Source organism: Phyllostomus hastatus, unplaced genomic scaffold (assembly GCF_019186645.2).
Source record: "Phyllostomus hastatus isolate PE091 unplaced genomic scaffold, TTU_PhHast_1.1 phas_scaffold_1674, whole genome shotgun sequence".
Classification (NCBI taxonomy): Eukaryota; Metazoa; Chordata; class Mammalia; order Chiroptera; family Phyllostomidae; genus Phyllostomus; species Phyllostomus hastatus.
Genome location: NW_025334011.1, coordinates 30277616 through 30565973, shown reverse-complemented (window position 1 = coordinate 30565973; position 288358 = coordinate 30277616). Strand labels below are relative to the sequence as shown.

The following is a 288358-nucleotide window of genomic DNA, read 5'->3' as shown; positions in this document are numbered from 1 at the left end:
TTATGGATGAAAATGAGACATTCACATGGATTACTGAATCCAGTGGAGGAAAAGGGACAGCACGGCTTTTCTCTTAAGGGGAGCAAAAGCCTCTGCCCTAGCTCCAATGAGCTTTTATTGTCTTACTGGGCACGTTGCAAGAAGGTCCTCATTAACTATGCACAGGCTCACTTTAGGTGGTTACCTTTTACAGAAAACAAAGGAGCCAATGCTGCTAATCACATCACAGAAGAGGGATATTTGCAAATGAAAGGGCAAAAGTAGTGGACCGGTTACACTCAACCTTGGAAGGTTTAGCATGGATTTTAGGAAGTTGCTTTGCAGTAAATGTCCTCAATTCAGGGTGAGGGAGTTTTAGCAAAAAACAAAACTCATAGCGGCCTAGGTACATTGCAGGCCTGATTCCCCACGGGAGAACCCATCCATGGGCATGGGTCCTGTGCATCTTCCAGTGGGAGCTGGGCCCACGCCACACAGAACAGTCTACCTCTGAGCCTGTGTGAAGGCCTCCAGAGCTTACAAAAGCTAGAGCTGACTTCTGTGATTCTGGAGGAGCTTTGGACACTTTACAGAGTAAAAAACATTAAGAGAGTGTGATGTGAGTCAGTTTTCCCGTGTGGCAGCCTTCTAAGTCTGTGTGCATCTAATAAGCCCTGTGCAGAGCTGAATGGCTCTAAATTACAAGGGTCTTTTTTTTTTAAGATTTTGTTTGTTTATTTTTAGAGAGGGAAGGGAGGGAGATACAGAGAGAGAGAGAGGGAAACATCAATGTGTGATTGCTGGGGGTCATGGCCTGCAACCCAGGCATGTACCCTGACTGAGAATTGAACCTGCGACACTTTGGTTCGCAGCCCAAGCACAATCCACTGAGCTATGCCAGCCAGGGCTACAAGGGTCTTTTTCTTTAATGTAATTGACATATAACATATCAGTTACAACATAATGATTTGATATTTATGTATATTGTAAATGACCACAATAAGCCTAATTAACACCTATTGACACACAGTTTCAATTTTTTTCTTGTGATGAAAACGCTTAATTAAAAAAAATTTATTGTTGTCAGTATTACAGATATTCCGTATTTTCTCCCACTTTGTCCCTCTCCAAGCAGCCCCACCCCCAGCCTTCACCACATTGTTGTCTGCGTCCATGGGCTGTGCATATATGCATATATGTATTCTTTGGTTAATCTCTGCCAGTCCTCCCCACCCCCGACTGACCTCCCCTCTGAGATCTATCATTGTTTTCCATGTATCCATAACCCTGCTCCCATTTTGTTTGTCAGTTTATTGTGTTCATTAGATTCCACATATAAGTGAGATCATGTGGTAATTGTATTTCTTTGACTGGCTTATTTGGCTAGCATAATAATCTCCAGGTCTACCTATACTGTTGCAAAAGGTAAGAGTTCCTTCTTTTCTATAACAGCGTAGTATTCTATTATGTAAATGTACCAAAATGTACCACATCTTTTTTATCCACTCCTCTACTGATGGGCAATTGGGCTATTCCAGATCTTGGCTGTTGTAAATAACACTGCTATTGATATGATGAAAAGTTTTAAGATTTACTCTCTTAGTAACTTTCTCTTTTTTTTTTATAAAGATTTTATTTATTTATTTTTTAGAGAGGGAAGGGAGAGAGAAAGAGAGAGAGAAACATCAATGTGTGGTTGCTGGGGGTCATGGCCTGCAACCCAGGGATGTACCCTGACTGGGAATCGAACCTGTGACACTTCAGTTCGCAGTCTGCGCTCAATCCACTGAGCTACGCCAGCCAGGGCTTCTCTTAGTAACTTTCAAATATAAAGACAGAGTTATTAACTATAGTCACTATGCTGTACATTACATCCCCAGGACTTGTTTCATAACTGGATGTTTGTACCTTTCAATCACCTTCACCAGTTTTGCCTACCTCCCACCCCCTGGCAACCACCAATCTCTCCTCTGTATCTATGAGTTCAGTTGTGTTTCTTGGTGGTTTTTTAAATTTTACCTGTGAGGGCATATTGTCTTTGTGTGTGTGTCTGACTTATTTCACTTAGCATAATCTTCTCAAGGCCCATCTATATTTTCAAAAATGGCAGGATTTTCTTCTTTTTATGGCTGAATAGTATGCACATGCACACGTCCACATATACATACCATGTTATCCATTCATCCATTGATGAACACTTAAGTTGTTCTTGTGCCTTGGCTGTTGTAAATAATGCTGCAGTGAACATGGGGGTGCTTTGATCTTTCTAAGTTAATGTTTCTGTTTCTCTGTGATGAATATCCAGAAGTGGAATTTCTAGAGTATATGGTAGTTCTGTTTTTAATTTTGAGGAACTTTTTTACTGTTTTCCATAGTTGCTGAACCAATTTCCATTCCCACTGACAGGGTACCAGGGGTCTTTTTTCTCCACATGCTCACCAATGTTTATTTTTTGTCTTTTTGATAATAGCCGTTCTAACAGGTGTGATGTGATATCTCAGTGTGGTTTTGATTTTCATTTCCTTGGCTATTTGTGATGCTCAACACCCTTTCAGATAACTGTTGGCTATCTGGATATCTCCTTTGGAAAAAATGTCTATTCAGATCCTTTGCCCATTTTTAAATCAGATTTTTTTTGCTATTGAATTGTATGAATTCTTTATAGACAGGGTCCAGCACAAATAATGCCCTATTTTATTACAAAATCATAAGCATGTAATTCTGTAACATAACAGCATCACACTCAAGCACACCATATGACATTTTAGGTGAAATGTTCAAATTGCTGTCCATCTTGTGTGAGACATTAATGTAACCTACCAACAACAGTCAAGCAGGCCTTACTTCTGCTGGACCCTGTATTTTGGATATTAACCCTTTATCAGATGTATGATTTGCAAATATTTTCTCCCATTTGGTAGGTTTTCTTTTCATTTTGTTGATAGTTTCCTTGGCTGTTAGAAACTTTTTAATTCAACATAGTCCCACTTACTCATTTTGCTTTTGTTGCCTTTGCTTTCAATGTCAAATCCAAAAACTTAACATCAAGACCAATGTCAAGGAGTTTACCACCTACTTTTTTCTTCTTATGGTTTTAGGTCTTATGTTCATTTTCAATCTGTTTAAGCTGCTATTGTTTTTATATGACATAATGTAATTCAGTTTCAAAGTGGGTGGAGTTGGTAAAGTAACTTCCATTTGAATTTCTGTGTTTCTCTCTTAGTCGGAGCAGCCTCGAGCTCTAGATGCCTTTATGTTGTCTTTCTCTTCCAAGCCCCTCACCCTCCCCACAGTAATACTCTTATGTTCCTTCCACCGCGCCCCCGCCCCCAGCTCTGTTCCCTTAGGTGTGTCTTGTTTCCCATTCCCCAAGTGAAGAGAATCACAATCTAATTCAAACACTGTTTCTGACCTTATTTCTCACTCCCATCTGGATAAGTAATCAGGTGTTGTCCTCGTTCCCCTAAGTGAGGAGGTCCCAGTTCACACCCCTTGTCTTCCCTCACTTGATCACATATCTTCCTTTTATTCCTACACAGACTCAAAGCTTTTATGTCTCCTTGAACATCTTTCTTACCCTTACTTTTCCCCTATACTGGGGGTTCCCCAACCATAGGGATTTAGATGAGGTTGTTCCAAACTACATACTGACCACCCTCCCCTCTCACGTTTCTCCTCTCCCATGCCCCATTAAGACAATTGCAGTGGCATCCTAATATGTCCCGCTTACTTCTAGCCTTTCCCCTTGTACTCCATCCTGTGGCCAGATTAGCTCCCTCAGAGCCCTTCTCACCATCCCCATAGACAGCTGCCTTGGTGCAGCCACCACTGTCTCACCTGGAAGAGGCCTCATAACCAGTGTCCCAGAGCTGCCTGTGTCCCCTTCTGAACATCAGAGTGATGCTTATATTTTGTAAACACAGTCGCATTGCTCCCCCACCTTCTGTGGCCCTTAAAATCTAGGCTCATTGCCATGACTTGTAAGGTCATCATGAACTAGTGTCCATTTTTCTCCATGCCACCTCTTGCCACTCCCTCCCTTGCTCCTTCCTCCACTCACAGCACCCTTCTTCCAGTCTCTTGAGGTCAGAAAACTCCTTTCTTCTTCAGGCCTTTATGCAAGCACGAAAGGTCCATTTCCCAAACCTCTACTTGGCCATCTCTCATGTATCCTTCAGATGTCAGTTCTAACATCATTTTCTCAAAGAGAACTTCCCTCACTCTCACTTTTAGTTAAATTTCCAGCCCCTCATTATTCTCATAGGATCCTGTTCTTCATCATCTGCATTATCCTAATCTTTAATCATCTGAATACTTCTTTATCATCTCTCCCTGCTATAGGCTCTGTGATGGCGGGGCCTGTGTGTGTTTCTCTCACCACCCTGTAGCCCATGCCTTGTGCCTGGCACAGGTAGGCACACTAGCTTTGTTGAATAAATCAAAGAGTAAATGACCTTGTCTTCTCAAATACCTTCTCTGGCTCCCACTGTGTAACCCAGAGAAGTCCAAGTTTGTTTGATCTTTTTTAATTTTAAAAACTTAATTTTTTAATTTCAAAGTTTATTTCAATTACAGTTGACATCAAGTTTGTTTGATCTTAATTCATATCATTACTCTTCACCAATTCATGATCCCACAACACAAAACTCCTTGCTATTATTTTCATAACTCCTCCTGCATTTTTCTGCTTTAATGGCTTTATGTTACCATTAGTAAAAAGATTTCATGAGTAAACCAGTTAATGACTGGCCCTACATTAGACCCAGTCTACAACATCCATATTAAATGCAATGTTGGCTATTTATTTATTTAATATTTTTTTTATTTGTTTTTAGAGAGGGGGGAAAGGAAGGAAAAAGAGAGGAAGAGGAACATCGATGTGAGAGAAACATCAATCAGCTGCCTTTCGAAGGCCTGCCGCCCCCCCCCCTGCCCCGTCCCCCCATCCTGGCCCCCCCCCCGACCAAACCTACAACCCAGGCATGTGCCCTGACCAGGAATCGACCCAGTGACCTTTTGTTTTGTGGAACAATGCCCAGCCAACTGAGCCACATCAGCCAGGGTGCTGCCATGAAGCCTTTAAGATACCACCACTGGAATTCATTTTGCCTTCTTCCAGCCTTCCATAGCAGTTTCTCTGGCGCAATTAAATGCATTTGTTGCTTTCTGCCTCTCTTTTCAAATTGCTTTCTGCATGTCTGATCTTCTTTACTAAACTGTGAGTTTCTTGAGGGCAAGATCTATGTCCTAATCACCTTTGTATCTGCCATCATGATGCTTCAGCTACAGCAACTGCTGAGTGAAGACATGGTTATGGATGATTGATTCAAAGTGATTGGGATTTTTCAAAGAACTTAAATGGTAGTTTCCTTTAGAAACACACGGGGGTGCCCTAACCAAGCAAAAGTATAGGGACTGCACTACTTGGATCATTTCTAAACTATTTTAAAGGAGATGGGGCTCTTTTGAATTCTATCTCACTGGTTATATGGACCATCTGTGGATGACAGAAGAGAAATGTAAAGGACATTTTAGTGGGCAAAGTAAGGGGGTTCGTAAGTCAGATCCAAAGATTACACCTGGTCAGAGGTACAGACAAGACAACAGCTGCTTTCTCTGAATGGAGGCCCTAGCTGTGATCGTGGACTATGTGTGTGACATGGACATCGTGAGTCTCCAAGTGAAGAAGGACTGGGAGTTGTGCTGTGGATGGGACTGTAAGCCCGCAACATTCCTGTGTTGGTGGCCTAGGGCCCCGAGCGACAGTATATTGAGATGCGGACTTTAGGAGGTAATTAGGTTTAGATGAGCTCTTGAGAGAGGGGTCCCCGTGGTGGTGGGATGAGTGTCCTTACATGAAGAGGAAGAGAGAGCAGAGCGCTCTCTGTCAGGCAGAGGCACCGTGAGAAGGCGGCGAGAGAGCCTCACTGAGAGCCTGACCGTGCCGGCTCCCCGACCCCACTGGACGCCTCCAGAACTGTGAGAACATAAGTCTCTGTTGTTTAAGCCCCCAGCTCTGTACCATTTTGTTAGGGCAGCCCAGGCAGACTAAGGCTGTGTGCCTGGGTGGGGCTGCCTTTCCGGCTCTTTTCCCTTTCATGGAGAAATTGACATTTAGATAAGAAAATGCTAAAACGTAAGTTGGGAACAGAAAATGGGATTTCAATCCCCTATCAAATCCTCTTTGTTTTCTTATAGTGTATGTGGTCTTTTGAAGACCTACCTTACATGTGCTGAGAAAGTGCCACTATTCTTTTATAACAGGTGTGTTGGTGGCAAATCTCTTTCATTACCTTGTTTGAATCAGAATTTTATTTCTGTTTTTGAATGAAATCCTTTCCATTTTGAATGTTGGGACATTATATGGAAATAAGTGCTGTCATCTGGGATGAATTGATTTTTCTGTCATCTGGGATGAATTGATTTTTCTTCACTATTGGTCTAAATGTGTGAAGCATTAATTACAATTAATCCAGAGTTTTCTGCACAGTAATAACACATACACAGCTACCTGGGGCCTTTGACTGCCTGGATTTATATGTGTCAAACTATTGCTTTCCTGATCTCTGTCACTATCTGGTGCTTTTTTTTTTACAGTTTTAAATTTACATGTTTGTTTATTTGGATACATGGAATTTGAATAACCTGAGTACATTGGCAAGATTTGAGCGTGCAATTTAAAGTGGCTTCCAGGCTGAAATAGAAACTCTTCTCTTGTCCTCCACCCCTCCCTCCACCCTCTCAGGTGCTTTGTGCTATTGTGTGTCTGTATCGGTGTGTGTGGGTGTCTGTGCATAATTGTATTCTGTACAAATTAAAGATGGGGCTGAGTTTCACATCTGGGACAACATGATGTAACCGTGATAGCGTAAGTGTCTTCCTCCTCACCCTCCTACTCGGAAATTGTAGGACTCTTAGAGAAGGCTTTGAATTTCCACAATCCATGGAATTGGTAAAATGGAACTGAACCAATTATCGTTAGAGCTTGAGAAGTAGAGATGTCCCAGTTTCTATCTAAGTTACATATATTTTCTAAATGTATACATTTTATAGCATACAATATTAAGTTGAAATAATATGGTATAATGTTTTACAACCTGCTTTTTCTTGCTAATAAATTAAAAATACTTCCATGATATTAAACAGTGTCCTACAGATGATTTTAATAGTATCATACTATTGTATCATATAGCTCTATCATAATTTACTTAACCAACCTCTCTTGACAGACATTTAAATTGTTTCTAACTTAATATTATAATTAATACCACAATGAACACCCTTTTTCATAAATCTCTCTAATATTGCTCTAGGATGAAATCCTAGATGCAGATTTCCTGGATCAAAGGATATGAGCATATTTGATGGCCTCTGGGAACTGTTACCAAATTGTCTTCCAGAAACATTGTTTTTCTGTTCTCAGGTGTCTCAAAAAGAAAGAGTGTGAACTTGGACCAAATTTAGAAATCACCTATTGATGTGGTTGAATTTGTTCAACCACATCAATACTCACTGGATGCCTTACATTGTACATGTATATACAGCTTTGTAAAATGAACAGTTTTTCAGGTATTTTAAAGGCTTCTGCATTCATAACAACTAAGGGGAACGTGTCAGAAATGGGGATGGGTAGAGTCAGAACAGGAAAATCTAGAATCCTACAACTTTATTGGTTAACCATCCCAGATAATTCACAGATTGATTAGCAAGAACTCCAGAGAAGAACCCAAATGTTATAAATTTGAGGTTAGACAATTGTTAACTTAAGGAATAGCATTTTACAAAATGCCTGTTTCAGTATTCAGGCAATCTCTGTAATTTATGCCCCTTTGTAACACAGGAGATGTTTCTTCTTGCCCAAGGAACTGAAACATAACATATGTCAACGTAAGAAACGTTCAAACCCGTAAAGAATTTTTGGTGAGTTTATTTGAGCCCAACTGACAACAACTGCAGAGAAGCAATAGCTCAACAAGACTGAGAAATGCTCCAGAGAATGGCAGCTTAGCACCTTATTTTATACATTACTACCAAAGGGGAGACGTTAGGGGTCACAGGAGATCTATTGGTGATAGATTAGGGAGGCAGGAGAAAGAAAATCGGGGTGAGGGGGAACCTCTATGATTGGATAAAAGGTAAAATGATAGACACATACTTTTTTTACACAGGTGGGTAAGAGATAGTTGACAGTCAACAATTAACATGATAACAATAATAGTGAGAGGATTTGTGGTATCAGCTTGTGCCTAAGGGGTCTGGGAAACAGAAGTTACCTTGACATTCCAAACGTATGTTATCATAGGTGCAAAAAGACAATAGACAGGCTTAGTTAAGGTAAGATTGGCCTTTGTTAGGGAAAAATACTGGTGTAGGATATGACTACCTGACATGAACTGCTCTTAGGAAGTTTTATTTTCAGACCATCCTATGTGGTTACTTTAGGTCTCTGAGGTTGTGAGGTCACCATGCAGGCCTCCCCTGAGCTTGTCAGGTTAGTATGTGGCCCCTTTTCTTTCATGCATAACATCATCTCCCCTCCTTTTTTAAAAAAATCCTCATCCAAGGATATTTTTATTTATTTTAGAAAAAGGAAGGGAGAGAGAGATAGAAACATTGATGTGAGAGACAAATATTGATTTGTTGCCTCCTGTATGTGCCCCAACTGGGAATCAAACTGCAACCTTCTAGTGCACAAGACGGCAGTCGAACTGAGCCACCCAACCAGGCATCCTCTCCCCTCAACATCACAGTGGGGTTTGTTTCTTTTCATCTGCACTCTCTTTTACAATATGAAGGGATGAAGGAACTGCATCTGACCTCCTTCAGTCAGATATGTTCCCTTGGTTTTATTTTTCATTGTTTTTTTTAATGTTGCTTCTATCCATCTTTTTACATTCTGCCCATTTCCCCCTGCCTCCCCGCCATGACTCCCTGCCATTACCACTTCCATTACCCCCTTATCAGTGGCTCCCACCATTCTTGGTGTGGTGGGAAGAGACATGAACTGGACCTGGAATCAAGACATCCAGGTTCTAGTAATCTCCCCTCTCAAGACTTGTCTGTTCATCTATCACATAAGAGAGTTAAGCTAATTGGGACTGTTACAGAAAAATTGGAGCTGGATAGTAGGTAAAGCAGCAAAAGCACCTTTTATTCAGGACAATTGCAGTAGGAGAAAAGAGGCCTCAGTATAGAACTGGGCTCAACTCCAGATACAGCATGGGCACATGGGAATTTATAGTGAAGGAGTAGGTGGGGGTGGGGGGTTGGAAGACTACTAAGAAGAAACACCAGGGCCAGTAGGGGTGGGGGGGGGGGTGGGAGGAGGATTTGGGCTAAATTGCCCTGACAGGATTCTTGCTGAAGGCTGGCCAGGTGCTCAGACATCACCTGGGGATGGTGGAGGCTGAGGAACCTGATCAGATATGGAGGCTGGTAAGATCACATGTGAATGGAGACTGCAGCTAAACCAGCTTAGTAGGATTCTTCAGCTAAAACTGAACAAGATGGAGACGAGCACGGAGGACCAAAAATTGAGACCTGGCTGAAAAAGAATTAGGAGGAGCTGTGTAGAGTTTGGTCATGGAGAGAATCTTTGTCAGGATGCTTTCAAATTGTGTCATCAGAGGAACCCTGGTGGTTCTGAGGAGGGTCCTTTGGACTGTGGATTGCAAGAGGGTGGTGCCGAGAGACCCAAGTACAGCCCCAACTTCACAAACAGTCCCAACAGCTCGGTTCTTATTTGAGCGCATCTGTCTGATACAGTGGGTCTTATCCGAAACTTCACTGTTTGTTTTAAATCAGTAGAACCTTTTCTTCAAACTTTGAAGACCATGAAACCAGAAGATGTGTGAAGACCCTTCCAAATACATGACTTTAGGATTCTGAACAAGCCTAAAGCAAGCAGAGGGATTGATTACTTTTCTTCCTGACACTCCAGGGAACTTTGTGAGGACAGGCGAGAGGCTTTTCATACATTCTGCTTTTCATACAAACCTGCTACGCTCTGCCTGCCTGTTTCTCTTGTCAGAAGCAGGTCTTTCAAGGACAGGCCCTTCCTTGAAGCCGATTTCCACAGCCAACACTGAAAGTCAGTATCTGAGCACGTCTGTCCCCTTCCCAGTGATAAGTATTCAGCACAGCTCCTGAGTTCGCACTGCACAGCATCCACCCTCTGTGGGGGGCCCTGATTATTCATCCATTTCCACAACACATGCTGTAGTATGAGTGCCTGTGCTGCAGAAGAGGAAACTGGGGCACAGAAAGGATGAGCAACTGACCTCAAATAGCACGCATTGTTGGTCGGGGGAGTGAATCAGGACTGCCGCTTCCTAAAAACAGTTCCCTTCCTACTAAATGCCCTCTGCTGTGCAGAGACTTATTTCTCTTTCCTGATCTCTTGATAGCACCCGGAGTGCTTCTCTCTTTTGATTTTCTTCTGGGAAACCAGCCCATCAAGTTTAGCTGCAGTGTCCCTGGAGACAGCCTCTGGGCTAGGAAGGGCAGGGCCTCAGAGTCAAAAGACACACCTCAGTGCTCTGGGAGGGTGACGACACTTTTCGTGGGGCTCCATAAAAGGAGAAGACAAAGAGGTTTGCCCTCTGTCGCCTGCTCCTTCCTCTTAGAGTCTCTGTTGCCTTGCGGACGGACAGATAGGTGCTACAGCAAAGGGATAACACAGAACAACCAGAGACAATGAAGCAGTAGAGTAAGTCTCAAATAATGTTTAAACTCATGGTCATAATTCATGACTTAAAAGCCCAGGCCCATTTTTTATGCAAGAGCTGAGTGCACTTGAAAGGGAAAGGGTTTTAGAGTTAACTGAGAATACTAAGAGGCAAAGCCCAACAGACTCAACAAACAAACGGTACATACCATCGGGCAGGACCTTTCCCATTTTGTGGCGTACAGAGGATACGTAATATGTACTGTATTTGTAGAGTATACTGGCAATGCCACTGGCCACCCGGCTAGGTCACTTTGCCGCAGGCCCCGCCAGTCCAGCTAAGGGTGGAGGGATCAACCACTCATCCCACTCATTCTGGCTGTCGCCCAACCCCAGGAAGCTCTGCCAAATAACAAGAGTTGGGAAGAATCACAATGATGGGAGAATGATGTTTCCCATATGTAAGTAAATACATAAACAAACACCTGGACAGCAGAGACCTCAGTGAGACTGTTGTGGATGGCCTGGACAGGGCATCACGAGGGGACACCTGGCATGAGGTCTACCCTCACGGCACAATTTAATTACACAGTACAGTGTTGTCAGCTGTGGGGATGGTGGACCTCTAGAACCTTTTCATCTTGTGTGACTGAAACTTTGTGTCCTCTGACCCTATCTCCCCACTTCCCCCTCCCAGCAGTGGCAACCACCATGCTGCTCTGCTGGGAAGTTTGATGACCCTTTTAGGTTCACATCTAAGTGGCATCATGTAGTATTTGTCCTTCTGTGTCTGGCTTATTTCACTTAGCATATTATTCAGCCGTAAATGAAGAAAATCCTGCCCTTTGCAACAACATTATTGACCCCATACACACATTTTACACCACCAAACTGAAAAGTCCGCCTCTCAGTGAACGGCACCCTGTCTGGTCACCTCACAGCATCCTCAGCATCCCCACAAACAAGGAAGGAGACGTGTGTTACTTAGCTTTACGATGCTCATGCTGGGCGTCTGGGGTGGCTTTCTCTGAAGAAGGAAAATCTGTCTGTAGGTGAATTCCAGTGTCTGGTACAAGGACCTTAGCACCGCTCCCAGCCCCCACATGCCCTGCTGGCGATTCCAGTGGGCACTTTCTGTCTTTGTGGGGTGGGGTGTAGGCATACTGCTGAGAGAAGCTTAGGTCCCCACCCTGGACCTTGTTGTTTGCTTTTGGCTGACTGCCTCCTCCCCAAGCCCCTGCTGAGCCCCAGGTCGACTCAACTCAGCTGCCCTGACATGGTTTTGGCTTTGACCCTCCACCAGCTCTGTGTGGCTCCTCCTGGACTTCTCTCCACTCTCATGGGACCTACAGACTATCTCCTCACCAACTGATAACACCCCTTGGTTTCAGCTGGTTCTTTTCTGGCTCAGATATCAGCAATTTCCCGTTTTTAAAAGTGGGCGACATTCAATACTTCTCTCTCCAGTCAACATTCGTTGCTTCCAACCACCCACTTTCCTAATCAGTTGGAGAAAGAAAAGTTATTCTTGTATATTTTCCCTTTTCTGTCCATTCCTTCCTGCCTCCTTTCTCTCTCTGAGATTGGACACACTGTGTCAGGAGGAGGCCTTGACTCATCTTTTGTGTCAAGATGGAGCGGACATTCTGCTGTGAGGTTGCTTGGGTCTAGGTCCTGAACAGTCTTTTTTTTTTTTTTCTGACTCCTACTGGTATCTGGCATTCGGTCAGCCCTGCTGTGGCCAGGATGGGCATGGGGCCCAGAGAGGAGGCCTGTCACAAAGGCAGCCCCTCAGACTGCTTGCCGGGTGGTGCCTGGAGCACAGCGGTCTCTCCTTGTTCCCTGGAGCCAGCTTGGCCTCGGTCCTCCCGCTTCTTGCTATGCCAGCTCGGTTTATGAAAGCACAGTTCTTTGTTTGGGGCCAAATGCAGCTTCTATTCCACCCATCCTCAGAGGTGTTTCTTGGTCTAGGGCATGTCTGTGATGCAGAGTCATCACCCCTGTGGACTGGGGTGAAGTTTAATGCAAATTTGCATAGAGGGTGGGGAATGGAGCCCAGGATTCCCATTGGGTTTTGCTCCTGGGCTGCCATTCCCACTTGGGCCCGAAGCTGGGGTCGGTCCAAGGCTGGCCTTAGAGGCCCTCTGTATGGGGCACTCAAGGAGGCTTCCCAGACTTTCCATTGTGCAGTCACATGTCGTCATGTCAGAGGAAAATATGGGTATATACCATTCAAACACCAGAGCACGGACCCCTATTGTAGCATCAGGTTTGCCTCCTCCTTCTTCAGGTGCCCCCTCAAAATCCAGCAGGAGTTTTTCCCAACCAGAAAAGACAACCATAAACTCCTCCTCTGCTGCATCCCACAGCAGATATGTGATGTGTTCTGTGACTCTTCAGAACAGTCCGAGTGGTGGTAATGAAGGTTCAGGAAGGTTAAGGGACAGATGTGGGGTGCTGAAATCTTAGTCCATGCTGAACCCCAAATATCATCCTCTAACTGTCAGGGCTGCTTTTTCCTCGGGCGTGGCTGGAGTCTGGCAGATTCTTTGAAGTGAGCTGTGGATGTTGATTTGTAAATTGTTAGAAATGTGTAAATATGTGGGTAGCCTTTTATTCGATTGTCATGCCTCCCCAGGCTTTCCTTTAGCCGGTGTTTTTACACTCAGAGGGGTAGGAGTTCAAACGACTTCCCTCCTGGCTTAGGCTTCCTGCACATTCCACACCTGCTCTGGGGGATTTCATGCAAGTGCAGTGCATTTTACAGCCATTTGCACCTCGAGTTCAGGAAACGCAGACACCTTCATGTAGTGCCTTCTCAGAGGTGCTGCTGAGGGGACACCAGAACAGCTGGGTGCCTGTGGATGCCCAAAATAACATACAGTTCTCAAAGTAAACAAATATAGCAAGGATTTTGTGATTCTTAAGGGGCCTTTTCACCAGGTAAGAAAACATAAAGAGGTGTTTATAATATTGTGATGCCAGAGATGCCTCCACGTAAATGGAAAACAATACCCATGTGTACTTGGAATGATACCAAGGGGGGCCAAAAGGTGGTGAGCAGCCGAGGGAGGGCCTGAAGGTACTACCTAGAGGAAATGCTTCCCTTCGAGGAGGGGAACCCTGGTGTGCTGGTTATCTTGCTTGAGCTGTGCTGGGTGCCTGGGATTTAACTAGCAGTAGAGGAGGGGTCTGGATGCAAAGAAGATGGAGGACTCTGGATGCTGGTTGCATTCTGAGCCCTTCCTAAGATCTTCCCGAGGGTCTTTCCAGGCACAGTTCACAGTGCAGCCGGGCCACCCAAAGCTGGCACCAGCTCACATGTGCAGCGCCCTCTGCGCAGCACCTGCCTTTCTTCCTTGGGATCTCAGTATCTGTCCCACTTACTATCCCTTGCCTCTGCAGGAAAAATGGTGGGGGAGAGGGTGTGACTGCAAAATTCAAAAGGGCCTCTGTTAGGGATCAGTTCTACTTCCAATACCTAATTACACGGGAACAACATTTCTTTCAGATGGCACAGGTTTGGGTGATCAAGAAGTCCTGTTTCCAAAAGTCCTGTATCTGCTCACCAGGTGAGGTTCTGCTGCTTCTTTCCCCCTCTCTAATGTTCTTTTTTCCTTCCAATGTGAAGAACAGAAGAAGAAGAAGAAGAAGAAGAAGAAGAAGAAGAAGAAGAAAGATTCTTCACTCAATCAGTGAATATTACTGAGTACATACTGTAGCAGGCATTGTTCTCCAACTGGGGATATGTTTGTCATAAAACTTTACTTAGTAGAGTCTTTACAGTTTGCAAACCACTTTCAGTTCAACCATCTTTTTTTTTCTCTGTGTGCATATCATTGTTGTGGTAAAAGATACATAACATAAAATTTACCATCTTAACTTTTTTCACATGTACAGTCCAGTGGTGTTAAGTAGTCTCATGCTGTTGTGAAACAGATCTCCAGAACTTTTTCATGTTGCACAAGTAAAACTCTGGGCCCACTAAACAACAGCTTCCCTTTGGCCCACCCTCCAGCTCCTGGCAACCACCACCCCACTTTCCATCTCCATGAATTCAACTCCTCTACGTATTTCAGGTTGGTGGGATCACACAGCATTTGTCTTTTTGTGACTGGCTGGTGTCACTGAGCATAATGTCCTCAAGGGTCACTCATGCTGTAGCCTGTGTCTGAAATGTTCTCTCTGGGTCTGAGCTACAGGGAGCATCGGAACTCCCTTACTTGGGGCAGTCTGTGTGCAGTGGAGCACAGAATTCTCCAAAGTGTGTCTCTGTCACTCAGATAGGTCTGGTTCAGATGTTGTAGTTCTGTGGTCCAGCCGGTCTGGGAAATGTTAAAGGTAAGCAAAGCAGTAGAGGCTGCTTTATTGCAGAATTTCTGAGTCCTTAATTTGCTCATCTAGCCATCTAATCAACACATATTTATAAACTGCCCATTGTGTGTATGGTGTTGTGCGAGCTGCTGGGAACACCCGGTTGAGAAAGAAGTGGCCGTCGTCCTCCTGAAGTTTAGCTGCTAGCGAAAGACAAGCCTTGAACTAACTAAGAATGCAATTGTAATGATAAGTGCTGCAGAAGAGAAGTAGGGTGTGGAGAAGGCATTTACATTAGGTCCTAATGGCATCTGCAGAATTGGGAACGGCTTTTGGGGAGAAATGATGTTTGAGACAAGGTCTGAAGAAGGAAAAAATGTGGACCAAATGACAAGGGTGGGTACAGAGCATTTGAGGCAGGAGGACAATTTATGCTCCTGTCCTGAGCAGGACCGGGTTGGGCCTCTCGGCTGTGTTGTGAAAACAAACCTGATCAGGGAACTCTTGCTCCTCACCCTTCCCACCCTCCAGGGCCTTGTGAGACTGGAATTTGACTTCCGTGTTATGAAAAGATCCCTGGGAGAGGTGCAGGAGACTCAGGCTGTGCTTGCCACATGCTGTCATTAATTGTCTCAGATGCAATGCCCTGAACTTGTTTTTGAATTTCTGTTTTCTTATCAATAAAATTAGGGCAGCTGATTTTGAAGATCCCCTCCAGGCATGGCATGCTGTGATTGCATCTCAGCTTGTTAGGGTAGAGAGAGAAGGGAAGTCAAGCTAATTGTAAACAGGGGAATTTTTAGGCTGCAAGGGAAAGAATTCAGTGCTGGGGAGGATGAGATAGAAAAAGGCGGAGCAGTGGCCATCCTAAAGCCTGAGGGGACCCCGTGGAGAAGCTGTCTACTCCCTGGGGTCTGTCCTCAACATGCAATTAGTGACCTGCTGCTGTGGAGGTTACAGGCCTTGCCCTGAGTCCCCAGAGAATCCAGAGTTCACCTGCCTTCACCCCATTTGCTTTCTTTCTGCAAAGACAGGATTTCCAGGGACAGGAAGCCTGAAGGACTCTAGTGGGGACAAAGGGCCCTGATGCTCTTTGGACAGACGAGAGGCTGCTCAGTAATTGTCTGGAATCACTTCCCACCAGCCCTGTCCCCATTCCAGGAATGCAGAGACCCTAGAGTGGGATGAGCAGCCTGGAACCCTGGAGAACCACCGGTGGATGCCCCCACACAGGAGACTTTTAGAGGATCATTTATTTCATAAAGGAACATGCTTGCTCAGAATGCCAGCAGAGGCCTATTTTTCAAACTCCTGCCGGTTGAGACCGCTCCCCGCCTCCCCATGGCATCAGCCAGGAAGCTAAGAACAAATAACGAATAAAAACTGCTATCTCCCAGGATCTGTATCTCTCGCTCTTCCTCCCACTTTTTCAGCTCACCAGGACAGATCCTTTGTTCTGGTTCTCCCTCTCTGCCCTAGAAAACGGACACTGGCTTTTCTGAGGCTCTCAGATTACCTCACTCGAAGAACTCTGGGTGAGAAGCTACTCCCTGCTCTGAGGAAAACGGAACACTATTCCTATCTCTGAGTTGTGGTTCGGAATCTTCTGCGTGTCCCACCCCAGCCTTACAACAGATGTGTGTACTGTAAATGTCCTTCTGTCTGTGCAGCCATGACATTGGTTTTTCAGGGCCTCCGTAACAAAGTACCACAAACTGAGTGGCTTACAGAGACAACAACAGACATTTGTTGTCTCACAGTTCCGGAGGCGGTAAGTCCAAGATCAAGGTGCAGCAGGGTTGGTTCCTTCAGAAGGCTGGGAGGAAAGGACCTGGCTTGCAGACGGCTGTCTGCTCTCTGTGTCTCTTCGTGTTGTCTTCCCTGTGTGCACATCTTTGTGAACAGATCAGCCAGGTCAGCCAGCCATATTGGATTAAGGCTCACTCTAATGGTCTTATTTAACCTGATTACTTCTGTAAGAACCCTGTCTCCAAAGAAGGTCCCATTCTGAGGTACTGGGCTTAGGACTCCAATATGTGCATTTTTAGGAGGTGCAATTCAATGCATAACAGCCAATGTCTTACATGTCACTGAACCTACGGCTTACCTAAGAGCTTGTTAGAAATGGAGGTACCAGGGATACCCACACAGTTTTGAATTTAATAGATTTGGGGTGGTGTGCTGTCCCCCAACCCCAGTCTCACCTCAGACTTCATAGTGTGAACCCAGCACTTTGCTTACTGCAGGCCAATAACAGGCCAAATGACATTTTTTGTGTGTCTAGCTTTTCACTAGTCCCCACTGCAAAGCCATGCTCTACTCACTTGTTGTCACACATGCTCTTTAACTTTCCTGGAGGACCCTGTCATAACTGAAGGCTGCCAGGCCCACTTCGACTGCCATTGCTCTCTCTAACTGGTGGGTGGGTAGAGTGATGGTTCAGGCTTTGGAGTTTTGGAGCCTAGATCTTCTGCTTAATGGCTGGGTGACCTTGCACAGATTGCTGGGCCTCTCCAAGCCTGAGTTACCTCTGCAGTGAGAAGCTTCCTGGTCCATCAGAGGGCTACCATGTGAATTGAACAAAACAGTGTTTGTAAAGGGTACATTACACAGTGCCTGGTTCATAGAGAGGGTGGGCTCACTCTGATTGTTGGCAGAATTCGGTTCCCTGCTACTGTAGGATTGCCTTACTGTCAGCCGCAGGCTGCTCTGGAGCACCTAGAGGCCATCTGCATTTCTCCTCATGTGGCCTCCTCCATCTCCAAGCAAGCAAGGGTACACTGAATCCTTCTTGTGTTTTGTATTCTCTGACTCCCTCTTCCGCTTGTTTTTAACAGCTCATGTGATTGTATTGGACCCACCCAGATCATCCTATATGAGGGGCAGCTGATTACATCTGCAAAGTCCCTTTTGCCATGTAAGGTGAGATATTTGTGGATATGATAGCATATTCACAGTCTCGGCAATTAGGGTATGGATTCTCCTTGGGGACCATAATTCTAACCAATGAGGGTATTCCTGAAAGACTTTGCCCCTGGACCACAGAACAAGGCATATTTTGTCTATATACAATTTCCCCTTCATGCTGTAATTATGTTTTGTTTTCTCTAGCACAACCTAGTAACTTGTGTAGTGGGTGTGAAGCTGACCCCCAATCATCTGTGTCAGTCTCCCTTTGTGGCCCAGTTCTTGTGGTTTGGGTGGGAAAGATACTCTATCAACACCCTCCAGCTCCAGAAACAGGCCCTGCTTTTCTAAGACAGTCCTAGGTACACTGACTGGTTCAGAGATAGGTACGTGACCAACAATGGTCCAAATCAGAATGATGCTCAGGTCTTCTTGTCTAAATAGGGAAGCATATCTTCCTGCCCTATTTGACTGATGCAACTTATCTTAGGAGCTTATCTTTGGCCATCTGGTAGTCAAAGAAGAGAGAGCCCTGGCATGGAACCAGTACAGGAAAACAAACAGGGACAAAAAATGAAAGGAAAGCATATTCTTTGCAATACACACATATTGAATCATTATGTTATATACCTGAAATGAATATAATGTTGTATGTTAATTACACTGCAATTTTTTTAAAGAGTGTTCTTTGTTGAACTGCTGGATCAGCCCTTACCTAACTTCATACCACCTTTGGGCTTTTCACTTATGTGAACCAATAAGTTTCTCTTATTGTTGAAACCACTTTGAGTTAGGTTTGTTCTTACTTGACATCAAAAGCACCCCAACAGACAGAACTTGTTTAACAATATGACAATTTTACAGAATGCAGTAATGGATGGGGCCACAAAGAGAGGTGCGATCCGCCCAGTTTTTACCTCCCCCTCTGCAAAGGAAAAAGGCAGCCAGGTTGCACCACAGGGCCTGCATCTCTTGGGTTCCTCTGAGTCGGGTCAACAGTGGGGTGAGGAGAGGCCCCTTGGCAGAGCAGGAAGGAGCACCCAGGGGAGGAGACTTGGTCAGACAGGGTACTCAGGACCAGTGGGGACAGCCCATCTCTTTCTGCCCTCACACTTTTCCAAACACTCCAGGAGAGGTGATGCCTAAGAGGGAAGGAAGACTGTCCTTGACTAGCTGTGTGAAGTACTGGACAGTGCCTGGCACACGGTGGCCCCCAGTAAAGAGCTGCACGGTCTGGGAGGTGGACTGGGCGCTGGAACTGGGGATGATTCACCAGAGAACAAATTTGTGTTTGTCCTCTTCTTCAGCGAGGTCTGTGCCTAAAATCCACCTCATTGTTGTGGGCTGAATTCTGTCCCCTCAGAATTCATATGTTAGAGGCCAAACCCCTGATAACTATATTTGGAGATAAAGTCTCTTTTTTCAAAGATTTTTATCTATTTATTTTTGGAGAGAGGAAGGGAAGGAGAAAGAGGGGAAGAGAAACACCAATGTGTGGTTGCCTCTTGCATGCCCCCCTACTGGGGACCTGACCCACAACCCAGGCCTATGTATGCCCTGACCGGCAATCAAAACCTCGACCCCTTGGTTCACAGACCGGCACTCAATCCACTGAGCCACACCAGTGAGGGCTGGAGATGAAGTCTGGACAGAAGTAATTAAGGTTAACTGCAGTTATTGGGGTGGTTTTTAATTCAATATGATTGGTGTTACAAGAAGAGGCCATTAGGGCTCACATCCACAGGAAAGCCCAAGTGAGGACGGAGGGAGAGGATGGCATCTAAAGCGGGGGAGAGAGGCCTCAGGAGAAACCAGCCCTGACCACACCTTGATCTTGGACTTTCATCCTCAAGACTCTGAGAAAATGAGTGGCTGTTGTCCCCCCTCCCCAAAGCCATGTGTGGTATTTTGTTACGGGAGCCATTACAAGCTCATATACCTGGGTTGAATGGCATTCCCCGAAAAGATATGTCTACCAGAACTTGTGAATATTACTTTATTTGGGGAATTGTCTTTGCAGATATAATTAAGCTAAGGATCTCTATATGACAACATTCTAGATTAACCAGGTGGGCCCTAAATTCAATGACAGGTGTCCTTCCTTAAAAGACACAGAAGAGAGGAGGAGAAACACAGAGAAGGCCACGTGAAAGGAGGCGGGGATCAGAATTACACGGATTCACGCCCAGGAATGCCACGGATTGCTGCCGACCACCAGAAGCTTGGAGATAGACATGGGAGATTCTCACTCAGAGCCTCTAAGAGGACCAACCTGTCAACACCTTGATTTCACACTTCTGACCTCCACAACAATGACAGGACACATTTCTGGATTTATAAGCCACTCAGTGTGTGGTCATTTGTTCTGGCAGCCCCAGCACACCAGTTCATCTGAGAGCTTATGTTTGGGGTGCTTCAGGCTACAGTTAGTCCCCAGGAAGTAGCTGCCCTGCCTCCAAGCACCCAAGCAACTCATGTGTGGCTCTGGGTGGTGGGCAGCAATTGCCAGTGGAATTGAGTGGAGCCAGTTTCCAGAAGCAGACCCCTGAGTATTCTCTGCTCAGATGGTGTGGACCTCTTGGGGTGAGGTGGGGGAGGGAGAGCCCCATGAAAAAAATACATGGGCTTCCTGTTAAGTAGACAGGGCCTGAGTGACAGAGGGTTAAACTAGAAGAGAAGTGGCAATATGTGTATGATAATGGGGCACTTCCTACCGCTTGCACAGGGCTGGGCCTTCCCCAGGTGGGGGTCTGTTCTGGGACCTGCCTTTGGAAGGGGAGAGTCTGCTCATCTCTGTTTCTGGAACCACCTTTCAAGCACACATTATTATACTGCAGGCATTCCAAAGCTGGAAATGAAACAGTTATTATAATTTAAGCCAGAGGTGGGGCTGTGGAAACAGTGCTGTGCCCCTGGACCTCCTCTGAGCTGAAGTCCATGGCTGACACCCACCCTCTGCTCCCTCCATGCCAGACCCTGGGCCTTGCAGACCACACAGTGCAGAGCCAGATGGCTGCCTGGCGGCTGCCAGGTGGAGAAATCGCCACTTGTTACAGGAGCATCTGTGGCCAGAAATCAGGTGAGGAGTTCCTAATGTCTCTGGCAGACGTGGAGGTGGGTTTGCCAAAGAATGCCTCTAGTTTCCTCCTCCTGCTCCCAGATTACACAGCACTTGGCTCCTGGTCTTCTCTCTCTCTGTTTAGCAAATTCTTCCTTGGTTTTCCCTGAGCTCATGCCCACTTCATACTCTGAGTGTAAGGTAAGGGAATAAGGAATTATGCTTTAAGGGGATAACTTGATGCCTGCAGGGGTTCGAACTGACCCAGGTCATATAGAAACTGTCCTTCAACAATGTGAAGCCAAACCAGGGCAGCGAGGCCATGCTTCACCACAGGATCCCAAAGTTTACAGGGTACAGATTTTAAAATAATGATTCAAAAAAATTGTACAAAGCTGTAAGCTGGTGACAATCTCCCGAGGGATCGTCCTATCATACTCCTCCCTTCGCCCATCCCCACACCACATGCAGCCCTCTGGCTGAAGTGGCAAGGTAACCAACCCCTCTCTCTGTGTTACCTACCATGGGATATCAGGGTGCATGGGGCACAGTTTGCTTCTGTAGGGGCCACTCTCCCCTCACTGTGCTAACTATGCTTGTTCCATTGCCTTGAGGGCACTTGACATATTTCTGGCCCCAAATATCCAAATTGCTCATGATTGCCTTAGGAAAAGATTCTCTCTGTATGTGGAGACTCCTATGCACTTGGAGAAGGAATTGGCAGAGGAACCAGGAAATGTGGGTCCTTTACAAGGTCCTGCAACAGTGTCAGCCACTGAAGTCATCTCTGTGGGGTCAACGTGAATAGAAAGGTTAGTTCTGAGTGAGGGTGGAGGCTTCTAACAGAAATGAAAGGATTTCTTTTTCTCAGATGTCAGCTCATTTGAAAGCAGGTCCCTGTTTCCTTGGCTGTGGTTGAGGGTAAGAGGAAGTCCGTCTCTAGGTGAGGAACTAAAGGCTGGCAGAGGTGTGATGTGGAGGACACTGGGGCCAGTGTTTCAGAACCACAAGGTGGCCCCACAGCCTGGTGTCCTATTCTTCCCTTGGCTGCCCACACTCTGGTGGAATGCTGCTTTCTCACTCCACGGGCCTGCGGTTTTCTAAGAATAAAGAAAGCTGGGCCTTGTACAAGTTTTCCCTTTCCCCAAAGCTAATGAAATCAACAGCAAAAAACACGCCCCTCACTGTTGGTGATCAAGCATGGAAAAGAATACAACCTCACACTGTAAACTTTGAAAAATGTTGCCAAGGAAAGAAACATGATACCCAAAGAAGCTCCTTCCTCCATCTTTGTCCCCCGCCAAAACAGGATATAAAAAGCAATCAGGATTACCAGGTACAGAAAAGTGGCTATGCCCTGGCTGGTGTGGCTCAGTGGATTGAGGGCCAGGCTGCAAATGAACTGTCTAGCTGGTTTGAGCCCCACTCAGGGCACATGCCTGGGTTGTGGGCCAGGTCCCCAGTTGAGGGCATGTGAGAGGCAACCACACATTGAGGTTTCTCTCTCTCTCTTTCTCCCTCCCTTCCCTTCTCTCTGAAAATAAATAAATAAAATCTGTCCTGCATATAATTATTTATTTACATAGCCTTTTCCTCGATTATATGATGACTCTTTGAGGGCAGTGACCATGATTTTTCATCCTCATATCCCCAGTCCCTAACACAATGCTTATATATTTTAGATAATTTATCATAATAATGGCTGTGGTAAACTTAGTAATAACAAGAATATGTAAAGATGAAACACTATTAAGTATAGAGCTGGAAAAAAAAAGAATTACATGGTATTTACTAAATACACTTCAGCCAATATCTGTTTGAGGTGTCTTCAGTTACCTGCTGGCTGGTGTTCAACCATGATGAACGAATTGGTAGATTGTATTCCTGATGGTACTTCTATTTTCTGCCTGATGGTGTATTAACATAGCTAAAGCTGGCTGTCCTGATTGGAATCAGTTAGCACATTAGAACATTGTTTATTGAGCAGGTAAATGTTTGCCTTAGCTTCTTTGATTTCTTCTCTTTAAAACAATAAAAGAAATGATGTGCTAAGAAGGTCTAATAAGAAAAGGAAATTAAATAATTTCATTCAGAGCAGAAGCATCCTCTGCCCCAATCTCTTGATTTTCAACTCACTGGTGGACTTTAATATATATAAACCTTTTTAGATAAAATAGTGGCATGTTTATGTATAGAATTTATTAAAATTTACTTATTAGTAAAATATATACTTATATTTAAACATAAATAAATAAATAAAATCTTTAAAAAAGTCATTTGATAGGGAGAAAGTAGGCCACACAGAATTCGACCACAGTCTAAGAGAGAGACAGAAAGTTAGAACAGCAAACAGGAAAACTAATAAAAGAAAAAAAAGGTAGAAAGAAACATCCATGCAAATTGACAGATGAAGAATCCTGTCCAGAAAAACAACGGAATCAAAGGAACAGAAGCAAATTCAGCTGCCCGTACTGTTCCGTGCTGTGACAGACACAGGTGGTCTCTCCAGACCCCCTCTAACAAACAGTCCAGGTTGGTTGCCAGCAGCACTTTGCTGTCTTCTTTGCTCAGGACGCCATGCTGCTCCCCCATCCCCAGGGCAGCTGGAAGACACTGACTGTCAGGTGACAGAGGCTGGTCCCCTTGTCTTAAGGTGGGCCCGACCCTGCGGTGTGGTTCAGCCTCCATCCAGAGCACTAACTTATGGGGCCCACAACTTTACAAATGACTTTGTGGGCAATGGTAGGGGAGCACATGGAAGAGATGGTTTGTAGCAACTGGGAGTCATGGGGCATCTACTTCTCCACAAACACAGAAAATCTTTCTTTGCCCAAGAAGAAATATTTGTTGGTGTGGCTGTGAAAGGAGGCATGTCTGCCGAGGTACTGGGTCTCACTGACACTTTGCCTGGGCCTGGCATCCAAGCCTAGCATCAGCAGACCGTGGGCGGTGAGCAGGAGTAACTGGTTCTCCGGGCAAGGATGGTAATGAGGTCACTAGTGAGCCATCCCTCCTGTGTGTTTGAATGGTGAAGTCTGGAGCATCTGCATTTCTTCCAGATGACAAGTAGAGGACACACCTGGGGACAGCCTGACTCTTGCTGATGCCATTTTCTGTTTTCAGAAACTTCCCTCAACCCTGAGTATGAGGCCCCTTTGCAGGGAATGTCTTCTATTCTGGGTGTCAGAGAACTAATCTCCCAACATGGCACACTGCTGAGGCTACGTCACACCAAGCCAGCAGCAGGTGGGTCACCTTCGTCCTCTGGTCAAGTAGGCGATTGGAGGTGGTGAAGAAATATCTGAGACATTGTGCAATGGTTTCTCCTGAACAACAGGCCTGCACATAGTACCTGCCTGGTCCTGTGTGTGGCTCACCTTGGTGTCACCCTCTCAGCGTGACCTTAAGCCTTCTCTGTGGGGCTCCTCCCCTCCCCTCACCTTCCCCTATACCTCCTTTTCCTTCTGATATCAGAAATTCTAGTTAGGCTACACACACACACATGCACACACACACACATATTAGTCAGGCTTCTCCAGGGAAACAGAACCAAGAGGATGTATACAGATAGATACAGAAAGATTTGTTATGAAGAATTGGCTCATGCAATTATGAAGGCTGAGAAATCCCATGATCTTCCATCTGTACAGTGGAGGCCCAGGGGAGCCAGTGGTATATTTCCAGTCCAAATGCTAAGGTCTGAGAAGCAGGAGGGCCGATGTCCAAGAGCAGGAGAAGGGGCCTGTCCCAGGCCAAGCAGAGAGCATATCACCCTTCCTCTCTTTTCTGTTCTGCACAGACCCTCAGCAGATGGGGTGATGCCCACCCACACTCAGTCTACTAGTCAAATGCTAATCTGTTTGGGGAACACACTCACAGACACACCTAGAAAGAATGTTTTGCCAGCTATTTGGGCATCACTTGGCCCATCAAACTGACACACGATGTTAACCATCACTCTTTTCCTCAAGGTTTTATTAAGAATGCAGATGCTGCATTGGAGTAACAGCACAGCTGTTGGCAATCAGCTATTTTACTTCTTGATGAATGACCATCACACTTTAAGTCTACAAGGGGTGTCCCAACTTTCGGTGTCTCTGGGCCACACTGGAAGAAGAGGAGTTGTCTTGGGCCACACATTAAATACATTGCAACACATAATCACAAAAAAAAATCTTATAATGTTTTAAGTAAATTTACGATTTTATGCTGGGCCACATTCATGGCCATCCTGGGCTGCATCCAGCCTGCAGGCCCCAGGTTAGACACCCCTGGAAGCTTTGAGAACACAGGACTGGGCTGGGGCATGAGGGCGGGAGGAAAGGAGTGACACAGAACCTTGGGTGGGCAGGAGGAAGAAGCTGAAGACTCACTTTGTCTACTTTACAGGTCCGCCTTTGGGTCAGATGTGCAGTAGAGGGTTACTGGGTACGGGGGTCCACAAGGACCCTTGGGTACCTCCTCCCTGGCCCAGGCCCAGGCCCAGCTTCACCCTGGTTTAAAAAGAGGATCAACGCAGTGGTGAGCCAGGGGAGCTCTGGGGACTGTGGAGGAACCCAGCCTGCCTGCGCCTCCAACCTGTCAGCGATGGAGCAGGAAGACCCAGGACTGGCTTCAGGCCTGGGGAGCCTGGCTGCCGGCTGCAGACCCCTCCTGTGAGAGGCTTTGTTTCGGGTTTGGCTCCCAGACCTGATTGTTTTCCTTCCTTTTTAAAGATGTTTGAAGTCCTTTGATGAGCAGGTATTTATATTTCATGCTCTTTCATGCCAAATTAGCGCTTATTATTATTATCTAGAATTACAAAAGCATTTGGTATTTTCCAAATTTAGGTGGATGGCTTCACAATCTAAGACTATCTTGTTTTACACAATGGGGAGGGGTCCAAAACAGCCATATGTGTATTGCATTTCTGACAAGTTAGTGATAGTTAAAATTTGCCAAGGAAGTGACCAAAAGGAAACTTCTGATGGATTTTTGAGGGGACAAAATAAAATAATTCACATTCTGTAATAAGTGTAATGGCCTTGATACTAGACCATTGGTGTGGTAAATTGAGATTTGGGGTTGGCATTTTTTAGGGTAAGGCATGCCTGCAACGTAAATGTTTACTCACCTTGTACCCTCTACCTAGTTCTCCTGTTTTTTCCTTCCATTATTTTCCTTGGCCACTTTTCTTTTAATTGGACTGTGACTCACATAACAAATCAAGTGCATCAGAAGCCAGATCAAGACATTCAGGGACAGTCCCAAGAACCCCGGGGCTGGCAGTCACCCCAGCTCGAGGGGAAGCCATCCATTTCCTCGGCCAGCCCAGCTGGCAAAGGTGATTTCAGTTGGAGGCGCTTATTCAAGCGCCACCAGTGGGCATAGTGAGAACAGGTTGAGCCACCCCTTTGTTTTCGGCCCATAACGAATGAAACTGTCTGCTTACAGCCCTATCCTACAGTGCAGGGGGAGACTACTGCCCTAGAGATCTTTGGAAGGTAACCTCAAAAATGGGCCCTCACTGTTTTAGGTGGGCCTCACCTGGAGGCAGAGGTTGAGGGGGCAGCTCTCCACACTTTGCCTCAGGTTCTTTCCAAGCCCAGAGTTCTCTCATTCTAGATTCTATCAGGACCCAAGGGCAGCAGGAGCCACGGTCCTGATGACTTGGCAGAGAAGAAGTAGTGCCTCATAAAGTTAGTTATGATTTTGAAGTGTAAAGCAGCTGGTTCATTTAAATGAAATTTCACCTTCTCTTCCCTCCAAGATGGAGCAGTCAGAGCCCTGGTTGAACAGAGGCCTGAGGTGCCCCAAAGAACAAAGGGCAGTCTGCCTGCAGATCTGGTTTGAAAGCTGCTTATGCAAGTGGCCAGGGCAGGGCCACCCCTGTGTCTCTCGACCCAGCCCTCCCACAGCCATAGTTGCAGGGTGGCTGTGGGTTCTGGGGTGAGGCTGGAGGCCAGCAAGGGTGTGCTCATCTCCATGACCAAGCAGCCCTGGTATCTGAAAGGTGGATTCTTTTCCCTCTTGTTCCAAACGTGTGTGTTTGTGGTTGTGCTTGCATGTGTGTGTGTATCAAGTGAGAGCAAGAGAGAGAGAGAGAGAGAGGGAGAGAAGGCAATAAGGGCACATGGCCTCCATCCCGAGTGCCCCTCTATTTCAGTCACGTTGGAGCAGGGAAGTACTAGAGGCTTAGGTCGACTGTTATTTCACTAACAAAAAAGGAGCTTCAAAAAAACTTTGAAATAGACTAGTGCAGACTTCCATGATGGGAGACAAATTCTAAAAGGAACATTATATAAAAGTTGCCCTGTTCCACTTGGCTTAGTGAAACGGAGCAGAGAGGAAGGGGTGAGCTCACTTAGGAGCTGACCCCGGAAAGAGGAGCTGGGAAGAGGGCAGACTTCACTCTGCAGCTTTGTGACTTTCCAGGAGGTAGAGATAGGTCTGCCCGGTGCCTTCCCCAAGAAGCAGGCTGAGTGTAGTGTCTCAGTTTCCTGGCCTGGGCATGAGATGGGGCATGGAGCCCAGGTGGCCTCTGTGGGAGAAGTCAAAAGAAGAGCCAAGGCCAACCCTGCCAAATAGCAAGGGATGGCAGGGTGGCTTCACCTTGTGAGCCAACTCTGACCTCAGGATGCTGTGTTGGAAAGGATTCTCAGTTTCTATCTTAACTATGTTTCAGATTCCAACAATCCTGTCATCAGGGGGTCTTCAAACAGCAGACTGCCGAGCTCGGGAGGAGGCTGTATCCACCTTTTCCTCCCTCTGAGTCACACAGAGGTCTGGTTCCTGGGGCTCAGGACCTGCTTCTCTCTGAGCACAGCCACAGCCGGGCCGGAGGTGGGGCAGGGCAGGGCCTGGAAGGCTGGGTTCAGATCTCCTCTTGGTCAGCTGACAATGTGGAGCGCTGGGAGGTTGGGACAATTGTTCTGACTGAAGTCCTGGGGACAGGGGCTTAGATAATGCTGTGTGCACTCCTCCCCCAGAGGGCCAGTCTCAGCCTAGAGTGGTGGTGGTCTCTGCACACCTGGCCAGGGGCGATGCTGGCTGCTTTGCACATAGCCCAGGGGGTTTTGTTTGGAATTAAACAAACTGAAGCGTTTAAAGCAATTAGGGTCGTGCTGATACATACTAAGTGTTCAATGAATGTTAATTTACTTTTCCTTTCTCTCTTTAAAAAGAACTGCAGTAAAATACATATAACATAAAATTTATCATTTAACCATTTCAAAGTATACTGTTTAGTGGCATTAAATACATTCACATTGATGTACAACCATCACCGCCATCTACCTCCAGAACTTTCTTACCATCCCAAACTGAGTCTCCACACCCTTTAAACACCAATTGCCTGTTTTTCCTCTCCCTTGCCCTTTGGCAACCACCATTCTTTCTACTTTCTATATCTGTGGATTTGACTACCCTCAGAACTGCATATATGTGGAATCATGCAATATTTGTTCTTTGGCAACTGGCTTATTCCACTCAGTATAGTGTCCTCAAGTTTCATCCATATTGTTAACATGTGTCAGAATTTCCTTCCTGCTTAAGACAGCCCTGATATGGATAGAACACATTTTGTTTATTAATTTAGCTCTTGATGGACATTTGGGTGGCGCCTGCCTTTTGGCTGCCGTGAATAGTGCTGTCAGGAACACAGGTGCATGCATATCTGTATGAGCCTCTGCCCTCATTGCTGTTGTGTATACACCCAGGAGTGGGTCCTTGATCCTTTGAAACACCTTTGGCAAATTTGACTCTCAAGAACATTCATAGATGTCATGTAGGTGGAAGTCTGCTTGCCATTGCCTGTACCTACCTCAGACGACTGCTCACTCTGCCCCTGACTCGGGGCCCACAGATGAGACCCGCAGACCATTCCCTGGATGGGCCCTCGCTCACCCCAAACAAGCCTTTTAATCTCCCTATGCCACTGCTTTTCCTAGGCTGGAACATTCGTGGACCAACCTAAATGCCTCACTTTACAAGGCCTCCCTGGAGCATGGGCTGTGGCAATAGCCTTCTAACCTGTGTCTGTGCCATCTGTCCTGGTTCCTGAAAGTCCATCTTCCCCACTGGCCCAATATTTTTTAAAGATTTTATTTATTTATTTTTAGAGAGAGGGGAAGGGAGGGAGAAAGAGAGGGTGAGAAACACTGATGTGTGAGAGATACATTGCTCTGTTGCCTCCAGCACACCCTCACATGGGGACCTGGCCCGTAACCCAGGCATGTGCCCTGACTGGGAATCAAACCAGTGACCCTTTGCTTCACAGGTCAGCACTCAATCCACTGAGCCACACCAGCCAGGGCTGGCCCCTGACCTTGTAATGCAGTTCTGAACCCATCACTCCCCACTGCCTGCACTTTACGGGGTGAGTTCTGGCCTGACCGCATTTCCCAGTCTTTGGATTGCCACATAGTTCTTCAGAGTTCTGTCCTTTTGATGACTTTGTTCACAAGGTCCCCTCTGAATGCCAGCCACATGCCACCCCCAGCCCATCCCTCTAATATTTATCTCATCCCATTTATCTTTTAATGCTCGCCTCAAGGACCTGTTCCTCCTTCCTCTGTGGCCTGGCACAGTGAGAAGTCACAAATGTTTGAGCAGTTCTCAAGGGAATGGCATTCTCAGTGTTCTCTCTCAAGGTGAAATGCAGGCATGATTTTAATGTTGCTTTAGAGGCAGGGCCCTGCCTACAAAGGCTGTGGGCTCAGTTAAGTCCCAGTGGGCATCCCTCCCCTCCTCAGTCAGACAGTTATGTAAAGCTGAAGAAGGGTCACAGAAACACCAAGACCTCTTTAAAAGTCACTAAAGGAGTGCATGGTTGGAAGGTGCATGTCCAACAGTGAGGGCTGGTGGTTTCTCTTTAAGGATTTATTGTACAAATTTACATGCCTAAACCTAGGTTGTATGTTTATATATGTAGTCTTGGGCCTTTCTCAGTAGCAGTGAATAGCACTACCTCCCTGATTAGTCCTCTGGCCTGTAGGGTCCCCTGGAGTGGGGGCCAGAGCAGGGCTAAGCTGTCCTCTGTCCTGGGAACAGCGCTTGTTTCATCTAGGTTGTGGCTTATGTATTAATAACTTCATTTCTTGCTGCCCTCAATCTGGGAGGTTAGACATCCCCCGTGGGCTGTTTGCCCTACATGTGAGTGCATTCTTCTTTGTTCTCTGGAACAGTTCAGGCTTAAATATTACCCTTTGCAAAGAAGAATATAAATGCCGGAGTGAGACAGCACGGAGTTGGACAGGTTCGTAGATTACAAGTAGTGATTACACCACTTTCTCCGTAATGCCTGCAGAACAATGAGTGCCGCAGATGTATTATACCCCGTGTATGGGGATGGCTTAAACCTCCTTGGAAGGGAGGCTGCAAACGCAGCTGCCCTGGTTTTCAAAGAAGATCAGTTCAAAGTGTGAGAGCCCATTCTATCACCGGGAAGCCAAACTGTGACATGGATGGAACCATTTAACCTCAGAGTCATGGGCAGTCTGTGTCTGACCAATACTTTCTCTGTCTTCTGAATGTTAAAAAGAAACATCTCCCAAAGCCCTGTGTGTGGGGGACAGGCCCTCCCTTCGTTTCAGGCCCTCTAGCTGAGGCTCTGTGGAAATGGGCTTCTGAGCGTGCACCAGCCCGGTGTGGGCCTCCACACTGGTTCTCATTCTGTTCGAAGTTCCATCCTAGCAGGAGGTGTCGAGAGAGTCAGATTAAGGTCCTCAGCCCAGCCCAGGGACTGGAGTCACTTCATGGTGATGTCTTTAGTCGGGGCAGGGGGAGGATGGCAAGAACAGCTCAGTAGGAAACACTTCTCCTTAACTTCTGGTGTTTTCTCCCATAACACTCTGGTTTCCTCCTCTCATGTCATTTCCTAGAGGAAGAAGAATTACATGGGGAAGGAGAAACTGGGTTTACAGAGCCCAGGTATGTTCTCTTCATAGAGAACCAGCCCGCCTGCAAAGAGCACAGGCCTGCTCTTCCCCACAGCTGCAAAAATTCTAGGGGCAAGCCCCCCTGCATGGTGAGGGTCTGCACTGACACAGCACCGCCTAAGATGAGGTGGGTGTGTCTGACTGAACCTAGGTTACTGTTAGGAAGCTGCTCACTTGCAGATATTAGAAGCCCCCTTTCCCAAGACTTGTCAGTCATAAAGGGTATATTTTGGCTTCCATCTTCTTGGCTCCTTTAACTTATTTCTCAAACACAACTGGGATAGAGGAGTTAGGGAAGACAGGGAGGAGGATTGAGGAGGTCATTAAATTTCAGATGTTCCAGACTCCTCAGTGGCAATGTCGGGAAGGAAGCTGGATGTGGGCTATATGGTACTCAGAGGGTCTTGAGGAACCCCAACATTTAGAAGTGTGTGTAGGAGGACACCCACACAAAGGAGACAGACCCAGGGCTAGCCCTGGCAGTCATTGAATACCGGACGCTAGCAAACATCTTGTTTTATTGCTCAGCAGGGTTTGGGACTGACTAATACAGACAACTTCCTTTGGAAAATTCTGTATAGACAGCCTAGCCTTATAAAGAATGATTATATTTGGGGGAGATTTTTGTATCTTTTAGGGTTTTTTTCCTTTCTTTACAATACCTAGTTGTCAATCACTTTTCTTTTTCAGGGCAAGGAAGGCAGGAGCCTTTTTATTCATTACAATTGATGTCTTTCAAAAAAGGACCCCTTAATTAATGTTTATGGGGCACAGAGCTTTTTCAAAGATACCCGTCCTCTCTTAAGACACACAGCTGTGCTTTAGAGCCTGATTTTTCACCCAGCCAAAGGACCCCACAGGGATCCATTATTCATCTCAACCTCTGCCTCACCACATCTTTCATAATGGAACCACATCCCTGCAAAGCTCCTGCTGGCTGAATCCCATTCATTCCCATGAAAAGGGCTGCCGATATTTAAAGTTCATTTCAGGAAGGTTTCATAATAAGAACTGGGGAAAATAACATAATCTCATTTTAAAACGTTTCCTTCCTCTGTTCTGCTGATGGAATCAAACAATTCAGAGTTCCATCTGTCCTGTAACAGGTCCAGATTGCACGATGTGGTTTTGAAGTTGTTTCCTTTGTTTCAGGGCACCTCTGGTGGGATTCCTGCCCCCCCCCCCCCATGCATTCAGATTGCGCCACTTGATCATTGGATTTGCAATTCCAGAAGCAAAATAATGAGCCAGAATTGTATGAAAATGTCACTCTGCCCTGATGATCAGTACTTAGCGCTGGGGAGAGAAGTCAAACTCCAGAAGGCAAAGTGGATTTTTGTTTAAAGGAACATTTTCAAAGTTAATATGAAAACACACAAGTATAAAATAAAATAACGACAACCATCCAAATGGGAATCTAGCTGTAATGTGCCAATATGCTCGAAGGTGTGTCATTTAGTCCTTTCACCCTCCCTGAGGCTCTGAACAACCAAGGCATTGTATGTGACTACATGCTGCCCTGAGAGACTCTCTCCTAACATGATCTCAGTCCTGGGTGAAGGTGGGAGGCATCGCCCCCTCCAGCTCTTCCCCACAGTTCCTTGCCTGGGTTTCTGACCTGCCCACTCCCTTCCCTCTAGCTTCTAGTTAAGGGCTGGCATTTTTTTTCTCTAAAGGCCATGCCTTATCTGTTTGGCTGCTATAATAGCCTTTGGGCTGGGGCATGGGCTTTTTTCCTGCTTTTGGATTTAAACTAAAATACAGATTCTTTCTATGTCACAAGTCTGCTGGACCTGAGACTGAAATACGCTGTCAGCTCCCCTGGGTCTCCGGGTTGCCCACTCACCTGCAGATCTTGGATCTTGCCTGTCTTCATACACACATGAGCCTCTTTCTTATAATAAATCTATCTACGTGCACATCCTTTGGTTCTGTTTCTCTGGAGAACCATAACTAATATATCCCTTCCCATCTTCCCTTAAATCACTAAGTCCCTTTCCTCTATGGGAAACTTGTACCCCTCCTTTGTGTCCTAATTAAAGCCTACTCTTCCTCAAAGGTCAGCCTAAGTATGGCTTCCTTAAGAAAGCCTGTCCCCTCTGCATGCCCATCCCCACTATCCAGGTAAAGTCTCTCTAAACTTCTCTCCTGATACTGTAAGTGTGATTTCAAGGTTTAAGTAACTTAAGCAATTAAGGGTTTATTTGTGATTTTACTCATTTAATGCCTGCCTTTCCCAGATGATACATTCCCTAGGGGCAGAGACCACATTGTCTAGGTCGACACCATGGCACAAGGATGTACGTGGGTGAATGAATGGTTCCATGGGCCCCTGTGCCCGGGGCTGGCATTATACTGGAAGTGATTACATTTTCAGAAGATGACAGACTTTTCAGGGTAAGGTAAGGAAATAAATAACCTGCCTTCTTTAACCTGTGTTGGGAAGTATAAATCCTGAAGAGACTGCTGGTTTTTAAATTCTAGTTAGAATTTAAAACCACTGCTTCTCTGTCATGGCTAAGATAAAATTCAGTCTAATTAAGGTGACAAGGTGTTTTCCAGTTGGCTAATTTTGCTTGTTGTGGTTTTTAAAGTGTATGTATAGCTGGGTTGATAATAAATGACTAAGAGGCAGAACAGATGAAATCCTAATTTTTGTTTCTTCACTTTTATCCAACACCACTTTCCCTAATGACTTCCATCTGGGGATAAACATGATTCATTACTTGTGTTTTTAAGTCGAAATGTATAAATTGTAGCTCCCTAGTATGCCTCATTATTTTCACTGTGCAGAGACTTCCTATTAAGCCACGCTGTCCTTGGGCACTGGAGCCTTGCCGGATGCCAGACAAAATGGAGCTGAGCTCACTGACTGGCTTTCCCACAGACAAGGCACAACAGTGGTTCTGAAAGGCCTTGCGATGCCCCCCTTCCATGTCTTCTGCCTCTTGCCTCCGTTCTTCCTCCCACACATGGACTGGGCTGGTTTCCATCAGGGGTTTCGAGTAGAATATTTCACTCTCCTATTGGGTTCTAAATTCTATTTACAAGTCTCCAAAGGACATGACATGAAATCAACCAAAGAAAAGGGTTCCAAAAATAATAGTGAACTTTGGTAACATAGGAAGCTGTTCACTAACAAATCAGTTAACAAATGTGTTTGAGAGTCTTCTTTGAGACCTGGGCTCTAGTAAATGACTGAGAGTTACAAAAGTATAGCATTATCTCTTTGTTCCCTATGTAATTAATATTTATTGAATACTTGTCATATGAAATGCAGAAGATGGTGCTGGACCTGGAAAGTCTGACACACTAAAGTGGAGAGTATCAGGAAGGAAGAAGGAAGTCAGCTAGGAAACTTGCTGTTTTCTGGTTTGAGGTACTGAGTGCCCACAATGAGACATGATTAAGATTCATTGGGCTCATTCCTGCTTAGCTTTTTTCTGTGCAGCTGCCTGGAATGCTATTCCCCCAAATATCTTCATGGCCAACTCTCTTACCTTCTTTAAGATTTTCAGCAAATGTCACTTTCTCAATGTGGCCTCCTTATCTGCTATGTTCTGATTTTTGTATGTCCCCCCAAATCCACATTTGAAGCCTTTACTCCCAATGTGGTATATGGAGATGGGGCCTTTGGGAGGTGATCAGGTCATGAGGCTGGAGCCCTCATGAATGGGATTAGTGCCCCTATACGAAGACTCCAGAGAGCTCCCTAGCCTCTTCCACCATGTAAGGACTTGGCGAGAAGACTGTCATGTATGAACCAAGAAGCATGCTCTCACTGAACACTGAATCTTCTGGTACCCTGATCTCAGATTTCCAGCCTCTGAAACTGAGAAATAAATGCCTGTTGTTTATAAGCCACCCAACTGATGGTATTCTCTTATAGCCCCTGGAATGGACTGACACTCACCATGCTATTTACAGTTGTACACCCCACCCCTGCCACATTCTTCACCACATACTAAGTTCCCTTTATCCCTTCCAACTTTTTCTTCTTTTTACTGCCCTTGTCACCTTCCAAACACACATTTACTTTCTACCTCAGTTACGTTTTCTGTCCCTAATATGGATGTACATTTAATATTCACTGTTTTCTTCATTGATGCATTTTACATGCCCAGAAAAATGCTCGCATATGGTACACACTCATTAACAGGTGCTGAACAAACCCATTATATGGTCACATATTTTTAGTGAATCTACTTTTGTCTGCCTTTAGAATCATCATTATATTGAAATCGATAAATAATTTGCCTATAAACATCTGTTAGTTGGTGCTTGTTCCTTTTGTTTCCTGGTTTTTAAGTAGCTGAGAGAGAATCACTAAGGTGGTAATTTTATTGCCAATGGAAATGCTAAATTTGCATCCAAGTGGCAGGTGTCTACTCTCTCTGGTCGTTGCTGGTTCACACTTCAGGTGCTAAAGACAAGAAATGAGTGGGAGAAGCAGGAGTCAGAATGGGATTCAAATGCTGAACTTTAGGTGAGTGGGGGCTATAGGAAGCCCCATGGGCAGAGACACAGAGTCAGTGAGAAGGCTCGCCCGTGGGTCATGGCGAACTAAGGTGAAATAGGAGGGAGGGGCTGGATGCTGGAAACCTGAAAAGCTGGACAGGGGAGTTTTGGTGTTTTGTGGAGAGTCATGCAGAGACAGGGATGTGGCCGGATGAAAGCTTGTTTTAAAAGAGTCCAGTGGCTGCTATACACAGGCTGGGCTGCGAAATGGAGTCAGACAAAGAGAAACCTCCTGCAAAGTCATTACCCACAAGCAAGTGAAAGACTGAACAAGGTGATAGTAAAGGGTTATCTGAGAGATTTTCAAAGAAACAACTGATTTTTTCCCCAATTTTTATTATGAAAATTTTCAAACATACAGAAATTTGTGAAGAATGGAATATTGCTATAGCGATACACATGTGTAGGTATTTGTGTGTGAATATATGTATATAATGACCTAGATTCAACAACTAAGGCAACAAAACTTTAATTGGGTTTTATTTCATCTACCAAGCTCCTATAAGTGGTAGGGTACAGTAGGTACATTATCTAAATAGAATCATATTTTTCCAATTAGACCTCAGAATCAACGGATGATCATATTTTCTCATTATAATTTCAGTAGAGTCAAGATATCAATACTGTTTTTAGTATACTTACTCCTTGAATAAGAACCTCCATATGAAGCCACAATTCATTAAATTAACGAGGAAGGCAATGTGACGCTGCTTGGCTCTGTGCAGCCAAGTTGAGTGTATCTGTGGCTGTAATCTTTGCCAGCAAGATATTTTTTAAATGTTCATGTTAGCTGGGTTGAGATGAAACATTTTTGTTGTGTTCCTCTCTAAAGAAAATAAAGGTTGATGTGGTTAATATTTTATGCCAAACATTCTCTGAGGAGGAAGGGCTCATAAATGCTTCACCATTTTAACCTCCCATGTGGGGAAAAAAAGGAACAAGTAAGAGTGAAGTATGAAGGTGCAAATACTAAGGAAAATGAAGCTACTAGCCTGATGTGTAGTTATTTTTTATTTCTAGTTTTTTCCATTCCCCAGTCCCCTGTTTTAGGTTGTTTTGTTGCTATTTCTTTGTTTCTTTTTTTCAGTCTTTAAGGTCTGACCCAATGTTACTCTCTATGCCTATCACTTCTTAGGCTGGGGGGGTGCTATATTCTTGTCACACTTGTCACTCACCAATTCTCTTGTGGGTTACTTGTTAAAATGCCAGTTCAGTACATTCAAACCATACAAGTGTCTGTTTTAAAACCATACCTCTGACTCACTAAGGTTGAGCTGTGTGGTAATGAGGGCCTTTGGCTTCTTTGTGTAATGATGCTCCCTTGGGAGGGTCAAGAGAAATGGTCCGACACTGAGTTTCGGAGCTATAGATTATCACATTATGTGGGGTTCCTAGCTATTTAGTTCCTATAATTATTGTTCCTGGGTGTGTGTATTCCTTGTTCTGAGGGTGTAGGATAGTGTGAGGTGCCACACTGCTTTCAGAATAGATTGCTGGGGCCACCAGCTGAGAGAGATGCATAGAACCTGTGTGCCTGTCAACTCTGGAGGTAGCGGGCATGAGGGAGAGGATGGAGAGTTCTCTTGCTTTGTTCCTTGAGAAGAAGTTCCTTTCTTCTCCATACACAATTCGTCAGCCAACTCTTTAATTTATTCTCCTGGCTAATAAAGACAGTACTCTGTTCCTTTTCTCCATTCTTTTAAAATTCATTTTTACATGTACAAGTAATGCATGAATACATTCTATTTTTATTTGTGAAAGAAAATTCTACACAGATAAAGAAAGAAAACCCCTTTGATTCCCCAGTCCCCAACCTAGGTCCTTCCCCAGAGGTAGTCACCATTATCAGTTTGGTATAAATCTGTCCAGATTTTCTTGTATACATTTGCATGACCATATTTACACAGAGAAATATATAGCTTTGTGGGTATATTTACATAAACAATACCATACTTTCTGTAGCATGCTGTTGTAGCTTCCACTGAACAATATGCCTTTGAGGTCTTTCCATAAGATTTTTATGTGGTCTTTCCCATATAAATCTACTTCATTCTCTTTTTCATGGCTACATTGTATTTCATGGGCATGCCAAAATTTAGCCAGTCTCCCTGATGATGGCTATTTAAGTTGTTTGCTTTTAAAAAAATCTTAAACATTATAATAAACATCAGTTCCTTCCTTGTGCACGTACTTGAGTAATTCTCTAGGACAGGTGGAAACTGGCACAGACACCTGAAAGTGGCTTGCTGGTTGAAGGTCATGGACATTTCATAAAAATAGTTACTGCCAAATTGCTATCCCAAAAAAGTGGTATCAGTGCACCACCAGTGTATAGGAGAGAATCTGTTTCTCCACCTTGGCTATGGCCAATTTTGAATTTTTACCACTCTGTCTTGCAAAGACATAATATCTCACTGTCAGCTATGATTTGACTTTTTCTGAGAATTTCTGGGGGTGGAGCAAATTTATTAGCCACTTGCCTGCCATCATTCTTTTTTCTCATTAAGATGCCTTAGGTGTTTCTTTTAACAAATATGTGCATGCCTAATTACAGAACAATGTGTGTTCTCTAGGGGGTTGAAATGGAATGTTTCCATCTAGCTCCTGGCCCTTCTCAGCAAGTGGGATGTGGTATCTTGTTTGGAGTCTGGACTGTGGGACTAGGGGAGATGTTGCCACACATCTAAATGGTTTGAAAAGCTTTCAGTTATTAATTAGTAAGTGCAATGACTTTCAGTGACGGCTATTCTCTTTACTTTTGAGGCTTTATGATGCTGATTCAGATTTAAGTACTTGCCCATATCTCTTTTTTGCAAGGTCTGATTCTAAATTTTATGGCTCCTGATTATCCCTGTCTGTTTGGTTTTCATTAACTGGCAGAACTATCAAGGGCTTTGCTGAGGTCTTCTCATCAAGGACAGATCTAAGGATGTCATTCTCCCAGGTCTGCTTGATCGTGTCACTTAGCCTTTCCTCTGAGCAGGACATGTTTTCATGCCTTGACACTTTGACTTCCAAAACACATGTTTTAACTTTTACCTAGACCCTCCACTTCCCCATGCCCACCAACCACAAATGTTCTGGAATCACCCTAGGTCTCTGAGTACAGCTGAAATCTTGAGAAACCGCTTGGGCTGGGAGCTGTGGGTGGGGCTGCCAGCAAGGGCTGCTCTCTGGTTGGTTCCCCTTGCCTGACTCCTCTCTGAAGAGCCTTTTCCTCTTCACGATTCTCTGCTAGCCACACCTGTGCTGCTTGCTCTCTGACCCCTCCTAATCCAACCCAGCTGTTTACCCTCAGCCTCCTCTTCACGGTCTGGAACCTAATCCTGAAGCTTTCTCTACCTATCAGGAGACTGACTTGGTATCTTCTACGAGGACTGGGCAGTGTCTGCCACTGAGCCCAAGCATCCCTTAGAAACCCAACAGCTACACACCTCGTATGCTATTTCCTGGCTCTCCACCCCAAAAATGCACTGACAGTGACCAGATGAATGCTTTAGTGACCAGTCACTGGCATGATTTCAGGTTACCACCTGCTGTTGTGTCCAGAACCTGTTTGTCCAGGTGAGTGCTCTCTACCTTACATGGTAAGGTCTTAAAACTGGAGAGCGAGAGAGACCAGTTGTATGCAAATCTCTTTATTCGGTGCTTAGCCCAGAACCACAAGCAATTAGATACTTAATAAATACTTCTTGGTGGTATACTTCTATGGGAAATTATTTCTGTAACTTAGTGGAAGGTTAGTGGACTAGGGGTAGAATAGTAGTGATTATTATTATTTTTTAAAGATTTCATTTATTTATTTTTGGAGAGAGGGAAAGGGAGGGAGAAAGGGAGGGAGAGAAACATTGATGTGAAAGAGAAAAAACATCAGTCGGTTGCCTTTTGTGCGTGCCCTGACCGCGGACCAAACCCACAACCCAGGCATGTGCCCTGACTGGGAGTCAAACTGGCGACTTTTCACTTTGTGGAACGACACCCAACCAACTGAGCCACACTGGTCAGGTCAGGGTGGTAGTAATGATTTTTAAAAGCTTTTTCCAGGGGTTCAATTTCTAATTTTCTAATATGCCCAGTTCCTTAGAGGATCTGATTTGATGCATAGTTCTGGAAGTGTAAATCTTATTTACAAAGCCAGGTCATGTTTAGTCCCAGAATGAGTTGTTATGAACAGATCTGAACAAACACAAGTGAGGTCATCCTGTTCTTAGCGTTAGGTTGTTGCAGGTCTGCTTTGGAGACTTGTCATCCTAACCTAATAAAACAGGAATGGTGCAGAGTCTTTCCCTGTCCCTGTGTCCTCCCTGACTCTCTCACATCTCTGTATGGCCAGGGCACCTAGCTTTGTGATAGACTTTTCTTCTTAAACAGCAAATTTACACAATTTAAAGATACATTTTTAAAAATGTGACACACGTTTGTTAGTGGGTATATGTATTGTTGTAAAGACTAGCTAATTGTACACAGGATTTGGAATCAGAAAAAGCAGTGGGGTTTTTTTTGTTGTTTTAGTTTAGGCAATTTAACCTTTCTTAATTTCAGATTTCTCACAATAAAATAGGTGAAATAACATGAAAAAAGAAATGTGAGTAGACGAATATACTGCCTCTTGTAGCTTTATGTTCTCCCCAACAAGGCACTACCAGAGGGCCACCCTGATAGTAACACTGAGCCTGTTGACAAGACCTGGCTCTGGGGACTGAGGCATTCTAATCCTGGCCTGATCAGTGACTCACTTTGTGACATGGGACTGTGATTTTCCTGTGCAAGTTTCAGAATTGTAAGATGGGGACCAGAGCATCTGCAAGGATGATGTCTGTCACTCTAAGTGACCCAGAGGAAAAAGTTGCTGCAGAACTACAGAATAGAAAGGACTCGCCTCCACACTGAATGTCACAGCTTAAAAAAGAACTCAGGACTTCCTGCCTCATGGTCTAGTGCCCTGGCCAGATGTTTGGTGAGAGAGGAAGTGGAAGGAACCGGCTCCAAGAAACTGTCTGCTCTTGCAAGTGGCCGACTGGCCTGGCACCAGGGGACTTTCTCGGCAACTTTGTGAAGTTGGGTTCTTGCTGGCTCCACGAATAAGCTTCTGGCGAGGACCAGGGACACTGCTGCTCAGAAGCTGGGCGTGGGTGAAAGCTCATGCCAGCTGTGCCACTGCTTACTCCTGTGTGCTCCCAGGGCCCGCAACAGGCTTGAGCCTGGTGTGAACAGAGCTGGAATAGGGACTCTAATTGGAGGAGAAGGAGAGAGAGAGGTGTGGGTGGTAGTGGAGATGGAGTAAGAAAAAAAAAAGAGGCCGGGGAAAGAAAGTGGGCTCTCTTGTCCCATTTAACTTAATTTTTATTTCAAAATTCTTTTCCTGTCACTTTGTTCCAGGCTGTCTCTTCTGCTTTGCTTCCTGATGTTCAGACTTTTGGCTTTGGTGTGTCTGATCCCGCTGTTTGCTTTGCCCTTTGTCTGTTTTCCACTTCTGCAGCAGTGATCCAGGTAGTTTTTCTCCACTCCTGCTGATTCCTGCAGTTTCTAGAACATACTTTAGAAACAGCACTCTAAGAATGGGGTGAAAAGCCCTATTTATTTTTTTAACAAGAACATATTTTTTTCTTTCGCTTAAAAATAAAAAACACTCTTTATCTTCCTCTGATTTCTATAAGCCTCATTGTTCATTTTCTCTAATACCAACTTCCTCCTTTCCCCCCTAATTCCCCTCACCATGAGTTGTTTTTTTGTCTGGTGACAGCTTTACTGAGATATAATTCACATACCATACAATTCACTAGTGTACAACTCAATGGTTTTTAATATATGTACAAAATTGTGTATCTATCTCCACAATCAATTTGAGACCATTTTCATCACCCCAAAAAGGAATCCTGCAGCTCTTAGTCACTCTCCATCCCTCCTCCCCAGTCCCTGGCAACCACTATTCTATTTTCTGTCTTTGTGGATTTGTCTATTCTGGACATTTTAGATAAATGGATTCATATAGTATTTGATCTTTTGTGAGAAGTTTCTTTCACTTAGCCCAGTGTTTTGAAGGCTCATCCATGTAGAGTGTGTCAGTTCTTGGTTCCTTTTTATTGCCAATACCCAGAGCATTTTTTTGTGTCCATGTGGGACAGATTGGGGTCAGGGTAAGTGTTGGCAGCGGCCATGAACAGGAAGATACATCACATAGAAAAGAATGCAAGGTAATAGATTATTGACATATGGTGTGAGCCTTTGCCAAAAATAATGCTGAAATCATATCAAGGAGCATTAAGTACATTTGCAGGTAATATGACAAAAACTCCAGAATTCAGGAGGGGCCCAGTCCACAAAATATGCGTTTTTTCCATGCAAATCTAATGTTCTCAAACAGTCGCCTCTTGTCCCTTTCTCCCTTCTCCCCTCTGGTCTTTTCATGAAAGGAGCAGCATGAGGATGTACCCACACCTGTGTATTTCTGTTCCAGTCTTGGTCAACAAAGAGGGAAGGAGGGAAATGATTTTAATATTGGGAACTTGAAAAGGCCCACATAGCAAAGCATTAGGTAATAGGTATATTGAGTAAGTTTTTTTAAAATAAAAAAGAGCCCTGGCCAGGTAGCTCAGTCCAGGTAACTCAAATGGTTAGAGCATTGTCCAGATACAACAAGGTTATGGGTTCGATCCCTGGTCAGGCCACATACAAGAAGGAACCAATGAACGCATAAGTAAGTGTAACAACAAATCAATGTTTCTCTCTCCCTCTCTCTCTACCCCCTCTCCTACCCTCTCTCTCCCTATCTCTCTCCCTCCTTCCCTTCTTCACTCCTTCCTTCTCCCTCTTTCCCTTCCTCTCTCTCTAAAATCAATAAATTAACAATAATAGTAATAATAACAATATGTTCTCAGTCAGTAGGAGGTGACAAAGGCCCAAGATATTGACAGGAGACAGTTTCCATACTAAGTAGAATTGAAGCCTGATGTCATAACAAGAAAGAGGGTCAACAGGCACAGGAGCTGGGAGCAAATATTAGCAGGTATGTGTAGTGAGACAATCAAGGAAATGGTGTCTTGAATTCCCTTTATCCTGGTGGAGGTCAGAAACCTTCCCCAGGGTCTCCATTGTAACACTCAGATTATAAACCATGTTATAATATTACAGCAGAAACAGCTGACTGTGATTAAAGTCAGGATTGAAAGTCACCAGCATTAATGTGAACCATAAGCTAAGTGAGGAATACATGACCAGGGTAGGAAAGTTCCTCTCATGAAAAAATATCTCAAGAATTATATTAATAGTTATAAAATCCATTAAATATAATTACCTTGATTAATGTGGCTTCAAAACATTAATAATAAAGAGGGAACAGTCATTTTAAAGCTCTGGGGTGGCTGATATTATGATATTTTGGGACTAGCAAGCGAGAGGAAGAGTCAGAGTGTGACTTACCATGATCCACTGTCAGGTGTCGTGCTGCTGTGAGTTCTGAAATTCTGAGGCTCACGCTCAGCCTGAGAGCTCTCACCTATGTGTCCAGTTCTCTGAAGGTCCTGAGTGATGTTGCTTGTGCCCCTGGAGTTTTTTGGAGTTCATAGGGACAGTTTTTTTTATTTACAGTCTTTGTAACCCTAGGACCCAGACATGCATTCACAAAGCTGGGAGGAAGAGATTATGCTAACAACTGCCAGACTGTGTTCAGAATTCATTCTTTATTCAAATATGGAATAAGCAGGTATTACTGTTGGGGAGGTTAAGCTGGGTGCCGGAGACAAACCCATGAATAAAATCATCATGGTCCCGGCTAGGGACTGAATGCGCCCCCACCCCATTTATATGTTTGAGTCCTAACTCACCTTCAATATGGTGCTTGGAGGTGGGGCCTCTGAGAGATGATTAGGTCACGAGGGCAGAGCCTTCAAGAATGGGATTAGCGTCCTTGTAGAAAAGACCCCAAGGGGCTCCCTCACCCCTCCTTATGAGGTCACAACAGGAAGACAATCGTCTATGAACCCAAAATCAGGTCCTTCCTAGGCACTGAATCTGCCTCCAAGTTTGATCCTGGACTTCTAGTCTCCAGAACTGTGAAAAATAAATGTTTATTGTTTATAATCTATCCAGTCTATGGCAGCCTGAACTAAGGCCTGTTTGCGGAGCATTTAGAGCCTTGTGGAAACGGGCATTAACTATGTATTTGGTTGTGATTACAGGAAGTGCTACGAAGACCATGCGGGTGTTTGAGAATGCATAAAGGGGACCCTGCCTGAAGGGGAAACTTGCTCTAACACTCAGATAAGCCAGACATTGTTTCTGGGTCAGGCCCATGGAGTCTGTGTCTTTTCCCTTTAAAATGAGTTCTCGGCTCTCTTACACATAAATTTCTGGCAAGCCACCCCACCATTTCTTCAGAGCTTGCCTAAATATATCCCATCATAGGCAACAGTCATAGTCTGAACTCAAGCCAAGATCCTTATCATGTGTGACAGGAATTTTTACTGTTTTCTCTCTTGTTAAAATTGTGGTGAAAAAAGTACATAACGAAATCTAGCATCTTAACCATTTTATGTGCGTAGTTCAGTGGCGTTAAGTACACTCATACTGTTGTGCTATTATCACTGCCATCCGGCCCCACAACTTTCTCATCTTTCCAAAATGGAACTCTTTGCTCATTACACTAAACTCCACATTCCCCCTCTTGAGCCCCTGACACCCAACGTTCTATTTCTGTCTATAAACTTGACTACCCTGAGGTACCTCATATGAATGTTCTCATACTGTGTTTGTCCTTTTGTGACTGGCTTGCATCACTTAGTATAATGTCTTCAAGTTCCATCTGTGTTATAGCATGAGTCTGAAATTTGTGTGTATATATGTGTTTTAATAAACTGTAAATACTTGAACTAAAGCTATTGTCACTATATTGTCAGGGTCCCTGCAGGACACATATGATTTGGAATATTGACATGAATATTGAGGAGAATTTAATGAAGGGGCTATTTATAAGGGTGTGGGTATAAGGAAACCAACAAGGTGTTCTTAGCCCCCCCCCCCCCCCCAGAGCTGGCAACACTGGGGGGCTGTTCCCACTCCAAGGCCTGAAGGGGCAAGAGGAGGTGATGATTATCAGAACCTGGAGGAAGAATTGTGGCTGGCGACAGGGCCCCCAGACAGAAGCTGAAGCCTTGGGGAAAGGAGAAGACAGAACCACCACCTCCCTCTTCTCTAGCCCCCCAACCTTCTGCAGGTGCTTTGAACTACCCGAACCAACCATGAGCTAGAGGGCAAGATTGGCCCCCCAGGCACAGAGCACAGTGGGAAAGAATAGAAGTTGGATTTGGAGGAGCAAACAACATATCCAGTCTACCTGATTTCTCCAGGGAATTGTGTGGGCTAAATGGCTGCAAATGGGGAAGCTGAGAACAGGGGAGGGTTGAGTTTCTCTAAGAGAAAAAGGGAGGTATGGGTGATGCTGAGAAGGAAAAAAGGTCTGGAAGGAGAGAGAAAGAGAGAGAGAGAGCGAGAGAGAGAGAGAGAGAGAGAGAAAAGGGGAAAGAGAAACACTTGGAAGAAACCTTAGGAGGAAGGAGAAGGGATGTCTGAAGAGGATTTACTGCATGAAGAGCTGAAACTCCTTTCTCAGTGTCCTCAAGGGACTTTTAGTGAAGATATGCTTTATTTTCAAGGTTTTGTGGAATTTTGAATGTTACACTATGTTGGGATCTGGGAACAAGAAAGTCTAGTATTCCCTGGTATGGGAAGCAGAATAACAGCCCCCAAATGTGTCCACAGCCTAACCCCCAGGCCCCATGAATGTGTCAGGTTATGTGGAAATGGGGCATTAAGGTTACAGATAGAATTAAGTTTGCTGATGAGCTGACCTTGAAATAAGAATATCCTGGGTTATCTGTGTGGGCCCAATGTCAGCACAAGTGTCCTTTACTGGTGTGGAGGGGGACAAATGAGTCGGTGCCAGACGAGGGCCACGTGAGAAAGACAGGACCGGCCATTTGAAGACGGAAGCAGACCGCAGATGAAGGAATGCCGGGGCCTCTAGAGACTGGAAGATCTTCCCAACACCCTGATGTTAGTCCATGAAGAAACATTTCAGACTTCTGACCTCCAGAACTCTAAAAGAATACATTTGCACTGTTTTAAGCTACCAGGTTTGTGGTAATTTATGATGGTAATGAGAGGACACTAATACACTGGGCTTTATGAGTGTGGGGTAAAGTTAGCTAAATTTTGGATTCAAAATATGCAGCTGTTTCTAATTGCCCTAAATACTGTATTTAAAGCTAAACTTGTAAACTTTACTGATGAGAGGTTTAATTAAACTACCCAACTTCCTCATATGAACTAAAAAGTACACTAGTTAAAACAGGAGCCAGGCCTGCACACCTGCTTCCTGTGTGCAGGGGACGTGTTATTTGTCTTATCTTGGTGCTCATGGGGCTGCTCTCATCCTAATTCCTTGATTGATGGAGTGTCTGTGATTCTCACGTATCATCATCAGTTTCCTTTGAGACACCAGTGCTTCCCAGCCTCCACAGTCTATATTTAGGGCTCTCCTTACAGGTAGTTTAACATGTAATCCATCATGCAAAGGTTTTGCTGTTCTTTGTGGCCTTTTTTTTTTTTTTGCCTGCACAGAGTCTCATTTCAGTCTTGGACACACAAACACAGCAAACTCATGGTTGTACAAATTAGAAAAGTGGCTTTTTGGCAACAGACGACACCCACGGGGTAAACCCTCCAATTTTAGGCATCTGCAACAGGTATGTTTCTCTATGTTAGCATTTCCGTATCTCAGAGAGGCATGTTCAGACATTGCTGACAGGACTACAGAGCCGTCTCCTCAGGAGGAGAATGTAGCAATATTTAATAAGACAACCTCAAATGGGGCTCACTGGCTGAAGTCAAACTGTCAGCAGGGCTGCATTGCCTTTGACCCACTAATCCAATTTCAGGGAATCTACTCCGAAGAAACATCTGTTGAAATGCAAAGCAACATATCAAAAGGTTATTTTGGGGGGGCATTACTTACAATAGCAAAATATTAAAAGCATAGTCAAAGTTTCCATCCATAAGAGACTGGTTGAATTGCTCACAGAATAACCAAGTAATAGAGTATTATGCAGTCATATTAAGAATAAAGCAATTGCTAAAAACTAGAAGAATGTCCAAGCTATATTATCAAGTGAGAAAAAAAGCAATGTGGCAAAGAACATATAAAGCAGGCTAGCATTAATGTAATAAAAGGGGAGGGGAAAGAGTGTACGCTTGTGTGTGTTGGTCTTGTTTTTATTACCAGGGAGACTGGAGTCAGGGGGATTCCCCTCCCTGTTTCTTGTCTTGCTTGCAAGAGAAGAATTCAGGTAAGAGACAAAGTTGTATAATGGAAGTGAAATAGCAAGTTTATTTATAAAACACACACAAGCACAAGCCTGAAAGCAGACACTCAGCTACTCAGGATGCCCTACATAATGAGTCTTAATGCCCTATGTATAGAGGACATAAAGTTGTTAATAAGTTTGTTAGTTTTTTTTTTGTACACTTGAGCCAGAAGGTACAAGCAGGTGCTCAGCTAATCTGAGTGTCCTGACTATTGAGGTTCAAGGGTTATACAATTTAGCCAGATCCTGGGTGCCCCCTCCTTCTCTCCTCTTCCAGACTTTGGGATTAGTTTATAATCATAAAGTCTTTCTTTCTCAGCTAGTGAAATTGCTACAGAGGCTTCCTTTCCCAGCTAGGGAAATCTTTACAAAGGCTTTCTTTCCCATGGAAGCAATATACACAGAATCTCAAGGCAGGTCCCCTTCCTCCTCCCTGCCTTAGTTTATTGTCTATCCTCCCTAGCATTTTCACAAGAATCATGGGAAAGATAAACCAGAAACAAATGAAAATGATCACTTATAGACCATAGGTATGAACAAAGTAGAGGAATAGGAATGAGACTGTCAGTGACACCTCTAAGTATATCTTTTTTTCAGTTTTGAATCCTATATTTTAAATATTCAAAAAATAAAATTAAATGAAAGAAGATTTAAAAACCACTTTAATGTTCAGTGCAAACAGAAATAAAGGAATCTAAGTGGTTAGCAAATTGATGACAAAACAACACAGATAAAAACTACAAGTACAGCCCTGGATGATCTGGCTCAGTGGATTGAGTGCAGGCCTGTGAACCAAAGGGTCACCGATTTGATTCCCAGTCAGGGCACATGCCTGGGTTGCAGGCCAGGTCCCCAGTGGGGGCCACATGAGAGGCAACCACACATTGATGTTTCTCTCCCTCTCTTTCTTTCTCCTTTCCCCTCTCTCTAAAAATAAATAAATAAAATCTTTTTAAAAATTACAAGTACAGTCATACCTTGGTACTTATTGGCTTCAGAACTCATCAAACCCTGTACTTGTCACATTTTGACAAGAAAAAATGTTTCAGCCCTGAGCACTTGCTCAGGACTCATTGCACTTGCTAGAATTTGTATGAGTCATGATGTCGCTGCACAAGAGAAAACGGTTCATCCTTCCCCACTTACTGGTTTCAAGTGAGAAACTCTCCACATAGTCCAGAACAAATTAATGATGAATACTGAGGTACCACTGTAACTTCCTTTTTTAAAATCCTCACCTGAGGACATGCTTACTGACTTTAGAGAGAGAAAGGGTGGCAGAGAGAGAGGAAGAAAAACATGAATCAGTTGCCTCCCATATGCACCCTAACTGGGCACTGAACCCACCTCCTATGCATTTGACCTGATTGGGAATCAAACCTGAAATCTTTCAATTTACAGGACAATGCTTCAACCAACTGAGCCACACAGGCCAGGGGACAAGTAACTTTTTTTTTTAAAGATTTTATTTATTTTTAGAGAGGGAAGGGAGGGGGAAAGAGAGAGAGAGAAACATCGATGTGCGGTTGCTGGGGGCTGTGGCCTGCAACCCAGGCATGTGCCCTGGCTGGGAATTGAACCCGCGACACTTTGGTTCGCAGCCCGCACTCAATCCACTGAGCTACGCCAGCCAGGGACAAGTAACTTTTGAAGCCTGTACTCTGACTAGTGAGATATATTCTAAGAGAAGAAAGACCTGCAGGAAGCTTATGAATAGAGCTTGTAACTAATAGTAATATGTGTCATCATGATGAAATATTTTTGTGTATATTGTAGGACAAAGCAATGAGTAAATAAATTGAGTATGTGGGGTGACCTAAGGCTCTCGCTGTAGGAGGAGGGAGGTGACACCGAATGGAGAAATGCTATGCCTCTGGATTTAAAATGGAGGTCTCAGTATGAATTCATGATTTTTTCATTCTATCTATTGTCAAAGACAAACTGGGACATTAGCTAAAGCTGTGAAAACAGATTTTATTCAGTAACTACTGGCAGTAAAGAAAGGGCTGAGATTTGTGCAGGCTGACTGTGTGTTTTAAGCAGAGAAGGAAAGACTAGGAGGGGGAGAGAGAAGGGCTCAAGTAAAAACTGACAAAGGCCAGTCAGCTGGTTGGTGGAGGTATGATTAGGCCATTTGTGTCTGGTAGTTGGCAGTGATCGAAGTTAGGTATCTCCTCCCACAGAAACTGGGAGACAGTGGCCCTGATGTTGACATTTCAAAGGAAGGGCTTTCAGGGCCTTGAGAAAGACACTCCTGAGTCACAGGAGACACATGTACATCTCAAAGGGAAAGAGGAAGGATTCACAGTTGGGAGCCCTTTTCAGTAAATGCTCTAAGAAAGTGTGGTCAGGAGCCAATCTCAGGTGTTGGCTGGGAGAAATAGTAAATCTCATGGCAGTGTTGAGCTTTCCAGGGAGGCATTTAAGGGAGGGCCTGGAGTCATCCTACGGACATGGCCTTATGCTGCCTAAAGCCATGCTAGAGTTTGGTCATCTCTTAGTGCAGAGACTTGGACAGAGTCTTTAGGTGCTGGGAATTCTGCACTTCTCACCACTGACAGAGCCTTGAAGCAATATCACCCCAGGACCAATGGACACTCAGATCTTGTTTTCTAAATGCCATTTCTCTCTAAAATTCCAGATCAGGGACAGGGAAGGTAGAATGTGTTTGGAATATCTTCTCATACCAGAAAATAAGACAGTGGTCAAACACCGATGGGCAGGACCAGCTGTGTAATTTGGAGGGTCCAAAGCAAAATAAGAATGCAGGGACTTTGGCCAAGATGGAGGTGTAGGTAGATACATTTTGCCTCCTTGCACAACCAAAAGAAGGACAACAACAAATTTAAAAACAAAAAATAACCAGAACTGCCAGAAATTTGAACTGTATGGAAGTTCAACAACCAAGGCATTAAAGAAGAAACATTCATCCAGACCGGTAGGAGGGGCAGAGACCAGCAGCCAGGGTGGAGAGGACTCACAGCAAGGCAGTGACTGGTGGACCAGGACAGGCAAGGTGGTGGCTGGCAGACCAGGCAGTCCCACATTTGCCTGAAGATAAACTGTGAGGAACAACTGGTGAGCAAGACAGACTGTGCAACCCACGGTTCCAGTGCTGGGAAATAAACCCTCAAAATCTCTAACTGTAAAAATCTGTGGAGGTTGTGGTAGCAGTAGAAACTCCCAGCCTCACAGGAGCATTCATTGGAGAGACCCACAGGGTCATAGAATGTACACAAACCCACCCATCTGGGAATCAGCACCAGAAGGGTCCAATATGCTTGTGGGTAATGGGGGAAGTGACTGAAAGTCAGTCAAGAGCTGAGCAAGCAGCATTTTTCCCTCTCTGATTCCTCCCTGACATACAGTGCCACAACACAGCAAAGTGGGTTACTCAACCCTGGCGAATACCTAAGTCTCTGTCCCTTACTATGTAACAGGTGTTCCAAGACAAAAAAAATGGCCCAAATAAAAGAAAAGATTAAAGCTACAAAAATAGAACTAAGCAATGAAGAGATAGCCAACCTATTAAATGCAGAGTTCAAAGCACTGGTAATCAGATGCTCACAGAAATGGTTGAGTATGGTCACAAAATAGAGGAAAAAATGAAGGCTATGAAAAATGAAATAAATGAAAATGTACAGGGAACCAACAGTGACAGGAAGGAATCGAGGACTCAAATGAACGATTTGGAGCAGAAGGAAGAAATAAACATTCAACCAGGACAGAAATAAGAATTCAAAAAAATGAGGAGAAGCTTAAGAAACTCTGGGACAACTTTAAAAATTCCAACATCTGAATCATAGGGGTGCCAGAAGGAGAAGAGGAAGAGCAAGAAATTGAAAACTTACTTGAAAAAATAATGAAGGAGAACTTCCCCAATCTTGCCAAGGAAATAGGCTTCTAGGAAGTCCAGGAAGCTAAGAGAGTCTCAAAGAAGTTGGACCCAAGGAAGCACACACCAAGGACATTATAATTACATTATCTGAGATTAAACATAAGTAGAGAATCTTAAAATCAGCAAAAGAAAATGAGAGTTACCTATAAAGGAGTTCCCATAAGACTCCTTTTGAGCTGATTTCTCAAAAGAAATCTTACAGGCAAGAAGGGGATAGAAAGAAGTATTTGAAGTCATGAAAGGCAAAGACCTACATCCAAGATTACTCTATCCAGCAAAGCTATCATTTAGAATGGGAGGGCAGATAAAGTGCTTCCCAGATAAGGTCAAGTTAAAGGGGTTCATCATCACTGAGGCCTTATTATATGAAGTGTTAAATGGACTAATCTAAGAAAAAGAAGATGAAAAAAATATGAACAGTAAAATGACAACAAACCCACAACTATCAACAAATGAACCTAAAAACAAAGACAAAAATACAAACAAACTAAGCAAACAACTAGAACAAGAACAGAATCACAGAAATGGAGATCACATGGAGGCTTTTCAGTGGGTAGGTGGAGGGGGGAGAATGCGGGAAAAGATAAAGGGAATAGGAAGCATAAATGGTAGGTACAAAATAGACAGGAGGAGGTTAAGAATAGTATAGGAAACAGAGAAGCCAAAGAACTTATATGTATGATCCATGGACATGAACTAAGGTGGGGGAATGCTGATGGGATGGGGGTGCAGTGCAGAGGGGAATAAAGGGGAGAAAAAATAGTACAACTATAATAGTATAGTCAATAAAATATATTAAAAAATAAACAAACAAATGAGAATGCAGGGCACCTTGCTGAAAAATTACTAAGACTATCAGGAAAGCACAGCAGAATGTTGAACCATGTAGGGGGAGGTTCTAAGAGCAGGGTTTTGTGTAACTGTGGCGATCACGTGCCCAGGAAGCTCATCCTGATAATGGGAGATGTGTTCAAGTTCAGGAGAGCCAGCTGGAATGTGCTCCTGTTGGTTAATTGTGGGACAATTTGAGCACTAAAAGGAATTAAATGGCAATGGATCATAAAGACAGAATTAGAAAATAATCCATAAGTTTATAGTGATACTAAACAGGTGTGTGTGCAGGGAAGGGAAAAGTTTGGAAAGAATGCCAGGTAATATGTGTAGAGGGAATAACAGAATTAGAAAAATTACCATTTTTTCAACCACCAATGTAATAATGATACTAAAACCATTGGGTTAAAGATTGATGGGAAATAAGATATTTGGACAATTTTTAAAGTCTCCCTTTGTCACCCCATACATTACTTATTAACTACAAGTGGGAAAAGATGATTTTATAATAGAGATATAACTGAAACCATCTTAACTGAGGTATGGGCTGAGCATGAATAATAATGAGAAAAGGTTATCATGCATGATCTTCATGTGATTCAAAGAAAAGTACACTATGTAGTATTTTGCTCAAAGCGTTTAACTTGTACCTAATCATGAGGAAATGAACAAACAAGTGTGAATTGTGGGTCATTCTACAAGGCTAGTGGCCTAACCTCTTTAAAAATGTTATGAAAGAGCCCTCCCCACCAGACAAAATATAGGAGTCTGCTCTAGATAAAAAGAGGCTAAGTAGACATGAGAACCAAGTGAAATGTATGAGCCTTGATTGTCCTAGATTGAAAAAAAGCTATGAGATAGGGGTGTCAAACTCATTTTCATTGGGGGCCACATCAGCCTTGTGGTTGCCTTCAAAGGGCCAAATTTAATTTTAGGACTGTACTGATGTAACTACTCCTTAACAGTTAAGTGAGAGTTCTGTGCTGCCACTAGGCAGAAACAAGGTGCCAGGCAGGATTTGGCCCTTGGGCCTTGTGTTTGCCACTTGTGCTATACGACATTTAGGGCACAACTTGGGAAAGTGGAGTTTGAACTGCATGCTAAACAGTACTATTATATCAATGTTAAAATCCTTGATGATGGTATTAGTTATGGTTTTGGTTATGGTTGTGTAGTAGAATGTCTTTGTTCTTATAAGACACCTGCAGGTGGTTTTAGATTGAAATGTCCTGATGTCCACAATTTAGTTTCAAATAAAAGGGAGAGCGAGAGATGGAGTGTGGGGAGGGAAGTGAAGTAGACAAAGAAAGAGAGGGAAGGTGAGTAATGGTCCAGGGGAAGAAGGAGAGAGAGGGAAAAGGCAAATAGGCATAATGTTAACAACTGTTTGAGTCTGGAAGATGAGTGTACAGCTATTACTGTATCAAGATTATTTTTTCACTTTTCTGTAGTAGAGGCATTAAACAACTAAAATGTTAGGGGGAAAATTTTTTCTAGCTAAGGCCACATGTTGGGAAGGAACACAGCAGCACATCAAGGGTGGAAAGCCTCTCTGGCAGATTGCTAGTACCCTTCAAGCAGCCTGCTTGCACCTGACACTTCAACATCATTCGCATGTCTCCTGGGTCTGTGCGAGCAGTGCAATTAGTCATGGTGAGCAGAATGGTGCTGACAGGTGACAACGGTGTAAGATCAGCACCTGTACCCAGTGTGACCTAACAAGAAGAGCCGAGGGTGGGATTGGTAGACCAGCTGGCTAGGGGCTGAGGTTCCTTCTGTGATGTGAGAAAGCAGGGAAATTAGTGCAAGTTCAGGCTTAGACAACTTCTTTGGGTCTTATATGAAAATGTATGGACATACTTGTATACCAACTCTATTTATGCAATAGATATCAAGTAAGATAATATGTGATATAAACCATTCTTTTTTCATAAATTTATCTTACAGTTTACAGATTTTTATTCTGGACAGATAGATGGATTTTTTAATATATGAGCTTTTATAGATGTTCTTGCTATTTGTAGCAAGTACACAATGTGTGTCCTATTAACACAGAATTTATAATCATCCTATTTTACACAATTCCTATTAAAAAAAAAGGGGAGAAAGCAATGCATTTAAAACCATCTTGTGAGTTAGTGAGACGACTTCTTTTCTGCTGGGCTGTAGTGAGAACCAATTGTATATTTCAAACTTGTATTTCTTCCAAGATCTGTATCCTTTCAGGGCTGGGTGCAGTAGGACATGTGCACATCATACCGCAAAATACCTTCTGGGTGAATAAGCCTTATGGATAGCAGGGATATTCCTGGCAGCTATTCGGACACCAGAGCAGCTAGCAATGACCATATACTCAAGTGATTGAACCTCATGGGTATGTCCCACCGAACCCAGCAAGATGCAACCCAAACTCAGCTTCCCCTTAGATGAATTCCAAAATGCCACAGACATTCTAGTGGTATCTGTGCAAAGGAAAATATGATGGAGAGAAAATCCAAGAGGAAAGAGACAGTGGTTTTAACCTATTATAGTTAAAATACCTTACTTTTAAAAAGAGAGACACAAAGACACAAAAGAGAAACAGACACAGACAGGGAGAGGATCTATCAGTGTTTGTTACATCACTCAGGGGGTAGAGATGTGCATTGGACAGGTAGAAATGCAGGTTTGAAGAGGTGGATAATGACATAGAGATTAGAGAGTCACTTCACAATTATTGTAACTGCACAAGTGGTTGAGTTCTCCCAAATCAAAGTGCAGAGAAGAAAAAAGGGCTGAGGACAGAATCATGGGTAACACCTATATATCTTATGAAGAAATGGTTTTAAGGTATTGGGCAAAGATACCAATTAGGGCCAGGATATGGGGACTGAGAGATGAACACAACCAGGTTAGTTTGGGTTTCTCTCACAACAGAAAGATTTTTGATAATACATACATTTAAATATTTAAATTCAGATATATACCTATGTGTATAGCTTTTATACAATAATAAAATTAGTGCATATTAAGTGCTAGCAAAACTACAAAATTCATAAAATAGAAACTGGCATTCAGTATGACAGATGTATTATTTTATTAAAATAATTATAACTTCTATTTATGTGGTTGAGATTTTACTTGTTGGTTTGGTTGTTTTGATTTTTTACATACTGCCCACTATTTAAATAGTTGTCATAGTTTCTGTTGATATTTTTTCTTTTTTAGCCAAGCTTATTTTATAACCCCTATTCACTATTTATAAGAGATAATCTAATAGTGCATCCCAAATATGATGGCAAAATTCTTTTAAAAAATATCATTTAACAAAGTTCATTCATTGATTGTTTACTGTGTGATCTGGTGGGTGGTCTCATCATGGAATTCTTACTTGACATCAGTCACAATGTGAATATTGAGCTGAATGCTGGGATTGCTCTTTAGAGTTTTGTATGTTTACACCACCATGTGTATTTTGATGACTCACTTCTCCCACAATTTTCTCTAAACAAATTACTGCAAGACCCTCATCTCTTATAGAGAAAGGTAAGAATTGCTTCTTTTTTACTACTGCATAGTATTCCATTATATAATTATACTACAGCTTTTTCATCCATTCATCTACTGATGGGCACTTAGGCTGTTTCCAAGTATTGACTATTGTAAATAGCACTACTGTGAACAGAGGGGTGCATATATTCTTTTGAATTGGTATTTTGGGATTCTTGGGATATTTTTTCAGAAGTAGTATTGCTGGGTCAAAAGGCAGTTCCAATTTTAACTTTCTGAGGAAATTCCATACTGTTTTCTACAGTGGCTGCACCAATTTGCATTCCTTGAAACAGTGCACTAGGGTTCCCTTTTTTCCACATCCTTGCCAGCATTTATTGTTTGTTGATTTATTGATGATGGGCATTCTGACAGGAGTGTGGTGATATCTCATTGTGGTTTTTTTTAAGAGAGAAGCTTTTTTAAAAAATATTTATTTATTTATTTTTAGAGAGGGAAGGGAGGGAGAAACAGAGAGAGAGAGAGAGACACATCAATGTGCGGTTGCTGGGGGCCGTGGTCTGCAACCCAGGCATGTTGCCCTGGCTGGGAATCAAACCTGTGATACTTTGGTTCGCAGCCCGCGCTCAATCCACTGAGCTATGCCAGCCAGGTCATTGTGGTTTTAATTGTGGTTTTGTATCTCTCTGATGGCTAGTGATGTTGAGCATTTTTTCATATGTCTATCGGCTATCTGTATGTGCTCCTTGGAGAAGTATCTATTCAGGTCCTTTGCCTATTTTTTAATTGGTTTGTTTGTCTTCCTGGTGTTGTAAGAGTTCTTTATATATTTTTTGGAGATTAAACCCTTGTCTGGTATAACACTCGCAAACATGTTCTCTCATACAGTGGATTCCCTTTTCATTTTGATGATGATTTCTTTAGCTGTACATAAACTTTTTAATTTGATGTAGTCCCATTTGTTTATTTTTTCCTTTATTTCCTTTTCCCTAGGAGATATGACAAAAATATTGCTATGCAAGATATCTGCAATTTTACTGCCTATATTTTCTTCTAGGACTTTTATGGTATCATGAATTATACTTAAGTCTTTATCAATTTTGAGTTTATTCTGGTGTATGGTGTAAGATGGTAAACTAGTTTCATTTTTTAACATGTACCAATCCAGATCTCCAAACACCACTTATTGAAGAGACTGGTTTTATTTCCTTGTATGCTCTTGCCTCTTTGGTCAAATACTAGTTGACCATAAATATGTGGGTTTATTTCTGGGCTCTTTAATCTGTTCCATTGATATTTGTGTCTGTTCTTATGTCAGTACCAGACTGTTTTTATTACAGTGGTGGCCTTGTAGTATGGTTTGACATCATATATTGTGATTTGTCCAACTTTGTTCTTTTTCTCAAGATTGCTGAGGTTATTTGGGGTCATTTTTGGTTCCATATAAATTTTTGGAATGTTTTTCTAGGTCTGTGAAATATGCCATTGGCATTTTAATAGGAGTTGCATTGAATCTATACATGGCTTTGGGTAGTAAGCACATTTCAATGATGTTAATCCTTCCAATTCATGAACATGGTACATGCTTCAACTTATTTGTATCTTCCTTAATTTCTTTCCTCGGTGTCCTATAGTTTTCTGAGTATAGGTCTTTTACCTTCTTGGTTATATTTATTCCCAGGTAGTTTGTTTGTTTTTTAGTTGCAATAATAAATTGGATTGTTTTCTTAGTTTTTCTTTCTGATAGTTCATTATTAGTGTATAAAAATGCCATTAATTTCTGAATATCAACATTGTATCCTGCTACTTTGCCAAATTAATTTATTAGGTTGAGTAGTTTTTTGATGGAAACTATAGGATTTTCTACATACAGTATCATGTTGTCTATAAATACTGACAGTTTTACTTCTTCCTTTCCAATTTGGATGTCTTTTATTTCTTCTTGTCTGATTGCTCTGGCTAGAACTTCCAGTACTACATTGAGTAGAAGTGGTGAAAGTGGAAACACCTGATCTTCAGGGAAACACTTTTAGTTTTGTCCCTTGAGTATTTTCATGGCTGCAGATTTTTCATATATTGCCTTTATTATGTTAGGTATGCTCCCTCTATTCCCACTTTGCTGAGTGTTTTTATCATAAATGGGTGCTGGATTTTATCAAATGCTTTTTCTGCATCTATTAATAAATCATGTGGTTTTTGTCTTTCATTTTGTTTATGTGACATATCACATTTATTGGTTTGTTAATATTGTATCATCCTTGCATCCCTGGAATAAATCCCACAGTATATGATTATTTAAATATATTACTGGTTGTGGTTTGCTATATTTTATTAAGGATTTAATATCTATGTTCATTAGAGATTATGACCTGTAATTTTCTTTCCTTGTTGTGTCTTTACCTGGTTTTGGAATTAGGATAATACTGGCCTTGTAAAAAGAGTTTGGAAGTCTTCCCTCTTTTTAAAATTTTTGTAATATTTTGAGAAGGATAGGTTTTATTTTTTTCTTTGATTATTTGGTAAAATGTGCCTATGAAGCCATCTGGTCCAGAATTTTCATTTGCTGGGAGTTTTTTTTTTTATTACTGCTTCAATTTTATTAGTTGTTATCAGTCTATTCAAGTTTTCTCCTTCCTATTTCAGTCTTGAGAAATTATATGATTCTAGAGATTTGTCCATTTTGCCCAGATTGTCCCATTTCTTGGCATTTGTTTGTTCATAATATTTTGCTACAATCCTTTGTATTTCTGTGGTATGCATTGTTATTTCTCCTCTTTCATTTATGACTTTATTAATTTGGGTCCTCTGTCTTTTTTTTCTTGATGAGTCTAGTTAAAGTTTCATCAATTTTGTTTATCTTTTCAAAGAATAATCTCCTGTATTCATTGATCTTTCAATTTTTTTTTAGTCTCTATGTCATTTATTTCTCCTCTGATCTTTATTATTTCTTTCTTTCTACTTCCTTTGGGCTATGTTTATTGTTATTTTTCTAGTTCTTTTAAATGTAGGGTTAGATTGTTGATATGAGACCTTTCTATCCTCTTGAGGTAGGCCTGTAATGCTATAAACTTCCCTTTCAGAACTGCTTTTGTATTGTCTTATAAGTTTTGGGTTGTTGTGTGTTCATTTTCATCTGTTTACAGGTACTTTTTGATTCCTTCCTTGATCTCTTTGGGATCCATTCATTATTTAATAACATGCTATTTAGTCTCCATATATTTGAATGATTTTGAGTTTATTTATTTATCTATTTTTTTTACTGTGGTCAATTTCTAGTTTCATGCCATTGTGATTCAAGAAAATGCTTGATATGATTTTAATTTTCTTGAATTTATTAGGACTTATTTTGTGTCCTACCATGTGGTCAGTCTTTGATCAACGTGCACTTGAAAAGAACGTGCATTATGTTGCTTTGGGATAAATTGTTTTGTAAATATTAGTTAAATTCATTCAATCTAGTGTGTCATTTAAGGCTGCTGTTTCCTTCTTGATTTTTTGTCTGGAAGATCTAACCTATGGTGACAGTGGGGTATTAAAATCCCCTATAATGACTGTATTGCTGTCGATATCTTCCTTAATGTCCACCAACATTTTCTTTATATATTTAGGTGTTCCTAAATTGGGTGTATATATGTTTATAAGGGTTACATCCTCTTATTGGACTGTTCTCTTTAGTATTATGTAGTAACCTTGTTTGTCTCTTTATGGCTTTTGTTTTGAAGTCTATTGGATTGGCCAAAGAGTCTGCTTGGTATTTTTCCATAAAATAAAAGACACATTTTTCATTTTCACTAAAAACTTTATTGATTTGGTTATTTTGAGTATGTTGACTATCTTCTGCATGGTATAACATTGATTGTTATCAATTAATGTCTCAATTTGATCACTATCAACTTCAACTCATCTAGCCAACCTTGGAGCATCATCCAGGAGAAATCTCCAGCACAAACTTCACAAATCATTTTTGACACATTTGAGCAGTCACAGTACCTTCTCTATATACTGCATAAATCTTTTTTAGCATTTCACTTGTGATTTTGCCTTTCTTGAAATAATAAAGCATAATATGCCAAAAATGTTGTATATTTTCTTCCATCTTCAATATTAAAATGGCTACACAAAAATTCACCAATTTTGATGTTTTTTAAAATGAATGCTGATATGATAGCTGCCACAATACAATCTAACAAAGTTGTTCTCAATGAAGTTAAAGACAACTAAGTGCTACTAGAGCCATCTTACAGAAAAAAAAATGAACTTTTTGGCCAACCCAATACTTTATCAGATACAAGAATTGCTACCCCAGCTTTTTTTTCATCTCCACTTGCATGGAATATTTTGTTCTATCCCTTCACTGTTGGTCTGTATGTATCTTTTGTTCTGAGGTGGATCTTATGTGGACTGCATATATATGGGTTTTGTTTTCTTATCCATTCAACAACCCTAGGTCTTATGATTGAAGCATGTAATTCATTTATATTTAAATTATTAATAGGTACTTGTTCATTGCCATTTTGTTCCTTTATACCTGTGTTTCTCTCTCTATTACTTCTTCTTAAAGTAGTCCCTTTAATATCTCTTGTAATGCTAGTTTGGTGTTAATGAACTTCTTTAGCCTTATTTTTTTTTTTGTCTGGGAAGCTCTTTATTTCACCTTGAATTTTAAATGATAACCTTTCTGGATAGAGTGGTTTGGGTTGCAGATCCTTGCTTTTCATTACTTTGAATACTTCATGCCAGTCCCTTCTGGCCTGAAGTGTTTCTGTTGAGAAATCAGCTGGAGGTCTTATTGGAGCTCCCTAGTAGTTAACTGACTGGTTCTCTCTTGTTGCCTTTAAGATTTTCTCTTTGTCCTTAAAACTTGCCATTTTAATTATGATGGGTGTTGGTATGGATCTCTTCAGATTCATCTTGATTGAAACCCTCTATGCTTCCTGAACTTGTATAACTTTTTTCTTCAGTAGGTCAGGGAAGTTTTCTGTCATTATTTCTTCAAACAGGCTTTATGTCTCTTGCTCACTTTCTTCTTCTGCTCTCCCTATGATACAAATGTTCTTACATTTCATGTTGTCCCAATGTTCCCTTAAACCATCCTCAATATTTTTATGTCTTTGTTTCTTTTTGTTGCTTTGATTGGGTGTTTTTTTCTACCTTGTCTTCTAAATCACTGGTTTGATCCGCTGCTTCATTAAACCTGCTTTAAATTCCCTCTAGTGTATTCTTCATTTCAGATACCGCAGTCCTAACTTTCAACTGGTATTCATTGTTTCTATGTCCTTTTTCATGTTGATGTAGTTCCTCCAAAGTTCCTTGTAGTTCTCACTAAGTTCCTTGAGCATCCTTATAACCATTACTTTGAACTCTGTGTCTAATAAATTGCTTGCTTCATTTTCAATCAGCTCTTTTTGTGGGGATTCTTCCTTTTCTTTCACTTGGGTGTTGTTTCTTTGTCTCCCCATTTTATCTGACTTTTTATATTTGTTTTTATGTATTGATATCTGTTTTGACTCCCAGTCTTCAGGGGTGGCATTGTCTGCAGGAGTCCTGTGGGACTCAGTGGTGCAGTCTCCTTGATCTCCTGAGCTGGATGCTCTAAGGGGCTGGAATGCCCCTTGTGCAGTTTCTGTGGGCCTCCTGTTGTATTTGGGTCATGATAGATTTTGGCCCATTCATTGGTGGATTCTCCCCTCTGTCCGATTGACTGAGAGTCTTAACCTTGATCATCTTTTGCTTGCTGTTGTACTGGTGCTGACAGAATAAAGCAAAACAACACAGGAAACAAAACCCACAGAAGAAAAAAACCCCAAAACAAAACAAAACAAAACCCTAACAACCACAGCAAAATCAACAATAAAAAAGCAAAGTAATAAAATTGGAAAGAGAAATAGAATATTATAAGAAAAAAGACTATAAGACCAAAGGAAAGAAAAATGATAATCAGAGAATAGAGGGAGGAGAAACCATAAGAGTAAGGAATAGAAACATGGAATTACCACAAAAGAACAAAGAAAGAAAGAAAAAAGTAAATTAAAAAATAAGAAAAGAAAGGAAGAAGGCAAAATGGAGGAAGAAAGGGAAGAGTAAAATTCAAGATTTGAAAGAAAAAAGAGATAAGAGAAAAAATTGAGGAAAAAGAAAAAATGATAAAAAGCTATGTAAAGGAAAACAATGAAAATAATGAAAAAGAACAAAATGAAATTCATCTCAGCAGAGTTTAGTGTTTGCTTTCTGGGCTCTCTCTCTGACTCTGATATTGTTTGGAGCTGGTGCAAGCTAATGTCAAATGCTGTCCACGTCTAGCTCTAGGCAGCCTATTCAAAGCTACAAGCAATCCATAGTTTTGTGGCTGATTCCTCTAGGCTTGGCTGTGTCCAGGATGGGCCTGGTGGTTCTGTAAGTCTGGCTTTTTATCAGTACAAGGCCCAGGGGTGGGTCAACTAATGACCACAGGTACTGGAGGAACTGCCTCCACCTGCCTCTGCCTGAAGTCCTGCCTTTCGTCTTAGTCTAGCCACTAACCTATCTGTTTCTGAGAGAACTTCTGGTGGAATTGGGAGGATGGGGCCCCTTGATCTCCTGTGGGAGGTGCTGTTCAAACTTCAGGGAAGATGGTGGGTATGTTCCCCATCCCCTTACTATATGTGTGAGTCTGTCTCAAATCATTTCCCTTAACTCCGCAGGAGGAAGGCCCTAGTAAAATAGTGGGTGTGGCCTCTAGAGCCCAGAGTTTGGGTCTGCTGGAAATGGGGAGAGTGATCCTAGGCTCTCCCGTGAGGGGGCAGTGCCAATCTGGTTCCTGGGAAAGTGTATGGAGTGGCCATGCCCTAAAGCCATTCTCTAACATCCCTGGGTCTGCCTGTGTGGCTCTCTCCTCAGCAGGAATTAAGATGCAGGTTGGGGAAAGCAGGAAAAAAGAAAAAAAAATTTTTAAACGATGCAGGGTAGGGCAAGCAGGATTCCAGAGGGTGGGTTCATTGTTTTTCTCCTGGGAGAGATTTCCTCTTCTGAAGAAAAATGGCTGCTGTGGCATGGTATTTTACCTAGCCTCCCACTCCAGACTCTGCTCGCCACACTCCAGACAGTGCTGCCCTCCCTTCGTCTGAGCCCCAGGTGAGTGGCTGGGAACGTGAAACCTGTGCATTGGCCCTTTGAACAATAGAAAGGAAAAAAAAAAAAGAAAAAACTGCCTTTGTACCCAGTGGGCTCCATTGCTCTCTAATGGGCAGAAAACCCACGGCCTTTTACAATTGGATGCTGTGTGGGCGGGTGATCCCGGCACTGGTGCTCTGTGCTTGGGAACCTGGTCTGAGGGCCAGGCTTCACTCCTCTCCCGGGCAGGGCCCTCAGCTCTGTGGCAACCCTGGCCTGGTGCCGGCACAGGTGGTGCTGGCCCCTTTTGCATCCCTGCCCTTTTTTGCTGGTCTCCAAGGGATGTCTGCCCATCCTTGGTTAAGTATCTCCTCTTGAGGTAGTCTTCAGCTGTTTATATTGGGTGGGTGTCACCCACTCTATTTTTATTTTCGGCTTGGTTCTGGGAGGGAGTGTGAGGTAAATTCTCCTACTCGGCTGCCATCTTACTGCCTCTTAGCCTTTCTTAAAGAACTAAGTACTACTGGTTTTTGTTGTTGTAAGAATGTAACAGACAGATCTGGCCAGACCACTGGAGAGCAGTGAGAAAGCCCAAAGTGGCGCGACAGCCCACACTCCCCAGACTGACCCATGGGAGGGGTTGGTAAGTGCCATTGAAATTGCAACTGAAACCACATGACAGCCTTTCCACACCCTTAGGCAGCCATGCAGCACCAGCGGACATTGTCCTGGGTTGTGGGCAATGAGCATAGTAGATGTTGGCCTGAATTGCCTGGGAATTGTACCCTTCCACCTTGCATGGGACTCTGGGCCAGACTTTAAAAGCAGAGAGCACATGGAAGCTCTGGCTCTTTCCTTCCCCTCGCAAGCCTGGTCATGGGTTGGGGGCCAGAGGGTACCAGGCTGGTGGACCCTGGAGACTGTAAGGTCTGAAAAGCCCCACACCCCTCCACAAATGTGAGAAGTGGCAGGCCTTGGATGGAGGAGAAGGGCAGCACATCATGAGAAGGATGCCAGTGCACACAGACTCCAAGTCATCTTAGCTGAGCTATGACTGGGAACCAGGTAAGCCACCAGTATTGCCCAAATGACAGTATATTTTTTAAATGGGAGAAGGAATTCCAGGTGCATACTTGAACTGAGATGGCAAGGGATGGAGGGGTTATTTGCCTTTGAGTGTTTTAAAAGAAAAAAGCTTTGAGGCAGAAGCCCATTATTCTTCCAAAAGTGTATAGCCTTTAAATAAACAACCCCTTTCCTTTTTCACGAAACTTCTGCCTCCAGAGTTTTTAGACATAGGGGAAAAAATCTACCATTAACCTTAATACATGATTATTACCATAATTTCTTTTTTTCTTGAATGAACACCAATGATTTTCAAGATTATCTACAAATGCATTTACTGAGAGGCCGTATGGTGAGGAGTGCTACAGGTACCAAATGTAGAACCTAAGCAGGTCACTGTGTCTCTCTCACTTCAGTTTCTTCACCAGGAAATGAGGTGATATTTTTAACTGTGGAGAGAGGGGTGGTTGGGAGTATGTGTAGGGTATTTCTGCTGTCACTGTGGTTGTAGGTATATGATAGCCAGCTTCCAATATGACCACTGATGATTCCACCCCTAATGTTCACACCTCTTTGCAGTCCCTCCCATATTACAGCAAAATTGGTCTATGTGACCAACAGAATGCAGTAGAAATGAAAGTCTACCACTTCTGAGATAAGGTTAGCAAAAGCACTGCAGCTGCTTTTTTTTTTTTTTTTTGTCTCTCTGTCTGTCTCTCTCTTTCTCCATTTTCTTTGTGGAAAGGCTTGTCATAAGCAACCCTAGGGAGAGGCCCATGTGGTGATGAGCTGAATTTTGCAAACCAGATTCTTGACCTATAGAAACTGTGAGATAACAAATGACTATTGTTCTCAGATGCTAATTTTGGGGTAATTCATTATATACCACTAGTTTACTCATATAGGGTGTGACTTGCTTTTAACAAGCAGAGTCAAGGATGCTAAGTCCTGCAGTCTGTGGGACAGTCCTGCTCAATGAAGACATCCCACCCCATTATAGATTGGAGTTTTGTGTCCTCCTCAGTTCATATGTTGAAACCTATCCTCAAGGTGATGGTATTAGAAGGTGGGGCTTTTGGGGGTGACTAGATCACGAGGATAGAGCCTTCATGAATGTGATTGTGTCCCTTGTAAAAGGACCCCAGAGAAACTGTCACACCTTCTGCCATAGGAGAGTATAGCTAGAAGACAGCTGTCTATGAACTAGGAAGCAGGCCTTCATCAGACACTGAATCTACCAGTGCCTTGATATGGACTCACCAGCCTCCAGAACTGTGAGAAATAAATGTTTGTTATTTAAGTCACACATTCCATGGTACTTTTGTTATAACAACCTGAATGGACTGAGACACACCCCAGATGCAAAAAGCATTTCCCAACACTGGCATGATCTCTCCCAGCTTGAAATGTGTATGATCAAATTTTGTGAGTTAAAAAAGAAGGTTAAAAAAGAAAAGGTAATCATAAATTGCTATGTGATTCTAATCTAAATTTAAATGCAGGTATCCAATGGCCCAATGAGTCTTCTTTGAATCTGTCCTGCAGAAATTCCAGCAGATAGTGCACAAAATTGTGCACAGGATGTTTCTTTGTTTGCAATATCAGGATGCTGAAAATAATCTAAATGTCCACCAATAGAGGAGCAGTCAAATAAATTATAGTAAGTCAAAAATATTATGCAACTCTTAACAAGAACAAAGTTGATGTATATTAAAATGAGTTCTAAAGTATATTGTGAAATGAAAATCTAAATTATAAACGGTAAACCATTTAGGTTTTAAAAACAATATACTGGTTATGGTCAAGATGGAGGTGTAGGTAGGCATGCTTTGCCTGCATAGAAACCATAATGCAACCATAGAAAGAATTATAGCCAAATCTCAAAACTAATAACACCCAGAACTGTCAGAAAATTGAGCTGTGTGGAAGTCTAATAACCATGGATTTAAAAAAGACATATTCATCCAGATGGGTAGGAGGGACAAAGTCACAGAGACGGGCAAAGAGGCATTGTGGCACAGAAAAGCAGTGGTAGCAGTGGGGGCACATTGGATGGGAGGAACACCTTGCAAGCGAGTGATTCCAGTCCAAGGCCAGACTGCACAACCCAGGGTTCCAGCATCCCTGTTACCTCTGGCTGTAAAAAAACAGCAGGGGTTGGGGCGGTGGAAGAAAGTGCTGGATTTTCACCACTTAACGGGCCAGCATGGTCTTGTAACATACGCAAACCCACCTACTCCAGGATTCACCACCAGGACAGCAGCAAGAAGGGTGCCAGTTGCGCAGGGGAAGGGGATGAAGTGACTAGAAAGGTGGCAAGTGCTGGGTGAATATCCAAAAGCCAGGCAGAGGCATTGTTCCCTCTTGGATCCCTCCCTACACAGTCACAAAGCATGAAGTGGGTCATCCAGCCCTGGCAATTACCTAAGGCTCTGCTCCTCACAATTTATAGGAGACTTTTCTACATAGGCCATACTATGGAGATAGGGAGTAAACGCAGCTCTACCTAATACACAAAAACAAACACAGGGAGGCTGCCAAGTTGAGGAGACAAAGAAAAATGGCCCAAATGAAAGAATAGACCAAAACCCCAGAAAAGGAACTAAGCAAAACAGAAATAGCCAATCTATCAGATGAAGAGATCAAAACACTGGTTATTAGGATGCTCAGAGAACTCCTTGAGTACAGCAAAAAAATAAAGGAAGAAATGAGGATCACACTAAGTAAAACACAGAATAATCCACAGGAAACCAACAGAGAAGGGAAGGAAGCTGGAATTCATGGTAAAACTAAAGTAGTTCATCACCACCAAGCCATTATTACATGAAATGTTAAAGGAACTTATCTAAGAAAAAGAAGATGATAAAAAATATTAACATTAAAATAACAACAAACTCACAAGTATCAACAACTGAACCTAAAAAGAAAAAAGCAAGTAAACAACAAGAACAGGAACAGAATCAGAGATATGGAGACCATTTGGAGGGTTATCAGTAGGGAGAAAGAAGGAAGAGAATGGGGGAAAGGTGCAGGGATTAAGAAGCATAATCGATAGGAACAAAATAGACAGAGGAATTTAAGAATAGTATAGGAAATAGAGAAGCCAAAGAACTTATATGCACAACCCATGGACATAAACTGGGGGGCGGGCATTGCTGGAGGGTAGGGGGTACCAAGTGGAGGGGGGCAAAAGGGGAGAAATTGGGACAACTGTAATAACATAATCAATAAAATATACTTAAAATGTACTATATGTTTGTAAATGTTTAAAAATAGATGAGATATGAAATGATTCACCTCAAACCTTTAACAGGGAATTCTTACGGGGAAAAGAGCTGTGTGGAGTGGAACTTTGACTTTTTATTCTCCCCGCCACTGTATTATTTGAATTTTTTACAATAAGCATTACTTTTATGATGACAAAAATGTTTTAAATGATTACATTCAGTGATACTGGAATAATATCCTCTGTACTTTGGTGCCACTTAGGCGCTACAGTCTAGTTTTCATTCTAGTGGGAATAAGTGCCACGTGGCTTCCGTTTCTGGTTTGAGTACTATGGGGTTAGGGAGTGAAGCCAGGAGGCCCTTCTGCCTGGGGTTTGTTACAAACAACTCTTGTTCAAGATGTGGAGAACCTAAGACATTGTTTTCCCCCACAATCTATAAACACCTTACTCAGAACAGGAAATGTGCACTCAATGAATTACTATGTCAAAGACACAATCTATAACAGAGTGGAAGAGCCATTTTTTTATGGAATTAAATTGTTGGAAGAAAGCCAAGGAAGTGACAAATGTCACCTCCTGTTTCTGGCTGAACAACCCTTAAGTCATTGATATTGTTCATCAAGTTGTTTTGGATTTTAGGTACTATGAGTAAATTAATTTATTTCCCAGCTAATTTTAATTTTTTTCATATTTTTATTAGAAAATGAGGAACAGTGCCTGTGCATTGATTAGAAATCTATTCTACTTTTTATTAAAATATTGAAAAAATATCCTTTGCTTCATCTACCTGAACAGTAGTTTGGCCCCTAGTATGCATTGGCTTGGGTTTATTTTTAATATCTTTATTTAATTTCTCTCCAATTGAGTCAAGTCAGAGAATAAATCTTTTATTTCCTTCTTTTTTTAAATGTAATTGAATTATCACTTATCTCACTGAGTCTTGGTTTGGACATCTGAAAAATACAAGCATTTACTGTAGGAGTCACATGTATACTTTCTATACTTTATATTATATACACAGGCATATAGATGAGAGCACTTTGTAGAGAGTAAAATAATTTAAAAATGCTAGCTACTTAGTTCCCAATTAATTTATGGAGTTGAATATTTTTCATAAATCTAGGATAGAATGAGTTTGTGTATGTAAGAAAGCCTATTAATCCTAAGTCAGAAGAGTGAGAAGTGTAGCTGTTGAACAGCCAACCGAATATATGATTCTTAAACTTAGGATAGAGTTCTGATCTGGAGCGAGAGATTTGGGAGCTATTAGCCTGCCATGGTGGTTGAAGTCAAAAGTGCATTGTCACATAAGGGGAATGTGTAGAACTAGAGGAGATGAGGATGACCTAGGGCTAATGGTAGCTATTTAAGGTAGAAGTCTTTAAATTGGATAAAGTGCCCTTAGGGGAGCATGAAGACTTTCTAAGGGGTACCTGAGTATGGACGTTTTAAGGGAATCTATTTCTAGATCTTCAGCTTCCATTTCCAATCATTCCTTTAACTGCTCTATCTGAGAATGTGCCTGTGATGGGGTTGGGGTGTGGAGGGCAGTCTCTCCTTTCTTACCCTTTCTCAATTTCCTTTCTTGCACTTTGAAAAAGAAAGACACACTCTTCATCACACCAGGCTGCATTTTCCTAGAAGGTAAAAGTCTCCAGGATGACAAACATATGGACAATTGGAAATACTGGTACTGGTTCTGGGAAAGCAGATGACTCTAGTGACTAAATAGCAGGCCTTCTGCCAGCCGGTGGTCTCCAACTCTCTGCATTCAGCAGAACTGAAGTTGACCTTACTGAATTGTCAGCTATTAAACCATCACAATTAGTCTGTGATTATAGATCACTCTGATTTTAGCATAACTCAAAAAGAGTTCAATGATTTGACATACATATGTAAACTTCTTCCTTTCTCATTCTCTTATTTATGTGAATAATGTTCCTCAGAATTTACATCTATAAAAATGAAAAATAGGAATAGAATAGAATTGATTCTGAACCCTATCTCATTCTAGCAACAAATAATATTTACCAGCAAATGATTAAACTAGGGGAAATATATATTTATATATCTCTAGTCCCATAAATTAAGAGATACATTTCTGTCCTAGTTTGTTTGGGCTGCTATAACAAAATAGCACAGATTGGGTAACTTAAAAACAATAGAAATTTATTGCTCATGGTTCTGGAGTCTGGGAAGTCCAAGATCTCGTATGGTGCTGGCAGATTTGGTGTTTAGCAAGTACTTCCTAGTTCACAGTGGCACATTCTCACTGTGTCCTCATGGTAGAAGGGGCTAGGGAGCTCTCTGGAGTCTCTTTTCATAAGAACACTAGTCTCAGTCATGAGGCCAGAGCACTCCCAAAAACCTTCTGTTCAAATACCATCATGTGAGGCATTAGGATTTCAACATGTGAATTGGAGGAGACACAAACATTCAGACCACAACAATTTCCAATAAAAGGCAAAAGTGTAGGGACAGAAAGCAGTTCACCATATGCAGGGCCAGGGATAAGGGCTGGGGATTTCCTGAAAGGAGGCCAGAGGGAACTTTTGGAATTAAGGAAATGTTTTGTATCTCCACGATTTTGATTGTGGTGATGGTTATATAATTGCACACAATTGTTCTAAGATCATCAAAATATACACTAAATGGGTAATTTGTTTGGATATAAATTATACCTCAATAAATGTATAATTTTCTACATAATTATATATCAAATTTATAATATTTGTTATTTTGATCAATTATGCACCATTAATCATAATGGTGTATAACTCAATCCAGAAGAAATTTTGAACACTTAGAGGCTATGACTATGGGAAACACAAACACATTTTAACTTTTACTTATTTTCCATAGAAGTAAGAGAGAGATCAGTAAAAACTATAAGGTATAAAATATATAACATTAGGATTAAATTCCGTGGGAAATGATAAGTGATGTCAAAAGGAAAAATAAACCATATAAAATGCCAACTCTTAAAAAAGAGGTTGTTCAAATATTTTAAAATATGGATGATAGTGGGTTATAACATCATTATGTTTTGTAGATTCCATTAGATTTATTTAAAAGAACAGTAGAAAAGTTTCATTTTAAAATATTAATATTTATGATGTACTAGAAAATTTAAACTTTGCAACTATTTAGACTAAGATAAAAATTTTTAAATAACTTAAAAATGTGTAAGGTGGGTATATGATTTTTCAGAGTTCTTGTAGGTATAAAAAAGGAAAAAAGAGAAAACCATTGATTTAGGGATGGGCAGAGCAATGAGGACTAAGAAAGAATAACCAGGAAGAAAGAAGAAAAAGTCAGAGGGCATGTTCACAGAATTCAAGTAGACTTTTAAGGGGAAAAATTGTTCCCGGCCTTAGCTCAAGCAAGGCAAGTGACACAAGATAATCTACTGAGGCTTTAATTCTCTGTGGGAAATATTTTCACCATTCCCTGGCCCAAGAGGGGATTTTGAGTTTGGAGACCAAGGATGTTCAAAAAGAGTTGAATTGTTTAATTGCAGAGGAAGGGCTCCAAAGAGACTGCAAAGTTGGGCGTGCACTGGTAAACAGGGGAGAGTGTCCTGAATGAACTGAGGCTCAGGACTCTCAGTGAGGCTGGAGGCATTTCCCTATGGACTCCTGGGCAGGTGGCAAGTGCTTTGTCTACCTAGAGAGGAGGCACTGGGTTTTCTTGTCTAGACAGCACCACTTGTGCCCAGCATAGAACAAAAGCAGGTAGCCATTTGTCCTTAAGGGAAGAGTATAGGCTGCAGAAGAAGCATGTCAGTCCTGACTCTTGCAAACTAAAGACCCTATCCCCAGTATTCTGTGCTGTCTAATACCCTCGTGAACCTTGGAAACAGATTAATTTTTATAGAGGGAAACAAAGTCTGTGTGTTGTTGCGTATTAAAAACCACTCGGTATAGACTGAGAAGTGTTCAGTTGGATTTGACAGCTGGGAGGTCACTGGTGCAGTTTCAGTGAGTGTGGGGCCAGATCTAGATTTTATGGAAAAAGGAAAGAGTGGGAAGTGAGGAAGTAGAGAAAGCACATGTAGACTCCTTTTTCAAGAAACTCAGCTATGAACAGAAGGTAGGATAAAGGGTGGAAGCTGGAGGTGAAGGAGGCAGAGTAGAGGATTCTGCTGCAAGGCCACTGACATCTGCAGTGCAACATGTACTCCTGCTCACCTTTGTTCTCTCATCCAGCTTCTCTGAGCATCTTGTTTTCTTAGTTTTTATGAAGGTGATTGATTGTAAGGTAAAGTGAGCTGCTGCAATAGATGAACTCCCAAAACTCAGTGGCTTACCACAATCAAGTTTCATTTCTCATGAAGGTAAAACCCAGTTGGGTATTTCTGCTGGGTGGTCATGTTCTCCAGCAGACATGCATGGACCCAAGCTCATTCCATCCATGCTATATTCTACACGTGGCTTCCAAAGTTGCTCTGGAAATGGAAGAGGGCATAGAGAATTGCTTGTGGGAGGTTTCTGTGGGCCAGGACAGGAAGTGGTGCACGTCACTTTTGCCCATTATGCGCAGAATTCAGTCACATGAGCACACCTAACTGCAAAGAGGCTGGAAATGTGATGTGGCAGTATACTACACTAAGAGATGGGTCCGATGAGTGTGCACTAGCCTGCCACATTATACTACCCACTCATTTCTATTACCCACTTGGCCTATATCTTAGCCTCTCAGGACCCCATCCTCTATGTGGGCTGGTATCTTGACTAGGGTACTGCCTAGATTCCTGTTCTAACCTATTTCCAGCCTGATACATTTAAGTCTCAGAGTTTCTTGGAGAGACTGTAAGGCAGTTATTCCTGCTTATAAATCAAGTCACAGAACACCTAAATACTTGGCTTGGGAAGTATCAGAGGGGAGAGTGTTAAGGGTTTGGAGATGTGACAGGCAGCAGGAACAAACACAGGCATTTCACTTTTCCCTTGGGGTTCTCTGCCACGATGACCATTGTCACCACCCCAGTTACAGGGACTTTCTCTCTGAATATCCTACCCTCAATGTAAGCAAACCTTACTTCACATTGGATAGCATTTTCAGAAAGACTGTTCTCAATTTTAAGGGAGGACAAATGAAAATGAACAGGATATTGTATATAAAGAGGCCACTGGTCACACAGAGTCACAGAATGACTCACTGCCCACTCTCCCTTTTAAATGCTGCCCCTCATAGCCAGCATGACTTTTCAATGGGGACTAGCTGGTTTGGCCCAACTGTAGACACTATTCTAGACTGATATTTCACTCTTGGCCTTTGTGTTGTATGAGTTTAGCTTACAGATGAACCATCTTATTAGCTTTGGTGTCTGTATTAATTTAAAATGCAAATATGAAATCTTTATAGACTACTACCTTTGTATTTTGGGGACTTGTTTCATATTCAGTTTTAACTTAGTTTGAACTGGTTACATTTAGTAAAATTGAGATTTAGTACATACTCTAAATTTCATACCACTAAGCCCCTCTATGCTGTAGTTCCTCTCTACCTCACAGAGCTTTTATGATGTTTTGCAAATGGAAATGAAATGACTTGTGTTGGATATTGTTTGTAGCACAAGGGCTGCATTTACACACAGTTATTATAAGGTGTAGGTCCTCCAGTGGGATGTCCTCATGGTGTTTGGATGGCACAAGGAGCGTGTAATTCTTCCTTCAGTAGTGGCAGCCGACACCAGGGTTTGACAAATTTTTGCAGTAAAACTGGATTCCAAAGAATGCCCTGACAGTAACCAGTTTCTAAGCTGCAAAGCAGCTGTGGCATTGGTGGTGATTTCCTGTCATTTCCTGCAGTTTTCTGATTCTGTGTTCAACAGCTTCCTGATGTCTACAGCTGAGGTGGCATCACCTGAGAGTAAGTGGTGGTCCCTTCTCAACCTTCACCCATCCACTCCTTCCACAGACTTTGTACACATCTGTGGACAAAGATATTAAATACCTTTCTGCTGCTAATATCTGAGTAGTTCCTTTTTTCCTCACTAAACTGTAACTGAGATATTAGTTTTATTGAATTCATTAAAAGCTTACATTTAATAACAATACAATAAGAGTTAACATTTGTCGAGTGTCTACCAACTACTAGTGTTTGGGCTAGGATTTTTACATGCATTATCTTATTTAGTTCTCTTAAGAACTGTATGAGGTAGTTTCTGTTACTGTTCTAATTTTGCAGAGGAAGAAACCGAGGCACAGGGTTACTTACTAACCTAGGTCTTGGAGGTGGCAAGCCACAGAGTGGGAATTTGAACTCAGGCTTTCTGAATCCAGAGAGTGTTCAATGACTCCACACCATACTGCCCTTTCGCTTGAACAGAGATGTTTACTTCAGGTCTCCAATAAAGTCTGCTTCAGGTCTGAAACCAGAAGTGTTTTGGAATTTAGAAGTTTAGAAGGGTCACGTAGCACATATGCTGTATGTTAGTTGTGGGGCAGTATAAAAGGTACCTGGGACCAGACCTTGTAGTCAAATGCACTAATAGTTCTGTAATGGGGTGAGTGTTCATAGTAAGTAAGGTAAAGACCATAAATAGCCAAAGGAAAGTTGAATTGCTACCAAGTGTGGTAGGTGCCAAACTTAGAGGAAAATAACTTTTGGTTATCAGACCTTGGTGGATTTCAAAATGCGGATTAGGAATTATGGACCTTTGATTAACATAAAGTATAAGCAAATAGAAAATCTTTAATCTGTCTACTTGTGACCATACCTCCTCTCTCTTTTTAGCTAAAGCACATGGGCAAGGACTTATTTTTATCTATTTAAGTCCAATGTAATTGCAAGTATATTTACTTTGTAGACGCCAAAAGGTTAAGGTCATGATGTTGTTTCACAATGACCAGCATATCACGCCACCTTATAGGACAGAACCAGACAAAATCAGCAACTTAGTTGTGAAAAACAATACTTCAGAATCTCTTAAAGTTTACATTGTTATTTTTTTTTTGTTAGGGGTGGGGAGCTTTTTTGGGGTTTAATTTTTTTTTCAGTTACAGTTGCGATACAATATGGTATTAGCTTCAGGTGAACAACATAGTAATTAGACATTTATATATACCTTGTTCTTTTATGACTTGTCAGCTTATATAGCATTTCTGTTAATATTGATGTTTATTTTTTAAGGGTTTAGCAAAAATATAGCTAACTATAGCTTTAGCATTTATTTTTAATCAATTTATTCCAGTTATCTACATTTGGGTAACAAACCACCCAAAAAACAAAAAACCCTAAAGTCAGTGGCTTAAAACAACAATTTCTTTTTTAAAAAAAGATTTTATTTACTTATTTTTAGAGAATGTGGAAGGGAGGGAGGGTGAGAGGGAGGGAAACATCAATGTGTGGTAGACTCTCACGTGGTCCCCACTGAGGACCTGGCCCACAACCCATGCATGTGCCCTGACTGGGAATCAAACTGGCAACCTTTTGGTTCGTAGCCCACGCTCAATTCACTGAGCTATACCAGCAAGGTAAACAACAATTTATTACATTCTCATGGTTCCATGGGTTGATGGGGCTCACCTGAGTCATCCTCATTTAGGGTTTCTCATGGGGTCACACAGTTGGGGCTCAAGGCATCTGAAGGCTTGACTGTGCTGGACACCCAAGATAGCTCACTCATATGGCTAGCAGTTGATGCTGGCTGTTTCCAGGGGCTCAGCAAAGGTTCATTCAGACCAAATATATGTGGCCTTTCTATGTGGCTTGGGCTCTTTTCACCATGGTGACTGACTTCTGGAGGATTAGTGTTCTAGAGACCCAGGTGGAAGCTGTAAGACTTCTTATGATCTAGACTTAGAAATCACTTAACACCATTTCCACCCTATTCTTTTGGTCAAAAATAAGTCATGGCCAACGTAGATTCAAGAAGGATGATAAAGAATGATGTAAATATTGGAAGCATGGTTTACTGGCAGAGGAGAGGGCATCCTGGAAAACTAGCTGCCATACAACTTATGTACATATGTGCACAAGAGTTTAAAAGTTAATTTAAAAATTATCTGCACAGAGGCAAAAGTTTTATTACCCTGCAACAGAGACTACAGTGCCTTGAAATTGTAATTCATTTTTTTCAATATGTTAGAACACTTTTTAATACACCTCTGCTTGATGAGACAAATTATAAATAAATGGCATGACATCTAAGTGGCCAAGTAGAGAGGTGAAATATGGCAACTATAAGTTGAGCAAGCAGAAGAAATTCTTGAAGCAATAAAAACATAAGAAGACATTTTTCAAGTGATAGGCATCATTATGGGTTTTTGGGAAACCATGATAACCACTTCAGTATGTAATTAGGAGCAGGGTGGCTTGTGAGCAAAAAAGCAGAGGAGATAATGAGAGGCAGCCTTTGTAGTTGAAAACTAGTTATTCTTGCTTTTTTCTTGTTGTTTTGAGTCACAGGGACTTTTGAGTATATGAGAAAACTTAGAAAATTTCCTCTCAAAATGGGTATTTGTATACTTTTGTTTCTTCCTGAATTCTTTCCTCCCTATCTTTCTTTTTCCTTCTCCTCCTTCATTTCTTATATGATTACTTATAGAGAGCTGACTCAGTATCAGATACCTATCTGGACTAAGGGATAGACTATGGAAAAAGACAGATAATTTCCCAATCTCACGGCATGTACATTCTTAAGATAAGGAAACAGGAAAAAAAAAACACAAAACGGTACATCATTAAAAAAATTTTTAAAAAGACACATCAACACATTAAACAAGAGAACCTCAGATAGTTATAAGTAACAAACTGCATACATAACATCTTGTATACAATTTTATGGGGTTCACAGTCTTTCCATGGACTTGTCTTCCTTGCTCTGCAATCAATAACTTCTCTTTTAAACCAAAGGATAACTTTTTAATGTGAATAGTGTGGACATGGCTGTTGGTTCTTCAGTGCTTTTTCACTTACACTGATCACACAGTTGTTGACTGTCTTAAAATTTTTTTTCCAACCATGAAGAGCAACTATGGTAGGGTCAGTGGAGCTGACTTCCTTAACTGATGGCGGAACATTGGTTCCTTATGGAATTTCAGAAAGTTCTGCTGCTTGTGAGGTTGAAAATTTGTCCTGCAAGACTTTCCGCAGCTTTATTTAAAAAAATAATCCCTCCCTTTGGAAACTATCTGCTTACCTCTTTAAAAAAAAATGAAATGGATCAGATGGCCATGGGTTCATATTTCAAAGTCTCAGTTTACAGGAGACTCTAAGGACCTACAATTTCATCCATATTCTGAAGATGAGAGTGAAGGATGGAAGGTTTGGTTTGGAGAATTTTTTTCTCTATGTCCTCTGTTTTTAAGTTCTCACCACAAATTGTACCTCTGACCTTAGTTATTATGGCATCCTGTGGGGGATTCAAACATATACTTTCATTTTGGGAAACATTTTAAGTTATTTTCATTAGCATAACATATAACTTTTGCAAAAGTGAAATGCAAATATTCATCTATCATATTCCATTAGTTATAGTTTTAAACCTTTGGTATTTGTGAAATATTTTTTAAAAGATTTTATTTATTTTATTTTTAGACAGAAGGTAAGGGAGAGAGAGAAGGAGAAAAATGTCAATGAGTGGTTGCCTCTTGCAGGCCCCCAACTGGGGACCTGGGCTTCAACCCAGGTATGTGCTCTGACTGGGAATCAAACCCTTTGAGTGCCGGCCTGTGAACCAAAGGGTCACAGGCTGGAACTCAATCCACTGAACCACACCAGCCAGAGCCGAAATATTTTAATTGCTAACACAAACTGTTACTCTATACATCTTTTCACTTTTGGTGCTTTATTGATATTAAGCTTTTACCCTTTCTTCAATTAAAGGGTATTTTAATATCTGGCACTTCATATTGGAGTGAATACAGTCATAGAGTAAATATAATTAAATATAATTATTTAGGGATTGGTAACAATGGCCCTGTGGGTCAAAACCACCTATTTCTATAGGTATATTTTTAGTGGAACATATCCACACTCATTCTTTTCTATATTTTTTATGGCTGTTCTCATGTTTACTATCTTTCTCCTTTAAGAAAAAAATTTGCTCATTCTGATTTAGAGGAAAGTTCCTCTAAATCAGAGGAAATTTCTTTTATTTCCTTTAAAATCATTGATATAAATTTTAAATGTGTTAAATGCCATAGATAAAGGAAATTGCATGCCCACCACATGTCAAGTACTACCCTGAAGATATCTTAGCAAACAAGAAAGATAAAAATCTGTGTTTATACTTTAACAATACCTCTAAGATGCTTAATAATAAAAATTAAAGCAAGCCCCAGAAGTTATACCTAAGAACAAATCAAGTTTTGTATTTAGGTGACATGACTCACTGATGATATTTTGACTTGAGGAAAAATGTGGGGATTTCTGAACTTTAATAACATTATAGCATCAGAATGCTATTATTGAAGTATAAAATTGAATCAGTGATGCTTATAATGAAGTTCAAAATAAAGTTTTAAAAAATTACCCATATAATTTATGAGAAAACATGTCTGAAATTTCTACTTCATTTTGCCAAATCCAGAGTTGTTCATCCAAATTCCCATGAACTCATTAACTAGAGACTTGGGGTTCTTGTTTATGGTGTTTGCAGTGATGTCCCTTGAGTAACATCTCTTGCATGTCTCTGTGGTTCCCAAGGTCTCCTTAAATGATGAAAGTTGACCCAAAACATGGAATTTATTAATTTATTTATTTAAAGATTTTATTTATTTTTAGAGAGAGGGGAAGAGATGGAGATACATCATCAGAGAGAGGGAGAGAAACATCAATGTGAGAAACACTGATCAGTTGCCTCTCATATGGACAATCCACTTGCCACTCCGGTGCCCCTGACTGAGATGGAACCCATCCATAATCCAGGCATGTGCTCTGACTGGGAATTGAACTGGTGACCTTTCATTTTGCAGGATGACACAACAACTGAGCCACACCGATCAGGGCAAAACATGGTATTTAATTCAATAATCATTTATTGAAGGCCTATTATGTGCAAAGAAATCTATTAGTCCAGTGGGACTACAAAACTGAGTGAGTCAGGTGTGTCTGCCTTTCAGACATTCAGGATGTCCCAGTCTGGGTGACAGCTAATCAGAGAGTTCCATAACTTTTGGAGGTGTGTTTGGATGTTGAAAAAAGTTTCCTGTGTCCTCCCCACTCCTGAGTTATTTTTATCCCAATTCATATATCAAACAATTTATGCTATTTTTTTGGATCAGCATCATAAAAATAAACACTGGTCTTCACAAATCTGGTTTAAATGAGTGAAACAAAGACCCAAAGGGAAGTATAAATTTATATTTTCTTAAAAGTGTACAAATAGATCATACTTGTGAGCTAGAAGGAGCCTTAGAAACTAAAACCTAATTTTACAGACAGTTCTTAAAGTTTGCATCTTTAATATGTGACCCTCCTTGCATCCCTCCTCTCCTGTGTTGCACACAGGACCCAGTTTCTTAGTGTCAGTTTTCACCAGCTGGAAAAGCCAGATAATGACAACCACACAGAGTTGCCAGGTTTAGTAATTCTAGTTCCTGGAATCAAGGACAGGAAGGCTTTTAGTTATTTGCACACCCTAACTTTTCTAACTTCTATTGAATAAATCATTTAACTGTCAGCTAAATACAGTGTTGGAAAGTTTACATCATTCGTCTTTTTATGGCACCTCTTAATGGAAGACTCTGGAGATTAAAACTCTTGACAATTTTCATGAAATTAAAACGCTGACCTAGAGAAAGATGGGACAAAAGATGAACATTTGAGAAGTTTTAAGTAGCAATGGGATCTTACACAGTAGCCTATTTAAAGTAGTGCTGATTTGAACACTTAAAGTTCCTGAAAAATGACAGAACTATGAATTTTGTCAAAAGCAATGTCGTTTTATTAAACGAATGACTATCTGGTCTAACGACCAAGCATTTGCTTGTTTCAAGTACTCTCCCTAAGAGGCAGGTACCATTGTGCCACTTTAAGGTGAAGAAACTGAGGCACAGAGACTGTTGAAGGTGTGACACGTGCTAAATCGTTGAAGCAGAGATGAAACCCGAGGCAATCTGGTTGCAGCGACCAGGCTTTTGGTTACTACTCCTTTGACCTCACACCTGGTCCCAGCCATCCCTTGACCTGTCCATTGGACATCAGCTTGTCTGTCCTGTTCCTGCAGCGCTTCCGAAGTCTCCACAGCGTCCCAGGCCCCTTCCCTCCCTCCCTCAGCGTCCAGGGGTCAGAGCCTCAGAGTCCCGGCTTCTAGAGGAGGATGCGGTGAACCTGGACGCGCGCCCCCGGGGGCGGCGGGAACGCGGAGCGGCGTGCCGCGGGGAAGGGGCGCCTGGGCCGCGCCAAGATGGCGGCGGCCACGGCCACTGTGGTGACGGTTGGCGGCGGCCCGTGAGGCGGGCGGGGCTGGCGGCGCGGAGGCGGGGTCCCGGGCTAGCCGTCCTGGAGGCGGGGGCAGTTTCCATAGCGGCGGCAGGAGGTGTCGCGCCGGGGAACTTCCTGGTTCCCGGGCTCGGCTACGCCGGGATCCTCTTGGAAGGGAAACAATGGGGCGGAGGGCACTGCGGTAGCTGCCGCCGCGCCGGGACCTGCTCGGCCAACGGGACTCCCCGCTCTGCCCCCTTCATTGCCTCCGCTTGGACCGTCCGGAGGTAACTTAATTTCCTCCTCTCCCACCGCTAGTAGCCGGTCGCCCGCGGCGTCTCCCCGTCTCCTCAGGGGCTGGGACTCCGACTTGGTCCCGGGGAGCTGGACGCCGCCATTCCCGGACCTGGGGGAGGTGGACGGAGCTGCGGGTGTTCTCCTAGCTCTCGCGGGGGGCAGGCTTCGGAACCGTGTGTGGGGACGTCCTTGCCGTCCCTCTGGAACCTTGATTGTGGGGTTCTGAGGGTGTGATTGACATGTTGGCGGGCGCCGGGTGGGGAGCGCCGGGGCGCAGGGGGCGTGCGGGGCGGGTGTGCCGGGGACTGCGCTGGACGACCTGGTGGCCAGTGAAGGGGGCTCCTGGAAGGGGCGGGGTCGGGGAGACCGCTGCCCCTTCCCCCCAGAACAAGTTTCAGCCCCGCGGGAGACGTGTCTCCCTGCAAGTTTCACTTGCGTCTTTCAGAGTCCAAGTGGGCAAGACTGAGGCAAACTTCATGCTTTTAAATTAGTGCCTTCATGCTGAGGAACTTTGTTTCGACTAGGCGAGAGGAGGATGTGGTGCATGAGGGATTCGGAGAGCCTGGAAATCTGTGCGTCTTTGCAAAGTTTGAGAGATAGTTTGGAGCTAACAGCCTTGTGACGGTGTGGCGTATCCATTGCGTGAGAATGGTTACTCGCAGGTGTTTTAATTTCAGAAAATGTGAGGAGTCTATGAATCCACTGGTGGACATTTCTGTAAATTGAAGATTGAACTCTCCCTGCCTCCCCTCCCATTTTAATCCACAGATGCTTTGTAGTCAGTAGACTTTAGCAGGAGTTAAATGAGACCTTTCTGGGGCTGGGAAAGATTTTTGAATTGGCAATACCTAGTCATTGGAAATAATGTGACACAAATGGAAAGGAAAAGTGGGGACACGGTCTTGAATATTTCACTTGCCGGAACAAAGTGATTTCAATCCTATAATCCATTAATAAAGAAAATTAAGTCTTTGGGATAGGTGTTTAATATTTTGTAGCTCAGAAAATTTCGACAGAACTTTAAAGATCACCTCAGTCAACTCCCTCATATTTTGAATCTCTGGGAAATTCTGTTAGAGGGAAATCAGGGTGGTTTATTTTTTTCCCCCAAAGTCACCGTAATAAGAATTAAAATTAGCCAGCATCAAATGAACAGTTGTCTATTTGCTTTTATTTTCACTCCTTCAAACCCTAAAATTGAGAAAAATATTTCTAAGTTTGCTGTTCTTTTATAATAAAGTTTGCAGACATAGTCTAATTTATTACTTAAAATGGATATTAATCCTATGTTGTATTCTACATAGGCAATTGAAATATGTCAAAATAAAAAATTATACTAATAAAAGTAGAAGTTAACTTTTAAAGGAAAACCATAGTTTTAATTTCAAGTACAGGTATCCTGAATTAACAAAAATTCCTTTGATGATTATGTATTTAAAGAATGGAGTTGTCACAAAGGCATTCAAAGAAACATCATGTACCAAACGTTAAGTCTTGGTGTTGGTACCTACTTACTGTTTTTAGCTAAACTGTCAGTGACTCTTGTACTTCCTTTGGCAAGAATAGCCCATTACCAGTTTGAACAGTGTTTTGACATGAAGTTGCTCCTAGTAAGGACAGCTGCCATTGGTTAAACAAGCCAGTAAGTAGAAGTGACAGCTTTGGCACCATCTGCTAATGGGCTGGCCATCCTTAGCATTATTGGGAACCAAGACAACTTCCTGGCTTGCAGATCCGGAGTGGGCTGGGCCTCCAGTGCTGAGAGGGGTTGTGTTGGTCTGTCTTTGCCACAATGTGCTCATCTATCTCAAGATACTGTTACATTTTGTAGCGGGTGAAAAAGAGGCCAATAAATTCAAGTTAGTGGCAAATTAAAAAAAAATTGGTTACAGAGCACTAGGAGTGAAATGACAGTTTTAAGCCGTAAAAGACTTAGCAGCAATACTAAAACTTTGGGAATTGCTACTTCAGGTAGACAGAGACACATGATTACATTTTGTGGTTTATGTTTGCAAATTCACTTTAACCATTTTTGTTGTAGTTCAGTGTGATTTTTGGAAGGCATATTGCATTCTTAGATGTGATTTACTTACATATAGACATTCATAATTTTCTCTTTTAAAAAGTATCTCAATTTTTACAGAGGAAGTCAATACAAAGATAATATTAATTTGAAAGTATTCTGCCTTCTGGCACACTTCATTGTAGTATGTGGGAGTAGAGCAGGGGAATTAGTCACAAACACTTGGATTCTCAATGGATCTGAGCCATTTCCAGGCTATATCACTTCATGTAAATAACTTATATTTTAAGGCTTGTTATTATTATTAATAGTAGTAGTAAAGTTAGGGGGATCATAAATTCAAGTTTGTTTTTTCAAGAGATATTTCTTGAATGCCTTTTGTGTATCCCAAGACCTTGCATTTGGTACCTCATTTTCAGCAACAGGATGCTTAAGTCTTTTAAAGTACAGGGAACTCTGAAACCTATAACTAGGGAACCTAACTTGATTTGGAGGTGGCAGGGCAAGCTTTCCTGAGGAAGTGACTTGTGGGACCTGAAGGAGAAGGAGGAGGTGGTAGGCAAAAATGGGAGGTGGCTGGGTGGGAACCTTTGAGGATGAGAGAAGAGTGTGTACACAGTTCCTGAAGAGACTGTTGAGAAGGTTAGATAAGAATATGTGTTTATTAGTGCCCTACCTGGCACTGAAGCAACCACTGTTAGTTGTATAGAAGAGGCTCTTGGCACCATACTCTAATCATCTTGTTCCATAGCCAGTATAGAAAGGCAATCAATCTAGGTGACTCTCACTGCACTAAACCTGGAAATGACTGTGTACTGTGGTGTCTACTGTTATAACTCTGGCACCATTACTTGTTAGTTTCTATATCTGTAAAACTGGGATTGAATGTTAAATAAAAGATTCTTTGATTGCTTTACAGAGATAACTATCATTTGATATCAATATAGTATTATACAAGGGGGAACCCCCCCCAAAAGCAGGAATTGTCTTCTGGAGGGTGGGTCCCTCATAGTACAGGCTTCCCCCACTAGGTGAGTGTTCTAGGAACCCATCTGTACACTAGGTGAGTGTACTAGCTGGTGTTGTGAGAGGCTGCATTCGGTTTCAGTGAATGTTTTTGAAGACCTTTACGTGTTTGCTTATTTCATGATAAGTGATTTATGAGCTTACCTGCTCACACTGCACTGAGTGTTTAGCAGTTTTTGACCAAAAAAAAAAAAACACACCAAAAAAAAAGGCACGAGCCCCATCCCCTACCCTCCTTATTTACCCAGTCTTGCCCTGAGCAACTTTTTTTGTTTCCCTGGATGAAAACAATCCTCAAAGGGAAAAGTTTTGCTGATGTGGAAGAGATCAAACAAAAAAAAGCAGAAGCACTAAAAGGTATCAAAATCAATGAGTTCAAAAACTGTTTTGAGCAGTGGGAAAAAAATCTCAATAGATGTATTATATCAAATTGAGAGTGCTTGGAAGGTGACTGAAGTATAAACATGTAAGAATAAATACACAATTTTTTATAAATAAATTCCAATTTTGGGGAGTCTCCCCTCATATACTGATATCAGTATAATATTCTGATTTAACCATGATGGCATTTTTCCTTAGAAGAACTTAGACTACCTTATTTAAAATATCTACTCACAAAATAGCAGTACCAATCTAGGCTAAAATAAAAAAAATATTTAGTAAATGGCAGGTAGTTTCATTTGCTTCTAGGAAGATTGGGAGTGATTGGAGTTTCATGTCTTTTGCTTAAGTGTTTTTGGCCCTAGAGACGTTAATTATTCTCTGACAGAGGTACACATTGCACCTGTGTGTTGCTGACATTGATACGTGTAGAAAAAGTTACAATTTTATTCTGTAATTTTTCTTTCACTGAATTAGCAACTGAATTAAAAATGTTACAGTAATATTTTTCATGAAATAAGTGAAAGGAGATCATTTTAAGTTTCTTAATGTATGAATTTCAGTTAGTAATATTATATAGATCACTAAAGGCAAATTAATATTTTATTATGGAATTAATGTAGTATTTATAAGCCAGTTAACTGTCTGGACTTTTTGCTCCTGTCTCTTTTTGTTTATTTTTTTTGTACATTTTAATGTTCATTAGCCTGTCTGTGGTAAGATAAGAAAAGATAAAGTGAAATAAGATTTTGAAAAGTTAGTCCCAGTGGAAAAAAATTGAATAGATGAGGAGATTGAAATTTATAAAGGTTAGGTATATGTGTTGGGCTAGATATTTCTGTGCATTTTGTCAATACTTCTTATAAAAATTAATGAAGTGGCATAATGACTATTCACATTAGTGTTTAAAATTTAAAAAATCTATTTGTGGGGGATGGGTAGCACAGGGGAGAGTAATGGGGGAAAATTGGGACAGATATAATTGAACAACAATAAAAAGTGAATAAATAAAGAATCTATTTGTCTAACCAGTTATATGTACTTGCTCCCCTCTTCCCTTTTTCTAGCTTTGTTTTGGGTTGGTTTAAAAAATATAATTATTCTCTTTCCTTTTCTTTATTAGCATGGGATTCTATATTCTTTTACTATTCCTTTAGTGCTTGCCTAAGGAATTCTAATATGTATTTTTGACTTATCAAAGTGCAATATTACTTGAAACTTTCACCCTTTTTCCAGGTAATACAAGGCCTTTAAAAACATTAAAGCCACTTTTCTTTCATTACCTATTCATTGTTACCATGTTTTCAAGTGCATATATAAATATATATTTAACTACAAAGATGTTTTTCTGTTGTTTTATGCTGTTATTATTCAATTAGACTTACTGTATTTTCTGTTTTTTATTCCTTCTGGCATTACTGACCTTTCATATGTAATAATTTTTTTCTGCCTGAAGAATACCCTTAGTATTTTTTAAAAATATATTTTATTGAGCCCTGGCTGGCGTAGCTCAGTGGATTGAGCGCGGGCTGCGAACCAAAGTGTCGCAGGTTCAATTCCCAGTCAGGGTACATGCCTGGGTTGCAGGCCATGACCCCCAGCAACTGCACATTGATGTTTCTCTCTCTCTCCCCACTTCCCTCTCTAAAAATAAATAAAATCTTAAAAAAATAATAAAATCTTAAAAAATATATATATTTTATTGATTATGCTATTATAGTTTTCCCAATTTCTTCTCATTTTCCCCTCCAGCAATCCCCCTGCCCCTTAGTTCATGTCCATGAATCATACATATAAGTTCGTTGGCTTCTCCATTACCTATACTGTTCTTAACATCTGCCTGTCTATTTCATACCTGCCAATTTGTGCTTCTTATTCCCTCAACCTTCTCCCCCATTTCCCTCCTTCCCCTTCCCAACTGAGAACCCTTTGTGTGATCTCCATATCTGTGATTCTGTTCCTGTTCTGCTTGTTTGCTTAGTTTGTCATTTGGATTCAATTATAGATGTGAGTTTATTGCCATTTTAATGTTCATCCTTTTGAGCTCCTTCTTTTTCTTGTATAATTCCCTTTAGCATTTCATATAATAATGGCTTGGTAATGATGAACTCCTTTAATTTTACCTTGCCTTGGAAGCATTTTATCTGCCCTTCCATTCTAAATGATAGCTTTGCTGGATAGAGTAATCTAGGTTGTAGGTCCTTGCTCTTCATCACTTTGAATACTTCTTGCCAGTCCTTTCTAGCCTGCAGAGTTTCTTTTGAGAAATCAGCTGACAGTCTTATGGGAACTCCTTTGCAGGTAATTGTCTGCTTTTCCTTTGCTGCTTTTAAGATTCTTTCTTTATCTTTAACCTTTAGCATGTTAATTATGATGTGTCTTGGTGTGGTCCTTTTGTGTCCATCTTATTTGGGACTCTCTGTGCTTCTTGGACTTGTATGTCTATTTCCTTAACCAAATTAGGGAAGATTTCTTTCATTATTTTTTCAAATAAGTTTTCAATTTCTTGCTCTTCCTCTTCTCCTTCTGGCATCCCTATGATTTGGATGTTGGTATGCTTAAAGATGTCCCAGGGGCTCCTAAGCCTGTCCTGGTTTTCTTGAATTGTTTTTAGTTCCTGCTGTTCTGATTGAATGCTTTTCCATCCTTGTGTTCCAAATCATTAATTTGATTCTTGGCTTCATCCTCTCCACTGTTGGTTCTCTGTAGATTTTTCTTTATTTTACTTAATGCAGCCTTCATTATTGCCTGGGTCTTTTTTATGGGGTTGAAGTACCCATTGTGTTCCTGGGGCATCCTGATAATCAGTGTTTTGAACTGTGTTCTGATAGGCTACTTATCTCCATTTCATTTAGTTCTTTTTCTGGAGTTCTGTTTTTTCATTTGGGCCATATTTCTTTGTCTCCTTATTTTAGTAGCCTCCTTGTGTTTGTTTCTGTGTATTAGGTAGAGCTGCTTTGACTCCCTCTCTTAGCACACCTGTTAAGTTGTATGGGGTAGAGCTTAGGTAATCACCAGGGTGGAGCAACCCCTGCTACCACTCTGTTGCTCTGTATGGGGGAGGGTGTGCAGAGGGGCTGATGCCATTGCCTGGCCTCTGGAGTATTGTCAGGGAGGAAGCTGTCTCCCCCCTCGCACTTCACTTTCTCTCCATATGCTACTGGTGCCCTTCCTGCTGTTGCCCTGGTGCTAAATCCCAGAGATGGTATGTCTGCATGAGTCCTAAGTCCCATGCAGGACTTTTAAGAGAATGTAGTTTCTTCCTCCACCACAACCCCCACTGGTTTTTGCAGCCAAAAGTTATGGAGACTTATCTTCTTGGTGCTGGGACCCTGGACTGGGTGGTCTGGACTGGGGCTGGGATCTGTTGCTCCCCAAGCAACCCTCCTGATTTTAATCCACCACACATGAATGTGGGACCACCCATTCCTGTCTCTGTACCTCTCCGAGTCACTCCATGTCTCCACCCATCTCAGTGCCTTTGTGGGTCTCTGCCCCTCTTACCTGTGTGGATGAATGTGGCTTCTTTAAATCATTCATTATTAGATTTTCACACAGTTCAATTATTTGACAATTCTGGGTGATATTTGTTTTGTAGTGTAGCTGTGTTTTTTGCTATAGTTGTGTGCAGAGGTGAGATGTGTTTACCTATGCCTCCATCTTGACCAGAAATCCCCTTTAGTATTTTCTTTCTTTATTTTTGTCAATATTAAAGTGTATTAGCATTGACAAATTTTTGAACTTTTTGTTTGTCTGATAATGTTTTTAGTTCACCTGTAGTCTTTTTTTAAAATATATTTTATTGATTATGCTATTACAGTTGTGCCATTATCCCCCCTTCACTCCCCTCCACCCTGTACATCCTCTCCCACCCATGTCCCCCCCTTTAGTCATGTCCATGTGTCATACTTATAAGTTCTTTAGCTTCTACATTTCCCATACTATTCTTACCCTCCCCTATCTATTTTCAACCTACAATCTATGCTACTTATTCTCTGTACCTTTTCCCCCTCTCTCCTCCTCCCACTCCCCTGTTGCTAACCCTCCATGTGATCTCCACTTCTGTGGTTCTGTTCCTGTTCTAGTTGTTTGCTTAGTTTCTTTTGGTTTTGCTTTAGGTGTGGTTGTTAATAATTGTGAGTTTGCTGTCCCTTTACTATACATGTTTTTTCTTTATCTTCTTTTCTTAGATAAGTCCCTTTAACATTTCATAAAATAAGGGCTTGGTGATGATGAACTCCTTTACCTTGACCTTATCTGAGAAGCACTTTATCTGCCCTTCCATTCTAAATGAGAGCTTTGCTGGATAGAGCAATCTGGGATATAGGTCCTTGTCTTTCATGACTTGGAATACTTCTTTCCAGCCCCTTTTGAGAAATCAGCTGACAGTCTGATGGGAACTCCTTTATAGGTTACTGTCCCCTTATCTCTTGCTGCTCCTAGGATTGTCTCCTTCATTTTTACCTTGGCTAATGTAATTATGATGTGCCTTGGTGTGTTTCTTCTTTGGTCGAACTTCTTTGGGGCTCTCTGAGCTTCCTGGATTTCTTGGAAGTCTATTTCCTTTGCCAGAGTGGGGAAGTTGTCCTTTATTATTTGTTCAAATACGTGCTCAATCTGTTGCTTTTCCTCTTCCCCTTCTGGTACCCCTATAATTCGGATGTTGGAACGTTTAAAGATGTCCTGGAGGTTCCTAAGCTTCTCCTCGTTTTTTTGAATTCTTATTTCTCCATTCTTTCCTGCTTGGTTGTTTTTTTCTTCCTTCTGGTCCACTCCATTGACTTGAGTCCCAGTTTCCTTCCCATCACTATTGGTTCTGTGTGCATTTTCCTTCATTTCTTTTATGGTAACCTGCATTTTTTCATGTAATTTGCGCCCAAAATCAACCAATTCTGTGAGCTTCCTGATCACCAGTGTTTTGAACTGTGCATCTGGTAGATTGGCTATCTCTCAGTCGCTTAACACATTGTATGCAGGAAACATATTTATACGTTTTATGTTGACTGGTAGTAGAGTGCGCGATAAAAACTACCCGCAAACAATGTGTTAAAGGGATGAGTCCTGGGGTACTAATTTGTTCTTCTGTTTGAGCCATCTCTCTCTCTCTCTCTCTCTTTTTTTTTTTGGTCTGGTTGCTCCTGTTACGGTGAGGGGCGGAGCCTTAGATGTTCCCCAGGGCTGGGCACCCCAGTTGCTAGATTGTGACGTTGTATGTGGGGGCGGGAGGGAACAATGGCAGTAGCTCCGTTCTCCGTGGGACCTCAGTCCCTTCTCTGGGATCCTGGGTTGCGTGCTCTGCCCTGCTCCACAATCGCTGCCCCACTGGGTCTTCCAGCTGCCACTTATGTACTCAGGGTCCACCTGCTGTGATCTTGCGTGCCCCAGATGCCCTGCGCGCCCCAGATGCCTTATGCACCCCTGGTTGCCTTATGCGCCCAACTCTCTCGGGCCACGACCCACGCCTGGCTGCTTGTCTCCGCCCCTCCTACCGGTCTGGATGAACGGGTCTACTTCAACTTCTTGGCTGTCCGACTTCCATTCAGATAAATTCTCTGTCAGTTCTGGGTGTTATTCTGCCTCTAAATTGTTGTTGTTCCAATCTTGGCTGTGTGTGGAGGTATGGTGTGTCCACCTATACCTCCATCTTGACCGGAAGTCCTGTTCATTCCACTCTTACTAGACATTTGGATTGTTTCCAGTTTTTGGTTATTATATAAAGCTGATATGAACATTTTTATATATGTATTTTGTTGGACATATATATTCCCTTCTTTTGGATATATTCCAAAAGGAGTGGAATCATTGGGTAATAGGTAGAAAAATATATATATATATTCTCTATCCATAGTACATATTTGCATATAGCTTTAATAATTTTTATCAAAGTTTTCCAAAGTAGTTGTACCAATTTATGCCCTGTGATATTTTACTAATTTAAAAATATATTTAATGTGTGTGTATATATATATATATATATATATATTTTTTTTTTTTTTTGGTCTAGCTTTTTATTGTCTTTAAGCAAAAGGTTAATCTGTAATACCTGGTCGATCTTTGTTGGAAAAGCATGTACCTTATCTTGTCTTTTATGTAACTTTTCATGTGTTTGTGTTTTACTTTCTTTTCCAGTTAGATTGTGAAGTAATAGACCAATTTTTTAAAAGATTTTATTTATTTATTTTTAGAGGGAAGGGAGGGAGAAAGAGAGAGATAGAGAGAAACATCAATGTGCGGTTGCTGGGGGCCGTGGTCTGCAACCCAGGCATATACCCTGACTGGGAATCGAACCTGTGACACTTTGGTTTGCAGCCCGCGCTCAATCCACTGAGCTATGCCAGCCAGGGCTGTAATAGACCAATTTTTGAAAAAGATTTTATTTATTTGGTTTTAGAGGAGAGGGAGGGAGAAAGTGGGGGAGAGAAACATTCATGTGTGAGAGAAACATCGATTGGCTGCCTCTTGTACACATCCTGACTGGGGACTGTACCTGCCACTCAGTCTTGAGCCCTGACTGTGACTCCAACTGATTGCCCTTCTGTTTTCGGTATTATGCCCAACTGAGTCTCTCTGGTCAGGGCACTAATAGAGTAATTTTTAACACAGAATTTTAGAATATGTATTCAAATTACTGCTAGGGGTGCTTACCATTAGCAGACTATCTACATTAATTACTTAAGAGAAAAATGTTTTCAAGACTTGCTTTTTGGAGAGAGTGAGCCCCACTCTTCATCAGTTTATATTACACTTTGTTTTTGACCCAACTTTTTATTACCACTTTGAATTCTAAGCTCCTTCTTCTGACTAGCTTGGCAAATATTTTTCTCTTACAAAATGTTTTTCTCCAAAGTTGATGACTTACTGTCACTGATGATTGCCAAAATAATGTCATTAAAATTCTCCCCTAAAATTTAGGGTTACCTTTGATTATTTCACAGTAAATACTCATTTTGGCTTTTTTCCCATTTTTTAAAACACAACTAACATTTTAGTGTAGTTCATTTCAGTTCACACCTGGTTATAATGGATTGATCCTGTTTATAATGCTAAGGAAGTTAGAATATTTCTTAGTTATCTAGTGAATTAAATTAAGTTTTTAGGTCATAAATCTTACAATGCTAGAAGGAGAATTTGAACATTGTATTTCAGCTCCTTTATTTTATACAGTAAGACCAAGAATGGATCACTACTAATACATGTCAAATATATAAGCTATTTAGATTAGCATAAACATTTTTATGACAATTTTGAGTGGTAGGCAGATTAGGAACTTTAGTTTTAATTTTACAGATAAACTGAGGGTCATAGAAATCATGTGACTTTATCTGAATTTCTAGAGCTGGTTAATGGCAGAGCTGGACCATTTGTATCTAGGACTTCTTATATATTGAATAATTTTTTTTACAAGGCCTACAGTCTGTCATTAACCTGCTGAATTCTGAGTTTATTGACATCCTATACCAATTTACTTCTCTTCAACTGTATATATGTATATTTTTGGTCATAAGTTTTCTCATTTTTATTGACCGCAGGGTCTGTATGTGAGCTGAAGCTCTTAACTCCCATTTCACTCTGGTTTCCCTTGGTACTTTTGTCCTGAATTGTTAGCACAGGATGGCCAGAACCAGGTTTCTCTTGATTGTTGTATCTCAAGCTCCTTGAGAAACTTTTGCATTACTTTATGGCTGATTTAGTATTCCCTGAATGGTGGATGGGTACAGTCTTATGTTTAGAATCCAACTAGAGATAAATTTCTTGACAATAGATCCTAGCATCAGCTCTACTTGTCTTTATGTTTCTTATGCTATCTGCCATAGGGCATATTATTATGTGTATAATACTTGACAGTTTGGAATTTTTAACTGACTTTTTAAAGGATACCAGGCTCCTGAAAATCAGAGATATTGTATCTTTCATTTTAGTTTTTATCTGTAGAGCTCAGGCATTATGTAAAGTTCTGATAGGACATATCAAGAGAATTAGGCAAATGTAACATATAAACAAATTATAAGTCACTTTTGAAAGGCCCTGCCTCTCTGGAACTGAGATAAGTAAGGACATTTGTTTTCCTAAATACTGACAAGTTGACCTGTTGACCAGTGTAAAGCTGCTGAAATTTGATAAGTTCTGGAAACCTAACTTGAATTCCACCTGTAGATGGGGTAATTAGACCTCGTTCTTATCTGATGCTTCATTAACATACACATGTAAACAAACCAAGGAAACCAAACAATTTCCCATTTTGCCCATCTCATTCTCTGATCTTATTAGCAGGAAGTACTTTGTTGATTTAGCGAATAGGATAAACAGACCTCCTTTCGCTCTAGCAGTGATAGATTTGCTTTACTTCTCTTGTGCTGGGAAAATACTGAAATCTGTGGGAATTGAGCATTGTGTTTCACGGCGTATAAATTACAGAGAAACATTGTTTTTATAGAAAGCCCAAGAATTGTGAAAGTACAGTGGTGAGACCTTATATGTCAATAAATAATGACCCTAATATTAACTAAAGTTATTTCTTTATCTGGAATGAGAATATGTTACCTGGGAATCTGTCCTGACATATATATTTGAACTAATAAACTGTGCCACTGAATTATGAAAGGAAGGTACTAGAATTACTATGATGTAAGTTCCATAGAGACAAGATCTTTGTTTTGTTCATGGCTGTGTCTTCAGAGCCTAGAACACTGCCTGACTTGGAGTATCTGCTCAGTAAATATGTATTGAATGAATAGTACATTTGTATATTATCTGTCTTTAAGTTCAAAAACTAAACATTAATCATTTAGGTATTGGTTTATAAGCCTTTGAGGAAATAAATTTAAATTGGTTGAGGCATCATTTCTGATTATATCTTGCTGATTGTGAGAAAGTTGCATAAAGCACATTGTAGAGCATTTATTCATTGTTAAATTTCTTCGAGACATTTTGAAATGATGCATCATAGTCCGTTATGTGTAAATTAACAACAATTCATTTAGTCAATCCCTTATTATTGGACATTTAAGTTGTTTATAGTTTTTTTTTTTGCTGTTACAAATAATGCTTCAATGAAGGGAACTTTCTTAAGCTTTATCTTTGGGTGGCAATTCAACAATTAGCAATTTAGCAAAACGGGATCTAGGACTTTTTTTACTAGACAATGAACTTGGATTACACAACTATGAAGGTGAGATTAGACGCTTCAGTGATCAGAGAGCTGAGATCAGACATCACAAATGGTACAACTCTTTGAGTAGGCCAGCTGGTTCTACATGTGGATAATGGATAATCAGCCTTCTTTCACAGAAAGCTGTCTGAAAGCAATTTGTAGTGGAACTGGCTATCACTTGTATTTATCTTTAACTTTTAGGGCGTAAATGAGTCACTACAACTGTTTCTTCCTCTTAAATATGGCTTAAAATTATAAGTATATTTAACTCCTTTATGACATTTACATATGTTACTTTTACTTGTAATCATTTCATTTCTGAATTTTGTTGGAAAATTTTGCTTTTTCATATTAAACTAGAAAATATTACATTTACACAAAAACTATATGAAATATGTGTTACGTAGGGCTTAATACAGTGATGTCCATACTTTCCCCTCCCTCAGTTTCAGGGATAGAACATTACTAGTACCTCTGAGATTACACTTCCCACTATTCCACCTTACTGCTGTAAGGAAACCATCAGCCTCAGCTCTGGGGCCTAGGATTCTCTTGCTTTTCTTTACAGTTACATTACATATTATTAATTTTACATATTTTGGAAATTTATATAAATAGCATCATTATATATGCGTGTATGTATGTATATGTATATATTCACATATTTAGTGAATAAAATATTTTAGTAAAATTAAAACTCACAAATTTATTTGCATTTAAAGTTGACATATTTATCCTTTGCATTAGTCCTTTGTTGCTATGTCACAAATAACTACTAAATTTCAGTGGTGTACCACAATAGGCATTTAATTCTAGCTCACAGATTTGGCAGTCTCTGCTGGGTTTGGCGGGGGTTGGCCGGGATTGGCCATAAGCGGTGGGTTGAGTGCAGTTACATGCCAGGCAGGTATCTATGAATTCTGGATTGAGGAGAACATGTCTATGCTTTTTTTGCAACTATTTTTTAATATATTTTATTGATTATGCTATTACAGTTGTGCCATTTTCCCCCCTTCACTCCTCTCCACCCTGTACATCCTCTCCCACCCATGTCCCCCCCTTTAGTCATGTCCATGTGTCATACTTATAAGTTCTTTAGCTTCTACATTTCCCATACTATTCTTACCCTCCCCCTATCTATTTTCAACCTACAATCTATGCTACTTATTCTCTGTACCTTTTCCCCCTCTCTCCTCCTCCCACTCCCCTGTTGCTAACCCTCCATGTGATCTCCACTTCTGTGGTTCTGTTCCTGTTCTAGTTGTTTGCTTAGTTTCTTTTGGTTTTGCTTTAGGTGTGGTTGTTAATAATTGTGAGTTTGCTGTCCCTTTACTATACATGTTTTTTCTTTATCTTCTTTTCTTAGATAAGTCCCTTTAACATTTCATAAAATAAGGGCTTGGTGATGATGAACTCCTTTACCTTGACCTTATCTGAGAAGCACTTTATCTGCCCTTCCATTCTAAATGAGAGCTTTGCTGGATAGAGCAATCTGGGATATAGGTCCTTGTCTTTCATGACTTGGAATACTTCTTTCCAGCCCCTTTTGAGAAATCAGCTGACAGTCTGATGGGAACTCCTTTATAGGTTACTGTCCCCTTATCTCTTGCTGCTCCTAGGATTGTCTCCTTCATTTTTACCTTGGCTAATGTAATTATGATGTGCCTTGGTGTGTTTCTTCTTTGGTCGAACTTCTTTGGGGCTCTCTGAGCTTCCTGGATTTCTTGGAAGTCTATTTCCTTTGCCAGAGTGGGGAAGTTGTCCTTTATTATTTGTTCAAATACGTGCTCAATCTGTTGCTTTTCCTCTTCCCCTTCTGGTACCCCTATAATTCGGATGTTGGAACGTTTAAAGATGTCCTGGAGGTTCCTAAGCTTCTCCTCGTTTTTTTGAATTCTTATTTCTCCATTCTTTCCTGCTTGGTTGTTTTTTTCTTCCTTCTGGTCCACTCCATTGACTTGAGTCCCAGTTTCCTTCCCATCACTATTGGTTCTGTGTGCATTTTCCTTCATCTCTTTTTTGGTAACCTGCATTTTTTCATGTAATTTGTGCCCAAAATCAACCAATTCTGTGAGCTTCCTGATCACCAGTGTTTTGAACTGTGCATCTGATAGATTGGCTGTTTCTTAGTCACTCAAAAGGATGAGTCCTGGGGGACTGATCTGTTCTTCTCTTGGAGATATGTCTCTCTCTCTCTCCTTTTTTTTTTTTTTTTTGTCTGGTTGCTCTTATTACAGTGAGGCGTGTAGCCTTAGGTGTTCACCTGGCCTGGGCACCCCAGTTGCTAGATTGTGACGTTGTATGTGGGGGCAGGGGTGGGGGCAGAAGGAACAATGGTGGTAGCTCCGTTCTCCTGGGATCTCAGTCCCTTCTCTGGGATCCTGGGTTACGCACTCTGCCCTGGTCCACAATGCCGCCTCACTGGGTCTGCCAGCCGCCACTTGGGTACTCAGGGTTCTCCACTGAGTCCTGGAAGGCTTACGTGCTCCCGGTTGCCTTATGCGCCCAGTTCTCCCCATCTCCGCACGCAGCGATCTGCGCCTGCTCCTCCTCCTCCTCTCAGCCCCTCCTACTGGTCTGGATGAATGGGTCTACTTCAACTTCTTGGCAGTCAGACTTCCATTCAGATAAATTCTCTGTCAGTTCTGGGTGTTATTCTAGCTCTAAATTGTTGTTGTTCTAATCTTGGTTGTGCATGGAGGTACGGTGCGTCCACCTATGCCTCCATCTTGCCGGAAGTCTTTTTTGCAACTATTGATATGATTTATATCCTTCACTTTGCTTAGGTGGTGTATCATGTTAATTGATTTGTGGTTATTGAACCAACATTGCACTCCAGAAATAATGCCCACTTGATGATGATGCATGACCTTTTTAATGTATATGTATTGCTGGATCTGGTTTATCACATATATTAGACTATAATTTTCTTTGTTGTAATGTCTATGTCAGGTTTTGGAATCAGGATAATGCTGCCCTTGTAAAATGAGCTTCCCTCCTCTTGACTTTCTAGAATTGTTTGAGAAGGTAATTCTTTGAATATTTGATAAAATTCACCTTTGATACCATCTGGTCTAGGACTTTTGTTTGTTTGGAGTGTTTTGATTACTGATGTGATTTTATTGGTTGTAGTTGGTCTGTTCACATTTTCTGTTTCTTCTTGATTCAGTCTTGGAAGGTTGATATGGCAATTATCTAGGAATTTATTTGTTTAAGATTGTTCAATTTGTTGGCATTTCTTTGTTTACAGTATTGTCTTATAATCCTTTGTATTTCTGTGGTCAGTTGTCACTTCTCTTTCATTTCTGATTTTACTTATTTGGGTCATGTGTCTTTTTTTCTTGATGAGTCTGCTTAAGTCTTATCAAACTTGTTTATTTTTCAAAGAACTAGCTCTTGGGTTTCATTAATATTTACTTGTTTATTTATTTATTTTATTTTAATTGTTGTTCAAGTACAGTTTTCTGCCTTTTACTCCCATCCCAGCCCACCCCCCCAGCCATCCCCACCTCCTTCCCATTTCCACCCTCCCTTGTTTTTGTCCATGTGTCCTTTATACTTGTTCCTGTAAACCCTTCCCCTTTTCCCCTGAAATTCTCTCCCCTCTCTCCTCTGGTCACTGTCAGCCTATTCTCTTTTTCAGTGTGTTTGGTTATATTTTGCTTGTTTGTTTGTTTTGTGGTTTAGGTTTCTGTTAAAGGTGAGATCATATGGTATTTGTCTTTTACCGCCTGGCTTATTTCGCATAACATAATGCTTTCCAGTTCCATCCGTGCTGTTGCAAAAGGTAGGAGTTCCTTCTTTCTTTCTAATGCATAGAATTCCATTGTGTAAATGTACCATAGTTTTTTGATCCATTCATTTACTGATGGGCACCTAGGTTGCTTCCAGCACTTGACTATTGTAAATTGTGCTGCTGTGAGCATTGGGGTGCATAGGTTCTTTTGGATTGGTGTTTCAGGATTCTTAGCATATAATCCTAACAGTGGAATTGCAGGGTCAAAAGGCAGATCCATTTTTAGTTTTCTGAGAAAATTCCATACTGTTTTCCATAGTGGTTGTACCAGTCTGCAATCCCACCAACAGTGCACTAGGGTTCCCTTTTCTCTGCATCCTCTCCAACATTTGTTGTTTCTTGCTTTGTTTAAGATGGCCATTCTGACCAGTGTGAAGTGGTATCTCATTGTGGTTTTAATTTGCTTCTCTCTGATAGCTAGCAATACTGAGCATCTTTTCATGTGTCTTTGGATCCTCTGTATGTCCTGCTTGGAGAAGTGTCTGTCGAAGTTCTTTGCCCATTTTTTAATTGGGTTGCTTGTCTTCTTAGAGTGGAGTAGTGTTCATTGATCTTTTGTATTTCTTTTAGACTAGTTTATTTCTGCTCTGATTTTTTTTATTTCTTTTTTCCTACTACTCATTTTGGTTTTGCTTATTGTTCTATTTCTAGTTCATTAAATGTAAAGTTAGATTGTGTATTTGAGATTTTTCTTGTTTCTTGAGGTAGGCTATATTGCTATGAATTTCCCTCTTAGAACTGTTTTTGCTGTGTCCCATAGATTTTGGTTTGTTTTTATTTTTATTTGTCTCAAGGTACTTATTGATTTATTTTTTGGTCTAATTATTAACCCATTCTTGTTTAGTAACACGTTATTTAGTCTCCATTGTTTGAGTGTGTTTTCAGTATTTTTCTTGTAATTGATTTTTGTTTTTATAACATTGTGATCAAAGAAGATGCTTGATATGATTTCAGTCTTCTTAATATCTATTGAATTTTTTAAAAAGGCAAAAGATTTGTGTGTTCTGAAGAGAAAGTACAGTATTACCATTGAAATTTATTTATGACCTAACGTGCTCTATTCTAGAAAATGTTTCATGTTTACTTGAAAAGAATGTATATTCTGCTGTTTTGGGGTGAAATACTCTGAATATATCAATTAAATCTATTTGGTCTAATGTGTCATTTACAGCCTCTGTTTCCATGTTGATTTTCTACCTGGAATATCTTTCCATTGATGTCAATGGGGTTTTAAAGTCTCCTACTATGACTGTGTTACTGTTGATCTCTCTCTTTATGTCAGTCAGTGTTAGCTTTATATATTTAGGTTCTCCTATGTTTGGTGTATACATGTATACCTGAGTTATATCCTCTTGTTGGGTTGTTTCCTTTATCATTATGTATTGTCCTTCTTTGTCTCTCATTATTGCCTTTGTTTTAAAGTCTATTTCGTCTGATATAAATACTGCTATATCTGCTTTTTTTTTGTTTTCATTTGCATGAAATACCTTTTTTCATCCCTTTCAGTCTGGGTGTCTTTTGATCTGAAGTGGGTCTCTTGTAAACAGCATATATATGGGTCTTATTTTCTTATCCATTCACCTACCCTATGTCTTCTGATTGGAGCATTTAATCCATTTACATTTAAAGTGATAGGTATGTAGTTATTCCTATGCTCTTATTCAATATATGTTCTTCCTCTTCTCTGTCCACTTCTCCTTCTTCTTCCTACTTATTTTTCTTCCTCCTCCTTCTTCCTCCTTCATCCTTTTCTTCCTCTTTCTCCTTTTCTTCCTGTTCTTCCCCTTCTCCTTGTTTTCTCCTTTTCCTCCCCCTCTCCTCCCCTTCTTATTCTTCCCCTTCTTCCTCTTCTTTCCTCCTCTTCCTTCTCTTTCTCCTTCTTCTTCTCCATCTCCATCTCCTTCTCCTCCTTCCCCTCCTATTTCTCCTTCCCCTTTAACATTTCTTATAATACTGGTTTGGTGGTGATCAGCTCTTTTTGCTTTTTCCTGTCTGGGAAGCTTTTTATCTCTACTTTAATTTTAAATGATAACTTTGTTGAGTTACAGTAGTCTTAGTTCTAGGTCCTAGCTTTTCATAACTCTGAATATTTTGTGCCAGTCTTTTCTGGCCTGAAAAGTCTCTGTTGAGAAATTAGCTGATAGTGTTATGGGAGCTCACTTATCTCTTTAACTGTCTTTCTCTTTCTGCTTTTAAGATTCTCTTTGTCTTTCATTTTGGTGTGGGCCTGTTGAGTCCATCTTGTTTGGGAATCTCTGTGCTTCCTGGACTTCGGTGTTTTTCTTCCTTGCCCAGTTTAAGGAAGTCTTCAGTCATTATTTATTCAAATAGGTTCTCAATTCCTTGCTCTCTCTTCTTCTGGTACCCCTATGATGTGAATGTTGTTACGCTTGCTGTTGTCCCAGAGATCTCTTAACCTGTCTTCACTTTTTGGGGGGATTTTTTTCCTGTTCTCATTGGGTGTTTTTTACTACCTTGTCTTCCAAGTCATTGATTGGATCCTCTGCTCAATATAATTTGCTGTTGACTTTTCTTTCAATTTATTCATTTCAATTATTCTTCATTTCCAACTAGTTCTTTTGTGTGATTTCTGTATTCTTTTTTATTCTTACTGTCTCTTTGTTGAAGTTATCACTGAATCCATCTATTTTTCCTCTGCTTTCTTTAGCGTCCTTGAAATCATTGTTTTGAAATCTGTATCTGGTAGATTTCATTTAGTTCTTTTCTGGAAATTTCTTCTGTCCTTTCATTTAATGCTGTTTCTTTGTTCCCTCAATTTGGCTGCCTCTCTGTGTTTGTTTCTATTTATTAGGTAGATCTGCTTCTTCTCCCAATCTTGGTTGGGTGGCCTTATGTAGTAGGTGTTATGTGGAGCCCACTGGCTCAGTCTCCTTGATTACCTGAGCTGGGTCCTACAAGAATAGATTTTGTGTGGGTTATATGTGTCCTCCTGTTGTAGTTGAGCCCTGATTGCTGTTGGCATGCCTATGGGTGGGGTTGCCCTTCACTGGCTGGCTTTGAGGATTGACCATGACCACAGTGTACAAGGGGCTATTTGGAGGGCGACCCTACAAGGTGGAATTTGCCCCAGTGTCCTGTGACTTCCTTTTGGGTGTGTCACTTGTTTAGCTAATCTGGTATTCTGTTGTAGTCTGAAGCTAGCCCCTGGTTTTGTTGATTCTGGGGCCTTCTGGAAGGGACTCTGGTGCAGGTCAGTGACAATGCTACCTGTGACCAGTCCTGGGCTACCTATTAGGAGTAACAAGGTGATTCACGGTTGCTAGCAGCCTCTGCTGGGCCTCTGTACATGTGGGAGGGGCCAAGCTGCAAACCAAGGCTGGCACCCATCATTACTGGGCCTGCAAAAGGTCTGCAAGAGGCCCAAGGCCTCCTGTTGGCTGTCTATTAGACTAAGTCACTGGAAGGGCCTTGGCAGTAAGTGAGTTTGCATGAAGCAAAAGTTTTTAGAGGGTCACCAGGAAGGTGTGTGTGGTGTTCATCAGCTCAATATAGTTTCAACCTTGGCACCAATGTTGGGTCTGAGGCCACTCAGCAAAAGTCCCAGGGTTCACCAAATCCAACTGTCACCACCTAGGAACTGAGGACCTTTGCCAAGGAGCAGGGTCTCAGGGAGTCACCATTGTGGAGCTAGTGTAGCTCCCCAGGCTAATGTCATGTGGGGGGAGTGCTTAACCCAGGAAAGATGGCACCTGTGGGCCATATGGTAGAAAGACTCAACACAGGGATCTTAACTACTGTCCCTATAGTCTTTCCCTGCAAGCCACACAACTCAGTCTCTCCTTGTATGACTGGCACCCCATGAGCCATTGTTCCTCTGTCAGAGCCCCGGGTGAGTGCCTGTGACTGAAAGTTTGTGTATTGGCCTTTTAAGAGGATGCTCGAGTTTCCAGTAGCCTTCCATCTCCCCCTAGGTGGACAGAATCCCTGCTGATTTCATGGCCAGATATTATGTGGGCTCCTTCCCCTGGCATTGGTGCTCTGGGCTGGGGAGCCTGGCATGAGGCTGAGGCCTCTCACTCCTCAAGGGTACCTCTGTAGCTGAGATATGCTTCCATATTCTTAACTGCCCCATCTGAGTGTGGGCCCAGTCTGTTGTGTCTTCGCACCTCTCACCAGTCTTCATGTGATTTCATCTTTATGTTCTTAGAGGACTTCTGTTCAGCTACTCTTCAGATGATTATCCATGTTAATTGTTCTATAGTTTAGTTTTAATTTGGATGTGGTCAGGGATGGAGGTGAATGCAGCTTCTACCTACTTCACCACTTTGTACCTTCTTACAGTTTTCTTTTCTCACCACCCTTTCCCATATTTCAGACCTTGATTTTGACATCATTTTTCATCTTTGTGAACTACAGTTTTGGAAGCATCCTTAGTGAGGATCTGTTTGCAGTATGTTCTGTCCATTTGTTTCTGAAAATTTCTTTATTTTGTCCTTTTTCTTAAAAAAATGGTTTAGCTTAGTTGGGTACTTAATTATAGTTTAACAGTTATTTTCTTTTAGAAGTTTGAGGATGCTGTTCTAGTATCTGTCTTCCATTGTTGCAGGAATAAATCAACTTTCAAGTCTAATTGTTTTCTTGTTAGCAACCTGCCTTTTGTTTCTGGTTGCTTTTAAGAACTCTTCATTATTGATATTTTGCAGTTTCACTGTGATGTCTCCAAGTAGTCCATTTCCTTTTTATTTATACTTGGAATTTGCTGAACTTGAATCTGTATATTAGTATCTTTCATCAGTTTAGGAAAATTCTCAGCTCTTCTCTTTTTGCATATTGTTTCTTCTATATTCATCATGTTTTTGTTTTAAAACTCCAATTAGATATTCATATTAGATATTTTAATCTATTTAAAATGTCCCTTAATCTTACTTTATATTTTTCATGGTTGCATTCTGGATAATTTCAGTTATATGATATAGTTTGTTAATTTTCTCTTTAACAGTATCTAGTTTGCTGAATTTGCCTTTGGGGTTTAATTTTAGTTATCCTATTTTTCATTTGATTCTTTCTTAGATCTGTCGCCTCTTTTTTGTTCTTAGTTTCCATTTTATATTATATTTTGAAACATTGCTGTTCTTTCTTAAAGATATTTTTGACTAATCCGCTTATTTCTGTTGAATTTTGAGTATTGTACATAGTTTAAAAATTTGAGCTAATTTTTATTGTAACTTTATCTGTGGAAATTCTTACAAGACCTGCATTAACACTTCTCTACCCCACCCCCCAGGGAATTGTAACACTGTTCTCTCCCAGAGGGAATTGTAAAATTGAGGACACCGTCAACCCAGGGCCATATAAATTTGCAGGTTTAAGATGTTCATAACATAAAAGTAGTTGGAATTTGAACTAGAAACCCATGTGAAGGTTGGTTTGGTTACAGATTTCCAGGGACCATTCCCTTCCCCCTCTCCAAACACAAGTAAATCTAGACTTTGGAGAATTTTCCTTATAGCTTTTCTTTAGGGTATATATTTTTTCATAGTTTATTTTTTTTATTGGAGATCTAGTCCTTCAGGTGCCAGGCTTTATTGCTTATTTGTCGTCTGACTTCCCATATTTTATAATATAAAGGTTTGGCTTTGTCCTATGAAAGCTGTTAACACTAAAAGGTCTTCAGCATTACCCAGTATTACAGAAAATTCTACTGGGCATTGTTTAAGAGCTTTCAGTTTTATAATAAAGCAGCCAATAGCCACATTTGAAATGTGGCTAGCATGAGAAAGAAACTGAATTTAGAATTTTATATGACTTTAATTAATTTAAAATTAAATACCTGCATGTATCTAGTGGCTACAGTATTAGACAGTGCAGCGTGGTTATGGGAGATGTCAAATGTCTCTAGGGCAGTAGCTAGCATCATTGCCTATGTACTCCACTCCCTGTGCTCCTATTTACTTATTTATTTTTTATTTTTGTCTTTGAGTTTTTGTGAGCTCTGTTATGCATTTTAAAGGATAATTCTTGTATTTTATCAAGCATTTTTAGGTGTCATGTAACAAGAGGGTTCACAAGCCTTTCGGGCACAAGAATCTTGGAAACAGATCTCTAACAGCTTTAGGTTTAGTTGATGTTCTTTTCTTGAATGATTAAATTGAAAAGTTCAGAATGCATCTTCTGGCCAATATGGAGTTGTAGGTAGATACACTTTGCCCCTTTGCACAACCAAAAGAAGGACAACAACAAATTTAAAAACAAAAAATAACTAGAACTGCCAGAAGATCAAATGGTATGGAAGTCTGACAACCAAGGAGTTAAAGAAACATTCATCCAGACTGGTAGGAGGGGTGGAGACCGGCAGCTGGGGCAGAGAGGACTCGTGGCAAAGTGGTGGATGGAGGACCAGAGCAGGCGAGGTGGCAGTTGGTCGACTGGGCAAGACAGTGGCTGGTAGACCATGCAGTCCCACATTTGTGTGTGGATAAACCAGGAGGAACTACTGGGGAGCAAGACAGACTATACAACCCAGGGTTCCAGTGTGGGGAAATAAAGCCTCAAAACCTCTGACTGAAAAAAACCTGTGGGGGATGTGGTAGCCGAGAACTTCCCAGTCTCACAGTAGAGTTCATTGGAGAGATCCACAGGGTCCTGAATGTACACCCCTCCCCACGTCTCCTCAGGAATCAGTACCAGAAGGGTCCAGTTTGCTTGTGGATAGCAGAAGGAGTGACTGAATGCTGGTAGAGAGCCGAGCAAGTGCCCTTGTTTCCTTTTGGGACCCTCCCTCACATATAGTGCCACAACGCAGCAACGTGGGTTGCCACACCCTGGTGAATACCTAAGGCTCCTCCCCCTACTATATAACAGGGATGCCAACACACAAAAAATGGCCCAAATGAAAGAACAGATCAAAGCTCCAGAAAATATACAAATAAGTGACAAAGAGATAGCCTATTAGATGCACAGTTCAAAACACTGGTAATGAGGATGCTCACAGAAATGCTTGAATATGGCCACAAAATAGAGGAAAAAGTGAAGGCTTTGCAAAGTGAAATAAAGGGAAATGTATAGGCAACAAACAGTTACAGGAAGGGAATTAGGACTCAAATGAACAGTTACAGAAGAAGGAAGAAATAAACATTCAACCAGAACACAATGAAGAAAAAAGAATTCAAAAGAAGGAGGAGAGGCTTAGAAACTCCCAGGACAACTTTGAATGTTCTGAATCATAGGGGTAACAGAAGGAGAATAGGAAGAGCAAGAAGTTAAACACTTAAAAGAGAACTTTCCCAATCTGGCACAGGAAATAGACTCTCAGAAAGTCCAGGAAGCTCAGAGAGTCCCAAAGAAGTTGGGTCCATGGAAGCACACACCAGGGCACATCATAATCACACTAGCCAAGATTAAAGAGAAGGAGAGAATCTTTTTTTTTTAATTCTTTTTAAAAATTTTAATTGTTCAAGTACAATTTTCTGTCTTTTACTCTCATCCCAGCCCATCCCCCCAGCCCTCCCCACCTCTCTCCCATTTCCACCACTCCCCCCAGTTTTTGTCCATGTGCCCTTTATACTTGTTCCTGTAAGAAGGAGAGAATCTTAAAATCAGTGAGAAAAAAATGAGAGAGTTACCTCCTAAGGAAGTTAAGTTCCCATAAGATTATTAGCTGATTTCTCAAAAGAAACCTTGCAGGCAAGAAGGGGCTGGGAAGAAGTATTCAAAGTCATGAAAGGCAAGGACCTATATCCCAGATTATTATTTAGAATGGAAAGGCAGATAAAGTGCTTCCCAGATAAGGTCAAGTTAAAGGAGTTCATCATCACCAAGCCCTTATTATATGAAATGTTAAAGGGACTTATCTAAGAAAAAGAAGATCAAAACTATGAACAGTAAAATGACAACAAACTTACAAGTATCAACAACTGAACCTAAAAAATAAAAAACAGAAACAAAAGCGAACTAAGCAAACAGCTAGAACAGGAACAGAGTCACAGAAAAGGAGGTCACATGGAGGCTTATCAGTGAGGAGGTGGACTGGGGAGAATGGAGGAAAAGGTACAGGGAATAAGAAGGATAAATGGTAGGTACAAAATAGAGGGAGGTTAAGAATAGTATAGGAAATGGAGAAACCAAAGATATTATATGTATGACCCATGGACATGAACTAAAGTGGGGGAATGCTGGTGGGATGGGGATTACAGGACAGAGGGGAATAAAGGGGAGAAAAAAATGGGAGAAATATAATAGCATAATTGATAAAATATATTTAAAAAATAAATTGAAAAGTTCATAGCAGAGTGTTAGAAGTATTAACTGATTATAATGTTAAAAATTATGAAAAATAATTATTTTGTCCTACAAAGAATTTAAGGATGTTTAAACATAAAAATATTAATTAAAACATAGATATTCTTTGTAATAAATTTCTGTTACTTTAGGATTCACTTACTCTTTTGGAACCGTAGGTAAATTTCATTTTTTTTTAATTTGTATTTTTTCATTGTGCTAAAATATATATAAGATTTACCATTTTAACCATTGTTTGAAAGATTTTACTTATTTTTAGAGAGGGGAAGGGAGGGAGAAAGAGAGGGAGAGAAACATCAATGTGTAGTTGCCTCTCAAGCGCCCCCCACCAGGGACATGGCTCACAAGCCAGGCATGTTCCCTGACCAGGAAATGGACTAGGAAATGGACCAGGAATCGAACCAGCAACCATATGGTTCATAGTCTGGCACTCAATCCACTGAGTCACACCAGCCAGGACCCATTTTAACCATATTTAGGTGTATAATTCAGTAACATCAGGTATATTCACATTGATTTGCAACCATGACCATCTGTCTACAGAAGTTTTCTCATCTTCCCAAACTGAAACTCTGTACCCATTAAACACTAACTCTCCATTCCCGTTCCCCAAGCCCCTGGCACCTACCATTCTGCTACGTGTCCTTATGAATTTGACTTCTCTTAGGTACTGCATATGTGGAATCATAGAGTATTTAACTGGATTATTTCACTTAGCTTCATGTGTTCAAGATTAAATTTGATTTTTTAAAATTATAATTTGTGATTTTTAAATAATTACAATTTGAGTAAAAATGGGGACCACATCAGTTAGGGGAGATTTGGGTTCTTCATGTATTTTTTTCCAGAGGAGAAATGATCATACAATGAATGTTAATGTTAATTTGGCCTCTTGAAAGAATGTTAGAAACAATAGAATGTGATACCATGTGTGTTGGTTTATAATTCTATTAAACTTACATCTTATTTTCCCTCTCCTCTCCTCTCCCCTCCCCCCCTCTTTTTTTTCTTTTCCTCACCTGAGGACATATTTTCATTGCTTGACAGGGAGGGAGAGGGAGGGAGAGGGAGGGAGAGGGAGAGAAAGAGAGGGGGACAGACATCAATCAATGTAAGAGAGAAACATTGATTGATCGCCTTCTCTTTATGCACCCTGACCAGGGATCAAACCCAAAACTTGAATATATGCCTTGACTGGGTATTGAACCCATGACCTTTTGATCTACTGGACGAAGCTCCAACCAACTGAGCCACACCAGTCAGAGCATTACATTTAAGTTTTAAAATAATTAAAATCAGGCCTGTTGAATAGATTTTTAGTTGTTAAAAAACCAGAAATTCTTCCCTGGTTGGGTAGCTCGGTTGGAACATCACCCCAATACTCTAGGGTTGTGAGTTCAATCCCTGGTCAGGGCACATACAGGAATCCAGCAGTGAGTGCATAAATAAGTGGAACAACAAAATGATGTTTCTCTCTCTCCCTCTTCCTGTCTCCCTCCCTCCCTCCCTCCCTCCCTCCCTTTTTATCTCTGTCTAAAATCAATAAATTAAAAAAATCTGAAATTCTTTTAGATACTTCTAGAGGTCTTAACTGGTTAAAAGTGTTTGAAATTATTTTTAGGCTATGTTTAGTGCTGCAATAATGAAAAGGTTATGGTAGCACTTGTTTTCCTTTTATCTAGACCCTGAATTCCCTGTCAGTTTGGGTTATCCTTAGGCCTGTTGCAGCCTTACCATTCCTGCATATCAAGTTTTGTCACAAAAGTTGGAAGAGTTACTTGAAAAAACGTATATTAGAGTTATGAGAGAATAAGAGTATGAGAATGAGAATAAACAGCAATAGCTCAAGTTCCTGGAAAGTGAGTTTAAAGGCCAGATTTTGCAGTAATCCCCCAAAATGCTTTTTATATGAATTTGTGAGTAAGGTAAATTACTTTTTCCCTCTTGGATGGTATGGAGAATAGCAAGTAAGATTTCTCTTTTTTCCTTGTTTGTCCAGTGGGAGGGAATAGCATTTGGGGCAGAGAAAGGGAATATGAAAATTTTCTTAGTGCCACTAAACTGCTTAGTTGCTTAAAAATTGGTAGACTACATACTTTGAAAGTAGATGGGAGAATCTATATTTCAAAGCTGTGGTTAGCATAAAAATTCTTGGACAAGTAACCTTAGTTATAAAAAATTAAAAACGTTTCTAAGAATTACTCCATGACATTTTACATCAATTCCAACTTACGCATTGTCATGTTTGTAAAGTATATTTATCACCTCAGATGGTAAGATTATAAATCCAATGTTTTTGGCTTACTAATTTTTTCCATTGAGCATTTTATTTGCACATATGTATTAAATCCCTAGAAAAAGAACCCCAGGATTTTCTTTCCTGTGTATTTCATCTTGCTTCTTCATGATCCATGATGTCCACTGAGGTTGTCAGTGCAGTTTCACTGCACTGACAGGACGGAAGCAGGTTGTTCTGCCATTTTCCTAGACCTTTGAGTTGCACATCAAATCTGGGGCTGATAACTCCACACTTGTTCAGCCTCCCTGTGCAGTTCAAAATTTTCTCAGTTCTTGTGGTCATCAGTGATATCAAATTTGCCAGTGTAACTTAACTATGCTTCATCATCACAGTTAGAAACTGGATGATGACTTTGCAGCATGGCCTAATAAGAACCTGGTGTTTTCCTTTGTTTGCATTGGTGATACTCTTGAGAGTGCTCACGTGCACCATTATGGTGCAAAGGAAAGATGGTGGAAAGAGCTTGACTTTACTATTTTTTAAAAAAATTTTTTTCAATGTTTTAATTTTAATTTTTATCATTACCTGAGGACATTTAAAAAAAAGATTTATTTATTTATTTTTAGAGAGTGGGGAAGAGAGGGAGAAAGAGAGGGAGAAAACATTGAAATATGAAAGAAACATCAACTACTTGCATCTTGCATGCCCCCAACTGGGAACTTGGCCCACAACTCAGGAATGTGTCCTGATTGGGACTTGAACCAGTGACCTTTTGGTTTGCAGGATGACATGTAACTCACTGAGCCACACCAGTCAGGGCTTGAGTTATTATTTTTAGTGCTTAGTACTCTTGATATCTTAGGAACTTCAATCCATGAATAAGTATTTATTTGGCAATTTATGAAAATTGGCAGGAGGGGCAAACTATTTAGTACAAAGTGCTTTGAGTGATTTCAGTCGAGATGTTGGCATAGTCAAACATGGCTCACCTCCTTGCACAACCACATCAAAATTACAACTAAAATATATAACAGCCATAACTCAGAACCATTAGAAATTGAGTTGAATGGGAGTCTGACAACTATGGAATTAAAGAAACCACATTCATCCAGACTGGTAGGAGGACAGAGATGTGGAATGGGCTGGTCCCACATCCATGTGTGATGGATAAAAATTTGTAAGGGATATCTCAGAAACAAGGTGTCCTAGCCCCACATCAGGCCACCTAGCCCAGGGTTCCAGTGCCAGGAAGATAAGTCCCCATGACTTCTGGCTGCAAAAACCAGTGGGCATTGAGTCAGTGGAAGAAGCTGCTGGAGTCCTCTTAAAGAACCAATATACAGACTTACTCAGACTCACCCCATCTGAGCTCCAGCACTGGGGTAGCAGCTTGAAAAGCACCTGTGGCATATGGGGGAGCAACTGAAGTTTCTGGCATCAAGGCAGAAGCTGGGGGACAGCTTTCTCTCATACAGATAGGTGGGCAGAGGCCATTTTGCCTTTACTGAGCCCTACCCCAACAGAGCCACAGAGCTGGCAATGAGTTGCCATGTCTGAGATTCCATCAATCTGGCTAACAGCATTTGCCCCACCCTGAATTCACCTGAGACTCCGTCCTACCCAACTTACAGGCCCACCCAAATTGTGAACCACCGACTTTCCTATATGAATGGCTCATCTTGGTTCATGCTTTACAACTTCCTAAAGCCTATCAAGCAACAGCTGGAGAGTCCCCATCCCCTGTATGTCTTGCTAAGTGGCCCCAGGCCTGGCATTAGCGGCAGCCAGTCTAGATTCAGAGTTTGGCTTTGCCTGGGAATTTCCAAGCCCAGCATAAGTACCAGGCATCTCAGATTGCTTTATAACTCAGGAGGTGGCCCAGGGCAGAACATAGGTGAGAGTTGATCTTGTCCTGCACCACTTGGGAAACCCCAGAGACTGCACACCCAGTGGACAGCTATAGACCACATTGGAGCACCACCACCCTGCCCCTGTGCAACTGATCCTCCACAGAGGGCGGAGGTTGGTGGTCAGTGGTTACAAACAGTACTTATTGATTACTGGCCTGGGTAAATCCCTCCCACTGACCTGCCAACAGCAATCAAGTCTCAGCTACCAAGAAGAAAGTGGACTCAGCCCACACAAAGGGCACTCCTTGAGTATCTAGCTTGGGTAATGGGGGAAGCTGTGCCACTGGACTCTACAGGACACCTACTACATTAGGCCACACTACCAAGACAGGGAGTCATAACAGCTCTACCTAATATATAGAAACAAACACAGGGAGACTGCCAAAATGAGGAGACAAAGAAACATGGCCCCAATGAAAGAACAGATCAAAACTCCAGAAAAAGAACTTACCACAATGGAAATAAGCAATCTGTCAGAAGCAGAGTTCAAAACACTGGTTATAAGGATGCTCGGGGAACTTAGTGAGGGCCTCAGCAGCATAAAAAAAGATCTAGTCAGAAATTAGGATACACTAATTGAAATAAAGAACAATTTACAGGGAATCAGTGGTAGAATGGATGAAGCTGAGAATCAAATCAGTGATTTGGAACATAAGGAAGCAAAAAACAACCAATCGGAATAACAAGAAGGAAGAAGAATTCAGAACACAAGAGCAGTATAATGCAGCCTTTGGGATAACTTCTAGCATTCTACCATTTGCATCATAGGGGTGCCAAAAGGAGAAGAGAAAGAGCAAGAAATGGGAAATCTTTGGAAAAAATGAAAGAAAACTTCCCTAATTTGGTGAAGGAAATAGTCATGCAAGTCCAGGATACACAGAGTCGCAGACCAGATGAATGCAAAGAGGGCCACTCTAAGACACATTGTGATTAAAATGTCAAAGGTTAAAGATAGAGAATCTTAAAAGCAGCAAGAGAAAAGCAGTTAGTTACCTAGAGAGGAGTTTTCATAAAACTCTAAACTGATTTCTCAAAAGAAACTTTGCTGGCTAGAAAGAAATGGAAATAATTATTCAAAGTAATGGAAAACAGGTACTCACAGCCGAGATTGCCCTACCCAGCAAAGCTATCATTTAGAATCAAAGGGCAGATAAAGAGCTTCCCAGATGAGAAAACACTAAAGAAATTCATTATCACCAAACCATTATTATATGAAATGTTAAAAGGACTTGTTTAAGAAAAAGAAAATCAAAACTATGAACAATAAGATGGCATAAATACATATCTATCAACAATTGAATCTGTAAAACAAACTAAGCAAAAATGAACAGACAGAATCATGGATACAGAAAGCATTTTGATGGTTGCCTAATGGGAGGGAGGTGTTGGGGAATGGGTGAAGAGGTGAGGGGATTAAGAAGTACAAAGAGGTAGTTATAGAACAGCAATGGGGATATAAAGTACAGTGTAGAAAATGGAGTTGCCAAAGAACTTCTACGTATGACCCATGGACATGAACAATGGTGGGGGGATTTCCTGAGGGAGTGGGGGTGCTGGATGGAGGGGGGGCAAAGGGGGAAATACTAAGACAAGTGTAATAGAATAATCAATAAAATATAATAAAACCCAAAGTGCTTTGGTGTTGCCATTTTGAATTTTTAAGTTTAAGATAAAAACATTCTGACCTATACATGAAAAGTCCCTGGGCAAAAAGATTAGACTAGACTGTTCAAGTGTAAGTAAATGAACTCCTGGGTCATCTGTGAACATTTTGTTTACTTTTCATATTTGTCACGTGGGATTGCCTTCTCATGTCATCATCCAGCATGCCCCAGAGCTAGCATGTTTAACCTCATAGTTCCTGGGAGGGCAAACAAATCTAACAGAGACTCCATGAGACACCATCCAGAGAGTGTATTGATACATTGAGAATCTTTCATTGTGTATTCTAAAACTAACATGTAGATAATATATTTTAGATTTTTTGTGTAACTTCTCATTTTTCCAGGGCTAGTTGAATTATTTGGAAATGTAAATCATTTAGTAGTATCTACTGCATAGATAAAGAAGAAAGGTTGTGGGATGGGGGTCAGGGGATCATGTGGCATCTCTGTGATTAAATGCCACTGCTAATTGTAGTATGTGAGCATACTGTGCATACAAAATTGTAAGTTTGTAAATTTATACTTCTCATGTATTTTACATACATAAGTAGAATATATAGATGGATCAAGCATTATTTCTGCAAAAAATGTTATCCTGACTTTAATATATCTGAGAGGCAGAGGTGGTTAGTATTATTCTATTTTCTTAATTGATTTAGAAAATGAACTAACCATCATTTCTTGTGATTACAAGAAGTAGTTTATCAGTTTATGAAGGAAGCTACATATTAGTGTCACAAGTGTAAATTTTGTATCTAATATTTCTTATGTATGGAATTTCATACATTACATTTGGGTAAGTATTTATGCATGCACTGGTATATTTAAAAATAGCATCAGTATTGATGTATGCCTCATATAAAAATACATTAATCAGAAAAGGAGACATAAATTTTAGCAAAAGATTAAGTTTATATTTACACTAGTACAGAGTGATGTTTTATGTTATACTCAAGTGAAAAGAACCAAATACAATATTTTGTATGTAGTGTTTACAAATTATATTTAAGTAATACAGAAGAAAATGCCTTGAAAAGAAATATGCCCCAATTGATTAGGTGGATGTAGTAGCATTATGTTGTGATAGAATTTTTTTGTACTTTGCTGTTGTTTCCAATTTTTTTTAAAATAGATGAAACCATATGAAACCATATTACTTTTATAGTGAGGAAAATATTTTTGGAGAAAACCTATAGCAATAACTTTGGTGATCTTTATTTGGTGGTGTATATAAATCATTTATATGTAATTAAAATAAATTTAGCAGTATGATATGCTATATTTACCCTCGCTGAGGTGCTTTCTTTCTGTGATTTATTTGGTAATGTTGGAGGAAATATATTTTTAGTAACATGGGTTAATATTATGCTTAATATTAAGACAAAGGATATCTTAATAAGTTTCTGTGTGGTATTACTTGATACATTTTATTTACTTTTGAGGTAACTTCTTACAGAAAAGGGAAATATGAATGGGATCATGATGTTCTAAAGATCAATTGCTAATTTTTTACATTTAAATGTCACTAAGGGGTTCTTTAGAAAGAAAATTTTGAAATTAAATTATTTTCATCTCCTTTTAGAAAACATTTTAAATACCTTTACAAAATATGTTTTCTTTCTCTTTGTTTTTTAATTAGGACATGTATTCCTCCAAGAAACCTTGGACAGCAGATTTTGGTTTAATATCTGAATGGGACAACATACAGAGACATTTCCAGTCATGAGTAAGTGTCCTTTTTTTTTTTTTTCCCATTTCAGTAGTCTCAGGAGCATTTGTGGCGTTGTACTTAAAAAAAGAAAAAAAATCATTACTGGACCAATTAGAATTATGTCACTTCATCTAAGAGATTAGGTATTCTGTTTCAGCCCAGTACTGTGCACTTGCCTGTATTTAAACAAGGAGATACTTTCTGATAGTTGATTTATTCTAAGAAGTTAGATGTGGTAAGGAAATTGGTGTCATTAGCTTCTTGGCTAATTTATAGTTCTATTATCTAAAATTTTCTATTGACTAGCTATTTGAAAATGATTCATTAGAAATATGAGGAGGGAAAATTGCAGTTGACTTTAACCAGCAGGTGTTTTATTTTGTGAAATTTGATCATTGAGTAACATGAGTTAATATTATCTTTAAGCAAAAAAAGTTTTTTTTAAAAAAGATAAAGTTTTCTTTATCAGTGTCTTTGATGGAGCAAGGAACCAAGTTTATTTTATAGACTTACCAAATTTGTACAGATTTTTTCTTCTCAGCTGTATATGTAATATTTTCTGTCATTTCTATCCATTCTGCTTGTGAACAGAACTGGATTTTATGTTAACTGTTTGCTTTTACAGAGTGAGGGAAGAGTTAAGATTTTACCCTGTTGTAACTCTATTATAGCTTATATGTAATTTTAGAAAGTACAGCTTTTGTGATTATGAAGATTTTGGGATGGAATGAACATTTCCTTATTGTAATAATATTAGGGAGTTTCAAGATTTTCACATATTTATATTGATTATACAGGGTGGGACAAAAGTAAGTTTACAGTTGTTTGTATGGAAAATAATACAATAATTAATCAATAATAATACAACAATAAACTCTGTGTTTTGCATAATCACAACTGTAAACCTACTTTTGCCCCACTCTGTATTTACCTTGATATGACCAGGGTACCTTTTCTTATCAACAATTTAAATAATTAGGCAATTGATAAATAAAAATGTTGTTGTTGTTATTAAGTCTGTGAGTGCTTTCTACAAAGAATAATATTACAGGAAGTAAGTTGTCTACAGGCTTTTCAGTGGTGCACATTTCCGGTGTTGTACTTTGAATAAACAAGGATAGTTGCTAGATGAGTTAAAATACATTAAGAAAGAAGCAGCTTTTGTTATTTTAGCTCCATTCATATGCAGTTTTGTGAGAATGTTTATCTAATGCTGCAGCTTAACTGGCATGCTGCAAGAATTTTTAAGACATGCAGTACCTGACTCTTAGGGGCACTGACCTTTTTTTTTGCCTTAGATTGTTAAGAAATAACAATGGCCAACACAATAATAGTCATCTGGTATGAATGAGTCAAAATTATACTATCTTTTTGTCAGATTGGCAAAAATATATTTTTTGTTGTGCCACAGAATTTTAGGAGTTTATATGTATTATGAGATGAAAAAGGTTGAAAATCGCTGATCTAGTGTAAAGTGACAACTGTAGTAAAAATGGTGATGTGAGTTTGTAAAAACTAAGAGGAATGTCAAGACTTTTAACTTAAAAATGTTTTCATTTTTGAAATTTAACTAAATTTTGTTTTACTCTGTTAACATCACTATTGTAGATGGTGAGTTCTTTGAGGACAGGTACCACATCTCCTTCCTTTTTGAGTCTGATCGTCTGAGATTTTGTCTTGCACACAGCTGCCCCTAAGAACTCAGAGCCTTGTGCGACCAAGGCAGAGGGATGATAGCTTCTGAACCATTACAATTTTTATTTGTAAATTGCAGTGACTGTATTTCATTTGCAAGATTTTGAGTTGGTTCTTTTTTATATCCACTAGTTCTTTTCTCATCTCTGCTTGTTTTTATTTAAAAATTTTCTGGTTCTTTTGTTATTTCTTTATTTCATTGTGAGTCTTCTACATGCTTATTTTAAAATCTTTTTTAGATTACTGGATTATTTTTAAATTTTATTTCTGGTGCATTTATGTTGTTATTGTTGATAACAGTATAACAATATTGTTGTACAATGTTGATATTGTTGGTGTTTTCTTCATGTTCTGTAATTTTGCAGGCACATTCTGATGGCAATTTTTTCCTTTCTCTTATGTTTCTCTGTCTCTATCTCTTTTTGTGATTTTCCTTGCTAGTTTAGCAGATTTACAGTTACTTTCTGTCTGGCTTTGGAGTTCCCGGATCAGAATCAGGTCTTGTGTTAGTGGATGACAGCCACCAGCCCCATGGTGAAGTTGGGGATTTCACAGACTCAAGTCACTGAGTCATCTGGCATTACGTCAGCAGCTTCCTAAGCTGTAGCTTCAGTGCAATTAGCAGAACTCTTTTTCAGTCTAGTTTCCTAATCAGTGAGGAGTGCCATCCTTGTCTCTGATTTTAATCAAGGAGTCTGGCTACTAACTCTGTTTCACATGGAACCTTCATATTTATGGTTACCCTATAGGAGCAACTTCCTGCTGCGTTTTCCTGCTTTGGGGCCCAGAGCCTAGCAGACCTCCTGGCGTCAGCTTAGCTTGCACTTTGTGTTCCTGTTCAGATTTATGATCCGTAGAGATGTTTAACATGTTTTGGGGCATATGTATGTTATTTTGGTGATTTGTTTTTATATTTTATCTGGAATTTCTTCATGTTTGTTGTGAAGACAGGGGTGCCACAAAGAACGATTGATGCCATTGGGAATTTAACCTCTGGCATTACAATGAAAGCCCAAAGTCCTTACTTCACATTTAAGATTTAAAAAAAAAATCAGTTTCTGCTTAGTTCCCTAATGCCTAGAATTCCTCTTTGTCATCCTGGTACCACTTCACTGGTTAGGTGAATCCTATTGCACTTCCTCTCTGTAGTGTTCTGCTTGCTTCATTCTGGTACTTATCATACTATGTTGAAAACTACCTGCCTATTCATTCTAATCTAATCTGTAAGTTCCTTGAGGGCACAGAATTTTATTCCTAGTGCTACACACTATTCCTGGTACTTAATGGTGTTCAATAAATAGTGCGTAGATTTGGGTGTTCCTAAATAATGCTCTTAGTGTGTAGCAGCTATTTCATGTGTTATTTTTAGGTGAAATTTGAGCTGTTGCCCTTGGGTGGGAGAGACCAGAGAGAGGGAGAGACTGACAAACAGACAGATATCAGTGTGTGAGAGAGAAGAGGGGTGTGACATAGGATGAAGCATTCCAAGTAGGTGGAGCAGTGTAAGAGAGGCGTGAAGACTTGACTATGCATAGGTGTTTCCAAGTAGTGAACAGTGTGAAGTGCAGAGAAAGGGAAGGCCAGGCCAGATACCTTCCAGGAATCCAGGAAGTTTGGAATTTATCCTGTAGGGCTTAAGGAATTATTTAAGGATTTCAATTAGGAAAGCATCCTAAGACTTCATTCTGGAAAAATTACTCTGACAAGTTGATGTTTTCATTTACATCTTGTAAATGAAAAACATCAGTTGCAAGCAATATTTGCCTTTTCTAGCTTTGTTCTTAATTTTCAGCTCTTTTTAGGCTCCTTTTGAAATAGTCTTTGAGTTCTCTTTCTTGTTCTTGCCAATGTGATGATTTTGCCTAGTAACAGACATCATCCTTGAGTAGACCATGTAACCATAGCTGAGGGGATGTTGTGGTGGTTAGGTTACGCTGCAGTTTCCAGGGAGTGGGAACTGACTATATCAGAGTTCCTGTTTACGAAAAAATTATTGGAGAAGCAATATTTTAAAAATAGGAAGATACAGCCCTGGCCAGCGTGGCCCAGTTGGTTGGAGTGTTGTCTCTTAACTGAATGGTTGCAGGTTTGATCCCGGGTTGGGTGCGTGCAATCTGGGTCTGGCTGAGCATCTCTGGTCTGGTTGAGTGTGCTCTCCAATTTGGGCATGTCTGGGAGGCAACTGATGGATGCTTCTCTCTGGCATCCATGTTTTCTCTCTCTCCCTTCTCTCCCCTCCTCTCTGTCTAAAAGCAATGAAAAGATATCCTCAGCTGAGAATTAAAAAAAGAAAAAGAAGAAAACATAGGAAGATATGTCATTAACATCCAGGTAGAATTTCCAAACCTAGATTTGGGTGATAATGATGCATAACTAAATTATTTTCAGTATTTCTCCAGAGAGTAGAAGAAAGGTTGGGTATTAGTACATCTGAATGAATTTATTGCTGCAGGATTTCCTGACTCTTCCCATGTCATGGACTGTGTAGGACATGCTTGTAGTTAGTTGTACAGCATGTGGGATAAACTGTGGAAGCTGTTTGGGGCTTGGAGGTGACTGGCTCTGCCACCTCAGGCCAGGCTGCCATTTGTGTCCAACTGCCCTAAAGCTGAGGGGATAAATCTCTCTTCACACCCTGCAACACTAGTTGGAATGCCCCAACTACAAGGCCTGGAAAATTTATGTTAAATGCTTTAAGGTGTTTTTGCACAATGGGGCCATTGTGATTTTTTAAAAACAATCAGCCTTAGACCTGTTATAAGAACTTTGTACCTATATGTGCCTGTATATGTGGAGAACTTTGGGAAGAAAAAAACCTACCCCAACTTTCTAGGTACCCAAACTCACTTTTTTCAAAGGAACTTGGATCCAAGTGATTCCTTACTAAAAGTGTCTCTGCACTTAAGAAAGGAACTTAAAATGTTTGATTGTTTTGTAAAAGTGGAATCATTACTCTCTTTCCCTTAAAATGTGATGTAAAAAATGTTAGCCATCAGAGTTTTTAGTCTCACTAGAAAATATCAATATACTTTTCAGGCTCAGTGCTCAGTGCATCCTGATGGAGAAAGCAATGTCTACGTTTGTGGTTTCTTCCTAAATCATTTTTTTCTTTGATTAATATGTATCTTCTCAGCAGGTAAAATTCTGCCTCTGATATCATGAAATTCTATCTCTTCTTCCCAACCAGTCCAACTTTATTCTTTCAGTAGGATCAATTCTTTATTTTGTGTTTTAAATTTCTGAATATGTGTTTTGAAAAAATACATATTTATTTTGGAACCATTTGAGACTAGGTTACATTTACCATGCTTCTCCTCTACCCATTTTGTATGTCAGTATGTAGTTCTAAAGAACAGGACATTCTCTTATGTAGTCGTAGTAAAACTATTAAATACATAGGTTATGTTTAGCTAGTCTACAGTTCTTTTTCCCTGTTGATAGTTTCCCCAGTAATGTCCCTTAGAGCAGTTTTGCCTCTCCAGGACAGGATCCAGCTGAGTGTTACTCACACATTGCATTTATTTGTCAAGGTTTTTGAGTCTCCTCTAATCTGGAACAGTTCCTCAGATGTTTTTTAATCTTTCATGATATCGTGTTTTTGAAGAATGCAGACTAGTTCTTTATTGTCTGAGGGTTCCCCTAATGAGATTTGTCCCACTATGTGTGACTGGTTTGGGGGGCATTCCTTCAGGAAATTCATCTGGAAAAGAAAGGAAGACTGCATAGTGATCTCTAGATTTCCTTCCTGCTTAGTCCTTGAACAAAAAAAATTTCCTACTTCATTTTTAATTGAAATAGGATCCAAACTTCTTGAATGAGAACAGGATTTATGGTTCTGCTTTACTAGTTTCTGTCTTGCTTTTATTGCAAAGGCTTGAGAAAAATGGCAGTGAAATATGGACTATCAGATGACCTTGAAAGTATACATTTGGCTTTTATCAAGAGAAATTACTTTTTTACAGTTTCTATTTTGGATTATGTTGACAAAATCTCAAGATGTTGAACAAATAATATGAAGGTATAAGGTATAGCCCTATTGAACTGTTTTATAACAGTAAACCAGCTGCAGCTCTTCACATATAAACTGAGATTGCTTTACTAAAGATTATTAGCCTTTTTCATTATGTGACGCCTCCTTGTCTTTGTTCTAGTAAATTTTCTTTAGCTAAAAAGTAGAAGAAATGAACATATCAAGATTCTGATTCTCATTAGGTTTTAGAGATTTACAGGTTATATTAAGTTTTAATGTGACCCGTTAGGATACTTAACATCCATAGTTATAGCTTTAAAAGTTTAGTAATTGCAAGGTGTAATGAAAGCTAGAAAATTAATTGGAATATTATGCAAAGTATAAGAGATTGAAATATTGTTTTTTAGACAACTTTGAGACACATGCTATAAATTTATTTGTTAAAACATTTTAAGAGTGCTGCTTGAGTCTGATTTTAAAACAACTTTAAAGGAAGAGATATGATTTTGAATAAATAATAGTTATATTTTTATTTCTTACTAACAGACACTTAATGAGGACCTCCATGTATATACTGCTACTGTGTTGGTCTTTGGGAATATAGGCAAGAACAAGACAGACATAACTCCTGACCTCATAGAGCATATAGCTAGTGGGAAACACAGATGCTGACAAGTAGCATGCTATTAATACAAAAAGGGAAATGCAGGAGTTTGCAGGAGCAAAGAAGCTGACTGGAAGGGAGGGCAGGAAGACCACCAGTAGGAATACTGAGTCCTGGCTAAGTGAAAATGAAGAGGGAGAGAATTTTAAGCAGGGGAATAACATGTGTAAAAACCTGGAGTTGAGAGGTTGATATTAAGAAATTAAGGAAAATTCAGTGTTGATTGAAGTAGGTGGCTGGAGGAGATTAAGTTCTTAATTTTGGTTTAGTTTAATACTCTGCTATTGCCTTCATTTTATAGTTAATTTTACCTAATCTTATCTAAACTAATGTGTTCTCTTTATTTTCCCCAATCTACCCCCTTTTTGTTTTAAAAGTATAACAGTAACTTTAAAATAAACATATTCGGAAATGGGGGGAAAGCTCATTGTAACCCCACTATATTGAAGGAACCATTTGCCTTTTTGTGTATAACCCTCTGGTATTGCCCAAATGATATATATTTATATAATCAAATTCATAGTTTATACATGGTTTTTTATATTTGGATTTATAACATTGAATTGTGTTTAGACAGTTATATTTTTGTAACTGTTTTCATAATTAGAATTCATGATTATCATATTCCTTAAAGGTAATGATGAATCATTTCCCTATATTTTGGTTATTTGGGTTATTTGGTTTGATTTTTTAAAAATATTTGCAGAAATGCCCTGGCTAGTGTGGCTCTGGATTGAGTGCCAGCCTGCGAACCAAAGGGTTGCTGGTTCGATTCCCAGTCAGGGCATATGCCTGGGTTGTGGGCCAGGTCCCCAGTAGGGGGTGTGTAAGAGGCAACCACACATCAATGTTTCTCTCCTTTTCTTTTTCCATCCTTCATTTTTCTAAAAGTAAATAAATAAAATCCTTAAAAATATATATTTGCAGAATGAATATCACTGGTTAATTTTCCCTTTTTCTTGAAAGACAAAAAAAAACAAGTACAGAATTAATTTCTTAGGCTATGTTTATAGTATGGGAATGTTTTTGCTTATGTCTTCCCATCCTTTTTTTTTTTTTTGAAGATTTTATTTATTTTTAGAGAGAGGGGGAGGGAGGGAGAGAAATATCAATGTGTGAAAGATTCATTGATTAGTTGCCTTTCGCACATGCCCTATTAGGGACCTGGCTTGCAGCCCAGGCATGTGCTCCGACTAGGAATCAAACCGGTGACCTTTTAGTTTGCAAGCTGGTGCTCAATCCACTGAGCCACACCAGCCAGGTTCTGTCTTTCTTAAAAGTCAGTAGAGGGGGTGTGAGCATGGGTACTAGAAGTAATCCTGCTCAGATACTGAGGGACAACTGAGTTAAATTTGGGGGGAGCCCAAAGTTAATACATGTGGATTTTTAACTGCGTGGGGATCAGCTCCTCTAACTCCCGTGTTGTTTTAGGGTCAACTGTACTATGTTTGGCCTTTAATTCACACTAATTTTCCATTTAAGGGTACATTCTCCAGTCATCCTATACTTACTTGGAGGAGTTATCTCAATTGTAACTCAGTGATTAATTTTGTATGTGTTTAATGCCACTTTCTCTTGGTAGAATGGGAGGAGGTTGATCATCCCTGTAATAACCTTTAATCGACACTGCACCTATTGGGTTCCTACTAGGTATTTTATCACTACTAAGTGCTTCATACATTTTGTATGGATGAACACAATTTTATTGCCTTAAAATGCACTTATGGTTTGCAGTCAATACATTAAGAATTTCTTGATATTATGAAGATACATTGAGATAATATATTTTTATTTCTCACATTTGTGAAGCATATTTTGCACATATTTAAAAGTTTCCACTGAGCTACAGAGTTGAGAGGTTTCTTGGTTGCTTTTTATAAGTAAAATGAATTGCTCTTTGGTAAAGTATTTTTAAAAACAGGTTTTAAAAGAACTGCTAACCTAATTATATTAATACAAGTATTTTTGTTCATAAATAGTTACTGTCATCTAACATGCTTTGAGATTATGTGAAAGAAGGATAATGTTGTCATCCATAAACACATATTCTGTGGTTCTTTCCATATCCTACTATTTCAGGACATTGTGAGGGTAGTTGATTAGCTTTTGGCATTGTTTTATTTACCATATATATTTTTTAATAGTTTATTTTTTAATTATATTTATTCCATTACCATTTATCCCCCTTAAACCCTCTTCCACCACCCCCCACAATCACCACACTGTTGTTCATATCCATGAGCCCTTTTTCTTTTCTTCTCAATCCCCACCCTACCAGAGCTGTGAGTCTGCTCTCCATCTATGAGTCTGTGTCTAATTTGCTTATTAATTCAGTTTGTTCATTAGATTACACATATGAGTGAAATCATATCATATTTGCCCTTCTTTGGCTGGCTTATTTCATTTAGCATGTTCTCCAGGTATATCCAACTGTCACAGTTGGTCCGAAGGTTGTGGGTTATTGTTAAGCTGATTAACATACTGTCACAAAGAGTAAAATTTTCTTCTTTTTTTATGATTGAGTAATATGCCATTGTATAAGTGTACCATAGTTGTTTTATCCAATCATCTACTGTTGGACTCTTAGGCTGCTTCCAAATCTTGACTGTTGTAAATAACACTGCAATGGACATAGGGTTGCTTATATTCTTTCAACTGAGTGTGATTTCTTTGGATACATTTCCAGAAATGGAATCACTGGGTCATAAGACGGTTCCATTTTTAATTTCTTGGGGAAATTCCATGCTGTTTTCCACAGTGACTGCACCAGTCTGCATTCCCACCAACAGTGCACTAGGGTTCCCTTTTCTCCACACCTTTGACAGCATTTGTTTGGTGATTTATTGATGATAACTATTCTGACTGGTGCGAGGTGATATCTCACTATAGTTTTAATTAGCATTTCCTTGATGATTAGTGACACTGAGCATCTTTTCACTATCTATTGGTCATCTGTATGCCCTCTTTGGAGAAGTGTCTATTCAGGTCCCTTGCCCATTTTTTAATAGGATTGTTTGTTTTTTAGTGTTTTATAAATTTGGATATTAACTTCTTATCAGATGTATTATTGGTGAATATATGTTCTTTCACTCAGTAGATTGTCTTTTCACTTTGTTGATGGTTTACTTTGCTGTGTAAAACCTTTTTAGTTTGATGTAGTCCCATTTGCTTACTTTTTCTTTTGTTTCCCTTGCTTGAAGAGATATATCAGCTAATTCTTCCTATCAGAAAAAAATATTTCTATGAGCAATGTGCAAGATTTTATTGCCTATCCTTTCTTCTAGGATTTTGATGGTTTCAAATCTAATACTTAAGTCTTTAATCCATTTGAATTTATTCTTGTGTGTAGTATAAGAAGATGTTCTAATTTCATTTTTCTGCATGTATCTGTCCAATTTTCCTAACACCATTTATTGAATAAACCATCTTTAACCCATTGTATGTGCTTGCTTCCTCTGTCAAGTATTGACTACAAAGGTGTGGGTTTATTTCTAGGCCCTCGGGTCTGTTCTGTTGATCTACGTGTCTGTTTTTATGCCAGTCCCAGGCTGTTTTGCTTACTGTGGCCTTATGGTGTAGTTTGATATTAGATGGCATGATTCCTCTAACTTTGTTCTTTTTTCTCAAAATCACTGTTGCTATTTGGTGTTGTTTGTGGTTCCACATAAACTTTTGAAATATTCTAGTTCTATGAAATATGTGATTGGTATCTGGAAGCAATTGCATTGAAGTTATAGATTGCTTTGGGTAGTATGGACATTTTAATGATGCTAATTCTTCGTATCCATGAACATGGTATCTGCTTTCATTTATTTGTATCTTCTTCAGTGTCATGTAATTTTCTGAGTATAGTCTTTTGCATTCTTGGTTAAATTTATTCCCAAATATTTTATTCTTTTTAAAGCAAATATGAATGGAATTGTTTTCTTAATTTCCCTTTCTGATAGTTCCATTATTGGTATATAAAAATGCAGCTGATTTCTGGATATTAATTTTGTATCCTACTTTACCAAATTCATTTATCAGTTCTGGTAGTTTCTTGGTGGAAATTTTAGGGCTCTTTATGTGCAGTATCATGTCATTTGCAAATAACAACAGTTTTACTTCTTTTCCAATTTGGATGCCTTCTTCTTTTGTCTGAGTACTGTGGCTAGGACTTCCAGTACTACCGTATTTTTCAGACCATTAGAAGCACCTAGGTTTTAGAGGAGGAAAATAGGGAAAAAAAATTTGAAGCAAAAAATGTGGTAAAATATTTAATAACATAAATAACATAATATCTCACCAATGTAAATGTAAACAGAACTCAACATCAGCATTAACAACCATTATTCCTCCCAAATTTTGGGAGTGGGGAAGTGTGTCTTACAGTCTGAATAATACGGTATGTTGAATAAGAGAGGTGAAAGCGGACATCCCTGTCTTGTTCCCAATCTTAAGGGGAATACTTGTAGTTTTGGCCCATTGAGTATGATGCTGACAGTGGGTTTGTTATATATGGCCTTAATTATGTTTAGGTGTGTTCCCTCTATTTCCACTTTGTTTTGTTTTTAAATCATAAATGGGTGCTGGACTTTAACAAATGCTTTTCTGCATCCATTGATACGATCATATGGTGTTTATCTGTCATTTTGTTTATATGGTGTATCACATTTATTGATGTGTAGATATTATACCAACCTTGCATCCCTGGAGTAAATCTAACTTGATTATGGTATGTAATCTCTTTGCTTCATTGCTAGTATTCAACTTGTTAATATTTCTTTGAGAATTTTAGCATCTATATTCATCAGGGATATTGGCCTATAATTTTCTTTCTTTGTAGTGTTTTTATCTGGCTTTGGAATTAGGGTAATGCTGGCCTCGTAAAATAAGCTCAGGAGTCTTCCTTCCTCTTGAACTTTTTGGAATAGTTTGAGAAGGAGAGGTTTTACCTCTTTCAGAATGTTTGGTAATATTCACCTGTGAAACCATCTGGTCCAGGACTTTTGTTTGTTGAGATTTGTCTTTGATTACTGCTTCAGTTTCACTAGGTGTAATCTGTCTGTTCAGAATCTCTGATTTTTCCTGATTTAGTTTTGGAAGATTATATATTTCTAGAAATATACCCATTTTGTTCAGATTGTCCAATTTGTTGGCATATAATGTCCATAATATTTTCTTACAGTCCTTTGTATTTATTTGGTGTCTGTTGATATTTTTCCTTTTTCGTGTCTGATTTTCTTTATTTAGGTGCACGCTCTGTTTTTACTTATGCATCTGGTTAAAGGTTTGTCAGTTGATCTTTTCAGAGAACCAGCTCTGGGATTCATCGATCTTTTGTATCATTTTTTAGATTCTATTTCATTTATTTGTGCTCTGATCTTTATTATTTCCTTCATTCTACTCACTTTGGCATTTGCTTCTTGTTCTTTTTCAAATTCCTTTAAATGTAAAGCTAGATTGTTTGAGCTTTTTCTTGTTTCTTGAGATAGAAACAAGAAAAAGAATAATGCATAAATTTCCCACTTAAGGACTGCTTTTTCTATTCCCACAGATTTTGGGTTGTTGAGTTCTCATTATCATGGATTTCAAGGTATCTTTTGATTTCTTCCATGATCTCATTGTTGATTCATTCATTATTTAATAATGTGTTATTTAGCTTCCATGTCTTCATTTATTTTTCAGTTTTCTTGTGAGTGATTTCTAGTTTCATAGGATTATGGTCAGATAAGATGCTTGATATGATTTCAATCTTCTTAAATTTATTGAGACTTGCTTTGTGTCCTAACATGCAGTCTATCCTAGAAAATGTTCCATGTATACTTGAAAAGTATGTATATTCTGTTCTTTTGGGGTTAAATGCTCTGAAGATATAAATTAAGTCCATTTGATCTAGTGTGTCATCTAAGACCTCCGTCTCCTTGTTGATTTTCTGTCTCGAAGATCTATCCGTTGTAGTCAATGGTATGTTAAAATCTCCTACTATGACTGTATTTCTGTCAATCTCTCCCTTTATGTCCATCAAGATTTGCTTTACATATTTAGGTGTTTCTATGTTGGGTGCATACATGTTTATTAGGGTAATATCCTCTTGTTGGATTGTTGTTTTTATCATTATGTAGTGTCCTTTGTCTTTTACTATAGCCTTGGTTTTAAAGTCTATTTTCTTTTTGGATATAAGTATTGCTATTCCAGCTTTTTTCCCCCTTTTCATTTGCATGAAGTATCTTTTTCTGTACCTTTGCTTTTAGTCTGTGTGTATTTTTCATTTTGAGGTGGGTCTCTTGGAGATGGTATATATGAAGGGACCCCCGAAACCAGAATTTATTTATAAAAAATTTTGTGTTTATTCTTACATGTTCAAACTTCAGTCACATTCAAAGTACCCTCCATTTAACACCTAGCATGACATTTTCCACTGCTCAAAACAGTTTTGAACTCATTGTTTTTGTTGCCTTTTAGTGCTTCTGCTGGGGTTTTTTTTTTTCACCTTATCCACATTGGGGAAACATTTCCCTTTGAGGACTGTTTTCATCCAAGAAAGAAAGAAACAAACACAAGTCACTTGGGGTGAGATTGGGTGAATAGGGAGGGTGGTGCACAGGGTTATGCCATTGTTGGTCAAAAACTACTGGACATTCAACACAGTGTGGACAGGTGCGCTTGTAAATTATCCTTCATGAAATGGGCAAGCACATTGAAAAAGTCTTCAAAAGCAATTTGCTGAGCGCTGCCTCTCACAACAATGTCAGCTGGTACACAGATACAGTTGGGTTCCTAGAATGCTCACCTAGTGAGGGAAGCCTGTACTACAAGGGGTCTGCCTCCAGAAGATAATTCTGGGTTTTTTTCTTGGGTCCTCACTTATATATTGGTCCTGTTTTTATTATCTATTCAGTTACCCTGTGTCTTTTGATTCAAGCATTTAAGCCATTTACATTTAAAATGATTATTGATACATATGTATTTATTGCCATTTTATTTTTTACTATATTCCTGTGTATTTTTTTTCTTAAAGCAAACCCTTTAACATTGTTGCAGTACTTGTGTGGTGGTACAAACTCCTTTTTCTTTTTCTAACTGGGTAGCTCTTTCTGTCTCCTTCACTTTTAAATGATAGCCTTGCTGGGTTGGTTGAAGGTTCTTGCTTTTCATCACTGTGAATATTTCATGCCAATCCCTTCAGGCCTGAAATGTTTGTGTTGAGAAGTCAAAGCAGTCCAATGGGAGCTCCCTTGTAGGTAACTGTTTTTCTCTTACAACTTTTAAGATTCTCCTTGCCTTTAAGATTTGCCATTTTAATTATGATGTGTCTTGGTGTGGGCCTTTTGGGTCTGTCTTGTTTGGGACTCCTCTCTGTGCTTCTTGGACTTTGTATCTTTTTCCTTCACCAAGTTAGGGAAGTTTTTGGTCATTGTTGCTTCATAGAGGTTGTCGATCCCTTGCTCACTCTCTTCTCCTGGTATTCCTGTAATTTTGTTACGATTCATGTTGTTCCAAAGGTGCCTTAAACTTTCCTCATTTTTTAAAATTATTTTTTCTTTTTTACTGCTCTACTTGGGTGTTTTTTTCTATCTTGTCTTTCAAATTGCTGATTTGGTCTTCTTCTTCATCTGACCTACTGTTTATTCCTTCTAGTGTTTTATTTATTTCAGATGTTGCTTTCTTTACACCTGGGTGGTCTTTTTTTATGTTTTTTTACATCTTTTTTCATGCTTTTGAGCATACTTATAATCATTATTTTAAACTCTATATCTGATAAGTTGCTTGTTTCTGTATCATTTAGCTCTTCTTCTAGAAAATTCTCTTGTTTTTTTTTCATTTAGGACCTGTTTTTATTTTTTGTCTCCCCATGTTGGCCATGTTTGTGTTTGTTTCTAGGTGTGGAGTAGATTTGCAAATACTCTGGTGCAGGCTAAGTCAGATGCTCCCTGTGACTGACCCTGGGAAAACTGTTTGGAGCTTTCAATGATCCATAGCATGTGGCTTCCTCTTCTCTGCCTGGGTGTGTGCAGAAAAAATCAATCTGCGTACCAAGGACAGCTTTTGCCAGCACCAGGCCCGGGGGATAGTCAGCTAAAATCTCAGAGCTTCCAGAGATCTGCCTGTGGGCTTTCTGTTAGGCTGAATGAATCACTGGAAGTGCCACTGGCTGTACTCCTCAGTAGCTGGGCACAAGCTTCACAGGGTGGGGCAGAGTAATTACTGCCAGGTGGGGCTCTTGCTCCCTGCTCCAATGCCTCGTGGAGGACAGTGCTCTGCCCAAGAGTGATGGCTTCTGCAGTATGAGCAATGACTGAGCATGTGGATCTTGGCAACTGTCAGACTGTTGGTCTCTTCCTCCAGAGCTACCAACCCCAGATATTTCTCATGTGGCTCTGGCCTGCTCTGCCCTCCTTCCACTTGAGCCCAGGGTAAGTGGATGCAAACAGAATTTTGTGTTGGCCCCTTAAGAGACTCTCTGTGTTTCTAGCTGTCTCTCCCTGTCAGGCAGAAACTCCACTGCTTTTCACAGCAGAATGTTACTTGGGTTCCTTTGCCAGTCCTGGTGCTTCAGGCTGGAGAGCCCAGCCTGGGGTCTAAGGAACACCCCAACCACTGAAATACCCCTCCTGCACTTCAACTTTCATCTGTGGGAGCCCAGTCAGCCCTCTTGTGCTTCTGCATTTCCTACCAATCCTGTGGTGATGTGATTTCTTCCATAAGTCCTTGGTAATAAGGCTTCTGTCCAGCTAATGTTTAGTTGGTTATGCAAGATGATTTTTATACAGTATAGTTGCAATTCCAGTTTGGTCCTGGGAGGAGGCTTCCACGTATTCTACTGCCATGTTGTATTCTGACAGTGTTAACTTTAAAAAAAGAAATTATTTATTTTTAGGGAGAGGGGAAGGGAAGGAGAAGGAGAGGGAGAGAAATATCATTGTGTAGTTGCCTCTTGCGCCACTCCCTACTGGAGACCTGGTCCGCAACCCAGGCATGTGCCCTGACTGGGAATCAAACCCGTGACCCTTTGGTTTGCAGCCCATGCTCAATCCACTGAGCCACACCAGCCAGACCTGACAATTAACTTTTAAATATCCAGTATGAATTATTAGGAATTACTGTAAAAGCACCTAAATACTATTTGGACAGAAAATAGTATAGATTTTAGGTAGAAAAATGTGCAACTTTTTTTTATAAACTACATATTGTGCATTTTATATTGATGAATTTGTAGAGATTGATTTTCAAAATTCTACTTAAAAGTGATTATATCCCACCCATAAAATTTAAGTAGAATGGCAAAGAAATTAACTCTATTACCCAATTTATTAACTCAAAGGAGACCAGTCAGAAATGAGTTTATAGTTTAATACTCAATGGTCTTTTCTGTTTGCAGGCAAGCTGACATCTGGAATATTTACAGATTATTTTTGTTAGTAGAAATGTGGCCTCTCACATTTTTTATTGTCATTTATCTACATGTCCTGAAAAAAGATGACAGTAATTTTATTCTAAAGTGTATTTCCAGGAAAGTCAAAAATGTTTTCTGAAAAAGGGTTAGAAAAAATCTGAATCAGTGCCAAAAATGAGAAGATTCTTGGTTGTTATTCACATGATCAAAAAATTTTGTAGAGACAAGTGCCAATGTCCTTGTCTGTGTTGATTGTATAAAAATGATATTGATTAAATATTTTATATTGTGAATATACATATCAGTTCAAAAAGAGTATGCATAATATTACCCTATTTTTTATAAAAGCAGTAAAAAAGCACATGGGAAAGTCAAGAAGGTTGTTGATAGTGCATATCTCTGTATGGTGGGCCTAAGAGAGATTTTTATTTTCTTTGGCATATTTTTAGATACTTATTTTCTACAGTGAACATGCATTATTTTTGTAATAAGGAATACTATTGAAGATGTATATTGACAAAAAGAAGAAAATAGAGACCATTTAAATTAGTTTGTAATTCTTTAAGATTCTAGGGAGTTGGAAGTTGATTTGAATTACTGATAACGTTATTTGTTATGAATAGTAGTATGATTTTGCTTTTCTCCTTTATACTTAGGTCCAAACAAGATGCTCTGGTAAACTTGTTCATGGTTTTATTAAGTGAATGAAAGAAAGTATACAAATGAGATCAAATTTAGTCTGGTTCTTTCTTCTTCCTTCCTCCCTCTTTCTCTCCCTTCCTTCTCTTTCTCTCTTTCCCCGCACCCTGTGTCCCTCCCTTCTTTTGTTTCATGTAATGGTGGGAAAAGATTTTCTTCCTTTACCTGGCTGTTTTTTCTTTACATCATTTACCATATAAGTCCTGTTATTAACCCCTTTTCATCTGAAAGAAGTTGCTTTCTGTCTTATACTTTGATTTGAAGAAAGTAGAATGGCATAATTGGGAATGTCCAAATAGGTGGATAGTAGGGAGTGCTTGTATTTCCAGCCTGTTGCATTTCTCTCCTTCCTGTTCTCTTACTGGCATTATCCTTTGTGTTCCACTCTGGAAATGCTGGATTTGGAAGTGAAAGGGATGAAAAGTCAACAGTTTTTGAGTTAGACAAAAGTAGGTGGTTTGGGGGGTGAGGCTATGTATAACAAAAATGCAAATGTGGGAAATAAAATTGAGTTAAGAATTTTCTGTTTAAAAAAGAGTTAGAGGAGTTCCGGCCAAGATGGAGGCATAGGTTGAAACCCTTCACTTTGTCTCATAACCAAAAGGAGGGTAACAACCAACCTAAAATTAGTAAGCAACCAGAAGTGGCAGAAAATCAAACTGTATAGAACTCCGACAACTAAGGAATTAAAGAAACAGTCAACCAGACTGGTGGGAGGGAGATGGGTAGACAGGCGGGTGGAGAGAACCCCCGGTGAGGCAGTGGACCATGTGGGTCAGGCTGGCTATGACTAGGTGGCAGATGGTGTGAATGCGGATGGGGCTGACTGAACAGGACACTGAGACTCAGAGCTGACTGTGGACTGTGGGGGTGGGGGGTTGCCGGGGTGGGAGAAACTCCCAGTCTCACACGAGAGTCCATTGGAAAGTGGGGCTAGAGCCTGAGTAGGGGAGCTGCATTGTTTCCTCTCTGGCCCCTCCACTCCCCAACAAGCAGCGCCCCAGCACAGCAAGGAGAGTTGCCCTGCCCAGGTGAGTACCAAAAGCCTGCCCCCTTACAACTTAACAGGTGCATTGAGACAAAGAAATATGGCCAAAATAAAAGAACTAAGCAAAACTTCAGAAAGAGAGCTAAGTGATGAGGAGACCACCAACCTATCTGATGGAGAATTTAAAGCCCTGGTAATCAAAATGCTCACAGAACTAATTGAGCTTGATTGAAAATTGAAAAAACAAGTGGATGCCCAAAATGAAATAAAGCAAAATATTCAGGGATCCAGCAATGACAGGAAGGAAACCAGGACTCAAAGCAATGATTTGGAACAAAAGGGAAAAATAAACATCCAATTGGAACAGAATGAAGAAACAAGAATTCAAAAAAGTGAAGAGAGACTTTTGAACCTCTAGGACAGCCTGAAACATTCCAATATCCAAATTATAAGGGTGCCAGAAGGAAAAAAACAAGAGCAAGAAATTGAAAACTTATTTGAAAAAATAATGAAGGAAAGCTTCCCCAATCTGGTGAAGGAAATAGACTTTCAGGAAGCCCAGAGAGTCCCAAAGAAGTTGGACCCAAGGAGGAACACACTAAGGCACATGATCCTTGTGAGAGGAACACTCACAAGGCACATTAAGTTACCCAAGGTTAAATAATAAAGAGAGAATCCTAAAAGAAGCAAGAAGAAAGGAGACAAAGGAGTGCCCATAAGGCTATCAGCTGATTTCTCAAAAGAAACCTTACAGGCATGAAGGGGCTGGAAAGAAGTATTTGAAGTTGTGAAAGGCAAGGACCTACATCCAAGATTACTCTATCCAGCAAAGCTATCATTTAGAATGGAAGGGCAGCTAAAGTGCTTCCTAGATAAGGTCAAGTTAAAGGAATTCATCATCACCAAGCCCTTATGAAATGTTAAAGGGACTGATCTAAGAAATTGAAGAAGATAAAAAATATGAACAGTAAAATGACAACAAACTCACAACTATCAACAAATGAACCTAAAAAAAAAGAAAAACAACAAAAACAAAAACTAAGCAAACAACTAGAACAGGAACAGGATCAGAGAAATGGGCATCACATGGAAAATTTCAGTGGGGAGGGGAAGAATAGGAAGGAAAAGGTACAGGGAATAAGAAGCATAATTGGTAGGAATAAAGTAGATGGGGAGAGGTCAACAATGGTATAGGGAACAGAGAATTGGAAGAACTTATATGTATAACCCACGGACATGAACTAAGGAGTGGGGAATGCTGGAGAGTGAGGAGTGCAGTGTGGAGGGGGGATAAAAGAGGAAAATTGGGAAAACTCTAATAGCATAATCAATAAAATATAGTTAAAAATTTAAAAAATTAAAAAATTAGATGACAACTGTTTGCAGGCAGCTCATTGCAAAGGAAACTAACATTTTTTATTTACCAAGCCACATCAGATCTCTTTCTTTATATATATAGGTGATTATTATTTTTATTTTAAGCACTCTTCCCAGTTAAACTCTGTACTTTTTAGTTAATTTTGTATTCAGATAAAGTCTGAAGAGTAGGATATAGATTAAATATATATTATAGAATTCCTTTGTTATTTTAAAAAAGACTTTGAGAACAGTTTTAGATTTCCAGAAAAAATGAGTGGGAAGTCCAAGAGTTCCCTCATAATATTCTCCATCTTCCCATTTCCCTTGTTACTAACATCTTGCATTAGTTGGTACACTTACTGCAATTGATGAGCCAATATTGATATATCAGTGTTTACTAAAGTCCATAGTTTACATTATGGTTTAGTTTCTGTGTTGTACATTCTGTGGATTTTGACCAATGTATAGTGGATGTGTATCTACCTTTACAATTTCATAGAGTAGTTTCACTGTCCTAAAAATTCCCTGTGCCCATCCTGCTCATCCTTCTCTCTCTTTCCTCAAAGCCCTAGCAACCACTGTTTTACTATCTCCACAGTTTTGCCTTTTCCAGAAGGTCATATAGTTAGAATCCATATAGTATGTATGATTTCAAATAGACTCCTTTTCAGACTGACTTCTTTTACTTAGCAATATGCATTAAATGTTCTTCCATGTCTTTTCATGTCTTTTTTGGGGGGGGGGCTTGGTAGCTCATTTCCTTTTATTGCTGAGTATTATTCCATTGTCTGTATGTACCATAGTTTCTCCAGTCACTTGCTGAGGAACATCTTGGTTGCCTCTTAGTTTTGGCAACTATAAATAAAACTGCTGTAAACCTTCATGTGCATGTTTTTGTGTAGATACCAGTTTTCAGCTCATTTGGGTAAATAACAGGGAGTATAGTTATTGAATTATATGGTAAAACTGTTTACTTTTGTAAAAAACTGCCAAACTTTTCAAAGTAGGTGTACCATTTTACATTCTCACTAGCAATGAAAGAGTTCCTGTTGCTCCACATCCTCACAACAGCATTTGGTGTTGTCAGTGTTTTGGACTTTAACCATTCTAGTAGGTGTGTAGTGGTGTCTCATTGTTTGGAAGTCCCTAATGATATAAGATGTTTAGCCTCTGTTTATATGCTTACTTGCCATCTGTATAAGTATCTTTTTTGGTGAAGTGACATGGCTTTTTAAAAAATAAAATGTAATTCCTTTTAAAAAATAGTAAAAATTTTTGTCTGTGGAGAAGTATGGCAAAACAGAAAGACAGTAAAAATTCATACATAATGCCACCTTTCAGAAGAAAAATTATTGGTAACATTTTAATATTTTTTCTTTGTGCCCCCATCTCTTCGTCTGTCTGTCTGTCTGTCTATCTATCTATCTGAGATAGATAGATAGATAGATAGATAGATATTTATATATAATGTAAATGCTAATAGTAGAGTCATAATATTTTGTACCTTTCATGTTTACTTTTTCACATGCAATTAGCTTTCCCTGTGTCATTCTTCTAGAATAGAGGTACTTAACCTTGGTTGAATGTTAGGGTCATTTTGGGGAGCTTTTAAAATTTAGGATGCTCAGGCTGTACCCTAGGAGGATGAAAGCAAAATCCCTGTGGATGGACCCAGGCATCATACTTTTTAAAAATCCCCAGGCAAGTTCAGTATGTATGAAGACTGAGAACCATGGGACTAGAATATAATAGAATCATTTTAAAGAAAAACTATAATTACCAAAATATTATATAAAACATTGTACTCTTTTAATAAAGTTCAGAAAAGCCAAATATACACATATAATCACACTATACAGATATATTTATAGATACAGATATAGATGTAGATATAGCTATGTAGCTGTAATGAGCTAAAGGGAATGATTGTAACTACAGCATACGGGATGATTGTTACTTTGGGTTGGAGCAGGGGGATGATGAGCTGGTGGTTGGCAGGACTGTAGGTTAAATGTTGATTATTTTTAAGGTTCTTGTTTTTATTTGGGGTAATTGCTTTCTGGTGTTTATTAAATTATTAAGTATAAGTAATTGAGTAAATAAATAAAAATGGACTATGCATGGATCCGTTATATAAATCAGGGAATATGATTAAACTGATTTTTTGTTCCATAGGCCCAATGAGGAAAATAAAACAATCAAAAACTATTACATCATCCTTGTAACTATAGTTGTGTTTAAGTATCACAGTGGTTTGATACCCAGGGTAATTTACTTAAAAAAATGAATGAGCTATTTCTTAGTAGCCAGAGCTTTTTATACTTTCTTTTTTTCCCCCTGAAATTATATATCCATTCCACTTTTCTCACAGAGTTTTATCCTAATGTCATTGGTCAAAACAACAAATATGTGATGTTTTCTTAACCAATTATTTTCTATAAAGTAATATTTTATTAGAAACTCATATCTTCATAAGGGGATGGGCTATTGCTTATTGTGCCTTGATTAAAGGACTTGTTGAATGGTGTTTGTCCCCCACCTCCCATGTTTTCACCTTTGGAGCACTGCACCATATAAGATGGATGAAGGTTGGCCTTTTACTAATAGAATGGGAGAAAGGAGATTGTGTAAAGGGAGATGGGAATGGAGAACCCCTGCTGCAGGAATTTTCTCAAGCAGGTCAGCTTTAGCAATAAGTACATATGGAAGTTAAGGATCTGGAAATTAATTATTTTAAGACTCTCCATGTCAGAGTAACCCCAGAGATATGTCTGCCTTTGCCAGGAAGGTTCGGAATGACCTATGGGGTGGAGGAAGCAGATAGGAGAATGCATATGTGTAGATATGTGTACATACATACACAGAGTTAACTAAAACAGCATATATAGAAATATGTAATTCTTTATATTTATTTTATCCCTTGAAATTACTGTTTTATATGACTAAACATAAATGGATATGAATACGTATGTATCTCTTATAAACACATAAATATACATATGTTGAAATATGTAGTCAAGACATTTCAGTTTGAAATAATTTCAGATTTAGGAAGATGTTACAAGAATAACCCCATATATTCCCAGAAATTCCCATATATTCTTATACATGGATTTCTCAAATCCTACCACATTTGCTTTTTCCTTCTATATTGGTGTTAGTTTTTCCTGAATCATTAAAGAGTAAATTGAAGTATTTACCTCTAAGTACCCCATACTTCAGGGTGTATTTCTTACAATCCAGGATGTTCTATTACATAATAGCTGTGTAATGGTCACAGTCAAAAAGGTAACACTGATAATCCATAGCTTGTATTTGAATTTTATCCATTGTCCCAAAATGTTATCAGTTCCCCTCATCTTTTTCTGGTCCAGTATCTAATCTTGGATCATGTGTTACATTTACTCATCTTGACTCTATACTTTCCACTCTCCTCTAATCTGTAATAGTTCCTCAGTCCTTCTTTGTCTTTCATGATCTTGACATTTTAGAGCACAGTTCAGTTATACATATTAGAATATGTGCTCAAATATTTGTACTGATGCAGTGTGTCATAAAACAATGAGAAAAGAATGAGAGAAGAAAAAGCTATTGGTTGCTTGGCAGAAGGTAAGGACTGACAGCATTGCACAATTGTGTGCAAATGGATTGCTGTATGATTTTCATTTTCAAAACCAACACTGATGTCAGTGGGATAGGCAATGATGAGAATTGAAATTCATGGAAATGTGAATATAGATGGTCCTTGCTTCACTGATCAGACATGAAGCATAGAGTTGAGTGAAAGGATCATGTCCTGTGTGTCCCCTTCCTTGCATGGCAACAGAAAAGTACTGGGAGAGAGCAAAGCTAACAGAAAAATACCTCTCAAGAACATTTTTACCCCCAAAAAGAGTAAAAGTAATTTTTCAGGAGCTGGAAATGCAAAGAACTGGAAAGTGAATCCAGAGAGAGATATCTAACACCTATTTCATGTTCAGGACTGCCCTAGGAAACAGGACAAGGGGTAGAAAGAATTAGGGGAACTTGATTTTAGGAGTTTGATTTAAATACTGATTTGTCTATACCAGGTCATCAGAGGAATTTGTTAAAGAGCACAGTTTTAATCTGAGGTTTAAAACTTGGTCTTTGACCTGTCCAAACTCTTGCTTTGATTTAATTTGCAAGGACAAACATGGTCTTTAAAGATAATATATAGTTAGAATTAATGCCCTGTTCTCCATTTGCAAATATTTTCTCACTATCATGGATTTGTAGCACTGAAGTCTTAAATTAACACCCATATGGAGAATACATTATAGGTGGATATATATGCCCGTTTTATAGTACCTCTTCCTTGAAGAGCTGACAATGTCTCCCTGAATTTTAAAATTGTACCTTTCTACAGAAGAGACTTGGTGTCAGAGAAAGCAGAAGAAACCTTTGAATTTTGGAGCCTATGTTTTACCAATTACCAACCTTGGTTGATTCACTGTGTGCCTCAGTAGTTCAACTGAAAAATGAGAAAGTAACAAAATAGCCTTGAACTGTGTGGAGGCACAGAAACTGCCTCTGATTTGGTCTGGGAGTCATTTTATGATACATTCATTCAAAATAATAAATGGGAAGGAAAAAATTCTCAGAGGGAAGTTGGCAGCACAGTAAGGGGAACAAATTGCCAGTGGAGTCACTTTAGTAAATAGTGACATTTAACCATATTAACTTGAATTTCAGTTTTCTCTTTTAGTTAACTCTGTAGGTTTACTTTGAAAAAGGTTGCTATGTGAGATACAGAACTGTAAGAAATGTATTAACTATTAATTGAACATTGTTGCATCTTGGCTGTTAAATCTCATGGCAGAAATGGTTGTTATGCTTGATTTGAAATTCTCTGGTCCATGCCTTTGATGGTGAGACCAACGAATTTACATACCTCTTTGGGGATTTCTAGCGGGCAGTGTGAACCTAGACTTTTCTTCATCTGCTGGGATGTCAGAGGTGTGTGTGTGTGTGTGTGTGTGTGTGTGTGTGTGTGTGTGTGTGTGTAGGGGGAAAGGAATTTAGAGGATATTTTTTGAGGTAGCATATCTTTGATGCAGATCTGGGAGCTTGGAGTTAGCACGATAGAGTTTTATTTTTATCCACATTATATTTTCTGTGTTTCAAACATGAGATTTTTGAGAAATTGGAAAAAAGTATTAAGGCTTTTACAGTGCAGGATATTTTGGTTGACTACTGAATGTGTTTTTAAAAACTTGCACATAGCATCTGTGATCCACTATATGAGAATTTATAGCATAGCACTTTATTTTTCCTGCCTTGACTTTTGTGAGAAAATGTTTTCACTGTGCTTAGTGATTTACAGACAATTACCCACATTTTGTTTTGTTTTGTTTTGTTTGTAACTGTTAATGCTTTGCAAAGTCATGCATTTGGGACTTTGAGGATGTTGGTTTTCACAAGTGCTGAAATCAGTTTGAATACATAATTTCAAGAAAATACAGCCTATCTTTTCCTTGTTCCTTGTTAACTGCTTCGGAGCCTTCTTGTATAGCTAAGGAAAGCATTTATTTCTCTGAAGTTGAACTGTGTTTGTTCCTGAGCTTCCTGAAAGCAGAAATGTCATGAGCTCTTGGTGATGAAACCTGTTGGATTTCTGGAGGAAGCAGCTGGAGTCCTTGGCTTGTTAATGACTAGCGATGATTCAAGTCTTGCAGATTGTAAAGGAGCTGGTGATACCCTCGAGGCAAAAGGCAGCCACAGTGAAGGAAGGTAGGAACATCATTAGAAGGAATAATCAGAGCACTTCAAGTCACTCAGGCTTTTACAAATATGGACCTAAAGAACAGATATAAAAAAGGAGTTTTGAGTTATCATGTATGTTTTTGAGCTTCTGATATATTATGGTATCTGAAAAGAATCAGGTAATGGCATAATTGTTAACATGCCTTGTTATTACTGTTTTTAGACCATACATTAGAAGCATATTGTTATATTAAAAGGTATGAACTTGCATTATGTATTTTGGAGGGAGAATAAATTATATAATCCTCTTTTGATTTTGAAATATAAATGTTCATGGTAGAAATCAAAAGGGAACAAAGTAGGATTCTGCTACAGCAGGGCAAAAGAACTAGATGGTTCTTATTATTGTGAATACCTGATAAAATAGTAGTTATAAATATGAACTAGACAGTGAATGGTGGGTTTTATTGCATTTTTCAGTGAATGATTTTTTCTATTTATGATTATATGCTTAATCATTACTGTTTTATATTTAATATGCTCCTATATTTATAGCCTGTCTCAGTTTAGAATATGTTAAAATACATTTTCAAAATCTTTTTTAATTGTATGTCTGAATTACAGTTCTTAAAATGAACTAATACAGATATATATTGGAAGAAATACTTGTATATTTTTCTTTTTAAACATTTGAAGTAGTAAATCTTCAAAATGACAATTAGGAATTGATTTTAAAAATATACTAGGCTGTTAACTGATTTTATAATACTGGTAATTTTACTAATTTAATCTGTAGATTAAAATCAGTTAACTGATAAATTTATATATATATTTTTATATATGTAAAATATCTTTCTGTCTTTATATATTTGAATAGCATAAGTATAACTCAGATGACATAGCATATAAATTATTTTGAATTTTTAAAACTTGATATGACCTGTTTTTAAAGTAAAGCTTATCAGATTCCTTAAGTCCTACATAAAATGATTTAGGGCGATGGTATAAAATAATATTGTGATGTATAGTATAGTCAACCAATAAATAGAATATTACAGCTGAAAGACATCTTAGAATCTCCGTGTCTATTCTTGTTTCATGGGGAAATATGCTACTTACATGGACAAAAATGCATCTCAAAACATGACAGAAATTATTGTCATTTACCTTTGAAAATATGATAGTACTACTTAGAATACTTTACAGTTATTTACCTCCTGTTTTCTACTCTGTTTCTTCTCCCGTTTCTTCTGATGTAGAAGACTTCATTCCAGTTGAATAACAGAATTCTAACAATTAGGCATTTATTTTTGAAAAGTGTACTGTTTTAACTGTTTTAGGAGAATATAAATTAGTTAATTTAATCCCAGTTTCTTTGAAACTGTCAAATTCCTACAGTCAGAATTTTTTTATTGGAATATTTCTTCTACTTTATGTTTTTAGTCACGACCATCGTTATTTGGAATAGACCCAGGGAAAAGAATAATAATATTCTTTTCACATATTAGGTGTGTGTGCATGTGCAAATGAATATTGCAATCACATTTGGCAGGAAATGCCATATGAATATCAAAAAATAGTACTAAAAGCTACCATATACTAAAGTAGTAGAATGGCTTTTGTTCCTAGATTTTTTTTCTTTTTTCTTTTTTTTAGACAGAATTTTCTCTGACCTGGGGAAATAGAGGCACTTATACATAGATTTTTTTCCCTTTAGAAGTTTGTTTTTCAAACCTATTTTAATAGTGTTTTTAATAATTTAGGAGGTAAAATATCTATCATTCTATTTTTATACAAAATATTATTATCTTTTACCAGTTTTTAATATTGATAAATTTCAAAGTCCTATAAACAGATATAAAATAATGACCCATAAGAAAAGTGTCTGACTTACTTCTTTAAAATGTAGTATAAATTTGATGGTTATAAAGAGAACAACATTTTAAAGTATTGTATTCATATTTAATATTAGAATATTAGTAAATAGTGTGGAAAATTGATTTGTGAAGGAAAGTATCAAAGTAGGGGATGAAATAATTATGACAAATGGTTTGAAGAGTTTTCATTAATTACTTTTTGTTGGTATGAGGTAGTAAGAAAAAACAATATAATTTATTATAAGTAGGACCCACACATATGGTTAAGAATTATTCTGAGGAAGGAGGGAAATTATTAAATATTCATGAATATTTTCTTTGAAATGTTCAAAACATCTGTCAAATCACTGCTTTGTCATTTAAAGTTAAATATCCCAGTTTACTCAATTTTAGTGAAATCCAGTTCAAACAGTTTGTGTTAATGCTCTTTAAGGAAGTTAGAATTTTGCAACGGTTACATTATAAGAAAGGGAAAGAACTAATAATGTTGTTTGAAGGATAATTTTAGTGGATCCACATTCTTAACTAGAATGATGCAGTGGGGAACTTATGGGAATGATTGACATTTGTAAGATAGTTGAAATGGATAGGAATAGATGTTTTGTAATACAACCTTGGGCAAAATAAAGGAATAATAGGCAAAGGATAACTGGTCTTTGGAAAAGTATCCTTGCCTTATAGGAAAGAGGGTTAAATATGCATGAATATATACATTCATTTGTTCATTCATCATTCTCTCATTTATTCTTTTATAAAACCCTTATCAGATGTTCAGTCTTTGCAAGTTACTGTGCTAGTCACTGGGGATAGAAAATAAGATACGATCCCTGTTCATTCCTGGAATACAGTAGACACTCTACTGTTTATGGGAGGGAGGGTGGGAGGAAGGAAAGGTAGGTATGTTTCTTAAGACAGCCTCATCTAAGGGGTATTATACCCAGAGCAGAATAGTTGGTTGTACTGCCATGAGGTCATTATGGGCAGAATTAAAGCAATTTAATTTTGTGAACCAGGGAAAGGGATGGAATCAGCAATTCTATGCCAAATAGAAAAATAAAGTGTTATAGTTTTTGTCTATGTCCTAGTTAGCTTCCATTTCAAGGACACAGCTAGACTAGGTTGGGAAGGCAAAACACCATAGAGCAGACCTATGTAAAATCATAGAATCTATTCAAATGTACATTAGGTACAAATGTAATCACAGTAGCTGTATATTATTGAGGAGTCTGATTTTCTCGCTTAAAAGCCTTGCATTTATTTAGATGAAACCACGATGTCTCTTCTCCCCCTGCCAGCCACAACCACCCAACAAGCCTTCCCCATTAGTGCTTCCTGGAGTGCAGGCCCTCCTCCTTCCTCATGCTCACTGCTGGCCCTCTCTCCTTTGGCTCTAGGCCCTAGACTCTAGGGAGTCCACCTCTCCCACCCCCTTAGCTCAGGCTACATTGTGTTCCGGCTCCACACCTTGCCTTTGGCCTGAGTACCTCAGCCCAATGCATCCATGTGCCTTCCTGCAACTGCCCCCAACCTCCATGCCCTGGAGGGCACCTACGTGCCCCTTATCCCCTTTTCCAGACCGCTGTGTACTCCCTGGCTGCCTCCCTCTTTTGCACCTGGGTCCCCTGTGTGTCCATGCACCCCACCCCTCTCACCTGTCCTGCACCCCCAGTGGTTGGCGCCAGCAGCTTTACAGGAGTTAGTCCATGTATGTCCCCACACCCACCCAGCCACCTTGTGCCACTCTCCCTCATGCCCCCTGCTGGTGCCTGCTAGGGCTTCCACACACCCACCACCCACAGTGCGCTCCCTAGTCCCTCTTGCCTTTGGCACCAGTGCCTTGGACTCAGTGTGTCCATACCCCACCTTCTGCAGCCCCTTCCCTGTTGGCATCCATTGGAAGGCGTCCACACACTGCCCCTCTCCCCCGCCCTGTGTGCACTCCCTGGCCAGTCTCCCCTCACCTTTTGTGGGGTCAGCTAGGTCCCCATTGTGTCCATAGGACCCCTGCCTCATGCATGGGTAGTTCCCCCTGGTGATGGGTTGAGAGTGAGACCAGGCAGCTGGGCTTGGAACCGACAAAGGTCAGGAGGGATCAGGACATGCTGACCACCCTGAAGATCCTCATCATCGGGGAAAGTGGCATGGGCCAGTCTAGCCTGCTCTTGAGGTTCACAGATGATATTTTTGACCCAGAACTTGCAGTAACCACAGGTGTTAACTTTAAGGTGAAAACTATTTCAGTGGGTGGAAATAAGGCTAAACTTGCAATATGGCTGCAAGGCAGAGTGGGAGACCACTACAGTAGAAGCGAAATTGTGTTAAGCCTTGGCTGGCCTCCAGCCTTGGCTGGGCTCCTATCCCACTGCACCTCTCCTCCAGGTCCTCTTCTTCAGCCTTGGGCATGTAAATCAAGCCGTAACCTAATGCAGGTCTGGCTGCCTGCTGCTTTGAAAGCCAATACTGGAGAGGCAGGTGCTGATATAAAGGAAGGTGGTTTATTCAGATGCTGGCCATCTGGAAGATGGGGGACCCTTGTATCAAAGCCCATCTCCATATCTCAGTCCAGGCAGAGGGTTTTTTTGTTTTGTTTTGTTTTGTTTTGTTTTTAGGGAGAGGGGAACAGAACAAAGAGATCAAGGGAGGGAGTTGAAAAGTTCTCTACATGCAGATGAGCACTGTCCATTTCAATAAAGCAAGTGATGGCCCTGGGTTAGTCTTCCTGGCTTTACATCATCCTGGTTTTATGTTTGGAGGTCAGCAAATCTGGTGCTGGAATGCCTGAAGGCAGGGGACTTTATCTTTTGAAGTTAGTTCCTAAGATCCTTTTACAAACATGCTGTCTATAAGCTACCCATTAGTCAGGGTCAGAAACAATGTAGAAGAATGGTGGGGTGGGTTATGATTTTCCACTGTTACAAAGCTAGTGCCAGCAGCAGCTGGCAGCAGAATGGGCACCAGCAGGAAGACCCAGGGGAAGAAGCCTACCTCCCATCCCAGCAATTGGAAGGCCCATGAGAGTGGAGCCTCCACACAGTTGTAGTAGTGGTGCCTCTGAGACACTTCAGTTAACGACTGACGGGGCAGAGATGAATCCCACCTCACTGACACCAACTCTTGCTCAGTTGCTCCTAGTGGCTCTGCTCACTGGCCTGAAGCTCAGCTCAGCTCAGGATTCCCGTTCCTGACTAGACACCAAGAGCAGCTCCGAATTGAGGCCAGAGTGCCGCTGCCTTCAAATCTACCCCTACATCCCAGTCTGGCCTAGGCCTCACTGGCTTCCACAACTCTGGTGTGGACTATGGTTCTTTCTTTGCTGAAGACTCAGGCTCTTCCTCCGCCTCTGGGGCAACTTTAGAGGAATTGAGGCTCATTTCTGGGGGAGGAAATGCTGAGTTCTAAAACATATCAGATTGGAAAGTAGGTGCTGGACCAAGTGCCTGTCTCCACCCTATCAGACAGTTTCCTGGAGAAATTATAAGTCTATATGAACTCTGGCTACTCATGCCTGGACCCTGGAGCTTCATTGGGGAGCACATGGCAACTGGTAGCTTGACTAGCCCCAGATTTGTCTGTGGTGAACATCCTAGGAGTTTAGTTAATACAAGAAGCACTTTAAATGCAAATAATATGTGTGCCTGTACTGGGAGAATTTGGCTTGTTCACAGGCATGCACACATACATATATACAAATGGCACAGATACTACATGTGTTTTGAGTGGCAGATTTTACCTTTCTGGGGATCATTCAGTAGTACAGTTCTCAAGTAAGGCTTTCATGAACATGGTTTCCTTAATTTATTTTTTGTTGAATTTATTGGGGTGACATTGGTTAATAAAATTATATAGGTTACAGGTATGTAATACTATAATGCATCATCTATATATTGTATTGTGTGTTCACCACCCCAAAGTCAAGTCTATTTCCATCACCATTTATATCCTGTAGATCCTCTTCTACCTCTCCCCACCCTCCTTTCCCTCTGGTAATCACCATACTGTTGTTTGTTATTATTTTTATTAACTGTAAATGTGATAGGTACATACATTTTTTCTTATAAAAAGTTAGAATAAGAAGCGAACCCCCCAACCTAATCCTAAACCTTTATTCTATTCCTCTTCTTTTTTTTTAATCCTCACCCAAGGACATTTTTGTTTTAAAGATTTTATTTATTTATTATTAGAGGGGAAAGAAGGGAGGGGAAAAGGGAGAGAAACGTGGATGAGAGAGAGAAACATCAATCAGTTGCCTCTCATATGTGCCCCGTCCAGGATCAAACCCAGGTGTGTGCCCTGACTGGGAATTAAACCAGCCACCTTTTGCTTTGTTGGATGACACCCAACTAACTGAGGCACACTGATCAGGGTCTGACGGCATTTTTTTCATTGCTTTTAGAGAGAGAGAGGAAGGGAGAAAGCAACAACGTTGTGAAAGGGAAGCATCAATTGGTTGTCTCTGTATGCACCTGGATGACCAGGGAACAAACCTGCAGCATAGACATGTGCCCTGCCCAGGAATTGAACCCACAAACTTTCGGTTGTAGTACAACACTCCAACCGAGCCACACTGGCTGGAGTCCTTCGTTCCTCTACTTAAAGGAAGTGTTCAAAAGTGGGTGTTTATACTGAAAAACTGTTTCTATGAATTTACAGGCATATTAAATATATGCAAATATGTCTTTTTCATAAATATTTGTGTATGCAAATTACATTATTCACATAATATTTCAGAATCTTAACATGTAGGTGCATGTAGATTTATCTTATTCTTTTGTACTGCTCTATATTTTGCCAGTGTATGGATGAAACACAGATTAATTAGCTATAATGCTGTTGATAGGTGTGTGGGTTGTTTAGTCTTTTGCCATTACAAACAGCATTAATGAAAGAATGTCTTTTATTTAGAACACTTCATATCTGTGAGATAACTTTTTATAAGTTATCTTATACCCTTTTAAATTTTATACCCTTGGGGTATAAATGACATACCCTTTTTAATTTTTAGAGCTGTTGATAATTAATATATATAAAAGTTGTATAAATTTGTACCCTCATGAACAGTGTATAAAGTTTTTTGTTGCTGTAGTCTATCACAGAATGCCAGTAAAATGTTTATGTGCAAAAAAAAAGCCTCATGTTTATTTGGACAAAAACATTTTGAAAATAGTATATGTCTCTCCATCTTGTTAAGCAGAAGTATGCTCCCTGTAATTTAACCTTTTCTTAATTACTCAGGTTCTTTATTAAAAATATGTTTTTGTAGGTTACAAAACCTAATGACCATGTTTATTAAAATTATTCTTAAAATAAGAATAGATTAAGGTTGGGGCCCTGAAATTTTCTCCTATTAGTGAAACAGGAGCTTTGGTGTCTGTCCTAACCTTTTCATTTCCCACTTTGATGCTTTAGCATCTTTCCTTTCTCTAGATTATTAAAATAGCCTTCTCTTTTATTGCATTTGATAAACTTGCACTGAACATTTATCACATTTTAGATGCAAAGGTGCAGAGATGTATCTTCAAGCTCATATGCAAGGGGTAAGAGACAAAAGTCAATAATTAATCTAGTATGATAAGTGCTGGAGAAGACAAGGTGTCATGGGAACCCCACAGGGAACTGGCCCTGGTTTGGTAATTAGGAAAGTGAAGGAATTCAACTTTGATGAAGTGACAGATGCTCTCATTTGAACCAAGTGTCAAAGGATGCATAAAGGCAAGCCAGCTAGTGGAAAAAAGAGAATGTGTATAAGCATTGCAGACAAAATAAAAAGCAGAGAGCACTCAGGTGCCCAAATGTGAAGAGACTTCCATAACATGTGGGAAGTTTAGACAGAGTCTTAAAGAGATAGTGGGAGAAAAAAGACTGGCCACGTTGTATTTGGTCATTTAACTCTGTATTCCATCCTTCCATACCACGAGATAGCTTTCTGAAACAATTTGCCATTGAACCTGAATTTGGACTTAACTTATATTTCTAGCTGTATCAGTAGATCTCTTCATGCCCTGACTGTGCCAGCTACACCAGAATGCTTGTCTGTTCCCAGACACACGGCTCCGTGAGGATAGCAAGTCCTCTTGCCCCTTATCAGATCTGCCTGTAGGCTCCAATGCCACCCCTGCCAAAGTGTTTGTGGACTTTTTCTCCCCTTGCTCCCCTAAGTCAGAGTTAATCATTCCTTTCTTTGCATTCTCATACATTTTACTTTTGTCTCTAATATCACACCTTTAAAATTATATTGTACATTATGATTATATTTATTGAAGTGACCAATATATGTTAATTGAAATAAATGTTTTGGCTTACTGGACACTTGAGCTTGCATCCTGTTTTTAGTTGTTGTAGATGATTAAGAATGTGGTAAACTGATATTTAAATAAGTGAAATTATAGCTAATTATTATAGCTAATAACAAAACAATGGACAGGGAAATGTTTGATTGCCCTTCGAGTTATTTTTTATTGGTCTGATAATGGTTTTCAGCTTATATTTAAAATATATCCAGCCCTGGCTGGTGTGGCTCAGTGGATTGAGTGCCAGTCTGCAAATCAAAGGGTCGCCAGTTCGATTCCTAGTCAGGGCACATGCCTGGGTTGCAGGCCAGGTCCCTGGTTGATGGAGCCTGAGTGGCAACCACACATTGATGTTTCTCTCCCTCTCGTTCTCCTTCCCTTCTCCCTGCTCTAAAAATAAATAAATAAAATCTTTTTAAAAATAAAACACTGTCATTGCCCACTCAATATCCTTTCTTTCTTAATTTTTTACAAATAACAGAATAACATTGATTTTGTTTTTGGGTGATATTGTGCTCAGTTAATAAACACACCAACAAATAAAGTCTATTTCTTGAGTTGTAAGCAAAAGCTTGCTGGGGATTTCTGAGCAGGTTTTTCTGTCTGAGATTCTTGGAGTTGTAGCAGCCATGGTGTGGTCCCGGGTCAACATTTGTAAAGTGCTTAGAACAGTGCCTGGCACATAGTATGTGATTGTTAAATAAACAAATGTGCATAGTTCATATTTATTATGCTCCATAATTTATTAATGTGTAGTGATTATCTTTTTGTCCTTTTTGTATCTTTATTGGCCTTTTGAGAAAAAAAAAGTATACACCAACCTGCTTACATGCATTCTTTATTTTTATATGTGATCACAGTTGAGAATACTGTTTTTGTTAGGTACTCTAGCTTAAAAACTTATTGTGAGTGTGCACTGCCTTCAGGGGAAGCAGTCTTCTTTGTCAGGCTTTTTTGGGGGTTCCAGCATGCCCTTTTCAACTCATTTTTCACTCCCATCAACTCTACCACTTTGTTCCATTGTTTAGTTCATCAGTGCCCTTGTTGTAAAAATATTTAATGGTAATGGTTTCACCTCTTCAAATGGTATATAAGCTCTCTTGGAATGTATAGTATTTTTATCTGTGCATTTAGTAAATGCCCAGGGTATGGGCATTTAATAAAAGAATCTTCAGTGGAAAGGGGTCTGAATAATAGTTCTTGTCACTATAGGTCACTACGCCACAACATGGTGACATGCAAAACACCATTTGGTGACATATTTGGAGATTTTCTAGATGACACATTTTTTTTTTAAGATTTTATTTATTTATTTATTTATTTATTTATTTATTTATTTCTAGAAAGGGGAAGATAGGGAGAAAAACTTCTGTGTGCAAGAGAAGCAGTTACTTCTCTCATGCCCCCAACTGGGGACCTGGCCTGCAACCCAGGCACGTGCCCTGACCCTGAATCAAGCCAGCAACCTTTTGCTTTTTGGGATGACACCCAACCCCCTGAGCCACACCAGTCAGGGCTGGATAATGTATTCTTAAAAGGATGCTGCTAAAGGATCTTGGTTTACTTCTTTAAATTATCTTTCATATTCTTTGCTCTGCCATTTGTTACTTCTTTCTGTGTTTTTCCTGATTATTCTCAAATGTTTATCACATAAAATAACAGGGAAAAAAGTCAATCAAAATGAAAAAATGTCATTCAATATAACAATCAACACTTAATTTTTATGTTTCTATAATGCATCTAAGTATAATTTAGGTCATTTTTTCCACTTTAAACAGGTTTATCTTCCCTATATGAGGAAAAAGTATAAAAACTTTAAACTTCTGTAGAATAGCATATACCTGTGGTATAGCAAGACCATGTGGAGTCCCCATTTGTTATAAGTTGCTTAATAGGTAACCACATCCGTTATCTGAATAAAATATAGTGGATAACCATATTACTGCATTTGGGATTGCAGATAGTGTCACAAATATATGTTGTACAAGTTACCTTGTTGTTGTCTTGATGGAGAAAAGTAGATACTGTAAAACAAGTAATGTGAATCAAATTTATGTGTGGTCTTGCAGAGTAATCAGAGCTAACTCAGACATCTTCTCTGAGACATCGAGTCAATTTCCTATGTTATAGCTCCCTTAGGGTTTTTAGAGGTGACATGGAGGATAGTTGAGCACTGGTAGGCCAGGGGTACTAGGTTCTATTTGACAATGACTTAGAGTAGACCTTTGCATATCTCTAATAACTGTAACATATATACTTACAGTTACTTTTTAAGGTGCTATGTATTAAGCTGTGAGCTTGTTGAGGGCAAGGACCACAATTTATTCATCATTTTCAAAAAAGTTAATTCTGAAGAATGCAGTGCCTGATAAGCTTGCCTGGTATTTGTTTCTTTATAGCTTATCATCAAAGTGATGAATGCACATATGGATAAGAGAGAATTGTTCTATTTAATCAGTTGTCTAATTAATGTGGGGATTCTGTTTTTACTCTCTATTATTTTATTACTGAAACAGACCGCCCAGTAGAAATTATAAACATTTTCTAGAGAACAATTATGTTTGCCATGAGTTATTTTACTTGGAGTATTATTTGCAATAAAATATTTGTACCACTATCTGGATAGAATTTAAATGTTATTTGAAAGTTCTGCCATGTCTTCATTCAGATAACTTGTTACCCTTTAAAAATAGGCTGCTGCAGTATTGCTTCTCTCCCATTTAGCAGACACTAGATGCAGTGATTAATAAAGGTCATTATACTACTTAGTCATGGAGAGCTTTTAATAACTGTCACCTGAACATCTGCTGGTTTCATCACTGCAGTTATCAAGAGCATCCAACACAATATAGATGCTGTTCTTGGAAAATCTGACTAAGGCTAATCTAGTTACTACTTAAGAACATTTTAATATACCTTTAAATAATTGTGAGAAAGCCCTTATCTTTCACTTCCAAAGTGCTAGTGAGAAAACTTTTGGAGTGCTTATAATTTAATCCTGATGTCCTATGGGCTGAATTCTCAGTGTCTAGGAATTGTCTGTGTACAGAATTGGATGGTGGAAGCAGTAACTTTCTCATGTGTTCTAGTTAGCATGTGAAACCTTGACTGGTAATATGGGGTTTGGAGTGGAGTCAAAATGAAGGAAAAAGTTTACGCAGACTTTGCTGGGAGAATGAGGAATGAAAAATGAGAAACGATATATTGATTATGGGGTTTTCAAAAATAGGACCAGTTATTTTAATTTTGAAATAACTACAGTGCTTGCTTTGGTAGCATATACACTAAAACTGAAATAATTACAGATTCACAGGAGATTGTAAAGCACAGTACTGAGAGGTCCCTTGACTTTTCATTCAGTTTCCCCTAGGGGTAATGTGTCACAGGACTAGAGTTAGGTATCAAAACCAGGATGTTGACATTGGTGCCATCTGCAGACTTTATTCAGATTTCACTAGCTTTACCTGCACTTGTGTGTGTGTGTTTTTTATGCAGTTTTATCACATGTGTAGATTCATGTAACCACCATTTCAATCAAGATACAGAATTGTTCCATCATCTACAGAGCCACCCCTTTATAGTCACACCCATTTTACTCGCCCTCCCTGTACTTTCTTAACCCCTTGCAACTACTTTGTTCCTTATTTCTATAATTTTGTAATTTTGAGAATATTATATAAATGGAGACATATATTAATTTCCTTTCAGGGACTGGCTTTTTTTTCCCCACTCAGTTTCCTTGAAAATTGTTTCATGTAGTGAGGGAAGATGGCAGCTTTACTCTAGGCAGCGTTTTTCTCAGCTTCTGTGAAGAGAGGGGAAACTCGCAGATCGGTGGAGAGGCAGAGCAAGTGGGCTGGGTTCCCGAATCACTTTTGAAAGCAGGACATCAGAAATTATTGCACTCACTGGAAAACCAGACGATAAGGAGTCTGATACAGGACAAAAGGGGCCCAGGGATCAGCCCGGGGTCTGGGGGTGTGCAGACCCCAGGCCCACCAGTGCTCCGGGCTCTGCCCCAGGGCTCCTGGGAGAGGGAAGCCGCTGCTCCCTCCCTCCCCCAAATACAGGGGTGAGCAACTCCAGGGGAGAACGGGTTGCTAGAAGGAACAGATTGGCCAGTTGGACTGAGAAAAAATCGCCCAGGGAATATGAACAGCCGCCCAGAGACCGAGGAGAAGTGAGAGCCTCTAGCCGACAGGACCAGGGGCATCTCTAGCCCGGTGGAAGTGCAGATCGGTGGAGAGGACAAGCCGGCTGCGCTAGGCTCGTGCCCCATAGGGAGGCCGGAATCTAGCGCTGCGTGGTGCTGGGTGCATAACTGCAGTGGTGGCTCAGAGATTTCCAGCCAGCCTGACCGGGGAGCCGGGAAAGGCCCCGACATCCAGTCGGAGTGCGGTTTGGAGGGAACACGGAGCTGGAAACGGCTGGGCTCGTGCACCGTCGTCGGGAAGACTGACTCTCGTGCGCCAGTGTGTGCGGGGGCGCCCAGGGTACCTGACAGACTTGCTGAGATCTGGTTGTGAGAGAGAGAAGCATTTCAAAGGCCCCTCAGCCAGCTGAAGCTAGCAAGATCAGAAAAACTGGTCTGGCCAGTTAGAAACCAACAAGAGGTTTTTTGTTTGTTTGTTTGTTTTTGGTTTTGTTTGGTTTTGTTTGGTTTCTCTGGCTGTTGTTGGTTGATTAATTTTATCTTGTGTTTTATGTGACTTTTTTTCAATTCTTATTATTTTTATCTCTCAATCCCTTATGTTTCTCTTCCTTTCAACCTAATATTATTCTTTCCACTCCAAATTTATCTCTCCTGCACTACATCTTCTGCTTTTCTTGCCTTTTTTTTAATCTTGCAAGTTACTGTAAATTTGTATTATCTTTTTCTCACTTTTCTGACATTTTTTATTTTAATAATATTTTGGTATTTTTTTCTTTCTGTATAATCTTCTTTGCTTGACTGGTTATACTGTCATTTGATAGGTTCCCCCTGGTATCCCAGTCACAAGGTATTGATAAGTTACTATCCTTCATCTGTGTTCCACTAATACACCTCTCAAGGTTCTATACTCTTTATTCTTGTTATCTAGACCTCATCGATTCTGCCACAAGACTGTCACTTTACTATTACTGCTAGTAAGACCTAGTCTATACAATTGTAAATGCTTCTCAATGCCCCTACCTGATCTCAGCCCACTTTGCAATTTTCTGAACTATACTATTGTGGGGGTTGTCTCTATTCTTGTACTCACTACTCCTATATACTAATCTTTAGTCCAACCCTACCTTAGAAGCTGACCTCCCACAGCTTCACAGCCTTCTAGATCCAACTAACAATCCTCTCGGCCCCAATAAGAGTCTTACCTTCTTTCCATCCTTTTTAAAACGTGGATAGTGGGGTGGAGGATCATGGTTAACACTATAAGGAGCCAAAGGATAACCCATCTCTTCTCTACTGGCTGCTAAAGTAAATATCATAGAATACTGTCTTGCTGTTTTAAACCATTTTGCCTTACTCCTCCAACTGATCCCAAAAAAGAGTAGGGGGAAGCTGTGAACACCAGGATACACGAAGGAGATTGCACCACTGAAACACACAAATATCCTACCACAGAAGTTCACACCATAATTACAGGGAATCAGAACAGTTCAAATTAACAAACAAGAAGAACAAAGAAGAAACCCACGAACAATGAGAAAACAAAGAAACAACCCCCAACTGAAGGGAAACGAGGAAGCCTCAGGAAAAATGCTAAATGAAATAGAGGCAACTCAACTATCAGATAGTGAGTTCAAAACAATGATTACCAGGAAGTTCAAGGAACTCACAATGAGATTTCAGAAATTAGAGGGAAACTACATCAGTCTCACTGCAAACTATGTAAACATGAAAAAGGAAATAGAAACTCTCAACAAAGATCAAGAGGAAATGAAGAATACAATTTCTGAACTGAAGAACACAGTAGAAGGAATGAAAAGCAGGATTGATGAAGCAGAAGAATGGATTAGCGAGCTGGAGGACAAAGTAGAAAATAGCATCCAGAAAGAGCAAGAAAAGGAAAAGAGGCTCAGAAAGAATGAGGAGGGATTAAGAGAAATGCAACACAATATGAAACGTAATAATATCCGTATAATAGGGATACCAGAAGGAGAAGAAGAAGGGCAAGGGATGGAAAACCTAGTTGAACAAGTAATGAAGGAGAACTTCCCTAATTTGACAAGAGAAAAAGTCACACAAATCCAGGAAACACAGAGAGTCCCAATCAAGAGGAACCCAAAGAGACCCACCCCAAGGCACATCATAATTAAAATGACAAAATTTCAAGACAAAGAGAGAATCTTAAAGGCAGCAAGGAAGAACAAGGAAGTAACATACAAGGGAGCCCCAATAAGGCTAACAGCTGACTTCTCAATGGAAACACTTCCAGCCAGAAGAGAATGGCAAGAAATACTCCAGGTAATGAGAACCAGAGGTCTGCAACCAAGGCTACTATATCCAGCAAGGCTCTCGATCAAGATAGAAGGCCAAATAAGAAGCTTCCCAGACAAAAGAAGTCTAAAAGAATACACCTCGACCAAACCAGCTCTGCAAGAGATTCTAAAAGGACTGCTTTAAGGAGGAGAGAAGAGAGAGAGAGAGAGAGAGAGGGAGAGAGAGAGAGAGAGAGAGAGAGAGAGGGAGGAACACACGTACATAAAAGACAATGAATAAGTACCTATCAATAATAACCTTAAACATAAATGGATTAAATACTCCAATCAAAAGACATAGAATAGCTGATTGGATAAGAAAAAATGACCCACATATCTGCTGTCTACAACAGACCCACCTCAGGATAAAAGACCTACACAGGGTGAAAGTGAAGGGCTGGAAACAAATCTTCCAAGGAAATGGACAGGAAAAAAAAGCCGGGGTAGCAATACTCGTATCAGACAAAATAGACTTCCAAAAAAGGTCCATAAAGAGAGACCCAGAAGGTCACTTCATAATACTCAAGGGAAGAATCCATCAAGAAGACATAAATATTGTAAATATGTATGCACCCAACATAGGAGCACCCAAATACATAAAGAAAATCTTAGAGGACTTCAAGAAAGATATGGACAGCAACACAATTATAGTGGGGGATTTTAACACCCCACTATCAAAAATGGTCAGATCTTCTAAACAAAATATCAACAAAGATATTGTGGCATTGAACAATACTCTTGATGAAATGTACTTTACTGATATATACAGAGCCCTCCATCCAAAAGAAGCTAAATATACATTCTTTTCAAATGTACATGGAACATTCTCAAAGATAGACCACATGATAGGACACAAAACAAGCCTCAAGAATTTCAAGAAAATTGAAATCATACCAAGCACTTTCTCAGACCACAAGGGACTGAAGCTAGAAACCAACCCCAAGGAAAAAAACCAAAAACACTCAAAATCATGGAGATTAAATAGCATGCTATTAAACAATGAATGGGTCAAGAATGATATTAGGGAAGAAATCAAAAGGTTTCTGGAAACAAATGAAAACGAACTCACAACAACCCAAATCTTATGGGACACAGCCAAGGCAGTCCTGAGAGGGAAGTTCATAGCGATACAGGCCCACCTAAAAAGGTTAGAAACATTCCAAACAAACAACCTAACCCTACATCTACAAGAACTTGAGGAACAACAACAAAGGCAGCCCAGAGCAAGCAGAAGGAAGGAAATAACCAAGATCAGAGCAGAATTAAATGACATAGAGACTAAAAGCACAATTCTAAGGATTAATGAATGCAAGAGCTGGTTCTTTGAAAAGATAAACAAAATCGACAAGCCTTTAAGCAGACTCATCAAGAAAAAAAGAGAGAAGACCCAAATAAACACAATCAGAAATGAAAGAGGAGAGATTACAACAGATACCACAGAAATACAAAGGATTGTAAGAAATTACTACAAAGAGCTGTATGCCAAGAAATTTGAAAACCTAGGTGAAATGGACAAATTTCTAGAAAAATATAATCTTCCAAAACTCAATGAAAAAGAAGCAGAAAGTCTGAACAAACCAATAACAACAAAAGAAATTGAAGCAGTAATCAAAAAACTCCCAACACACAAAAGCCCTGGACCAGATGGTTTCACAGGAGAATTCTACAAAGCATTTAAGGAAGAGCTAACCCCTATCCTTCACAGACTATTCCAAAAAATCCAAAAAGATGGGAGTCTCCCAAACTCTTTTTATGAGGCCAACATCATCCTAATTCCAAAACCAAATAAAGACACAACAAAGAAAGAAAACTTCAGGCCAATATCACTGATAAACATTGACACTAAAATCCTCAACAAAATACTGGTAAACTGCATCCAACAATACATTAAAAAGATTATACACCATGACCAAGTGGGATTCATTCCAGGGATGCAAGGATGGTTCAATATTCGCAAGTCAGTAAATGTAATACATCACATAAACAAAAGCAAAGACAAAAACCACATGATCATATCAGTTGATGCAGAAAAAGCATTTGATAAGGTACAGCACCCATTCATGACAAAAACACTCAGCAAAGTGGGAATAGAGGGAGCATTCCTCAACATAATAAAGGCCATATATGAGAGACCTTCAGCCACCATCATTCTCAATGGACAAAAATTAAAACCTTTTCTATTAAGATCAGGAACAAGACAAGGCTGTCCACTTTCACCACTTCTATTCAATATAGTACTGGAAGTTTTAGCCACAGCAATCAGACAAGAAAAAGAAATAAAAGGCATCCAAATCGGAAAGGAGGAAACAAAACTGTCACTGTTTGCAGATGACATGGTAGTATACGTAGAAAATCCTATAGACTCTACCAAAAAACTGCTTGACCTAATAAATGAATTTGGCAAAACAGCGGGATACAAAGTCAATATCCAGAAATCAAAGGCATTTCTATACACCAACAATGAAACAGCAGAAGCAGAGATCAAGGAAAAAAATCCCATTTGAAATAGCAAAAAGAAAAAATAAAATATCTAGGAATACACCTAACCAAAGAGGTAAAAGACCTGTATTCAGAAAACTACACAACACTGAAGAAAGAAATCAAGGAAGACACAAACAAATGGAAACATATACCGTGTTCATGGATTGGAAGAATTAATATCATCAAAATGTCCATACTACCCAAAGCAATTTACACATTCAATGCAATTCCTATTAAAGTACCAATGGCATATTTCACAGACATAGAACAAACACTTCAAAAAATTTATATGGAATTATAAACGACCCCGAATAGCTGCTGCAATTTTGAGAAAGAAGAGTAAAGTAGGAGGGATCACAATACCCGACACTAAACTATATTACAAGGGTACTGTAATCAAAACAGCCTGGTACTGGCATAAAAACAGGCACATAGACCAATGGAACTGAACAGAGAGCCCAGAAATAAGCCCAAGTCTCTATGGTCAATTAATATTTGACAAAGGAGGCAGCAACATTAAATGGAATAAAAATAGCCTCTTCAACAAATGGTGTTGGGAGAACTGGACAGCCACGTGCAAAAAAAGTGAAACTTGAGCACCAACTTACACCATATACAAAAAATAAATTCAAGGTGGATAAAAGACTTAAATATAAAAGGTGACACCATTAAAGTCCTAGAGGAGAACGTAGGTAGGAAAATCTCAGATATTTCACGAAGAAACTTTTTTACTGACGTGTCCCCTAGAGCAAGGGACATAAAGGAAAGAATAAACAAATGGGACCTCATCAAAATTAAAAGCTTCTGCACAGCTAAAGAAAACAGTATCAAAATTAGAAAAGAACCAACTGTATGGGAAAACATATTTGCCAATGATACCTCAGACAAGGGTTTAATCTCCAAAATATATAAAGAACTTACAAGACTGCACTATAAAAAGACAAGGAATCCAATTAAAAAGTGGGCAAAGGACTTGAACAGACACTTCTCCAAGGAGGACATACAGAAAATCCAAAGACACATGAAATGATGTTCAATATCGCTGGCTATCAGAGAGATGCAAATTAAAACCACAATGAGATACCACTTCACACCAGTCAGAATGGCCATCATAAACAAAGCAACAAACAACAAGTGTTGGAGAGGTTGTGGAGAAAAGGGGACCCTAGTGCACTGCTGGTGGGACTCCAGACTGGTACAACCACTATGGAAAGCAATATGGAACTTCCTCAGAAAACTGAAAATGGATCTGCCTTTTGACCCTGCAATTCCACTGCTGGGACTCTATCCTAAGAATATTAAAACACCAATTCAAAAGAACCTATGCATCCCAATGTTCATAGCAGCACAATTTACAATAGCTAGATGCTGGAAGCAACCAAGATGCCCATCAGTAAATGAATGGATCAAAAAACTATGGTACATTTACACAATGGAATTCTATGCAGCAGAAAGAAAGAAGGAGCTCCTACCCTTTGCAACAGCATGGATGGAGCTGGAAAACATTATCCTAAGCGAAACAAGCCAGGCAGTGAAAGACAAATACCATATGATCTCACCTTTAACAGGAACCTAAATAACAAAACAAAGAAACAAGCAAAATATAACCAAAGACACTGAAATAGAGGACAGGCTTATGGTGACCGGAGGGGAGAGAAGAGGGAATTTAAGGGGACAGTGGGAACGGTTCACAGGAACAAACTTAAAGGACACATGGTCATAGACTAAGGGGAGGGTGGTAATGGTAGGGAAGTGGGGAGGTTGGGAGGGGGGACTGGATTGGGAGTAGAAAGGAGAAAACTGTATTTGAACAATGATTAAAAAATAATAAAAATAAATAAATAAATAAAAGAAAGTTGTTTCATGTATCAATCATTTGTTTCTTTTTATTTCTGAATAGTATCTTGTAGTATGGATGCCTCAGGCTTTAACCATTCACCCATTGAAGAATATTTTGATTGTTTCAAGATTTTTACAAATAAAGCTGCAATGGGCATTCATGTCCAGGTTTTTGTGTAGACAAAGATTTTCATTTCTCTGGGATAAATACCCAGGATGTGATTGGTGGATTGAATGGTAAGTAGATGTCTATTTTTTCAAGAAACTGCCAAGAGACCAATATTGACATTTCTCTAGAACTTATTTACTAATGCCTAATAAAACTGAGATACCGAGAAAGTAGTCAATTTATAATGATTGTGTTTTATACAACCAAGTGAAAATGTAGCAAATATAACAGACAAGTTACAGAAGTATAAATGTCTAGTTACATATGAAAAGATTTTGAATGTCACTAATAATTAAAGGACTGTTTATTGTTAGCACTATGCTTATATGTAACTAATTTAAAATCAGATGGAGTAGCTGAAACAGTTCAGGGTAGGAGGGCTCTGGAGGGTAGTTACAGTGGCTGAATAATGCCTTGAGTACCCAGCAGTTTTCATTTTCCTCCTTGGTCATACTTAATCTTTGTTTTTATATTTGCAAGATAGCTGCTGCATCTCCATCCTTAGATCCAAGAGCCAGGCCTGAAGACAAAGGGAAAAGGGGAATCCAGAATAGATGTCACCTGGAGAAGGAAAGCAAAAGCTTTTCCTGAAATCACCAGCCAGAATTGTGTCCCATGGCTACCACTGGCTGTAGGGTGGTGGGGGAGAAGCAGGTATTTTTTTTAAACGAGAAACATTTTGGCTGAAAAGATTTGGGGTTCTATTAGTGAAGGAAGATGTGGGGGATATTGGTTAGGCAACTGGCAATGCTTGTTGGAGAATGTAGATGTAAACAATAATGGAATGTTGTGTGCCCAAGACTGGCTAAAATAAAAAAAAAATAGGAATAATGTCCAGTGTGATGAAAAAAGTACTAACACCATTGGTTGTAAGAGAACAAATCAATATGCTTTTTTGACTGGCAATTTGTTATTTCTTTATCAAAATTAAAAATGGTGTTTCACCTGGCCCATCAAATTCAAATCTGTGACTCTGGTAGAGTCACGGTCATATCTGTTAGAAATACTGGTTCTGCATATGTGCACAAAGATCTTCACTGTAGCATAGTTTACAATAATATTTAACCACTAGGAACTATCCAACTAGCTGTCAATGGGAGAAAGGGCAACACATTATCATACATTCATGTAGTGGAGTACAGTACAGCCAGTCACTGAAAATAATAAGCTTGAATTATGTGAACATACCTGGAAAATAGTTACAAAATATATATGAGTAGACAAAAAGTGCAGAACAATATGGTTCATTGCCTACCCTTCAATATATAGGTATGTGTTTATATTGTACATGTGTGTGTATATGTGTATGGTATAACTATATATGTTTTGGAGTATGACTCCAAGTAGAGTCATAGAAGAGAAAGACTTTATGGAAACACACCAAAACTGGTTAACCCTGGGAATGGGTTAGGGAAAGGGGGAAGAGATTTCACTGTTTTATACACAATTGTAGTTCTTGAATATTTTACACGCATGTAATAGCTGTTTAGTTAGAAAATGATGTTCTACAATGTGATTTGTTTTTTGGTTGCTTGGAGCATAAAGTTGTATATTTTAGCTATTCTGGGTAAAACTACTTAAATTTTTATTTTGCCATGTTATGTCATAGAGTATACTCAATATTTTTCGTTGGCAACTCCAGATTTAATATGGTATTCAGGACTGCTGAAATTCTCACAATAGGTTTAGCTTAAATGCTTTTTAACTCTTGCTTATCAATTTTTTAACTTTCTGACTCTTTAGGCAAGTAGTTATTTTTTGTTTATCGGTTATCTGTCTCTTATAGTCCTTCCTATTTCTCATTTTCTGCTTTAATCTTATTTCCCTTGGGAATGAAGCAGCCATCAGTCTGCTTTAATTTTTTCTAAAACTAGACTGAATAAAAAAACAAGATAAATTAGGTCTGAATGAAGGTTTTGAGAGACTTTTTAGGTAAATTACACAAACTTGAATTCATTGTTGTTCAAACACTGTTTCTTACTGTTTAGAGGCCTTTTTTCTTCTTTTTTGGTTATCTTTGAGTCTCAGCTCTGGCTTAGTTATTTGAGATGACTTGATATGTAAAGTTTGCTAAACCTGGGAATCTTTAAAAATAGATAACACAACAGTGTGGCTCCCTCTTTTAGAGAAACTTATTACTGTAGTAAAGAAAGGGGATAGAATGTTTTAAGTGGGGTTATGTAAGAAAAAGCCCCAGAACCTTCAAATATTTGCATTTTTTTTTCTGTTCCTGAATGGTAAGATGATTCTTGCCTTTACTGACAACTTAGTAATTAATCCTGTGTAATAAAGTGTCTAGAGCACACAAATCAGACTGAGGTTTGAATCCTGGTGTACTAGCTGAGTGACCTTTTTGATCCTCAGTTTTCTTACATTTAAGTGCTTATTTTGATTAATAATAGTACATATTTTATCATTGCCTAGGTGACACATTCAGGAATTACTGTGAGCATGAAGTGGAAATAGTTTCTGTAATGTTTTCTGTAATAATTTCTGTGAATATTGAAATAGTGACTTTTAGATAAAAAAGCTGTGGTACACAGTGAAATACTACCTGGCTGTAAAAAAGAAGGAAATCTTACCCTTTGTAACAGCATGGATGGACCTGGAGAACATTATGCTAAGTGAAATAAGCCAGCCAGAGAAAGACAAATACCATATGATCTCACTTGTATGTGGAATCTAGTGAACAAAATAAACTAACAAATGAAATAGCAAGAGACTCATAAATATAGAGAACAGACTGACAGTTGTCAGAAGGGAGTTGGATGAAAAAGGTGAAAGGATTAAGAAAAAGAAAGAAAGAAAACTTCATAGACAAAGACAGTGATATGGTGATTACTGGAGGGAAAGAGGAGTAGGGGTGGGTAGAAGAGGTTAAAGGGGGATATGTGGTGACAGAAGGTGACTTGACTTTGGGTGATGAACACACAATGCAATATACAGATGATGTGTTATAGAATGGTACAAAACCCATATAATTTTATTAATCAGTGTCACCCCCATAAAGGCAATAAAAATTTAAAAAATAAATTAGTGACTGTTATTGTAGAAGATAATAGGAAATTTGAGATTTGCATAATATATTGTGGGGTTTTTTGTATAAGACTTTATTTTTTCATTTTATTTTTATAGAATTATCCTTTGTGTAAAAAAATTGGACAACACAAAACACACAAGGGAAAGATTTTTTTAAATCCTCTGTAATTTTTTATTCAAGAAAGAGCTCTGTTAATATTCAGTTGTCTATCATGCTAGTCTCTTTTCTATATGCAGTTACTATTTGCTCTACAGACTTGGTCCTAAATCCTTAAAACAGGCTTGCATGATATGGCTGTATCTCAATTTTACAAATAAGGGAAACAAGGCTGAGAGAGGTTAAGATCAAACTGCTGAGAAGGATTGGTGGTGGTATTCATGATCAGGACTGATGCCCCCATGGAACAAGATGGGGCTCCGTTCCTTGCCTAGTTGAGAGCAGTCCTCTCCAGAATCAATTTACAATAATTTGTGTTTGTAAGATGATGACCAAGGTTTAGGTTGTCCTTTGTGATTGTTTAAGAAAGCAAAATGTATTTGGACTTAGTACATTGTTTTTCCATATGTTCTTATAGTATACTATTACTTAGATGATATGCATGTTTGCAGCCCCATCAATGTTAAATCGTAAGGATTGAGGTCAAAGTGAGATTTTTGGACTAGTCCAAAGTGATTGTAATTCTCTAAGCGGCAGAGTCTTGTTACAACAAGGCTCTTTGGATGTGTGATGTGTGCACTTGGATGTTGAATTACTGAGTGATTTGGAAAATGATTTTAAAGTTGCACTTTTATTGTACTCAAAAATGACTAAGTTATAGAGGGTAGGGCAAAGTAGGTTTACAATTGTAAGTATGTGAAACACAGAGTTTATTCTTGTATTATTTATTAGTTATTGTATTATTTTTCCATATAAACAACTGTAAACCTACTTTTGCCCCACTCTGTATTCTCATTTTTATAATAGTTTTGAAATTCTAATTTTCCTATTCATGTGTTTCAAGAAGTAGATATTGTTATTTGGGTCAATAAGTATTGCCTTTCTTTATTTAGAATCTTCAGAAACTCCCTAAAAAACTAGTTTTTATATTATACTGCATATACTACCTACACAATACCTTAGGTACGCGCGCACACACACACACACACACACACACACACACACACACACAGACAAATCTATTTTCTGAGGGGGACTTACCTTCATTGCTTTATTACACTTGTACCTTTTTCTCAAGGAATTTGGTAATCTATTATTTCTAATATTTTGAAAATTAGACTGTCATAGCTACAGAAGTGTATAACCAAGTTTGACTTACTGGCTTGTATTGCTTTTTAATGATTTTTTTCAGAAGTAGGATTTAAAAAAACATACTGTTAGTAGTTTATCTGAATGTATCACCTAGGCAATTGCAAAACACATACTAATATTTCACAAAATAAGCTGTGGTTAATTTTAGACATTATGCTTTAAATATTACCAAAAACATTCCAGAAAAAATTCGCTGTATTTACTCTGTATTTGTAGTAGAGTTGTTTATGTATTTATATATAATACGACTTCAATATGATGTAACTTGCAATTTGGTTAGGATTATGTGGATATAATTTATATAAAGTTAGTGAGGTGAATTAAATGTGATTATTTATAGAGGTGTGGAGCTGTTGGAGAGCTGGGTGTGTTTGGGGAGGAAGTACAGTGATTTTGTGGGGTCCGTTGATGCGAAGTGGTAGGAGGAGATGTTTGGAATTCCACAACCTCAGACTGGGACCAGACTGTTAAAGGGTTGTTTCAGAAACATTGGGATTTATCCTAAGATAGCCAGATGTAGACATTGAGAAAGCAGCAGAATGAGTTTAGTATTCAGGTAGAATAGGGTGGAGAGACATAGATATAGGACTCATCATTTTGGAAATGGATGTAATTACTGATGAAGAACTTGTCGAAGACAGAGAGAGAAGAGAGGAGAACCCAAGAGAATGTTGGTAGACAAGTAGACAGACCTCTGTGATGTGATGATGGTGGTGTTTTGTACACGGGCATTAGTGCTTATATTTGTTGAAGTGGAAGATAGTCAGGGGACAGAGGCCAAGACTTCCGAGTTCTTTTGGTATCTGACCTGCCTGTCACTTTCAATAGCCTCTTTATACCCACTTTGTTGTATCTGTGCAGTTAGATGTGGCTGGAGAATACACCACAGTCTTCTGGCTAGTTGTACTTTAAATTCATATATAGGTGGACTTTTACTGTTGCGTGGTAGTCATACTACGTTATTCTACTTCATTCACAAAAGTAACTATCTCAGTTTCCCTTTTTCTCTCAAACCTTCAGTATCTGTCCCCATATTTAGTTCTCAGCTGATTACCTTGTTTCCTTCTTTACTGAGAAGCTTGAAGTTAATTACTTCAGTGGACTAGTAGTGCCAGTTGCTTACATCACATCAACTGAATCCATGTACTCTGCCTGTTCCTACTGTAGATGAACTCTCTCTGCTCCTGTGTAATGCTAGCTCCCTTGCTTGTGCACTAAATTCTCTGTCCTCGCATCCTCCCCGAAACACTGTTCACTCAGTTCTCTGTTCTTTCCCTTGTGTCATCAGATTTCCTCTTCTGTTGGCTCATTTTCATCATTATACCATGTGCTGTTTTTTTCCTTATCAAATGAAAAAAAACCCATATTTGACTCTACTCACTCTGCCAGCAACTATTCCATTTTTCTGTTCCCCTTTGCTGTAAAAGGAGTTCTGTATTCAACAACTTTAATTTCTCCACTTCCACTTTCTCTTACGTGGACTTCAGTCAGACTTCAGCCCCATGACTCCAATTTAACATTGGAGATAATGCAATTTTAAATTTGCTTTTAAAATCAAAAACCTTATTTGAATTAGAACATGTTATTGATACCACTTTACATTCTTGTGCCAAGTATAATATATTTAGAGAAATGTGTAGACTTTGCCATCCATCTTTAGTTGCTACAGTTGCATCACAAAGAGGTACTAAAAATGGTAACAGATTTTAATTGCTCTTGTTAAATACTGGGCATTATACTTGCTGGCTTTGTAGTATTGGGCTCCATGTGCATTTTTGGTGACTGTTCCTCAGTCCTTCCTATGACTAAGATGTTGCCTAGTTTTGATCAAGCAGATGGTTTTAAGTCACTCTGTACTATGTCAAGTGAAGTTGTGAATGAATAACTGAACCTAGTGAGCATGAAAACAATTAGCATGCAGGAAGTTTAGTGTGGAAAGAAAAAATACACAGCAGAGTTAATCCAATGCATAATTAATAATATCCATAATTTGATAATGAGTTGCATGCTTTGGCTTTTATTAATCTCTTACAAATTCTTTTGAGGACATAGAGTTTCTTAGAATTTATATAAAATCCTCTAGTTATGACCCAAAAGGAAGTAATCAATGGGCTTTTCTTTTCTTTCATGCAAAGAATATGAAAAATATATGTCCTTGGTGGTACCCCTGAATGAAATTGAGAGTCACACTGATAGGCTAAAAAGTAGTAAATATGATTAATTTATTATTAAAAAGAGGTCTAGAGAGACTCTTCCTGACATCTCTCTACATTAAAATCTCCCATATGAGTGTGAGTTGGTTTATTTTTTCCTTTAATTCTGTCAATTTTTGCTTTGTATATTTTGAAACTGTTAATAGGTTTATACTTATATCTTCCTATAGATTGATTCTTTGTTGCTAAGAAATGTTCTTTTTCATCTCTAGTAATGATCCTTGCCTAAGTCTACTTTGTCTAAAATGAGTACACTTATATCAACTTCTTTCAATTCATGTTTGCATGGTGTATCTGTGCCTATTCTTTTCACCTTCAGACCTTTTGTGTTCTTAAATTTAAGATGTGTCTATATATGTTTACATTTAATCTGATCATTTTTATCTTTAAAGTGTTCAGTTTACATATAATACTGTCATGTTTGAGTCTAAATTCAACTTTCTATTTATATCTTCCCACCTGTTCTAAATTCTTTTTCTGTCATTTCTTGCCATGTTTTAGATTATTCAGATATTTTTTATTATCCATTCTAAGATTTCTTAGTTTGTTAGTTATAACAAACTTAAAAAGTTAGTTATAACTTTTACTATTCTTTAGTCTTACCCTAGATTGCATTATTCATACTTGACTTACTAGAATATATAAGTTAGTGCTGTTACCCATTTCCCAGAAAAAGCTAAGGACTTTAAAATACTTTAAGTCCATTTATGTGCTACCTGCCTTTAGGTATTACTCATGTGTGTTTTAATTCTACCTATATTTTAAGCCTCATGTATTCAATATACCTATATTTACATTTTACATCATTATTTCTTTCTTTATGTTATTCTTTTATCAGTGCTTATATTCTTCTGCTTGAACAACTCCCTTATTTATTTTAGTGTATGTGCTGACTATTATATATCTCAGATGTCATTTGTCTAGAAATATCTTCATTTTTATAAAAATTCAGTTTGATATTTTAAAAATTTCTTGAAATTCTAAGTTGCTGGTTATTTTCTTCTGCATGTCGTTAAAAGTGTTAATTTATCATCTTTGAACTATCATCATTTCTGTTTAGAAATTTGCTGTTAGTCTTATTGCTGTTCCTTTGAAGGTTATTTGTCTTTTTCTCTGGCTATTTTGAAGATTTCTTCTTTGTCTTCACATTTCAGAAGTTTTACTCTTGATATGCCCAGGTCTTTTTTTTCTTTGTATTTGTCCTGCTTCAGATTATTTTGCCTTTTGAATCAGTGAGTTAGCCTTCTTGCTTATTAGGTCTTTAAAACTGCTTCCACACCATTATCTCTATGTTCCCTCCCTGGGACTGCAGTTGTGCATGTAAGACCATTTCCTTGTGTCTCATATGTCTCCTCTGCTTTCATGCATTTTCCATCCTTTTTTTCTCTTCTTGTTTCAGTCTGGAGATTTTTTTAGATCATCAATCCTCTTATCTGTGGCTAATCTGTTAAGGCTGTCTGTTGAGTTTTTAATTTTAGTGATTGTGTTTTTCAATTCTAGAATTTTTATAATCTTTTAAAAAAGATTCTAAGTCTTTGGTGAGATTCTACGTCTCGTCATCAGTTTTCTTGAACATACTATAGAATTTAAAAGAGATTCTGTGCCTAATACTGCAATATCTGTCTTACCTTGCAGGTCTGTTTGTTTTCTTTAAAAAATTTTTTTTAATCCTCACCCAAGGACATTTTTCTTTGCTTTTAAAGAAAAAGGAAGGGAGAGAAAAAGAGAGAAACATTAATGTGAGACAGAAACATTGACTGGCTGCCCCTGTATGCGCCCCGACTGGGGATTGAACCTGCGAACTACACGTGTCCTGACCAGGAATCGAACCTGCAATCTTTTGGTACACAGGACAACACTTCAACCAACGGAGCCACACTAGCCAGGGTGTTTTCTTTTTTTATATGCCTGGTAACTTTTTATTGAATGCCAGCTATTATATATGAAAAATTTGTTGAGACTTTGGATAAACTTTTGGCTTCTGGCAGGCAGTTAAAGAACAGACAGAGTAACTTTGTTTATCATGTTTGAGCTGTAGTAAGTCTGAGTTTTAGTATTAGTAAGGTTTTGTTTATTTTGAGTTTACCATTAATCCTAGGGTACAGTCATTCAGGGACCTCAGCTGGAAATCTGGGGTGCCATCTTAATGCGTCTTGAACTCCAATTTTTATTTCCCCAGGACTGCCAGAAGCTCTGTTTAGCTTTTTAACTGTTATTGCTATTCTCTGCTTGGCTTCTCAAAATCTGTGCTGCTTATGAATTGGCAATGCATTGCAGAGTTAAGCAACTGAGATTTTAGACTGACTTCTCTTTGCTTTCTTTCCTCTGGGGATTTTGGCCTTCAGGCCCTGGCTGTCTTAGGTGCCCTGAGTACCAGTGTTTTTTTGTCTTCTCAGCCCTGGGAGATGGTGAAAACTATCAAGTTTTCTTCCTCTTAGCAGTTTTTATCTGGGGTGGGTATTATTGGTACACTTTTCCCCCTGTACTCTTGCCACTTACCTTCTTTCATTCTTGCTGTTTGTAATATAAATGTGAAGGAGATCCAACAGCCAATCTTTGGACCTTGAGGTGACTTTGAGGATGGGAGCCTTAAAGAGAATACTAGAGAAGAAACATCGAAAATCCTGGAATCCTATTGACATGAGAGTCCTCATGTCAGACATGGAAGACTCAGATCTAGATTTTTCAGATATTGGCAGAGAAATCAGTATCTTTTCTTGTTTAAGCCTTGCTATTTTAACTTTTGTGTTTTACCTATATAAATCTAATGCTAATTGACAGAGCAAACTGACATAAGTATGCATTCACATTAACATATTAAGGGTCATTGATTTTTAGTCTTTTACCTAGTCGTTACATATATAACACATGACATTCACTGAGAGAGTAATTTCATGGACAGGTTTTATATGTATCTCCCATACTTTCCTAAATGCCATTACTTTAATTTCCACGCAAGACAACATGGACATCCAAGTTAGTGAGAGGAATGTTACTATATGGAAAGATGAATTCAAGTGTTGTTAGTTATATTATTGCAAATTACTTATGACATACTTACCAAATGATCCCAATAGATTACACTGGGAATTACTGTACACTGTCCTGAAGCACTTTCTTTCCATCCCACAAATATTATTCCACAGACAAAATATGTTTGTAGACAAATGTAGTGGGGGAAATCAAAAAGGCAAGGAGTAATTGAACAAACATTTAGACATTAGTGAGAAATTGTATGTAGAGAGTAAAGGAAAAAGAAAATGTTAAAAGTGACATTAAGCTTTTGAACATAAAGTGTGTCATGGTGGTGTTGTTGGTTGAAAAAGGCACATTAGTAAAGGGTTTCTTCAAGAGAATAAATGTTTCATTACTTAAGGTTACGGATTTGTTCAGTTGGCATGCTTCCTCTTGATGTGTATGAATTCTCTGCATAATGTGAATTGTATAACATCAATATAAAAGGATTTCTTTAACTTTTCTACCCTAAAGGATATTATAGAACTTTAATATTACAGACCTTCGGTTGTAGTTGTACCCTTATATATGCTATAACCGCCTCAATCCCTGGACAGTATTTCAGGGACTGGTCTTAAAACCATTTACAATTCTTAGGTATGTGGCAAAACTATGACCCCATTGAAAACAGGAATTCAGCATAAAGCAGCATTATTTCCCTATTTTTATACAGACTATAATTAGCATCTTAGGACTCACAGTAGTATCTGTTCACATTTTTGAGGTATACACTTAAGAATGACTCACTATCCTGACTCACTTGTTGAAGTTCACTGTCATTCAAAAGCTCTTTCATTCTGCCTTTCGTTTAGTGGCTTTAATTTTTTCACTGTGAATAGAATTGCAGTAGCAAGTATCACATTGCTGAATATAACCTTTGTTTTTTCTTAATTGGTGTGTATATGTCATGCCTCTAAGCACATTCAAAGCTTTTACTTATGATGGCTGACATTTTGTTGTTTAGTCTTGGCAGGAAGTACTGGATAGTGAGAGTTAGTAGTATGCAAGAGTGAGTGAGACAACAAGCTCTTTTGTTAATAGGATGAATGTATAAATACTATATAATTTACTTTAGTGGAAGTATGCATATGTTTAGAAATGTACTATAAATTTAGTTGTACCCAGTAAAGCGTGTTCCAGGAAGTACCATCAGACCTGGTAGATATTTCAGCTTAACGACTGAACTGGCCAAGCCAATTATTTCTGAGAAGATTTGATCAAATAAAATTCTTGGTAAATAATTTGAATAGTCCTTAGAGCTTATGTTAGTGTTAGACCAATAACGTAAGTCTGGGTGAACAGACCTAAACAAGCCACTGCAGAAATTCAGTGAGTTTTGCTGTACTATGTATAGATGTTAATAAGTTATGTGTATAAGATTTGGAGACAGATCTGGGTTTGATTTGTAGCACCACCACTTAATGACTTTGCAGTTGTGGGCCAACATTAACCTCTCTGTTTCAGTTTTCTCATCTCTGCAGCTATACCTGTGTCAATAGAGTTGTGTTAGGATTACATTAGAAAATTCTTATTCATTCATTTAATTATTCAATAAGTTTAGTGAGCATCAATCCTGTGTCTGGCATTGTACTAGGCGCTGGTTTACAGTGGTAAGTAAACTGATGTGTCCTGATCTGTGGGTCCAGTGGAGAAGACAGGAAGCAAACAAGTAAGCAAGTAATAAAATATTTTAACATTGTTGTATTTTCTGTGAAAGAAGATATCAAGGCTCCATGAAAGAGAGCAGCTGAAGGAAGATCTCCCTGCGCAGGTAGCTCTGAGGCTGAGGTGGGAAGAGTGGTAGAGTAGAGAGGAGAATTCCAGACAAAGGGGCTCGAATGTGGGATAGCCCTGAAGCACCCACACAAAAAGGGTGCTGTTAGGAACTGAAAAAAGTCCTGTGTGCTAGGAGTATGGCTTGTACACGGTGAAGAGTGGGATGAATAGCTATTCATAGTCTGTGTGGTGCCTGGCCCGTGGTGCATGATGAATGTTATTTGCCATCATTCTTCTTATTATAATGATCCCTTACTTTATTTTTTAGAGGTTACTTTATGGATTGTCACTTAAAACTTTGAAGGAAGCAAATAGCTTTCAAAGCAGATGCCAAAGAGTCAATGTATTTAAACTTGTGTGTGCTGTTTAGAGAGGCCTTTAGGTTCTCACTCAGAGCTTGTTGGTGATTATTGTCCATACCATTCACATAAATTTAGTTATTTGATTTTTAGAACATTAGAGGTTTTTGAAAAGTAGCAAGTTTTAGTGTAATAAATTTAGTATAAAATTCACAGTGATTGATTATTAAAAACCTGAGGTGAAATCTTTTGGCTTTGGGGGGCTTTATTGAGGTATTATTTACATACCATGGAATTCATTCATTTGAAACATAGAACTTGATGAATTTTGGTAATTATATCACTGCCACCACATGATATAGAAAAGTTCCAACAAGAATCCTAAAAATTCTTATTTTCTTGTGTCCCTTTGCCCTTTTTGCCCTGGCCACCAGCTTCTGGCAGCCACTAATCTGCTTTCTGTCACTATAACTTTGTATTTTCTGGAATTTCATTTTAATAGAGTCATACATTGTATGTCTGACTTCTTTTATTCATGTTGTTGCATGTATTAGTAATTTGTTCCTTCGTATTGTTGACAAGTATTCAGAGTAGAGATTAACCACAATTTATTTATTCATTCACCAGTTTATAGACATTGGGTTGTTGTCTTTGGCTGTTGTGAATAATGCTTGTGTGAACATTCACAGAAGATTCTTTATGAATATATGTTTTTGTGTGGGGTAAATACTGGGAGTTGGATTACTGAGTAGTATGGGAAAGTTCATATCCGACTTTATGAGATATTACCACTCTTCTGATGTGGTTGTACCAGTGTTATTCTCACTAGCACCATTTGAAAGCTCTAGATGCTCCACATCCTTGGCAAACTTGGTACTGTCACTCTTTTTACCTTTAGCTATATTCATATCTCAATGTGATTTTAATTTGCATCTTCTTAAAATATTTGTTGGCCATTTGTTGTATTTTTTCTTTATGAAGATATCTATTTGATATTTGAAGTATATGTTCAAATCTTCTCATAAAAATGTACTGTTTGTCTTCTTTCTTAGTTATAAGAATTCTTTATGTATTCTGGGTACAAGCCCTTTAACAGATGTTTCATAAATATTTTCTCCCAGTCTTCTGCAGCTTGCATTTTGCTTTCTTAACTATCTCTCTCTCTCTTTTAACAGTTGTATCATGGAGTTTTTTAATAATCCTTTCATTGTATTTTTTTCCATTACCATTTATCCCCCCATCCCCTATGCCACCACACCTACCAGACCCCATGATCACATTGTTGTCTGTGCCATGAGTTCTTTGTCTTTGTTTTCCTTTTTCGCTCTGCTCCATCCCTCTACCCCCACTCAGAGCTGTCAGCCTGCTCTCTCTCTGAGTCTGTCTCTATTTTGCTTGTTACTTTGGTTTGTTCATTAGATTTCACATATGAGTAAAATCATATAATTGTCTTTCTCTGACTGGCTTATCTTTGCAACAGCATGGATGGGCCTGGAGAATGTTCACTGTATCTCTTGAAGGGCAATAGTTTTTCATTTTAATGATATCTACTTCATTTTTTAAGCTATAGTTGATGTACAATATTATATTAGTTTCAGGTGTACAGCATAGTGACTAGACATTTATATAACATACCAAGTGATCACCCTGATAAGTCTAGTGCTGATGAGATCTATTTTAATTTTGATGAGATTTATTTTATCAATACTTCTTTTATAGTTTGTGCTTATTTAATTAAAAGTAATCTTCATCTAACCCAATGTCACAGGTATTTTCATCTAGAAGGCCCATAGTTTTTGCTTATATGTATAGATGTATGACTTATTTTAAATTAATTTTGCATACTGCCGCAGTCAGGGCCAAAGCTTCTTATTTTTCCCCATAGAGATATCTAGTTACTCCCCCACATTTATTGACAAGACTTTTCCCCACTAAATTATTGTGACACCTTTGAGACTATGAGATGTTACTATCATTTGTGACCATCTTCTTACACCAAGAATTTAAGCTTGACAACAAAACTTACTCAAATGTAAATAAACCTGTCTTGTGATCTTACTGGTAAGTATATATTTTAGGAGGCTGTAGAAACAATGAAGGGAACTGCTTTTCAGGGCTCATTCAAACTAATAAGAACATGTTTGGTGGTAACAGAACAGGTGGTAACTTCTTAGAATTTGTAAAATTTAAAGGAAGAAAATTCTGTACTCAGTAAGATATGAGTATCTCTAGGCAAGTGAATTAGGAAAATATTAGTGAAGTTGGACTTTCTTACATTTACAATCTCTGAAAGGAGACCTGGATCAATAAAACAAAAATCTACAGTGGCTTCTGATTCCAAATGAGAAAGAAAAGATAATACACTAACTGCTTAAGTTGTTTTTTGAATTCAAGAGCTTAAATGAAAGGTAGAAAAAAAGGCTTGCAACCAAAAATGAGTGAAAAAGAGTGTCAGGGAGGATCCAGCACAAATGTATTGACATCTGTGAACAGTGCACAGCATGTTAAAAACATTTCAGAAAGTATAATGTGGATCCCAAAGGTCAGTAATGACCAGATAAGTCTGCTGTTGAGAGCAGGTCACTTAATGTAAATTGCAGGAAAAAAAGCATATAAGCCCCAGACTCTTGCTTCTGTCTGTCCCTGCCGCTGCCTCCACCCCACAGAATTATCTTGAAACAGAAGAGGGAATGGGCAGAAATAAGAGGTAACTAAAGCCCAAGACAGGTTAGGAGATAATACAACTTTTAAGTTCAGGTCTTTCAGATTAGATGAATTACAGTCTTAGATTATTTTGGAGTAATTGTGTATAGTTTTGTAAAGATAATGAAACATAGAGAATGTACCTGAAGAATGGACTTAGAAGAGGAGCAAGGGTACATTCGGAACTTCATGCTAATTCTAATCAGAATTTTATTTGGTTTTATTAAATAGTGGCTACGAATGGGTTTTAAAGGAAATGATCTTTAGGAGCCTTTCTGGGTATAATAAGAATAAACTTACTCAACTTCCTTTTTTTTGTTGTTACTGAAAGACAACCTGAGGAAATGTTGAAGATAGGTTTTATTTGGATGTTGGAAAGGTATTTGATAAAGTTTTCTGTGACACCACCAAAGAATAGAAATGGTAAGTAATGCCAGGTTTGTATAATTGATTGATGGACCACATTTACATTTGTCAGCCAGAGTGAAGGTCTTTGCTAGTGTGTCCTAGGGTCTTATCTTATTCAGCAGTTCTTTAGTGGCTAGGATGAAAATGTAATTATGATTGCTGGATTTGTGAAGGAAGAGGGAGGGGTCCAAGTTGACAAAGATAGCTCGAGAAAGGTTATAAAATTCAGACTTAGAAAATCTTTACAGGCTCGTAATGAACTAAAATGGAAAAGAAAGTTTTAATTAAAAATGATAGAAGGCCAAGTTTTACACTGAGATTGAGACAGCTCCTAAGAGAGTTCTGAGAGATTTTCAATTAAGTATATGCTAAATATGAGCCCTTTAAATTGACTTGCCAGCCAGAAAAGGAAAGTGAATGGTTTGGTTGCAGATCAAGGGAGGTAATAGAGTTGTTCTCTTTACATCAGACCTTTTCTGGGATAGCATGTTGAATTGGGTGTCAGATTTCAAAGGGGGCTTTAATAAAATGTCATGTTTGGAACAGGGTGAATGAATATCTCAGTGATTGGTATTTTATAGGTTTGTCATGTAAAAAAGCCTAATTTTGTTATAACTAAAAAAAACATTTCAAGATAGAATGGGCTGATTTGTGAGATTTTTATCTTGAAGCATTGAAGGAGAAATTAAGTGACTGCTTACTAAGGATGTGATGGGGGAGATGGCATCATTTGGGGGAGGTTGAGCTAGATACAGTTTGGGATTCCTTCCAATTCCTTTAACTTATTTTTTTAACGTCTTAGATACCTTACAGTTAATTTCATTAATTTTGTCCTAAGACTTTATTAATAATAAATATCTTATGTTTACATAGTAGTTAAAAGTTTTAAAATGCTTTTATCTCATAGCCCAAGTAAATGTGATGGTCAAAAGAATTCTATAAGCTGGGTAGGAAATGTTTTACAATTAGTTCCATGTTAATGATTTAGAGTATGAATTCTGGATTGTAGACCATTTGGTCTCTGAGTGCTTTCCTTCCCTCGTCTGTAATTTGATGATAATAATAGGGGCTATACCTTATGGTTGTTTGGGTTTACATGGGACCACAGATTTGAGAATATATGCTTAGAACATTGTATTATGCTTAGAACAGTATCTGACGTATAGTAGATGGTAAAGGTTAGATAATGATTTTGTCATTAGCATTTTATTTCTCTTTTACGGGTAAGGAGACTGAAGCTTATGCAGGTTGTGACTTGCCCAGGTTTACATCAATAATAGGTGGTAGAGTAGTTATTGAGAATTCTGTTGATTTGGATGAAAATGAAATTAGAAATGGAGTCTAATTACTGGCACATGGACTAATTTTGTGACACAGTATTGATTTCATTTAATTTGTTAAATGAGTCAGTCAGACTGCTGTGAAACAATTGACTAAATTTTGGGAAAGCTCGGTTTGATTGTGTTTATATATACACACACATTCCAGATGATTCAGTAGGAAAAAGCCCTTTTTAAACGCAGGTTATAAATGAAAATAACCACATTTTTCAAAAGATTTATGGTGCTTGACAGCATTGAAAAGGAAGTGGAAATTAACTTTAGTTCTGTGGGCATTCCAGAGTACTTGCCAAGCAATTTGGGCTTCTGGTTTCTAGATGTGAGTAGATTTCTAGAGGAAAATAAGTCAAACTGAAGGCATCTCTCAGAAGAAAAATCTAAATTGCCTCTTATTTATAATGAAAAAAATAATCTCACTAAAATTCTGTTCTGTCTTCAAATAGTCACCACTTATGATTAAGTCATAACATGCTCTGTAGTTTTCCAGTCGTGTCAGAAACAGTTTGTGTTGCACCCTAACATAGGTGTCCCCTGCAGACTGTGTGTGTGTGCTTCAAGGAGGGTTGTTACTTTGGCATTCTTCTCACTGCTGGTTAGTTTCTGGGGTGAACACATCTCTTATGGTAAGGATTCTTTTATTTACTTACAAAGTTGTAAACATCTTGAGGGCAGATAATATGTCTTAATAATCGGTTTTTCTCAGTACTTGCAAATAGTCCTGCACGTAGAGAGTTTGTGAAATTGTCGATGCATTGATGGCTTTATTGGAAAACAAAGAACCTACTAGATTGGCTCTATTGAAAATGGTCAATCAAATGAACTTACCATTCACAATGTTAGCCATGTAATCTATTTGTCAGCAAGTTTACTAAAGCTATGTTCTTGAAAAGGATTTCTGTTGGCAAAACTACATTTGGTAAAATCAGTGTCTTATAAAAATATGAGTTAAAGGGAAAACATACCCTCCCAAGGGCTTTAAAAGACTTTCAAAATACTGTAAATGAGAGTCCTGTAAGAAATCAATTTTAAAACAACCCAGATTTATCAGCAGTAAAAATCTCATTTGGTAAGTGAATTAATCAGGAAATATGTAGTGTGATCTACTGAGGCAGATTCTCCTGTAACTTTTGTTATTTGGCTTATACTTATTTTAAAAGTATTTGAATGTCCCTTAATAGCACAAAATGTAATGACTTTAGCATTTGTATTATTCTTTGTTTAATTTTTGCAGTTCTCAGTAAAATGCTAACCCTTTTACAGATTATTGCAGTGAGTAAGGATATGCTTTTCTGGACCAGGTTTTCTGTTCATATATGGAGAAGGTAGACTGTAGATGCTTAATCTTCCTTTCTGCACCATCACAGCCCCTCTGCCTGCATGCCCGCTGGAGGAGAAAGTATTAATTGGTCTTCTTATGGTGACAGGAAAGAAGTAATTATGCACTTGGACATAGTTTCTATCTCTTTGAATTTTTATTTTTCCTATCTTCTTTTAGAGCATTAAAAAATCTGGAACATGAAAGTATGGAAAAGCTGAGGTGGCTTATTCTTGACCCCCCTAATGTTTCTGATCACAGAGGGCTGAAAGAAGGGTGTGGTGTAGAAGGGAACCCATTGCTTATGTAGAAGTAGCTATGTTGGAGTAGTGTTAAATCTTTAACCCCTTCCTGTGGAGGAATTTTTCTTCTAACATTCATTATCTTTACAATTGCTAAAAGGTTTTTTATGTTTTGAGTAGGTGGTGCATGTACATGGTAAACAATTGAAGATGTACTAAAGGTGATCCAGTGAAAAATAAGTGTCATTTCCATTCAGTCATCTACTTTAAATCTCCCCAGGATGAGCACTATTAACTTTGTGCATTTATGTGCATCCCTAACCCCCAACTGTGTGTTGTACAACTCTTTTGAACTTTTTCCCCCCTGTTGACAATGTATCTTGAGAATCATTTTAAATCAGTACATAATTTTGTTTCATGATTTTTAATAGCTCAATCGATCGGCATTTATTTTGTTTCCAGTCTTTTTTGCTGCATTGTGAAGGTGGTTATGCATATTTACTTATAAAAGAGGAATTGGTGTTGCTGTTATAAATGCCTTCTATAATTTCAGCTGTTTACTCAAAGAGTGGAAGACAGTACTTTCTAAGAAATATTTTCCACCATGAGAAGGATGGCAGCTCTTTTATATAAAGTATGTTTTTATTTATAGTTAATTGCCTGGGGATATGGTGATATTTCTCGTGGAAATTGGCATAACTCATCAAGTACATCAGTCTAGGAGAGATTCCTTTTCTCTCTTAATGAATTTTTAAGAGTTTTACTCTGGTGTGTAAAAAGTAGACTTAGAAACTGAATCTATGTATAAGTTTTTGGCTAGGTAATTGAGGGTGAGGCATTGGGATGGGAATGGAATAGATAGATCATTGTAAAGAATTCTAGATGTGGATTTTCAGGATCTCCAGACAGGATGTCATCTGGAGCCCAGTGGCAGCACTTTCCTTTTCTGTCATGTATTAGTTGCATTTAAGATCATTGTTTAAAAAAAAAAAAACAACCCTGAATATAGTGGTACAAGTTTTGTTGGATATCTATATTCTACTACTTCTATTTTTCTCAAATATATTCAGTTTTGGGAAGATAATGTATATGGCAGATCATATGTTTTTACATTTGTTTTTGGGTAGAATTAGCAACAGTAAACCAAGGCTGACAGTTGCTGTTATCTTAGTCATTCAGTTCTGAATGACCCAGGTAATAATGGGATGCTAGTGTAGTATCAAAACATGAATTGTTAAGTTTTTACCAAGTTAATTTTGCTTTATTTATGGCCTTAAAATAATCTCTAATCCCTAAATCTTTTCCTTTCTTGCATACACTTAACTTTTGCTTCAAGGGATTACCTTCTATTCCAGTTGTGGTGAGTGGGATAATATTGAAACAAAAGGAGGGGAAGGAGAAATGGTGTAATTTTGAGACCTGTCTTCTCTACCCAATGTGACTATTGAGAAGAGTGCTGTTGAAATAGATGTACCTGTTGCTGCAGACCCTAGCTTTTCATGAAGACATTGTGGCTTTTTCTATTCAAATGGTGCATTTCTACCATTTTTAAAGGCCTGGCTCAAATGTTGCCTTGCAGGTGAAGTCTTTTCCTGACTTTGCTTCTTTTTTATTAGCTTTTCCATAGTATTTTAAAAAGCCTTTACTAAGGGTTATTTATTACATTATTTATAGTTGATTCTTCATGTGTCTGCCTCAGGAGACTGATCTTTTTGAGGAACTTAGTTTTATGCATATTTGCAGTAGCTAGGAACAGTGGCAATAAATGATCCTGAATAGTTTTGAATTAATGAAGATCAGAAAATTTGAGCCATCTCATCTTTCCAAGGGAAAGCTTGTCTTTTATATTCTTTTTTTACATCCAATATTATTTTTGTTAGTTTCAGTTGTTCATTTGTTAGACAATCATGTGCTTTATAAACTATTGCCCCTGATATTTCCAGTACCCAACTGGCACCCTACATAATATACTATATTATTGACAATATTTCCTATGCTGTACTAAGCATCCCCATGACTTATTTTGTAACTACCAATCTGTACTCCTTAATCCCTTCACCTTTTTCACCCAGTGCCACATACTCCCATTCCCATCTTCTGGCAACTGTCAGTCTGTTCTCTGTATATATGAGCCTGTTTCTGTTTTGTTTGTTCCTTTTTATTGTTCTTTAGATTCCACATGTAAGTGACAAATTGTGATATTTGTCTTTCTCTGACTGATTTATTTCACTTAGCATAATACCCTCTAGGTCCCTCCATACTGTTGAAAATGGTCTTTATACTCTTAATCTGATCTTCATTCACTTATATGACTGATTAATAGGTATTCCAAATGAAATTTTTAGGTATCCATGGAGATAGGGCAAAATTCTTTTGATGACTGTAGATGACTTTTTTTTTTCCAAAAATTGTTTTGTAACTTGCTATAAAAACCTTATATAACACTGGGGAGCAAGTTTGTTTTTCAGCTTTTTATTTACAAAAGCTTAAAAATGTGTCTGGAAATTTTTTACAAAAATTTTGTAACTTACGGTATCAATGTGATCTGTCCTTGTATTTTTAAACATATTTTATAATAAAATTAATATGTGCATTTTATTGATCATTCAAAAAATATGACATTGTAGGAAGAAAATAAAATTAACCATATTTTCTCCTCTTGGAAGTTAAAATATTTGTTAACATTTTGGAGCATTTTATTCTGGTCTTTTTTCCTTTTTTTAAATTGTTATTCTATTACAGCTGTTGCAATTTTTCTCCCTTTGCCTTCCTCCGCCCAACCTGCTCCCTGCTTCCTCAGTCAGTCCCCACAGGGTTGCTTATGTCCATGGGTCATTCATATATGCTTTTTAGCCAGTCCCTTCCCCTTCTTTCCACCATCATCCCCCTCCTACTTGCACTGTGGCCACTATCATCTCTTCTATGTTTCCACATCTCTAGTTCTGTTTTGCTCATTAGTTTACTTTGTTCATAGATTCCTCTTATTAGTAAGAACACATGGCATCTGGCTTATTTCACTTAGCATAATATTCTCCAGTTCCATCCATGCTATTGCAAAAGGTAGGAGTTCTTTCTTTCTGCTACGTAGTGTTCCATTGAATAAATGTACCAGTTTTTTGGTCCACTCATTTACTGATGGGCACTTAGGCTGCTTCTAGCACTTGGCTGTTGTGAATAGTGCTGCTATGAATATAGGGGTGCATAGGTTCTTTTGAATTGGTATTTCAGGATTCTTCAGGTACAGTCCCAGCAGTGGAATTGCTGGGTCAAAAGGCAGTTCCATGTTTAATTTTTTGAGGAAATTCCATACTGTTTTCCATAATAGCTTTACCAGTCTGCATTCCCACCAACAGTGCATGAGGGTTCCCTTTTCTCTACAGCCTCACCAACACTTGTTGTTTGTTGATTTTTTAATGATAGTCATTCCGAGAGGAGTGAGGTGATATTTCATTGTGGTTTTAATTTGCATCTCTCTGATGACTAGTGATGTTGTGCATCTTTTCATATGCCTATGGACCCTCTGTATGTCCTCCTTAGAGAGGTGTCTATTCAGATCCTTTGCCCATTTTTTAATTGGGTTTTTTGTCTTTCTGGTATTGAGTTGGATGAGTTCTTTATATATTTTGGAGATTCAACCCTTGTTCAGTATACCATTGGCAAATGTGTTTTCCCATACAGTCAGTTCCCTTTTCATTTTGATGATTTCTTTAGCCATGCAGAAGCTTTTTAATTTGATGTAGTCCTATTTGTTTCTTTTTTCCTTGCCCTAGGAGATATATCAGCAAAAATATTGCTGTGTAGGATATCTGAAATTTTCCTGCTTATGTTTTCTGCTAGGACTTTTATGGTACCATGACTTATATTTAAGTCTATTATCCATTTTGAGTTTATTCTGGTGTATGGTGTCAATTGGTGGTATGGTTTCATTTTTTTTGCATGTACCAGTCTAGTTCTTCCAGCACCATTTATTGAAGAGGCCATTTTTACCCCATTGTATGCTCGTGCCCCCTTTGGCAAATATTAATTAACCATAGAGACATGGGTTTATATCTGGGCTCTCTTATTCGGTTCCATTTATCTATGTGTCTGTTTTTACACCAGTACCAGGCTGTTTTTATTATAGTGGCCTTGTAATAAAGATTTATATCAGGTATCGTGATACCTCCTACTTTGTTCTTCTTTCTCAAGATTGCTGAGGCTCTTTGGGGGTCTTTTTTGGTTCCACATAAATCTTTTGGACTATTTGTTCTAGATCAGTGAAATATGCTATTGATATTTTGTTAGGGATTGCATTGAATCTGTAGATCGGTTTGGGTAGTATGCACATTTTAATGATGTTAATTCTTCCAATCTATGAACAGGGTTATGCTTCCATTTTTTCGTATCTTAATTTTTTTCTTCAGTGTTCTGTAGTTTTCTGAGCATAGGTCTTTTATCTTCCTGGTTAACTTTATCTCTAGGTACTTTTTTTTTCTAGTTGCTATAGTAAATGGGATTTTTTTTCCTAGTTCCTCTTTCTGATAGTTCATTGTTGGTGTACAAAAATGCCATCAATTTATGAATATTGACTTTGTATCCAGCGACTTTGCCAAATTCACTTATTAGGTCAAGTAGTTTTTTGGTAGAGACTATAGGGTTTTCTATGTATACTATCATGTCTGCAAACAATGACAGTTTTACTTCCTCCTTCTCAATTTAGATTCCATTTATTTCTTTTCTTATCTGATCCCTATGGCTAGAACTTCTAGAATGATGTTGAATAAAAGTGGTGAAAGTGGATGACCTTCTTGTCCATTTGTCTTGTTCTTGATCTTAAGGGAATGAGTCTTTTCTCTGCTCATCTGTTTTTTTTGTTTGTTTTGTTTTCCATATTATTTGATTTATTGTTTTATTGTTTGATATTGGAGTAACTTTAGTTTTTGGATGTCACAGTTGTGGTGGTAGCCATCATTTAAGACCTCTGTAGAGCACACCTAGAGGGTTTACATTGTGTTGTTAATGGCTTTGAGGTTCTTGGTTTCCCCAAAATGAAAATCAAGAAGAAACCCCAGAGAAATTTACAGACAGATTTCATTAGGCTTATGCTTGTCAAGCACACAGTGCTGGCTCTGCTTGGCTGTTTTTATAAGCTGATTTTCATGAAAAGGTGGGCCTTTTGAAAAAGGTGGGTGTGTGGAATTTCCCGTGTCAGGGTAGGAGAAGCAACAGTTAGGAGGGAGATACAGTTCTGCATTTTTTGAGCATGGAGTGAAGGGGTGGTGACATTCTTGTGGTTGGCTTATCTGGTGTTTCTTCTGGCCATCTGGTGTCCTTGGGATCCTGGGCCCAGATCCCTGACCTTAGCAAATCCCTCAATTCAGAACTGCTTAGAACGTATTAATTGTTTTCTTTTGAGGGCATTACATTGTATGCTTTGCTGTGTTTTGTTTCACTCTAATCATGGGATTTAGTATGTTTTTGATAATGAGTAGAGAAAAACAAAGCTACTTTGATACGTACAGACTAGGCAGCTAGGCTCCTTCATTAGGCAGGTGGCCTGCTTTCATACACACAGTCCATGGTTCAAATTCATGCCTCAGGAAGACTGCCGATTGCTACATGTCATGACCTTCAGGAGTTGCTCCAGTGTTGAAATTTTCAAATGACGAGGGTGAGATGAGGGCAACTCTGAGAGAGCAAATCCTAGCAAACTCATATTAAAAGAATAAGCAGAAAGGAAGGAATTAACACAGAATATTGAGGAAACTACCAAGGGAAATAGAAGTAAGGGAAAGTTGTATGATTTAGACAGTGAATTTTAAGACTAAGGAAATATTTTACATTGTCAAATCCAGCCGGGATGTCAAATTAAAGTTCACCTTTTTCAGGTCTTTCCTGACTTTCCCAACCAGAACCCATTTCTCCCTGTCATGTTCCCACAGCATACTGAATGAACTTCTCTTGAAGCTCTTACCACAGTGTGGTGTTTGAAATCCTGGCCACCTTGGGCAGGTTCCCTGATCATCCATTTCCATGGCAGGGTGCTGAACTTGTGTTGGCCCTCCATTGCTGCTGGATTAACACAGGACTACAACAGTTGTGGCCAATTATAGAATTATTTTTCAAATGTTGTCTCCGTATAAAGCTAAAGAAACTTGACTACCTACCCCTCTGGTGACCAACAAAATGCCAGAAGTGAAGAAGACTTGTTCCTTGGTCCTAGAAGATACTGTAATATTAATATGCTACAGAGCTGATTTTTTTCTAACTCAGGTTAAAATTCTTTCTCTTATATTTGACATTTGTATAAGTCAAGAGCTAAGGATTTGTGGAGGTGTCTACTCTTTCTTTAAATTATGCACATTTATGTTCCAAGATGATATTCAAATTGAACTGACACAATAATGTTAGTAAGTGGATGCTGCGTGAAAAGCTGTTCCTCCATTGAGGCAATGATGTAATAAATTTGTTCCCCATTCCTTTAGCTTTTGAGAACAATATTGATGTTGCTTTATTAAGATTTCTTTGTCAGGAAAATCCTCAAGTCTTTGTACAGTATTTATATGTTAACAAACTGCTGGTTGTAGTGTTTTTTTAAAGTTTGATATACTTTAGAGTTAATGAATTTTCACTCCGAAGAACGTATGTGTTGTATATAGAAAAAATATGTGTTTTAAAAGGGTTTGAAAAAATGACAGTAGAATTGGGTTATACGTAATAGAGAGTATAAGTCAAAGACTGAAATCCACTGGTGGGGAGCTCGTGTTTCTGTTTGCTCAGGGCTTGGCAGTTGATAACTGGTACAGCATAAAAAAAAGCAGCTTAATTATATCTAGTCGTATATGAAAACAGTCTTTAGTTGTCCCAGTGTAACATTTGGAAAAATTTGCTTACTTGTTTATAATAATCAGATACTATTAAAGTCTGTTTTATATCCTGAAACTCTATGGCAGCTTTATGGTATCAGTGGAGTAAAACCTTGGGAATGTGGGTATCTGAAAATGTACAGGAACAAGTAATATGGGAAGTCATCATCTGCAGATCTTGGAAGGTTTTTCATTTTGCTGGAGGAAACAACCAGCACATGGGGGTTTCAGCACACAGAACTCCACTCACCTACTTCCTGGTCACTGTGCATCAGTGGTTGGGCCTTGTGCCTTATGAATTTAGAGGTACACAGACACATTTCTCTCCTTCTTTCTTTCTCTCTGTTTCACTTTTTGTAACATAGTGGGCAAGAGGACAGGCTTTGGAGCCTTCCGGATGTGGGTTTGAATTGAGGCTCTGACTCAAATGTAGCCTTGGATAAGTTGCTTGACTTTGTTTCATTTTTCACATCTGAAAAATGTTAATAATAATAGGCTTATTTGAGGCTTATTTGAGTATGAGATAAGGTATGTACCTAGCATAGTGCCTGATGGTTAATAACAGCTCAACAAAATGTGAGCTGTTAATAAGCAGACTATTCTTCCTTCCTGAGTATCCTTCATTTTCTCTATAGTTTTTTTGACCTCTTTTCTATTCAGAAACATCTCCTTGGCTTCCTGTTGACCAGTGAGCATTTCACTGGCCTCTTTCCCTTATTTAATGCTACTTTGAGGATACCTGTTGACAGATTCTTTTGTTAAACTTTTGTGCATTTGCTTGCCATTTTATTTTTTCAAAGGCACTCTGGAGCCTTATTGCCTTGTCACAGATACCACGTCTAACCTTCAAAGCTGTGTGATCTTTGCTAGTTAATTAACTTAATAGGTTTCTCATCTGTTAAATGAACAACAATGATAGCTACCTCATAGTTTTAATATGAGGACATTAAATAAAATAATACATAAAAACATTTATGTTGTGCAGAGTAAATGCTAGCTATGATTTAGGAGCCCAGCTGCCTAATTGGTACTTAATTCATCTAGACTCATATATGTGTAGCACTTTTGATATTTGTTAGTATAAAATAAGTCTTATCCAGGTTACCCTAACAGAACATTGTTGGCACAGTTAATGGTAACAGAATGTAAAGAATACGTATCAAAGAATATATATCATATTAAACACACATACATATGTGAGATACTTATAATGTTCTTAGGATTTGTTTGGTGAGATGTGTTGAATACAACTACATGTTGTGAGAATTATGTGGTACTGTGCTTGGAGCTTAGGGCACTTCTTCTCCTGCTTTTTAAAATGATTGAATGAATGATAGTTTCAGTGTGATATGAGCACTTGTATTTATTAGATCCTAAATTGCTGGCTTTTGATGGCCTGCTGATTCAATTTAAACCTAACAGCATTTAGGGGCCAAGTAATACTTACATAGCTCATACTTTTGTTTATGTATTAATATAATTCTTCCTGTGTGCTATTCAGTTGTTGTAGGTAATACTTAGTTTTTGCTTTTGTATGCCATTTTAGGCACATTTTGGTATTTGTGTATCATTTTTTAATTCAGAGAGTTAAAAAGTTACCATTGGGTTGAGGATAGGGTCTGCCAAACTACCTGTGGAATTAGTTATTTACTGTTAGGTTGGGTAGTCTGTGAATTCTCTCATCACTTTGTCTTATATGTGGTCTATAAGAATTTGCTATAATTGTATCATTTCTTCAACCACTTGGGCTGAATTCAACACAAACTTTTATTGTAATGAATATAACTGTACGTGCTTACAATTCTAAATGAGCTGAAAGAGTTGTGAAAGTTAAGTAAATGATGTGGATTCAACAGAATTCTTTCTATATAATGGAATTTAATCATGACCACATTTGATTTATTATCAAGTAAGAGCATAAAGGATTTTAGTCAAGTTAACATCAGTATCCATTTGGTAAATATTATATCAGTTTTTTAATGTTCTTCAGTTATTTCCTGTTTTTCTTCTAAAATACATAACTTAAAGCATAACAGAAGCAGTACAGTTGCTCACAGTCACAAGAAATATTTCATGTTGATGGTTCTTGGATCCTCTACAATACCACTGGTCTCCATTTTGCACAAATAATTGACAAATTAGTGGGATAAGATTGGAAAGCTACTGGAAGCCAGAAAACACAACTGTTAAAGAATTCATAAGAATCAGATTTGTTTCTAAGAAAAAAAATAAGGACTAGCAGAAGTAAGAAAATATAAAAGGATCATCCACTTAAACTTCAGAAAGATAGCTTAATGGTTAGAAACAGGGCTTTGAAGTGAGAAAGCCTGACCTTTTAAGTCCTGCTCTGCCACTTATTTACCATTGGGCCTGAATGATTTAATTTCTCTACACTTTAGCTCCCCATACATAAACTGGAGATAGTCATAAAACTGACAGAGTAGGTGGTTTGCTGTGAGGATTATGTGGGATTATGTATAGTAAATGCCCAACGTGGTGTCTGGCACACAGTAAATGCTAGCTAAACAGGTTATAAAGTATCCACAAATATGGAGTTGTTACAAACCAGTCTGTGTCATCTATTAAAATGATCATATTGGTGGAAACGCAGCTAAGGTATAATCTTGAGTTTGCCAGCAAGTGTAGGCGGATGTGAGTAAAATGACTCATATGCTTGTTTGGGTTCTAAGTATCTGTTGTTGGCAATTTTGTCATTCAATCCTGCCCCCAAAATGGGAATTACAGTCATATTCAATAACCAGTAATTATGTTTCTCAACAGTAGTAATAGTATTTATTTAAATAATATTATATCACTTCATATCTTTTTTCTCTGTGAATCATTTTATACATAAACGTAGGAGTTACTAGTCTGATTGGGAGTCTAGGGAACCAGTAGTGATATTATTCTTTTTGAGAAGTAGGACACAGGAGACTGACAGATGGAGATCAGAATGACTCCTCTTGGTTGTTTGCAGGATGCATGGCATTAGATCTGAAGTGAAAGGGTTTATTAGCTCATCTTGACTTACACAGACTTACCCCTGGGGTGACTAGCACAGCCCAGCCACCCCAGGCCTCTGCTCAGGAAAGGTACCTTCCTGCATGGAGAACAGATCAGAGGGCATCACCAGGGACAGGGTGGATGAGAAAAGCAGGAGTTTAGCCAGCCCTGCTCAGGTGCTTCTTTCATACTCCTCAACCCCAGAAGTTTTGCCCCCAGGAGAGGAGTAAGGGAAGAGTGGGAAGAGAGTTCCGGAGTTGTTACCCTAGCTGAAATCCTTCCACGCAGACTAGGAGCATGATAGAAGCACACACAGCCGAGTCAACATGACCTTCCAGAAAGGAAGGTGAGACTGTGAACTTCTGCGAGTAGATTAGGAACTAGATGAAGGGAAAGCATGTGGAGAAGAGTAGATTGGAACACAGACATAGCAAACAAGTTTCTGGTTTCCTTAATCTTTTAAGAGGCCCTGCCATACATTTATTCATTGATATCTGTCTGTCTGCCCTTTCATGAATCCATCCATTCATTTCTTAAAGGATATGAAAGATTAGTAAATAATCAGAAGTGTTAATCAGAAATAGATTGTGACTTCTCATGTTTGAATTTTAGACTCCACAAAATCTTAAATGCTATCTTGAAATAAAATTTTTAAAAACAGAGTAAAATATATGAGAAACCTGAGAGTTTTTAGCAAAGTGTACTTTTTGCAGTGAAGATGTATCTGGAAAATTGCTTGTAAATTTAATTTGCCTTGTAATCTTTTTTTATTGTTGTTCAGTTACAGTTGTCACACATTTTTTCCCATTGCTCTCCCCTGCCCTATCCCCCCATTCCCACAGTCAATACCACCTCACCCATTGTCCATGCCTATGAGTCCTCTATTTGTGTTCCTTGGCTTACCCCTTCCCCTTCTTTCCCTGTTTCCCCCTCTCTCCCCACTGGTCACTGTCAGTTTGTTCTTTATTTCCAAGTCTCTGGTTCTATTTTGCTCATTTGTTTGTTTTGTTGATTAGGTTCCACTTATAGGTGAGATCATATGGTATTTGTCTGTCACTGCCTGGCTTGTTTCATGTAGCTTAATATTGTCTAGTACCATCCATGCTGTCCTGAAGGCTAGGAGTTCCTTTTTTCTTTCTGCTGTGTAATATTCCATTGTGTAAATGTACCACAGTTTTTGATCCACTCATTTTCTAATGGGCACTTAGACTGTTTCCAGCACTTGGCTATTGTAAACAACCCACACATAGGGGTGCATAGGTTCTTTTGAATTGGTGTTTCAGGATTCTTAGGGTATATTCCCAGCAGTGGGATCACTGGATTGAAAGAGAATAATTTTAAAAACAAATTGATATATTAAGTACTTACTTGGTTGAATAATTCAGATTAGTAGTTAATTTTAGGTAATTTTTCTTATCCTTTCAGAAATATTTGGTGAGCAGCTACCATGTGGTAGGTGTTATGATAGATTCTAGAGATACCAAAATGAATGAGATACCATCCTTTGTTCATGGAAATTACAGTTAAATAGAAGAGATGTGATATTAAATACTAAATAAAATATACTGAGTACTAGATTGGAAATACAGTGAATCAAAGAAGCAGGAGCTGGTCAGTTCTACTGTGATGGCAATGGGCAGTGGTAAGGAGGATCATGTAGAAACAGTCTACAGTTTATGATTGTTTGAGGAAAAAGATCATCTTTCTTATGATGAATTTTTGTCAGGAATTGTTTCTAGGACTTAAATTGTACGTTTATAGAAATTAGGAAACAATTAATAGAAGATTACTCAGGAATTGTTAAAACTACAATTTAAAATATGTTGTTAGTTATACAAATATTAAATATCTACCTGATTCTGAGTGTTCTATGTTTTAAATATTGGAGATGTATCCTATTCTTCAACATCTTAAAATATATGCTTACAGATGGAACAAACAACCTACCCATTTTAAAGTGTTGATCTTTTTATTTATAAAAGGAAAAGAAGGACCTGGAGAACTTAGGGGGGTACTCTATGAAAGGGAGGTTAAGATGGCAGTTGGGAAACTGATGGAAGAGAAATCATTTGAGCAGTAGATTACACATGTAGTAACAAAAGAAGGAAGGTGGGTACAACTTCCTTGCTTGGCCTGTGCAGCGCTAGCAGTTCTGCAGAGGTCCTGGGGGTCACTGGGGGAAGGGGAGAAATCATGCTAAGAGAACTTTACTATATCTCTCTTCAACCCCATTCACCCTTCTTGCTTAAAAACTTAAACACTATTCATTTAAAACGTGATATAAAATGTTGATAGACTGCTGATAATGATATATTGGAAATATTTTGAATGGAGAGGTATAAGTCATATTTATACTGATAATTAAAATAAAAGCTAAAATTGAAGAGCATTTAAGGTTATTTATTTTGACCACTTTTATTTTTATTGGATGATGCATACTAAACCAGAGGAATATGAAGTTGTATATGGATACTTGTTTGGCTCTTCTGAAGAGGAAATCTGGGCATTTTTGAGGACTTTTGAATTTATGGCATTGGTTCTTTCATGCCTCTAGCTCTCAGTTTTTGGTTGTTCTGTTCTTGATCGTGATCATTTGTACTATTTTCATAATTGCAGCTCTGGCCAGAATCTTCTGTCTTTGTGTTGTTCCCAGGTGAACATGAGAAGGACGGAAGGAAGCCAGATGATTTTTCTAAGATGATTACACTGTTGGGGAAGGAAGGAGATAAATGGGGTTTTGAGGTTGTGCATGTTTTGATAAGGCATTTGTTTAACATGGAATTCACAGAGTTATGAGAGATGGAAACGGGACTGGGCTGGAATGCAATGGAGTATTGGATTATAGACTTCCTCCCTCCCCCCAACTCAATGGAGGGGATAAAAGGGACAGGTGATTCTGGATCAGTTCTATTCACAGGATCACAGATGGTGCTTTTGATATAGGCTACCTCAGTATCCCCAGATGCTATTTAAAACTAAGTTTTCTTGTGGGGAGGGCAGCTATATGTAACTTTCAGGTGTCCATATTTAACTTCATCTCTCACAGAATGACCTGTTAAAATAAGCAGAATTTATGTTCCCTTATGACTGATGCATTTTCCTTTATTTTGTTTGTTAGTTGTATTTTGCAGTTAATTCTGCTTCTTCCTCCAATAAGCATTCTTTCCAGCCTGAATCTAGAGCACAACAAAATAAATGCTGAAGTTTTAGCAGTGGTTCCTGTTAAGATTTTACTATTAAAAGAATCTTTATTCTTGATGTATCTTAGTGTTATACTGAGGGGGCAATTCAAATAACTGAAACCATTGCTTAAGCACCGTTGATTCATAGACACTCTTTTGGTTAGGAGATGAAATGGAAGTAAGGAACTCAAATCCTAGACATGAGTAACTTATTCAGATTACTTCAGGAAAAAAAGCATGGGCCATATCAATACATTGAACTTGAAGTGAAAGCTATCAGGAGCTGAGGCATGAAGGCCCTTCAGGGGCGGCCTGGCTGTTTTTAAGGCTAAGAGGCCTTCCTGATGATGACTCTGCTTTTCCTCTCTGCAGCAGCTGCTTTTTTCTTAGGTTACCAGTAGTTTTTGCTCTTTCATTTTTTCAGCTTGCCTCTTTGGTCACTATTGACTATTAGTCTCTTTACCTCCTGATGTTTCACTTAACTCCTATTACGAATTAACTTTCTCAGTTTATTCCAGTTCAATTTCCTAAGAGAGGATTGGTTGAATAAATTATGATAATGTATTAGGAAACTTGACAGCTATTAAGAAGGTTGAGGTAGATGCACTGATGTATTTGAGCCAACCTGAACTCTGTGTTCAGTGACATCACCTTGGTAGCTTGATATCGGCCACCATAGTAGGAGTATCCAGCGTGGAAACTGGCAGATGCCACGAACCTGGGCTCACAGCCTCTACTTCTTGCCTCCAAGAAATGGTTGCTAAACTTTTATTGGCACACCACTGGGGAGATCTGTAGATGTTGATAACCCAGTCGCCAAGATGTACTGTTAAACAAAAGAGAGCGAGGTGTTGGATTACTTATAAGATGATTCTAGATTTTGAGTAGGAAAGAGAGATTTAAGTATATGTGAGTGTGCATGCATACATGCAGATTCTTGTAGGGTGCGTAGAGTACTTTTGGTAGGTAAGAGTAGCTGTGTCTGGGATGAGGGATTAGGTTTGGAATGGTGTGTGTGCAGATCAGAGTTTAGTTTTAGATACTTTGTCTACACTGATTATGAACATTAAAAGCCAATTAAAATTCTTATGCAATCATAATAATGTCAATGTCATTTACTTCAATCTGAAATATGATGAGGTATGTAGGAGGAAATATAATCCTAATATGGAAAGTATCAAGGTCAAATGAACTCACTTTTTCCATAGGCCATCAAATTCACAGCCAATCTCCCTTTGTACATTACTTCATATTTGACTGATTTAACACTCTACTTTGCTTGTTACCATACTTCTGATAGGCTCTTACCCTCTTTTTAGGTATCTTTTACATGTAAGATTTTACTGTATTTGCTAATAAAATCCATGATCTCTAAGTTGCCTAGAATCCACTTTCTTATTGAAGACACTTTGTATCCTCTAGTCTAATGTAGGTTAGTTGTTTTCCAGGCAATGACACATCAGGAAATGTCTAATTTTAGCTTCCTGAGATTTCATGGATCCTGTATCTACACCTCTTTTTCATTCTGTTAAATAAAAAATTATTATGACACTTGTTAACAGTAAAGAAATCTTTATCCAGGACTATTACAGTAGGTGTCAAGACTATCATAACAGGGGAGAGAGATTGGGTTCAACTCCAAATACATTAAGCACAAGTGGGGATTTATAGCCAACAAGCAGAGTGAAGAGTTTGGTGGATACAAAATTACTAAGAGGAGACATCAAGGGTAGGGGGCTTATTGCTAAAATGACTTAACAGGATTCCTAGTAAAGGCAGGCCAAGGTGATCAGATATTAAGGGTATTGGGTGAGGAATCTGACCAGATGTCAAAGGTGATCAGCTATCAGAAGTTGGGGTTGGGATTGGAGGGCTATCTCTCACTAATTTAGCAGGGTTCTTGATACAACTGGGCTAGGAAGGTGGAATATACGATGGGAGACCTAGGTTGGGGCCTAGTTGAGAAGAGAGCTCTGTGGAGGCTGATTGACCTTCTTGTGTCCCTTTTATAAGGTGCCTTGTAATTACATTGGTGCTACCTGCATGATCCAGGATAATCTCCCCATCTCAAGATCCCTTCTTACACATATCTGCAGATTCCTTTGCCATATAAGGTACATTGACATGTTTCAGAGATTCAGTTGTGGATATTTGTTGTAGACATTCTTCAGCTCACCGTATTTTGAGATATTTAAAAATGCTTTTATTTTTCCCTCATGCTTAATTGATAGTAATTGATAGTAATTAATTGATAGTAATTAATTGATTTGGTATAGAATCCCCAGTTCATGATAATCTTTTCTCAGAATTTTGACATAGTGCTTCATTATCTTCTAGCTGATAAGAAGTTTGATGCCAGCCTCATTCTCATTCCTTGGTATATGACTTGACATTTTCCCTTCTCTCTAAGCTTGTGAGATATTTTGCAAAGTGATTTCCAAATTGTAGGTCCTTACCCTTTTAAAAGAAGAAAAGAAGGAAGCAATAAGGAGAAGAAGGAAAGAATAAATAGAATAGAAATTTTCACAGTGCCATCCTGCAGTAATTATACATATTGTTACACAAAACATTTGTTTCATTTGTCTATGTGTGGTATGTTAAGAATTTCTAAAAACCTTCCGAAACTTAGCATGTATTTGCTTAGTGTCTGAAACAGGAGCAGTTTTCACATTAAAAATTATCATTAAAATTATGCTATGATATAAAATATATTTGAGGAGACAGGTATTCCTACTTAGCTTTACTGTTTTAAATAAACATTTTCTTTGTTGCTCCATGACATACATTATTAAAATTAATAAATAAGAGTGTGGCTAATTTTGAAGTACAAGAGTAAGGCTTATTCTGAAGCTGCCTGCTTAAAGTCCTTGTTTGTTACTAGCTGGAATGCTGGGTGTAGGCTGGTGCGGTTCATACTTGGGATCTAGCCTGAAAGACATGTTTTTACCCTCAACAAATACCATCTTTGTTTGAATATCTATAGTCCATGTAACCACAGCTAAGTCTTTTTTCTCCCTCAGAATGTATCTCAAACGTCTCCTTTCTTGTGCTTGTTTCACCAGTAGTTTAAAGTAGAGCTGCCTTCTATTTTTCTGTTTCAGTTTGTTGCAGAATGTGTGAGGGTATCACCTAACATCCTTGGTGTGCTTGAGAACTGTAAAATAATAATGAAATCTTGGAATAGATAAGCTTACTCTATGAGGACTGAAGCTGTTGTTAATTCCCAAGGCCAGCCTGGGTATCTAACAAAGGGTAAAGTAATTTTTAAATTATAATTGTTGATACGTATATTTAAAGTTCTTCCTTCAAAATGTACACCAGGAAAAAATGTTCTGCTGTTGATCTTGTTTTATTGGATTGAATTTGAAACTTAACAACTTTGGATGAATTGTTCATTAGAATTTGGGGTTGATTGAGTAATACTGAGTGACAATGCCTGCTTTTAAAATGTAATTCAGGAGGATACTTGATTTTTAACAGTTCTTATGTTTACTTAAATTAGAGATCTTCTTAAAACATTGTAAAATGCTTCTTGAAATGCTATATGTGTCATTTTCTTACATAAATTTGGGCCCAGAGATGTTTTCTTATATTATTGAGTATTATTTAATCCAAATATCTTCTTATTCTTGCTTTTTAAAATTCACCTCTTAAACTTTGATGCCTTATTGTGGTAGATATAAAGTAAAAAATAATTTGATTTAATTTGGCTTGAATAATGTAATAGGTTTTTTAAATTTGATAATGGCGTGTGATGTAAGTACCGAGTAACACAGCTGTCATTGTTTAGTAGGTGCCTGGAACTTCGTGCACGCTTGCACACAGACATGAGACAGCTGCTGATATCCCTGTGGTCAGTGTTTTAGGGCAGACTCTTTGTTTTTGCAATGGAATTTCTAAATAAACAATTAGAATGAAACCAAAGGGAGTACTTGAGAGTAATTATTTTTTAAATTTTTTTTAATTTATATTTTATTGATTGTGCTGTTACAGTTGTACCAATTTTTCTCCCTTTCCCCTCCCCACCCCATAAGCTCCACTCCCTCAGGCAATCCCCCCACCATTGTTCACATCCATGGGTCACGTGCATAAGTTCCTTGGCTACTCCATTTCCTATACTGTGCTTTATATCCCCATGGCTATTCTGTAACTAACTACCTGTTTGTATTTCTTAATCCCCTCACCTTTTTGCCCATGCCCCCAAACCCTGCTCCCATCTGACAACCATTAAAATGCTCCCAGTATCCATGATTCTGTCTCTGTTTTTTTTGTTTGTTTGCTTTTTTTGTTTTTTAGATTTAGTTGTTGACAGATATATGTTTATTCCCATTTTATTGTTCATAGATTTGATCTTCTTTTTCTTAAATAAATCCCTTTATTATTTCATATAATAATGATTTGGTGTTGAGTATAATTCTTTTCTTCCTCTTTTATTTTTAACAGCTTTATTGAGGTATTATTGATATCCAATAAAATGCACATGTTTAAGTGTATAATTTGATAAATTCTGAGATATGTATATGCCCGTGACACCACCATCAATATTAAAAATGTCAAGAAAATAAATATACCTATCACCCTGAACAATTTTTTTTTCAAGGCACGTGTATAGAGGACACATGAACAATGTTGAGTGTAATTCTTAATAAACTCAACTATAGAGCAGACAGTATGAAACATAATTTAACGATAGCAAGTTCTGTTTAAGAATACTACTTCTTATTCTAAAGATGATTGTTTCACAATGCAGAATATTAAGTAATGTCTCTAAACTCAGTGTTGAAAAGATTGGTATTTCCATTTAGTCGCTTTAAAGAAGCAGGTTGTATGCTTCTTGTTGGCTGTATTTTATAAAATTAGTTTTATTCACTCAGTTACTGATGGGCACTTAGGCTGTTTCCAGCACTTGGCTATTGTAAATAATGCTGCTATGAATATTGGGGTGCATAGGTTCTTTTGACTTGCCATTTCAGGATTCTTAGGTATAATCTTAGCAGTGGAATTGCCAGGTCAAAAGGCAGTTCTATTTTTAGTTTTTTGAGGAAATTCCATACTGTTTTCTACAGAGGCTGCACCAGTCTGCATTCCCACCAACAGTGTACTAGGGTTCCCTTTTCTCCTCAGTCTTACCAGCACTTACTGGTTGTTGATTTGTTTATGATGGCCATTCTGACCAGTGTGAAGTGGTATCTCATTGTGGTTTTAATTTGCATCTCTCTTATGGCTAGTGATGCTGAGCATCTTTTCATATCTCTCTGGGCCCTCTGTCTGTCCTTCTTGGAGAAGTGTCTGTTCAGGTTCTTTGCCCATTTTTTAATTGGGTTGTTTGTCTTTCTGGTGTGAAGTCATGTGAGTTCTTTATATATTTTGGAAATCAAACCCTTGGCTGAAGTATCATTGGCAGATACATTTTCCCATACGGTTGGTGCCCTTTTCATTTTGTTGATGTTTTCTGTAGCTGTACAAAAGCTTTTTAACTTGATGTAGTCTCATTTGTGTATTATTTCCTTTATATCCCTTGCTCTAGGGGATGTATCGGTGAAAATATTGCTGCATGGGATATCTGAAATTTTTCTGCCTATGTTCTCCTCTAGGACTTTTATGGTGTCATGACTTATATTTAAGTATTTTCTCTATCTTGAGTTTATTTTTGTTTATGGTGTAAGTTGGTGGTCTAGCCCTCTTTTTAGAATACATTTATAAAATTTTCTCCCTATACAAAAATACTAAGATAAGGAATTTCTAAAGAAATTTGAAGATATAGACATTTGTTTGATTTAGAGTCAAGTCAGCTATTCTAATCATATAAAAATATATCATCTTTCTCCCATAAAATTAGGATACAGTTTCATCCAGTTCCAGTACAGCTTCTGTTATATAGTTGGGTTTTCTTTTCTGGAAATCTCTAGGCTGGAGATGATTTGTGTAAAGCATTACATTTCCAGTTTGTCACAATGATGTTTTCTTGGGAAACTTTGCCTCACTTCCCAACTCCATACAGTTTCCAGTTTTTGCCTTTTTTCTTTTAAACTTTTAGTTGTTAAGTTGGAAATACAGTTGCAACTCCTACAACCAGTAGCAGGAATAAAGGACTTGTTGGTATAATATACATTCATAGAAAATGCTCATCCATTTAATTGGCCTAATCACTGCAGCAATTCATGCTTAGCTGTTCTGAAATGGAAATGAAACTCAGTAAGTAGTCAGGTTTCCTTGTTTAACTTCTGCTGGTTTGCTTTCCCTTCCCTTCTGTAAAAATGTGAATGTAATGTTTTAAAGCTGGTCAATAGAAGAAGGAAAAAGGAACTGACAAAGGTTCATAAATCTAAAATGGGATAATGAATCATGTATATAATTGAGTTGATCATCCCAGACTTCTGATTGCGTTAGTTCACTGAAAATCTGAACTAGTCTGTATTTTTGTTATTTTATTGAACCATTCTATTATATATCCACCTATGTCCCAAAGGACAGCATATTGAAACACTTTATAGTCTAACTGAGAAAAGCAGTGGCATAAACATTTTTTACTAAATAAACATAAAAAATTTATAGATCCCCATTTTCCTATTTTTACTATTAAAAACAATCTTGTGCTTATTTGATAATCTCATTGGCATAAAACTCTACCAGTGGAATTGTTAGGTAAAGGATATGCCTCTTTTTAAGATTATTGATACATATTATCAAATTGCTTTCCAGAAAGATTTATGCATTTATAATTCTACTGTAAATGTAAGGTACTGCAGATTTGCACATTGTTGTCAGCATTGAGTTAATACCATTGCATTTTTTGGTTAGTCTGAGATAGGTGCAAAAGGATATTTTAAAACTTGTGTATCTTTAGCTTTTAATGACTTTGATTTTCCCCCTCACGTCTTGGCTTTTAAATTTAGATTTTATTTTTATCAGAGCTATACTTGGTTTGAAGATTCAGCAGTCTGTAAGACTTACTTTGAAAACTAGCTGACTTCCATATTCCTCCCTCCATACTGCCATCTCCCTTAGGGCTGATTCATTTTCTGTTTACTTCCGTGTAGTGTGAGGTAATGCCCCTATATTGCCACTTCCTGGTTCTGTAGCTTTAGGCATCATCTATTGGTTTCCTGCTATGGATTTGGTTTTTCTTCTGTGCACCCAATCTCTGCTACACACCTGCACATCCCTTCAACTCTTTTTAACCTCACCCTTCTCTCAGGAATTACTATTCGCTGAGCCTTTGAGGGAGGGGTTTTAAAGAATCCCTCTCTTGTCATTTTAGTGTGGTTTTAGGAGGAATGTGTACATCTGTTCCATCTGCCATCTTTAACTGGAAGTCCTTTTTTTGTGTCTTTAGTAATCACTTTTATAAAGTAATGCTTATATGGAGTCAAGACTGACTGGATTTGAATGCTGGCTTTGCTGTTGACTAGCATTGAGACCTAAGATAAGTTAGTTCAAATCTCTATACCTTGACCTGGCTGGCATAGCTCAGTGGATTGAGCACGGGCTGTGAACCAAAGCATCGCAGGTTTGATTCCCAGTCAGGGCACATGCCTGGGTTGCGGGCCACGGCCCCCAGCCACCACACATTGATGTTTCTCTCTCTCTCTTTCTCCCTCCCTTCCCTCTCTAAAAATAAATAAATAAAATCTTTAAAAGAAATCTCTATACCTCATTTTTTTTCATTTGTGCAATAGACTTAATATAATACCTATCTTAGACTGTTGTTGTAAAGTGCTCTTTTGAATAGTATCTGCTGCCTGGCAGTATCTTACTCTCTGCCAGACACTTAGTAAGAATACAAACACAGTTGTCCCTGCTCTTGTTACTCTTGTGAATTTCTTGCTCTTGACCTTGACCCAGTCTTCCAGTGGAATGCTTGTCCTTTTTCTTGATCAGAGGTGCCATTTATATAGTCTATTGTTGTTTTTTTTTTTTATGGTACTTGGGATATGTAATCATATACTGTTTTATGTTATGAGCTCTACTTTTGTTGTCATATTTGTGTTTTTGGAAGATATATGGTGGTAATAAAGAAAGAAAGGCATGGGATAGGTAGGAGAGAAAAACTGGAAATTATTTGAGGCTATTGACAAAGGGGGCCTGAGAGGCTAAATGAAGAAATGATTATTTTTGTCATGTAAGAACGCTTTTTTGTTTGGTGGATAAATTCCCTTAATTTTTAAAAGCCTTCTTGAGTGTTCTTCTTATCGTCTACCCAAACGTATTTCATTGAAAACTTAGAGCTTTTAGTTTCAGTTTCTCCTCTAATACTTATTTCTCTGAAATTAGATCCAAATTGATTTCTGAGTGATAAAATTTATCATATTCCCCAAGTTAATGCCATGTTAACGAAGTTACTTTCTTTTGAATATTATATATAATATTGAAGTGATAATGTATGTTGATATTTCAAGGTTGTACAAATACTTAACTCATCCTTTTAAGTTTATTTGATTTTTGCTGGTTTGTCATTTTTGGTAGTATGTGTTTTATTTTATTTGGATCTGTTTTGTCTTAGTTTAAAAATGAAATAACTTATGATTCTTTAAGTGACAGTTCATCTAAATTTGATCTCTCCACAGATTCAGACCAGGATGTAGCCCTCAAACTTGCCCAGGAGCGAGCTGAAATTGTTGCTAAATATGACAGAGTAAGTATTCATATTTACTCTTTGAGTTTTATTAGGAAAAAACATATAAATAGAAATGGATTTGCTATTAGGAGAGCTTGATTACAGAACCAGTCTGTTTACTTCATGTGACTCTTGAAGTTATCTTTTTTCTCTGACTTCATCTCTAAATGTTCTCTCCTTCTTTGCCTCTGCTCCAGCCACTTAGTCTCTTGCTGTTCTTCCAACACATCAGGCTTGCTCCTGACTCAGGGTCTTTGCACTGGCTCTTTCTTCTGCCTAGAACACATAGATCCTGGATATCCTCGTGCCTCATTGCCTTAACCTCTTTCAGATTTTTACCCAGGTGCCACCTTCATGAAATCTCTGAACACACTGTTTAATACTCTTCCTCTGCCTGCAGCATTCTGTCCCTTCTTTTATTTATTTTTCACCATTGCACTTATTATATAACAGTCTATATTATACTTTATTTGTTGACTGCTTTCATTCCTAGAATATAAATTCTCTGAGGGCATGAATTTCTTTTGTTTGCTTTACTCTTGTAGTATAAACACCTAGAAAGGTTCCTGACTCACACTAGATATTCAACAAATATTTTAATAAGTTATTATATGGAATTAAATACCCACTTTATTCATAACTTATATGTGCTATTAAAAATTTACCCTGGATCTGAAATTTTAAATTATACATTTGTATATACTCTCTATTAGCATTTTATCCTTAAATTAGTTATGAAATCTGGTTTTTAATGCCCTAGGAAATAACAATTGTTGACGATTTATGCATCTCATTATTTCTTAACCTCTTGAGGCCTGTGAGTTGCAACAATGATTTATAAATGTCATGTTTTATATTTATATCACTTGCATGTAATTTTATATCTGTTATTTTTCATTATTGTGAGAACAACAGGAGCATGGAATTAGAGAAAGCCGTCTGGACTGTGTCCTGCTTACAGGGAGGCATACAGGCAGTACTCGCTCAATGGCTATGTTCCCAGAGTTTGTTTTTAAGTGGTCATTTGGAACATCAGACACAGTTTCCCATTACTATGATTAGGTTTTGGGTAGTCCATGAAAAACCTAATTAATTTATTTAACTGCTTAACTAATTTAAAACCAATAGAACTGTCAGTCATTCATCCTTGCATGCTTTTTTTTTTCCATGCAACTAACACTTAGTGACCAGGCAAGGCAGGCATTGTACTAGGCCCTAGGGATTCACACTATGGACATGAGTTAGAGCTGTTTTTGCCCACAAGATGCTCATGGCTTACTTGGAGAACACATGAGCAGGCAGTTATGAAGTACCCTCGGATGGAGGGGTTTACAAGACAGTTGGGTACTGAGTCTGAAATTTGAGGGATTGGTTCAAGGGTGTCCACTCCGCAGCCTGCAGGCCTCATGTGGCCCAGGATGGCTATGAATGAGGCCCAACACAAAATCCTAAATTTACTTAAAACATTATGAGATTTTTTTTGTTTTTGTTAGTGTTTGTGTATTTAATGTGTGGCCCAAGACAACTCTTCTTCTTTCAGTGCAGAGATGCCAAAAGGTTGGACATCCCTGGATAGACAGTTACATTTGGGGTTTCTACACTGACAGTGTGAGTTAACAGCCTCAAGGGTGGAATGGGAGAGCAGTGGCTGAGGACAGAGGTCTGTTTGTACTGGCAGTTAAGAGATTCTATGAAAGAGACACCAAAAGAATAGCTGGAAAGGGATGAGAACCAAGGGAGGTGATGTCATGTGGGTTGAGGAATAGAAAGTGAGAAGCAGCACTGCTAAGTGCTTCAGAAAAATCCATTTGAACGGGATTGAAAAGTGCCCACTGATTTTAACAATGGTAGATCATTTTTGACCTTGGCTGGAATCATTTCAGGGCTGATGTATCTGTGAAGTAAAGAAGCAGAGAGACAAGGGGGATAGCCCACTCTTCTGAGAAGTTTGGATGAAAGGACAAATACTTTTCTTTCTAAGACATATTCACTCAAAAACTTTAAAGTGTGACAGGTTGTTCTTGAGTGACTTTCTTTTTCTCTTTTGCTCCCTCCTTCCCAGGTACTCACAGGAACCCAAGTCTGAGCAAAGCCTCAGTACAGGTCAGCTGTTGCTGACATATGGTATCTTCCAAAGTGTGTAATTAGAGAATAGTGATGATATTGCCAAAAATATCAATATAAATGTTTTAAAGTTAGCTAAGGTGGATGGTGCCTCATTTCCAGCTCTTACTGTTCATATATAAAAATAGCTATCCTTTTTTTGGTCTTTGTATTTAAAAAAATTATTCAATTTTACAGGTTTCCAATAACACCCTTCTTTGTTCACTGTTATAGGGACGAGAAGGTGCAGAGATCGAACCTTGGGAAGATGCTGATTACCTTGTTTACAAAGTCACAGATAGATTTGGCTTTTTACAGTAAGTTGCATAGATTTAAAGCTAACTTTTTTATTATAATGCTTCTGTGGACACCTGTGATATTTATTTTATTTTATTTTATTTTATATTTATTTTTTATTATTTTTTAAATCCTCACCTGAGGATATATTTATTGATTTTAGAGAGAGAGGAAGTGAGAGAAAGAGAAACATCTATGTGAGGGAGAAACATTCATCAGTTGGTTGCCTCCCATGCATACCCCAGCTGGGGCTTGAACTTGTAGCCTAGGTATGTGCCCTGACTAGGAATCAAACCTGCAACCTTTTGGTGTATGGGATGATGCTCTAACCAACTGAGCCACCCAGCCAGGGTGATTTTATTTATTTTTAATAGCATGCTATGAATAAGATTCCAAGACTGGTCTTGCAACATACTGTTGTTATTAAATTCCTGACATTTTTAACCTCTGTGACTGAAATTCAACTATTTTGTAAGAATACTATCTTTAATACATATTTGTTATATTTTTGTAAGAATCATTAAGTGCAATAAATGAATTCCATTAATAATTTAACAGAATTAAATGGAAATGAATAACAATTTGTATTTCAAAAATAATTATAAAACATGTCATTTTATATAAATCCATTTTTTAAATAATGAGCAATTAGAACTTTTAGTTTTATGCAGCCTAAAATTGAGTGATGAAAAAAAAAACCCATTAATCTTTCTTTTAGTTGTAAATGTATTTGTATTACTGCTTCTCAAAATTAATTCCATTTATCCTGAGTATGTTATATAAAGGGTTAAGAGAAGTCTAGACTACTATAAAGTGGTTAAAGAGATTTTGACTCTTAAAAACATACTGTAAATGATGTGAACCTACTGTTCTGGTTCTGGAGTTGTTTAGTCAGATTCCTGTGGGCTGGAGACTTCTGTTCATTTCTATAGTTTGTTTGGTTCCATATAGTTCAGTGATTAACTTCTCATTCAAATGTATTTTTCAGTCTTATTTACTATAAATAGGAAAAAGCCAGAGATTTTTATTTTATGATATATGATTAAAGTTGAGGAAAAAAATACAGTTTCTTATATATTTCAGAGCAGTAACTTATAGTACTCAGAACGTAGTTTCTCCTTTTGTTCAGGTGTCTTGCATTTAGATAGTATTTGGTTGTCTGATGTTTTTCTCAGAGTAAAACAAGCAAACAGACACAGAAACAGTACTCTAAGTTAGAGAATATGTGCTTTTCCTGTGGCTTCACTGGCTTAGTTAACCATTTCATCCCTCATGTGTAAAACAGAAATCATTAACTGCTTTACATACCTTACAATGTAGAGGAAGATTTGAAGACACAAAATAATAGAATACTATACAAAGGACAAATATAAAGTGTTATTATTATAACTAATGACATTAGTATGCACAAAATGTTCTCCTGAGTAATTATAATTGGAAGACTTTGAACTTCAACAGACTAGCAGAACAGTGTTTAACTATGATGACAGTACTGTTCTTAAATTAACCTCTCCCCACTTCCTTTTTTTTTTTTAATTTAAGTAAATCAAGCTTGGCCACAAATGTGGCAGGAAATACATACACATTTCTGTGGGTTAATATGCAGATCTGAGGTATGTGAGTAAAGTTTTGGAGACAGCTTGAGCACTTAGCTCTGTCAGGAGCAGTGGGTCCCACACTAGTCAGCTGGGAACTGTTTGTTTTTTAAAAATAGATTTCTGGGGTCTATCCCAGATTTTGGTTTAGCAGGTGGAACACAACTCAGCTGATTTTGACCGCCGCAATGTTTCTGATGGCAGTGAACTATTCTAAAAGGTGTGCAAATCATGAAATGGTCTAATATAGTACAAAGTACACAGGAAAAAACTGTGCATTCCAAAAGGATCTAGTAATTACCTAAATTTTTTTTCTCCTTGCTTGAAACAATATGAGCAAGTTTCTGGCCCAAGAGCCTAGCCTGTACTTGACAGTCTAAAAATCACACTCAGTTATTTTGTGCTTGTTTTTTGCCCTCTGTGCTGAAGTCCATTTGGCACTAGTGGAGAAAAAGTCAGTCCATTTATTTAATAATATCAGTTAATATTTATTGAGCACTTACTGTGTAACAGGCACTGTTTTATGCTCTTTACATGGATTAACTCATCTATTTCTCTCAAAAACTCTTTGGAATAAGTATTTTTTTTAAATCAGTTTTTTAGGTGAAAATGAAGCACAAAGAGATCATGCAGCTTGACTAGGTTGTGCTGACAGTGTCAGATCTGGCGTGCGGACCTTGGCAGTGCTACAGCAGAGCTGTGTTCTGAACTGCTGTGTTACACTGCTTGTTACTGCTCTCCCTTATTTTTAATAAAAGAAACCCAGTAGAAGGCTTTGAAATTCCTAGAAAGAAAAAGGGGACAAAGAGTGCCTAATGAGAGGGATGCTGTTCAAAACAATCACGTGTACTGAGTTAATGCCCAGAGAGCAAAGCTCTCCACTTCTTCAGAAACGAAGCTGATTGATACCAGTTTTCATACCACCTGTCGCACTATATTTTCTTTCTATTTACTCCTTGATGCTGTCCTAAGGCAGGAAGCTCAAATCAAATGAGAATAATGAAACATAGAAAGGGATTTTAGTGTAATGTTAGGCTTTATTAAATTTTACTGAAATCATTTATTTTTGCTACAATGTCTGTCTAATGTCAGTAAATCACTTTCTCCAGAGGTCTTTTCTGGTGGCTTTTATTGGTTGTCACTGTAGATTGGAGTTTTTTGTGCTATTGAATAAAGTCATGTGGCCTAGGTGTTTAGATATTGCTCCCTGTCACATGTTGATCGAAAGAGTATTTTTTTCTGCTTAGTTCTTTGCAATTTTTGGTTGGTTCTCCAATGAAATTGGATTGTAAGTGTCAATGTTAATAAAATGCAATGGCAAAAATGAAATTTGTAGCCTTCACTGAAGGCTACTGACTTCATATCTAATTATAGTTTTAGTAAGTTAAATTACTTGTTATAGTATGTAAAGAAGGATGACAGTAATTAACAAATGCAGTACAGGACTAACTTGGTTCTGTAACAGATTTCACAATAAATATGAAAACTGTTGCCAAAGCAGCTTGGCTTGACACTGGCACAGGAATGTCTTTGTTGAGTACTCAGAAATGGGGAGCTCTCCCCAGTCTGTCCCCAGTGTGTGTGACTGTGATCATACTGCTTTAGAGAATGGAGCAATTGAGCTTATTTAAAAAGTTAGAGAACTTTAAACATTTTTATCAAAAATAGCCAGTGCAACTACTCTGCTCAACAAAGAATGCTTGGTATTTGGATAAAGATAGATAATGCTTTTAGGTCACAAGTTATTAATAGAAGAAGTAGAAGGAAATTGTACCAAAAACAAAGATAAAATTAATACCAAGCTTCAGGTTTTCAACTCCTTATCAAAATACATATATTTATAAAATTAGCAGATTGTAGTTTACTATAGCTGTGTAAATGTTGGAAAACCAGAAGAATGATGGTTTTGTTTTTAAATAATAATCTTTTAATGACAAGGGCTTGAAAACTCTCTGTTCACCTAATAATTTCGACTAGAGTAAATGTAAATTTAGACAAAATTTACTATAAAAATAGAAAGAAAATTTAGTCAGTATATTCAACTTAACTGATTTTAACAAGTTAAGTTTCCAAAATGAAAGTTTATCTTAAGTTATAGAAACACTCCATCTAAGCTATTAAAAAATTACACACTTGTACTCTAATTAGTAATTCTAAATTTAATAGCAGATGAAAAAATATATCCAATTAAGATCTTTCTCTTTTCAGAGATGACTATGTTGTTGTCATTGTTGTTTTTACTTACTGTATTTCTGTGAAGCATTGCTTCTTACTGACAGCTTGGTGTTTTCTTTGACCCACTTCTAGGTGCTTCTTTCTCTTACAGGATAAACCTTTGTTTTCTAATGCAGAGGGAGGCAATCATTTTCTGTAAAGAGCCAAATATTAGATATTTTTGTCTTTATGGACCCTTTGTCACAGCCATTCAACTCTACCATTGTAGCATGAAAACAACCGCAGACATACAGAGTGTGGCAGTATTGCAGTAAAACTTCACTTACATAAACGGGCAGTGGCTGGATTTGATCCATAGTCTATAGTTTCCTGATCTAAAAGAATACTCCTGTCACCCAGATTTTGGTCCTTTTATTTTCCTACATGAAGAGTTTTTAGGTGGTAAAGTAAAGACACCTACGTGCATGCAGGCATGTGTTTATCCTTCCCTTTGTACATTCACCCAGCAATGTTAGTGTATTCCTCCAGTGTGCCGGTACCTGTGTCTGAGGCTGGTGCAGTGCTTTACAGATGTATTCTACATTGTGTGTGGCTCTTGTTAGAGCAGCATTCCCTTGGTTACTTCTTGGAAGGCTGTGGAAATTAATATATTTCAATATAGAAATTTGAGGAGGAATAGTTTTTTGGAGATGAGTGTTATTTATGTACAGAAGATTTTGTATAAAAGGTTTTAGGGTATGAAATAATATGCAAGAAAGTGCATATAGGAAAACTTGACCACATTCTTGAGCTCTATCATCAATCAATGAAGTCTCAAGATTTATTACAAAATTCAACATACATTCATGAAAACAACAAAATGGGTAGAGAAGGAATGTATCTCAACATATTAAAGGTCATACATGATAAGTGCACAACTAAGATCATTCTCAATGGGGAAAAAACTGAAAGCTTTTCTTTGAAGATCAGAAATAAGACAGGGATGCCCATTCTTACCACTTTTGTTCAATATAGCTCTGGCTAAGACTTCTGAAAGTCCTAGCCAGAGCAATACAGCAAGAAAAAAAAGGTCATCCAAATCAGAAGACAAGAAATAAAACTGTCTCTATTTTCAGGTAATATGATCTTATGCATAGAAACCCTAAAGACTCCACCAAAAAGAAAACAAAAATGTGTTAGAACTAATAAACAAATTCGGTAAAGATGCAGGATACAAATTCAATATACAAAAAATCAATTGTGTTTCTGTATACTAGTAACAAACTATCAGGAAGAGAAATTAAAAGAACAGTTTCATTTATAATTGCATCAAAAAGAATAAAATAACTAGGAATCAATTTAACCAAAGAGGTAATAGATCTATACTCTGAAAAGTATAGGACATTGATGAAAGAAATGGAAGAAGATACAAATAAATGGGATGATATCCATGCTCATGGATTAGAAGAATTAATATTGTTAAAATGTCCATTCTACCTAAAGCAATATACAGATTCAAAGCAATCCCTATCAAAATTTCAGTGGTTTGTTTTACGGAAATAGAGTAAACTGTCCTAAATTTGTATATAAACACAAAAGACCCTAAATTACCAAAGCAATTTTGAGCAAGAGGAACAAGGCCTAGTGTCAAACTGTATTACAAAGCTGTAGTAATTAAAACTGTATGGTATTGACATAAAAACAGACATACAGATCAGTGGAACAGAATTGAGAGCCTAGAAATAAACCCACATATGTATGGTAAATTCATTTACAACAAAGAAGACAGGAATATACAATGGGGAAAGGATAGTCTCTTTAATGAGTGATGTTGGAAAAACTGGACAGCTGCATGCAAAAGAATGAAATTGAACCATTATCTTACATTGTGCACAAAAATCAACTCAAAGTGGATTAAAGACTGAACATAAGACCTGAAATTATAAAATTTCTAGAAGAAAACATAGGCAGTAAACTTCTTGACATGGGTCTTAGTTATGATTTTTTTGATTTAACACCAAAAGCAAAGGCAACAAAAGCAGAAATAAACAAGTGGGACTATATCAAACTACAAAGTATCTGCACAGCAAAAGAACCCATCAACAAAATGAAAAACCATTCTATTGAATCAGAGAAAATATTTGTAAATCATGTATTCGATAAGAGGTTAGTCCCCAGACTATCTAAAGAACTCGTAAAACTCAATAGCCAAAAAAAAAAAAAAAAAAAGCAAACAACTTTACAATTTGATTTAAAGGTGGACAGAGGATCCGAATAGACATTTTTCCAAAGAAGACACTCAGATGAGCAACAGGTGTAGGAGAAGGTGCTCAGCATCACTAATCATCAGGGAAATGCAAATTAAAACCACAATGAGATATCACTTCATACCAGTTTAGAATAAAAAAAAACAAAACAAGAGACAAGTATTGGTGAGGATGTGGAAAAAAGGGAACCCTTCTGCACTGCTGGTGGGAATGTAAATTGCACCACTATGGAAAACAATATGGAGGCTCCTTAAAAAATTAAAAATAGAACTACCATATTATCTAGCAATTACACTTTTGGATAGTTATCTAATAGGAATCAAATCACTATCTTGAAAAGATATTTGCACCCCTATGTTCTTTGCAGCATTATTTACAATAGCCAAGACATGGAAACACTCTAGGTGTACATCCATGAATGAATGGAAAAGAAAATCATATATACATTTATGATATGTCTTTACAGTATTGTGACATAAGTCAGACTGAGAAAGACAAATACTGTATGATGTCACTTATGTGTGGAATCTTAAACAAACAAACAACAAATTCATAGATACAGAAAACAAATACATAGTTGCCAAAGGCAGGGCTGGAGGTTGGGGGCAATGGGTGAAGGTGATCAATAAGTATAAACTAGATGTAAGTAAGTCCTGTATCTAATGTGCAGCACGGTGACTATAGTTAACAATACTGTATTACATGTTTGAAAGTTACTAAGGGAGTAGATCTTAAAAGTTTTCATCACAAGGAAAAAATTTTTAAAAATCTGTAAGCATGTATGCTGATGGATGTTTAATAAACTTTAATCATTTTGCAATATGTATACATATATGAAATCATTGTTATAGCCTAAAACTAATACATTGTTATGTCAATTATGTCTTACTTTTTAAATAAATAAATTTTAAAATGCATATTAAAAATGCTTGGATAGCAGGAGTTCAATAACGGTTTGGGAATCATGATGGGGACCGGATAGACAGCCAGATTCAGGGAGGGTTGTGACAGGGCAAAAGGATTATGTAAAATATTGGGTCAGATAAAAATCTAAGACTAGGTTTGTGTACTCCTGGATTTTACCTAAGGCTGACCATGGTTGTGTATGTATATTCTGGCATTCCTCTCTCCCAGGATTTCAATAGCATAATTTGAAGTTAAGTTAGAGTGGAGTGCTGTGTGCATCTGTTTGCATCTATCTCATCTTGAATTTCAGAAAGCAGTTGGTTCTGTGAGATCTGCCAAACATAGACCGTGTAGCCTGAGCAGATGATCAGTATTATTTCACAGACAAGTCCAACGCTTGGTTCTGAGTCAGGGTTGAGAATAGGTCTGTCAGCTTTTTTAGTAAATAGGAGGACACCAAAGAAATGCACCCAGCAACTTCAAAGAACTTCTCCTGTGATAGGCAGCTATAGCTAGCACTTCATTTGAAGTTAGAGATGTTTAAATAAATAGTTGTCAGGATCAGCTCAAATCAGCTGTACAAAAGGTTCATCTTGCCCAGGGTAGCCTACTAACCCCAGAAATTCTATTCTTGGTGTGTACCGAGGGTGCCAGATGTTCTTATTCTTTCAAGGTGTCACTGCTGACTAATTACCTAGGAAGTACATTCCAGAGGTGTCAACAAGCCCTCTTTTGCCAGTAAATAAAGAATGGATAGGTACACTTTTAAACCAGAAATTATATCCTGTATGGCGTATACGTCATAGGCCCTAGTAATCAGGATTACAAATTAGCAGGGAAATTTAGACTAAGAGCATAATGAAAGCTATAAAAAAAATGAGGGTGTCACATTCAGTAGAGTATTCACTTTACAGGAGAAAAACAACAAAAGACTTTTTATATTTAAATCCTCTAAGTTTCTTAACCTCTTGAGACTTGATTTTTCAGCCTTTTCATATACTCCTACAGTAATCTAAAGATCTTGTTGATCTTAATGCAAATTTACTGGGTTAGAGATTGCTGAACGGCTCCACATTAGGCTAAGTGTGACTAAGTGAAAATGGTAGTTTCTTTATCTATGAAATGAAGGTTTGGACTATCTAAGATCTCTTTTAAATATTACACTTTTTTTTGGTCAGTTGTAGCTTCATGGTTCACCTAAGGACTCATCAGAGTAGCAAAGGGTGCCCCTGAAATAATAGACTCTTAAATACAAATGTTTTACACTCTGGGAAGAGGTATTATTTGATGTCAAGAGAAACTAAGGCAAGAATATGTACATATCATTGCCAAAACATCAACACTACTGAGATAAAAACTCGAAGCATATAACTTTGTTTATGGATGGCACGTATTTTTATATTTTTGACAGTGAATATAAGAGTTTCAGAATATTTTATATTAGAGGTGATATCACAAAATTACTGTTAGAAAAGTGGATTTCATCTGTTACCGTACATTAAAAAAATCATCCCCATTGAAGTTTTCACAAATGAAGATTTCCTTATTTACCAAACAAAAATTTTCTTTTTAATTCATAAATCTGTTAGAGATTATTTTGTTTTTCTTTACAATTTCTTTTAAACAGTCACTTATTGTAGGCCATGGTTTGAGCCAGAGAGAAGAGATGATGGTCTAGAGTAGAGGTTGGTGAACTGTGGCCTGTAAGCCAAACCCAGTTTACCACCTGTTTCTGTAAAAGTTTTATGGGAACAAAACCACACTTAATTTACATTTTGCCTGTGTCTGCTCTACAATGAAAAAGACTGCATGGTCTATAAAGCCTAAAGTATTTATTATTTAAATGTTTACCTTTATAGAAAAAGGTTGCTGATGGTTCCTAGTCTAGAGTGGTGTTTCCAGTAGAACTTTATGCATTGGTGGAAATGCTCTTTCTATATCTGCACTGTTCAATATGGTAGCCTCTATCTGCATAATTATCATGTACTTGAGTTGTGGCTAATGAGAATGAGTAACTGAATTTTTAATTTTATTTAATTTTTAAAAAAATTTTATTTAAAACTAAGTAGCCACACATACCTAGAGATTACTTTATTGGACAGTGCTGGTCTAGAAATGTAAAGATAGGGGACATTGTGGTTATGGATAGTTAATTATTTTATATACAATTTGGTGGAATAGGAGCTATATAACTTTTGTGCTGACAAATAAAAGGTCATGCATTATGTGTACCTATTGGCTTATAATTTTTTCAAAGTTTGCTTTGATTTTAACCATTTGTCACATACTGGTTTTTTTTTTCTCTGCAGTGAGGAGGAGCTCCCATATCATAATGCAGCTGTGGAACGGGTAAGGCCAGCTCTGCGTTTACTTACAGTTACTGGTGAATTGTGTTTATTAGAGGAATAAAATCTACCACCTTTCTGATTTTGAATGCTGTATTATATATTCATGGTGAGGTCATTCTTAAAATTTGATCCTAAGTATATCACTGTTAGGAAGAAATTAAATTAACAATGAAATAATTTTAGGAGATTTGATGGGATTTCTGGTAGATATTTAAGAAAAGGAAAGGTATCAGTTACCAGAGAAGATTTGATTCCTCGACAGGTAGTTCCCAGTCCAGGAGTACTTCCTAATGCAGAGCCTTTAAAGAGCATAGTTGCTTGGGACCCACCTCAGTCTGTTAAATCAGACTCTCTGGGCATGTAATTTGTAAAATGTCTCACAAGTGATTCTCATGCACCCTGTGGCTAATAGAGCACTATTCCAGACCATAGCTCTTTGCAGCATAGCTGTTGCATGAGGTTTTAATCAACTTTCTCAAAAACAACAACAACACATTTTGCGGTAGTCAAATAAAGATACTAACTTTTTAAGAATTTAGAGAAATCTTATATATAGTAAACCTGTCATCCTTTGGCAACTCGGAGTTTCCCCTTTCTTCATTATACTTGACTAGGGATCTGGTTCCATAGTTGAGAACTAGGGATTGAATGGTTTAAAGCTGGTCAGACTTTCCCTTCTCTTCTCTGTTTTTTTTTTCCTGTACCAAAATGTGAATTGTAGAATGAGATGGAGGCTACTGATTAGGATTGTTCTTAGTTTATGTTTGTTGAGGAAGGAAGCTGAGTTTCAGAAAATGGAGATAAAATTAGAATTGGAATTTGAAAAATATTTGGGAAAACCATTCTAAAATCAAAATTTCCTGAAAATAAAAACTATAGTATAACTTTGAGATGTAGACAAAATTGCCATTTTACATAGAGTTCCCCATAGGCACTGCCTACATTAGAATTCTCTTCTGACTTCCTGATTTTCTCAGTATCATACCCTGATGTTTTGGCAAAGGAATTTCTTCTTCTCCTTCTACTTCTTCTTCTCCTTTTTGGATAGCTGTGTTCTTGCATAGCACTAGACTAGGTACTGCCTTATTTGATACTTGGATCAAATAAGACATAGTTTCTGTCTTTGAGATGCTCACTGTCTGCCCAGTGACTAAAGGAAGGTCAAGTGAGGCAACATGTGGGAGATTATTGGTGACTTTTGGCCAGTATTGCAATATTAGTGAAATGAAATGGTAGTGTTGGTGGTGGGGAAAGCAGATCTGTGGCTAAGGAATGAATGAAAAGGAAGTGGTAGATAACAGTGAACAATTTCTAATTCTGCCTCAGGTGAACTTTCTACCAGTCCACTTCAAAATGGGAACATCAGGATTTATTTCTACTCTCTGACTAGTCTTCTCTTGTCTAGTGCCCTGATTTCACTGATTCTTGGACTCCACTGATAACACCACTGTTTCATTGTTCCTCACCACACTCATGTCTTCGAGGCAACCAATCGATGTTTCTCTTTCTTCCTTCCTTTCTCTCTTCCCTTCTCTCTGAAAGCAATGAATGAATGAATAAAATGAAATAAAAACTTCTGAGTTATTGTTGACTTTTTCTTACCCCACATTTCATTTCTTAGCAGTTCTGGGAGCTCTGCCTTCAAAACACATTCAGAATCTGATCACCTGCTTTACTTTTACCACCTGGTCCTCTGTTCTGGAACTTCCAACTTCCTGCTTCTGCCATCGTCCCCCTGGTTCTCCTCAGAGTCTCTCTGTTCACCAGAAGAACCAGAAAGATTATTTTAAAATAAGTAAGATCATGTCATTCTCTAACTGAAACATACTAAGAGGGCAAGTCCTTAGCATGACCTGTAAGGCCTGGTATGACCTGGATTGTGTTAAGGCTCTCACTTCACCTCCTGCTGCCTTCTCTTACTCACTCACTGACCCCCTTAGTGCTCTGTGAGCATGCCCACCATATTCCTTCTGTGAGGCTTTCTGCACTGGCTGCTTCCTTTCTTGGGGTGGGTGCTCTTTCCCCTGATGGTGACAAGTCTCAGTCCCTCATTCCTTCACAGGTATCCAACCTTCTAGTGTCTCTGGGCCACACTGGAAGAAAAAGAGTTGTCTTGGGCCACACATTAAATACAGAAACACTAATGAAAACTGGTGAGCAACAAAAAAGGTTTTAAGTAAATTTACGATTTTTGTGTTGGGCTGCATTCATAGCCATCCTGGCCCACATGTGGCCTACGGACCTTGGGTTGGATACCCTAGGAATAGCACCTTCAGAAAAATATCCTCCCTGGCCATCATTTCTAAAATTGGGGACTGTCCTCTATAATACTAATTCTTTCCTTCTCTTTATTTTTCTCTTTAACATGTATTATTTCACATGCTAAATATTTTACTGGTGTGTGTATGTATGTGTGTGTGTGTGTGTGTGTGTGTGTGTGTTTCCTCACTAGAATGTAATCTCTTTGAGTATTTTTTAAAAATCTGCTTTATTCACTGCTGTCTCCCCAGAACCCACAACAGTGCACATAGTGTGTTAGTATGTGTGCAGTAAGTGGTGGCTGAATGAATGACCAAATGAATGTAATGACTGCTTTGTAATAAATAGGTTGATTTAAAGACTGGCTGAGATTGTCCCTTCAAATGTTAAATGTCCTTTATTTGAGAAATCTGGGAGAGAAGAGTTGGAAGGTATCTTATAACAAAAGATATCCATATTTGGCAAAATAGAAACCTGGCAACTCAATATGGACTTCTCTCTCTAATGCCTACGCACCTTCCCTTTTAAAATAATTTCTGGTCTAGAAAGTCCAAAAGTCTGGGTCAGTGATATAGATGATTTAAGAAATGTGACAGTAAAGAAAAGGAGAAATATAAGACAAAAGTTAGTAGAAAATGCATACGTTAGGGAGATTTAAAAAAATACTCTTTTGGTTTTTAAAAGATATTTGTGTTGGGTAAAAGAGCTTCTACCCAATGTAGTCAAGATTGTAATTAATTGGTGCTTCAATCTCAGGAGTTTAATATAATAACAAATCACTAAAAATGGCCTATGCACACCTTATTAATTTACTTAAGATGTAATTTTATATTTATTTGTTAGTCTTTTATTGAAAGAGGGACAGGGTTCTGAGGCTGGTGATTAAGATTTCATTATGCCTTTTGTACATAAACTGCACTCATATTGCATGGCCTGCCTTTTTACAGCTTTGGCTTCTTTAAAGTGGAATGAGAACTTTAGACGCATGCAGAGCAGTATGAGGCTAGAAAGTTTTTAGTTTATCAGAATTTCGTCAAATGTTTTTGGCCTGAGTTTAGTTTATGTGTTCTTCAGTAACTACCTAGTTCTAATGGCCAACTCTGCCATATCTAGAGAAGTAATAAAAAAATTCTTCATGTATGACTGTTTAATAAAATCAATGGAAATGATAACTTGCTGAAATCTAAAGAGTTTATTAATCTTTACACTTGAAGCATGCAGCTATTGCCATTTGGAAAGCTGTACACTAATGCATAGTTAAGTAATCATGGCTTTAGTTTCAGATTTTCCAGTGTATTATTTTCTAGAAGGTGATTCAATGTTTAAAATAAAGATAGTAGTAGGCAGTCCCTCATAAGAGGATTATGTTGATATTTGAGAAGTGCTTTGGATTCTTCCATGTAGTCACTTCAACATATAAACACACTTATTATGTTTACTCTGCAGAGAACAATATTAATAATGGGTTATATTGTTTCTTTGAGCTTATTGATGTTTTTAATAAGGAGGAAAGGATATGTAAAACTATGCATTTTCATGCATTCATCTATTTCTTAATGTAGAGTGATATTTTACATGGCTTACAAAATTTTGAAGCCTATTCATATCTTTCAAAACTTTTAATTTTATGTGGTTTGAGGTCTTACTCAAAATATATGACAGACTTCTCAATGTTGTTCTCTCAAAGCACAAAGCTTTTCTTCTTCTTGTCCTCTCCTGACCTCTGCTGGTGAGGTCTAGCTGTGCGTGTCTCTGGTCAATTTGATCTTCTGTCAGGCATCCTAGTACCCAAATAGGAGACAAAAAAAAGCATCTGAAGACTTAAACTTCATTAAAGTTCTAAGATTTCTTATTCTAGAAGAGCATGCTGTTTGGTATCCATCCATGCATTGTGTATGTTTAGCCTTTACTATATAGTGGGAGGAGTCTTGGGCCAGATAAAAGATAAATTAATACTTTGTGGGTAATCAATAGTTATGAAGTGCTTATAGGTCTTGCATATGGTTAAAATATAGTCTCAGGCCACTGGAAGTTGAGAAGTAACATAGAACATATTTGTCCTAGTTTAGTCCTTACACCTTCCTTGCCCAAATAGGAGGGGGCAATAGTGACCCAGAGGGGACAGCAATTTAGGATAATGACGTATCAGATTGCACACTTACTTCAAATGTAAGTTTAGTCCTTTGCTGAAAACAACCCTTGTGGGGTGGGGGAGGATACAGCAATGTGCCATTTTTGTGGTCAGTAGAGATAATGGTGAAGTACTAGAAAATAGAGGATGGAGACTAAAGATCTCTGCATCGTTTTTCTTTTGATATATATTGTTCTAACATTCTCAGGAGAGTAGAATTTTCTTATACTATGGTCTCCTATATGATTTTAAAAATTGCAATGGTGAGCGCATCTGGTACCCAGATCTTAGTTTTTCAATACCATTCCCTGTTAAAAAGAAGCACTGTTCCTTAAAGAAATGGCTAGTGTAGGTCTAGGTAGAAAATGTATAAAATGAGCCTGAATTGTTTGTGCCAGATAGGGTATGTCTAAAGCATCCACCAGAAGGGAGAAATCTACAACCAAATAAGAGGGGATCAGCTAAATTTGGAACAGTTTTAACTTGAAAAAGAATGATGGTAGTAATGGATTATAACACATTGATAAAATCTTTTTTTACCATAGTGATACTAAAAAGTGTGAAGGAGCTAGGAAGAAAAAACTTTTTAATAGAAAAATACCAGTTACTCATACAGAAGGAATCATAGAATTAGAAGTAAGACCAAACATTATTTTATCACCATCAGAATCAGAATTAATTTAGACAGGGATTTTCAATGGATGATAAGAACACTGAGTACAGTTGTTAAGGAACAGATTATCCACATTATCTCAAAGCGCATCACGCATATTACTTATCAGTTACAACAGAGAAGTTCTCTATTAGTGAATAGAGAAATTGGGCAAATACCACTTAACCAAAGGGTCAAATGTTACATCATTCATAATGGTACAAATCAACATGATATGTCTCTGGATATGATGTCATGGGAAGGACATATCTCCTGTGTCATATTCCTGCCAAAATATAGGAGAAATGATCAGACAAATCTAGATAATGTGGCCTGGACTTTTCAAAAATGTCAGTTTCATGACAGGAAAAGGACAGGGGACAGTTTTAGAGTAAAGGAAAGTAAAGAGCTATGCCAGTAAAGACAATGCATGATCGTGATTGGATTCTGAGTCTCCCTTCCCATCCAAGCCAGAGACAAACAGCTATAAAGAACACTTTTGGGACAAATGGGGAATTTGGTATGTGGACCGTTTATTAGGTAATAATAAAGGTAACTGTAAACCAATTTTAATTTTGGAGGATGTGATAGTGATACCCTGATTATATATGGTAAAGTGATTTTTTTTCCTGAGGTGATACATACTTGAAATATTGGAGATGAAGTATTCATGATGTCTGTGATTTTCTAATAGATCAGTCAAAAATACCTACCCCAATATAATAGATTAAATCAGGCAAAATGTAATAATTAGTGGATTTTGGTGAAGCATATATAAGTACATGGTATATTGTTCTTCCAAGTTTTCTGTAGGTTTGAAATATTTCAAAAAAAATTGGAAAAGTAAGAGTAAGATGTCTGTGTATAAAGTCAACAGAGTTGTTTTATAGCATTTTTGTATAGACATCTACCATCAGTAGTGTTGCCAACATGATGGAATGAAAGATTTCTGTCATTACACTATATAACAGATACTGTTACAATTCACTTCTGGTTAGTTCTATAGTACAGTGATTAAACTGCTGTCAAAATTATGTATGATTTTGGCCCTTGCTGGTGGCTCAGTTGGCTGGAGTGTAATCCCATGCACCAAAAGTTTGTGTGTTTGATCCCCTGGCAGGACACATACCTATCTTGTGGGTTCCATCCCCAGTTGGGGCACAAATGGGAGGCAACCAAGCAGTGTTTCTCTCTCACATCACATCTCTCTCTCCCTCTTGTCAATAACATATCCTCGGGTGAGGTTTTAAAAACTATTTATGATTTTGATATGTCCATGGGTATTCATTTTCCATATCCCCTCTATCTCCAGGACCACAGAATGCTATTAATTACTATATGGTGCTGTTTACTTGTCTTTTCTCATGCAAATTACATTTAACTTTAAAATGTTTATTTAGTGTTTCTTATATACCAGTCTTTGTTTTAGGTGATGAAAGAAGGAAAGGAATATATGATACGGTTCCTGTACTCAAGGAGTTCACATTTTAATATTACTAATATGTGTTGGGCATTTCAGACAGCTAAAACACAGGTGTTAGGTACTGTGGCAATAATCATAACAGTTCTCATTTTATAAAGGAAACTGAGATGCTTGCCCCCAGATGAAACAGATAGGAAAAAACAGAATTCAGATTTGGCCCAGGCCAACTAGGTCCTTAGTCCCTGCCGTGAAATGCTAAGGAAACAGTTCATTTTGCTTGGAGCCTGGAGACATTTAGGAAAGGTTCCAAACCTTGGACATTTGACTGGTCATGAGAGGATACATAGGGTTTTGCCAAATGTTGATGAAAAAGACCATCAAAGGCAGGTGAACGCAACATTGGTCAAAGAGGCATGAAAATATATTGCATATTGGGAATGACAAATAGTTCAAGGTGGCCAAATCATAAAAGTAGCAGGAAGATGAGTTGGGGCCATATGGTGAAAATCCATCCATGTGGAAGTGTGAACATTTTTTTGTAGATGATGAATGGGTGAGCATTGTAGAGTTTTAAACTGGGACACGTTTTAAAGCTTGTGATGGCAGTGTGGAGGCCACCACAATTTTTTGAAGACAGGGCTACCCGTAGGCCTTACTGCTTTCATCTAGGAGTTAGGATTGCCTGGGCTAGGACAGGGGACTTGATGGAAACAAGAGACATGGGTGGAACCAGTAGAGTGTAGTTTGGATGTGGGAAGGAAGGTGAAATGAAGACTGAAAGCAACTTAAGGCTCTCATTAGTTTGACTTAGTGAGTAGTGAGGCTGTTAATTTATGATAGGGAAGAGAGGAGAAATAGCAACATGGTGAGGGAAATAGTTTTGGATGTGTCAAGTTTCAAGTATTTGCTGAACTTGTAGGTTGAGATTGTAACTTGCTGTTATATTCTACTTTGTGTTGGTGTTATTTAGTCCATGGCAAGATGTATTTCCCCAGCCTGTTTTTCTAGAGCACTTAATTTCTCATTTGTCCCATAGTTTTCAGTTACTGCTTACTTTAGAATAAATTCTGGAATAGTTGGCTTAGCATGTTTTGTGATAAAATATATCTTATCCATGAATTATAGATTTATTAGTGCGGGGAGACATTCATATGCATTCAAGTCTAATGTAGTTGAACTGACAGTGTCATGGAATTAACATTTAAACCTGATTCAACTACTGATATATAATTTTAAAATCCAATAGCCTGTGAACTTTTTCCAAGGTGCACAATTTTTATTTTTGCTGCAGGGGAAATAAAAGCATGTTTAATGGTTCTTAAAATTGTGTGTGTGTTTTGTCCTTGCATGTGAGAATTTGTAGCATTTAAAATAATCTATATATATGATAAGAATTAGAATATAAAAGAGTGCCATTACAAAAAAGAATAACTACTTCTTAAAGTGATTAATTGATCATTTATAGTAAAAAAATTGAAGATAGCAAGAGACAGGCTAGATCTCAGCAGGATTGTTCCTGGCAAATTGTGTTATTATACTCTTGGGTTAGCTTGAATTATTTGGTGCTTTCCTGTTGTTGGAGAAGAGGATCATGCTTTGAAGAAGTCAGAGGAGGAAGTGCAGAGAACAAAAAAATACCAAATGGCAGCTTAGATCAATCTTAATTTTTCATAGCTTGGCCTTCTCTAAAGTAACATTTAGCAGAAACATTAATTAGATTTCAGTGCCCCACTGAGTTTTAAAGTTAAACATATTTCTGGAACCATCTGCAACACTTTATCACTAATAATCTAATGAAAACCATGCTTAATCTTTTTGAAATAAGGAATTTATAACAGCATAACCTTTGATCACAAATGATCATTTTTTACTATGAAAAAACCAAACTTTTTATAAAGAGTTAAGAAGTAATTAAAGAGTTTTTCTGTTTTTTGTTTTAAAGTATATTTTATTGATTATGCTATTACAGTTGTCCCAACTTTTCCTCCTTTGTCCACTTCTGCCCAGTGCCCCTCTGCCTCCAGCAATCCCCCTGCCTTAGTTCATGTCCATGGGTCATGCATATAAGTTCTTTGGGTTCTCTATTTCCTATACTATTCTTAACATCCTCCCTGTCTATTTTGTGCCTACCAATTAATGCTTCTTAATCCCTGCACCTTTTCTTTCCCACATTCTCCCCCTTCCCACAACTAGCTGATAACCTTCCATGTGATCTCCATTTCTATGATTCTGTTCCTGTTCTAGTTGTTTGCTTAGTTTGTTTTTGTTTTTGTTTTTAGATTCAGTTGCTGATAATTGTGAGTTTGTTGTCATTTTGTTGTTTATAGCTTTGGTCTTCTTTTTCTTAAATAAATCCCTTTAACATGTCATATTATAAGGGCTTGGTGATAATGAATTCCTTTAGGTTTACCTTCTCTGGGAAGCACTTTTTCTGCCCTTCCATTCTAGATGATAGCTTTGCTGGATAGAGTAATTTTTATTGTAGGTCCTTGCCTTTCATCACTTTGAATACTTCTTGCCAGTCCCTTCTTGCCTGCGAAGTTTGTTTTGAGAAATCAGCTGACAGTCTTATAGGAACTCCTTTTTAAGTAACTCTGCTTTTCTCTGGCTGCTTTTAAGATTCTTTCTTTATCTTTAACCTTTGGCATTTTAATTAGGATTTATCTTGGTACTATCCTCTTTGTGTCCACCTTGTTTGGGACTCTCTGTGCTTCCTGGACTTGTATGTCTATTTCCTTCACCAAATAGGGAAGATTTCTTTCACTATTTTTTCAAATAAGTTTTCAAGTTCTTATTGTTCCTCATTTCCTTCTGACATCCCTATGATTCAGATGGTGGTACTTTTGGAGATGTCCCAGAGTCTTTTTATTTTCTCCTCATGTTTTTGAATTCTTGTTTCTTCATTCTGTTCTGATTGACTGTTTATTTCTTCCTTGTGTTCCAAATGGTTGAATCCCAGCTTCTTTCCCTTCTCTGTTGGTTCCCTGTGGGTTTTTCTTCATTTCACTTAGTGTAGCCTTCATTTCTTCCCTTATGCTTTTACCATACTTATTGAGTTCTCTGAGCACCCTTATCACCAGTGTTTTGAACTCTGCCTCTGATGGGTTGGCTATCTCCATTTTGTTTAGCTCTTTTTCTGGGTTTTTGTTCTGTTCTTTCATTTGGGCCATTTTTCTTTGTCTCCTCAATTTTGCAGCCTCCCTGTGTTTGTTTCTGTGTATTAGATAGAACTGCTTTGACTCTCAGTCTTAGCATACCTGTTAAGTTGTATGGGGCAGACAGAGCCATAGGTAGTCACCGGGGGCGGGGGGGGGGCAACCCACTCCACTGTTTGTGGCTCTGTATGTGGGGGAGGGATATGAGAAGGGCCAGTGCTGCTGCCTTGCTGCTAGAGGCTTGCTTGGCACTCACCCTGCCTCCAGTCACTTGGCCCGCTTACCACATGTGACTGGCACCCCTCTGGCTGTTGCCCTGGTGTTGGTTCCCAGAGTGGGTGGGTTTGCATACATTCTAGGACTGTGCAGGCCCTTTAAACAGACCTTCCTGAGAAACTGGCAGTTTCTTCCGCTGCCCCAACCCCCACTGGTTTTAATAGCCTGAAGTTATGAGGCTTTATTTTCCCAGTACTGCAACCCCCAGCTGTGCAGTCTGGCTTGGGTCTGGCATTGCTCGCTCCCAAGGTATCCCTCCCAATTTTTACATACCACACATGAATGTGGGACCACCCATTCTGCTGTCTGCCTCACTGCTTTCACACCTGCCTCCACACTGCGTCTTCTCCGCTGGGCTCCCATCTCTATTCCTCCTACCCATCTGGATGAATATGGCCTTTTTAAATCTTTGGTTGTTAGACTTCCATACATTTCAATTTTCTGGCAGTTCTGGGTGTTTTTGTTTTGAGGTTAATAGTGATCCTTCTTATGGTTGTGTGAGGAGGTGAAGTGTGTCTATCTATGCCTCTGTCTTGACAAGAAGTTCAAAGGTTTTAAGAATATTCCTGAAAATAAAATTCTATAAGATTATTCTTGTTGGTGAGAGTCTTTTCCTAAATTCAGGATTTTCTTTGGGATTTTATGCCTCTTTTAAATCTAAAAATATTGATGGTGGGTATATGCCATCTGCCTGTTTGAGGCTGTATTAAAGCTAATCAATAAGGAGCTACTGCTTTCATCCAGGAGTGTGATTGCTTGAACCAGAGCAGGGACCCGAGGGAAGCAAGAGATAATAAGGTGTGGGGTTGAAAGTGCAGGTCCTGAAACCAGGCTGCCCAGTTTCAAACTCCTCCTTCAAACATGAATGTACTAGATAGGGGAATTTGGACAAGTCACTTAACCCTTTTGTACCTCTGTTTCTTTATCTGTAAAATAGGGGTGTTTACCTCATAGGGTTGTAGTAAGCGTACATTTTGAGCATAAAATGTATCCTCAGAATAATTTTCTTTCCTAGGCAGTTTTCCAATTCCATTGCTTTTTATTCATATGCTTATTATACTTATAGAAACCTCCAGAAAAGAAAATGGGAGGATTGAAAAAAATGAACAAAATAGCAGAATCTCAGCTCATTTAGAGAGAAAATTATGCTGTGTTTTGTTCTCATAAAAATGAAATGATTAACTAAATGCCTACTGAGTGCCCAGCAGTGTTCTGGGCGATGGGGAAGCAGCGAGCACCCTACCCTTCCTGGAACAGAGTAGTTAGGGGAGAATGTGGGTTAGGCGTACAGGTGTCCCAGTATTGAACCCTGGAAGGAGACAGACTTACTCACCTGATCACTGGCAGGGGTCACCATAGACTTTATGGCTGAGGAGTATGTTGTTTTTGTTTTTGTTTTCTTTTGCCTGAAAAATGTGCTTTCTGAGAGTTGTTGGGCTTCTAAGAAAAGGGACTGAGGTCTCTACACCTGGTTCTCTTTCTAAATTTACTAATCATCTAGTCACTGTGCCACTTTAGATGTGAGTAGGAGATTGGACAGCAGGTCCAGTTCCTTAGGAAAACAATATCCCTCTTCTAGCCATCAAAGAAGTGAGGGAGAAGCACTTTCTGTACCACCTTGCCCATTCCCCAGCTGTGCCCCAAGTTCCAATTTAGTGTGACATATAAGACTGTTTTCATTCAGCCTCTTCTGATACTGAATTATTTTGGAATTACGTCTACCCATGCTTCTTAGAATATTGTTTTGCACACGACACTTGATAAAAACCCTGATAGTCCTCTAATTCCTTATGTAGGGCCCATCTTCTCTGACATCCTTTGGTGTACTTGACTACTTCTTCCACCGTGACCTTACTCTTACCTTTCTGTCCCTATGCTGTAGCACCTGTCACAGCAGATTCCCACCTAAGTCATCCTGAGTAAATGGTGAGCTTTCCTTTTTGGCAGCAACTATTACTTTTGTGTAATTTTTCACTAGCACAGCGATAATTAAATATAAATCACTCCAAACACTCCACAGATCAATAAATACCAAATTCTTGTTTAAGAATTCCAACTCTGTCACTGAAAACACTAAGATGCTAGAATTGAGTAAAATGGGGGGGGGGTGGGAGAAGAGAATGGAATTTTGAAGTTATGTTTTTGTTGTTTCATAAAAGATATTTCAAAATATTTTAAAATTTTCTTTTGGTTTAAATTTGTAGAATGTTCAGGGTTTTTAGTGATTAGTTTAAGCATGTTGGGGAAATTTAAGCAATTTCTTTCTCTTTACCTACTCCAGTGAGATACCTCCTGTGTATCTTAACTTGAACTATGAAATAGTATTGATACAACTCTAAAATTACTGATACAACTTTTAAAAAGTTAGATAGGATATTTGCTCTCTCATATATCTTACCTCTTTTAGTAGTTCTTTTTTAGGAGCATTTTCTTTGACTTTTTTTCTTTTGTAATTCGTAAGTAAAGAAGCCTTGAACAAATAGTAACAATAAATTTCAATTTTATTTTAGCAAAAGCACCTGGAAATTGAAAGAACAACTAAATGGTTGAAAATGCTAAAAGGATGGGAAAAATACAAGAACACTGAAAAGGTAATAAAAAATAATGCTACTTCTTGATGAAACTATACAAGTTCAATGTGGGTTTTCTCAGTAAAAGTTTCTCTTTAATTATCACCGTATTACATTCATATTCTTTAAAATAAATTTTTAGTTTAATTTAGTGGAATTCCTCAAATAAGGAGTCTTTCTGGTATCACAGAATACCCAATTCAGATTGGTTTCAGCAATTCAGAGAATGTATGGAGTAGTCCAGAAGTTGGTTGGGTGTGGAGTGATTGAATCCAGCTGCACGGTTATGTTGCCTGTGACAGTTTCTCTCTGCCCCTCTTCTGCCTTCTGCAGTGTCAGCTTCATCTCGAGGTTGGCTTCCCTTTGAGGTCACGCTTATTGCAGTAGTTTCAAGCTTCATATCCATGTCACACTGCTCACAAAGAGAGGACTGGCTTTTGAAATCTTTCTCTGAAACAGGAGCAATCCCTTTTTCCAGAGGTCTCTAGCAACCTCTCCTTAAATCTTTTGGTCGTGTATTGAGTTTGTGCTCAGTTTTAAACCAATTAAAAAATACACATCTATTAATAGCATCAGAAGAGTCTTTAAATATTGGTCAACTGAAGTTTATGATGGTGAACATTTCTAAAATTCTAATTTTGCCTGAAAGGTCAGATGTTATCAGTGGCACCAAATACTATCAGATACTTTCCTGAAAGTGACAGGCTTCATTTATTTTTGAGAAAATGTTGACTACCCAAATCTGAATAACCATAGTTCACAGGTGGCAAACATAAGGCTTGTGGGCTGAATCTGGCCCTCCACCTAGTTTTATCCAGCCCAGCACCTTGTTTCTGCCCAGCAGCAGCACTGAGCTTTTGCTTAACTATTAAGGAGTAGTTACATTTATACAGTCCTAAAGTTACATTCTGCCCTTTGAAGGCACCAGCGAGGCTGATGTGGCCCCCAGTGAAAATGAGTTTGACATCCCTGCCATAGTTGTTCAGTCAGTCCTTCTTTCAAGTAATAAGATGTTCCATGAAGGAAGCAGTTGATTTAGATCATGATTCAAACAGTTTTATTAGAACTTTTTCTTGAGGCCACCACTGTACTTGGATTACAGTCAAGGTGCTCTGTGAGTGCTTCCCATGTTATCACTCAGAATATTGATAAGATATGCATGTGAGAGTTGAGATTTCATAAAATTTGTAATTTCTACTGCTTCATCTCAAGCAAAACTGACTTGTTTTCAACTCTGAGTGGAGAATACAGTGACCACTGCCGCCATGATTTGTGTCACGGCACCAGTAGTTTTATGACCACCGCTTTTCTGCTCTCAGTGCAAAAGTCAACAGAGTGAAGAAGACATCTAACATTTTAGTATCATTATGAGAACAGCTTTGACCTTGTGGATCCTACTCTGAGAATGGCTGACATCTAAGTGTTGGTTTCCTGATAGTAAAATGGAGACGGTAGTACCCATTTCAGAGGGATGGGAAGTGAACGAGTCGTGTGCATACCGCACTCAGCACACACCTTGCAGAGAGTAAGCATTCAGCAAATATTAGCTACTGCTGTTGATTTTTTGAAGGAAGTTTGGACAGTACTTTTTTTTTTAATGTAGGGAACATTACTGAAAAGTATGTTGGCCATTTGAGGGAAATAAAATTCCTTTATCCAGTGCCAAGTGATCCCCACATTGATGGAGAATTGTAATTGGATAGGGTGCAACCTCTCTGGAGTACCTAGAAAGAAGATAACACAAGTATAAAATAAATAGTGCTAAAAATGGGGGAAATATTTTTTAAGAAAAAAAAAATCTTCCATAGTCCTACAGCAAACACAATTGAGTTAACTAGTAGGATATCTATTTCCTCACACTTTTTTTCCTATGTGTTAGTTTTCCTTTTGCATAGATATAAATTGTTGTACGTCAGCATTTGCCAATAAGAATTCCAGGGAGTGAAACCAGTTCCTTAGATTCTAATGAATATTACATAGAAGTAGAATTGCCTAATAGTTAGCAGAAGACTCCAGAGCCAGGCTATACTAGGTTCAAATCCCAGCTCTGCCACTTGATTAGCTGTGTGACCTGGGGGAAGATATTTTACCTTTTTCTGACTTCATTTGCTCATCTGTAAAATGGGGATAATAATAGCATCTGCCTCTCAGTGTTGTTTTGAGCATTAAATGTTAATTCATGTAAAGACATAGAGTAGTGCCTGACCCTTAGTATGTAGTCAGTAAGTGTTGCTTATTACAACATGAGAAAAGGGCTGTCCAGCTAAATGAAGTAGGGAAATTCAGAGCTAAACATAGTTAAGCAATGTTTCTTTACTACACAACTTTTGAGAGTCTTGAATATTATTTATTATATGCGGTGGGAATTTTTAAGAGGGGCCATAAATTGCATGAAGCTTATTTAACCACGGATATCTTTTTGCCCTGGGGTATCGTAATACTAACGTCACTTTTCTTTTTCTTTTTGAGCATCTTAAGTATCCTTCTTTAAAATCTGTTAGACTCTTCTTTTATTTTCATTGGGAGTGAGTTGCTTGCTGATTTTATTATATGTGTGTTTCAGCATTAGGTTGGAAGTCAAGATGTTTTTAAGAGGAATCACGTTCATAGTAGAATGTTAGCCTGTGCTCTTGTTTAATATTTTGCCGTGTCTCTCAGATTGGCCTAAAGTTGACAACTGTACTTTACCTCCTGTCTTTGTGGAAAGATGCTCAAATGGTAATTACAGGATAAATTTTGGTGCATTGCACCTATGCTTTAATCTCACATTCAGTCTAATAAAATATTTGTAGAGTTATATGGCTTGATGCTCTTGTCTAGTATGCATATATCTATGATAATATGTAAGCCTCTATAAAACGAGCAATTATACTAGACTATTGTTCTCTACAGAAACTCTGACTAATTTAGTTCCCAGTTAGAGAGATTTTAACAGAACTATTTCTTTGGTGTATAATTTTAAATCACTTTCCCACAACCATAATGCTGGAATTATTGGATGATATGTATGGCCCAATTTGGTGTGAAACAGAATGCACTTTCTAAAGGAATCACTGCTTTCAAATTATACCTAGTTTTAAATTACATCAAAGTAAAAAAAAATAGCATGTTTTTCTTCTCTTCCAAGAAGAGCAGGTATAAGTTTTCTTTCCACAGACCCCTGACTTATGTAACAGTAATACAAAAAAATTTACAGAAATATCTTGAAATAAAAATATAGCCCTCATAAAGAGTATTTGGTATTTTAGGATACAAGCTTTGATGAAAACATTTCCATTAAGGCCGTTCGTGTTGCCTGTGTGTTCTCACAGTGACTGCCCCCTATGTACGATAGTTTATATTTTTAAAATATAGTCTATTGAAGCCCTGGCTGGCATAGCTCAGTGGATTGAGCACGGGCTGTGAACCAAAGTGTCGCAGGTTCAATTCCCAGTCAGGTCACATGCCTGGGTTGCGGGCCATGGCCCCCAGCAACCGCACATTGATGTTTCTCTCTCTCTCTCTTTCTCCCTCCCTTCCCTCTCTAAAAATACAAACATAAATGAATAAAATATTTTAAAAATATGTAGTCTGTCAAATGAAGTTATCTCTGTTAAGTGGAGCCCATTAAAATTTAACTAGTAATGATGTGCTTGTGTCTAAGCTAAGCTAAAGCATGGTACCTACTACAGATAAACATACTTTTTTCTTGATAAAATAACTGATTGGACCTATGTTGGTCAAATACATAATGGACTAATATTAGTTTTACTGATGGGAAATGGAGACACCACATTTAAAAGTGAAACATTCAAGGTCACATGCTTGGTGACAAGCAAGAGATCCTATGTCCAGACTTCAGGGCCATTTTTTACGCTAGCTTTTCCTTTTAGTGTTTGTCAGTGAGAGGTCAGAGGGAGATAGAATGTAGTTATAAGAGGCAGGAAGACCTGTGGACAGACTTTTTTAGGTCCAACTCAATAGCCTCATATGTATTTGGAGGCAGAAATGAAGGAGCCAGCAGAGTAGGGATGATTAAAGAAAATGAGGAGGCAGTAAGGAGCATCAGCAGCTCCAAAAGTGAACTTGTGTTTTGTGGTGTATGCTGCAGTTGTGAGAGTTGTATAGAATTGAGTCCAACTTGCTGACAAGGTTACTCACTGCAGCCATGGTGATGTGGACTGGCTCACTCACTGCTGTTTCAGAATCACTCAGGTTTGAAAGAGTTATTAAAAACCTTAGACAGGTTAATGGAATTGGTTTTTTTCTTTTAGTTGTTGTATTTTTAAAGGTATCTGTGTGACTGAAGTAGATGGCTTAATTTTATTGACAAGTGAACAAAGATACTGAAAACAAAGGTAGATTTCAGACAATCTTATTTGTTTTTTCTTAATGATTTTATATATTATATTAATAAAATTGTGATGGAATTTTAAAGATACTTTTCAAATTGGAATATTAAAATATGTTGTTAAAATCCAACATGTTCTATATCATGGTTGTTAAGACCATGGCCTCTGAAGTCAGACTGAATTTCAATTCTTCCATAGTTTATTAAAATGACTTTGAGCTAGTTATTTAACCTTTCCTCGTCTTAATTTTCTCATCCATAAAATTGGGATGATGATAATAGTACCTACCCCTTTAGGAATGTAATAATATTACAGGGAATAAATTGACCTAGAACAGCGATTTTCAACTGGTGTGCTGCAAGAATTTTTAAAACATGCAGTACCTGACTATTTAGTCAGGGGCACTGACTTCTTTTCCCTTATATTGTCAAATTAAAAAATGACAACAGCCAACACAATAGCTGTCTGGTGTGAATGCCCTGTTTTGAACCATAAATATATAGGTTTTATAATAGAGTTGCATCTTATTGGCTATGCCATATAATAAGATTGCATCTGATTGGTTAATTCTTTGTACCAGAAATCCTTATGTACGAAGTATAGGCACCTAATTTTTTAAAAAAGATTTTATTTTTATTTTTTAAAGATTTTATTTACTTATTTTTAGAGAGAGGGGAAGGGAGGGAGAAAGAGAGAGAGAAACATCAATGTGTGGTCATTTCTCATGTGGCCCCCACACGAGACCTGGCCCACAACCCAGGCATGTGCCCTGACTGGGAATCAAACTGGCGACCCTTTGGTTCGCAGCCCACGCTCAATCCACTGAGCTACACCAGCCAGGGCTTATTTGTTTATTTTTAGGCAGAGGGTAAGGAAGGGAGAAGAAGAAGGAGAGAAACATCACTGTGTTGTTCCTTCTCACATGCCCCCTACTGGGGACCTGGCCTACAACCCAGGAATATGCCCTCACTGGGAATCAAACCTCTGACCCTTTGATTGGCAGACTGGAGCTCAATCCACTGAGCCGCACCAGCCAGGGTGGCACCTGATTTTTTAAAAAGTCACTTTGTAGGAAAAAGAGTGGGTAATTGCTACCATTATTATTTTTTTTTGTAAATTAATCAAAATTACTAGGTCTTTCCAGAAGAAGTTAAGCCATTGTTAATGCAATAAGACTGGTTTTGTGTGACATTAATGTAACCTGGCAGCCGAGGAGAATGGACTAGAATGCACACACATCAGCACTAATGACCTCACTGTACTAGTCCGTGGGGGTGGTAGATGCCGTTGAGTGAATATGTGTACTGTGTGCCTCTCACATTCAAAATGACTGAGCCACTAGAGCAACAGATCTGCATCAAATTTTGCATTACGCTTGAACATTCCTCTATGGAAACTATTCGGATGAATGATTCAGAACGCTTTTCGGGATGATGTAATGAGTGCAAAGCAAATAAAAGTGTGGCACAAACACTTCAAAGATGGTCAAGAATCTGTTGAAAGTGACCCACTTTCTGGAAGGCCTGCAACAAGCAAAACACCTGAGAATGTTGAATATGTATGGGCTGCAATCTACAAATATTGAGACTGACAGTGTGAGGCCTTGAGGCTGATCTGGGGATTCCAAAAACTGCTGTGTCCGAGGTTTTGATGCAGGATCTTGGCATGAAATGTGTTCTGGCAAATTCATTCCGTGGCTTCTGCTATTAGAGCAGAAGGAACACGATGCTGCACTTGCTAGTGACTTGATTCAAACTGCTACCAATGAACCAGAATTGGCACCCTGCAACTTCTGGCTTTTCCCAAAACTAAAATCACCTTTGAAAGGGAAGATATTTCAGACTGTCAGTGAGATTCAAGAAAGTACAATGGGGCAGCTGATGGCAATTCCAGCAAAGGATTTTGCAGTGTTTTGAACAGTGGAAGAGATGCTGGGAGAACTGTGTGAAGTCCCAAGGTGCCTACTTTGAAAGGGACTAATGTGTCATTGTCCTATGTACAATGCTGCTTATGTCTTGTATCTTCAATAAATGCCTCTATTTTTCATAACACATGGCTTGATACTTTCTGGACAGATGTTGTATACCCCTCTTTTTATTAGATTAACAAAAATCTATTTTTGTTGTGCTACAGAATTTTAGTAATTGGTTTATGGGTGCCCTGAGATGTAAAATGCTGAAAATCACTGATATGTTAACTCCTAATAAATAATCAGAAAATGTTAGCATAATTGGTATTATTATTACTCTTTGATTCATCATTATCCTCACTCTCATCCCTGCCTTCATTTCCCTTTCCTGGCAAATCCCTATGTATCCTTCAGTGTGGAGTTTATTGTCATCTTGTCTGAACGAAGTCTTTCCTAATTCTCATGCAGAATTCATCCCTACCCCCCTCCCTTATAGTATTTCTAATAGTCTCATGATGAGAGGCACTGTGCTGGACCAATAAAAAATGACCACCACAGCAGATTCATTGCCCTCATCCTCAACACCTTTATCCCTAAACTCTTTCTGGTTTCTCCTTGGAATCTCACGTATCCTATACATAAGGACTAGCTGACCCCTGATGTTATTTCTGCAGATCTAGACAGTGTAGTGCCTACCATTCTCCTTTGACCACCCTCGCCCACCTATGGGGGAGTCTATCTCCATCACGACTTCTCCCATCAGAGTGGGATGCTCAGCTCTGATAGCAATCAGTGTATGTGGCTTTATTGTATTATAAAGGATTGTCTGTTTATATTGTAATTATCTGCTTACATAATTATCTTCCCTACTACACTGTGAGCTCCACAGAACTTTTGCATGTTTGTAACCATAGGACATAATAAGTGTTGGCTACAAAGCAGGCAGTCATTACAGTTTCCCTTTTGAATGAATGAATGAATGAATGAATGATATATATGTATGAGTTGGGATAATCAGCTATCACCTTCTATGGATAAATTCTGCTGCATTAATAGAGCTGTTACATGTAGGAGGTAGTGCAATTTGGTAGAAATACCCTGAAGTAGGATTAAAAAGATGAATTCTTTGACCAAGGCAAACCACTTCTCTGTACCTTGGTTCTCTGAGTTGTTACAGAAAATATGAGATACTACTTTGTCCATTGAAAAATTCTTAACAGATATAAACTGAACTATTGTCCTGAAAAATAAGCAAATTTTATTACAACTGTTGTGTTTTGGTATAATTTCTCTTTGTTTTACAAATTTCTATGACAGTTGAAAATTTGTAAGGAAAGATATGTAACCATAAGTCAGCCTGTCATATAACAGGACAAGTATTTGAAAAATAATAAGCATAATTTTAAATTCTTATTTTAGGGTCTCATAATTTATGCTTTTTTTGTTTTTTAATTCTTATTGAGTTTATTGGGGTGACCTTAGTTGATAAAATTATATAGGTTTCAGGTGTACAATTCTATAACACGTCATCTGTATATTGTATTGTATGTCCACCACCCAAAGTCAAGCCTCCTTCCGTCACCATTTATCTCCCCTTTACTCTCTTCTACCTTCCCCAACCCCACTTTCCCTCTGGTAATCACCATACTGCAGTCTGTGTCTGTGAGGGTGTTTTGTTTTTGTTTTGTTTTGCATAATCCTTCACCTTTCTCACCCAGTCCCCCAGCCTCTCAACCCCCTCCCCTAATCGCTGCCATTCTGTTTTCTATATCTGTAGTCTTTTTGTCTCTATGCGACTTTTTGTACATGTTTTATTTCATTACCTTTCACAGCTTGAATTTTAGATTCATCCTTTATATTCTTTTTAAGATTTAGATGTAATTTTATTTTCATTATTTTAATGCTTTAAAAAATATTTTCCTGTTCCATGTATTTTAGTAAGTCCAGTTGAACAGAGCAATGGATACTGTATGCACAATGGTCTTGAAAGATATTCTTTTTTAAAAAAATGCAAAATCAGTTGTTTTCTTTACTTACTGGTAACAACTTATGTGTGCCATTTGAAAAGCTATTTAACATCTTTGTGATTTACTTTCAATATCTATAAAATTGGGATATAACATCTCATAGAGTTGTTGATATAATTACATGACATAAACATCTGTAAATAGCTTAAAATCATCTTCTATGCATAGTAAATGCTCAGTAGTTTATTTTAATTGTTACTGTTAATGATGTTACTGATAGTGTACCAGTGTTTCTTTTCAGCCTTTTTCATATGTGCCTAAATGTCCATTTTAACCCTGGTGTAGCACAGAGACCATTAATTTTTGTTTCTACCTGCAATTTCTCTGTTATTTCTTCCCAATTTATTGTGGCAATCTGATTTTTTCTAAATCTCAATTAAACTTTAGAATGGATAATGGACAGTAATTTATGTATAATAAATGCAGAATTGAATGACAACAATAAAATGTCAAAAGTCTTTTCAAGTAATATACTTTAAGAAATACATGTCAGAGCTCTTATTTTACTCACTGGAAACATTAGTTAAATGGAGATTCAAGTTAATCTGTTTACCTGCCATCATATTCTACTTGACTATTGAAATTTCACTTTTTACATTTGCAGTAATTTCCACATTTTCTGATATTTCTATCAGGTGCTTACAATGTCATTTTTACTCTAGAAATTTAGGAGATAATTTGAAGTAACTTTTAGTGGATGGTATATCTTTAAAAGTAGTTTATTATGATTTTAATGCAATTTTGACAGATGACAGGCTTTCTTTAGGAAAATAAATCACTTGCTTTTTTTTTACCACGTTAAATTTGCAATTAATGGTGGTTAAGTGTTTAGTACATGGGAAGAAATGTTACAAGTAGCAGAGTCTAGTTTACACAAAGCCTTTCTGTATGTATTCTTCCACTTAGAGCTGTTGTATACATTAAACTTCTAAGATTTTAGTCACTATCTGCTGAAATTTTAAATTTGAGGCATATTATATTTATACCAAGAGAACAAAAATGAAATTATGTAATTATCTAATTAAATCAATTTCATAATATTCACTGTTTCACAGTAAAAGTTGCTCTATAGTATCACTCATTTTAAACTACATAATCAAAGTTTTGCAAACCACATCATGTCTGACTTACTAAAGTTTTAGTTTCTAAATATCTGAGTAGTGTAGTAGTAGAAATTGAAGCTCTGCTTATTCATAGTTCACCAAAATTTCAGTTATTAGAACTAAGATCCTATTTTCTTAGCCATTTATTAGAACGTACATCTTCTTTTCGTAGCCATTCTATTTAAATATATTATTTTGATCATAAAGGTAGTTATGTACCTATCCTTACCTTATTCCTTAAGATTTCTGCTGTAATTTGTCTAATCATTTCCATCTCTGCTTTTAAGTTTCCAGGTTTTATTAGGCAAATTTTGTAATGACCTTAGAAGGTTTGTATGTTATTTTGAACAATTAGCTTTGAGGAAAAAGATATAATCACTAGATAGAGAAGTATATTGAGTCTTAAGATTCTTAGAGCATTAACGGTGTATTTTCAAGGAACCAAAGAGTTGATAGTACTGATATTTTTTGGCCAATTTCATTCCAAAGTAATGATTTTCCTTCTTGATGGAAATGTATCACTATTTTTATCTGATCAGATAGGGTCAGTGTCATTAAGGGAAGGACAAAGGTGTTCCTGAAGAAATTATTAAGAATTGAAAAGAGATGTGGGAAGAAGGAGTGTGTGGGAGTGGGGGAAAGTACAGGGAGGGATAGGAATTAACTCACATTATTAGTTTGCTGTATTCTAGAGAGCTCCAGAGAGAAGGCGAGAGGGTGGTGGGAAAGAGATTAGGGTGAACAGTACTTGCTACGCTCCATGAAGATACTTTTGGCACATGGCAACCTTTTTATTATTTGGAGCCCGTTAGGTGTATGGATCAAAAGGAAGAAAGTATATACTAGTTCAATTATATCAACAGGGAATGTTCACAACTTAAAAAAAGCAATGATTATGCTTTCATGCCACTTAGGGAACACCTTTTTAATGAATGGTATCAAAATACCAATGTACTAGACATACTTAACATTTTATTGTTTATTTTCTTATTTTCTGTGAATATGTTTCCGTTAAGATCTGAAATGTAGAGATGATAGTATCCAAATGTGCCATGTTAAAATGTGTCATTAATTATCATGGATACTTTCAAAATAAAAGACTAACAAATATTAATTAATTTGACTTAAGGGACCAGTCTAAACTTTTGTCAGTTTATAATTTCAGTTTGTTTCTTTTCATAAGTTTCATAGGAGAATTTACAAGGGGATCCCACTCCAGCTCCGAGGTGAAGTCTGGGCTCTGCTTCTTGAGATCCCTAAGATGAAAGAAGAAACGAGGGACCTTTATAGTGTGAGTATCTGAAGCCAGCGTGTTATTTTGAAATGCAAAAGTAAAATCCATTTTTTTAGTATTCAAGGTGATGAGAGATATTCATATAATCATTTAAAATTATATTAAAATGATATCACATTGGGTTTATAAGCCTATTATCTGTTTTCTTGATTGTTTTGTTTATTGAAGTCTCCTTCCTAAATTTCAAAAAAGTACTTCAGTGAAAATGTTATTTTCTGTATCAGTAAGTATTAAGTGCTTTTCAAATACTTGAAATGATCAATCAATGTTGAGCCATACTCATAAGAAAAATTGACTAAGACCTGATTGTAGCTGCCTGTATGCAATGTAGTATTAATGAAGAGATTTACAGGGTTACTTTTAGTTATGGAAAAATAATAGCAGAATTCAATTTATCCAACAACTGCCTGTATATGATTGACTGTTTTCTTCTAAACATGAAAAAGAATTTTTCCTGAAGATTATTAGGGTATCTCCAGGTTTTATTATTTATTAATACAGAGCTAAACTGTATTCAATAATCAGTAATACATTGCTCAAATTACCTCATGCATTAAATTTACTTCACTGTCAGTTATAATACTTTGAAACCTAAATTTTATATCAATCTTTAAAAGGGGTAAGACACTTATGTCTGAGAATCAGTTTGAAATATGTCACTCAGAAAATGGATGTAAGTAGAATAAATTAGAATAGAGGAAACAAAGAAATTATTTAAACCAATTTCAGAAATTATTTAAACCAGTTATAAAAAGGGGTTTTGGAATTCTCTTTTGATATTTTCATTGAAATGTATATAAAATTTCATTAAGATGAAATTAATAAATACTCATTAATTTAAAGAATTACTTGTTTTGTATAACATAGATTTTCAAAATTAGCTGATTGGACCCTACACATACTATAAGTTTATTTTCATGGTTTTAGAGTTTCAAGTTATTGTAGACTGTGGATTAAATGTTTGGTTTTAGTCATAGTTGGACAGCCAGTGTTGAAATTAATGCCTGAGAGAACATACAAAATTTAATCTAGCACCTCCTAAGTGTGCCCAGCCTGTGGTCTGTACTCAGTAAATATTAGCATGTTGTGTGTATTTCCTAGGGCTGACAAAGTACCACAGACAAAGTACCACAGACTGAGTGGCTTAAAATATTGGAAATTTATTCTCTCACAATTGTGGGAGATACAGCCTGAAATCAAGGTGTCAGTAGGACCCTACTCTCTCCCAAGGCTCTAGGGAAGAACCCTTCCTTGATGCTTCCTAGACTGTGGTGGCTGCCAGCAGTCTTTGGTGTGCTTGCCTTGTTTCTGCATCACTCTAATTTCTGTCTTCACCTTCACATGGCTTCTTCCCTGTGTGTGTCTCTGTGTCTGGCCTTATAAAGACACCTGTCATTGGATTTAGGTCCAGCCCTAATCCAGTGTGACCTCACTAATTTTATTACATCTGTAAAGACCCCATTTCCAAACCAGGTCATAGTCAGTTTCTAGGTAAACAAGAATTTTAGAGAGAGACTGTTCAACCCAGTATATGTGCTAATATTAGAACTGTGGTTTTCCATTATATAGATTAGTCCTTTTCTACATAAATAAGATTTTTTCCAGTGACTGGTTAATATGAGAGAATCATTTAATGAAAAACGAATCATACAATAACAACAATAAGAGAAATGGATTGCTCACCAAGACTTTCAAGTTGTCATTTTCAACACTATCATAAGCATTATTTTTACTCTTTGAGTTTCCCCCAGCATCATTATTCAATGACTTGCTCACCAAGACCTTCAAGCTTATAATTTTCAACACTACTATAAACATTTTTTATTCTGAGTTTCCCCAGCATCATCATTTAACCAAGACTTCCTTTCTTTGTCAGTCTTTCTTCCTATCCCTTTGTAAAAGTCGTGTAAATTGTTCTATTCAAGTTGGAAATTTAGTAGAAATAAATTTTCTAGTAAACCTACTTTTCTTAACCTTCTAAAGTTTTTCTCGGATTGTCAAATTGTCCTGACTCCTGACCTGGTGTCCCCATCTGTTCTCCTGTGCTTTTAATTGTATCTCATCATTAGTGATGCTGTGTCCTGCAGCTGGGAGAGGTTCAGCCCATAGAGGTTAGCAACATCATCTCCAGTCTTAGTGGGGCTTAATAATCTTGTAGGCCAAATTCACAGTGCTAATTTCTCATTTAAATGCTTCCACAGTACTTCTGCCCTCAGTTTTATAGGTTCATTATTTCCTATTTCTTTTAAATAAGATGTTTATTCCAATATTATTGTGATAATCATGAATTTCAAACCACCCAGTCTCAGAGATAACTGGAGAAGCTGCTAACCTCTTTTCATTAAGATAAGAAATATGCTTGATTTCTTGTGCTCTGCACATTAACATGTAAACAGTCTAGGGCATAAACAATCTTTCTGACCATTTTATTTTCTGACTCAGCTGGGCTTTGTTTCTATCGTGAAGTTTTTTTTTTTATGTTGGATTTTGTTGTCTTCTAGAGAAGCTGATATTATAGATGTGTTTAGGTGTTTTTCTCCCTTTCAACTAAGTTTTATTTTATCATGTATTATCAAACATTTTCTTTCTGTTTTTTGACATCTTATCTTTACCAAGAGGCCCATGAGCAACAATGGAACCTTTTTTACTTACCCATTACCCTTTTCCCCCAGATATTTAAAGAACAAATATATAAAGATTATTATTTTTAAAGTTAATTTTTTGTAATGTATTCTAGACCAACTTATATAAGAAGTAGCATACAATTACATTTAAGTGGTTGTATGGTTCCAGGATAGTACTATAAGTATCCTCCTCCGTCTTTGGAAATCTGAAGTGTACCATGATTACTTTTTCTGTTTTAAAAAGTTACAGAAGCTGCTTTTCTCTGAGCTGTACCTCAAAACACAAAACTGTACATAGAAAACACTTAACATAAACACACATATCCAAGGTGGCCCTCAACTTTTCATTGTTAGCTTAAGCCAGGAATTGAAAGTTATGTTTTTATATATATTTTTGGAATTGATTTTAGCAGAAATATATATTACCAGCACATGGTAGGTAGGTCAATATAACATATGTATATAGATGCTTAATTATACTTAAGCATGGGAAAGTATAAATTATATAAATTTTGATCTCCCATCTGGTTAAACATGGGTGATTAAACATTGCCATTTAGTGCCCCTAAATTGTGAAATGCCACTAAATTAACAGCAGAGAGTGTTTTAAAAGGCAAACCTCAAGGAAGAGAAAATAGGAGAAGAAATTAAGAGCTGCCAATTTTTAGAAACCAGAATTCAGACAAATACTAATCTTAGCAAACATGAGAAAACTAATTGTAGGCTAGCAGTGAGAAATTGGAGAAGCACCTGATTTTTATCTCAAAATCTCCAAAAACCTTGGTAATTGCCAGTTCCAGGTACCTTTGGAGTAGAAGTGAAAAAGTCTGCTGCAGAAGCAGTAAGACGCCCTCAGTCCCCCCGTCCCCCCCCCCACCCCCCCGGGCAGGAGGCTGAAGGTTTGCCATTTGGAGAGGGTAAAACAGAGGGCCTGTGGGTGGGAGAGAACACAGACACTGCCCAGGGCGGGGCTGCTGTAATGAAAGCACAGAAGAATTGAATACCCTGAATTTGGGGCATTGCAGCCTTTCCCTCTACTCCACTCTCAGAACATGGGCAGCTGGGGCCTGTCTTTTTGACAGGAGAGCAGAAGGGCCTTCTCTGGAGAATCTGACCAGCCTAAGAAAATAAACCCAAGTGAAACTGCCCAGCCTGTGAAGACCCAGTTGGGAATCCCCACTTCTGCACACAGAGTTTCCACCAGCTTTTAGTCTCCTACTTTTAAATATAAGCAGACAGCGAAGTATCACTGTTCATTTGAGGAAAATGAACTAATATGAAAGACAAATGAGAATGAATGGAAAAAAGCAACTTATAAGAAACAGACTAGAGCTCAAGAAGAAAACAAAAAAACTATCACTAATGTCTTCAGAGGGGTAAAAATAGCCATTGCATCCATAAAACAAGTATAGAATGCTATAAAAAGGAACATTTGAGGAAAACAAAGAGCTTATAAATATAAAAATGATAATAGAAATGAAAGATCCTAGAGGAGGGTTTGAAAATAACAATTGATTTCCCAGAAAGTAGATTATAAAGTCAAAGAGATGGAAAATAATAGAGAAAATATAAGAAAATTAAATGACAGCCGAGGAGATCTCACACTGTAATAATAAGAGTTCCGGAAAGAGAAAATGGGAATGTGGGAGGGGAGGCTAGAGAAATCAACAAATGAATTATGGAAATTTCTCAGAACTCAGAGATGTATGAGGTTTTAAGATTGAAAAGATCCATCAAGTGTCTAGCCCTGTGGATAAAAATAGATCCAAACCAAGCAGAGACGTGAAGTTTCAGACATGGAGAAAGAAACTCCTGTAAGCTTCTAGAGAGACTAGCAATGCAAATCCAAAAAGTTCTCTGTCCAAAATTAAAATCTACCTCTCTTGATGAGTGTTAGAAAAAAGAGGTGATGGGAAAAGGGAGGAAACAGAAGTAGGAGAAACGGGGCATGAATGGGTGAGAACCTTTTTACGTTGTTTTCATGTTTGAACCATGGGAATGATTTTCCTAAACCAAAATGTCTTTTAAATGAGAATTATTGTACTATTTTTCATAGATTTTTCAACAACTGATTTCCATAAAAATATGCTTTCTTCTTCTCTTTTTTCTCTTCAGAAATTAAAGCACAGAGCACGTGGTTGTTCTCCTGATATCAGACAAATAGACCTTGATGTCAACCGCACATTTAGGGACCATATTATGTTTAGAGACAGATACGGTGTTAAGTAAGTAAACTTCAATATTATGCAATGTAGATAGCATTTATAAAAAGTCTTTATCAAATCTTTATTAACTTAAAAATGTGAGTGTTGAGTTGTCTCATAAACACTAATCTTCATTCAGGTCCTAAAGGTTAAGCTTTTACAGATTATTTAATTCATGTTGGATGAAATTTAGGTTCACATTTAACTTAACATTTTAAATTTTTGACATAGTTGGTGCTTGAAATTGGTAAAGAATCATTTTATGATTTGTGAATTCTTAAAACTATGGTAGATACTTTATTAGAAGTTTTAGAAAAGAAATGAGAGATTGTGTTGCTTTTCAAGAACTGTGTCAGTGATAAACAACACCCCTATAACCTTGACCCCATGCACAGATGAAACAAAAAAAAAGTGGGAAATGAATGAATTAAATGACTATGACAATTTATGGATAGAAGGTATAGCTTTGCTGACCTCTGTATTGGTTAGCATTCAACCAGAGAAACAGAAACCAGTAAGAGATATATACTAAAGAGAACCATTGTGAGGAATTGGCTTACACAATGGAGGGGGCTGACTAGGCAATCTGGGGTCCACAGAGCAGGCTGTCAGGGAAAGCAGGCTGGGCCTCCTGGGTGTGAGCTGAAGCTTCTGGCCTCAGGGGGAACATCTTCAGGGAAGCCACAGATCTGCTCTTACAGCCTTTTAACTGATTGAATCAGGCCTACTCAGGTTATCTAGGATGATCTCCTTTACTTCAAGTCAACTGGTTATGGATTTTAATCACATGTACAAAACATCTCCTTTATAGCAACATCTAGATTAGTGTTGGAGTAACTGGGTATTGTAGCTGAGCCAGGTTGACAAAGTTGACCATCACAGTCAACCCTTGTCAATTTAATTTCCAAATAAAGTCAGTAACAAAGTTATACTTTGGCCTAACTGTTCTGCTTATGACTGATTATGTTAACCCTTTCTGCACAAAAGGATGCATGTTCACTGTGCTATAAAGTTAACTATTGTTAAAAGATCTCATATAAGATAATTAGGGAAAAGAGAAGGGAGAAAACAATATTTCTAACATGTATGCAAACATATATCAAAATAAGGAAGAAGTACTCATTTATAGTCTTCATTTCTGCAACTGGGCATGTGGTCATAGCTGGTTTATAACTCTCTTTGTGTTCCTCATTGCATATTTCCTTTGCCCTCAGCAAGTATCTCTGCTGGTTATAGTTTGTACCTGGTGGGGGTGACCTGAACCTTTATTCCTAAAGGATCTGGACCATTAGCAATCCAGCCCAAATTGGATTGGTACAGTTTTCTGTTGACTTTGATCACAGGTTTTGGTAATGCTAAGAGACACTCTAAATGTTTTCCTGTATTTTAGACTTATGCTTCCTTACGTCCATCATCTAGTAGCAACTCAGTTTCCCCTTAATAATCAGTATCAACCACCCTCGCCAATACAGTTGCCCCCTTCTCTCCTGTTAATTCAGAGACATGAGGAGCCCAAAGTGTCTGGGTGGCAACGTCAGCTTCCAATTCAGGGGAATCACTGTTGTGTCTCCTTGTGGAAGCCTTCCTCTCTTTGAAACTAATATCTCCTGACTGCCAGAGAGCCTCAGGTTGATGGGAAGGGAAACAAACATTTTGCTAGTGGAATAGCAGAGATAGTACTGGTAGAGCCCTTCCCATTTCCACTCCTTCAGTATTGGACCCCTGACCCCTGGCTGTGGGAGAGACAGCACCGTGTATCGGAGGCTGATTTAGAGCATATTCAGCCTCCTGGAAAAGGTTGCTGCAGCTGTACAGGTATTGCACATAGCTCTCACGGTTCTGTCAAGCCAGTTGCTCCAACGAAAAAAGGCAACACATTTAAGAAACTGTGAAGCCTTTTGTGCTTTTTGGTATAAATTCTTTCTACAAAATGAATGTTATCTAACCTCAAATTTAAACCATGTAGAATATTGTTAAAAGTTGAGCATAGGATCATTTCTTTATTATAATGGTAACTTTATTTGGATTATTTATTTTCAGTCAACCTGTTTTTTTTTAAGTTTATAATTTTTGAAGTGTGTGAAATAAGTAAGCTGTGTTCAATGTGAATTTTCTTTTCTCTAGGCAACAATCCCTGTTCCATGTTCTTGCTGCATATTCTATTTACAATACGGTGAGTTGGAGCATGCCTGCCCCAAGCTTTTTGAGGTGTATTCTGAGTACTGGGAGGACCCTTCCTCACAAGGCCCTTTTGGGCTGAGTTTCTTCATCTCAGGACTAGATGAAGATGTTCCCACATTCTTTGAGCTCTGTGGATCTCTACAATAACCATGGCTCGTAGAGCAAAGCTGATTTAGAAGTGGGAAAAACCACAGCATGTCAGTGAATCTCACTGTTTGTCTCTTTCTCCAGACTGTTTGTTTTGTTATTCTGATGTTGTTGTTTGTTTTGTTTTTATTTTATGACAATAGGACTGGGAATGAGCAGAGCTAGAAGAATAGGTAGTTGGTAGTTAGATTAACTTTTGCTTTTCTTTTTATCCATTCAGTGAGGTTCAACTAGGATACTGCCTGTGCCTGCTTGCTATTCCCAAGAGCAGGCTAAGACTAACCTTTCTAATAATGGAACATGTTTTGCTTTAGATATTTATCATTCTGGTGGGGGGAGATGATAATTTGGGGAAAGATCAACTAGGATTGAGTGTAAATTGGATGTTGTTAAATAAATGCTTGTGACTAGATTTCAGGGAGGACAACCATGAACCATGAGATATGTAATTTCTATTGTAATAAAAAGTTTTAAGTTACAAGGACAGAAATTCTCCAACTAGGGCAAGTTAAAAAGGAGCATACTAAAGGGACTTCTCATAGAAGCAATAGTTGGGCCCCATGGGAGTTGGAGCTGAAAAGTAAGAAGCCTTCAGTGAGAAAGAGCTACGCTTTTTATCTCTTCCACTTGGGCCACATGCTGACTCTGTAAACTATTTATTCCAATATTTCTCCAGATCGCTTTCTTTGCCTACTTAGCATTTTTTCCATGGCTAAAAGTGCACCCATAGACTCACCATGACCACTCTGTTCAAGTACACATCACCATCTGATTCCAGTCTCAGGCTTTATTCAGATTTCCTAGAAAGAGTTTGTTATTAGCCAGTGCAGCCAATTAATTGTTCCCCTGGGGTGAGGCCCCATTAGAAGCAGGGAACATGGGGAGAATGGGCAGTCCTCAGGGCCATAGGTTGGATGCATGTCTGCAGATGCGTGTATATAAAGGTCCAGAAATCTAGAGAAGGCCAGACCATGAATTGGCACTGTAGAAGAGAGATTTGCTAGCACCTGCACAAAGAGGAGGGATATTGAGCTGAGAAGCATACATAAAAAAGAAAAAAACCTGTAAGTGTTCTTTACAGAGGGTATAACAGTTGAACAGGGGGCAATAAAAATACATTTAGGTTTAGATTTTGTTCATACCTATAAATTTATTCTTGAACACAATCTTATTCTTTTATAGAATGTGCCTCAATGCTACGAAGATTTTAATATTTTTCTACAGAATTGCTCATTCAATAATGTATTTAGGCATTTTCTGATTATAAGTCAGGTTTCTTAATATGTGCATAAGCATATAATTTGATCTTAAAGCCCCCGGTTTCTGTGCTCTCATCTACTCTTCAGGAAGTTGGCTACTGTCAGGGGATGAGCCAGATCACAGCTTTACTCCTTATGTATATGAATGAAGAGGATGCCTTCTGGGCCCTGGTCAAACTCTTCTCAGGCCCCAAGCATGCCATGCACGGTAAGAAAGCCCCATAGTTTATCATAAACAATAAGCAGGAGAGGGAGAAAAAAGTCAAACTGTAGAAGATGCTTAGTTGAGTTAAGTACAAAAACTTACTGTCTAGGGGCTTGTTCTGTTAATTACTGTTTGTTACAAATTTTTAATTTCATTCTCCTTTAATGGACTCTAATGAATTTTTCTGTTCACATTTATATTCCTTTGTGTTTGCCCCAGAGTATATTGTTGGCATTTTAAAATTATTTTCTTGCTTGCCCCTATAATCAGGAGAGACTAATTTAGGTTCAGAGCAATTTTAGAAAAGCTGTATTATTGGGAGGAAAAAAGATGCCTTTTGATTAGAACTTTTAGACAGTTGTGTGATTATCATTTCAGTAAACTAATCTAACACTAATCACTGTAGGAATGGATCATGTAAGCTCTGTGAATATTTGAACTGTATATTGTGCGGAACCTGCAACATGTTTAAAGTGATGTTTTTATATTTCAAAACCATGACCTTCTATAGTTTATAGCTATTAAATCTCACATTCTTACCTTGTGTTTTTTTTTCCCAGGGGGGTATTTTGTATGTGCATCGTCTGTGTGTGCGCAAAAATGTGCATGTGTGTGTGTTAGCATTTGGCTGTCTCCCTCAGTGTTCCTTGTGAATTTTTTTTAATAAATACTATCTTCATGATAACTGTTCCTGGACACTTTGCACCTCACCAATAGACTCCAACAGTATGACATGTTATAGTGAATTGCCATCCAGTAGACAGTATCATTTAAAAAGCATCTTGAAGAAAAATAACTCTACCTGATATCAATTTTTATTTTGCTTAACTTTGGGATGATATTGCTGATATATGTTTAAGTACATGGACTGTTGTAATTTCAGTATATGTAATTATGTAGAAGACTGCCCAATTTCAGAAAAGTCATTTTTCTGCATTTCATATATGAAAGTTTCACATATAAATGTAAACAATAAAGTGAGGACTGAAGAAAATGAGATTTAGAATATCAAATCTGGGATGTCACTGAAAAGTGAAGAAAGATCGGGTGTCTTAGCTAGTATTTATTATGATGGGCATTGCTTTTTTAAAAAATCAGACTTATTGAAATTATTCCAGTTCCTGTTATTATCAGATTGACCATGAAAGTGGCACATATAGAGATGTGAATTTTTTTATGAAATCATCTCACTGGAAAATATTACTCATAGTAATCTCTATCTGTGTAGATTTTTACACACATCTTAGAAAACTGAGAAGTAGTTAAGAAATAGCCCTTCTCCAAAGATTATAAAGCAGTATTTCCCAATAGTATGTGAAGAACATAGTTTCACTTTTAGGAAACAGATGTGGGGTTTTTTGAGGAGGAGGTGGGGTAGGTCTCCAAGATCAAATAAGTGTAGAAGACCAAGTTAAACAAAGAAAAATGTTTCTTTATAGAACAACTTAGAAGCCTTAAGAAGCTCATATGTATCATGAATATCCAAGAAGGATATGTATAACGTAGAGCATTTCCCCTGGATTATTTTTTAAACATAGAACATCTATTAACATCTTTCAAAGTTATATAGAATCCAGGTTGTTAAATACAAATATGGAAAAACTATAAACCATTAAGTATACATCCTTTTTAATGGATTGTGTAGAATGTCTGAAAAGAAACCTGTGAATAAAAATAGATACAAAGTTCCATGAATTAAATACACAAAATTAATACTGAATTACTATTCACTGAATTACAATTAGTTGTAGCCTAGAAATCTTATACATTATATTATATAATCAGTTGAGGTAAAACACTGTTTCTGATGTAACACTGATCACGTAGTATATTTTAACTGCTGTTAAATATCACTTATAGAAAGGATTAAAAAAGAGATAAACACTTTGAAAACATGATGTTAATGAAATTTTTAGAGTAAACCTGGAAAAAGTAATAAAATGTTTGTTATATAATAAACAGTAAAACAAAATGAAAACAAATCAGGATATGATCTGATATTTTAAGAAGAGGTAATTTTGATAAATGGCTTGTTTCCATTTTTTCTTTGGTTTCTTAGTTTTCCTTTTAATACAGAAGTATTCTGTTCTCTTTTATATTTTTATAAGATTATAGGGGATCTTTAGAAAAAAAAATTAAACTACAGATTTTATTAACCAAAGCTCATACACAATTATTTTGTGTGTGGAGGGGGGAAGTATTTAGGTAACTCCTGGGTTTGTTTTTTGTTGTTGTTTCTGGCAGTTAGAGATGAAAGTAATGTTGCATTTTAAAATAGGGGTTTTTATTGGTCTTGTTTAAAAAAATATTTTTATGTTTGTATTCTAGGCTTTTTTGTCCATGGTTTTCCTAAGCTCTTGAGGTTTCAAGAACATCATGAAAAAATACTGAATAAATTTCTGTCCAAGCTTAAGCAACACTTGGTAGGTAGACGTGACATTGACTTAAACCCACCTACATCAAGAATAAAGCTAGAACCCTGGCTGGTGTGGCTCAGTGGATTGAGCGCCAGCCTGCAGACCAAAAGGTTGCTGGTTTGATTCCTGGTCAGAGCATATGCCTGGGTTGCAGGAGACAGGTCCCTGGGTAGAAGAATGTAGGAGGCAACTGATCGATATTTCTCTCTCACATCAGTGTTTTTTTTTCCCTCTCTTTCTCTATCCTTTCCCCTCTCTTTAAAAATAAATGAACAAAATCTTAAAAAAGAACAATAAAGCCAGAATAATTGAGTGCAGCCTTGGATCCCAATTAGCATATTGATTTGTAGTGTTTTCCATTTCATTTACTATGCAGTTGTTTAAAGAACATTGGATTTTTGAAACTTAATGTTGATGAACTATCACAGCCCTAACTCAGACTTCTTTGATGCTGATATATACAAACAAAATTATAAAGATAATGTGATATTTCAGTAAATTTGAAGGTGTTTTAATTGCACAAAAAGTATTTTAAGGATATACAAACTCATTCGTAGTGAACTATATATATGCTCTGTGATATTAAAACATAGTTTAGTAAAGCAAAGATACTTCACTATAAACTGTATTAAAGAGAATCAAAATGTTGTATTACAATCCTATCATGAAAAGGATTTGATTTTCAAAAGTAAAAATGAGAAGAAGAGGGAGTAAGAAGAGAAAAAATAGAATTACTCGAGCAGCATGAAAAAAGATTTGTAATGAAATGGGTTAATGTTTAGCTGTGATAGCTACTTCCTTCAGCCTCCCTAACTTCCAGTGTTATGTGTCAGACTTTGTTTGCTGCAATCCAGAAATTATGAAGTCTTTGTTTTTTCAGGATTCTCAAGAGATCTACACAAGCTTTTATACAATGAAATGGTTTTTTCAATGTTTCCTTGATCGTGTAAGTATTTATTTATGAAACCCAATCATAAAATTATAACTACCACACAAGGCAAACTATTAACCTTATTTCTGTTTTGTTTTTAATTATAGACTCCCTTTACTCTAAACCTCAGAATATGGGATATCTACATCTTTGAAGGAGAACGAGTTCTTACTGCTATGTCTTATACAATCTTAAAATTACACAAAAGTAAGAAGACGTTTAACTATAAAGATTTCACAAAAATCTAGCCATGTTTTAACGCTGATGTATCATTTGCCACTCAAATTCATTTTCTTTTAGTAATGAATTTAAAATATTCCTGAAAATCAGTGAAGAAATTATCTTCAGTTGGTAATTATTTTCACTGAATCTTATGACTAGAAGCTTACCTCATTGCAAAGGTCTTTGATTCTTTTCTCTATATCAGTTTTATTATTATTTTCATACTTAAACCGTAGAATATAATGTGGTAGTTTTGCTAATAATATTAATCTTATTAAGTATTTGTTTCCACTGGGATCCCATTCATCCTTTTCATCATTCTGAATCTCACCTTTGTAATAGGAGGGGAGCAAGACCAAAGAAACCAGATGCCTTAATTTTTTAAAAGGTCTAGAGAGGACATTTTCCATTACTGTCTCCTTTATCCAAGAAAAATGCATCCATCTTCAAGGTGTAGAACAGAGATGGGAAACCTTCAGTGGATCTCTCTGCTTGACTGCCTTGTGGCCTCTGGGGCAAGTACAGTCCACAGCTATAGTTGGCTTAATGCAACAAGGCTTTAAGAAGCCTGCAGTTGCAATATTTCAAAGGCTGTGTAAATTCGATGTACTATGCCTTATTTTAAAATCCAGAAATGAGAGTTTTTCTTCATGAAATGAAGAGCCTTATCCATCTTAATATCTCAATTCACCCGTAAAAAAATATGACTTCTTTTGTAACTACACAGAGAATCACTGAAAGCTTTAGAACTGCACGTACACTTCTAATTCAGCCACACAACATAGTTTCATGTTCACTGTATTCTACTCTCTTATGCTGTTCTCAAATGATTTGTCTGTTCAGCCTCCCAACTAAATTATGATCTATTTAAGTACTTGGGGTCATGTTTTGTAGTGTTTTTCCCAGCTGTGCATGGTACTGTTCTAAGTACACATTAGGTACTTTAATATAAAATTGTTTGATTGCTTACCTGAAAAGCATGGACTTCACAAGTGCCAGATTATCCAAACTTTAGATGAGAGTGAAAACTCCCTTTAAAATCATATCTGTACTATTCACTTGGAAAGAAAAGGATTCAGAAGTGTTGTGGTTCGCTCCTCCGACACCCAAACCCCTACTCCCCCAACTCACAGAACACAGCACCAAAGAAAACAAGTGAGAGTGAATTGTCTTCAAGACTCATAGAGCCACAGGAAATCAGTCAATTTTTCTCAGTCTTTCCCCTCCCCTTTCCTCTTTCTGGATTATGAACTGACCAAGATATAGAATAAAGGTAAATACTTTTTATTAAGATATATACTTACTACTTCAATGTTCCCTAAACATGAGAAGTAGAAACATGATGTTCTATTTCTCCATAGCTCTCTTCTCCTACTTAAAGTATATTTTACTTATATGACTCTTGATTAATTTTGACAAGTAAAAAGTTTCTTCACCCTTTGTAAATAATCTTTAAGCATAACAATTATTAATACTTTATGTACTATCATTTCATTAGACTAAAGCTGTGTAAGAAAGTCTGCTGCTATGTATGTTTTCTTAGTTAGGAAAAGCGAGCTCAAAGACTTACAAAACATTCATTCACTGCCATATAAAGTTTCAAAAACTGTGTCTGGAACCCTTAACCAATAGTTAGCTGAAGCTCCCAAGGTTTTCTCTTGGTTATTTCCTGATTGCCTTAACAATATTCAGAGACAGTGTTACCAGAGGTTCACCACATAGTGGTTTAAATAGTTAAAGAAAGAAAAGAGAAAAGCAAAGAAACAACATAAATGTCCAATATTAAAAAGTATAGTACATATATACATTGGACTCTTATAGTTCTTAATAATGATGGTATAAAATTATACTTGTTGAAATAAGAAATATCAGTGATATATGCATTCATTATCGAATGAGAAAAAACAAGTGAGTATCATGGAAAATATAATTTACTTTTTAAAATTAATGCACATGTACACACATCTTACAGGGCAGTAGCTAGTGGAATCTTACCTGATTTTTACTTTCTATTTTGTATCTGTACTTTGAATTTTTCCAATAAAATTAATTTTATAAGTAGAAATAAAAATAAAACTAGTAATGCAAATTGTTTTGAATTCTGAAACAGTAGAAAATATAGACCTAAAAATTCATTTGGAGCTCATGCCAATAAAACAGAAAGAGCTCTCATCATCATAGATGGTCTGTATTCATTGTATCAAAAGGAGTTCTTGCTCTGGGTTAATATTAATGCCCGGGTACAGTTATTCTAAACCACGAGAAGGTATTTAGTAGTAGTCACCTCCCTATCCCCCATTGTATGAGCACCTGCTTTTCTCTGTGACTGCTTTAATATCAGAAAATATTTCTGTCATACTGAGTTCCAATGATATTCACAATACCATATTTAATTTGTTGTGCCCCTTAAAAAAATACTGCACCAGAATAGCAGAAAGAATTCTTTCTCTACCTAAAGTTGCTGTTGACATAGCATTTTTATTTCTCTCATCCTTTCTTAGAGCACTTAATGAAATTGTCTATGGAAGAACTTGTGGAATTTCTTCAGGAGACCTTGGCAAAGGACTTTTTTTTTGAAGATGACTTTGTAATAGAGCAACTTCAGATTTCTATGGCAGAACTAAAGCGGGCAAAATTAGACCTTCCAGAACCTGGTAAGAAATATCGAAACACTTTATTTAAGTTATAATTAAAAATGAAAGATACAGCACAATTAACATGGGCCATTACTGTTTCAAAACATGAGCATTATACATGCTTGTGATGACATAATGTAAATCAGTGTTTTACCAGCTGTTCATGACTTGATTCTTATTTTAAGAAAAAGCAAATAAATGTATCAATTATATCTGCCTCTCCTAATAGAATAACTGTACTATCACTACTTAAATTTAGAAAGCTTGTTTGACAAGTAATATTGTTCAACAGAAGTAAGCATGCAGCTTTAAATTAGCATAAGAGGCACTTTTTACTTTCATCATTCAATTTGTGAAACTATATGCAATAGCAGAGCAAGTAAGAGTCCCATTTTATAGAAGAGGAAACTGATACTAAGATGCTTAAATATAAAGCTGCAGAACAAGCAGATTGCATTATTGACACTGGAGTCCAGTTTTCTGACTACTAATCCAGGGTTCTTTGCAGTATATTGCAGTGTAGATAATATACTTTATTATTTCAAAACATCTTCTAGTTTTTCTAGAAGTGCTCTCCTGGGGATGAATTACTGAAAATAAAGACAAGTTTCTTGCTTTCAGGGTACAGGAGAGATGGGACTTACTCAAAGATAAACAGATTGTGGAGGAGTAATAGCTAGACACAGGATACAGAGGGAAGGTTCAGGGGCAGGGCAGTGGAGAATGAGAAGGAAAAGAAAATGTAGAAAGATCACAGTAGGAATAACTTTTAAGAGTTTTGACTAGATATTATTTGACAATGTATGATATCCCGTACAAAGTGTATTCTGCCCTCCATTACTACCTTTGTTGTGTGGATGGGTGTGGGAAGGGAGTTGGGAAGTGGAAGACCATGAGTAAGAGAAGAAAAGTAAACGAAGTCAATTATGAATACCCTCAGGTGCGGTTGGATTTAGTATTTCCAGTCAGTGCAGTCCATACTTTGATGTCTTGGATGTGTATGTACAGAACAAGCAGAAACACATTACTGAAAAACGTCTTTCCCCCTTTGGTAAAAACCTGGATGTTCTGCTTTCGGTTATAAATTGCAAGAGGTCTAATCATTAGTGTTTCTCTGAAGTTTGTTCTGGATCATAAGGATTCCCTCAAAAACAAAATATTATGGCAGTAACCAAATGTGGGCATCAGCCCTCTGAACCCTTCACCTTTCCTAAGTGAAGTCAACCCTCTCTCGTTTAGTATAATGTCCATTTTCTGCTATTTCTTTCCTGTAGCAGGGAATGCATTGGAACACAATTACTAACTGCAGCTTTGCTACTTTAACATTTATTTTTAAGTATGTTGTTGACTACTTTTAAAAAGAGTTTATGACAAGTTTTAGTAAAAGACATAGAGAAAAAATAATAGAGTAGAACTGTTTGAACATGAGAATAACATCAAAACCTATGTAAATTAGCATTTAAGTAGCCCCTAATATTTACTGTATGCTTACTGTGTGCCACCTACTACATGAACTATTTCATTTAATCCCTAAAAATACCTTGTGAGAAAGTACTCATCCTCATTTTACGCATGAGGAAGCTCATAGTCTTTTCTAAGATCTTTTACTAGGAGAGTGTAGAATGGGGATGGAGAATGGAGCAGGGAAGTAGGGGAGAGGAACAGACAAATAAGACCAGAAACATTGGCTCAGTTTTGCAGTTAGGGTGGCGTGTGGCAAGTGGTCATGCACTTTTTAGGACAACACTCTGCTCATCAGCCTCGACTTCACTAATTATAAACAATTTTAATATCTATTGGGGCTAATTTCCCCTCAAGGCTCATCGGCCTTGACTTCACTAATTATAAACAATTTTAATATCTATTGGGGCTAATTTCCCCTCATAACTTTGTATTATTTTGTCAAGTTACAAAAAAACCCACTAGTATTTTAATTGATTGCACTGAATTTAAAAGATTATTGAGAAAAAATTGATATTTATAAGACAAGGTTTTTTCTAAATACAAGCTTTTGCTTTTCAGATGTTCAAGTTTACTTTAATCTTCATTAATCAAATTTGTTTTCTTTATATGACTGTTACAAATTTCTTAACACCCAGCCCAACCCCCCACTCCTATAGGTAAATTTATCTTTCTTATTGCTGCTGTAAGGTGAACTTTTCATTTTTTCTAACTGGTTAGGAAAACTTTTGCTATATTAAATTTTTTTGTCATGGTAAAATACATGACATAAAGTTTACCATCTTAACCATTTTTAAGTGTACAGTTAAGTGGTATGAAGCATATTCATAATGTACAATCATCATCACCATCCACCTCCTTAACTCTTTATCTTATAAATCTAAGACTCTGTACCCATTAATTAAGATCTCTCTATTCCTACCCTCCTCCTAACCCCTGGAAATCACCATTCTACTTTTTGTCTATGATTTTGACCACTCTAAGTATCCCACATAAATGGAATAATACAGTATTTATCTTTTGTGATTGACTTATTTCACTGAACATGTCTTCAGGGTTCATCCATGTTGTAGCCTGTGTCAGAATTTCTTTCCTTCTTAAGGCTGAATAGTATTCCATTCAAGTATTCCATTCCAATAGTTTGCATAAACCACATTTTGCTTATCCATTCAAGAGGGACTACATCAGTTGCTTTCACGTTTTAGCTATTGTTAACTAATGCTGCAATGAATGTGGGTGAACAGATATCTCTACAAGACCTTTCTTTTAATTCTTTTGGGTATATATACTCAGAAATGGAATTGCTGGGAGATATTATAATTCTACTTTTAATTGTTTGAGGAATTACCACACTGTTTTCCACAGGAGCTGCACCCTTTTATATTTCCACCAATAATGCACAAGGTTTCCAATTTCTCCACATTCTTGCCATCATTTTTTTTATATTTCTCTTAGTAGCCACTTGATTGGTGCGAGGTGGTAATCTTAATGTAGTTTTGATTCACTCAATGATCAGTGACTTGAGCATCTTTTCATGTGCTTATTGATCATTTATATATTTTCTTTGAAGAAACATTTATTCAGTCCCTTGCCCATTTTTGAATTGGGTTATTCATTTTTTTATTGTTGAGTTTTAAGAGTTCTCTCTATGTTCTAGATATTAATCCCTTTTCAAATAAATGATTTGTAAATATTTTCTCCCATGTTATGGGTTGCCTTTTTACTCTATTTTTGATGTGTAAAATTTTTTAATGTTTATGAAGTCCAATTTGTTTTTTCTTTTGTTGCTGTGCCTTTAATGTCATATCCAAGAAATCATTGCCAGATACATTGACATAAAGTTCTTGTCCTGTGTTTTCTTCTAACATTTTCATAGATTTTAGGGATTATATTTAAGTCTTTCATCCATTTTGAGTTAAATTTTTCATGGCATTTGGTAAGGATCCAACTTCATTCTTATGCATGTGGATAACCAATTTTTCCAGCACCAGTGTTGAAAAGACTGTTCCTTTCCCATTGAATGGTCTTGGCACCCTTGTAAAAAAAAAATCATTTGGTCATATAGGGGAAGATATACTTCTGGGCTCTCTATTCCATTGGTCTTAAAGGGGATGCCTTACCAAACTTAAAGTGGATGCTACTACCACACTGTTTTGATTACTATGGTTTTATAATAAGTGTTGAAATCAGAAATTTTGAGTCCTCCAGTTGTCCAAGATTGTTTTAGCCATTTAGGGTCCCTTTAGAGTGCATATGAATTTTAGGATGGTTTTTCTATTGCCAAAAAAATTAATTGGAGTTTTGATAAAGGTTACATTAAAAATGTACTTTGGATAGTATTAACATCTTAAGAATATTAAGTCTTCTAATCCATAAGCATGGGATGTGTTTTCATTTATTTTTGTTTTAGCTAGTTTCTTTCAGCAATGTTCTATAGTTTTTATAGAACATGTCTTACACCTCTGTGGTTAATTCCTAAGTATTTTATTCTTTTTGGTGCTATCATAAATGGAATTGTCTTATAATTTCCTTTTCAGGTTGTTTATTGTTGATGTATAAAAATACAACTGAATTTTGTGTGTTTACTTTGCATCTCGTTTATTAGCTCTAACAATTCTTTTTTTGGTGTGTGTGGAATCTTCAGGGCTGTATACACATAAGATTATATCTGGGAACAGTGTGAATTTTACTTTTTTTTCCAGTTTGGATGCCTTTTATTTCTTTTTTATGCCTACTTGCTCTGGCCAAAATTTCTGGTACTGGGTAAACTAGAAGTGGTGAGAATAGGCATCCCTTTCTTGTTACTGATCTCAGAGAAAGAGCTGCAGTCTTTTATCAGTGAATATGATGTTTGCTGTGGGTTTTTCCATACATGGCCTTTACTAGGTTGAGGTAGTTTCCTTCTATTACTAGTTTGTTGAATGTTTTTATGATGAGAGTGTTAAATTTTGTCAAACACTTTTTCTACATCAATTGAGATGATCATGGTTTTTTTCCTCCTCCTTCATTTTTTTAATGTGGTGTATTAAATTGATCAGTTTTTGCATGTTGAATTATCCTTGCATTCCAGGAATATGTTCCACTTGGCCATGGTGTACAGTCCTTCTGTTATGTTGCTCAACTCAGTTTGCTAGTATTTTGTTGAGGAACTTTGTATCAGTGTTCATAAGGGATGTTGTTCTGTAACTTTCTTGCAGTGGCTTTATCTGGCTTTGTTGTCAGGATAATGCTGTCTTCACAGAATGTACCAAACTTATAAATTAAACTTTATAATAGGTATGTATGTATGTAGGTATGTATAGGAAAAAACACAGTACAATATATATAGGGTCCAGTACTATCTGCAGTTTCGGGCATCCACTGGGGGATCTTGGAACGTATTCCCTGTGGATAAGGAGAGACTTCTGTATTTTTTAGAAACTTGCTCACGCTCTGTTTCTGAATGTATTTGTATAAGATTTTGCAAAGAACTTTTCAAATATATACAAAAGTAGAAAAAATGTTAAAGAATCCCTTTCTCCATTTATTCATCACCCAACTTATTGAACAATTTTCAAGCGAAATATAAGGACATCATTGATCCCAAATATGATCTACAAACCAATTCCCTATGAGAATTTTTTCAGTTGTACCTAAAACCATCTTAGCCATTTTTCTCCACTAGGATTTAACCAAGAACCTCACTTTGTATTTGTTTGATACATTTCTTAAGTAACAGCCTCTTCTTCCTCTTCCTCACTCACCACCCCTACCTTTTATTTTTCTTTTTTTCAATGATATTTTGTTGAAGAAATCAGTCCTATTATCTGTGGACTGTCCAGCATTCTGAAGTAGTCCAATTTTCTCTCCTATAGTCATTTAACTCATTCCTCTAGCCTCTATATTTTCTGTAAGCTAGAAGTTAAATGTAGAGATTTAATTAGATTCAGGTTAAATAGCTGGGACATAAAAACTAGTTTTATTAATAATAGGGATACTCAGTACGAACACTGGGTAAAAAAGGTAGTGGTAAGCAGGTCTCTCATTTTACAAATAAGATGTTTTAAATTGTAAAACTTTAAGCAAGTAATCTATGTCATAATGTTTTGACACTGTACAGATAATCCAGTATCCTTTTCATCTTTTCCCTGATGTTTTTAGCTTTCATTGATAATTCTTGCCTAAAGCAAATCTTTCATTAGAGGCTGCAAAATAGTAACTTTCAAATTTGATGTTTCTTTTACATTTATCAGCAGATTTTTTTCTGTAACAGAGTTTCCTCTCCATCAACAGGGACTCTATGGTTACTTTGAAATGTATTTCCTACTGAAAAGGCAGAATACATGCGTAATTGTTTTCTCTTTATCAGTTTTCAAAATTAGGAGTTGTTGTTCTTGATTATCTCCAATGGCAACAAATGAGCTTATTTTCTCAATGTGATTTAGTGGAATTTGACTTATTCTAAATGTTTCAATCAGATGTAATAATTGTTTTATTGCTCAAGTTCTACATTTGGCCACTGATTCCTGTGTCCTTTTGACCCAACACTAGTAGTGTGAATATTTCCTTGCTTTTATGTGCAGTAAGTATTTCTGTCTTACCTTAAAAATCCCCTGTTTTTCAGTTTTATTCTACAATAATACACAAATATGCCCATATAAGAGCTCTAGACAGTCTTTGCAGTATGCTGTGTAATATATGAAGACCTCATTACTTCACTGTACTTCTGTTGTTGCCTTCAATGGAAATTACTAGCAGTAGTTTGGGGCAGATTCTTCTGGTCCTTGTCCTTTGCTTTTATGTATAAACTTATATGTAAACACATAAATTTCCACAAATGCATGTAGCTTGTTTATAGATGTATTTTATCAACAAATGTTACATTCTCTTCCTAATTTGCTGACACTTTATCCTTATGTCACTGCTTTTTTTAGTCTTCATTTATTGTGGCTATATCAAGCCTTTCCTTCATTTTTGCTAATCTGATTTCCAGCCATTTCTTTTCTGTTTTATTGATTACTTTTATAATGCCTATTTTTGGCCACTAGTAATAAACATGTATAAGCAGTCATAATGTTTTAGCTCTCCATCTCTTCATGTGAATCAACTGTAAAGACTTCACTTTAAATAGAAGTACTTTTGACAAGAAAAGTATTAAAGTGATTCAGATGATTTCTTGTATAACTGTTTGGCTAGTGTTTATTTAGGCAGAAATATCCTTCTGTTCTCCCTAGGTATCTTCTATTCAGATGAAGCCATTTGGCAGAGATTTTGTCACTAAGGGAAGTCATTGTGGTTAGAAAGCCTATGTTGATCCACTATGGCTGCCAAGTTGGCCCAAACTTATAGCTTATGACCTATATAGAACAATTGAGAGATTTAGAAAAAAATTGTAGAGCAATTGAGAGAGCCATTTTAAAGTTTATCCTTTATTTTAGATATTAGAAAATATGAAACTGAAGGGACCTTTTTAAGAAAGAAAGCATGCATAGCTTTTGACTCTGGTACCTGTCCTTTTCTTTCTTCAAGTAATTTGGGAATTTTATTTTCTTTATTTATAGAAAAAGTTTCACAGCTTCAGTATTACATTTTCTCCTTCATATTTTTTTGGTAATACCAGTCTGACTGAACATAGAAGGAAAACGTTTGTTTGTGCTCGTCCACAGCAATACTTTCTGTGGGTTACAGTTCTGAGGTCTTTCTGTCTCACTCCCAGATAACTCGTCTGTTTCTGACTTTCCCCCGCCTCTTCCTCTCTAACCATTCCTTCACTTCTTCCTTTTCTTGAGCTTCTTCTCTTTTAAATTACCTGTCTGAAGTTGTGTTCTTTGTCTCTTTTCATTCTGCACGCCATCCCAGGTTCTTTACCATTCCGCACACTTTTATGGCAATCAGGTGAAAGACTCCAACTCTGAGCCTCCATCCAATATCTGTGTGCTGGAACTTTTGAGCTCCAGACTCATTTAATGGATACCTTAAATGGGCATCTTCATCTGCTCGCCCCTCAAATACTTCAAACTTAATGTCTAAATTCCCACCCTACCTCTAACCTTTTCCTGTTTTTCCTCTGCATTTCCTATCACTGAAATAGTCAACATTCATTCATCCACTTAGTCATCCAACATCTCCTCCTTTCTGCTACCCTCACTAATCAGCCCTCCATTTAGCTCAAGTGCATTTAGTTGCCAAGTTGTATGTTTCTTTTGATTGGTAATGCCCCTCTAACATTTCCCTTCTCCCCACCCTCACTGCCAGAGCCGCACCGTCTACACTGAAATCCCCGACTCCAGAGCTGCTCACCTTCTTGGTGAGCCCGAGTAACCTTGCGGAATAGCCAGCCCTTCGGAGGCACTTCAGTGCTGACGGGAGAAAATCCAGACTCCTTGGTTTGACATATAACACTCCCTTGGCTGGCTTGTTTTCCTGCTAATGTCCATCCCATTAATTTAGTAATTAATTTAAAGATTGATAGTAGCAGCAAACTTTTGAGTCTTATAATAAACTCCTTGCAAAATGCTTTCTTTACATATACCTAGAAGTTATTTTTTTTCTACAACCCTTTGGAAGAAGGTGTTTGTCAGTGTAAGTCTGTTTATTTTTTAATCCTTAAGGATAATTTTCTATGCATGGCATTATGTAGGGTTTTTAGATAAGTATTTGATTTACTAAATATACAAATCCAGAAACTTCTTTCTTTAAGTTTGTTGATTCAGCATATGAAAATTTTTTTTCACATGTTTCAAAGTTTTTGACTACTATTACAAAAAACAGCAGCAGCAGCAGCAGCAATAAAAATCAAAAGAAAAAATGCACTACTGAAGTTTTTGAGGTGATGGAATTGTTTTGTGTCCCGATTGCATACACACACAAAACAAGTCAATTGTATTATTAGTTTAAAAAAAAAACCTGTCCCACTTTTTGAGGGTTATTTCACAAAAATCTACTGAATTTATGTGGTATGAAACAAAATGTGTTTAAGTAAGTGTCTCCTTTCTGCTTCCTTTATCTTTCAAATTTAATCTGATGAAAGAAAATGTTCAGCCTATAAGCCTAACTATAATATTTTTTTACTTTTTTAATAACATAGCGATAATTTAGAAAGCAAACTGTACTCTTTTGATCACCTTGTGGGAGGCTGTACTGGTGTTTGAATGGTATATTCTTTGGGCTGATGGTTTTCCAGACATAAATTTGAAATCGGTAATTTTGTGATGGCATTTTAAAACTCAATTGGACTTAATATTTGATCTGGAAGGGAACGAGATAACTCTCCCAGAATAATTTTCCTGACAACAGCCCCTCACCATTTCTTACTGAATACTATTAGACCAAAGTACATATATATTCTATTGTTGAAATTTAAAAGTAAAATGTTGCTCACAAGAAAGAGCACTTAGAGCACTTTCCTGTAACTACATCTCTCTTGATGGGTGCAAAAACCTGTTAATGTCTTCTGAGGCAGTTGATCTGCAAGGCTTGTAGTTGGGTGTGGTGTCCACTGGGTGGTGACAGAGACCTGAGTAAGATCAGAGATGGACAGGACAAGCCTGGAGGGACTTAACAGGGACTCTTTCCCTTATATTTTTGAGGATACCCAGAGTGGTGGTGGTGGGGGTGTTGTTGTTGTTGTTGTTGTTGTTGTTGTTGTTGTTGTTGTTGTTGGCTTTAAATAAAACTAGTAAATATTTCTGCCTTTATTCTAAATACATCATTATATCTCCCCCTTTTTGAGTAGAATATCCTAATTGCCAGCATAAAAATACTCACCACTTACATAATGGTAACAGCAATGAAAAATACCATTCATGTGGTATTTTCATGAAGGCATCCCCTATTACATCTGATGGGAATTGCGGTGCTTTCCTGCCCTTTAAGGAGTAGGGCAGTAATTCCCCTGTGGTTTCAGGGGAAGGAGGAAAGAAAGTTTTAGGCATGGGACTATAGTGGGGTGAGCAAAACAATATTTATTGTCTATTGAAAAGCAGTCTAGAATGGATAATAAATATTAATACTTATTGCCTATTTTTAGTTACCTGTTTTGACATTAATTATGCTCGAGTCTTTTGGTTACCCTCAATTGCTTAGGGATGAAAGAAGATAGTTAAACAAAGTCCAAGTGTAGCTGTGTATATGTGTTCAAGTAGGTTAAGATGAATCTAAGACTATACAATAATATCTAATGCTTATTTGGATCTACTTTTGTGGGAAAAGCAGAGAATATTTATTAGCATACAAAAGTATTACTGGTGATGGCATTTGTCCTCTTTATAGGATCCACATAGTATACCTTCAGCTCAGTGAAAGTTGAATAATTAATCTTCATAAAAGAATCACCATTATGACAAAGTCAAGTATATTTTCTTCCTAATTTCATACTTGTAAATGTCAGATTGCCCACACACAGAGTCCTTGAGTCCCTGCTGTTGGAGTTGAAAGGCCTCTGCTTTGCCCAGTGTGCCATGAGTGTGTCCCCACCCATACATGGGTGTTAGAACCTACTTTTGGACAGGAGATGCTCGCTCACAGATTCCTTGTGGCCGTCTCCATTCTCAGCCTTCCCAGTCCCTGTTGTCTCCTGCTCTCCCTCCTTCTCCTTCTGGTCCTCTCCATTATTCACCTACCATGATTGCCTCCTCCTCTTCTCTCTCCCCTTCCTTCTTTCCATGCCTCGCTTTCTCTCTCTCTTCTTTCTCTGGTCACTTCTTTCAATCACTTCTCATCCCTCCTTCTCCTCTAGAGAGACACAGCCCTCCACAGATGAGATTGGCCTGAGACTCCTCAGGACCTTTGCTGAAGTGCCAACAATGTATATAGAGTTGTACACTGTTCAGAGGTGTTGGGTCATTTATGAGAGTAACTTGTACATGGCATAATCCAACAGAGTTATCGGTCAACAAATATTTATGGAAGATAGATGCCGATACGGGATCATGAGCCATGGGTTAGTTCCACTTTGGCATTGTTAGTCTTCAGCATGCTCCCTGGTCACAGATCATTATAGGAAGTAGGTGTGACCTGACACTTTTAAATTAAGCAAATCCCAGCACTTCATTCCGGCCCTGATACCCGCGAACATCCTCACCCCTACTGTGTGGCGTTCCAACATTACTGGCGTTACTGTCTTTAAAATTGGGAGGAATCATTTTTTTTAAGCAGTTACATTTTAGGAGGTTCTTTCTTATGCTGCTGTCTACTGCCTCTTTCAAATTGCTTTGCCTTCTTTCATGCTTATTGAAAATCTTTATGGGGGCCAGGGGCTGTACTCTCTAAATGTCTTTGTACATTTGAGTTATTTGCCATGTACCTCTTACAGAGTCCTACTTTCTAGAGATTGCATGAAATTACCACCTCAGTCTGTCATTATTTCCTTCTCAATTTTTCTATTGCTTCTCCCGAGAAATACATGCCTTATCCTACATTTTACTGTGTGTCCTGATAGTTTTTGCCAATGTGTGCCTTTTATGTTTCTAAAAGATTTAAAAATGGAAAACCTATGGAAGTTAGAATAAGAATGGCATGTGAAATGGCATTATTTTCCCCAAAGATGTTTAATTTTCCTCCTTAGTCTTCTTTCCTCCCCACTTTCTTCCTCCTACCCCCACTTTAAAGTGTTTTTTAAAAATCTCCCCCCTTATTGGCTCCTTTTTATACCCTATTCAACTCTTCTTCAGTTAGTCCAAACCTAGAACATTGCTTAAATTCTGGGTAACACATTGTCAGGATGCCCTATCATCTTCATCAGTGTCAGTAAGCAGCTGTAGCTGAATGCCTGTGGAAAATGCTTTTGGAAGCCAGCCCCAAACTTGCTGTTCCTGGCATAAGTCGGTGACTACAAGACATTGGAAGTGGCATATAAGAGCTTGCGAAGCAGTGGATCCTAGATACACCTGTGGGTCCGGTGCTGCTGGCGTCCACCCTCCCTATTTGTTTTGCTTGGTGGCCTTTTTGATGTGGCTGTGTAAAATAAATTTTACTTAATATAGCTGGTAAACACTGAAAATATGCTCGGACCATAAAAGCAGGTAATAAATATTTCATTATTTTAGTGAAAAAAGCAATCCTTAAAATGTGTGCTTAGTAATGCAAATCAGTTTTCAGATCCAGGATACAGACTTAAGGGTAGTGTCCGAGCACAGGCTGTTATAACAAAAGTGCCACAGACTGGAATGGGTAGCGCAAACGATGGAAATTTATTTTTTCCCAATGCTGGAAGCTTGGAAATCCAAGATCAAAGGGTTGGAAGGGTTGGATTCTTCTCTCCTTGGCTTAAGATGGCTGTCTTCACATGGTTGTTCCTCTGACCTTTCTGTGTCCTGATGACCTTTTCTTACAAGGACATCAGTCACATTGGATTAGCGGCCCACTCCAGGGACCTCATTTCACCTTACTTATCTCACTAAAAAACCTTACTTCCAAACACAGTCATATTCCAAGTAACCAGGGATTCGAGCTTCAACTCTAATATGAATTCTGAATTCTGAGGGGACAGAATTCAGCCCACAACAATGAGGTGGATTTTAGGCACAGACCTCGCTGAAGAAGAGGACAAACACAAATTTGTTCTCTGGTGAATTATCCCCAGCTGCAGTGCCTGGTCCACCTCCCAGGACCCAGACCATGCAGCTCTTTACTGGGGGCCACCATGTGCCAGGCACTGTCCAGTACTTCACACAGCTAGTCAAGGACAGTCTTCCTTCCCTCTTAGGCATCACCTCTCCTGGAGTGTTTGGAAAAGTGTGAGGGCAGAAAGAGATGGGCTGTCCCCACTGGTCCTGAGTTCCTTGTCTGACCGAGTCTTCTCCCCTGGGTGCTCCTTCCTGCTCTGCCAAGGGGCCTCTCCTCACCCCACTACTGACCACAACTCAGAGGAACCCAATGGGTGCGGTCTTGTGGTGCAACCTGGCTGCGTTTTTCCTTTGCAGAGGGGGAGGTGAAAACTGGGCGGATCGCACCTCTCTTTGTGGCCCCATCCATTACTGCACTTCGGAGTGGGTGGTGGCATGCACATTCCATCATGAGGTCTCTACCTTGTGACCTAATTACCTTCCAAACCTCACCCCCAAATACCATTACATTGGGGTTACATTTCGGGATTTTCAACCTTGAATTTGGGAGGGGGTAGATCACAGATGTTCAATGTACAGTAGGTAACTAACCTTTGAAAAATCTAATTTCAGGTGGACTTGGTTTTATGAGTTGTGAGTTGATAGATGGAAACTGCAAACAGGCTCTGAGTACCCAGCCTGAGCTCAGAGAAACATTTGAAGCTTTCAGGACAGATTGACATTGTGGGGAGTGCATGTGCAAGTTTTAACAGATGTTCCTTTTTAAAAATAATAATAATACTGCTATGGAGAATTTTTAAAATATTTAAAATGATTTCCTATGAACCAGGCTCTCTCTGCAGGCTGCTAAAAGCCACTGAGTGCTGGGGAAGTGGGGCAGCTTAAAGGGCTCAGCATGAAAATCTCTACAACTAATCCAATTTTGTCCCTTAACAGCACATCTTGCAGGCTTGAATTAACCACTCTCTGGGTGCCACTGTTTTCCTTTTCTCTTTAATGGTTATGTTTTTCATCAGGTTCCTACTCACCAACCCGAAAAAGATGTTTTGACAATTGGCTGATACTATCATCTGATGGAGTATCAGCCAGCCATCGAATTAGCCATTCAAATAACTGAGTTGTGTACCCTTAGAAAACTGTTCAAGTAGGACCGAAAGAAAATTTGTAAATTCAGTTTTTCTGTTACATAGGTCTTTCTGTCTTCTTGATAATTTATGTTTGTTGGGGTAGGTTGCCTGTAGGGAGGAAGGGACGCAGATATTTATCTGGACTAAATGGATCACTATTGGCCAGCAGCACCCAGATCGGTGAAGAGCAGAGCTGATAAAACTTTTTGGGGACACTAGATGGATTTTAATTTTTATTGTTAGTTTTTAGCCAGATAAGCTAAATAACTACGTACTTATGAAAGTTCTTGACGTGGACTGCCTTTGAGTCAATTTTCTTACCCTGATTCCAGGTATTTCCTGTGAGACTAGTCACAGCTGAACTGGAATGCTTCGGATTAGCTTACATACAGCATTCATAAACAAAGAAACTTTTTTCAACGACGAGCATTTTAAAGTTGGGGCTATCACTTGAAGCAGTTTGTTCACATAACATAACATGTCATTATTATGAAAAGAGACAGAACGTTACTGAGTGGCCCCTGTCTGTTGCTGTCTGTAAACCAGAAGCTATGCTTTACTCTGCTCGTCACGCACACCTGACGCAGGCGCAAGTGCTGTGCTCTGCTTTAAAACACATCCTAGAAGCAACCTCTTCTCACTGCTTCCACCACACCGTAGTGTAGGAGTAAAGAGCAAAGACTCTGGAATCAGCTAGGCTTGGATTCTCGATCTGTCACTGACTAGCTGTGTGCCCTTGGGCAAGTTCACTTCTATCTCAGTTTTCTCATCTATACAATAGTAATAGTAGTAGGCTATGTCATACGCCTGTTGCTGATGCTGTATTTATAGCTTTATGAGCAGTGCTGACACATAAGGGCTTAGTGAGTATTAGCTAGTACTGTTATTACCTTCATTAATTATTGCACAATCTAAGTCCACCCCACCACTCAAAGTAAACTTGATAAGATACACATCAGATTTTGTGACTCTCCTGCTGAAAAGCCTTCAGTAGTTTATAGTTAATACAGAAAAAAAAAGCCCAGAGCTCTAAGGCCCTGTGTGGTGTGACTTCTATTCCTCTGACCCTGCCCCGAGTCATTCCCCTCCTGTCTCCCACGCCAGCAACAGGGCACCTTTGTTCTGTTGGAATTTGTCCCTGCCCTATCCCGCCCCACCCTGTCATTATACTTGCCTCGCCCTGGTGCTGTCCTCATAGCTCCGCCCCACTAGCCTGTAAGCTCCGCAAGGCAGGGATTCCCCCGTTCTGTCCCTGGATGGCCAGCAGCCAGGGCAGTGTTCAGTAAAGAGTGGTTGCTCTATAGGTATGTCCTTGTTGAATGGGTGAATGAATGAAACAACTGATTACCAATTCTAATGCTTTGTGTGCTTTCAAATGTATAAAATAAAGAGCTTACACAAATATTGTCAAGGTAAAGTTAAATTTGGTTAAAACCATCAGAAGTTTCTTTAGAGTTTAGTGAGCATGGCACAGTGGAAGAAAATACTGGGTCCTGGTTCTCAACCTGATTGTGACACTAAAAGTGACTTGGCTTCTCTGAGACTCTGCTTTCCTGTCTATAAAATTCGGCCGGACTGGATCCCTCTGAAACCCTTGGGATCTGAAAAGCAGCCCAGCTGAGGGGAGTGGAAAAGGGGGTGGTGGGAGACATCCTAAGCACTTCCACTTTAATTAGAGCAGCTTTGTTTATATTTTCTTTGTATACTGGGGTTTCATATGAAATTTGGTCTGAAAAAAAGTCTGCTTCTAAAAAGTCTAAAAACCACTGAATTAGAAGAGCACAAAGTTATTTTTAGCTTCATTGATTCTGATAGGTAACTATTTAAAGGATATTGTTTCTTCATCATTCTCTTCTTCCCCTCTCAAAGAAAAGCTCATTGAATATCTTTTGAAATGTCTTAAAGAAAATTATGATATGTATGTAAACAACAGTCTTGTGCTCACCAAGAAGTGAGCTAAATGAAAACAAACACCAGGTCTGCCTAGTCACTACTGATATACTCCTTAGCACAGTCCTGAGGCAGTGCTCACTCAGTATTTGTTTGATGGACAATAGACGGGTGGCTGTTTGAAGTGAGCAGCAACTGTTTTTAAGTGAGAATATATTATTTTGTAATGACTAAAAATATGTCTTAAACCATGGAGTTTTTATAAGTGAAATATGTTGTTTTTCATTCAAGACAATATTTATTGGATATTCATCTTGTAATAGATCATCTTTAAACATTGCTAAATAGCAAACTTATTGCACCTTTCTTTAATTCCTCATTTATTTATGGTGTTATTTAAAATATAAAACTAAAAGTAGCCAATATGATTTTCTCTTTCTTTTTCTTTAAAGTAGAATCCTCTTAGAATATTATTTTTAAAATAGAGAGTACTATTTCTTTTTATGATGAAGTTACACTGTGGAAGGTACTTAAGATGATGATAATAGTAATAATAATAGTAATTAGCTATTTGGGGACAACTTTAGATCACAGTTGGTCATCAGTTGACTTTTAAATTTGGCAGATCTGCTTGAAGTTGATAAATGTTTTACTGAGATTTCATAACCATTTTAGTCAAGGTAAGCTAAAGTGAAAGTAATGGCAAGACATTGAATAAGTGACCTGCAGGATTGTTTTAGGACTAGAAACGATACTATCAGCCTTGCATTTGTGAAAAAGCATGTAATGGTATGTCTTCACAAACTGTAAGAACCGTATGTTACACAAATGTATGAACTTTACTCATAAGGTTATAAAACATCCCCATCTGCACATTGCCTAATAAGATTTTGAATTTTGGTATGTTTTCTATTAGTCTCTCTAAATGCTTCTCTTAAGCCACTATAATTCTGTGTGTATGTATATGAGAGCTCATAGAAACAGTATACAGTTATTCATAGTGCAGCTCTTATGTTTGTTACTATTCACTCATGTATTTATGTTACTTATGAATTTCTTTCCCTTTAGGCAAAGAGGATGAATTTCCGAAGAAACCTTTGGGACAGCTTCCACCTGAATCTCAGTTTGCTGGCATTAGTCACCTGAGCAATGGACAAAGCTTTGGCAAGTCAAGTCCCCATAAGAACATCAGAAAAGAGAATGACTCCTCACCTCACAAGAAATCAGAGCATTCCCCTCACCATCAAAGTAGAGTTGGCACACCAGAGAGAGTGAGACAACTAAGACGGAAATCAGTGGATGAGGATAGTAAAAAGCTTAAAGATGAAGCAGATTTTCAAAGAAAACTTGCATCAGGTCCACAAGACAATACCAGGCAATATGATCATGCAGCTGCTAATCAAAACAGCAATGCTACTTCAAATATCAGGAAGGAATTTATGCCCAAATGGAATAAACCATCAGATGTTTCTGCTATTGAAAAAATGGCCAAATATGCCCCTGAAGGCAAAAGTCGATCAGCGCACCCCGCGCTTACAGTCACCATCCCGTGTTCCGCTGACCCTCGCATGTCAAACTCGAGGCCAAAGATGAAGGTCTGGGATGCTGAGGAAGGGAAACGGGGCTCAAACGCATCACAGTATGATAATGTATCTGAAAATGAAAATGGCACATCTGTTGAAGAGGCACTCGAAAGGGCTTACTCTCAAAATCCAAGGAATATTGTTTACGCTCACAGTCCAAGAAAGCACGCTGAGCCTAGTTCTAGTCCATCAAAAGTATCAAACAAGTTTACTTTTAAAGTACAGCCTCCAAGTTATGCAAAATATCCAACTCAGTTAGATGGGGAAGATCACGGGACAGTGCACCCCCCATCTTACAGCAGTCCTCCTGTTTACCATGGAAATTCTCCAAAACATGTCCCTACTGCTAACAGCAGCTTTGTGTCTGCACAGTTTAGCCATGGCGGGCAAATGAATCCTTCCAGGAGACCTCATGGTTCCACTCTTTCCATCAGTGTTTCTCCAGAGAAACTGCATAGCCGCCCAACTCCTCTTGTCCTACCATCTAATCGAATAGAGGTTCTTCCCATTGATATTGGTGCTGGGGGGTATTCGGGCCATTCAGGGTCCCCAAAGAATGGAAAATTCATCATTCCTCCAGTGGATTATTTGCCAGATAACAGAAAATGGTCAGAAGTCAGCTACACATACAGACCTGAGATGCCTGAACAGCCATGGACTCAAGATGCTAACCGTAGCCACTTAAGCAATTTAACAAAATATTCTGCCTTTCAACATGTACCCTTTCAGGACCATAACCTCCCCACAGTATCCATGGATAGTCCATTGCGGTATAGAACATCCCCAGCTTTAGAAGATGCCAGTTCACCTGGGTATCCATATGCAGGGCCCGCAGCTCCAGTGTATCACTACAGAAACCGGGATGGACTTTCTATTCAAGAGTCAGTATTGCTGTGAGAATTCATCTATACTTACTTAAGACAAGAAAATAGGAACCATACAGAACCTACATTGCTATGTTTATAATTGCCAAAGCAGTATTTTATACCATTGTAAACAACTCGCACAATTGATATGTATGTTAGTAATAAGAATAGATGGAAGTATTTTCATCCCCCTGTAGATGCTGCTTAAGATGAGCATTTTAAATGGCATCATCACTGAACCTGTTGATTCATCATGGAAACATAGCAATAGCATATAGGGATGCACGCAAAGTAATTATTCACTACTCAGTTTCATTTGTAGCTTTCTCCAAAACCTGAACCCTTTTACTCTATTAGCCCATTCTATTTTGAATAATGTTACAAAGCACTGAAAAACTGTAGACGTGTAGAGTCTACGTGTAGAGTAGATTTTTAAGGCTATATGTAGTGTATGTGTCTTTTAATAGATATAGGCATCTATGCATACACATTTGAACACAGAACTTATGAAACGTTTTAAAACAATGTTTTTAATCCAGATCCATGGAATAATTTATTGTTCTTCTTTTCTTTAACTGGTCTTTTGGTCAGGTTTTCCCCTCTTATATTTTTTAACCCAGATCTTAAATGACTTAAGAGTTTACCCCGAGTTGATTAATTCAAATCTCACAGAATGCTCATATTTCTCATTCAATTGCTAACATTTTCTTTTACTCTGAAAATTAAAGATGTTGAAGAGAAAGGCTAACCCCTTAATGGTGCTTAAAAATTGTGGCAGTCAAAGTAAGTTTATGGCCAAAGGTGCAGCAGTGCCCAGATTGTACCGAGATCGAGATCGGCATTAGTGCCTCTGCGCCCTTTGTTCTGGTCTGACTCCTGCAAAGCTCAGAGCAGAAGGTTCCTTGCCTGATGCAAAGGAGGTGCCGTGGTCCTGGCTACAGCTCTCCTGTGGATGCCAGCAGGAGAGGTTGCAAGTTACTGTTGGGCAACAGAACAAACTATTTGCAAATTCCCCGGAAACCAGGATTAACAATTTGGTTACTTCTGCCCCTCAGATTCCTGCAGGGCTTCACTACAAAGTGATGGGTGGTCATTTACATGATATTTTTCCTGGCACTCTTTTCTTTGAAGAATGTAGTCAGTGGATATTGCTGCACTTGGGCCATTAAATTATTGGTGTATAAAATTACAAAAAATGATCTGAATTATTAATAAGAATCTAAAATTTTGATCTTTTTTTAGATAGTGTGAATTTCATAATTTCAAAAAATCTTTTTTTTCTTGTTCAGTGAAAAAAATTTAGGTTCATGTTAGAAAGAAATCAGCAGTGTCTTTTAAAATATTCTATTTACACTACAGTTACCACAGCACTGACAAAGTTTGGAGCATGCTGAGAAAGTATGACTTTGTGTTTAATTGGAGGGCTTGTTTTCGACATTACTTTGCTTACACTTGAAGAATAGAGTAGAAAACTAACATGAGGGGCTCTTGTTGCAAGTTGGGGCTTTAAGCTTTCAAGGTACAGAAGTATGTCTTTTAAAATGAAAGTTAACATTTGTTTCGCTAGTGAATGTGACAATATTTTTATGTATATAATGAGTCTAATGTAATTTTAATCAACTTGGAAATGATGTTATTAAATGGCAAAACAAATGTAGTATATTAGCAGGTAAGGCCTACACTGAAGTGCAAACAAAATTCTGGCATCACTGGGCTCTCGATTCAGATCATGTGAAGCTTAGAAATAAATGTATGTAAAAATGTAGCTGAGGATATCCTTTCTAATTTTTAAATAATGATTCTGTGACTTGTAATAAATCAAGCTGTACAATTTAGTTCATAATGGCAGCATCTGAGCTGCTCCCAAATCTGTATATCAACAGTGGGAAATACTGCAGATTTATATATGTATGTATGCAAAATATGTATACACACACTATTTTCTTATCTCATCTAGGACATTTTTTATCTGTATACTTTTTTGATGTGATTGTTTTTAACATGCTAAAAGTATACATATATATTGTTTTGTGTCTTTTATGTGTTTTTTATATGGCAGAAGTGCTGCATCCTTGACCCTTCTAAAGCTAATTCTCTTCTGCATAGATATGCCCAGTGTTTGCTGACATGATTTTCTGTATAAAGTATATATAGTTATATCAGGTTATATTATATAGAACTTAATCAAATTCTGTGTTATATGCTTTATTAATTTCCAGTAGTACTGTGTTTAGAACTACAGCACCTGCCCTTTATATTATTTAACTGCCATTATTAATAGCAGTAAGGTATTATTTCCAATCTTCCCCTTTACAAAGTGTAGATCTCTATGTTACTTTTCCAAGTAGCAAATTTTAACTTGAAGTTATTTTGCCACCATTCAATTTCACACTTTCAGATTTATTTTTAATAAAGATAAATAATGAAAACATGATAAAAGATGAAATAATATTGGTAAAGTGAGTTAAAATATATTTATGAAAAACATTTGGTAAGAATTTTTATGGGTGGAGACTGATTTTACTCTGTAATTGCATATACAATTGTAAATATTTTATTATTAAGTCTTCATAGCAGTTTTGCCTAAAATAATAAGCACTTTGGTATAGTTTTTATTTTTTTAATATTGAGTTTGAAAATTTAAAGAAACTAGACCCAGAGTCTCAAATGGTTTTAAAATTTTGACTCTTTCAGGAGCTTATGTTTTTTACAGGTTTTTTTAAAAAAAATCATAACTTTTTAAAGTTGGGAAATATATGTAGAGTCAGATATCAAAGTATTGTAGGGGAGGAACATGTTTTTTGTCTACCCATCTAGGTTCTCCAGTTGAGGCTCTGTAAACTGGACTGACAAAATGCAGATGAACAAGAGAAAAACAAACAGAAGTTTACTAACATGTGTATCATGCATTCAAATAGGAGGACCCAACGACAGGCTGAGTAAATGTAGGGTCTAGATACCCAACTTAATAAAGAAGGGTTAGGGAGAAAGGCACATATGGAAAAGCAAGTGACTTTTTGGGAAATGAGTAGGCCTTTTGGAAAAATAGATGGGAGATACGATAGTTTGTGACAAGTCTGGGTGTGGTATCAGAAGAGATGAGAGTGGCCTGGGAAGTGGATGTGTGGCTGTTGTGTTCTTTGGGGAGGTTCTGCTTTTGGGGTAGGTAAGGGATTTCAGGAATTCGAATGCCTTCAGCTCAAAAGCTGTCATATGCCAAAGTGGCATATTTTGGGGTGGTATGTCCTGATCCCCTTCAGCATCAAAAATAAAGTGTTAAAAAAAAGAGAACTTTAAAAGAGAGTTGACATTTCTGGACAAGAAAAATGGATGTTTACAGAATGTGAAGTGATTGTTTTAACTTTTTTTATTTTAAGAAGATTCTAATAGTAAATATATGTAATACGTAGTGTAACTTTAAAATTGATTTTCATATCTGTAGTTACCTCAGACCTGTCTATCGGGGCCCATTATAATTCAGGCATAAAAATAGTACCTCATTAATACTACCCTGCGATCTGTTTTCATGTTAGAGAAAAACATGCCATGTCCATAAACAAGGCTTTATTCAGAGAGGACCTAAGCTTAATCTTCTGGAAATACTTGTACTCTCCATTATCTTTTAGACTCACACTTTACTTTTACTCTGCAGTTGATCATGGGTTAGGATTATGGTTTTGAGATCTGGTGGGTTTTTTTTTGGTTTGTTTTAATTGGCCTTTAATGGATTGTAAATATTCATTTCTAGTACGGATATTAATGATTATTGACAAGGTGATTTTAATAAGTCAAACTTTACTTTTACAATGACACAAGGTATTACATCTAGGTAGAAGGATTCCATTTAGAATTTATTATTTTTACTTTCAGAAAGATTTTCAGTTAATTATAAATCTAAGGATAAGTGTCACCATTTTATAGAGAAGAACACTGATAAAGGAACAAATTTTAGATTTCATAGTAGTGAATCTTGACCCCTGCTGCTCTTTAGAATTATATGGGGAACTTCAAAAAAATTTTTTTTTTGTTTCTACCCTAGGCCCCTTAAATCAGAATGGCCAGGTAGATTCCAGGTATCAGGTAGTTGTATCTTCCCCCATTCTGTCAATAAAGCTATTTTTTAAATCCTTTTAAAGTTGATTGTCTTATATTCCCACTATGAGCTGTCTCAAAAATTCCTCACAGATCAGTTTGAGTTTAGAGACTCTAATTTTAGGTAAGTTAGGAAAATTCCACTGGAAAGATTAATATTACCAGCAATCTCTATAAATTTTGATGAATTACTGACAGTTGTGGAAAGTATAAATGGCTTCAAATGGAAAGAGTCATAACCCTGTACTGTCTCATTACTGCTCACAACAGTCATACAAAACAGCTAGAACCTTGTTAGAATTTCCATTTCCCTAGACAACCTCTGTCATTTTCCTCAAGCGACATGCCAGAAAAAGGCCTATGCTGTTCAGAAGCCTGCCTGCATTTTCCCCATGTGAGGAGCTGAGGAAATGCTTCTTAGACTAGTTACTCTCTTGACCAGTCAGCATTTTATGAAGCATCTCCAGTGGACCAGTTGTCCTGGGAACTGTGCTAGACTCGTGTTCCAGTATCAGAGACAAGTGTTACCATCTCTGAGTCTGCATTCCGCGTTGGGGACCTGCACAGATGGTTACTGCAGGCACAGAAGGCCACAGCTAAGAAGGCTGAGAAAGCTTGTGGGGGAGTTGCCTCAGCTGAGCCTCATAGGATTTGTAGAGCGGACAGAAAATGGGGAGGGAAAGGGGCATTCCTCCACGGGAAAGGCATGAGCAACTGTGTGATCTGTAGAAGAAAGTTTGCCACTTTGATGTGGGAGTGGGGTTCCACAGAGAGACCAGATTTTGGAGGGCCTTAGATGCCATTGACCTTGGTCCTGTAGGTGGGTTTCTCCATGGTTGCTTTAGTTTACCTGTGTGGTCCCTAGAAGCGGTGGAGGCTAGTTGTGAGGGCATAAGCTGAGGGGAAGTAAAAAAGACTGAGGTGTTCTGTCTAAATGGTGGTACAGAGGCCAGGGCAGAAGTTTCAAGGAGAAGGTGATTAATTTGAGAACTAATTACTAATTAAAATGGGCAAGACCTGATAATTGTTTGAATGTCATCATAATAATCATAAATATCTAGAGTAACTGAGTACTTACTACACATTTGGCCCGTGCTTAAGCACTTTACCCATATTAACTTACTTAATTCTCAGAATAACTCTGACATATGTACTACTATAATTCCCAGTTAACAGATGAGAAAACTAAGGCACAGATTAGTCGAAGTAACTTAGTGACAGAGTGGTAGGTAATGGCCAGGACTTGAATCCAAGTGGTCTGAATCTGGAGTCTTTCCTGCATCACCACCCCCCAAAAAATATTTTAAAGAGGCATAATGTACCTACCATAACATTTCACCCATTTAAGTGTACACTTCAATAATTTTTTAGTAAATTTACAGACTTGTGCAATAAACCAATGGTAGAACATTTCTTCCTTACAATGATCTCTCATGCCCCTTTGCACTCCATCTGCCTTCCTGCCCCCAGCCTCAGGCAGCCACCAACCCACTTTATCTTCCTGATTTGCCTTTTCTGGACCTTTCATAAAACTAGAATCAGACCATAGGTGGTTTATTTTTGCATGTTATTTTCACACTGAGCATAATGTTTTTGAGGTTTGCCTGTGTTGTAGCATCTATCGGTACTTTTTGCTGAATTGTATTACATTGTATGGCAGTGTTACAGTTTGTTAACTCATCAGCTGATTGACCTTTGGATTACTTTCACATGCTGATATGTCCCTTTGTGTACGAGTCTGTGTGTGCATGTTTTCATCTCCCATGGGTATATAGGAGGGCTATAGCTGACTTTTATGGTAAGTTTATGTTTAACTTTTTGAGAAACTTTCAGACTGTTTTTCAAAGTATCTGCGCCATTTTATGCTCCCACCAGAAAGTAATGTATGAGGGTGTGGATTTCTTCATGTCCTCATCAATACTTGTTATTTTGTACTTTTTTATTATAGCCATTCTAGTGAGTGTGAAGTGATAGCTCATTGTGGTTTTAATTTGTATTTCTCTAATAACTAATGATCTCTAACCATCCTTTCATGTGCCTATGGGCCAAAGAAATGTCTATTCAAGTCTTTTTTCACTTAAAATTGGATTGTTTTCCTATTATTTCACAGTAAGAGTTCTAACTGTATTCTGGATACAAGTCATTTACAAGACATACGATTTGCAAATATTTTCTGCCAGTCTGTGACTTGTATTTTCAATTTCTTATTGGTGTCTTTTGAGGCACAAATGTTTTTAATTTTAATGGAGTCCAATTTATCAGTGTTTTCTTTATGAATCATGCTTGTAGCATTGTTTCTCCACTTATCCCAAGGTTACAGAGATTTTCTCCTGTTTTATTCTAGATGTTTTATACTTTCAGCTCTTACATTTCAGTCTACAAGCCATTTTGAATTAATTTCTGTACATGATGTGAGGTAAGGGTCTAAATGCATGTGGATATCCAGTAGTCTTAGCACCATGTGTTAAAAAGACTACACTTTCCCTAATTAATTGCTTTGGTACCTGTGTCAAAAATCAATTGATTTGTGTGTGTGTGTGTGTGTGTGTGTGTGTGTGTGTGTTTGGTTTAAGATGTGAAGTCAGGAAGTACACACCCTCCAACTTTTTTTTCCCTAAATTGTTTTGGTTGTTCTGGGTTCTTTGCATTTCTATAGACATTTTAAGATCAGCTTGTCAGTTTCTGCCAAAAAAAAACACCTGCTAGGATTTTGATAAGGATTATTTTGAGTGTGTAGGTCAATTTTGGAATAATTGCCATTCTAAAAACATGAGCCATCCAATCCATAAACACAGAATGTCTCCACTTTCTGTGATCTTTAATTTCTCTCAGCAGTGTTTGTAGTTTTACTGTATGTCTTGTGCTTCTTTTGTTAAAATTGTTTCTGAGATTTTATTTTTCTTGCTTTGTGAATGGAATTGCTTTCTTCAGAGCCACTGTGCTTAAACATTAGTCTGTAATGTTGAGGGGAGAGGCAGGGCCAAGGTTCATTTGTACAATTCTCACGTTGGGTAGTAGGGTGAGTAGTGGGACCACCATCTGATAAAAAGAATTCAGGAGAAGGAAGAGGTTTAGGTTTAGTGAGAAAATGACTTTATTGACATGCAGAATATAGGACTAGGGGATTGACAGCCAGCGTCTGACAAGCAGTTGGCAATTCCAGAGAGATGTGGGCCTTGCCAGCAGGCAGGAGGCAAAGCCAGGAGAGTGAAATTTTTTTTTATTATTATTATTTATTTATTTATTTTTTTATTTTAATCTTTGTTCAAGTACAGTTTTCTCCCTTTTACTCCCATTCCAGCCCACCCACCCAACCCTCCCCACTTCCCTCCCATTACCACCCTCTCCCTAGTTTTTGTCCATGTGTCCTTTAAATTTGTTCCTGTAAACCCTACCCATTCTCCCCTGAAATTCCCTCTTCTCTCCCCTCTGGTCACTGTCAGCCTGTTCATAGCAGCACAATTTATAATAGCTAGGTGCTGGAAGCAACCTAGATGCCCATCAGTAAATGAATGGCTCAAAAAACTATGGTACATTTACACAATGGAATTCTATGCAGCAGAAAGAAAGAAGGAGCTCCTGCCCTTTGCAACAACTTGGATGGAGCTGGAAAGCATTATGCTAAGCAAAATAAGCCAGGCAGTGACAGACAAATATCATATAATCTCACCTTTAACAGGAACCTAAACAACAAAACAAAGAAACAAGCAAAATATAACCAAAGTCACTGAAATAGAGAGTGAACTTCTTTAGGGAGAAGATGAACAAGCTAAGGATGGAGAGAGCCTGGGGGAGGTCTCTGGCATGGGAGAGGTGCCAGAGGGAAAGGAGTGTGTAAAGGACTCAGAGAAAACAGTCATGGGCTGGTTCTGCAATATTTAAATGTCCAGTGATTGCAGATTGAACTTTGAAGTCAAACTGACTCGAGTTTGGACCTTGCATCAGTGGGCCAGCCCCTGTCTTTAGTCCCGGTGGAATCAGTTGTGATGTAAAGGACAACACAATCCCTGTCCTCGCAGAGCTTATGTTTTGATCCATTTCCTCAACTATAAAAGGAAGACGGCAGTATTTTTATTTCATGGAGTTGTGAGGATTAAGTGAGTTAATTTGCATAAAGTGTTCAGTGCAGCGCTGTCACACAGTATTGCTTTGGCATATTGTCTACACTCGCATTCCCCCACAGTGCCAGGTTGTAGTGAACGAGAGCGATGGCCAACTTCGCAGTGCGGGACACAGGCAGTGGGTTACACATTGCACGTGAGAGGGAAAGCACACAGGGCGATAGGAGAATTTGGTGCCATGGCTGGAGCAGGAGGCCTTCCAAGAAGCAGGAAGTGTGAAATGCAGCAGAAGGACCCAGTCACTAGGACCAAAAGGATGGTTTGGATTTGACAGTTGGGAGCTCATTGCTGTCATATGCTGTCCTTAGAGCCACATTCGGTTAATAGTGGGTGCAGGCCCTGTGGAAGGTGACCAGCTCTCTCCGAAGGTGTGAATGAGAAAGGATGGGCAGTTCCTGACTGGTGGCTGGAGGGAAGAGTGAGTGAAGGCAGGGGTGGAGGGAATGTGTATTTATACAGAAAAAAATGCTGATTAGAAATCAGTTTTGCCCATTCAAACACACTGAAGTCCTGCAAGTCAGCCCTTGGTTTGATTCCAGTTTGTTACTACTTGATGTATCGATGAGTATTAAGATACCCATTATTAAACTTTCTGTAATTCAGACATCTCACTTTAATTTGGAGGAAAATCAGCACAATCTGAATATGAAGCAGGCTGCACCAAGAAAACTCAAGTGCTGCCCATGATCATCATTGACTTTGAAGAGCACTCACTAAGTTTTGCTCTCATGTGATGTACGTTAACTGGAGATGTGATTCAGGAGTAGCATATACGTGTCCAAGATGGAGAGGGTAGCTTCTCTGTAAGCTAAATATGAACCAGCAACAAGCTGTGGCTCCCTCAAAAGCTAACTCAGTTTTGAATGTGTTAATAAGCTCTGCCACAAATTCATGCTATGACTTTGAGTAAGGTAGGTCTCTGGGCCTCCATTCGTTTTCTGATCTGTAAACTGTGGAGTGAGAGGAGGAGTTTGGAAAGGCTTCTGGCCCAAACTCTAAGGGGAGGGTGCACCACCCAGAGACCTGTTTGTCTTTGTGCTGGGTGCTGTGTCAAGTGTTAGGAAAACAGTGGTGAGCAAAGACCAGATGATCCCTGGTCTCATGGAGTGGAGAGTCTTGTGGAGAACGCTGGTGTTGAGTATGTGGTTACCAACCCAAATGAGCCTCACCCTGGCCAGGACCAGGAAAGAGGAGAGGCCAATGCACTCAGCACCTGTAATAAATAGCAAGTGAGGAGACAACACTGGTGAGAAAGATGTGACTTGAATTGCACGCAGGGGAAGTAGTCCTGATAAGGGGTGGAGGAAACCGGCTCACAGCCTCCGGAGATGCAGACCCTCTCATCATAGCCTCGGAGCAAAGGATGCCGAGTAGCACGTATTGACACAAACAGCTCAAGTTGCTAACATGAGGGCAGTTTCAAGTTCTGAGCCAAGTCTGCACCCATGCAGTATGCTGTTAGCTGAGTTAGGGCAGCTGTGGTCCTCCCTGTACATAGGCAATTTGGTAGAGTGGCCTGGAGGCTATGAGACCTGCATGGCAGTCTGTGTTTGCCACTCGTCAGCTGTGTGACCTTGGGCAGGTCACATTGCCTTTCTGGGCCCCGCTTTCCTCAGCTATAAAATGTGGGCATCAGAGCTAGAAAAGGTTGTGGAAGTGACCCAAAACAGTGGAGGTCAACCATGGTCACAAATAAGAATCACTTGAGAAGCTGTCAAAATATTATGCCCAAACCCACCACAGACCAATTAAGTTGAATATTTACACGGCCCAATATTTCATGGTTCTGGAATCAATCTCTTAGAACCTAACCATGGAATGCAATTGTAAAGGAATATAGCACAAGAAATCAGACCCTTGGGCTTGAAACCTTTGATGAAAGCCATAAATGGCCTGCCTCTGCTAACAAGTGAAGTGTTCTGACCACACAGAAAGAAAGGAGATGTCACTCTCTCCACCTCTGTTTATTTTTCTAGTTTCCATGTCATCTATTACAATCTGGAAACAACCCTCAAATTTTTATTTAGAGGATTTCAAATGGTGTAGTGGCAAGAATACAGGCTTAAAAACAAACTTGGGGATGTCTCAGCTTTTCCACTAACCTTGCTGGCCATCAATCTCATGAATAAAATAGGGAAAAATAAGGTCTCCCTTGCAAGTTTGTTCTGAAGATCAATTCAGATAATGTACATGTAATACAGTGCCTGGGACATAAATGTTAAGTGATGAAAATAAATGTTTGCATAGGGAAAGGAAAGGGCTGGTATTCATATTTAAAGAGCTTTTGTTCTTTTAGATTTATTAAGTACCCCAAAATGGAATATGGGCAAAGAATGCTAAATGGAAATGTACAGACCCCTGATGGGTGTGGCTCAGTGGGCTGGGTGTCATCCCGCAAACCAAAGGGCCGCTGGTTCAATTCCTGGTCAGGGTACATGCCAGAGTTGTGGGCCAAGTTAGTGGTTGGAAGCTCAGGAGAAGCAACTGATCAATGTTTCTCTGGCACATTGATGTTTCTATTTCTCTCTCCCTTCCCCTCTCTCTAAAAATAAAGTATTTTTGCCCTGGCTGGCGTAGCTCAGTGGATTGAGTGCAGGCTGCGAACCAGGCATCACAGGTTTGATTCCCAGTCAGGGCACATGCCTGGGTTGCAGGCCACGGCCCCCAGCAACCGCACATTGATGTTTCTCTCTCTCTCTCTCTCCCCCCTCCCTTCCCTCTCTAAAAAAAAAAAAGTATTTTTTAGAAAAAAGAAAATGTGCAGTTAGAGAAGTGCAAAGCCATTAAACATGGTATACAAACCCATTAACTGGAGAAATCAAAATTTGCACAATGATTGGCAAAGACAGTTGGCTAAAAGAATGGGGGTGCCCTGCTAGTGAGAGGAACATTGTATTCCACAAGTGCACCACTTCGCAAGCTCAGAGTTTATGCGTTGTATTCTTTGCCCCTGCAAAACTACTATGAATAGAAGTACACATGGAAAAATATACATATAAAAGGATAACCTGAATGTCCGTCAATAGAGGATAGGTTAAATTATGATAAAGCCATACAAAAGAATACTTTTCACCCTTTAAAAGTACATTCATACATAGCTTGATAATGTGATTGACATGGAAAGATGTCTATGATTTACAGCTGAATGAAAAAAGCTGCAAAGCAGTATTCACATAGCACTTGGTTGGCATTCTAGCCTCTGGCTTCCTCCCAGACCAGTCTTGAAGCCAGACTCAGCCATGTGGTGTTGAAGGTCATGGGTAGGTGGGGATGAGGTTGCTAATCATGGATTCAGGACCTGTGGGCTGTCAAGGTGGGCCATGGAAGTTCTGTTTGCTTGAAGGCTTTGAAGCCTTTTAGGACAGTGAATAAGGTTTTAGAACTGCTGGGCAGGCAATGAGATGTAAGAATTAACCATGTTGAAATAAAACAGGGCAGTGAGGAGGGGCAAAGAGCCCTAAAAGTGGGGGCAGGGCATGTCCCAGGTAGGTAGGAATAGAAGGTGGGAGTGAAGCAGAACACATGCTCCCCACTTTGGTCACTGTTTAGGCTTCAATCAAGAATGAGCATGACAGGGCTTTGGGCAGAACTCGGCAAACACTGGTCCTCAGTGGAGAGACTCTCAAATCGCCATTCCCTCCTCTTGAACTGCTTTGTTCACTCCCTTCCAGTGCTTTCACTTGGGAGGGAGGAGGGGTCAGAAAACAGAAAGGTTCCCGGGGCACCTTGAAAGGCAGCAGGTGGCCACAGGCTGGCAGCCCTGAGACCCAGCCATGCAGTGGAAGGCATGCTCTGATTGCCGGAGGCTGGCTTGGCCTGGGACAAAAGGGTGCAATCTTATTTTTATCATTGAAGCTGAAGATCAATGATGTCCAGTGAGTGAAAGTCAGCAATAAATTTTTTTTGAAAAATTATTCAGAAATATAAAGACCTGGAAATATGGGGGAGGGGGCAGGGAGTCAGATGCTTCATATTCCCTTCTTGCTAAGTCAGTGCTGGACTTAGAGGCTTCTATTGTCAAGCCTGTCTGGGAAGCCTGTCTTTTTATCCCTGGCCAGCCCCGATCACAAACAGTGGTGGATGCTTATTCGTACCAGAAAGGGATAGAGGAGATTTTAAATCTGGTCTTGTCCCATTTTTAAAGCTCAGCAGATACTCCATTAGTTCAGGATAGCCTATTCCCTTGGATTTCATAGATCAGTAAAATGTTCTCTAAGATGTGAGGTACTATGGTACAGTTGTCCATTTTTATTTTATCAAATACATTTATTTAAGAATATTTTAAAGACTACTGTAACACATAAAAAAGGAGTATCAACTCAGGAAAATGGACAGCCTTTGAATTGAATAGAATTACCCTTTTATTTTTTAATTTTAAGTAGATTTCATTGATTATGCTATTACAGTTGCCTCATATTTTCTCTTCTTTATCCCCCTCTGCCCTGCACTCCCCTCCCACCAACATTCCCCCATACTATTCTTAACCCCCCGTCTATTTTGTACCTACCATTTATGCTTCTTATTCCCTCCACATTTTCCCCCATTCTTCCCCTTCCTCCTCCCATTCCCCAATGATAACTCCCCATGTGATCTCTGTTTCAGTGAATCTGTTCCTGTTCTAGTTGTTTCCTTAGTTTGTTTTTGTTTTTGTTTTTGTTTTTAGGTTCAGTTGTTGGTAGTTGTGAGTTTGTTGTCATTTTACTGTTCATATTTTTATCTCCTTTTTCTTAGATAAGTCTCTTTAACATTTCATACAATAAGGGCTTGGTGAAAATGAACTCCTTTCATTTGATCTCATCTGGGAAGCATTTTATCTGACCTCCCATTCTAAATGATAGCATTGCTGGATAGAGTAATCTTGGATGTAGGCCCTTGCCTTTCTTTCATGACTTGGAATACTTCTTTCCATCCCCTTCTTGCCTGTAAGTTCTCTTTTGAGAAATCAGCTGACAATCTGATGAGCACTCCTTTGTAGGTGACTGTTTCCTTTTCTCTTGCTGCTTTTAAGATTCTGTACTTATCTTTAATCTTAGGTAATGTAATTATGATGTGCCTTGGTGTGTGCTTCCTTGGGTCCAACTTCTTTGGGACTCTCTGAGCTTCCTGGACTTCTTGGAAGTCTATTTCCTTTGCCAGAATGAGGAAGTTCTTTTTCATTATGTTTTCAAATAAGTTTTCAATTTCTTGCTCTTCCTTTTCTCCTTGTGGCACCCCTATGATTTGGATGTTAGAATGTTTAAAGTTATCCCAGAAGTTCCTAAATGTTTCCTCATCTTTTTGAATTCTTGTTTCTTCATTCTGTTCCAGCTGGATATTTATTCCTTCTGCTCCAAACCATTGATTTGAGTCCTGATTTCCTTCTCTTCACTGTTGGTTCCCTGTATATTTTCCTTTTTTCACTTTTCATAGCCTTCACTTTTTCCTCTATTTTGTGACCATGCTCAACCAATTCTGTGAGCATCCTGATTACCAATGTTTTGAACTCTGCATCTGATAGGTTGGCTATCTTTTCATCACTTAGTTGTATTTTTTCTGGAGCTTTGATCTGTTCTTTCATTTTGGGCCATATTTCTTGTGTGTCAGCGCACCTGTTATGTAGTAAGAGGTGGAGCCTTAGGTATTCACCAGGGTGGGGCAACCCACTTTGCTGCATTATGGCATTGTATGTGGCAGGGGGTGAGGGGGAGAGCTGAGAGGGAACAGTGCCACTTACTCAGCTCTCAGCCAGCTTTCAGTCATTTCCTCCACTACCCACAAGCAATTTGGACACATCTGGTGCTGATTCTTAGGTGGGTAGGTTTGTATGTTCTAGGTCCCTGTGGGTCTCTCCAACTAACTCTCCTATGAGGCTGGGAGTCTCTCCTGCCACCTCAACCCCCACAGCTTTTTTCAGTCAGAGGTTTTGAGGCTTTATTTCCCCATACTGGAAACCTGGGTAGCTCAGTCTGTCTTGCTCCCCAGTTGTTCCTCCCAGTTCATCTGCACACAAATGTGGTACTGCCCACTCCACCAGCTGCCACCTTTCCCACCTCAGTCCTCCAGCCACTGCCTTGTCACAAGTCTTCTCCACCCCAGCTGCCCATCTCTGCCCCTCCTACCAGTCTGGATGAATGTTTCTTCTTTAACTCCTTGGTTGTTAGACTTCCATACAGTTCAATTTTCTGGCACTTCTGGTTATTTTTTGTTTTTAAATTTGTTGTTGTCCTTCTTTTGGTTGTATTAGGAGGCAAAGTATATCTACCTATGCCTTCATCTTGGCCAGAAGTGAGAATTAACCTTTTTTAAAAATCCACTATACTGATCTTTTTCTTCTCCTTCTCCTCCTCCATTTCCTTCTCCTTCTTCTCTATCTCCTTCTCCAACTCCTCTTCTTCTCTCTTTCTCTTTCTCTGACTTTTATAAATATCTCATTGCAGATTGGTAAAAACTCTATATGGTTCAGCTCTAATGCACACATCAGCATTTAAAGACCATTGAATTGGTGTTTGTTCAATACCAGATGATATGATGATCAGATTGCATGGTTTGTAGAAAATTAAACTTTAGCCAAACCAGACACTAAGCTTCTCTCCAGAATCAGTACACTGTTAGATGTCCTGGGAACTAATAAACATACCACAACTATTAATTTATGGATAGATTGTTGGCAAATAACCTCAGAGAAGGAATTCAGGCTTGAAACAGCTTTTATAACACCAGATGGGGCTTGTGAGTTTAATCAGAGTCCTGAGAAGGAGTCTGTACAATGTATTTTAAAAAATCATGGTGATCTAAATTACATCTGGGATTAACTGAGTGAAGTATAGGAAAGTAGGACCTAACCATATTTGCCATGTATAGTGTGTACTTTATTGTGCAAATTTTTGAGGGAAAAATAAGGATGTGTGTTATACATGAGTAGTACTAATTCTGTATGTAAATGTTTTTAATTTTTTTATTTATGCTTATGAGTTAAAAGTGTAATGCTAGAAAGCAATAACAATATCCATATGCAAAATAATACTCTGGAATATGATAATCAGTTTTGTTTTTAAATAGAAACAAATAAATAATTGGATTTAAAAACTAAAATAAAAGATGTTTCCTGAAAGTTTGGGCCAAAAATGTGGGTGTGCATTATACACAGCAAAATATGGTAATTGAAGCTGGTATGAGAAATTATGACACATGCAAAGAAAACCAGATGTTATTTTATGATGAATTGTGTTGATGAGAAGCAGGAATAACTTACCTATCCAAAATCTGGTCACCTGGCAGCTTCACCTGAGGACAAGAGGCCAAAAGAAGCCTGGCCTAACCAAGTGAATGCCCACATGTAGGGCAGCAGATCTGAAACACTGTGCCTGTCGAGGAACTCCTTACAGTGACAGACCACCCCCAAGTCCAACAGGTTCATTCAGGTCTCCAGTGGACTCAGGCCAGGCAGTCTCTAAAGTTCTTCCCGTTTCCTGATGGACAGTTTATGAATGAAGAAAAGCGGCCAGAATAGTCCATTGCCTTGGTCTTGAGCAAAGGACCAGCCCTCACCTTTCTCCACTGCTACATCCCACAGCAGTGCAAACGTGGAAGGTGGACACCGGGCATCCCTGCCTGCCAGACTGCGCTCGACCTGGGAGTGAGGGAAGAAGATAAAAACCTAGTTACATGTAAAAGCCTCCAACCAATGACCCCAGGTGCAAATATTCAAGAAATGGTATTTTGACCCAGTTAATATGGGTGAAAAGAGCTCAACAAAATTTAAGGTTTAATTGCATTACTGTGTAGACTGGTCTGTGTAATGTTGTTCCTAAGTCACACACATTCATTCATCCAACCTGGTGTTACTGAATGTCTTCTACAGACCAGAAGTGTCCATCAGAATAAAGTTACATGTGTTCACTACAATCCCAATTAAAAAACCAAAGACCCTAGTTAAAGTCTTTCAGTAACACTTGCTGGGACTATTGGAATAACTTTCTACTCAACTGCATAATCTCAAATTAAACCTTTAGTGCTCAACTTGGGTCATCTCCTTTTTCTGCTAAAAAACCTCAGTGGCTCACCATGGTCAGTCAGATGACTTTCAAGGCTGTTCATGATGTGAACGTTCTTCCAGCAGAGTTTCCTGCCTCTGCCTTTTGGGGTCCCAGAGCCTCCCTGGAAATAACTCAGACTGTGGTGGTTTGGAGAGTAGCAAAGTGGGCTGTTTGTTTGAAAATAACTAAGGGGCTTTGCTGGCATAAGAGATCAACAAAGAGGTACGGCTGGTCTCTTAGGCTGGTCTCAGTTTGGTGGGTTGTGACTTTCAGTAGCTTGGTCAGTGTTCCAAAGCACACAGCACCCCAGAGTGGGAAGACCGTCTTCCATGGTTCCCATGAAGGACACCCACCACCTGGCTAGTGGCAGAATCACAAAGCCTTTAGTGTCCCCCATTCCCTTCCTGAATGTTCTTTGCTTAGTACCCACCTCCCACATGTAACTAAGACTCTGTTACCGCCTGGTATCACTTCTCTTGTGAGCCACAACATAACATTTATATTTAAATAAGTGTGTCATATCTCAGTTAATGGTTCCCCATGCAGTGGCCTCTATTTTTCATAGACCTTGCTTTTCCAACATTTTCAAGTTTCACGGAATTTTTTAGGAAAGGGTTCATTTTAACTAGAAGTTGGACTGTACTATCTGTTTTCCAGATCACGGACTCTTAAATTTCAATGTGCGTAGAAATTACCAGGAGGTCTTGCTAAAAATGCAGGTTTGATTCCATGGGTCCATGATTTATCTAAGGTTCTCTTGTCCTTATAAGCTCCCAAGTGTGCTGATGCTGTTAAGACAGGACCACACTGTAATGAGGATCAAGGCCAGGCTTCCTTGAAAAGAATGAGGCAGAAGTACAAGACCCATCGCAACCGACCTGGAGGCCCAAGTGGTTTCCCGGCACCAGAGGCAGCTGCCCATTGTGGTTTGTGAAGCACGTGGTACTTTGCCTCTCAGAGCTTGTGGACGTAAATGGAATGGCTTTATGTCTTCTTCATGTCTTGGCAGACCACACATTTCACAGACCTAGACCCTTTGAAAGCTCTGGTCTGGCTGTTGGAGATGATGTTTCTCATTTCCAGAAGGCAATTCCATAAGTTCTTAAGGGGAAAGGGGTAAATTGTTGCTGTTGGGGCCCCCTGGAGCAGCTCCCAGCGGGGGGGGAATGTGCCACCCCGACACGTAGTTTTTCTTCGGTTTCATGCATGTGGGTGGGCCAAACCGTTTTAGCAGCAGTTCTTGGGTGGATGACTCCCACTCCTCATTTACTTCTGTGTTTTTCTATGGGAAAAGAAGATAATAAAATTTAGCTAAACCAAGCTGTAGGTTGGAAGTTATAACCTACCTAATTCCTTAATTAAGCTATCAATTAAGACTGTGTCTAGGCCACCTGCTATGCCTGGGCCCCGTGCCATGTTGCAGATGCCAACTCTGACAAACCCATCCCTGCAGAACCCACAGCTCCTGACACTTTTTTTTCCCAGTAAATCTTCAGTCATTGCTATCCTGCATCCCCCCATTGCTTCCTCCTCAAGTATTTTCTGAAGTCCACATACAGACAGGTTGCCCAACCCGTTTGTCATGCACAGGGGGCTACAGAAGGTTGGGATCTGTCAGCAGGCATCAGCTGGGCTTTTTGAGGGCTGTAACTTTCCCAATGAGAACAGCTGGCACAGGAGACAACCACCTAGCTTGCCTCTTAGGCCGTGAGCTTCACCCCAGAGAGCAGCAGAGGGAATACAGCTCAGAGAGAAAGGAAAAATGGAGGCAGAGGTGCAGCGTGGAAACGAAGGTCCTTTGGAGGTAAGACCCATTGCCAATCATCTTTTGTAGCCTAGATGAATGTTGAAGAAGCATTTCCTGAATAAATAAATGAACGAGACAAGGAAAGCGGGAAGGAAAAACTATTCTATATGAAGCAGGGGTGTCACCACAAAATACCCTAGTTTCCCTACAATCATGGGTAAGGCTCTTGTCTTAAATACACCTGGGGCTGCAGAGTCATCTGTGATGTGAGCCTGCTGAGAAAACAGAGGGTAAGTCATTTCATGGGGTCACTACAGGTTCCTCAGTGGTAGAGTGGTCTGCCTCAGGCTGTAAATACCAGAGCCTGGGCTAAAACCCATATCCTGTGACCCTTCCCAGCTCAACATGCTTTTTAACTGTCAAGGAAATGTGCACCCCCCCTCCCCCAATGTTTACCCCACTGCAAGCACGTGGTAGTAGGGAACACATTCTGAAACCTGCCACTGACTGCACCAGAGGGCCTCCCTAAGCACTAGCAGCACTCCAGGAAGGCTGCGCCTCTAACCCTGCTCTAACTCTTCCGGGCCAGATCATTAGATCCTGAGGTCATTAGGATTTTGAGCAAAAAAACTTGATATCACTTCTGTTTAAACACAAGTCTCCTGGCAGCTGGTGGGAAAACCAGTCGTGGCGATGTGGGGGTCGGGGGTGGGGGTGGCAGGCAGAGGAGTTAGCACATCTTGCCCGTGCTCAGGGGAGGCAGCGAGAGCAGGGACAGAAGGGGCAGTGGGGCAGCTCCAAATCCATTTTTAAAGACAAGGCCACAAAGCCCTGACATTGGGTTGGATGGGGAATGTGAGAGAAAGAGAGAGGATGACTTTAAGCTTGGGGTTTGTTTGTTGTTTTGTTTGTTTGTTTTTTGGCTGAGTAACTGGAAGGATAACAGGTCCTGAAATGGGATGGAGAAGGTGTGGGAGGTGCAGAGGGAATGTGCAGAGCTCAGTGCTGGGCGTGTCAGACTGAGGTGATGTGTGATAACAGAATGGCCTACCTTCCTACATGCCAGGCACTGGGGAGGGCTCTTGTTACAGAACAGACACACACACAGGGGCCATGGGGGGTGAGGACAATATACTATTATTACCGAAAGGACCCCTACTGGGCTCGATTGTCCATCGCCAATAGGAAAGGCATCTTTCCATGCCAGAGATTTGTGAAAAGGAAAGGAAATGTTTGTTTAATGCTATACAGACTTAAAGTAGTGACCAAATGTCTTCATTAAAATATCAAAGTCCATTAGGATACCCTCAGATGCCCACAGTGCTTCCTTCTCCCCCTGCCCTAATTCAGGGTACCATATCTCAAGAAAAGAAGCAAACGTCTGGGATCCAGGCTCCTGACACCGTCAGCTGTGTCGCTGTCCAGGCAGGATCCCTAATTAATCCAAGGCATGTGTCACCTTCTCATGGCCTACTGGCAGGAGTTCTTTCACCCTTCTTCCAGACAAAGTCTCTCCTACTTCCCAAACCATCAAAGGGAGTACCCCAAAGCTGTGTGGTCCTCTTCTACCAAAGCGGCGGGGGTCTGCACTCTGGCAAAACCGCATGGATCTCTCCACAAAGCTGCGGGGAGGGGGCATTGCCACTTGCCAAAGCCAAGTGGCGATTCTCTGCTAAAGCCTCATGGTGGTTCCCCTCTGCTAAAGCCACATGGTAGGTTTACCCCACTACCTACCAGAGTGGGGGTCCCCACTCTGGCAAAACCTTGTGACTCACTCTCTCACATGGCTGCTGTGTCTTGGTTTAAATCCTTGCACCGATCTTCCTCTGCAGCCCCATTTCCAACTCCTCCTACAATCAGTTATACCTACCAGCATTCCTGTATTATTCCAAGTTCACTGGGCTGCCATCCTGAGTCTGGGCATGGGTGGCCCCATGTCATGGAGCCAGTCTTCTCCAAGCTCCCACGCAGGCGCTGTAACTCAGGGGACTTGCCCCTTAGTGACATCGTGGGGGGAAGTTCCTTCCATCCCCCTGGCTCAGAGCATGGCCACAGCAATTTAACATATCTGTGAAACCAGTTAAAGGTTATCGATGTGTTAAATGACCATGCCAGAGGTTAGCTGCAAAGCTGTTGCTGTACAAAACAGCACTATGTGTTCCTGCTCCATGTATCCCTTCCCCCAACCCACACCTGAGGGGAAGGGGTGAGGACATCTTATGTATCTTTCTAATATTCCCTAGACACCTTGAGTTCTGGACCCCATTCCGAATCCCTTTTTGGGGCCCCCTCTTGGCTGCACCCTGTATCACTCTTACCTCCATTGTGCCATTCGATCCTTACAGAAGCACTGTGAGAAAATTAGTAGTTGTTTTCATTCACAGGCTCATAAGACTTCATGCAACAACAGCAACAAAACAAATGTTTCCTGTTTAATGTTTCTGTCCTAGCTGCACAGTGCCCTGGTTGGTGTTGGCTCATCACACTGCTAATGAAGATGTGAGTGTTTTCCTTGCTTCTGCAGCATGGCAAGAGATTATCAGCTTTGTTCTGCTCTCAGAGCTCCAGGGAAGCTTCATAAACACATGAGTGAGTGAGTGACTGAGTGTGTGGAAGCTGCAGGCAACAGTCACAGGCCTGGACCCAACAGTGCTCTTGGTCTGTAAGGGGAGACACCAAGGAATGTGGCCTCAGGGTGTGCCTGCCTCAGGGGGTGCATCTCTCATGAGTCAGGAGCAGCTGAAGACATCTCAAAGGCTTCTTAACCCCCCTATATGGCACTTGGGCCGGAATAGCTGGGGCTTCTCACCCTTGGCCATTTCTCTACCTGTGGTCTCACTCATGGTCTGTCCGCATGTCTTCAGGTGAGCAAAACTTCCTACGTGGCAGCTTAGGACGAAACTGCACCCCTTTCTGACCTCGCCTCAGAAGACGGCAGCCATCTCTTCTGCTGCAGTCCGTCTGTCAGAATCAGTGCCCACCGCTGACCCTTATTCATGGGGAGGGAAGCCAGACTCTGCTTTTTCCTGGGAGGCTTATCTAAGAATTTACTGGCATGTTTTATAACCACATAGAAGCCTGTGACATAGTCTAGGTACCTCCTAATTATCCCCTGTGTCAGTGAAAGTCTTCTGCTGCCTGCAGTGGCTAGCAGTCCATGTCGGACTTATGAAGGGTTGGTATAGTTTGCAGCCTAGTGGCTATGTTTTCTGACTAGACACTGTATCTCTGCTGTTACTAGGAAAACCCCCAGACCGGGAAATATTCTTCCTGTGGCTCAGAATAGCTTATATCGGAGTAGACTTTTAAGTGATAATCCCACAGGGATATGAAACAGCATTAGGAAGGCAGGAAACAGAAAGGAGCCTGAGCAGTAGACAAGAATGTGGCCTAGACTTTCATGTGCCTTTGATTTGTGATACAACAGCAGAAATCCTGAATCTTTGAAGGACTGTGGTATTCTAGAAGAGTCGATGGTCTCCATGACTGTTAAAGCCAATGGAGAGTAGAGTCCTGCCACAACCAGACCTCTCATTCCACTGCCCCCACTGTGAATGGTACTTGGGGTTCCGTGTGCAGAAATTGGAATTGTTTTGTTGGAGGGGAATCAGGAAGCTTAGCGATTCAAATGTACTTCCTAGCAGTATTTGAGGGCCTAGTGTAAGGACATTGATTGCTCCATGGGATGTTTTCCTGATGCCAACTAATTAGGGAAACGCATTCTGGGCCTGGCATGACTGAGCCCAGGGAAGGGTAAATGGTGTCGCTATAGCTGGTGCACCGGAGCTGCTCAGTGTAACTTGTAGTTTCCTTACACTTGACTGAGTTTATTCCACGCACGGTGGTCTGTAAAGGCCACCGTGTCTCAGCATGCAAGGCAATTGCCAAAATACAGTAGCATTATCAGCTGGAATTCTTATCTGCTATGGCTAAACAATTAAAGAGGCCCCTGAGTTTCAGTGGAAGCGATTCCTTGGACTGTTTGGTGAGGTCTGCAAATGGGTGCAGCATCACCATCGCAGGATCAACTCAGGCTGGCAGCAACTGGCTGATGCAGGTGGATTTTTCACTTTGGGGTCCAGCACTATCAACTGACTTCTCCCTGGCGAGGCAGAGTCCTGTGAGACCAGACGCTGGGCAAGCATTTCTTAGCATCTGTTGGTGGAATGTAGTTGGGCAAATGTTGCAGGTGTTATGCAAAAACAAATTAATATGTAAAAAAATGCAAATTAAAAAGGAGAGAACCTGATTGGTGTGGCTCAGTGGATTGAGTGCCAGCCCTTGAACCAAAGGGTTGCTGGTTTAATTCCCAGTCAGGGCACATGCCTGGGTTGCAGGCCAGGTCCCCAGTTGGGGGCATGTGAAAGGTGACCACATATTGATGCTTCTCTCCCTCTCTTTCTCCCTCCCTTCCCTTCTCTCTAAAAATAAATTTAAATTTTTTTTTAAAGGAGAGAAAAAGCCCTGGCCAGGTGGCTCAGTTGGTTGGAGAGTCATCCTGTACACCAAAGGTTATGGGTTTGATTCCCAGTCAGGGCACAGCTGCAGGTTCTGTCTGCTGGTTGGTGAACGTACAGGGGAGGTGACCGATCAGTGTTGTTCTCTCACATCAGTTCTCTCTCTCTGTCTCTGTCTCTCCCTCTTCCTCTCTCTCTAAAGTCAATGAACATATCCTTGGGTGAGGATTAAAGGAGGAACAAAATAAAGGAGAGAAAGAGAGAGTGAGCAAATAAATTTGGAAAACTGAGCTCAATAAAAGTAAGTCATTTTTAACTTTTTTTAATACAGAATTTCTCATAGCTTTAATATGCCACCATGCATCGTGAATGTACAAAAGTATATGTAACTTTTCACAAACCTTATTTGACAATTGGAACCATTCTCCTGTGGTCACCTTGGGTACCTTAGTGCCTCGGGGACAACTTTGGGATCTGCTGGTCTAGAGCAGAGATGCTTACCGAGCAGCCCATGGACTGGTGGTCTGCAAAGAAGTAAGTACAGAAACCGAAGGTAAGCTTTTAGTGACTTTTATGGCTAATTATAGTTAAGCAGTTAAAATCACTGGGCAGAGTAATCTTTATTGTCCACTGAGCCTAATAGCAAAGTCATGGGGCTTATATTTTGTATTTGTTTTATTAATTTCATGTATCTAGTGATTAGTTTTTAGGATACTTTACAAAAAAATATCCATCTGCAACATACCAAAAGTTTTAAAAAACAGTCCTTTCCCTCATCATTTGAAAGCTATCCCACCAGCATTAAGGCCCCATCGGATCTTCCTAGCATCAGGCGCTAGCACGAAGGTGATCCACACAGGATGCAGACTACCTTCCTGTGCCCCCACCTCTGTGGGGCCGCTGGCCCTGCCTTTTATTTTTTTCTCCTGTAATTCTCTATCCAGTCTGAGTGCAGAGTCTCAGACCCAGGTGGCTCGCTGTGGTCCATCCTCAACTTAGTCCAGAACGAAGAGCCATAGGATGCTACCTCGCTTGCATGTAAGTTCAGAAAAAGAAAGACGGTGACAGTCGTCACCCTGCCATGTGCATCAACGTTCACATGTCAGCCTGCCTCCCACCCTTGGAATATTGCTGACAGCTCTCTGAAGACTTCAGAAAGCCTGACAGGCTTTCAGGAGTGGTGACTTCCCACCAAGGAACAAGGCATAGGAGGATTTAAGCAGCTCAGTTGAAACAATGCTTGGCTTTTGTTCTCCTTAATCGTACTGGTCATGTGGGTTTTCTCCCCCAGCTTTCTGAAGTGTTCTCCGACAGAGGACTTCAGTCTTTTTAAAACAGTAATTTTTGTAACAATGGTAATTACTTTAATTGGAGTTCTTTAAAGGTAGATCCTTCTTACCCACCTCCTACAATGTGAGTCACGCTCTGATCTATTGCATTACTCTAAATCAATGCTTTATTATTTCCTCTTTATAACCACTAATGGGCATTGTAGGAGGGGAGTCAAAAAACTTCCAGAAGTCGTTATTTTTCAGTCTAGAATAATTACCAGTAATTTTTCTTTGTTTCCCTGTAATGGTAGATAATCAGCTTTATGCATAGAAAAATGTGCACACTGCATGTGGCCGGGCTCCCCAGCTGGGCTGTCACAGAGGTTTAGAACTCTTAACGTCCCATGCGCTCCATTTCGTCTCACTCCCCAGCGGAATCTCTCTGGCTCCCACATTTCTGAGGGTCTTGTGTGGATGTAATCGACAGTAGTTTGTCCTGCATAGGGTCTTTGACCCCCAAATTGCCTCATTCTTCAGAACAGTTTTTTGAGCTGCTTGACACATCCTGGGGAGTGGGTGAAATATCACAACCTTCACCTTGAGTATGGGAAAAGGGAGGGGCAAAGGAGTCAGACTGAAGGAGCCACATGCTGTGGGGTGGGGGAGCTCAAGGTAAAACCCCAAGAACCGGCCTTGTCTCCAGGTCTGTCTGAACAACTTTTTTTTCTCTCATTCTTTCATGTGATGTAGGGGACAGAAACAGGCACTTTTCCATTCTTAGGGTCCCATTTTATGTTGTTTTGATCTCCCGGTTGGTACTGATAAAACTGCTGTGAGATGTAGCCATCAGACGATCTAGAACCGAGGGGAACTGTGGACCACTGTACCTTGCCTCTAAAATCCTCCTGGACTGTGATGAGCTAACGCAAGTAATTTGCATTCTGGGTTCCCATTTTGCTTATGTTTTCATGCCCTTTCTTTGCACCTTGTCCACATTTTAGAAACATAATAAAAGAAATATTTCCTCCAGTTTTCTTCTTTCTCTTTTGTTTTCTTTCTTTCTCTTTCTGTTTTTCTATCCATCATGTATCTATCCATCCATCCATCGTAGAAGAGGAAAATTCTCTTTTCCCTTCTTTGGGTCTCCAGCTGGGTGTAAGAGTTGAACTGACATAAGGCAGATTAACAGGAGAAATGGATCCAAGGTTTATTAAATTTTTACATGTGCGTGGGAGTCTTCACAAAATAATGAAGACCCAAAGAAGTGACCACAGCAGAAAGCTTTTTATTTTTTAAACAAAGAAAAAATAAAGTTGTGCAGAATTGACAAGACAGAGGGGTTTGGGCTGAGGGTAGTAAATGATGAGAAGAACTAGGAACATAATGCCAAGTTTAACAAGATCTCTTGGCCCCGTTTTCCATCTCTGGGGATAAGAATGTCTGTCTTTCTTCTTCCCATTATAGGGAGGGCACCTTCCACATATTTTTATCTCCTGCTTTCAGGATGAAAAAGGAAGAGGATGTCCCTCTTACACCTGCTGTTTTTTATGTGCATCTAACTCAAAGTAATCAATATACCGGAATGGCTTATTTTGGGGTAACATGCTCTGAACTGCTTCACCATCAATCATACCTATACCTATACACCCACCCATTATCTGTCAGTCTATTCGTCTATCTATCTGTCTATCCATCCCTCCACTCATACATCTCTCCAGCCTATATTTCTATCTGCCTGTCTGTCTATCATTATGTATCCAAGTCATCAATAACCTGCATGTCCAGGTCTCACAAGTCTGACCACCAATTAAGGCATACTTCGTCTTTCCACAGATTCCCCAGTTACACATCAAGCTGTGAATTTTTAATCTCGGATCACCTCCTTGCCCAGGGTTTCAGTCCTCTTGAGATCTCTTAGGGGCCTGATTTGAAGGTTGTAATGTCTCACACACGCTCTGTCAGTGAGTTGGGCCACCATCCCTCCCTCTCAGGCTGCCGTCCTTACCCACAAGGTAGCTTCAGCACTCAGCTCTGCATTTCAGGAGCAGAACAGGCTTTTCCCTTAAATTCCTCCACCGTGACAGAAGCCACTGTGCTGCCCAGCTAGGGAGAGAGAAGGGGGAGGAGGTGCAGCACAGGTAACTGAATAGCCGACTAGATGTGGCCACTCCCAGAGCCTCAGGCAGGTCTGGGGATCCTTTCCAGAGTTCTGTAACCTGGCCTCCAGGGGGCCTAAATAGGAAGGAGGAGCCACACCCCACTCCTGGGAGGGCTTTGTGTCAGTCCTTAATCAGAGTCCCACCCAGCTCCTAGGAGGCCCAGATACAACTGGCCTCCCTGATCCTTGATTCCTGTCTCCTGACCAGCCTCCCCCCAGGATACTGAGACAGACTGGCCTGTGTGTGGGAGAACTACTTCCCTTGGCCCCAGGAGCACTTTTTGGCCCTCTGGCCCCTTATAAGACTGGTCCCTCAGAACATGACTGTCCAGTGTGAGCACTCACTGGACCTCGGCCTTGAGAAAACAAGCTTGAAGCAACAGCACTCCTGAAGGCTGAGGGAGAGAGCAAGTCTCACCAGGTTCCTGCTCTGGGTTTTCCTCCTTCCCTGTTGTAGGATTCTCTAGCTCGGCCTGTCCTCCTGCAGACATGCCATCTAGCCACTGTAGCCCCTTCCTGAGCCCCTAGCCCACCAGTTAACGTACAATATACAGTGGAAGATCAAGCACAGGATGACTGCTGCAGACCCTCCTGCTCAGCAAGGGTGGAAACCGGAGAGGCACTGAAGTCACTGGTTCATAGTAATTATAAAATCCAGTCGGATACAAATCAACAGTTTTTCAGAACAATTTTTCATGGCCCTTGGCTTCTTCATGGACTTTTGTTTCCACCTTTTGAGTCATCCTTCCTTTTCCTGTGTGTATGTAGTTTTCTTAGCCTGCTTCCTGCCCTTAGAAGTTTCACAGTCCAAAGACATCTTTTCAGTTAGTTTTGTCTGTCCCTTCCACTCCCAGCTGGCAATGTTTTTCCTGATATAATTCCCTTGTAAACTTTGTAGGTATCCTGTGAATCTTACTAGGGCTCACTCTGCTCGGAAGAAAGCCTCACCCGCAAGAATCTTCAACATACGCCCTGTACAGGATGGGCTTGTCTCAGCCCCTCAGCTTGTGGCATTTGTTATTTGTGATGATAGGTCAAGCCAGCTGAGACACAGCGGCACCTTGGATGCATCTTTAATGACATGCGGTCCTGGGCAAGGAGCTACATGGACGCAGTCTGGGTTTTAAGTATCCCACCAAGATCCATCAGGAGGAATGAGCCACATCAATTCTGTCTGATTCCAGGGCCTCTTCGGCATTCTTTACAGTCACTGCTCTGAGGTCTGCAGGGGAAAGGATGTTTTTAAGTTGAGGATAAAGCCTTGGTGTGGGCAGGCGGCAGGGTCTTTGTAGCTGTCTCTCAGTAGAGAAACACAGCATTTAATGTCAGACTTTCCACGTGGAAAGCCTTCC

At 38.8% G+C, this 288358-nt stretch overlaps 1 protein-coding gene across 3 annotated transcripts; it reads left to right on the top strand.

Moving 5' to 3' along the window:
* The first annotated feature begins 78790 nt into the window (after positions 1–78790).
* USP6NL (USP6 N-terminal like) lies at positions 78791–265303 on the top strand. Of its 3 annotated transcripts, XM_045857892.1 has the most exons (15): positions 78791–78982; positions 111081–111167; positions 193999–194066; positions 196386–196468; positions 205680–205719; positions 218125–218205; positions 228738–228845; positions 233588–233697; positions 235801–235849; positions 237351–237471; positions 239797–239891; positions 240766–240831; positions 240924–241023; positions 243540–243692; positions 259765–265302. In XM_045857892.1, the coding sequence occupies exons 2-15, from the start codon at positions 111134–111136 to the stop codon at positions 261174–261176; spliced, it is 2520 nt and encodes an 839-aa protein (XP_045713848.1). In that variant the 5' UTR covers positions 78791–78982; positions 111081–111133; the 3' UTR covers positions 261177–265302. The 3 variants fall into 3 exon arrangements, with proteins under 3 accessions (XP_045713848.1, XP_045713846.1, XP_045713847.1); XM_045857890.1 differs by lacking the exons at positions 78791–78982; positions 111081–111167 and adding an exon at positions 135431–135654 and having other exon boundaries at positions 259765–265303; XM_045857891.1 differs by lacking the exons at positions 78791–78982; positions 111081–111167 and adding an exon at positions 188552–188683 and having other exon boundaries at positions 259765–265303.
* Positions 265304–288358: the final 23055 nt, after the last annotated feature.

Excerpts from the sequence above, each read along its gene's own strand:
- USP6NL (XM_045857890.1), top strand. The coding sequence starts at position 135,582 with ATGATTCAAGTCTTGCAGATTGTAAAGGAGCTGGTGATACCCTCGAGG. Across the intron at positions 218,206-228,737 it reads AATACAAGAACACTGAAAAG|TTTCATAGGAGAATTTACAA; the intron begins GTAATAAAAAAT and ends TCTTTTCATAAG. Across the intron at positions 241,024-243,539 it reads AATCTTAAAATTACACAAAA|AGCACTTAATGAAATTGTCT; the intron begins GTAAGAAGACGT and ends ATCCTTTCTTAG.